Below are 216,788 nucleotides of genomic sequence, written 5' to 3'. Positions count from 1 at the left end.
CCCCCCAATAGACCCTGGAGAGGAGAACGCAGCTGTTCCTTTTCCAGTGGGAGCACCCCAGTCCTGCCTACCTCACACCACAGCTTGGAGTCATATCTGGGGTAGACAAGCCCTGGGAGAGTCCTATCACCGAGACAGCCCAGGTGCTAAACGGCAGCACAACCACCTCAATTCCTGCAGCCACAATGCCCTGGCCCCCAGTACCTGCCTAACACCAGGTCTCAGAAAACCACAACAGAGAAAGGAACATGGCCTTGGGCTGCTCCTAGGCAAAACCAAGGACACCTGCACAGGTGGTGCGGACATTCTCTGTGATAGCTTGGGCCTCACTTACTTCAGCACTCATATCCTTTAGGAAAGAGCGTGCACTTAAGGGCAGTGCAGCCTTACTGAACACAATCATCAGAGCTTCTACTTCAACAACAGGAGAAGAGACTCCACCCCCGACAGGGCTGTGACAGCCACAGAACTAAGCAGAGGACTCCCCACACTTCCCAGTGCACAGTCCGGTTACCACAACACCAATCACACCCACTATCCAAGGAATAATTTCCACTCCAAAAAAGACATGACTGGCATTCATACCAAAATAATGGACTCACACAGTCTACACAGGGACACTTCCACATTAAAACAGTCCTTTGAGACCACAGTAGATAACTGTGTTTCCTAAATTCACAAAGATAAATTTAAGTAAAGTGACAAAGAAGAGGAACTATTCCCAATTAAAAGAGCAAGAGACAGACCCACCAAGAAAAAAGAAGACTCAAATCAATAAAATTAGAAATGAAAAAGAAGTTACAACAAAGAAATACAAAGGATCATAAGAGACTACTATGAGCAGCTACATGCCAATAAAATGGACAGCTTGGAAGAAATGGACAAATTCTTAGAAAAGTATAACCTTTCAAAACTGAACTAAGAAGAGATAGAAAATATGAACAGACCAATCACAAAAATCAAAACTGTAACCAAAAATCTTCAACAAACAAAAGCCAAGGGCTAGATGGCTTCACAGGTGGATTCTACCAAATGTTAAGAGAAGAGCTAGCATCTATCCTGATCAAACGCTCCCAGAAAAGTGCAGATGAAGGAAAACTCCCAAATTCATTCTACGAGGCCAACATCACCCTGATACCAAAACCAGACAAAGATGCCACACACACAAAAAAAAATTATAGATTAATATCACTGATGAACATAGATGCAAAAATCCTTAACAAAATTCTAGCAAACAGAATCCAACAACACATTAAAAAGATCATATATCATGATCAAGTCAGCTTCATCCCAGGGATGCAAGGATTCTTCAATATATGCAAATCAATCAATGTGATACACCATATTAACAAACTGAAAGATAAAAACCATATGATCATCTTAGTAGATGCAAACAAAGCCTTTGACAAAATTCTATACTCATTTATAATAAAAACTCTCTAGAAAGTAAGCATAGAAGGAACATACCTCAACATCAGTTCAGTTCAGTTCAGTCGCTCAGTCGTGTCCGACTCTCCGCGACACCATGAATCACAGCACGCCAGGCCTCCCTGTCCATCACCAACTCCCGGAGTTCACTCAAACTCATGTCCACAGAGTCGGTGATGCCATCCAGCCATCTCATTCTCAGTCGTCCCCTCCTCCTCCCGCCCCCAACCTTTCCCAGCATCAGATTCTTTTCCAGTGAGTCAACTCGTCGCATGAGGTGGCCAAAGTATTGCAGTTTCAGCTTTAGCATCAGTCCTTCCAATGAACACCCAGGATTGATCTCCCTTAGAATGGACTGGTTGGATCTCCTTGCGGTACAAGGGACTCTCAAGAGTCTTCTCCAACACCACAGTTCAAAAGCATCGATTCTTTGGTGATCAGCTTTCTTCACAGTCCAACTCTCACATCCATACATGACCACAGGAAAAACCATAGCCTTGACTAGACGGACCTTTGTTGGCAAAGTAATGTCTCTGCTTTTTAATATATTATCAAGATTGGTCATAACTTTCCTTCCAAGGAGTAAGCGTCTTTTAATTTCATGGCTGCAACATAATAAAGGCCATATACGACAAACTCAAAGCAAACATTATCCTCAATGGTGAAAAACAAAGCATTTCCTGTAAAATCAGGAACAAGACAAGGGTGCCCACTGTTACCACAATATTATTCAACATAGTTTTGGAAGTCCTAGCCATAGCAATCACAGAAAATAAAGAAATTAAAGGAATCCAGATTGGAAAAGAAGTATAATTCACTGTTTGCAGATGATATGATTCTCTACATAGAAAACTCTAACGATGCCACTAGAAAATTACTAGAGCTAATCAACGAATACAGTAAAGTCCCAGAATATAAAAATAATACACAGAAATCTCTTGCATTCCTATATGCTAACAATGAAAAATCAGAAAGATATTATGGAATCAATCCCATTCATCATCGCAACAAAAAGAATAAAATACTTAGGAATGCTGCTGCTGCTGCTAATTTACATCAGTCGTGTTAGGAATAAATTTACCTAAAGACGAAAGACCTGCATGCAGACAACTATAAGACACTGATGAAAGAAATCAAAGACAACACAGAGATGAAGTGATATACCATGTTCTTGGATTCAAAGAATTAATATGGTAAAAGTGACTATACATTCAATGCAATTCCTATCAAACTACCAACAGTATTTTTCACAGAACTAGAACAAATAATTTCACAATTTGTATGGAAACACAAAAGACCACAAATAGCCAAAGCAATCTTGAGAAAGAAGAATGGAACTGGAGGAATAAACCTGCCTGACTTCAGACTACACTACCAAGTTACAGTCATTAATACTAGCACAAAAACAGATATACAAACTAATGGAACAATATAGAAAGTCTGGAGATAAATCCACACACCTGTGGATCTGACAAAGGTCAAATCTTAGACAAAGATTTATCTTTGACAAAGGAGGCAAAAATATACAGTGGAGAAAAGACAGTCTTTTCAACAAGTACTGCTGGGAAAACTGGTTAATCACATGTAAAAGAATGAAATTAAAACACTTCTCAAACCATACACAAAAATAAACTCAAAGTAGACTAGAGACCTAAATGTAAGACCAGAAACTATAGAACTCTTAGAGGAGAACATATGCAGAACACTGACATAAATCACAGCAAGATCCTTTATGAATGGAAATAAAAAAAAACAAATGGGACCTATTTAAAATAATATAAACTTAAAAGCTCTTGCACAATGAAGGAAACTATAAGCAAGCTGAAAAGATAACCCTCAGAATGAGAGAAAATAACAGCAAGTGAAGCAACTGACAAAGAATTAATCTCCAAAATGTATAAGCAACTCATGCAGCTCAATTCAGAAAAACAAACAACCCAATCAAAAAATGGGCAGAAGACCTAAACAGGCATTTATCCAAAGAAGACATACAGATGGCTAATAAACACATGAAAAGATGCTCAACATTGCTTATTATTCAGTTCAGTTCAGTCCAGTCGCTCAGTCGTGTCCGACTCTTTGAGACCCCATTAATCACAGCATGCCAGGCATCCCTGTCTATCACCAACTCCTGGAGTTCACTCAAACTCATGTCCATCGAGTCAGTGATGCCATCCAGCCATCTCATTCTCTGTCATCCCCGTCTCCTCCCACCCCCAATCCCTCCCAGCATCAGACTCTTTTCCAGTGAGTGAATTCTTTGCATAAGGTGGCCGAAGTATTGGAGTTTCAGCTCTAGCATCAGTCCTTCCAATGAACACCCAGGACCGATCTCCTTTAGAATGGACTGGTTGGATCTCCTTGCAGTCCAAGGGACTCTCAAGAGTCTTCTCCAGCACCACAGTTCAAAAGCATCAATTCTTCGGTGATCAGCTTTCTTCACAGTCCAACTCTCACATCCATACATGACCACGGGAAAAACCATAGCCTTGACTAGACGGACCTTGGTTGGCAAAGTAATGTCTCTGCTTTTTAATATGCTGTCTAGGTTGGTTATAACTTTCCTTCCAAGGAGTAAGCGTCTTTTAATTTCATGGCTGCAATCAGCATCTGCAGTGATTTTGGAGCCCAAAAAAATAAAGTCTGACACTGTTTCCACCGTTTCCCCATCTATTTCCCATGAAGTGATGGGACCAGATGCCATGATCTTCGTTTTCTGAATGTTGAGCTTCAAGCCAACCTTTTCACTCTCCTCTTTCACTTTCCTCAAGAGGCCTTTGAGTTCTTCACTTTCTGCCATAAGGGTGGTGTCATCTGCATATCTGAGGTTATTGATATTTCTCCTGGCAATCTTGATTCCAGCTTGTGCTTCTTCCAGCCCAGCGTTCCTCATGATGTACTCTGCATAGAAGTTAAATAAGCAGGGTGACAATATACAACCTTGACGTACTCCTTTTCCTATTTGGAACCAGTCTGTTGTTCCATGTCCAGTTCTAACTGTTGCTTCCTGACCTGCATACAGGTTTCTCAAGAGGCAGGTCAGGTGGTCTGGGATTCCCATCTCTTTCAGAATGTTCCACAGTTTATGGTGATCCACACAGTCAAACGCTTTGGCATAGTCAGTTAAGCAGAAATAGATGTTTTTCTGGAACTCTCTTGCTTTCTCCATGATCCAGCAGATGTTGGCAATTTGATCTCTGGTGCCTCTGCCTTTTCTAAAACCTGCTTGAACATCTGGAAGTTCACAGTTCACATATTGCTGAAGCCTGGCTTGGAGAATTTGAAGCATGACTTTACTAGCGTGTAGGATGAGTGCAATTGTGCGATAGTTTGAGCATTCTTTGGCATTGCCTTTCTTTGGGATTGGAATGAAGACTGACCTTTTCCAGTCCTGTGGCCACTGCTGAGTTTTCCAAATTTGCTGGCATATTGAGTGCAGCACTTTCACAGCATCATCTTTCAGGATTTGAAATAGCTCAGTTGGAATTCCATCACCTCCACTAGCTTTGTTCGTAGTGATGCTCTCTGGGCCCACTTGACTTCACATTCCAAGATGTCTGGTTCCAGATGAGTGATCACGCCATCGTGATCATCTCCATCGTGAAGATCTTTTTTGTACAGTTCTTCTGTATATTCTTGCCACCTCTTCTTAATATCTTCTGCTTCTGTTAGGTCCATACCATTTCTGTCTTTTATCGAGCCCATCTTTGCATGAAATGTTCCCTTGATATCTCTAATTTTCTTGAAAAGATCTCTTGTTTTTCCTATTCTGTTGTTTTCCTCTATTTCTTTGCATTGATCGCTGAGGAAGGCTTTCTTATCTCTCCTTGCTATTCTTTGGAACTCTGCATTCAGATGCTTATATCTTTCCTTTTCTCCTTTGCTTTTCGCTTCTCTTCTTTTCACAGCTATTTGTAAGGCCTCCTCAGACAGCAATTTTGCTTTTTTGTATTTCTTTTCCATGGGGATGGTATTGGTCCCTGTCTCCTGTACAATGTCATGAACCTCCATCCAGAGTTCATCAGGCACTCTATCTATCAGATCTAGTCCCTTAAACCTATTCTTATTTCCACTGTATAATCATAAGCAATTTGATTTAGGTCATATCTGAATGGTCTAGTGGTTTTCCCTACTTTCTTCAATTTAAGTCTGAATTTGGCAATAAGGAGTTCATGATCTGAGCCACAGTCAGCTCCTGGTCTTGTTTTTGCTAACTGTATAGAGCTTCTCCATCTTTGGCTGCAAAGAATATAATCAATCTGATTTCGGTGTTGACCATCTGGTGATGTCCATGTGTAGAGTCTTCTCTTGTGTTGTTGGAAGAGGGTGTTTGCTATGACCAGTGCGTTCTCTTGGCAAAACTCTATTAGCCTTTGCCCTGCTTCATTCCGTGCTCCAAGGCCAAATTTGCCTGTCACTCCAGGTGTTTTTTGACTTCCTACTTTTGCATTCCAGTCCCCTATAATGAAAAGGACATCTTTTTTGGGTGTTAGTTCTAAAAGGTCTTATAGGTCTTCATAGAACCATTCAACTTCAGCTTCTTCAGCATTATTGGTTGGGGCATAGACTTGGATTACTGTAATCTTGAATGGTTTGCCTTGGAAACGAACAGAAATCATTCTGTTGTTTTTAAGATTGCATCCAAGTACTGCATTTCGGACTCTTTTGTTGACCATGATGGCCACTCCATTTCTTCTAAGGGATTCCTGCCCACAGTAGTAGATATAATGGTCATCTGAGTTAAATTCACCCATTCCAGTCCATTTTAGTTCACTGATTCCTAGGATGTCTACATTCACTCTTGTCATCTCCTGTTTGACCACTTCCAATTTACCTTGATTCATGGACCTAACATTCCAGGTTCCTGTGCGATATTGCTCTTTACAGCACCGGACCTTGCTTCTATCACCAGTCACATCCACAACTGGGTATTTGTTTCGCTTTGGCTCCATCCCTTCATTCTTTCTGGAGTTATTTCTCCACTGATCTCCAGTAGCATACTGGGCACCTACCAACCTGGGGAATTCCTCATTCAGTATCCTATCATTTTGCCTTTTGATACTGTTCATGGGGTTCTCAAGGCAAGTATACTGAAGTGGTTTGCCATTCCCTTCTCCAGTGGACCACATTCTGACAGACCATTCTGTCAGAGGCCATTACTATATTGCAAAGTATTTATCCTCCAATTAAAATAAATTAATTAATTAAAAACAAACAAAAAGGACAAGAAAAATCACTTGAAAGAACAAAACAATAAAACAGACCTCTCCAGTCAACTAGATCCCAAGTTCAAGAAGGAGGCAATAAAAATGCTAAAGGAATTAAGAAAGATTATCAACAGAAATGCACATTACTGTAACAAGAAACTAGAAACTATAAAGAGGAACCAATCAAAACCAGACAACTGAACTGCCAAGATAAACACTAAGCTAAAAGCAATGAATGAGACAAAGATACCATGAAAAAAGAAAATCACTGGCCAATATCACTGATGAACATAAATGCAAAAATCCTCAACAAAATAATAGCAAGCCAAATCCAACAATATATTAAAAGGATCCAACACCATGATCAAGTGGGATTTCTCCCAGGGATGCAAGGATTTTTCAATCCACAAATCAATCAGTGTGATGCACTTCAAAAACAATTGAAAAATAATCATATCATCATCTCAATAGATGCAGAGAAACCACTTAACATATAATAGGAACTCTCCAGAAAGTAGACTTAGAGGGAACATACCACAACATAATCACAAGCTGGAATCAAGACTGCTGGAAGAAATATCAATAACCTCAGATATGTAGATGATACCACCCTAATGTCAGGAAAGCACAGAGGAACTAAAGAGCATCTTGATGAAGGTGAAAGAGGAGAGTGAAAAAGCTGGTTTAAAACTCAACATTCAAAAAAACTAAGATTATGGCATCCCATCCCATCACTTCATGGCAAATAGATAGGGAAACAATGGAAAAAGTGGAAGATTTTATTTTCTTGGGCTCCAAAATCACTGCGGATGGTGACTGCAGCCATGAAATTAAAAGACGCTTGACCCTTTGAAGAAAAGTTATGACAAACCTAGACAGCATGTTAAAAAGCAGAGACATTACTTTGCCAATAAAGGCAAAGCTATGGTTAGATCCCAAGTCTTTATAGTCCAACCTATGGTTTTTCCAGTAGTCATGTACGGATGTAAGAGTTGGACCATAAAGAAGGCTAAGTGCCAAAGAATTGATGCTTTTGAACTGTGGTGATGGAAAAAACTCTTGAGACTCCCTTAGACAGCAAGGAGATCAACCCTGAATATTCATTGGAAGGACTGATGCTGAAGCTGAAACTCCAATACTTTGGTCACCTGATGCAAAGAGCTGATGCACTGGAAAAGACCCTGATGCTGGGAAAGATTGAGGGCAGGAGAAGGGGGTGACAGAGGATGAGATGGTTGGATGCCATCACTGACTCAATGGACATGAGTTGGAGATCTCTGGGAGATTGTAAAGGATAGGGAAGCCTGGAATGCTTTAGTCCATGGGGGTCACAAAGAGTTCCATGTGACTTTGCAAATAAACAACATATATGACATATATGTCATATACACCAACCTACAGTTAACATCATATTCAACAGCAAAGAGCTGCAGTCATTTCCTGTAAGATCAGGAACAAGATGAGGATGTCCACTCTTACCACTTTTATTCAACATAGTTTTGGAAGTCCTAGCCACAGCAATCAGAGAAGAAAAAAATTAAAAGGAATCCAAACTGCAAAAGAAGTTAAACTGTCATTGTTTGTACATGGCATACTATGCATAGAAAATTCCAATGATGTTACCAGAAAACTACAAGAGTTCATCAATGAGTTTGGTAAAACCACAGGTTACAAAATTAATACACAGAAATCTGTTACACTTCTATACACTAGCAATGAAAGATGAGAAGGAAATTAAGGAAACAAGCCCATTTATCACCACCTCAAAAAAAAATACCTAGAAATAAATCTACCTAAGGAAATGAAAGATCTGTACTATAAGACACTGCTGACAGAAATCAAAGAGGACACAAACAGATGGAAATATATACCATGTTCTTAGATTGGAAGAATCAATTTTGTCAAAATAATTATACTACCCAAGGCAATCTCAGATTCAATGTCATCCCTATCAAATTACCAATGGCATTTTTTTACAGAACTAGAAATATTTTTAATTTATATGGAGACACAAAAGACCCTGAAGAGCCAATGTAATCTTGAGAAAGGAAAATAGAGCTGGAGGAATCAGGTTCCTGGACTTCAGACTATACTACAGAGCTACAGTAACCAAAACAGTATGGTACTGGTACCCAAAAAAACCACAGAAATATAAATCAATGGAACAGGACAGAAAGTAAAAAAATAAACCATGCATACCTGGTCAATTAATCTACAACAAAGGAAGCAAGACTATACAATGGAGGAAAGACAGTCTCTTCAATAAATGGTGCTGGGAAAACTGGACAGCTCCAGGGAAAAAAAATAAATAAATCACAATGCTCTTCAGTATCATACAGAAAAATAAATTCAAAGTAGACTGAAGACCTAAATGTAAGACTGGACAGTATAAAACTCTTCAAGGAAAACATAGGCAAAACACTCACTGATGGAAATTGCAGCACTGTCTTTTTCAATCCATCTCCAAGACTAATGGAAATAAAAACAAGTGGGACCTAATTAAGCTCAAAAGCCTTTGCAGAGCAAAGGAAACCATAAACAAAACAAAAAGACAACTCACAGAATGGGAGAAAATATTTGCAAATAATGTGACCAACAGGGGATTAGTCTCCAGAATTTACAAACAGCTCATGAGGTTTTAACAGCATAAAAACAACCCTATCAAAAAAATGGGCAGATCTAAACAGGCATTTCTCCAAAGAAGAAAGACAGATGGCCAAGAGACATATGAAAAGATGTTCAACATCCCTAATTAGTAGAGAAATGCAAATCAAAACTACAATGAGATATCACCTAACCCCAGTCAGAATGGCCATCATCAAAAAATCTGTAAATAATAAACACTGGAGAGGGCATGGAGAAAAGGGAACCCTCTTACACTGTTGCTGCAAATGTTAATTGGCACAGTTACTAGAGAGAACAGTATGGAGGTTCCTTAAAAACTAAATGTAGAATTACCATATGATCCTGCAGTCCCACTCCTGGGCACATATCCAGAGAAAACCATAATTCAAAAAAAGCACATGCACCCAGCATTCACTGCAGCACCATTGACAACAGTTAGAGACATGAAGCAACCTAAATGTCCATAGACAAAGGAATGGATGAAAAATATGTGGTACATAAATACAATGGAATGTTACTCGGCCATAAAAAAGCATGAAATGTTGCCCATTGCAGCACCACGGAGGGATCTAGAGAATATCAAAACATGTGAAGTCACTCAAAGACAAATATTATATCACTTATATATGAAATATAAAAAGATAATACAAATGAATCTATTTACAAAACAGAAACAGACTCACAAATATAATTTTAAAAAACACCTAAGCTTATCAAAAGGGAAAGGGAGTTGGGGGAAAAATAAATTAGTGGTTTGGGATTAATAGACACATATTTTATATATAAAATAAATAAGGAACAAAGATTTACTGTATGACACCGGGAACAACTTTAATACCTTGTAATAACCAATAATGAAAAATAATCTGAATAAAAAATAATATTATATATATAATTGAATAACTTTGCTATACACCCAAAATACAATATTGTAAACCAACTATACTTCAATTTAAAAATAATCATAGTAATAGTTCCTCATTATTAAGTACCAAGAGTGTGCCAAGTTTTTTTATTACTAAACTTTTTACTTTGTATTAGAGTATAGCTGATGAAATGTGCCAAGTTCTATGCTAAGGACTTTTCACCCATCATCTCATTTAAGCCTCTGTTAACAACCCAAGAGGTATCATTATTCTTACCTGCATCTCATAGAGGAGGAAGCAGCTTTAAAGAGGATGCCTAATAACTGTGGTGGTGCCAGGAGCCAATTCCTACCTCTCTGACTGAAGAAATCAGTTCAAACTCTCTTATCAGGTAGGATGCTTTCAGTTGCAAGTAAAGAGTACCTTCTTAGGGAAGTCCCTGATGGTCCAGTGGTTTAGAATCCACCCTGCAATGCAGGGGATGCAGGTTTGATCCCTGGTTGGGAAAGTAAGATCCCATATGCCTCAGAGCAACTAAGCCTGAGTGCCGCAAGCACTGAACCCACATGCTTGAAAGCCCACACCCCAGAACTAGAGAATCTGCACCACAACGAAAGATCCCCGCATAATGCAATGAAGATCCTGCATGCCGCAACTAAGAACTGATGCAGCTAAATAAATAAATACGTTTTTTTTTTAAAGTACCTTCTTAAAAGTGGCTTTAACAATGAGAACACATTATTTTGCCAACTAGAAAGAGGTCCCAGGTGCAGGGCCAGTCGATTCAGCAGCTCAGTGGTACTGTTGGGAGCCCAGATTCTTGGCATTGCTCCACTCCACCATCCTCAGGTGCAATTCCTCAGGTTTTGAAGAGGCTGCTGTGGTGCCAGGCATCATGTCCTCCCACAATCTCACTGAGAAACAAGACAGAAATTTCCCTCTGTGTGTCTCTTTTAAGCAGACAAACCTTCCCAGAAGTCCTCAGTAGGCTTCTCTGCAGGTTCTGCTGGCAGAGCTAGAAAACAGGCCCATGTCCCTGAAGCAAAAACAGCTGGTATCTGTTTTTTGCATTTCAGACTCAACAGTGGGAGGTTCATGCCCTGCTGGTAAAGAAGAAAGACAGGGCAGACGGGGAATGGCCTATGGGTTAAGTGATCACGGGGTTTCAACCACAGTTACTCTCTCCCCTCAGAGAATCACAATGCATGTTACAAGAAGTTTTATGAAGTTCTTTTTGTGACCTAACTACAAAACATTAGACTTACTTTTTTTCATCCATTCTAAGATATAAACTTTTTTTCACATTTTTTGACGTCTGTGATGATGAGACGTGGCTTAAAAGGAGCTCCTTTCCTGACTTCTCATGCTATGATTCCTCTAAGTATCACCCCCATCAGAGCCCCTTGAGACGGGTGGCTAAAATGTGCAAAAGGAAACTCAAGCACGTTTCCTCGCCCCCTGGCTACACACACACTCAGAGAATATTTATTTATGGGGCATCTGCGGTGACGTAGGAGCGCTGAGGACACAACTGTGTGCAAGTCAGGTGTGAGCTCTCGTGTAGCTCCAGTCTTAAAGAGGAAACAAGACTGTAAACAAGTGGACAGAAAAAGAGACGGCACGTGAAGTTACCTGCCACAGAGACACAAATAGGGCACCAGAAAACAGGAGCAGAAAGGAACTCACTCCATGCTCTGAAGGAGGACAACGAAGCACCCGAGGGAAAAGTGGGGATGGGAGCATTTTAGGCACAGAGGACGGTATATGTAAAGGCACTGAGGTGAAAAAGAGCCTGATGTATCGAGAACTAAAATACAGTGTAGAGGCGCAAAGCAAGGGGAGCTGGAGCGCAGGCAGAGACCAGAATACGCAAAGGGACTAGAAGGACACCTCTCAATCACGCAGGCTACATGAAGATCGTCTGGCTTGCACTGTGGCTGTACCTACCAGAAGCAGGGAGAAATGTTCTAAGTCTAGCTACGCAAAGTGTGGTCCCCAACCAGCAGCCCTGGAGTCACCAGGGAGCTTGTGACAAATGCAGAATCTCAGGCTCCACTCCCAACCTACTCAATCCAAACCCATATTTTAATAAGACCGCCGGGTGCTTCACACACATAGCGAACTTTGAGAAGTGCTGCTTGAAACCATCTTGCTATTTTGGACAGGGATGGCAACATTTTGTGCCTGACTTCCTGAAGCTCTAGAAGGGAGCCTTTTCCCTGACCACATGACTTCTCTGGACACTGGAGGGCAACCTTACATTAATAAAGCAGAACTCAAACTAGGGGCCACGGAAATCACAGGTTAGAACTTTAAGACAAGGCAATGGCTGCATTTTGCAGCCACAGAAACAGGCCCACTGAGCATTGAGCAGAACAGAACAAGCCACCAGCTCTCCTGCGCCCAGAGCTGTTCGTCCTCACGAGGCACCTGGTGCGGAAACCCGGGGACTGGCTGTGGACTGTGTCAGCAGCTGCAGCTGGCCACTGAACAGAGCCAAATGTGGTGAAGAAGGGCTTGGAATTCAAGGGCAACAAAGTACTCCTAAATTTCACGCAATTATGAAGTGAGTTTGCAGAGTTATGCCAACTCTGTTAATGACCCATGTGTGATTAAATTTTAATTACTTCATTCCACATCAGATGTCAAGTTGCTAAAAATCTTGATCGCACAGTGATAAACATCTGCTTTTACGTACAGAGCTGTGAACCACTGCCAAGCTATTCAGAAGCCCTAGAGCAAGACTAAATAAATAAAATCCAGAAGCCGTGATGACTAGGCTGGCCTCTATCACCCAAGCATCCACATGCCTCTTCACCTGGCCTCCAATGTGATTTTTGGCACAGGAGCACAGGCAGAAAAACCAAAGGCCTGCAGTCGCGCCCATGGTTAGTCCTTGAGGTAAATGAGGGCCAAATGTACAGATGAATCAGGTCAAAAAATTAAGGTGACATCTATGCCCATGTCCAAAAGTGTTTCCTCCTTGGGGGAAACTGTCCTAGTGTTTCCCAAATTTCAGTCACTCAAACACCACCTCCACATTTTCATCATGTATTAATATTAATGCTGTTTATGTGATACTTTTCTTTCAATTGATTCATTCCTGACTTTTCTATTTATCAGTATCAAATAAGGACCCACTTTATGCTTTTAATACAAATTCAGATCAATTCATAGATGTGAGTCACATCTAAACCTACCTTACATATTCACCATGAGCCTGAATTCCACACTTTGCAAATTACTGTTCCCTTTGACATAAGTGAGAACAGAGGAAAGACATATATTCCCTCAGTCTCTTCATGATGACTGTTCTTTAGGAAACCAAAGGAAGATGCTTCAGGGAAAAGAAAACACAAGTACTCTGACAATCAAGCAGGGCCGAGTTAACCCCGCCCCACCTCAGGGAGCCAAAACTCGCCCATTCCACAAGCCTGTTCCCAGGACACCATGTCCAAGGACTTCCTGTTTGCTACGGTTTTCACTGGGTCCATCCCTCTCTGTGCCGCTCTGGGCTGTGAAGACTTGCCCACTTGGGCACCACTGTGAGCTGTGGCAGGAACATGGCAGCACCGTGGCTAGACTCAGCCTCCCTGAGTACAAACCTCAGCCTCTCCATTCACCTGGGAGGGTTATGGGCTCAAGAGTATCCCCCCAAAATTTATATGTTGAAGCCCTAACCCCCAGTTCCCTAGAATATGGCTATATTTGAGATAGAGCCTTGAAGGAGGTGATAAGTCAAAATGAGGCAGGAGGATGGGCCCTATTCCAATCTGACTGGTGTCCTTATAAGAAGAGGAGATTAGGACACAGGGAGAGATGCCAGGAATGTAGGTGCACAGCAGAAAGACCATGTGATGAGGCAGCAGGAGGGTCACCACCGGCAAGCCAAGGAGAGGGGCCTCAGAGCAGAGCAACTGCTGACACCTGGCTTGGGGACTTCCAGCCTCCAGAAGCAGAAGAAAATAAAATTTCCATTGTTGAAGCCACCCAGTCTGTGGTATTTTGTTACGACAACAATAGCAAACTAACACACCACTTGAAATGAGACTTTCAAAACAGGAGTAACAGCACTCGTTTCACTAGAAGGTAAGGACTGAATGATGTGATTCAGGCACAGCACCTGGCTGCAAGGGGCGGCGGGCGGTTTCTCAGCACCTCCCTCGTTCTCAGACCAGGTACTTTACCCTTACCTGAATTCCCACCAGCAGTAAAGGTGTGCAGACCTTGAGCCTTGGGGCCTTCTTTGCACAGATTGAGACACCGCCCGAAGATGAAAACTGAACAGAGGAGGCTGGAGTCAGGAGATGGAAAGAAAGTAGCAGCCTCTTTGTGTTCCTGAATCTGAGCTCATCTTCAATCCAGCTTCACTTTTCAAATCCCCAGTTACCTTCTGAGTTAATAATTCATTAATTCCTTTTCTGGTTTTAGCTGGTTTGAGTTGTTATTATATCACTTGCCATCAAAGGAGTTGTGACAAACGCATGGCTCCAGAGTGAATTAATAACGTCAGCTTTGCTGTGTTAGGGAAATCACGCAATCCCACTTTCAGTAGAGCATATATCGGCTCCTGCAGGAACCAGAGATAGGCCATGTGACTCACTAGGGAAGCACTTGTGAGGAGTCAAAATGTGCCTCCGTCAGTCATGAAAAGTGCTTGCAGAGCCTGGACCAAAGGTCTTCTTGCTCCCAAAGCCCTCCTTTGGATAAAGACTTTATTGTCATACAAAAGAAATGTGCCCAAGACTCAGGTCTTGCCTACTTGGATCAGGAGAAAGCAATTTGTCCTTCTGACAAAGTAACAGCACTCTTTAATTTTTTAAAACATAACTACAAATTTCTACCCCTTCTCAGACTCTGTGGGTAACAAGAGCTGAAAGCGCCATAGTCCTCGTATCTGAGGGTAACAGGTGTCCCCACAGGGAAGGAGGAAGCTGGCAGAATTTACCCCATTTCCAATGGTCTGGCTTACACAAAACTCCCTGCAGGGGGCAGCCTGGATATGCAGCTGAGAGTTCAGTGTTCCTTAATATTTCCAGCATCTGACAATGTCTCCAGAGGAAATGCACGTTGATTACAATAACTTGTACTTTTACACTAAGCACTTTACAGACTTCACTTAATCCTCTGGGTACTACTTTCATCCTCATTTTACAGATGAGGAAACTGAGCCCTTAATACATAATTCATTGAAGGTTTCACAGCTGTTTGAAACAGAAATCTAGAGCCCTCGGCACTACTCCCCAATTCTGCCTCTAAGATCTTTTGTGATTCCAGGCAAGCTTTCTTCCCCTTTTGACTTCAGCACTCATTGGACAAACAAAGGGACTGGCCTGGCTAAAGTCCTGGGCTCCTCTCAGCTCTAAAGTTCTTCTAGTTCCAAGGTTAAGAAATTCACTTTGCACTCTGCACCCTGGCATCAGCCTGCATACTAGAGATGAAGAGGGAGCAGGCAGTGCACCCTTTCAAAAGAGAGTTAGTCCCTGCTGCAGACTTAAAGGATGGGCATCACCTTGGCCCCCAGGTAGAGGCACCCAGCTGGACAGACTCTCAAGAAGTCTTCATGGGTCCACAGTTTTTCTCAGGGTTCCTGTATGCCAGTTTTAAGCCCACAGGGGTATTTTAGTGGGCCCCTGCAATGTTTTAAAACAGTTGGACTTGTTTACCAACATTTTAAAATCAAAAGCTGAAATCTGGATTCCTGGGTTTTCCTGAAAAGTCTGAAGAGCTGGCCACTCTAGGCCCATGTTCCCCTGGCCACACTGCCCTGAGTTGCTGGCTCCTTCCAGGTGGTCGGCTCACATACACAGCTCCCCTGGCTGGTACTGAGGGTGCTTCAGCCTGTGAGCCTCACTGAAGGAGCCGCAGTAGGGGGATGTGCAGCGCTGGGCACAAGAACAAACACTCCTTTTCCTGCACACAGAGCAGTGCTCTGGGCTCTGTGACAGCGACACTGAACCTGTGGCCTGGGTGCAGGTAGGAGCCTGGTGCCTTGGAACAAAAACCAGAAAGTGCAACAAAAGTTTCATCCAGCCATGAAACTCTCCTTCCCCAGTAGCCACCACTCAGATCTCTATCTGCTTTCTGGGGCCCAGGGTGGACCAACAGCCATGTGTCATTTCCCTGGATAGGGGCTATAATGGTGACATTGTGCTGAGTGGAACAAGAGAGGTTTTCATCCAGCGACCAGCACTGGGCAGACACTCAAGCAAGGGGCTCTGGGGCTCACCCTGCACAAAGGAGTTTGGGAGTGGGGCCCTGTGCCAATAAGAAGCCCCATGGATTGGGCTGCATGTCCACAGTGGCAGGCAGTGGGAAGGGAAGCAGAGAGGCATTGCTCCCAGAACACATCACGGCTATCTCATTTTCCTCTACAAATAAATAAGCAAATAAACAATCTCAGAGGATAAAGGAGATCACCCCCAAGACACCTGCATTAATAGAAACCTCCTGAGTCCTAGAGTATTTATTCACTGACTCACCCGACAATACTTGCTACCATTTAATAGGTTCCAGACATTGTGCTAGGCTGTAGGGATCTAGCAACAAGTAAGACACAACACCCACTCGCATAGTGCTTGCAGTCTAGGGGACCAAGAAGAGGTAAAGAGAGAAGTAGGAATTTAAACACTGATGACCCAATGGAAGAACGGAGAGTAAGAGTCAGTTCAAGAATCCAGATCTGAACCCCAATTGGTGGTTTTTCTTACTTTTCCCAGGGTCTCCTGAGATCACTACTCTGTGGAATGGCAGGCTGGAGCTTAGAGAGGAACATACCCCAGATACTATAATATGGAATCTGAACTCTGCATGGACAGCAAAGGAAAGCCATCAAATACTTTTAAGGGGGATCTGACTAGAACCATGGAATGGTCACTGTGGCAGCCATGATGGAAGCAGACCTAGAGACAAAGTGACAGATTAAAAGGCTAAAGTATGTTTCTTTCACTGGGACAAAGAACATTTAGCCTCTAAAGTTTTCTTTCCTTGGGTTTCCCAGTTCCACCTGATAAGCTAAGAATGAGAATGGGGAGTATCAGTTGTTTTCATAAGACTAACAGCATGTGGGAGCTGAAAGCTTTTTTCCTGGAATTGTTCAGTGGGACCAAATTTGATATCTTTTTACAGAGCTAGAACTCTTCACACAGACTTCTTTAGACAAGCACCAGGCAACCTGGGAAACTTACTACAGCAATAAGAAAAGGGAAGATATGAGGCAGATCCTAAAAATCCTTTTCAGAGAATTGCATTCACACAGGGAAAGGAGAAGGGAAGGAGAAAACCAGGCACAGGCACCCACAACCTCCATCCCCATTCCAGCACCGCCCACCCAATACCCTATAATCTGGCCAAGCCAAACTGCTATGCAGACACATCCTGCAGTTTTCTATCTCCATGTCTTTGCTCTCACTGTTTTCTCTGCCTGTAATGTTATCTCCTCATTGCAGGCTCACCCAAGTGCCTGTCATCCACTATTGTCTCCATGGTCAGTAAGAAATTCCTGCTTCATCTTACTGAATTCCAAGAGCGCTTTATATTTCCTCTGGTACTTTTCACATAATAATTTTTAATTAAATTATTTTATGCATATTTACCTCCTCTACTAGATTGGGAACTCATAAAGGATGGAGATCATTTCTACTTAGCATTAGTTCTCCCAATAGAAATTGGCATAGAATGCAACAAATATTCCGAAGTAGACTAATCAGAAGTAGGGGTAGTTTTTAATGGTGTCTATGGGCCTATGTGAAGAAAAAGTACAGAAAAAATATGCAGTTATTCCTTGTTCCAAAACCACAGCCTTCTCGTCCACTTCATTAAGTTCCCCAACAGCAACCAAGCTGTAGTCAATTTAGTCAACAGTGCCACCTAGCGGACACTGTGGGTAAATATTAAACCAGAACCACCGCATCTTGACAGCTACTTCTCTACTGCTGTTAATCCTTAGGAAAACCGCACAGACCGTGTTTTCCCATTTTCACATCTTTCCTAGCACACATTTCCCATTTTACATCTTTCCTAGCTCAGTTAATCTCATTCCATATACCATTTCATAGGTGCATATAAATTCCCTTTAGCTTTTATTTTTCTGTTGCAATTCTCTGATAAACTTCCAGAGTCTGAAAGTTTCTCAAAGCTTCTAAAAGTTCTAAGCCCTCCATCTGTTCCTGCAATAGTTACACTATACATTTTTTAAGTTTACTTCAAATGAAATAATGTGTTTTTTTAAAGTAGTAAATGATAGACTGGGAACTTAACTATAATTTATAGCCTTGTTTTCAAGTGTTTCAGAATTAAAACAGTGAACTTTTAGAAGTTAATTCACTTATAAATTGTTGGTTGTCTGCTTTAGAATTTACACTGACCTTTTCAAACTGGAAAAGTGGGCAGGAACAAAGAGGAACTTGGAAAATAATAATGGCTCACATTTCTATAGCTATTTATGGTTTACAAAGTGGATTTGTACCATCATGTCATTTGCCTTCCCCAGAACCTTGCGAGGTCAGTATGAGTTTTCCCATAGCACAGATGAGCAAGCAAGCTTCATAGGCTTGAAGTTATACACTTCGTAAGTAGCAGAGCAAGAGCTCAAACACAAGTTTTAGGACTTCAATCCCATTGTTTTTTCACTACACCATATTTCCTCTGGGCTCACACACAGATATATTAAACAAACTACTGATGCAATTTGGTGAAGCAAGGGCTAACTAATTTCAACTTCCTATCAAAGCAATGGAGGAAATAGTCCCAGTCCAGGAAAATGCAGGATGCTCTTTCCCAGGTCCTTCCTTGAGCCTTTGCACAAGATGGTCCCAATGCTAGAATGTTCTATGTAAAGGAGTGGCCTAGCCAAAACTTCAAACTGTGATCTGGCCTATCTTGGGGAGGAGAAGTGTTTAGAAGAAGAATTAAGCCTCAACTTCACTTTATAAAGGGTCTTAAGACATTTCATATGTCTAGAATCGGTTTGGACCTACTTTCACAGAGACACACGAACAGGACAAAAGATGCAACATTCTTCATACAGTTTTAAACTTAAATCCCATTCCTGACCACACTGCTGCTGCTGGTCATAGCAGTATTTTTCTACATCCTGTAATTATTTAAGGAAGAGCACACTTAACATTGCATTGCACTTGTGTGCTAAAAAAAGTGTTCATTTCCACAATTTTTAACACTCCGTGTTGGCATTCTTCAAGATGCAATACACTAGGAACCTCAAAAGTTTAATGTTTCCCAAGCCACTGCCCACCTTTTGGCAATCCTTTCTCTCCTTTTCCTAGGTGATTTTTTAAAGATCATTATTATTTCACTCCTCTTTTACACCATTATTGGCATAGTGTCTGGTCCACTGTCTGGCTCTAGAAGGTGCTCAGGAAAGACCTGTTTAATGAAGAAGATAAACCCAAAGACACGAAATGGGTGGCAGCAGCAGGCAGAGATTTTTTGACTCTACTGTTGAAAACAGATTCTAACAGTTTGGACAATCTGAAAATGGACCCGGCTAGAAGTGTGGTAGCAAGCTTCTCGTCACCAGCGGAATGCAAGCAGAGCTCAACAGTGCCTTGGTCTGGGCAGGGGTGGGACGCGCGCAGGCACCGACATGAAAAGAAGTGTGAAACGGCCTGTGGGTCCTCTGGTGGCCCCTCCAGAGGGGCGCGAGGACTCGTGAAAAGCAAGGCGAGGCGAGGGTGTGTGGGGATGAGGGACACCCGCGGCCCAGGGGGCCAGGCGGGCTTCTGGTCTATTCCGGGAGCGGAGCGCAGGGGCGGGCGCGGGCGGGCGGGGGCGCCGGGCGAGCATCCTGTCGGGGGAGGGGACGCGCGGAGGGCGTCCCGCGGGGCCGGGGCCGGACTGGAGAGCACCGCGCCCGCCGCTGCCAGGCCCGCCGGAGGCACCGCGCCCTGCTCCGCTATCACTGGCGCCATGGACCGAGGCCGGGGTAAGAAGAAACGCGGCGCCCACACTTGTTGCTTTGCAGGGCGGTAAGGGGAGAACCGCGCGATCTAAAAGCCAGAGAGCTGGGGGCAGAGACTAGCGGGTTGGGCCGAGCCGAGGAGTGTGGGGGTGAGGAGGAAGGGAGAAGCGGGGGCCGAAGACCCGGCGCTGTGTGGACAGGTGCCTCCTGTGCCTGGGCTGCTAGGGGTGTGCTAGGGGGTCTCATGCCCCGGACTTGAGTTGCCTCCAGTGTGTGAAACCAGAGTTTTCATACACTCGGAGCCTTAACTTCATGAAAGATCCCCACAGGATTCCTGAGGAAGGCAAGCTCCTCTCACCCCATCCCAACCCCCTCCACCAAGGGTAGAATAGAGTTAACAACTCACCCTCTTGAAAACAACAGGGCGTGTTAAGCTCCTACTGCTCACACGCTGAGAAGCCCCAGGAGACACAAGTGTGTGCAGCTACCCAGGGTTTCGGGAGGAGGAGCTGCAGGAGTGCCTGTGGGTGCCTGCATGGGTGTCCGAGCCCTGGCTCTGAGCCTTACAAGCTGTGTGACCTTAGCCCACCCTCTTTCTCTCTGGGCTAGTGACAAGGTTGAACTGGATTGTCTCTGAGACCCCTTCTTACCTGGACAGTTTGAAGAGTTGAAGAGTATTTAAGAAAGGTTCACAAATGTGGTGGGGGTGCTTGTTGAAACTGCAACTAACAGGAGCATAGAGAGAGCATTTATGGGGGAGCGCGTGCATGGGAAGCTATGCCTAAATAAAGGCCTGGACACCTCAATGGGCTTGTAGCTGTTAAAAAAAAAAAAAGTGGCTTGCTTGAACATGGGGGCAGTGACAAAGGCTGGGAACCAGAACACCACTGTCACAACGCTCTGGAAACTGAGGAGACCACAAGTGTGAATGCACTTGGTAAACTGGCAAGTGCTGCCAACATGACAAGTAGTAGTATTCTTGTTATTATTATTATTATTAATGGAAAATTCCTCCCCTTCCTAATCTTACACACTTGCCCTATCTGCCTGTTTGCTGCACTGAGACCTCCAGGGGGAAAAAAGGAGTGGCCAGGGGTGTGGAAGCAATGAGTAAGGGCACTGGGGGCAGGGATGGGACCAAGAGCAGGTGTCCCGGTAACTCCTCTTACGGGCACAGCCAGAGTTCAGAGGGCTGCAGGGGACCCCAGACTTCCAATTCAAGGTGCTGGGGACAGCTTCCCCACCCACACCATCTCTAGCACAAAGTGCTGCATCAACCCTTTCCTATTAGGAGTTGGAAGGTCAGACAGAAAATGGGGGGACTTCCGGTTTGGCTCTTTGGGGACCAAGGCTGTGATCTATAAAGCAGTTCTTACCTGTTAACTGACTCCTGGACAAGTGTGCACAGAGCATACACACTCGTCGGGGAGAGAAAAAGAGAGCAGAGGTGCCTCTAATGTCTCCCATCCCCATCTCCCACACTGTACGTTTAAAGCAAACAGCACTGCCCTCCACCCCATCACACCCCACATGGTGCCAAATACCACCCTATTCCCAGTACAAAATCCTCAGTACAAAAATCCGTACCTAGCCTACCGAGTTGTAGAAAGCAGACTATGCCTTCCCTTGACAGACCATGAATGACAATAATTCATTCAGCTTAAAATGCTTAATAACTGATACCTCACTAAAGAAGGCTGCTTCCAGACCACTCTTCCTAGGAAGCCAGACTTCCCCAGGAATCTGTTAGTACTCAGAATGCTCTAGGGCGCTGACCCTCTCCCCTGCTGCAGGCTTCCTAGCCTACTTTATTTCTCCTTCATAGCTCTCGTCACGATGTGCCATTCCTCTAAGAGTCAGTTATCCAAATACATGTCTAGTGTCGACATAGCCTGTCAGAGTGTAAGCTTCAGGAAGGCTGGGAGTGAATCTGGGCAGGCACCCTGCTGACAGCAGTGCCTGGCACACAGTCAGTGCTCACTAACAGTGGCTCAAGTAGTTCACTAACAACATGAAACACACTTTATAGTGCACCCCAAATTGAATAGTTGCAATGCTGATTTTGAAAGATACATACCACTGAATCCTCACATCAGAACAGTGCTTCGTGACTTGCAAAGGCCTTCTCAAATGCAAGTGAAGTGGACGAGGCACACGGGACGAGGTCCTCTGTCTAGAAACTCAGTGGTCTTCCCTGAGAAATTACTGCAAAAACTGTAGGAATTAAAGCAAACACAACTGCATATGAACTAGAATACAAAATTTGTGTGGGTTTTTACGATAAAATGTGAGTCTTTACAAATCATTCTGGTGGAAATTTGTTGTGCCCATATCCCCAGGAGGGCGTGAGCACTCTCTTCTCTTGTCAGGGAGGTTTTAAGAAGCACAGGTCTCATTTCACCCTCATACCTACCATGTGAGGAGTGAGACTGTCATGCCCAGGGAAGGAAGCCACACTTCACTGTTAATAACAGTAACAACTGAAATCATCAGGGTATTATCATGAGCCAGGCAACATGCTCAGCTTTTTTCATGGCTACTCTTGGAACAAGCAACGGGATAGGGCTATGACTGGGTACTATTGTTAATCCCTACCTCACAGGAAGGCAGGTCTCGCAATGTATTAGTCAGCTAGCGCTGCCATAACAAAATACACAGATTGGGTGGCTCAAACAACAGATTTATTTCCTTACAGTTAAAGAAGCTAGAAGTCCAAGGTCATGATGCCATCTGGGTGGATTTCTGGTGAAGCCTCTCATCCAGGCCTGTATATGGTGGCCTTCCCATTCTGTCCTCACATGGCCTCTTCCCTGTGCACAGACAGAAAGAGACAGAGATTTCTGGTATCACTTCCTCTTCCTAGAAGGTCATCAGTCCTATTGGATTAGGGCCCACCTTTATGACCTCATTTAACCTGAATTACCTCCTTAAAGGCCCTATCTCCAAATGCAGTCACACCGGGGGTTAGAATTTCCATACTTTGGTGTATGGATCTGAGGTGGGGGCACAGTTCAATCCGTAACAGCAGGATTAGGGCACTGACATTAGCTTGTACAGTCATTCATCACATGAGAGACAGAGCTGGGTTTGAACCAAAGTCCTTATCTTAAACTGGCTGCTGTCTGACTCCACAGTGGCAGGTGACCTGCCCAAGCCCTGCAAGAGAAGAGGGCTCGGACACTGCATCTTCTTGCACAGGCCCGGGCACTTCCATCACGCCATAACCATACCGTTCAGATCTTCAGTAGCAATTACAGCATAAAAGCTCGGCATCAAAGTCAACTGACTTAAGAATGTAAACAAACCTAGCAAGTAGGATTTCTCTTCTAACAGGATATGTGTCTTCTCATGAGTAAAGGAGAATTCATATGATGCAGTAACAGACACAGAAATGACTTACCTTACATTATAAGGAAATTCCTTCCAGCAGGACTTCCCCAATTCATGAACATCATGCGAAGTATCAGCCACTGGTGAAAGTAACACCTTCACTGTAGACTAATGACTATGGACACCACCTTCTACAGAACCAATCACTTAACTCTTTAGCCTCACATAAAGATAAAATATGGATACTGATGATACCTGCTTCATGGGGTTGTTATTAAATGTACGGAAAATACTTCAGACAATGCCTACCATATGAGTCCCATTCAATAAATACTGGCTACAGTAATAATTGTGTTTTTTAAATCACATTTAACATAATAAAATTCTACTGGCCCCAAGCTGATCTGACTCTGAGGACACTTTTGAGTTCCCACTGTCTTTTAAGAACTGGGCTAGACAACTTCGCATACAGCTCAAAGACAGGGGCTATGTCACAATCTCTGTATCCTGGAGCTCTTTCCTGGTGCTTGTCTCTTGAAAATCCATCTCTGACATGCAATAACAGAACCATCTGACAAGTGTTTCTGAGTGACAAATATTTATAAACCAACATGTCTGTTTTCTCTTATTTATGCTATGTATTCGTGCCTACCGACTATAGTTGTATCTTCACAATTTTGCTTTTGTGAACTTTCTAGTGTTCTCAGGCCATCTTTGCTTAAGTCTTTGGTCTAAATTTTCCCTCATTCCCTTCTTAATGCCCAAGGTTCTGATATGCCTAGCTCATACAAAGCAATCAATTTTACCAAAGTTTCTTTCCTTTCTACTTCACAACTAGTTCTTTTTCAACTAGTTGCATTCAACCCAAGATGGGAGTTTCTTTTGCTGAATTATATATATTCTCTGGGAGATTATGTTGTCTCCTGGGCAATTTAAGACATAATCTGAAGCTCTGCTTTTCATTAAATGAGATTTTTTTAATTAATTTATTTTAATTGGAGGTTAATTACTTAACAGTATTGTAATGGTTTTTGCCATACATTGACGTGACTCAGCCATGGGTGTACATGTGTTCCTCATCCTGAACCCCCCTCCCACCTCCCTCCCCATACCATCCCTCAGGGTCATCCCAGTACACCGGCCCTGAGCGCCCTGTCTCATTAAATGAGGTTTTTATCATTCAAGAGATGCTAGAAGAACCCACTCTTGTCTTGCCTTTGGTAGACCAGCTTTGACATCTGTAACAGGAAAGCCACATCTTTCCTATCTGTGGCTTCCATTGGCCAAGCAGCCCACAGCCATTCCTACAGTGAGCTCCCTTCCATGCCCCCTCTGTGATTCACTGCCCAGTTTCTGTCCCCCAGGCTGTGAATTCCCATACCTCTTCCTGACATCTGAGTTAATTTTCTACTCCTGTCAATTACTGTTCTTCTGAAAGGAGTACACACCCATATGTTTTCTTCCAAACATGTTCCATAAAGTCATCTTTGTTAGCCTGGAGACTCGGCACGGCTGAGTGGTTCAGGGAATGGACAAACTTAGGTTTTCACCACAGCTTTCTAGCTGTATGATCTTGTATGAACTGGGTAAATTACTTAATTTCTTTGAATACCAGTTTCATTTCATTTGGAGTGTCATGAGGAAAGGTGATGCATGTAAGCGAGCACTTAGGAAGTATTCAGTAGATGACAGATATTACATTTATCAAATATAATTACTTGGATTTTAGCCACACTCTGCACTGGATGTATGCATAGGAGTTAACCTTACCCTCTTCTCTGTAGAGGCTTCTGTTGGTCAGTGGGCACCACTTCCATTTCCTAGTCCCACTCAGGGTTTTTTTCTGCCTCTCCCTCAAGTATCAGTTTCAAACTCTACTGCTCACATGAGTGAATACCCTGCCAAGTAAGCCCTCCCTGTCCACTCTCTGCCAAGAGCTTATCATTATTTCATTCTGATCTTAGGTTCAGAAAAATAACTGCTTTTGGATACCATCAGCTCCTCATACCCACCTTACCCTTCTAAAAAGAACCTTGCAATTGAACAGAAAAATAAAACCCCACCACCACACAGTCTCCTGCTTCTCCCCATATTCCCTCCTTGCAGTCTTACTTCCAATCACACCTTCTGACGAAAGCCCATTCCTAAGAGTCACAAGCAGCTTCTGTTTTGTCTAATTTTTCACCTCTTCTCATTCCCATCTCCTGGGCTTCTCTGTAGCTCTTTTCTAAATGGATTCTCCTATTTGCAAAGATGGAGAAAGCATGGATTTTGGAATCAGATAAGCCTAGGTTAAATTACCACTGCCCCAGCCATCTTCCAGAAGCCTTTTCTGTCTCCCCTTCCCCACCCCACTCCTGCCTGGCCTCCAATCCCACTGTTATAGGTGCTTATAGCCTCAGGGCTTCTCTTGCTCTAAGGCAAGTGACCCAGCTAAGTCTTGTTCCTCTAGTCTGCAAAGCAGGAAGAATGACACCCAGGATTAGGAAACTGCAATGTGGTCATGTATGGATGTGAGAGTTGGACTGTGAAGAAAGCTGATCGCCGAAGAATTGATGTTTTTGAACTGTGGTGTTGGAGAAGACTCTTGAGAGTCCCTTGGACCGCAAGGAGATCCAACCAGTCCATTCTAAAGGAGATCAGTCCTGGGTGTTCATTGGAAGGGCTGATGCTAAAGCTGAAACTGCAATACTTTGGCAACCTCATGCGACGAGTTGACTCACTGGAGAAGACTCTGATGCTAGGAAAGGTTGGGGGTGGGAGGAGAAGGGGACGATAGAGAATGAGATGGCTGGATGGCATCACCGCCTCTGTGGACATGAGTTTGAATGAACTCCGGGAGTTGGTGATGGACAGGGAGGCCTGGCGTGCTGTGATTCATGGGGTCGCGGAGAGTCGGACACGACTGAGCGACTGAACTGAACTGAACTGAATGTGGTAATATCTGTGCAGCAACCAGTGCCTGGCCCATGATAGGTGCTTGCATGCGTACTCAGTCACTTCAGTCGTGTCTGACTCTTTGTGACCCAATGAACTGTGGCTTGCCAGGCTCCTCTGTCCATGGGGATTCTCCAGGCAAGAATACTGGAGTGGATTGCCATTCCCTCCTACAGGGGATCTTCCCAGTCCAGGGATCAAATCCATGTTTCCTGCATCTCCTGCACTGGAGGCGGATTCTTTACTGCTGAGCCACTTGTTATTTCCCATCTTTTCCTGCAGCTCGATTTTTCTTGTATGGTGACTCTTGCCTTGTCTTTACATTAGTGCTGTAGACAACCAAGCCTCTTTTGAGGGCTGCTCTCAGTCTTCAGCCATGAGTTGAGCTCCATTCCTGCACTGGCTCCTACTTTTGGTATATTTCCATTTGGAAGTCAACTCATCCTCCAAGTGACCCAATTGTGAACTCATCTTATTCACCACCAAATCAAATCACCCTTCCTGTTCCTCTTTTCTCTATTAACAACACAACAATGTGAGGAGCTATTGAAGGAAATGGGGCTGTTTGTGAATAAAACTAAATTTGAAGGGGGGGATATGGGATCATTTCTGAGACTAGCTGTCCTGTAGAAGAGTATTAGAAAGACTCTTCAGAAGGCTATTCAAGAGGTTAAGTAGAGACTAGCTGGGGCACAATCTGGAAGAAGCAAACAAATGAAAAGAGCTATTCAGTGGCAGAGTAAGAGGTGCCCAGAGACATAATGAAGCAGAAGATGAGTGGACACAGATCGGGGAGTCCTAGAATGACTTCTACGGGGACCACAGTAGTAGATAAATTAGAACAACTGTCACTCAATTCAAGAGGTTTCCCGAGGCATGGCCCTTTTGAAAACTATAGAGAACGGAACTTGTAGAAGTATATACTTTACCTTTTATTCCTCTTTTATTCAAATGTATATCTATCATAGCTTTTAATGGGACTTATGAATTATCTATGCTTGTGGATAGAATATGGGAAGAAGAGGGCCTGATAACAATTAAAGACAGTTATTTAAAACTGTAGATCTGATTATGCTTAAACTGCTTAGTGGTTTCTCACTATTCTCAAAATACAGACTACAATCATGGTGTGGTCTCAAGAATTGCCCTGCCTTTTACCAGCTCCCTTTGGGCTCCTGCCCCTGTCTTACTGTGGACTCTCCTCACAATGGCCTTTGTAGCTTTACCTGGTTAACTCCTTCCTTCTCATCCTTAGCAATCTGCTCAAATATTACTTCCTCAAAACAATCTTTCCCTGTCTCCCATGCTACATCCCCCATTACAGGTAACCCTAGCACTCTGTACCTTTCATTCGTTACCATCTTCACAGTTCAGTTCAGTCGCTCAGAAGTGTCTGACTATTTGCGACCCCATGGACTGCAGCACGCCAGGCTTCCCTCTCCATCACAACTCCCGGAGCTTGCTCAAACTCATGTCCATCAAGTCGGTAATGCCATCCAACCATCTCATCCTCTGTTGTCGCCTTCTCCTCCCACCTTCAATCTTTCCCAGCATTGGGATCTTTTCAAATGAGTCAGTTCTTTGCATCAGGTAGCTAAAGTATTAGAGTTTCAGTTTCAGCTTCAGCATCAGTCCTTCCAATGAATAGTCAGGACTGATTTCCTTCAGGATTGACTGGTTGGATCTCCTTGCAGTCCAAGGGACTCTCAAGCGTCTTCTCCAACACCACAGTTCAAAAGCATCAATTCTTTGGCACTCAGCTTTCTTTATAGTCCAACTCTCACATCCATCCATACACGACTACTGGAAAAACCACAGCTTTGACTAGACAGACTTTTGTTGGCAGATTAATGTCTCTGCTTTTTAATATGCTGTCTAGGTTGGACATAGCTCTTCTTTCAAGGAACAAGCGTCTTTTAATTTCATGGCTGCAGTCACCATCTGCAGTGATTTTGGAGCCCAAGAAAATAAAGTCTCTCACTGTTTTCATTGTTTCCCCATCTATTTGCCATGAAGTGATGGGACTGGATGCCATGATCTTAGTTTTCTAATGTTGAGTTTCAAGCCTACTTTTTCACTCTCCTCTTTCACTTTCATGAAGAAGCTCTTTAGTTCTTCTTCACTTTCTGCCATAAGGGTGGTGACATCTGCATATCTGACATTAATTATATTAAAAATATACCCCCAGAGGTCTGATCAGTGGGTCTGGAATGAGGTTTGGGAATGTGTACTTTTTGCAAAGCTCGCAGGTGAGTCTGACATGCTTGCTGTTTTCATGCACAGGCTTATCAGGACCTTTGACCTTGCTCAAACACCTCCCTTGATTACTTGCTCCAGCACTGCCTTTCACACTTTTCAACCAAGTGAAATTCTAGTGTTTGGTCTGTTACCCAAAGTGGCTTCTGAAAGCTTGAAGTGTCTCATTTTATCTAAAGCCAAACAAATTTCTATTATCATCCATAACATACCTGAACAAACACCCCCCCACCAAAAAAATCTCTGGGCAGTGGACTTGCAGACACACACAAGGTTTCTTCCCTAACCCCACCCTGCCCTCCACCATGGACTCCCAGAGTATGGGTACTCTAGCCTGAGAGGACAAACCTCCAATAAATGTGCCAAGCACACAGTGCCAGCAGAGAAATGGATCTGGACATAGAAGCAGAAGTACCATGTCCTAGCGAATGGCTCAGCCACTCACTTCTGCAACATAAGTACATACATTTTTATAAAGCTTTTAACTTCTAGAAACCTTTTCACACTTGCCAATTGTGTCCATTCCCACGTAGTGTCACGGTTGTTAATCATAGAATGCTTCCTTTAGAGCTTGGGCAACTCTGGCAGTCATACAGGTTCTCGCTCAGCAGTCATCCACAGTGAGGTCACTTTGGGCCAGAAGGAACCTGTGTAATAGCAGGGATATTCAAACAGATAATTGACCACTAAAATCCTTTCTCTGGGACCCTTTCAGCCTTGAGATTCTCTTCAATGACTTAACTCTGGTAAAAGCCTTGTGAAGTGGTCAGCTGAGACATTCTCCCAGTTAGACAGATGTAAAAACTGAGGTTAAAAAGATGCCTCTGCTTTTCCCTCTCCCTGAAAGAGAGCACTCAGCATCACCTCCATGAAAACCATCTGCCACTTCCTCCCTGGTCCTTCCCTCTGACTGGGTTACCACCACCCTCCTCAATTTCAGTTCTTAGGATATTGTATTGTACTAACTTAAATGCCTCCTCTGTGTATATATGAAGCCTGTGCTGTGAGACTGTCTCTACATCTTATTTCCAGGGTCTAGCACATAACAGATGTTTAATAATAATTGCCAACTGAGCACTCACCATGAGTCAGGCAGTTTACATATGTACATTGAGCCATTTAATCCTCTCAACAATCATGAAGCTGATGCAGTTTGACTTTCCTGTGTATAAAATACGCCATTAATTTTATTGAGGGAGAAATTCCATCCAAAAATGTTGCCAGCAATTGTGAGGGGAGAGTATCTGTACAATGTGTAGTTTCTATTTTTTTAAATCACAGCTAGGGCATGTATATGAATTAGAAAGATGTAAATACAATTTTGTGTTAAAAATTTTGTAGTTTATGGCAAAATCTGGTTCTGTGGTAGACTGATAAGTACAGTCCCTGTGAAAGCATGTTTGTGGCCCATGTCAGTGTGTGAATGCACAATAATTTGAAGTTTTTGATATATTTGTGATATTTATCTTCCCTGAGCCCTGCAGTCTCATCACCACCACACCTCCCAACAGAATTTGATGGGAATGTTCATCGTGACTTTGCCATCTGTTGCATTTTAAGTTTATTTACTGTAATTTATTTTCAGTACCTACTTTAAAATGTGTCGTATATGTATTTTTTTTAAATATCCCAATTTTACGGATGAAAAGACTAAGACCTAGACAGGTCAATTTATATACCCAGCCCTGGCCGTCTCCAAACCTAAGTTCTTTACCATCGCTCTCCACTGCTTGTCCAGTGGAGAGAGGCATTCCCAGGTCTATTACGTGAAGGACCTGCCAGATAAGCCACAAAGACTTAATAGGTGAAGATTTCAAGGTGGGAAGCAGGGGAGAGAAAGGGAATCTAAACAGTTCCAGGAGGGACAGCTTCCATCAGTGAATGGTACAGCCAGGCAGCTGGCGTGAGACTTTATTTCTTACCCGTCACACTCCTCCCACTATGGCCCTTAGAATTCAAGAATTCTATGGCGTTTAGAATTCACGAAACATTCATCCTCCTTGAACTGGCAAAGATCCTGCCCCAGGAGGGCCCGGGCAGGGTTTTGTCCTCCACCTAAAATTCCATTCAGGGAATCCCAGCCACACCCCAAGTGGGGGTGGAGGCGCACAGCCTGCCAGCCCTGATTCTTCTCCCTGCACAGCTGTCAGGCTGCAGAGGGGGCAGAATGTGGCACCACATTGCAGTCATTCCAGCTCTGGGGAATTTACTGACAGAACGTCCCACAGGAGGCAAGCTCAGGGGCTTTTTATAGCCCTCTAAGAACCTAGGGGAAAACTCATCTCCTGAGAGGGGATAAGTGGGGCACGTGCCCTTTCTGGGCACCATTCCCTCAATCATGCAATCTCAGATGACCACAATCCAAATCAGGGTAAGGGTTATGGTGAAGTGAGCAGTGTGGAATGGTGAAACCATGTTCGCTGACCGAGGTACAGGGATCCCGACCAAATCTAGTTACTTGAATCTCCTCCTTGGGCTTCAGTTTCTTCACCTGTCAGGTCGAAGTGTTTATTACAGCATGGGTAGCAGTATACCTCGATTGTTAGACCAAATCCAGAACACCACGTCTCTTTGTAAATAAAGTTGTATTGGCCCACAGCCATGTCCATTCATTATGTTTTGTCTATGGCTGCTTTTTTGCCAAAAGAGCAGAGTTGAGTAGTTGCAACAGAGGCCCATGTGTAGCCTGAAAAGCCTAAAATATATGCTATCTGGTCTTTTACACAAAAAGTTTGCCAACCCCTGAATTAATCTGTAGAGTCTGGGAGTGTCTGCCTAGAGTACTGTGGTGAGAAAGATTCTGAGGGTGTGTCCAGGCTGAGGAATGAAGCCCTGTCCTCAGATCATTCAAGAGGACGTACTCAAGACTAATATTTGGAAAGGCCCCAGAATGCCATTTACCAGTGTTTTCCAAACTACATTTAGCCTCAGAATCCTTCTGCAAATAAAATCTTAAACAAAGAGTTGCTCTGAGGGAAGTAGGAATGAAAATACTGAGTACAGTCCACTCCATCTTCCTACTCCCAAGGCAGCCCCCAGAGAAGCCTCCCAGACCCCAGAGCTCCATCTGCGGAACATTTGAAAACCGCCTGTCTAATCTTATGCCTCTCACTTTACAACTGGGGAAACCGAGGCTCAAGGGGTGGTGTCGTGCCTAAGGTCGTATGATGGACTCCCAGTCAGCTTTCCCCAGAACCACTCACGTGGTCAAGAGGTGTCAGTGTAACACAGCGTTCTGTTGGGGAGAAAGCCTGTCCACTGGCCTTGGGGGCCTCAGTGCTGCCACTGGTACATGCCTGGCCTTACGTGCCCTTGCTGACCCAGCAACCCCAGGGGTTCAGGGCTGGGACACCACTGACACCTGTCCGTGCTTCATGGTGTTTTAGTCAAGACTTAAAAAACTTTTTTCTGAGACCGCAAGAATCAAAAGAAAAAAATCAAGATTGAATTGGACCATATTCTTAAAAATATTTCACTGATACCAAACATACTTTTGAAAGAACATCGTAAATTTGCTACATCAATTTGTTCATTTATTCTGTTTTCTTTTTTCAAAAAGCTATTATTTAATAGATAAAATATCTTTAAATCAGTGAAATCTTAGAATGGAGAAATTATGATAATTTATACTAAGGCTTTCTTTTGAAGATGGAATCAGATTTATTCATTTGTAGAATAAATATTTATTCTTCCTGCTCATTCTTGTTGAAGAGTTTGCAAAGGGTAGATCCAACCGATATGAAACCAAGTGGGATTTTTTTTTTTTTAAGCTTTACTTGAAGCAAAAAGAAAAGTGATCTAGGGGTGTGCTGGGAACCCAGAGGGACTGATCGCATTTCCTCACCTCCAGCCAGCAACCAGCTGTGGTTCTAAGGAGTAACAGGGGGAAGCGTAGGGTTCCTACACCCCAAACCTCCTAGTGAGGCAGAAAAACTAAGACTCTGTCACCAACGCCTGTGACATGAAGTCATATCTGGTTAGTGTCCGTCAAAGAGAATACATAAAGGCTCAGAAGATTCAAGGGACACTGTTTAGCCAGGAACCTCAGACACACTGGGGGATCAGCATTCTAAGTAGAGACAGTGGTGAGTAGAAAGGGGAGAGACGCAGAAGCCATGCTCAGAGCACAAGTTGATCAGTGTGCCTACGGCCCAGAGAAGCAGGCAGAGGTAAAATGGAGCATCGAGTAGGGCCTTATCCTCCAGGTCCACAACTGCGGGTGTGACTGGTAACTAATAATAGAGGCAGCATACTGTGGGAGCCGAGTGCACTGGCTGCGGTGTCAGGTTGCTAGGGTTTGAATCCCCCCTCTACTCCTTCTATTTAATACCGGGTCTCAGTTTCTTCAGCTAAATATGGAGATAACAATCTCTTGTCTGACTATGGGTAACAATTGGATTTCTGCAAGAAAAGCAATCAGGGTGCAGGAAGCACACAATTAAAAAAAAAAAAAGCCAATGTTTAAACAACACTTCAATAAATGATCTCCTTTCTTTAAAAATCAGAATGGATTCCTCTCACTTCTTGCCTGCCCATCCTGGAAAGGGATGGAGTTACAGAGGGAATAAACCACAGGGAGTATAGGGAGCATACGAAGCTCTTTCATCATCTGAGTCACAAAGGAAACTGGTGTCTGGGCCCTGGGGAGCTCTGAAGAGGTGTGAGCAGGAGGGGGTTATGCTATGTATTGCCACTTGGGGAAAATTAAAGCTCACATCAGAGTAGAAAGGGAGAGATTAGAGAAAGGAGACCAGTTAGGAAGTGCAGCAAATACTGCATGTGAGCAGCAAACTTTGTAAGACTACCTCACCTTCCTATTTAAGAACAGAAAAACATAAAACTTCACACTCTGTCCATTTTCAAAGAGAGCGTGTAAAATTGTTGATCTCATGGGAGAGCAGAGGAGACATCTGTCCAGGCTTCTTCAAGACTCAAGACAGTCATTCCCGGGACCTTTAACCATCATTTTCTCAATCTCACCCCCAGCTCTGGAGGCAGGAAATCACTCTAGGCATCTCCCAAAGCCTCCCGGGGGTGTCTGGGCTCCCTGTGGGCTGCACTCGCAGGGGCCTGGCCCAGAACATAATCCAAGGTTAGCACTGAAAGACTTTTGCAAGCAAGGGGAAGGAAGGAAGGAAGAGAGGGAAGAGGATGGACTTACCACCTGGGCAGCAGGCAGGGTGGCCATTCTGAGCCTAACCTTTAGCCTCCCACCTAGGATGTCTAGACTAAACTCTGGGAGATACCTGAATCCCCTGTGATTACTGACAACATCAACAACATTAATAGTAACAACCAACCTTTGCAGGAGGTCTTCGATGTGCTTGGCACAGAGCTTAACACTATTTCTACGTTATCTCCCTTTCTGCTCACCACAACCTTCTGACATGAGTAGTCTTATTACCTCTGGCTCACAGATGAGAAAACTGATGTCACCTGCTTGGAGGTTGCTGGGCTAGGTAGGACAAATCCCAGGTGTGATTCTGTGTTCTTCTCACTATAGTCACCCAGTGTCATAATTACCCATTATACTAACTCACCCCTACTTTCCTGCCAAGACCCAGTCCACCAAGACTCAGCCCCTCTTGGAAGGGATAGCTGGCTCTCTCCTTAATTCAAATTTCTGGAAAGTTCCTCCATACAGTGGACCTTACAGTATGGTCTTGGAGCTGCCACCGCTGGTCTGGACTGTCCTCCAGAGCCCCAGAGAATAGGTCTGCCTCTTCTTCCCTCTTCCCCCATCCCCATAAGCCCTTCTGCGCTTGGAGATGGCTGTCACAGGCAGAATTAGCAGCCCTCTCCCTAATCTGCAGTTGTTCCTCTAAATTCTGGGCTGTTAGTTAACCTCTCTGCAGTGCATCTGCTTTGTGCCCATTACGGTACTGGGCACCAGGCAGCAGCAGCAGATATTAAACCAGGCGTCATCTCTACTCTCACAGTTCACACTTTAATGGAGGTCACTGAACAAACTGTCTGCCCTGGAGGCTCTTAACAAGTAACCTCACCTGTCCAGAAGAGAGGGACAGGCCTCCTGGAGGAAGTGGCCTCTAAACTAATTCTCAAAGAATAAATGGGCACCGTCTAGGGAACAGGGGAGAGTTTAAACAACGACATTAGTCAATTTGGTATGTGTCAGGAACTGTTCTAAGCAGTGCATATAACACCTCGGTGGACCCTCATGATAGCCCTGTAAGGTGTAGTTATTATATTATCCCCATTATTCAGATGTGGAGACTCAGAAAAGTGAAGTAACCATTCCAGGGTCATATAGTATAGTAGCTGGAGAAGAAGACATGCAAAGGAAACACCACAAGCAAACAGTAGTGGGGTGGGGTCTCAGATAATGAAAATAGGTAATAAATAGTAAAAAAAAAAAAATGTTTTTAAACTCTACTGAACAGAACAAAGATAAATACACTGTTCCCATTAGTGCAGCCTGAGGCCTCTATTGATAACTTTATATTCTTTAATCACATGAAAGTTTCTATGGGCTGATTGTCAACCTAACCCTTGCTTTTCTGAATAGGGATGCTCATCTCTTGAGCCCTACACATGTTCTGTTGTTTGACTGAGGGAAAGGGGGAGCAGATGACACACGTGTGATCATTAATGTGATTAATGTGATCATTAATCACAACATACTGATTTATAAAAACTTCTGTTTACAGACTGTTTACTATCACTTTTCACAGATATTGTCAGGTTTGAGTCTCACAACAGGCCTGAGAGGTAGACAGAGCAGTTACCATCACTCCACTTTAATGCTGAGGAAATAGAGGCAACTTGCCCGAGCTCGCACAGCCAGTAAGCATGGAGCCTGAGCCCTAGGCTTTTGGCTCCAGCTCCTGTGTTTTCCACCAAAACACAGTGTACAGTGAGGGCCAGAAAGATGTGAACCTAGCACCTATGACCTCCAGCAAGCTCTTTAGCCTCTCTAGGCCTTAGTTTCTTGTCAGTAAAACTGAGATAAGAAGAGCTCCTACCATATGCAGTTGCTGCAAAGATGAAATAAACATAATAGGCACAGAGTATTAGCCATCAAGAATATTCCCACAATGGAGTATCATATAGCACAATGAATGAGCACAGTGACAGGCAACGATATCGATAAACCTTAGCAGTATCGTAGTAAGAAAAAAGTCACAAAAAATTACCAATAACATTATGCCCTTTTAATAAAGTTTATAACAACTAAAATTTTTAAATTCTTATGGGTAAATCTAGTTGTAATCTATACGGGAAAACAAGGATGTGATGAATACAGCATTCAGGATGACAGACTGGGAGAAGGTAAGCAGAAGCGTGAGATCATAGTTAGATGTATGATATTGTCTAAATCCAGGATTCTGCTCTGAATGGTGGATTTGTGGGCATTTACTACATTAGCAAAAATAACTGATTACATAAATAAATAAAAATGAAGCATGCATGGACCAATGATGACAGTGTCTCGTGAAACAAGGATTAGGATTAATCCAATTTTTGTCCACTTGAGGTCCTAATTTATTAAAGAAATAAAAGTGTTAGGCCCACATTGTAAAATGTGTTCAATAAACATTCACTGTCATCATTGACTATCTTTATTATTATCAGCATTATTCGCAAACCCCTAGCCAGACATCCTCAGTGTCTGTTGCGGGCAATTGATGAGATAGTTCCTCAAACTCAAACTTCTCAGAACGGTAAGCCCAGCTCCATCTAGGCCTCAGACCAGGCACCCATCCTATGAAGGGACACTAGTGGGGAGTGATCATGAGTGGCTCACTAGTGGTTCTACCAAGCTTCAGAGATAGGGAACCTCTTTTAGAATAAGGTGGCCAGAAAGAACTATGATGCAACAGATAGAAGTTTAGGCCCTAGATTTAGGTCTAGGTTCTGCTTGCCATGTGCCTTTAAACAAACAATTGTGCCTCTCTGGGCCTCACTTGGTTTAGGTATAAAACAGAGGGTAAGAACAGTAACTACCTCACAGGGCCATTATGAGAATCAAATGAGGTAATCCATGCAAAATGCTTAGCATAACATCTGGAACATCACTTAAGAGCTCAAAAACACTCCCTGCCTTTATCATCCAGTATCCCAGGCCACTCCATTCAGTGAAGGAGACGGTAGGGACTTCCACCAAGCGGAAACAGCTGCCATCTTGTGTGTGAGGGCTGAGCGTGTGTGTGTCACAGTTTTCCACTTCCTCCTGGAACCATTTCCTTTGTAAGCCAAACAGGGAGGAATCTGCACACAAAGGAACAATTCTGGGAGAATCCAACCCCACTGCCAAAAGCTATTTCCTTGCCCCACCCCACTCTTGTCTGGATGTGTCTTGATGAGGGGGAACTACCACTTCCCTGGTCACCCAGAGTTGAGAAACAAGGTGTTCAGAATGAGAGCTGTCCTGGTGGATGACAAGACATGGGCAGAGCTGCTGCTCAGAAGGCCATTAAGATGCAGGGCTTCCATGAGCTTGTCACTCTGGCCCACCTCCCGGAACAGAGTCACCCCAAAACATCCCCACAACCTGCTTCCCCACTGACCTGCCACCTCCCTGACCTTTTACCTTCCTGAAACAAAAGTACATCACAAAACTGTGCTACAGAGGATCCACAGTAAGAATCCCCACAGTTTACAAACCCTTATCCCACCATTGCCCATTTCCCCTCCCACAAAAGATTCCCACACACAAGGATTCTAAATCCCTTCTTCCAGAAGAGGAAGATGATGCTCTGAGGGGCTGATTTACCCGATTCCCCACTAGCAAGTGGGAGGAGTCAGAACCCAAACCAAATACTCTCCTCTGAGTTCAGTCGTTCAGTCGTGTCCGACTCTTTGCAACCCCATGGACTGTAGCACGCCAGGCTTCCCTGTCCATCACCAACTCCCAGAGCCTATTCAAACTCATGTCTATCACATCAGTGATGCCATCCAACCATCTCATCCTCTGTCATCCCCTTCTCCTCTCACCTTCAATCTTTCCCAGCATCAGGGTCTTTTTCAAAGAGTCAGTTCTCCTACCAAATCCCAAATCCTCCACTCTTCTTTTCCACCTCCCTCAGGATTCTGGGTTTCTCTCCCAAGGAGTCAAACTGTACTATTCTATTCAGCATAAAGGATATTCCACTTCCTGCATAAGCTGTAATTATCACATACAAAAGCCTTTCAAGGTGACCTCGACAACCCTCTGCCTGTCTCACACAGGAGCTATATTTAACTCCTGGAAAGCAGTCAGCACAAGGCATTGGCTTCGCAGCTGGGTTTCTTTGCTGCTCCTTTTCTATTCTTTTCCAGCCCACATGAACTACGGTCTTCCCTGTATGCTCTGGGACAACAGGATGTATTTGTTTTAGCGATCAACAATGCTAGTCCAACCAGTGAGGTCCCCTCCAACGTCCTGCCCACTGTTTGGCCTTCATTTGGACTTCGTGAAGTGCTTGTAAATTCAAAGGAAGGAAGTGAGACATCTTCATGGCCCCAGATGGGTAGATCTGCAATAACCTGGAAGAAACTGGGCAGAGGAAGGAGGGATTTCTGTACCCATGAAGTGAAGGGTCAATTCCCTCAGCCTCACCTGTGTGGCTGGGGGCCTCTCTCCAGAGTTAACGCAGGACTTAGCATAGATGGAAGCAGCATTCTGAAGGAGCACTGGGAGAGGCATCTCCAAATGGCCTCAGGATTCTTCTCATTCTGCAGTCCTCAGTTCCCACATCTGTAAGAATTAAGTTATGAATTTCATTAAGAATTTACCAAAATTCATAATTTAATTATGTAAAGAACACATGTAAATCTCTTAAAGCAGGGTATGACATATAACAGTAAAGGAAGAATAATGTAAACAGCTAACATGTACTGAGTATTTACTATGTGCCAGACACTGTTTTAGGGACATTCTTACTGAAGTAGGGCCCACTGTTGAGGTGGATAAGCTTCACAGGTCACCAATGATGTACATCGGGCGGTTATGTAATTATCCCAAAGGTATACAGCTAGAAAATGGGAACAAGACTTGAACTCACCTAGTTCCTGTATTAATGTTACTATGTTAGGATTAAAATCCACAAACTACAAAGCATGGATCACTAAACCAACTGGAAACCATATTCATACAAGGGGTACAAGTTCAAACAAACAGGGTTTGGGGAGCTTAGCCGCATGAGAAATTGGTCTTCTGCTCCCTTTTGTACCCTGAGCTTTTTGCTACCTGTTTTTTGGTTTTTTTGTTTTTTGCATTTTTTTTACTATCCTGTGTCACCATGAGAACAAACATGGTTAACTAGACATTTGCTGTCGTCGTCATTTAGTCGCTCAGTCGTATCCAACTCTGTGACCCCCTGGACTGCAGCACGCCCAGGCTTCCCTGTCCTTCACCATCTCCTGGAGCTTGCTCAAACTCATGTCCATCGAGTTGGTGATTCCATCCGACCATCACATCCTCTGTTGCCCTCTTCTCCTCCTGCCTTCAATCTTTCCCAGCATCAGGGTCTTTTCCAGTGAGTCAGCTCTTCGCATCAGGTGACCAAAGTATTAAGAGTTTCAGCATCAGTCCTTCCAATGAATGTTCAGAATTGATTTCCTTTAGGATTGACTGGTTTGATCCCCTTGCAGTCCAAGGGACCCTCAAGAGTCTTCTCCAACACCACAGTTCAGAAGCATCAGCACTTAGCCTTACTTATGGTCCAACTCTCACATCCATACATGACTACTGGAGAAACCATAGGTTTGACTAGACAGACCTTTGTTGGCAAAGTAATGTCTCTGCTTTTTAATTTGCTGTCTAGGTTTGTCATAGCTTTTGTCTAACTAGCTGTTGTACTTTATCAACTCTTAAGAAAACTTCGCTTCAAGAATTTACTCATTCCACAAATACTTAAGTACGTATTCTGTGTCAGGCACTAGCAAAAGCTGGCACTATTCTTACCCTCAAGGAGTTAAGGCTCAAGTCGGGGAAACAGATGCTAATCAGAGATATACGTATTTAAATACAGTCATCCTCTGGGATCTGCAGGGAATTGGTTCCAGGACCTTCACCAATACCAAAATCCTCAGATACTGAATTCCCTCACAGTCAGTCCCATGGGTTCTGCATCCTCAAGTTTTTCATCCAGGGATCCATCCAGAGAGCCAGTGAAAAGTGTAACATTTCACCACGAGAAGTATCACAGGGAGAGTGATGCTATGACAGCATAAAATAGAGGGAGTGTATGTGGTCAAGAGGACAGGGAAGGTCTGTGAGAAAGTCATGGGTGAGCAGAGGGCTGAAGGGGGCCATTACTGGTTAGGCGGAGAAGGGAATTCTGACAGGAAGAGGGAACCACATATGCAGAGACCTGGGGTTAAGAGCCTGAGGAACAGAGCAGAAGGCACCCTGGAGAAAGGTCTGTCAGGAAGGGCATGCAGGGTTGGAAGGCCACAGGAAAGTCTCCTCTTTCCTTCCTTCCTCCTACCCAACTGTTGAGACCACCTCTACTAAGTATACTGCTTTCCTTTCTAAGGTGAGTTAACTCCCCACTGCTATAATGGGTCATGCCTCACTGACATGCTAGGTTGTTAAAACAATTTACTAAATGTCATCTCTAAAATCATGATCAAAAGGTTTTAAAGGAATGTACTAGTTCTTTCTCCAGGTAAGGAACCTTTATGAGATAGAAATTGGGTTATTTTGCAGTTGGGGAATGAGAAAGGAAATTTGAATAAATGAAAAACTGCATACCCGTCATAAAACCACAGTCTGACAACTCTTCCTATTTTTCATTTTTCAACCGTACTGTTTGCATTTTCTTTGACTTTGATAACAAAGAAGGATGAGTTGTTTTTGTCCTAAAGAGGCTTGTCAAGTACTAAAGTCAGGAAAAGAGAAATTGGTTTCCTCCTACTGCTTTGCATTTAATGAAATTATAACTTGCAAGCTGTTTCCAAGCATTTTTGTAAATTTCAGAGACTAAAAGGTGTCCAGGAATGAGATCACAAGTCAAAGAGCCCACCAGCTGACTAGGCAGGAACCCAAACAGGGTTTCTTATTCCTGTGGCTCGCTGAAGAGGTATTATTTACTTGCTTTTTGTCATGGAAATTAGACCTTTTACCTTTCAGATCTCTAAATAAATCTGACCTTCTTTGCAGTGGGAGCCTATACTGGTTGTAATGAAGGCCTTTTGCTTGAAGGTTTCACTTAAGCTACACCAGGGATGCAGTCCTGGGAACAAGTGGCAGTGCTTTCTGCTTGTGGCTTCCATTTCTGCTCTCTACCACCTCATGCTGTTTTCACTTAGGTGGGGAGGGTGAAGGAGCAGAGAGAAAACTGATCTTAGTCTTAGCTGGGTATTCACCAGGAACAATAAGCACAGAGTGGTATAACCTTAGATAAATGTTTAAGTAGGTTTCTAATTTTATTTGACAAACTTTTCTGCATCCCTGTGAACAGTTATCAACTCTCTTGGATTTCTATTCCCCTCTGTCCCACCTGGTTAAAAAAAAAAAAAAAATGAAGACTTATAACAATGATTAGATGATTTCTCCCTGATTTTTCTTGATTGGAATTCACTGTACCTCCCTAAGGCTCAACTAAACCAAACAAGATCAATGAAATATATTCATGGTTCTAAATAAAATCTAGTCATAAAAGGCAACCCTGCCCACAGACAGCAGAGATGACCTGGACCAGGAGCAAAGATGGGAGGTGGGTGGGGTAGGAACTAGTGGACTTTTTTCCTGGGATGGCAGGGACAGGATTCTGGGCTGTATCACTGCCCCTCCAGCTGAACGATGCTGTCCCTCCACATGGCATGGAGGGAGTCCTTGGGAGGGGAGCACTCTGAGGAAAGGGGCTCTGCTGCCTCCAGTTGCCATAACCACACACGCTCAGTGTCAGGCCCAGGGCCGTGAACAGTCCCTGTTGGGAGGGCGGCACTTGCAGAATCCCACAATGTCCTTCTGCCCTGGGAACTCCCTTCCCTTGTGCCTAGCACACTTGAGTCTGTTCGGGGGGTTACACAAATGAAGCGAATGCCATTGAGTTCACTGAGTACCATATATATCTTTTTATTTCATCTGTACAGCGACCATGCGCAGAAGCTACTGTTTTACCCCCACTGTTTACAGATAAAGAACTGAATGCTAAGGAAAGTTAAGATGCTTCCCCAAGCAGAAAATGGCAGAGTTGGGTGGGGACCCAGATTGTGTATACCCTGAGCTCTCAGCCACTCTTCTATGACTTATCTAAGCATCAAACCGAGTGTAAATTTAACACTAGATATTCTTATTTTCAATGACTGTAGCTAAGTCAGATAAACTCTTGAACCCTCACATTCCACATCTTTAAACTAGGTCATCAAAATATTCAATGAATGGATGCTTGTTGGGCATCTACTGTGATTGAGGCACAGATTAAGACATGTCCTCACAAAGTCTGTTACCACAACTATAGCAGATCTGTCACTAAATAATATCTGTTCCATACTCTGGAGTGTGCACAATTCTGGCAAATACTAGGAAGCAGCAACAACAATAATAGGGCCCTGTTGATGGCTCCAGGCACAGCACCGAACAAAGCGCTCTGCAAGCATAATCTTAACCTAGTTATCCCAGCCTAGAAGGCTGGGATCCTAGTATTCTCACTTTACAGATGAGAAAACTATGGCTCAGAGCTCTCTAACGTGCCCATCTTTGCACAACTCGGAAGTGGCAGCACAAGAAGCCAGCTCAGAGGTCTCACCCCAAAGCCCTAACCACTGTGCTCTTCTAAGCAAGACTTCATGATCCAGCTAGTTACAGTCATCTGCAGGGGCTCTTATTCCCACCTTCACTCAGTTGTTTCAGAAAGGGATGTCTAATGACAATTTTTTAAGGAACGAAGGAGATCTTCCCACAGTCTTCACAGACATGCCCTCTAGTAGGTTTTCTGGTGGCTTATTTTTCAGAGGTTGATCCTTGGAATCACCTGGAATACTCCTTAAGAATGTAGATTCCTGGGTCCTAGTATAGAGCCTACTCAATGAGACTCTCAGGAGGTCCAGCAAACCCCTGGGAGAGGTATGACCATTTGTCATAAGCATTATATAAGCATTATATATATATATATATGATTTCTCTCCAAATTAAATTCTTTGATAGCTTAAATCCTTGTGGTTTGAAATCTAAGGTGTTAAAAATGAAGGCACATCTGTATTCACCACACCTGAAAGCTAGCTTTGTGGGGAGAGTTCCATATCATCTTTAAAGAACAGAGCACAGGCCGAAAGCTTTCTTGTAACCACGATGTATAAGCTTCTCCCTGGGATGACATTCTGCTGCTAAGTCAGGTATAAGCTGGAATCACTTGGTTTTTTTCTCTGAGATCTACATAGTTAGGGCTCTAAAGTTTAATGGGCTCAGTGGAGAGAGCCCCACTGAGCAGGATCTCAGCCCCACAATAAGGGTCTTCCACTCATCCAGTGAGAGGACTTCCAGATCCAGACCCCCAGTGACCCAGCTCAGCAAGCAGGCTTTGAGGGGCCATCCACCTCCTCCCTGCCCCAACCTGGCCTCCCTTTCTCTGAGCCCAAGTTCTCTGATCAAGGATTCAGCAGTCATAGGGAAATGCAAGCTGTGAAGTCAGAGAGCCTGACCTTACAGCGTACTGGCTGGGTGACATCAATTCTCTAAGCCTCCGCTTCCTCCGTCACAGAACATGGAGACACCTGTGTGGTTTGCGAGGATTAAATGAGACGATGTGCGTTAACTGCCCAGCATAATGGTAACTGCTCAGCTGAAGGAACGGTTCTTGCCCACTAAAGCTACAGGCTGAGCTTTCTCCCAGGGCTCACGCTCCCTCCACCATCTGCCCACCACTTCCTTACAGGCTCCAGAAACCAATGCCACCAGGACGAAGCAGCTCCTCACTCCCCATGTGCTTCTCCCAGGTTCACTCAGCTCCCTCCTTTGCTCTATTTGGACTTTTGTGATCACAGCTGTTAAATGAAAAACACTTAGAAGTCAAGGGCCCATGTTAAAAATGTTAGAAGGGCCAAGTACCAGGAAAAATAAAAGCAAAAAAGTGTGTTATAATGCTTGGGTACTTAAACTCATGTTTTTAAATGCACAAAACTCACTCAGAAACTACCTGTCCTCACTTTAGAAGCAGGAGAGCTTTTAGAAGCCGGAATGCTGCCACAAGAGGCACTTGCTGATAGCAGCAAGAGGAAATTTGTGAGATAAAACCTCACAGACAAAAGAGAAGGAGATAGGAAGAGGAGAAAGGAGGGAGACAGACAGACTGGTTTAAGGAATACAGAGGCTTAGCAATCTGAGATCATTTATTGAAGGACAGCAATCCTCAGAAAGATGTGGCTGGGGACAGGAATGCTTGGGGGGGTCCCCAAGATGCTTTCCAGGGGACCCCCAAGATCACACCTACTTTTACATAGTACTGAGACCTTACATGCCCTCTTCACTTTCATTCTCTTACGGGTACAAAGTAGAGTTTTCCAAAGGCTATATGATGTGTGTCACTGTGGTAGCTTTGAAGGTTAATGGGATGTGTGACTGTGTATTTTTGTTTTTTAAGCTTTTCTCAATTTTCAGTTCAGTCGCTCAGTCGTGTCCAACTCTTTGCAACCCCATGGACTAAAGCACACCAGGTTTCCCTGTCCATCACCAACTCCTGAAGCTTGCTCAGACTAATGTCCATCAAGTCGGTGATGCCATCCAATCATCTCATCCTCTGTTGTCCCCTTCTCCTCCAGCCTTCAATCTTTCCCAGCATCAGGGTCTTTTCCAGTAAGTCAGTCCTTCACATCAGGTGGTCACAGTATTGGAGTTTCAGCTTCAGCATTAGTCCTTCCAATGAATATTCAGGACTGATGTCCTTTAGGATGGAGTGGTTGAATCTCCTTGCTGTCCAAGGGACTCTCAGAGTCTTCTCCAACAACACAGGTCAAAAGCATCAATTCTTCAGCACTCAACTTTATAGTCCAACTCTCACATCCATACATGACTACTGGAAAAACGATAGCTTTGACTAGATGGACCTTTGTCAGCAAAGTAATGTCTCTGCTTTTTAATATGCTGTCTTGGTTGGTCATAGATTTTTCTTCCAAGGAGCAAGCATCTTTTAATTTCATGGCTGCAGTCACTATGGCTGCAGTGATTTTGGAACCCAAGAAAATAAAGTCTCTCACTGTTTCCATTGTTTCCCCATCTATTTGCCATGAAGTGATGGGACTGGATGCCATGATCTTAGTTTTCTGAATGTTGAGTTTTAAGCCTACTTTTTCACTCTCCCCTTTTACTTTCATCAAGAGGCTCTTTAGTTCTTCTTCGCTTTCTGCCATAAGGGTGGTGTCATCTTCATATCTGAAGTTATTGATATTTCTCCTGGCAATCTTGATTCCAGCTTGCACTTCATCCAGCCTGGCATTTCTCATGATGTACTCTGCATATAAGGTAAATAAGCAGGGTGACAGTATAGAGCCTTGATGTACTCCTTTCTCAATTTGGAACCAGTCTGTTAGAACTATGTCCAGTTCTAACTGTTGCTTCTTGGTCTGCATACAGATTTCTCAGGAGGCAGGTCAGGTTGTCTGGTATTCTGATCTCTTTAAGAATCTTCCATAGTTTGTTGTGATCCACACATTCAAAGGCTTTAGCAGAGGTAGATGTTTTTCTGGAACTCTCTTGCTTTTTCAATGATCCAGCAGATGTTGACAATTTGATCTCTTGTTCCTCTGCCTTTTCTAAAACCAGCTTGAACACCTGGAAGTTAACGGTTCACATACTATTGAAGCCTGACTTGGAGAATTTTGAGCATTACTTTGCTAGCATGTGAGATGAGTGCAATTGTGCGATAGTTTTGAACATTCTTTGGCATTGCCTTTCTTTGGGATTGGAATGAAAACTGACCTTTTCCAGTCCTGTGGCCACTGCTGAGTTTTCCAAATTTGCTGGCATGTTGAGTGCAGCACTTTCTCAGCATCATCTTTTAGGATTTGAAATAGCTCAACTGGAATTCCATCACCTCCACTAGCTTTGTTCGTAATGATGCTTCCTTTGTTGGTAATGATGTTCACGTTGCATTCCAGGATGTCTGGCTCAAGATGGGTGATCACACCATCATAGTTATCTAGATCATGAAGACCTTTTTTGTACAGTTCTGTGTATTCTTGCCACGTCTTCTTCATATCTTCTGCTTCTGTTAGGTCCACACCATTTCTGTCCTTTGTTGTGCCCATTTTTCATGAAGTGTTCCCTTGGTATCACTAATTTTCTTGAAGAGATCTCTAGTCTTTCCCATTCTATTTTTTTCCTCTATTTCTTTGCATTGAGCCCTGAGGAAGGCTTTCTTATCTCTCCTTGCTATTCTTTGGAACTCTGCATTCAAATAGCTGTATCTTTCCTTTTCTGCTTTGCATTTCACTTCTCTTCTTTCCTCAGCTATTTGTAAGGCCTCCTCAGACATCCATTTTGCCTTTTTGCATTTCTTTTCTTGAGGATGGTCTTGATCGCTGCCTCCTGTACAGTGTCACGAACCTCCGTCCACAGTTCTTCAGGCGCTCTATCAGATCTACTCCTAATTGAGATCTAATTCTCAATTTTAAGTGATATTAAACTCATACTGGTTTCCCCAGTAGCTCAGCGGTAAAGAATACACCTGCAATGCAGGAGACTTGGGTTCAATCCCTGGGTCAGGAAGATTCCCTGGAGGAGGAAATGGCAACCCACTCCAGTATTCTTGTCTGGAAAATTCCATAGGGTTGCAAACAGTCAAAGACAACAGAGCACGCATGCACGCAAAGTCAGTACTGGTAGATGCAACTCACACCAATAGCTCTTTGGGGGTCTTCTATAATTGTTAAAATTGTGAAGTAATCTTGAGGCCAGAAAATTTCACAACCACTGGTAGAGAGATAAACAGCCACTGCACCCTGTAGCCTTGACACCCCTGCATAATAGCAGAGCAGCGTCAGGGATTTTCAAGTATGAACCACAGCTGCATGCCACAAGAAAGTTCCCACAGTTATCCTGTGGTGCCTTCCTTATAGCATTTCCACAGCCTCCCTGGTGACCAATTAATTACTAGTATGTGTGTGTGTCTGTCTGTCTGTCTGTCTGTCTGTGTATGACAGGGATGGAGGAGAAATACTGTGGGAGAGAGAGAGGGTGATATCCCAGAACAGTATCTTATTCATTTTCTAATTCCCCCAAGTGGCCAGACTGGCACAAAATTAGAGTAAATCAGGAAATATTTTGGAATTGATTACTGACTTTTGGTGTGCCTGCTGGTACCAAAGAGGTTTGTGTTTCTATTTGAAAAGATTTCCTGCAAAACAGATAAAACTTGGCCAAAAAAAAAGTGAAGTCGCTTCAGTTCAGTTCAGTCGCTCAGTCGTGTCCGACTCTTTGCGACACCATGGACTGCAGCATGCCAGGCCCCCCTGTCCATCACCAACTCCCGGAGTTTACCCAAACTCATGTCCATTGAGTCGGTGATGCCATCCAATCATCTCTTCCTCTGTCGTCCCCTTTTCCTCCTGCCTTCAATCTTTCCCAGCATCAGGATCTTTTCAAATGAGTCAGCTCTTCGCATCAGGAGGCCAAAGTATTGGAGTTTCATCTTCAGCATCAGTCCTTCCAATGAACACTCAGGACTGATCTCCTTTAGGATGGACTGGTTGGACCTACTTGCAGTCCAAGGGACTCTCAAGGGTCTTCTCCAACAACACAGGTCAAAAGCATCAATTCTTCAGCACTCAGCTTTCTTTATAGTCCAACTCTCACATCCATACATGACTACTGGAAAAACCATAGCCTTGACTAGACGGACCTTTGTTGGCAAAGTAATGTCTCTGCTTTTTAATATGCTGTCTAGGTTGGTCATAACTTTCCTTCCAAGGAGTAAGCGTCTTTTAATTTCATGGCTGCAGTCACCATCTGCAGTGATTTTGGAGCCCAAAAAAATAAAGTCAGCCACTGTTTCCCCATCTACAGTCATATCCAACTCTTTGTGACCCCATGGACTGTAACCTATCAGGCTCCTCCAACCACAGGATTTTCCAGGCAAGAACACTGGAGTGGGATGCCATTTCCTTCTTCAGGGGATCTTCCTGACTCAGGGATCAAACCCGGGTCTCCTGCATTGCAGGCAGATGCTTTACCATCTGAGCCACCAGGGAAGCTAAAATCTGGCTAAAATGACTTTAAACAATTTTCTGCTTCAAAGAGAGAGCCCTGCCCTTCCAGAACCCTTGCTCAGTGGCACCTCAGGGGGTGCCAGCTCCTTTCACTTGAGCTCTGGAGTGAGGCCTGGAAATCTATCACACAGCAGCTCCAGGAATCATGCAAACTTGGGATCAGCCTGGCTCCTCCTTTTTTGAGCTGTGCTATCTTCTCACAGGTTCCCTCAGCTTGAGAGTCAGCTCCTAGAAAATAGGTATCCTGGAGGACCTACTCACAGTCGTGCTGCAGGGATGAGATAAAACATGGCATGGAAAGCCCCTATTCAGAGTCCAGTGGTAGAGAGAGCCCATGAGGTAGGGGCTGTCAGTAACAGCCTCGAGCTCATTTCCAACAAATTTGGGGTGATTTTGAAATGGCACAGAAAGATTACATCATCACATTTTTCCAATGAGTGCTACTCTCTGTGCATAAAATTTCTGTTTTTTAAAAAGTCCTCATGTGGTCATCTCTCTATTCCCTCTCTCATCTAACACATATGAGCACCCACTCTGAGCAGGTAGACTAGATGCTAAGGAAGCTGAGATTCACAGTTCACACCTCCCAGAGCCCACAGCCTCTCCCCCTTCCTGAGGGAGACAGACATGCAGATCTCACAGATCAGCATGGCAGATACTATAGTGACAGTATTCATTGCTGACTTGGGGTGGGATTTACTATGTTCAGGGTAAGGCACTTTCCATACATGACACTGTGAGGAAAGTGCTGTTATTTACCCTTTACAGAGGAGGAAATTGAGTCATATAGGATAAGCAACTTGCCAAAGGTCCCATGGCTGATGAATAACAGAGCCTGAACATGAACCCAGGAAATCTGGCTCCAGGACTGATTCTCTTATGCTCCATGTTACAGCCCCTCTTACACATCCCGACCTGTAGCTGCAAGTCAGTCTCACCACTTTCTCAGGAGGTCCTAGTGGGGAGAAGCACGTGGATTTGGGAGTCAAAGAGACCAGGGCTTAAATCTTGACTCTTCTGCTTATCCATGCAACTTTAAGCAAGTTACTTACCTTCTCTGAACCTTAGTTTCTTCATCTAAAAAATGGGCTTGATCATCAGACCAATCTCAACTTGGTAGGGCCCTATAAAATACTACAAAGCAATGTAAGTGCTGTAGTATAAAGTACAAAGTGAGGAAATTCTGTTGAGGTTCTGCTGGCTGTATGGCCCTGGAGAAGTTGTTTAACCTCTCTGAGCCTTAGCTGCATCCTCTATGTAATGGAGATAATCAAATACATGGTATGAGATTTAAATAAGACAATATGTATGAAAGGGATTAGCACAGCTGGAAATAACTGTTCAATACACGTGAGCTCCTATTATTATGCACAAGTGATTGGCAAGCTGCAAAGAGGGACAATACTACTTCTATAGAGAAGTCAGTCTTTGGCTCTAAGGCAAACCAAGTCCCAAGATACTGCTTTGGGACAGAGAGACATTGATGACATCATGGTCTTGGTATGCTTCAGTCTTTTTAAAAGACTCTGTGCTCTAGGCTTTGCAACTCTGTGTGGTCTCAGACCAGCAGCATCAGTTTTAGCTGGGAGCTTGTCAGCAATGCAGAATCTTAGGCCCCACACCAGACCTCCTGAGTCAGAATCTGCATTTTGACAGTATCCTCTGGGAATTCCTATACACACTCAACTCTGAAAAACACTGGTGCAGCATAGAGAAAAGAACAGCAATAAGAATTTTTGGCCAGGAGTGGGAAGGGTTAATGTTTAGTTTGGCTCCTGTCAAGTCACCGGAAACAGAAGGTTCCAGAGATTGAAGTGTATAGACTGATGGGACAGGAAGGCTTCCTTCCTGCCTTGTGTCCTGGACGGCCAGAGCTCCTGCCTGGGACCTGCGCTGACCCTTGAGCTCAGTGAGGAAGGACCCGGGGCCCGCAGAGCAGAGGGCAGGCTGGGACAAAGAGAGGGCTCAGTGCCTTTGCTCAGATTACCTGGGAGGTTCAGTCCTCAGGCCAAGCCCAGATGAGGTCTGAGGAGGAGGAGCGGGGAGCGGGGAGGCCGGAAAAACGTCACAGTTAACTGAGCAGGGCTCTCCCAAGGGAGGCTGGTGGCCAGTGCTGGGACAGCTGTGTGAGGGCCTCTGAGGTCTCTGTGTTGCCCTGGGCCCTGTCCTCTGGCCCCTGCTTCCCCGCATCCTGCAGGGTGGGAGTGGGGCCCAGACCCCGGACACAGCCATGACTGTGCTCCACGGGCTTCCTCCTCAGTGCTGGAGCAGCTCCTCCCCGAGCTAACAGGGCTGCTCAGCCTCCTGGACCATGAGTACCTCAGCGACACCACTCTGGAGAAGAAGATGGCCGTGGCCTCCATCCTGCAGAGCCTGCAGCCCCTACCAGGTCAGCCGTCAGCACACTGCCCAGAGCTGCTCAAGAACCCTCAGTAACTCCCCAGGGCCTGCTGGCAGGAGGAAGTAAACCTCACAGCATGGCAATTCAGCTCTCTTCATGGTCTAGCCAGTGTCCCCATCCACTCTAAGCTTTGTCCACCACAGCCCTGGCTGTGCTCCTTGTCCTCCTCCACCCCTGCTGCTGCTGCTGCTGCGTCACCTCAGTCGTGTCTGACTCTGTGCGACCCCATAGATGGCAGCCGACCAGGCTCCGTCGTCCCTGGGATTCTCCAGGCAAGAACACTGGAGTGGGTTGCCATTTCCTTCTCCACCCCTGCTGCTGCTGCTGCTAAGTCACTTCTAGCCCTCTACAAACTCATACAACACACAGGCCATACACACTCATGTACACACCACTACCACAGTCACACACACAACATGCTTTCACATAGACCTCACACAGTAACAAACACACATCACACATAACGTACCCCACATGCTCCACCACACGCCACACACTCACTCATCACATACACGTAGCATACATGCACAACCCTCATGCACACTCTGACAGACATATCACACACACATCACAGTCTCCTGCACTCAGATGCACACTCACACACTCCCTCTTGGCTTTATGGGTTGTATACCTGCCCCTGTATCTCCATTCAGGCCCTCCCTCTACTCCCCAAAACCTCTCTGCTTCACTGTGTTCTCAGCAGCAAAGCTTCCTTCTCTGCTCCAGCCTTTCCCCAACCTCAAGTGAGCCCACGAGGTGGTATGTGTAAATCAAGAGCTCAGTAAACTCTAAAGGGGCTGTGTCCTGTCCCGCGGGGTTGGAGGGGTCTGAGTGACATGGGGCGGGGGCGGTCACCACTGGGTGAAACTGAGCCTCACTTCCCAGGGACAATGTCCTTGGCCACTCTCACAGGACTGCTGGAGAATGAAAAGGGCAGCAGTTTGCCAACTGGCCCCCAGCTATCCCCAGAGCAGCGCCTCTTCTTTGTCCGCTGTACTGGGCTCTGGGCATCCTTTCACTCAGAGAAGGAGATCCTCAATAACAATGGAAAAAAGGAAACAAAGTTTGAAAGCTTTGGATATAACCTAGGATATGCACACGCTTTGCAACCTGAGTGCTGAGTCCTGTGTGGGACAGAAGTCTGAGTGGGCAGGGGGGCTAGCTGTCCTCAGCGGCAGCATCAATCCTGGGCCCCCAGCCCCCTCCTCAGTGCTGGCCTGCTCTCCTCCTTCCTCACAGCCAAAGAAGTCTCCTACCTGTATGTGAACACAGCAGACCTCCACTCTGGGCCCAGCTTCGTGGAGTCCCTCTTCGAAGAATTCGGTAAGCCACTCTCTCCTGACCTCAGCTGGAATTTGTCCTTCCAGCTTATGCACATCATGTACGTCTACCACCGCAGTCTCTAGAAGGGTCACCTGCATCTGGGTCTGGCTCTAACATTACAAAATTGAGTCACCTCAGAAAAGTCCCTTTGCCTCTCTGGCTCCTGCCAGGTCTGAAAGTCTAGTCAAATCCATAGTTACAGGAAGTCATCCCTAAGATTTGAGGAAGGGTAAGGATGAACACACAGGCCGAAGAATGCTGGCAATAGGGCGTTGTCTCGTCTGCTGCTAACATCCATCTTAGTAGCTGCCTGGTCTCTGAGTTGAGCGGTCCGGCAGCTCAGCAGAAAATGGAGCTGTGAGGGACTAGCAGAGGCGCCTAGAGTGTGGGAGCAGCCAAGCCAGGCCGTGTGCAGGGTGTGTGCGATCCCTGATCTATCCTAACGGAGAAAGGCACTTATACAACACAGGGAGAAAGCTGCGGGTCAGATGAGAGGATTCATGGACTGACAGACTCTGGGAAAACACCGTGCCTTCATTAAATAACCCTTGAAAACTTCCAAAGCACTGTACCAAATTGCATTACCCCATTTGATTCCCTGATAACACTGGGATTACTGTGACCACTTTATGGATAAGAGGGATGAAGTCACTTGCCTCGGATTACTAATGGAGGAGGTGGTGGGGCTTCCTGGCCCCAAACCTAGTCCTCTTCTCACTCTGCCGTGCTCGTCCTCCACTTACTCTGTCCTAATGGCCTAACTCCCCATAGACTGTGACCTGAGCGGCCTTCAAGACATGCCAGAGGACGAGGCGGAGTCCTGCAAAGGAGCCAGCCCTGAGCCAGCCAAGAGTCCATCTCTGAGACACGTGAGTTCTTACACTCTCTGGCCCTCTTTTCCTCTGGAGGAGGTAGGGAAACTCTCAACTCTAATGCTGGGGATCCTCTTGACCATGAGACATCTACTCTGTCTTCAGTGTGGTGGTTAAGGGCAGAAACAGCACTGTGAGAACATTTCAGTGATTCATGATGACATGCTCACTATGCCAGGGCCGAGCAGAGATAATGTGGTAAACTGACGTGTCCCTTCAGGCCCAAAGGACATGCCCACCCCAACTTCTGATATCAGGAGCACAGGAGGAGTGACGGGGAAAGCTCTGGATCACAAGATGGGTGGCCTCTGCCTTCCTCCCTTCTGCTGTGTGGCAGATCACTTCCCATCTCTGAGCCTGAGTTTTCACCTACAAAAATGAAGGTCTGGATCACCGACCAAAAATGAAGTTCTCAGCCTCTGGGGCCATGGAATTAGGGCAGGGGGCCCAAATCACATCAAACAGTATCTGTTGACTGCATAATTCACCATCATCACCACCATAAATGGCACCAGTTGTTGGCCACTCATCTTGTCTTTTCATATTCAGAAACTGCATCCTGCCTTCTAGGACCTCCTGTCCCCCTTACCCCCAGGCTCCTCCCTGTCACTCTGCCTGCTCCCCATGCTCCCCTGGTCTTCTGGGTTTCACACACCTCCTCTGTCCTCTTTCAGACAGCTGACCTGCCTCCACCACTCCCCAACAGGCCTCCGCCTGAGGACTACTATGAGGAGGCCCTTCCCCTGGGCCCTGGCAAGTCCCCTGAGTATATCAGCTCCCACAGTAAGTTCTGGTCCCTGAAGGTTGGGGGTGAGGGGGAGAAGGCTCCTCTCCTGAAGCTCCTGTGTGTCCTTCTGGGGCTGGAGCTCCAAGCCTGGCACCATTCAGCCATGCCCACCTACTGGGGAGGAGCGTGGGAGACCCTGGGCTCTCCAGTGACAGCCTGGGTGGGCAGGCCAGTAGGCATGGCCTGGGGGTCAGGGGTTGGGGTTCCAGACCCAGTTCTATGTGACCTTGAACAAGCCCCTTCCCCTCTTTGGGCTTCTGTTCCTCTACCCTTGAAATAAGAAAGAGGGGCTAGATACACACATATCAAGGTACTAGGGCGGAAGTTCACATGAGTGCTACGGTCTGGGTATAGGGACTTAACATTACATAGAAGAAACTCTATTATGGTTTTTGGGTGATGCACCATGTGTAGTTGAACCTGCATAAGATATCTGTGTCCCGACATCCTATCATTTGGCAGCACAAAGGAATATTCTTCAACCATGAAAAAATACATGAGACAGGTCTGTCTGTGCTGATCAGAAATGAATTCCACGATACATACTGAAAAAAAAAATCAGAATACTGCATATAATATGATCCCATTCGCTTTTAAATAGGGTACTCACACATGCATTTAACAGTTTTTCTAGGATATGCAAGAAACTCTTGACAGTATTTTCCTATAGGAAATGAATGAGCAGAAATCTGGGTGAAAGGGAACATATTTTCCCATTCATACTCGTTTGTACTGATTGTGCTTTTCATCATGTTGTAGTAAAATACACATGACATAGAACTGACCATTCCAACAGTTAGCAAGTGTCCAGTCACTGATGTTTAGTGCATTCACAGGGTTGCGTAGCCATCACCACTATCAAGTTCCCAAACATCTTCATCAGTCCAGAAGGAAACCCCAAACCCAGTAAGCAGTCACTTCCTGTTCCCCTCTCAACCAATCTGCTTTGTCTCTATAATTTGCCTTATCTGAATATTTCATTTAAACAGAATCATACAATATGTGGCCTTTTATGTCTGGGTTATTTCATTCAGCGCAGTGTTTCTGAGGTTCATTCATGTCATTGCGTATATCAGTACTTCCTTTTTATAGACAAATAATACTCTACTGTATGAATATACCATATTTCGTTTATCTATCTGTCAGTTGATGGACATTTGGGTTGTTTCCATCTTTGGGCTATTATGATGTATTATTCTTATGATTAATAAACTAGTTCAAACAAAACTAGTGAAATGGTGGACTTGGACCAGGTGATCCATGGCCCTCTTCAGACTTGGGACCTTTGTCACTGCCAGCAGCTGTTTATGTGAAGCAGCTGACTTTATTTTATCCACTTGAGGACAGAGAAGGAGGAGATGAAGTGCTGCTAGACCCTGAATCCCAGGACAAGCCCTCAGCTGGGTGAGGCTCTTTCCCCTCCCCAGAGAGCTCAGATGGGGCAGAGAAGTCGCCTCCTGGAGCAGCGGGGATCCTGGGGTGGGAGGGAAGGGAGTGCCTCAGGAAAGGCCAGGGACCTTGTCCAGGAAGAGGGCGCCAAGCCCGACAGGAAGTGTCCTTCCTCTCGCACAGTGTCCAGCCTGCCAGGTGTCCGAGTGCTTTCAGTTCCCTCCCTCTTCTCCCTGCACCTCCTCCTCTTCCACCCGCGCTTCTGGCCTGAGTACCCCAGTCCACCTCACAGGGATGTCTCCAGCATCTGCGACCTCAGGATGCCTGCTGGGAAAAGCAGGTTGTGAGTCTCACTTCAGAGATTTAACTGGGCACCCCAGTCACTGGGAATTTGAGTGCTGCCATCCTCAGGAAAACAGTAGGGCTGAGAGCCCAGAGCAGTGCTCTGAGGAACAGTGGGGTGTGAGAGCAAGTTGGTCTGAAAGAAGGAAGGCTTCCTGGAGGAAGGGATGGGCACCTGTCCCCTGAGCTGGCAACTTCAGTTCTGATCCAGGTTCTAGCACTAGAAAAGTGTGTGGCCTCAGTTTCTTCATCTGTGAAGTGGGTCTGATACCTCCCTCCCTGCATTGCAGAAATCAAGATATAATAGTTATAATGATGTCTCGCATTTGGCTAAGATGTTTTATGTGCCAGGCTTTATACTGAGAGTTCATATGCATTATATCACTAATCCAGGGTAGGAACTGTTCATGTCAATTTTATAGGTAAAGAATCTGAAATGCAGAGAAACTGTGTTTTCTTTCCAAGGTCACTCAGTAAATAATGGAGATAGATTTGAACTCAGATCTGATTAACCCCAAAGCACATGCCCTTAACCCACTGAGCTTCAGAGTATGCTCCAGAGACCATCTGTATCAAAATAATCTTAATTGTTAAAAAAAAAAACGTGATTCCTTGGAATTCCATGCATTTTCTATTTTTCCATATGTTTAGAACCATCCAGTTAAATAGGTTTTTTCCATAGTGCAGATTCCTCAGTTCAACCCACACCAATGACTCAGAATCTCTGGAGATATAGTTCAGAGATCTAAAATTTTTTTTTCCTTTTTATTTATTTTTAATTGGAGGATAATTGTTTTACAGTATTATGTTGATTTCTGCCATATATCAACATGAATCAGCCATAGGGATCTGCATTTTTTAAAAGACCCCAAATGAATGTAAGTTGGTGCAGCCATTAAGGAAAAAATATGGAGGTTCCTCAAAAAACTAAAAATAAGAGTTACCATATGATCTAGCAGCCCCACTCCTGGGTGTACACCTGGAGAAAACTCTAATTCGAAAAGATACATGGGGCTTCCCTGGTGGTCTAGTGGTTAAGAATCCACCTGCCAATGAAGAGGACATGGGTTCGATCCCTGATCCTGGAAGATGCCACATGCCACAAGGCAACTAAGCCTGTGCGCCACAGCTACAGAACCCATATGTCCTAGAACCTGTGCCCTGCAACAAGAGATGCCACTGCAACGAGAAGCCTGTCCACTGCAACAAGAGAAAGCCCTAGGACAACAACAAAAACCCAGCACAGACAAACATAAATTAATAAATTTTTTGAAAAGAGAAAAGATACACGTAACCCTGATGTTCACAGCAATGTTATTTGCAACAGCCAAAACATGGAAGCAACCTAAACGTACATCAACAGATGAATGGATAAAGACATTCCATTGTGTGTGTGTGTGTGTGTGTGTGTGTGTGTACACACACACAATGGAATGTTACTCAGCCATAGGAAACAAAAACAAAATAATGCCACTTGCAGCAGCATGCACAGACCTAGAGATTTTCATCCTAAGTGAAGTAAATGAGAGAAAACAAATACCTGATGATATTACCTATACGTAGAATCTAAAGTATGATACAAATGAACTTATTTACAATACAGATACAGACTCAGACATAGAAAATAAACCTATGGTTACCAAAGGGGAAAGGAGGGGATAAATTAGGAGTTTGGGATTTAATAGATCAAGCTAGTAAATACAAAACAGATAACCAGCAAGATCCTATGTATAGCACAGGGACCTATATTCAGTATCTTATAATACTAATGGAAAAGAAAAATAAATTAAAAGACCCTTGGTAATTGTGATATAAAATACAATGTAGGATACCTCCATTCCTATAGCATATTGACTCCCATGAATGGGAAAAGTGCGAAAATTCAGCAGTAGCAGCTATTGTATGTGTTGTATATATTCACTGTTGTATGTGTTATTATTATTTCCTCTAGTCCACTTCCTCCTCTGCAGGTTTATGAGATGAGGGGGTAGATGCATTAAGAAGCGAGCAGAGGGGCTGAGGTGGAAGACGACGAGACAAGGGCAGAGCAGAAAGGGGGTCTGGGCCCAGGTGCTGGGACACCACTCCCTGCAGTCCAGTGACTAGAACTGTGACCAAGACACACACCCACACATACCAGTGTTCTGGGGTCAGAGGAGAGAGGCTGACCACACTCTGCCTGGGAAGGTCAGAGGAAAGATCTTCGAGCTGGGTATTGGAGGCTGAGTAGGAGTTTTCTAGCTGTTGCTAAGAGGGCACAAGGAATAGCATGAACATAGGCCTGGAAGTGTGACAGGCCGGTCCAGGTGACAGAAGCATCATGGGCAGGTGTGGCACTAAGACAGATGAGATACGGAGAGGAGGCCCCACACTCTGGCCAGGCAGTGACTGGAAGCTCCACTCCCTCTTCCCTGAGGAGGACACTGTGTCCAAGATCTTTGCCAGCCCTGGCACCTGGAGTCTGCCTGCATTTCTCCAAGTACTGCTCTTTCTGCCAACCCCATAGATGGCTGCAGCCCAGCCCACTCACTTATGGACGGCTACTATGAGGATGCAGACAGCAGCTACCCTGCCACCAGGATGAACGGGGAGCTGAAGAATTCTTGTAAGTACTGGGTGGACGTTCAGTCCAGTTCTGTCCTCAGGAAGAGCAAACCTTGACATGCCCATACCCACTGCCCCCCTCAACTCCCTGGGGTCGCCACAGAGGCCTCAAAGCCCTTGTTCTGAGTGACCCTGGCGTTCAGTGGGAAGACTGCTGAGCAGAGTTAGGGGCCCCCGACGAAGCCCTTGCCCTGATGCTCGGTGACTGACCTTAAGCAAGTGATTTACTCTCCCTGAGCCTCCAGATTCCTCTGTATCAAACAGGGACTTGCTGAGGGCCATGAAAGTGACCTGAGACAACAGATGCAAAGATGATGGGTAAAGACAATAGCTGATGTTTCCTGAGCCCTCAGTGAGTGTCGAACACTCAGCTAAAGCTCTGCATTTGTTGCTGCTCAAAATAGCCTAGTGAGATAGGTATCATAATTTATTATGACTATTTCATTGATGGGGAAACTGAAGCTCTGAGAGGTAAAGTCACTGAGATCACAAAGCAAGTGGTAAATCTGAAAGACACAGGGCTTAGTCATTACCAAGAGCTAAGTGGGACCTTAGTCATTACCAAGATCACACCTCACACCCACCCCTTCACAGCCCTGGGGCCCCAGAGCAGGCATATCTGCAAAAGAGTAATAAGGTCCACCTCCCCCCCCACACCGGGTGACAGCACAGGGACAGGTCCTTTCCTATGGCTCCTGCAGACAATGACTCTGACGCCATGAGCAGCTCCTACGAGTCGTACGATGAGGAGGAGGAGGAAGGGAAAGGGCCACAGCCCACACACCAGTGGCCCTCAGAGGAGGCCTCCATGCACCTGGTGAGGGACTGCAGGATATGTGCCTTCCTGCTGCGGAAAAAGCGCTTCGGGCAGTGGGCCAAGCAGTTGACCGTCATCAAGGAGGACCAGCTCCTGGTGAGTGGCCACAGACGACAGCCTCTCGGCCTCACATGGACTTGCATGTGTGTGCGCATGTGTCTGTGTGCGTGCAGGCATGTCTGCCTCTGTCCCTCTGGGCTTGCTTTGTGCACAAAGGCTCAAAGGACAGTTCTTCTGAGAACAGAGCTCTCCTACCCAAGCAGAATTTTAAAAAAATAATAATACAAAACGTGAAGAACTGATAGACTTTACCAAGTTTTGTTTTCTGAAACATGAATTTTTTTATCACTTTAAAACAATGTTTATCATTTTTCACTAAGTAAATATATTTACTTATACAGCTAGAAAAAAAATAAAATGAAAAATGATTTTTTTAAAAAACCTACCTAATCCCATTGACCAAGAACTAACCACTGTTAGGCTTTGATGCATAAAGTTCCAACCTCATTTCCATACATCTGTCTTTTCTGAAACTGAGCCCATGTAATATTTGTTATTATATAACTTGAAACATTTTTTTTTAATTTGTCATGTCTCATCACTATCATTTCATAAAAGAAATATACCTTTAATTCCAAAGTATAAGGATGACATTACAAAAAAGGAAAGTCATAGACTAATGTCTCTCATAACATAGTTGTAAAAAGTATAAACAAAATATTAGCATATAGAATCCAGATAAAAACCATATTGCATAGAGATCAAACTTATTCTAAGAGTGCAAGAGTGGGTTATCATTCAAAAAATAACCATGTAATTTATTCCATAATTTCTGGGGAAAAAATGACATCTCTTTACCTGTTCAGTTCAGTTCAGTCGCTCAGTCATGTCTGACTCTTTGCGACAGTCTTACTAAACATGTATCCATTGAAACATGACCTTTTCTCACCTCGGAGCAATGAAAAGCGCATCCCATGTCAGAACCAGGCCAAGAATCATGACACTTCTTTCCACACATTATGCCTTCTTTTTCTTGACTTACTGCAATGGCTATGAGCTCCAGTGGAAGATACTCTGGTGGCTCAATGGTAAAGAATCCACCTGCCAATGCAGGAGATGCACATTCAAACCCTGGGTCAGGAAGAAGGAAGTGGCAACCCACTCCAGGATTCTTGCTTGGAGAATCTCATGGACAGAGGACCTGGCGGGCTACAGTTCATGAGGTTGCAAAGAGATGGACACAACTTAGTGACCAAACAAGAACAACAAAGGACCTCTCAGTTCAGTTCAGTCACTCAGTCGTGTCCGACTCTTTGAGACCCCACGAATCACAGCACGCCAGGCCTCCCTGTCCATCACCAACTCCTGGAGTTCACTCAAACTCATGTCCATCGAGTCAGACCTCTTCAGTTCAATTCAGTTCAGTTCAGTCGCTCAGTCGTGTTCAACTCTTTGTGACCCCATGAATTACAGCACTCCAGGCCTCCCTGTCCATTACCAACTCCCGGAGTTGACTCAAATTCATGTCCATCGAGTTGGTGATGCCATCCAGCCATCTCATTCTCTGTCGTCCCCTTCTCCTCCCACCCCCAATCCCTCCCAGCATCAGACTTCTCCAGTGATACAACTCATCGCATGAGGTGGCCAAAGTATTGGAGTTTCAGCTTTAGCATCAGTCCTTCCAATGAACACCCAGGATTGATCTCCTCTAGAATGGACTGGTTGGATCTCCTTGCAGTCCAAGGGACTCTCAAGAGTCTTCTCCAGCACCACAGTTTAAAAGCATCAATTCTTCGGCAATCAGCTTTCTTCACAGTCCAACTCTCTCTAGTATGATATAAATAGAAATGGTGAGAGTAGGCATATTTGTCTCAATCCAGATCTCAAAGGAAATTTCAATAATTCACCATTAAAGCTGATGTTTGTTTGTGGGGTTTTGTGTAGGTATTCAATCCCGATCTCAAAGGAAAGTTCAATAATGCACCATTAAGGCTGATGTTTGCTTGTGGGGTTTTTTTTGTAGGTATTCCTTATTATCACATTAAGCAAGTTTCCGTCTAAGAGTTTGCTAAGAGTTTATGTTACAAATGGATACAGAATTTTATCAAATATTTTTTCTGCTTCTATTGAAATATGTGGTTTTCCTCCTTTTTTCTGGTCCTACAATAAATTACATGGTTAGTTTTTGAATGATAACCTACTCTTGCACTCTTAGAATAAGTTTGATCTCTATGCAATATGGTTTTTATATGTCTGGATTCTATATGCTAATATTTTGTTCATAGTTTTTACAACTATGTTATGAGAGACATTAGCCTATGACTTTCCTTTTTTGTAATGTCATTGTCAGGTTCTGGTATCAAGGTAATGTTAGCCTCATAGTAAGAAATGGGAAGTGAGAATCATTATTGATCAATTATGGACTTCCCAAGCCCAACCCTCCATCTCTGCTATAACTCTCTCCCACATTCTTGCCTTGTAGGCCATTAATAGCAAAGAGCTGGCTTCCTCCCAAGACAGCCTGTTTCTTCTCTGGTTCTTTAGACTAGAATGGTCTTCCTGGTATTGTGCTAAAACCTGCCTCTTCCTAAATAAGTAGTTGTGACCCTTGAGACCGCTCAGTAGCCCTTGAGATCTGGAGTTTTCCCGAAGATGCCCCTCCCAGGCTTCTCGTCTCTGTGGTGAACAGTCACAGCCCCTGTCTTCATGCAGTGCCCACAGGCGGGATGGGTGGGGAGGTCTCTTTGGGGCAGGTTGAGTTTCAGTCTCCTCCCTCCACTCTCCACTCCAGGAGGCCCTAACCCCTTCCCTTCCTGTCCAGTGTTACAAAAGCTCCAAGGACCGGCAGCCGCATCTGAGGCTAGCGCTGGATGTCTGCAATGTCATCTATGTGCCCAAGGACAGCCGGCACAAGAGGCACGAGCTGCGCTTCTCCCAGGGGGCTACTGAAGTCCTGGTGCTGGCACTGCAGAGCCGGGAGCAGGCCGAGGAGTGGCTGAAGGTACAGGGGGGCCTGTGCCCTTCACCCACCCTTCCACCCTCCCTCCTTCCCTCCTCCCTTCCTTCCTCTCTTCCCCAGGCCCAGCCCTCAGTGGGGTGGGCCTCTGTCACTGGAAGAACAGGCCTGACTCAGAGGGTCAGTACCTTCCATATGGCTAGGGCTTTATGTGGAAATGGGCCTCGGATATCTCCAGAAGACAGACCTCAGCCTAGAGACCTATGTTCCTTCTAGCTATTTGAATCCCCTAACATGCCTACTGTGCGTTTATCCTACCTGCAATGTACATCTCCAAGAACAGAGAGCTTAAGACCTCCTACAAAAGAAACTGATTTTATCATTAGACAGGCTAATCCTTCTTTTTTTAAATAAAAGAGAAATTCTTTATCTTAGGTGAAATGTGCATGCTTATAAGATCCACCTATGACCCAGTTCCTCCGTCTTACACAACAATTAGAGTTACCATGTACTGAGCACTTACTTTGCGCCATGCATTATGGTAAGAGCTTTATACACATGACTTCATTTACTATTCACCATGGGACTAATATTGTTCCCATTTTATAGATGAGGAAGCTGAGGCACAAGAGCTTCTGTGACTCACCCAAGGTCAACCACCAGTGGTTCGGACCAGAATTGGAAGTGAATCCAATTCCAAGGAAAATCTAAGGAAATCTAGTCCAAAGGTGACAGGATGGCATAGTGATGACGAGGGAAGACTTTGGTGCTATACAGACCTTGAGTTCAAGTCCCGGACCTAAGCAGCATTTACTGAATATGTGATCTTCTGCAAAGGACTTCACTTCCCTGTGCCTCAGATTCGTCCTCTATAAAATGGTTCTTGTAAGCATTCTAGAGAGTACCTGACATAGAGCCTGCCAGGCAGCAAGTCCTCAGTAACTGTCAGCAACTACTGTGCAGTGATGGTGAAGCCCTCACCCCCAGGCTCTTACAGCAGATCTCTCCTCCTCTGATCTTCCGGCTGGAACAAAGAAACCAAACCCCTCCTTCCCTCCCTCCCCATCCTCTCTTCCTTCCTGTGATAACCAGCTCTCCCACTGGGATGTTTACTGTTTCTCATTACTGCCTTTGTCTCAGGAGGGGAAGGAAGAGAGACAACCTGCCTGCTGGGGTGGGGGTGGGGGTGGGGGGAGTGCTCTGTCCTTAAGGGACTGTGGTTGGGTAAGAAAAAGCCCTAGACTTGGAGTTAAAGAGGCCTGCCTTGATACCCCAATTAGCGCAAACAGTAGGGCAGAGCCTCATCATCCTCATTTGTAATTTGGGGACCAAAGTACCCCATCCCACAAGGCTGCTGTGGGGATATACAAGGGGATAATCCAGGCAAAGCCACCTGACAGATGAGCAGCAACGGTCTGCTACTATTTCGTGATCAGGATGCTTGTGCTGCATGGCCTCAGGTGAGTGCCTTGGGGTCTCAGTTTCCACATCTTTGAAATGGAGAGAATAATCCTGGCTATTCTGCAAGTTGTTGTGAAGTTCCAACATGTCACAGAAGTGAGCTCCTCGTGCCTGTGCAGGGCATGCACATGGCCCTTCACACCCATCATCTCACTGGTCCTCACACCCCCAAGGAGGTAGCAGAGGACCAGTAATCCCTGTGTTACAGATGGGGAAATGAAATCCCAGAGCAGGGACATGGCTTTTCCAAGGCCATGCAACTAATTCGTAATGGCGCCAGGTCTAGAAGCCAAGCCGCTAGGCTCCCAGCTCCTTGTTTTCAATTCAAGGGACACACACAGGAGAAAGCCTGTTCAGATCCTGATGTGCCCTACACATGGGGCAGGAGGCCATATCAACCTGTCTCCCACCCAGTGATCCCAACCGCTCTGCTGGACCTCATTCTTGCTTCTGTCTCCACAGCATCTCTGCCACCTGCTCACAGTGTGTGTCCTCTCCACAGGTCATCCAAGAGGTCAGCAAACCCGCCGGGGGCACTGAGGGGGCAGATGTGCCCAGATCCCCAGTCCTCCTGTGCAAGGTGGACTTCGACAAGGTACCTCTGTCTTTACAGGGTCCCTCTGAGACAGACAGTGGGAACTCAGCACAGGCTCTATCCCAAGGGACTCGCCGACTGGTGGTGAAGCCAGACGTTGACCATAGGCACTTAATAAACGTCTGCTAAATTCATGAATGCCTATGTCCAAACTGCAGCACAAGCCAGAGGAGGGAGTGACCACCCTGCCAGGACAGGAAAAGGTCACGTTCTAACCAAGCCATGAACACCAAACTGGAATCAGTCAGTCAGACAAGGAGTGTCCACTGGGACATAAGTGAAGCAGTCGTTTCATTCTGTCAGGCCACCGGCAAATACATGCTAAAGCCTATGTCTCACCAGGTGCTGTGGGTGACCATGGGACTCAGTCCCAAATCCTAAGGGAGGTTAAGACCCCCACATAAGGGTCTCGCATGACATAATAAAGGCTAGCATTATAGAAAAGGTGACTGTGGCTAGCACTGTTCTAAATGCTTTATGTGTGTGTGTATCTAATTTAATTTCTATAATTCCCTGATGAACTGTATTTTCAGCAGAGGAAGCCATGGCAAAAAGAAATTTGCCCAAAGTCACACATAATAAGAACAGAGCTAGCTGATCACACCCAGCCAGCCAACCTGTGGCTGAGTGTACAGCAGGAGGGTAGCTAAAATGTTTAGGTGGTGTTTCTGGAGAAGAGTGGGAGTGAGGACGTGTTATTGGTGGCTCGTTCTCTCCATAGACTCCTGTGATTGAGCTGTCATCATCATTAAGTCAATTCCAAAGTGCACAGTGTTTCTTTATATTTGCTGTCTATCTTGATTAAAAAAACTTAACATCTGTACATCATCACAGAACAAATAGGAACCACAGCTTCTGTTTCACAATTTACAGAGATGATTCTTTATACTTGACAGTTCTGTCCCATTTCTGACAGTTGCCATTTTTCCAACCTTTGGAAACTTGGGAGAGTACACCGACTCTCTCATTTCCCCTGCCTTCTAGTCCTATGCTTATAGCAAAGCATCCCTGAGCCTGGTCTGGGGTATCCCCAGAAAATGTTTAGGGGCTTCAGAGCTCTGTAAGCTCACCTTTTTAAGTAGATGGGTATCATTTCAGTCTTGTCCTGAGTCTGGCTGGCACAGTTTAGCTTCTTAAAGTGGGACAGTCGCATACCACACAGATGTTAGAAATGACAATTTCTAACAACTGGCCTCACAATTTCACTTGTGCCAGTTCCCTGGTGCCTCACAGCAGCCCACTGACAGGAGGGTAATTCAAGTGAGAAGGCTTGGAGAGATGAAAGGATTTTCCCACATCCCCACAGCTAAGGAGAGACATTTCTTCCAAGGCCCATCTTGACTATTCTACACCATTCCTTAATAGGAATGAATGAATGACTGGTCCAGAGTTGACATAATAAGTAAAAATACTGCTGGCTGACCACGAAGTTGTTACCATGGGGTGGTGGGTGTGTGTGTGTGTGTGTGGTGGTGGGTGGGGGGTGTGTGTGGTGGTGGGTGGGGGGTGTGTGTGTGTCTGTGTGGTGGGTGGGGTGTGTGTGTGTGTGTGGTGGTGGGTGGTGTGTGTGTGGTGGTGTGTGTGTGGTGGTGTGTGTGGTGGTGTGTGTGTGGTGTGTGTGGTGTGTGTGTGTGTGTGTGGTGTGTGTGTGTGGTGGTGGGTGGTGTGTGTGTGTGTGGTGGTGTGTGTGTGGTGTGGGTGGTGTGTGTGTGTGTGTGTGTGTGGTGGTGTGTGTGTGTATGTGTGGTGTGTGTGTGTGGTGTTCGGTGTGTGTGTGTGTGGTGGTGTGTGTGTGTGTGGTAGTGTGTGTGGTGTGTGTGTGTGTGGTGGTGTGTGTATGTGGGGTGTGTGTATGTGGGGGGGGGGTGTGTGTGGTGTGTATGTGTGGTGTGTGTGTGGTGTGTGTATGTGTGGTGTGTGTGTGTGTGTGTGTCTGTGTGGTGGTGTGTGTGGTGTGTGTGTGGTGTGTGTGGTGGTGGGTGGTGTGTGTGTGTGTGTGGTGGTGTGTGTGTGTGGTGTGTGTGTATGTGGTATGTGTGTGATGGTGTGTGTGGTGTGTGTGTGTGCGTGTGCTGTGTGTGTGTATGTGGGGTGTGTGTATGTGGTATGTGTGTGTGTGTGGTGTGTGTGTGTGTGGTGGTGTGTGTGTGTGTGGTGGTGGTGTGTGTGTGTGGTGGTGTGTGTGTGGTGTGTGTGTGTGGTGTGTGTGTGTGGTGGTGTGTGTGTGTGGGGTGTGTGTGTGTGGTGATGTGTGTGTATGTGGGGTGTGTGTGTGTGTGGTGTGTGTGTGCGGTGTGTGTGTGTGTGGTGGTGTGTGTGGTATGTGTGTGTGTGCGTGTGGTGTGTATGTGGTGTGTGTGTGGTGTGTGTATATGTGGTGTGTGTGTGTTTGTGTGTGGTGTGTGCGTGTGATGTGTATGTGGTGTGTGTGTGGGGTGTGTGTGTGTGTGTGGGGTGTATGTAGTGTGTGTGTGGTGTTTCTGCATGTGGTGTGTATGTGGTGTGTGTGATGGTGTGTGTGTGTGGTGTGTGTGTGTGCATGTGGTGTGTGTGTGTGTGTATGTGGGGTGTGTGCGTGTGGTGTGTGTGTGCGTGTGGTGTGTGTGTGATGGTGTGTGTGTGGTGTGTGTGTATGTGGTGTGTGTGTGGTGTGTGGTGTGTGTATGTGTGGTGTGTGTGCGTGTGGTGTATGTGGGGTGTGTGTATGTGGTATGTGTGTGTGTGTGGTGGTGTGTGTATATGTGGGGTGTGTGTGTCGGGTGTGTGTGTGGGGTGTGTGTGTGGGGTGTGTGTGTGTGTGGTGGTGTGTGTGTGTGTGGTGGTGGTGTGTGTGTGTGTGGTGGTGTGTGTGGTGGTGTGTGTGGTGGTGTGTGTGTGTGGTGTGTGTGTGTGGTGGTGTGTGTGTGGTGTGTGTTTGTGGTGTGTGTGTGTGGTGGTGTGTGTGTGTGGTGTGTGTGTGTGGTGATGTGTGTGTATGTGGGGTGTGTGTGTGGGGTGTGTGTGTGGGGTGTGTGTGTGTGGTGTGTGGGGTGTGTGTGTGGGGTGTGTGGTGGCGTGTGTGGTGGTGTGTGTGTGGTGTGTCTGTGTGTGCGTGTGGTGTGTATGTGGTGTGTGTGTGGTGTGTGTATATGTGGTGTGTGTGTGTGTGTGGTGTGTGCGTGTGATGTGTATGTGGTGTGTGTGTGGGGTGTGTGTGTGTGTGTGGTGTGTGTGTGGTGTGTGTGTGGTGTGTGTGCATGTGGTGTGTGTGTGATGGTGTGTGTGTGTGCGTGTGGTGTGTGTGTGTATGTGGTGTGTGTGCTGTGTGGTGTGTGTGGTGTGTGGTGTGTGTGCGTGTGGTGTGTGTGTGGTGGTGTGTGTATATGTGGGGTGTGTGTGTGGTGTGTGTGCATGTGGTGTGTGTGTGGTGTGTGGTGTGTGTGCATGTGGTGTGTGTGCGTGTGGTGTGTGTGTGGTGTGTGTGTGTGGTGGTGTGTGTGTGTGGTGGTGTGTGCGTGTGGTGTGTCTGTGGTGTGTGTGTGTGTGTGGTGGTGTGTGTGTGTGTGGTGTGTGTGTATGTGGTATGTGTGATGGTGTGTGTGTGATGGTGTGTGTGTGTGGTATGTGTGTGGTGTGTGTGCGTGTGTGTGTTTGGTGTGTGTATGTGGGGTGTGTGTATGTGGTGTGTGTGTGTGTTTGTGTGTGGTATCTTCGCCATTCTCTCATCCAAGCTGGAATTGTAATGGACTCCTCTCGTCACCATTCACATTTACTGATCACCGGGGCCTCTTCTGACTCTTTGGAACATGCCGACTCATCTCTTTCCCCGCCCTCTTCGGAGCTCGCTTCACCTCCTGTCAGGCCTTGTATTGCCCAGGATGACAGTCTTACTGCCTCTTTTGCTTCCAGTCTTGCCCGCTTCTTGTCCATCTCCCATGATGCATCTGGGGGGGGCTTACAAAACCAACTTCACTCATGTCCCACTTAAATACCTTCTTACCGCCCCATCACCTAGCAAATATGGTCCAAACTCCCAGGACACTAATCTCAGCCTATTATGTTGAATTTCTCACTCCCCAAATAGACTGAATTCCTCGCTTCCAAATAAATGGAAGACACAACCACCCTGTCATAATTGTCCTCCTCATACCTGTATGACCGTTGCTGACAAATATTTCTTTAGCTAATCCTCATGTACAGGGGTCAAGGGGAGACTGAACCAAAAAGGGAGACTTTGAGTGTGCCCTCTGACAGGGGGCTGTCTGTGTTCCTCCCCAGAGGCTGTCCCAAGAGAAGCAGACCTCGGATTCTGACAGCCTAGGCATGGGTGACAGCTGTTCCACTCTTGGCCGTGAACACGGTAGGAGCCTCTGGGGGCTCAGGTGGGAAAATGCTAGAGCTGGGAGGGGCCTTGCCATGAGCACATGCAGTGCAGATCAGGTCCTGACCATTCTGGAGACCTGGCTGATGTGACCTGGCCTATCCATACTGGGCCAGGCCTTGTGTGCAGGTTTCAAAGGCTGGGGGGAAGGCTAGGGGCAGGTGAATCTAGAACTTGGGGCTCCCTCCCCTCACCTAACCCATCTCCACGGCAACAGGCAAAGGGAAGAAGAGCAGCCTGTCAGAGCTGAAGGGTTCAATGAGCAGGGCTGCAGGCCGCAAGATCACCCGTATCATCAGCTTCTCTAAGAAGAAGGCACTGGCTGATGACCTGCAGACATCCTCTACTGAGGAGGTTCCGTGCTGTGGTGGGTACCATGCATGCAGAGAATTCAGACCCTGTTGATGAGGGATCCTGGGGCCAAGCCAGAAGACCCTCCAGGCCTAATCTACCTCATTCCAAAGGCAGAGGATAGAATCCTCCTACTAGATAACTAACCCCCACTCCCTCAATAATCATGCCCATCCACCACTTCTCCTCCATGAGGCCCTGACACCTAACAGAAGGAAAGGTCAACCAACTGTCTTATTTCTATGCTCCCTATGACATTAGTGCCAATCACTGCCCATCTCTGGGCCTGTTTCCTCTACTATGATAAGAGGAGAGTATCTTAACTTCCCAGTATATAATATACCACGTGTTTAAGTTACAGTCCAGTCTTACAAGGATATTTCTTGAATGAAAATATTTAAGGACTTTATTGTAAATGCATAAAATGCGAATTAAAAGTAGTTTGAAAGAAAAGAAACATTGTTCATCTAAACTCTTTGTTCCATGTACTGGAATCCAATAAAAAAATCACATGTTTTAGGTAAACAGTAATATTCTGCTAACCTGGAAAGAACATTATAAAAGTACATGGATATAAAGAAACATTTTGTAAGTGGATGAGGATACTGTTATGGTAAAAAATAAATTAAAATCTAAAACATTAAGACAGAATTCTAAATTCATCAGCCATCAGCCTGCCCCTCACTTGTTTTTAATTCTTCATCTTGGCTACATGCTGTCTGTTCCCACATGCTGCCACCAGGTGTCAGCATCAGCCACTGTTTTCCATCCTCCGCAATTAGTTTTTGCTATTTTAGGAGGAAAGGTAGAAGGAAGAGTTGTGTCTTTTGTTCATTATATATAGTAGTTCTGTCCTTTACATCAAGGTTGGTATGGTCTGAAGGCTGTTCAGGTATGTACAAATATGATTATCAATCCCCTGTTCACAGATAACAAACTGAAACCTGAGGTCACAGACCAGGAATGAGCTGACTCAGGACCCAGAAGGCCTTTCTTTCCAGCGAGAGTACAAGAGTTACCCAGGCCCTCTGTCCCTGCACCCTGACTTGTATCCCCGAGGACTATCAGGAGGTCACATTACTGGTCTCTCCCTCCCAGGTTATCTGAATGTGCTGGTGAACCACGGATGGAAGGAACGCTGGTGCCGCCTAAAGTGCAACACCTTGTATTTCCATAAGGACCGCACAGACCTGCGGACCCACGTGAACGCCATTGCCCTCCGCGGTTGTGAGGTGGCCCCAGGCTTTGGGCCCAGACACCCATTTGCCTTCAGGATCCTACACAACCGGCAGGAGGTCGCAGTCTTGGAGGTGAGAAGAGGAAATAGCTTAGGGGTGGGAACTAAGAGGAGCTCTGGCCTGGAGGTTGGCTTTTGTCCAGGGGACCTTATTGACATTACAGGGACTAAGGAAGCGGGAAAGTAAGCCAACTGTTGCCAAGTAGCCGGTTAAACTATAGAATAGCCACTTACATGTGAATTTCAGATAAATGGTAACTAATTCTTTTTAGTACATGTATATCCCATATGGCAACCCATCCCAGTACTCTTGCCTGGAAAATCCCATGGACGGAGGAGCCTGGTAGGCTATAGTCCATGGGGTCGCAAAAAGTCGGACACAACTGAGCAACTATACTAATAAACTATTGTTTATCTGAAATTCAAATTTAAGAGAATTGTGCGTTTTTATTTGTTAAATCTGGCAATCCTAGACCCAAAGTTTGTTTATTCTGCCTTATAAATACAGTCCCAAGCCTGAAAGGGATCTAGTCTAACTCTGATCTAATTTTGGAAACCTCTCTAAAATTTACTTCCCACCAGTGACTGTTCATCTCAGATAAACCACTGCTCCTACCACCAAGCAACTAAATTTTTACAAAGATTCTCTCCATATTGAGTTGAAATCTTAAAACTCTGTGCAGGCAGCAACTACACCTGTTCTGCATTTTTTTTTTCCCCCAGAACCCAGCCTGATATCCAGCAATCCTGGGCTGGACAGTATTGGGCTTAGTAAGGGACAGTAAGGACTCAATTAACATCTGTTGGACAAATGGCTGGATGACAATGTGATTTCATTTCACCCACTCATTTTTTCTAACTACCCACAGGCACCAGGCCTCCTCTCTGGGGTCATACAGAATACATTGAATCTCTCTTTACATGTCAATCCTTCAGCTATTTAGAAATTTAAAATATAACTGGAGGAAAACTTAAACTGCCCCCTCATATTACAGATAAGGAAACTGAAGCCAGGACAGTCACATGCTTCATCCAAAGCTCCACAGAGGATTAATGGCCTCTTGGTCTTTTTCCTACAACTTAAGACCCAGCCCCTTGGTATTGTTTTCTTTGCCCAGTACCCACTGCCTCTCTCAGTTATTAAATGTAAGGAAATATTGATTCTGTAAGTCACTTCTACTTTTGATAGCTTGAGATGGGTCTTTTACTTCTCTTCAGAAAGAGCTTTCCCTTCCTCTTCACAAAGAACTTTCTGGCAAAAACTGTGCTTTTTAAATTCAAGTTTAGTTTTTGCGTGCTAACTTGATTTTATGATGATGCTCTTGAACATTTCTCTGAGAGTATTTATCAAGTGCAAAAAAATAAGAATAGGAGCATCTTGAATGATGTCATTAGTAATTTAAACATAATAGATTTCTATTTACATTAACTTATATTAATCTTATATCCTACACAAATATATTTAAAATTTTGCATCTCATATGGTATTATTAGATGTCCATAGAACACTTAGAAAAACTGGCAAAAAGATAAACATTACTAAATTTCAAATGGAAGAATTCTTTTTTTGTGTGATTCAGTTATATATACACAATATTATTTTTGAATTTATTTTCCATTACAGGTTATTACAAGATATTGACTGTAGTTTACAGTAAACCTTTGTTGCTTATTGCATATCTATTTTTTTAAACTAGAAATCTAGCATTCTATTCATACTAAGTCAAACAGGTGGAATCAAACTGTCATAAATTTTTTAGTTAGGCAAAAATTTGTAAGTTTTCTTATATATATTATTTTATGATAATGTTCTTTAAATAAAAACGTGTTTAGTTGACCAGCAACTTCTTAGAGATTTTCCTGTATACAATATTATATATAATTGGCATTTATGATACAAGGAAAAAAGTTGGGTTATGTGATAAATAGCCTCCTCATTCAATAAAAAGCAAATATTAAAAAAAAAATTCAGAGAACACCTAAATTTTGTTTTCATATCCAATCGGTCTGGAAGGCTCTGAGGATTATGAGTGAGATTATGTTTTAGAGAGGTAGTTGGGGAGGGCTTCTCTATTTTCTATCCAGAAAACTTGGGCTTCTGGATGAGTGTTCTAGTCTTGCTCCTTTTGGATCCCTAAGTATTGGGTCCAAACAGATACTATACGTATACGGGTCTGGCGGAAGTGAGTGGGTAGCCAGAGGCCCTGAATGCGCCACAGTGAACTCAGCTTGTGCCTTCTCTCCCTCAGGCAAGCTGCTCAGAAGACATGGGCCGCTGGCTGGGGCTACTGCTGGCGGAGATGGGCTCCAAAGTCACCCCCGAAGCACTGCACTATGACTATGTGGACGTGGAGACCCTAACCAGCATTGTCAGTGCAGGGCGCAACTCCTTCCTGTAAGGGCCAGTGCCCCACAGCCCCCAGGGCGGCCCACAACCCTTCCTATCTCAGCTCCCTCTCAGAGGCGGAATGGGAGGGAAGGGAGGATGGGCTGAGAAAGACTGCTTCCTTGGGAAGTCAGAGTGGGTGCCTTCCTCTTCCATCAGGAGGAGTAAGCTGGTTAAAGGAGGAGGCTCAGGGTTGGGGATGCTGTGGATGAATGAGCCAGAAAGGAGAAGCTCTTTTGGACCATGGCCTGGGCTCTGCTCTCATGCCATAGAAACTTGGGGTCCCCATACCCTTGAGCCTCTGGGCAGGCATGAGGCTCGTCTGCAGAGTTTGCTTTATAAGTGCCAGCTTCGAGTTACGGCTCTATCATGACCAACAGCTTGGATTGGTTGCTTGCCAACCTGGATCCTCTGTTTTCTCATGTACAGAAAGGAGGCGATGAATAACCTACTTCCGGGATTGTGAGAATCCCATGTGTCCCTGCCTATAGCTCTAAACACATCAGTGGCCCAGTGCTGCCTGGCATGGCTGCTATCACTAACTTTCTGACCTCCATTAAAAGCTGCTGCCAGAATCAAATAAGTGGACAGGAAAGCACTGTAAGCTGCATAAGTACCACTGCCACATCATCATCATCATCCTTTGTATTTTCTAGATATGCAAGATCCTGCCAGGATCAGTGGCCTGAGCCCCGAGTCTATGATGATGTTCCTTATGAAAAGATGCAGGTATGGTCCCTTGGGACTTTGGGGGACATGGCAAAGACCACTTATTAGCTCTCCCTCTCTCCTTCCCTCACTATTCCTTTGCCTCAGAAAAATCACTTTTGTTTAACCAGCACCTGGAAGGTGGGGGAGAGGGGACCTTCTCGCCCCAGACTGTGGCTTGGGAGAATCTCTGGAACAGGAGGCTGGGCAGTGTGGAGGAAAGAGCCCCTAGCCAGGAAGAAGAGAGGGATCTGCAAGCTGCAGAGCACTGCTCCAGTCTGAGCACGCTTGGGCTTTCCACCCCTGTTACAGCTCTGTGAACTGACTGATTCAGTAGTTGTCTCAGGTGTGATAACTGAGTGGCTGCCCCCACAGGCCTTTACCTGGTGGCATCCACAGTCTGGGCTTCAGTTACCAGGACAATCTCCCTGTCTTGCTCACTAAACCAAGAAGATGCCAGCTTATTAACTTACAGTAAGGCCTCTGTAGCCATCACATGACCCATCCTGCTCCACAATCTGCCCTGTGCCTCCTCCTGCCACAGGAGAGCAAGAGGACCACATTCTGACTAGACACTGGTGAGTCAGGCCTCACAGCTCATGGACAGAGAGGGAATCAAGGTGCCAAGGAAAGCAGATGTGTCTGCAGGCCAGGACCCCTGCCCTGGACAGTGCTGGATGACCATCTGAGCTCTTACCTCTAGGTCTTAGAAGAACTAAATGAAATACTTTATGGAAAAAGCTTAGCACAGTACCTGGACACTGGAAGGTCTTATAATGAGGGTAAATAATACTGCTATTATCAATATCATTATTATATGACTATTATATTCCACTCATGGTTTCCTGAGCTTTGACAAGATGTTGAGTGTTTTCACTACTATTTCATGTGAAAATGTATAGCCAGTCTATTAAGTTATGCCGCTTCTACCACTGGCTGATCTCAACTTTGACTTTTTTTAACTTGAGTTTTATTTTTATTTTCAATTCAGAAAATTTGAAGGATACATCCAAATGATGTACTGACAAAAATATCTATGATAAATCAAATATGGTCACCCAAAGTCTTTTGAGACTTCCTAGATAGCATATTAAAAAGCAGAGACATTACTTTGCCAACAAAGGTCCGTCTAGTCAAGGCTATGGTTTTTCCACTGGTCATGTATGGATGTGAAAGTTGGACTGTGAAGAAAGCTGATCGCCAAAGAATTGATGCTTTTGAAGTTGGTGTTGGAAAAGACTCTTGAGAGTCCCTTGGACTGCAAGGAGATCCAACCAGTCCATTCTAAAGGAGATCAATCCTGGGTGTTCATTGGAAGGACTGATGCTAAAGCTGAAACTCCAATACTTTGGCCACCTCATGCGATGAGTTGACTCACTGGAAAAGACTCTGATGCTGGGAGGGATTGAGGGCAGGAGGAGAAGGGGACGACAGAGAAGAAGATGGCTGGATGGCATCACCGACTCGATGGATGTGAGTTTGAGTGAACTCCGGGAGTTGGCGATGGACAGGGAGGCCTGGCGTGCTGTGATTCATGGGTTCTCAAAGAGTCAGACATGACTGAGCGACTGAACTGAGCTGAATTTTCCACTCAACAGAAATTCCAGTTTAGGGTTGCCTTTAGGAAGGTATGAGGATCAAGTAGCAAGTGGTTTATAGATTGTTGAGGGCTGCACACAACTAAAAGTGTAAGGCCAAGATCTCAGAGGTCAGGCAGCACTCAACCACCAAGTGCACATCACAAAGCACCTACACTGAGGACTCTGAGCCCACCCATAATTTATCTTCTCCTTCCATCTCCCACCCAGGACGAGGAGCCTGAGCGTCCCTCTGGAGCCCAGGTCAAGCGCCATGCCTCCACCTGCAGTGAGAAGTCCCACCGGGTGGACCCACAGGTCAAAGTCAAGCGCCATGCCTCCAGTAAGTTCTGTGTGCAAGGGAGGAAGGGAGGGGAATGTCCAGGACAGAGGCAGGGCAGGGTGGGGGATCTCAAAATCAGATCCTTCCAGGGGTCATGTGGTAAGTGAGTAAGGAGAGGTGTAAGAAGATACTCTAAGAAAAAGAACAGCACAACAGAATGACAAAGAGCAGTGAGCAGGAGGCCTCAGAGAAAACAACAGGAACAGGTTGGGGGAGACTGAAGGAAACTGCAGTGCTCAGGCCCCAGCTCTAGGGGCAGCCAATACTCAGCTCCAGCCAAGGCCCCCAGGCAGCAGTGCCAGCTCAGATTTGCCTATTATTCAAAACAAACCAGAAATCTACTTATTTTTTAATGTTAGCAACTATTTAAAAATTTTAACACTACATAAAGCCACATACATAGAGAGAGTTCACCTCTGTCCTAGCACTTCATAAAAGTTTGTTGAACTGGCTAATTGCCACACTGCAAAGTAATGACTAACTGTGTCAGAAAACTCTATGGTAAAAGGTCTCTTTGATTCCCAACATAAATCTCTACTCCTGTATGATTTATCTTTATGAGCAAGCCAGCTTTCTGTAGGACAACATGTCCCAAGACTCTTCTGTTGCTTTTACTTTCTTTCCCCTGTACCTGAACAGAGTCAAGTTCTAGTCTTTGCTTTCTGAAGATTTATTTTTTAAAATACTTTTCTTTATGATAACTCCATATCATTGTTATTGTTCACTTTCTCAGTTGTGTCTGACTCTTTGAGACCCAGGGACTGTAGCCCACCAGGCTCCCCTGTCCATGGGATTCTCCAGGCAAGAATACTGGAGTGGGTTACCATTTCCTCCTCCAGGGGATCTTTCCCACCCAGGGATCAAACCCATGTTTCCTGCATTGGCAGGTGGGTTCTTTACCACCTAGCCACCAGGAAAGCCCACTTCATTAGCACAGATAATCTCTTCTAGAGTCAGGAGATTTGTATTCCATTCCTTACTTGGTCGCTAAAATAGTATATAACTTTGGAAACGTCCCCTCCCCTCTCCAGAGTTTCCTCTCTGAACAATTAAAGGGTTGTTGTAACATTCCTTATGCTCTATGCTTGTGGACACTAGAAATGCACAGCTTTATGGAATACCCATTTCAAAATGGGAAACTGAATTGAAATAAACATGTAAGATTGAAGAAATCACAAAATGTAACAACAACAAAAACTAGAACAAAGATTAAAAAAAAATTCTTCAAATCAAACCTTATACTGAAGCTCAGTTTATAAGAAAGAGAAAAAGCGGAGCTGCTTTGCCTGGAATCCAGAGACCCGCTTGGCCTCCCCTTTGCTCCACGCAGTAGCCTGTTACCCATCATTGTGAAATCATACAGCTCCTTGAAGACGATTGGAAACCATAGAGCTAGCCCAGCAGTGTTTTTCAGATGAAGAAACAAGAACATAAGAGAAGGGTTTTACCCAAGATCGCGTATTAATTACCTATTGCTGCATAATAAATTACCCAAAATTCCACAGCTTCAAACACAAGTGTGTGTTATATCAGTGTTTCTGTGGGTCAGAGATCCCGAGACAGCTTAGTTAGGTAGCTCTGGCTTAGGGTCTCTCATGAGGTCACAGTCAAGAAGTCAGCTGGTCATCTGAAATCATCTGATAGCTTGACATGCTAGAGAATCTGCTCCCAAGATGGTTCATGTGTATGCCTGGCAAGTCTGTGCTGGCTTTTGGAAGGAGGCCTCAGTTCCTTGCCATGGGGACCTCACCATTGGGTTGCTTGTCCTCATGACAAGACAGCTGGCATCCCCCACAGCACGTGACCCAGGAAGGAGGAACAGAGTAGAAGCTGCATTGTTTTTGTGAACTGGCTTTTGTGATCATTTCTGCCACATCCTAATAGTTACCCTATCTAGAGTGGAAGGGGACTGCAAAAGGACACAAACAGAAGAACGCAAAAATCATGGGAACTGAGGGGATTACTGAGGAAATAGTGGCATTAGAAGCTCCACAGACCTGTTTCCCAGAAAACGACCATAACCAGTGAGGACTGCTAAATCAGTCATCTAAAGTCTCCAGAAACTGTCCTAAGGGCATATGGCAAGTGAATTTATTCTAGATAATTTACTAACTCTCAGTTAAAACACTGAGACTTTGTGGCATCTGAGCCACAGCCCATTCCTTTACCCCTTTCCCAGCTCAGTGAGGCAGAATCTCTAGGAAGCTGTGGACAAGAAAACGGGCTCTCTCTCCTCTCACTCCGTCAAGAGCAGCAGTTTCTCTCCAATAATATCAAGTCACGAGCATTTCTTATCACCACCAATTATGTATTATAGACATGAAATCACAGGTGAGTGCAGCCCACAAGTAGGGTGCTCCCAGACTCCACTCAGGGCAAATGCTCTACTCAAGGTTGGGCAGGCCAAGGATATGGGGGCCCTAATTGTCCTCACCGCGGATCACGCATAAGGCAGGAGTTCCACACTAGGAGAGGCAAGTTTAGAAGATCAGAGGTAACAGTCCCCACCCAGCGCCCAGCTCACAAAACAAAGATGTCACTCCAAGAGAAGCAGGCCATTGTTCAGAACAGTGACTCTGAGATTTTTGCCCAAGGTAAAAAGAAAGGCAAGTCATAAAAACATTAAACTCCAGGGACTTTCTTGGTGGTTCAATGGTTGACAGTCTGCCTGCCATTGCAAGGGAAATGGGTTCTATCCCTGGTCTGGAAGATCCCACATGCAGCGAGGCAACTAGGCCCACGTGCCGCAACTACTGAGCCTGTGCTCTAGAGCCCAAGTGCCACAATTACTGAAGCCCACGCACCCCAGAGCCTGTGCACTGCAATGAGAAGCCACCGCAATGAGAAGCTCATGCACAACAAAATAGACCCCACTCACCACAACTAGAGGAAGCCCACACACAGCAACAAAGACCCAGCACAGCCATAAAGAAATTAATTAATTAAAAAAAAACAAAACACTGAACTCCAAAGCTCTCCTTCAAAAGAACTGACTTTAGTGGGAACAGAATGTGGAGCAAATGATGATACAAAGCATTATCAAAAACAATAGAACCATCAGCTGACAAAGCAATGGCACCCCACTCCAGTACTCTTGACTGGAAAATCCAATGGACGGAGGAACCTGGAAAGCTGCGGTCCATGGGGTCGCTGAGGGTCACACACGACTAAGCGACTTTACTTTCACTTTTCACTTTCATGCATTGGAGAAGGAAATGGCAACCCACTCCAGTGTTCTTGCCTGGAGAATCCCAGGGACAGCAGAGCCTGGTGGGCTACCGTCTATGGGGTCGCACAGAGTCGACCCCACTGAAGTGACTTAGCAGCAGCAGCAGCAGCAACAGCTGGATATGATACTAAGAGTCAGGCAGTGTAACAGAGAGATCAGAAAGAAAGTCCTGCAAAGATCACTGTCCTCCAAGGTGACCGTATATGCCTAAGGCTGCACCCTCTGTGGATCAACATCAGAGGCCACTGTCACCCTGATACCAAAACCAGAGAAAGATGCCACAAAAAGGAAAACTACAGGCCAGTATCACTGATGAACACAGACACAAAAATGCTCAACAAGATACTAGCATACCAAACCCAGTAATATGTTAAAAGGATCACACACTATGATTAAGAGGGATTTATCCCAGGGATGCAAGGATTCTTCAATATCCACAAATCAATCAGTGTAGTACACCATTTATCAAACTGAAGGATAAAAACCATATGATTATCATAGATACAGAAAAAGCTTTTGACACAATTCAACACTGATTTATGACAAAAACTCTCCAGAAAGTGGGCATAAATGGAATTTACCTCAAGATAATAAAGGCTATATATGACAAATTCACAGCTAAACTCATTCTCAATGGTGAAAAACTGTAAGCATTCCCTCTAAGATCAGAAACAATGCAAGGATGTCCACTGTCATCACTTTTATTCAGCATAGTTGTGAAGTCCTAGCCATGGCAATCAGAGAAGAAAAAGGAATGAAAAAGAATTCAAACTGGAAAAAAAGAAGTAAAATTGTCACTGTTTGCAGATGACATGATACTACACATAGAAAATCCCAAAGATGCTACCAGAAAACTACTAGAGCTGAATAATGAATTTGGTAAAGTTGCAGGATACCAAGTTAATACACAGAAATCTCTTGCATTCCTTTATACTAACAATGAAAAATCAAAAAGAGAAATTAAGGAAACAATCCCATTTACTATCGCATCAAAAAGAATGAAATACCTAGGAATAAAAAGCTACCTAAGGAGACAAAAGACCATACTCTGAAAACTATAAGACAATGATGAAAAAGTCAAAGATGACATGAACAGATGGAAAGATATATACCATATTCTTGGAAGACTCAATATTATCAAAATGACTGTACTGTGCAGGGCAATCGACAGATTCAGTGCAATTCCTATCAAATTACCAAGAGCATGTTTTACATAAATAGAACCAAAAAAAATTTTTTAACTGGTATGGAAACCCTGAAGACCCTGAATAGCCTAAGCAATCCTAAGAAGAAAAATGGAGCTGGAGGAATAGGGAGCCCTGATTTCAGACTATACTACAAAGCTATAGCAATCAAAACAGTATGGTACTGGCACAGAAACAGAAATATAGATCAATGGAACAAGGATAAAAAGCCCAGAAATAAACCCATACACCCATGGTCAATTAGTCTGTAACAAAAGAAGCAAGAATATACAATGGAGCAAAGAATCTCTTCAAGTGGTGCTGGGGAACCTGAAGAGCTACATGTAAAAGAATGAAATTAGAATATTCTGTTACCATACACAAAAATAAATTCAAAATGAGTCAAAGACCCAAGTGTGAGGCTGGACGCTATAAAATTCCTAGAGAAAAACATAAGCAGAACACTCTTTGACATAAATCACAGCAACATCTTTTTGGAATATATTTTTGGAAGATTACATTACCCCCTGGAGTAATGAAAATTAAAAAAAAAATAAACAGGATCTAATTAAACTTAAAAGCTTCTGCACAGCAAAGGAAACTATAAACAAAACAAAAAGACAACCCATAGAATGAATGGGAGAAAATATCTGCAAACAAAGCAACTGACAAGGGATTACTTTCCAAAATATACTAATAGTTCACACAGCATTTCATTAAAAAAATGCAATCAAGATGATAGATGAACTAAATAGTTCTCCAAAGAAGACATTCAGTTCAGTTCAGTTCAGTCGCTCAGTCATGTCCGACTCTTTGTGACCCCATGAATCACAGCACGCCAGGCCTCCCTGTCCATCACCAACTCCCGGAGTACACTCAAACTCATGTCCACCGAGTCGGTGATGCCATCCAGCCACCTCATTCTCTGTTGTCCCCTTCTCCTCCTGCCCCCAATCCCTCCCAGCATCAGAGTCTTTTCCAGTGAGTCAACTCTTCACATGAGGTGGCCAAAGTATTGGAGTTTCAGCTTCAACATCAGTCCTTCCAATGAACACCCAGGACTGATCTCCTTTAGAATGGACTGGTTGGATCTCCTTGCAGTCCAAGGGACTCTCAAGAGTCTTCTCCAGCACCACAGTTCAAATGCATCAATTCTTTGTCAATCAGCTTTCTTCACAGTCCAACTCTCACATCCATACATGACCACGGGAAAAACCATAGCCTTGACTAGACAGACCTTTGTTGGCAAAGTAATGTCTCTGCTTTTTAATATACTATCGAGGTTGGTCATAACTTTCCTTCCAAGGAGTAAGCCTCTTTTAATTTCATGGCTGCAATCAGCATCCGCAGTGATATTGCAGCCAAAAAAAATTAAGTCTGACACTGTTTCCACTGTTTCCCCATCTATTTCCCATGAAGTGATGGGACCAGATGCCATGATGTTTGTTTTCTGAATGTTGAGCTTCAAGCCAACCTTTTCACTCTCCTCTTTACTTTCATCAAGAGGCATTTTAGTTCCTCTTCACTTTCTGCCATAAGGGTGGTGTCATCCGCATATGTGAGGTTATTGATATTTCTCCCAGCAATCTTGATTCCAGCTTGTGCTTCTTCCAGCCCAGCGTTCCTCATGATGTACTCTGCATAGAAGTTAAATAAGCAGGGTGACAATATACAACCTTGACGTACTCCTTTTCCTATCTAGAACCAGTCTGTTGTTCCATGTCCAGTACTAACTGTTGCTTCCTGACATGCATACAGGTTTCTCAGGAGGCAGGTCAGGTGGTCTGGTATTCCCATCTCTTTCAGAATTTTCCACAGTTTATTGTGATCCACACAGTCAAAGGCTTTGGCATAGTCAATGAAGCAGAAATAGATGTTTTTCTGGAACTCTCTCCCTTTCTCCATGATCCAGCGGATGTTGGCAATTTGATCTCTGGTGCCTCTGCCTTTTCTAAAACCTGCTTGAACATCTGGAAGTTCATGTTTCACATATTGCTGAAGCCTGGCTTGGAGAATTTTGAGCATGACTTTACTAGCGTGTGAGATGAGTGCAATTGTGCGGTAGTTTGAGCATTCTTTGGCATTGCCTTTCTTTGGGATTGGAATGAAGACTGACCTTTTCCAGTCCTGTGGCCACTGCTGAGTTTTCCAAATTTGCTGGCATATTGAGTGCAGCACTTTCACAGCATCATCTTTCAGGATTTGAAATAGCTTAACTGGAATTCCATCACCTCCACTAGCTTTGTTCCTAGTGATGCTTTCTAAGGCCCTCTTGACTTCACATTCCAAGATGTCTGGCTCTAGGTCAGTGATCATGCCATCATGATTATCTTGGTCATGAAGATCTTTCTTGTCCAGTTCTTCTGTGTATTCTTGCCACTTCTTCTTAATATCTTCTGCTTCTGTTAGGTCCATACCATTTCTGTCCTTTTTCGAGACCATCTTTGTATGAAATGTTCCCTTGGTATCTCTAATTTGGGAATGGCAAACCACTTCAGTATACTTGCCTTGAGAACCCCATGAACAATATCAAAAGGCAAAGTGATAGGATACTGAAAGATAAACTCCCCAGGTCGGTAGGTGCCCAGTATGTTACTGGAGATCAGTGGAGAAATAACTCCAGAAAGAATGAAGGGATGGAGCAAAAGCAAAACCAATACCCAGTTGTGGATGTGACCGGTGATAGAAGCAAGGTCTGATGCTGTAAAGAGCAATATTACATAGGAACCTGGAATGTTAGGTCCATGAATCAAGGAAAATTGGAAGTGGTCAAACAGGAGATGACAAGAGTGAACGTAGACATTCTAGGAATCAGTGAACTAAAATGGACTGGAATGGGTGAATTTAACTCAGATGACCATTATATCTACTACTGTGGGCAGGAATCTCTTAGAAGAAATGGAGTAGCCATCATGGTCAACAAAAGAGTCCGAAATGCAGTACTTGGATGCAATCTTAAAAACGACAGAATGATTTCTGTTCATTTCCAAGGCAAACCATTCAATATTACAGTAATCCAAGCCTATGCCCCAACCAGTAATGCTGAAGAAGCCGAAGTTGAACAGTTCTATGAAGACCTACAAGACCTTTTAGAACTAACACCCAAAAAAGATGTCCTTTTCATTATAGGGGACTGGAATGCAAAAGTAGGAAGTCAAGAAACACCTGGAGTAACAGGCAAATTTGGCCTTGGAGCACGGAATGAAGCAGGGCAAAGGCTAATAGAGTTTTGCCAAGAGAACGCACTGGTCATAGCAAACACCCTCTTCCAACAACACAAGAGAAGACTCTACTCATGGACATCACCAGATGGTCAACACCGAAATCAGATTGATTATATTCTTTGCAGCCAAAGATGGAGAAGCTCTATACAGTCAGCAAAAACAAGACCAGGAGCTGACTGTGGCTCAGATCATGAACTCCTTATTGCCAAGTTCAGACTTAAATTGAAGAAAGTAGGGAAAACCACTAGACCATTCAGATATACCTAAATCAAATCCCTTATGATTATACAGTGGAAGTGAGAAATAGATTTAAGGGACTAGATCTGATAGAGTGCCTTATGAACTATGGATGGAGGTTCATGACACTGTACAGGAGACAGGGACCAAGACCATCCCCATGGAAAAGAAATGCAAAAAAGCAAAATGGCTGTCTGAGGAGGCCTTACAAATAGCTGAGAAAAGAAGAGAAGCGAAAAGCAAAGGAGAAAAGGAAAGATATAAGCATTTGAAAGCAGAGTTCCAAAGAATAGCAAGGAGAGATAAGAAAGCCTTCCTCAGTGATCAATGCAAAGAAATAGAGGAAAACAACAGAATAGGAAAAATAAGAGATCTCTTCAAGAAAATTAGAGATACCAAGGGACATTTCATGCAAAGAAGACATACAGGTGGCCAGAAAGCATGTAAAAGATGCTCAACATCATAGTATATGAGAAATGCAAATCAAAACATCATCAAAAAGTCTATAAATAATAAATGTTGGAGAAGGTGTGGAGGAAAAGGAATCCATCTACACTGTTAGTGGGAATGTAAATTAGTACGACCACCCTGGAGAACAATATGGAGGCTTCTTAAAAACCTACAAATAGAACTACCATATGATCCAGCAATCCCACTCCTGGGCATATATCCAGAAAAAAACAATTTGAAAAGATATATGGACCCCAGTGAATTTTCAAAAGATACATGGACCCCAGTGTTCACTGCAGCACCATTTACAATAGCTAGAGACATGAAAGCTACCTAAATGTCCATCGACAGAGGAATGGATAAAAAAGATGTGGTACATAAATACAATGGAATATTACTCAGCCATGAAAAAGAACAAAATAATGCCATTTGCAGCAACATGGACGGACCCAGAGATTATCACATTAAGTCAGACAGAGAAAGACAAATATATGGTATCACTCATATGTGGAATCTATTTCTTTAAATGATATAAATGAACTTATATGCAAACCAGAAACAGACTTACAGATATCAAAACAAATGTATGGTAACCAAAGGGTAAATAAGGGGGGGAGGATAAATCAGGAGCTTGAGATTAACATACACACACAGCTATAGAGAGGATAGAAAACCAACAAGGACCTGCCTACTGTATAGCACACGCAACTCAATACTCTGTGATAACTATATGAGAAAAGAATCTGATAAAAAATGAATATATTTATATGTATAATTAATCTCTTTGCTGTACAACTGAAGCACAATATTTTAAATCAAGTATGTCAGTAAAAATTTTTTTAAAAACAGAAAAAGTGTGGATAAAGATGTGACATACATATATACAATGAAATATTGCTCAGCCATTAAAAAGAGTGAAGTCCTGCCGTTTGCAACAACACAGATGTCCTTAAACAGTATCATGCTAAGTGAAATAAGTCAGAGAAAGGCAAATACATATAATTTCACTTATACATGAAATCTGAAAAAAAACAAGCAAACGTAGCAAATAGAAACAAAGCATTAGATACAGAGAACAATAGGGGGTTGCCAGAGGGGAGGGGGCCGGGGGAGGAGAGCAGTGAAGAAGATTAAGAGGTACAAATTTCCTGTTATAAAATAAATGAGGCATGAGTATGAAATGTACAGTTCAGGGAATATAGTCAACAATACATGGTAACTTTGTATGGTGACAGCTGGTAACTAGACTTATCATGGTGATCATTTTAAAATGTATAGAAATATCAAATCACTGTGTTATATACCAGGAACTAATATATAATACTGTAGGTTTAATACATTAATAGTTCAAAAACAAACAAGCTTATAGAAAAAGAGATCAGATTTGTGGCTACCAGTGGCAGGGAGTATGGGGAGGAGAACTGGATGAGGACAGTCAAAAGGTATAAACTTCCAGTTCTAAGATAAATAAATACTAGAGATGTAATGTACAACATGATGAATATAACTAACACCTTTCTATGTTACATATGAAAGAGAAAAGAGTAAATGCTAAGAGTTCTCATCACAAGGAAAAAAATATTTTTGTATTTTTTTAAAATTTGTATCTACACAAGATAATGGCTGTTCACTAAACTTGTTGTGGTAATCATTTCATGATTTATGGAGGTCAAATCATTATGCAGTATACTTTAAACATACACAGTGTGCTGTGCTTAGTCACTCAGTCATGTCCAACTCTTTGAGATCCCATGGACAGTAGCCCACCAGGTTCCTCTGTCCATGGGGATTCTCCAGCCGTGAATACTGGAGTGGGTTGCCATGCCTTCCTCCAAGGGATCTTCCCAACCCAGGGATCGAACCCAGGTCTCCCACATTGCAGGCGGATTCTTTACCATCTGAGCCACCAGGGAAGCCGACACTTTAAACTTACACAGTGCTATGTCAATTATCTCAATAAAACTGGGAGGAAAAAAAAAAGTCTGAGAAATGTCACAGCCAAGAAGAACCTGAGGAGACATGATGACTAAATGTAATGTGGTAGCTCTGCAGCAGAAGAGGACATTGGGTAAATTCTAAGTAAATCTAATGAAGTATGAGCTTCAGTTGGTTAAAAAAGAAAAGCAAGTAAGATGACATTGTTCTATCAAATGGCTCAATAGTACATTTGAACTGGCAAAAGAATCAGCAAACCTCATGATAAATCAAGAGAGATTATGCATTTAAAATAACAGAAAAAAGAACAAAGAAAAATAAACAGAGCCTCAGAGAGATGTGAGACACACCATTAAGAGTACTAACATATACATAAAGGGAGTATTAGAAGGAGAGAAGAAAAAGAGGAGCATAAGAAATATTAAAAGAAATAATAGCTGAAAAGTTGCCAAATTTATTGAAATCATTAATTTACCATACCGGAAATTCAGTAAAGTTCTAGTAGGATAAAGGCAAAGAGATCCACAAAGACACATCACACTTCCTGGAGGTCTTCCATGGAGGTCCAGTGAAGAAGAATCCTCCTGCTAATGCAGGGGACATGGATTCAATCCAATGCCTGGTCCAGGAAGATTCCACATGCCGTGCAGCAACTAAGCCCGTGCACCACCACTACTGAGCACTTGCACTGCAAATACTGAAGCCTGCCATGCACCTAGAGCCTGTGCTGTGCAATAAGAGAAGCCACTGCAATGAGAAGCCCATGCACTGCAAAGAGTAGCCCCTGCTCACCACAACCAGAGGCACACAGCAACGAAGTCCCAGCACAACCAATAAATATATAATTTTTAAAAGACACATCATGCTAAAATTCTAAAGCCAAAAGCAAGGAGAAAATCTTGAAAGTAGAAAAGAAAATCAACTCATCACTTACAGAGGATGAAAATCTAGTTTGCTTCTTTAACACTCAGGCATTACAGGGTTGGGTGTGAGGTAAGCCGCTCTCCGAGGTGCTGACACAGCAAGGTGGATCAAGATGGTGGCTCCCAAAGGTGAGTCTACTTGCTGGTTTGGTCCATAAGGAAGTTTTCACTCATCTGCAATGAAATGAGAAAAATAAGCACAGTGCATGAAATTTTTCATAAAGTTAATTCTACTCAATATAAATGACTATTCTACATTTGTTTCCAATTCCTTATGCTAAGATATTACTCTGCTAAACAGTGGGAATAATAATAACATTGGTAGTTTTAAGGTCTTTATATTGTCAACAATATAATGCTGACAGTCCTTTGTTGGTATCCCTATTTTTTCTGTGAATATTTTTTTACATTTTTTTAATTGAAGTATAGTTGACTTACAATGTGGCGTTAGTTACAAGTGTACAGCAAAGTAAATCAGGATATCCTTATTTATATTTTACTGGTCTATAAATTCCAAAAGTCTGAAAGCCAACTCCTTTGGGATGCTATTGTATATCTGGGAATTACAGAGAGCCATGTGCCCTCTTCTCAGCCCTCCATGCCTTATTTATAATGAGGTTTGAATTGTAGAGTAGTTAAAGCAGGAACTGATTTTTACATAGGCCATGGGTGACCACTGCAATCCCTACAGAGCTGCAGAGACAAGACCCCCCAGTTACCAGTGAACTGTGGGAATTGCTCCACATCCACTTACAAAGGACTATGTGTGACTGACTGTAGCATAAATAAATAAAAGTTTCACTAAGAGGTTAAACTATGGCCTTGCTCAAGCTCAGCAGTATTTCATAGCATGGATCCTTGAGTCAGATAGACATGAGTTCAAACCTGGGTTCTCCCATCATTAGCAGTGAGACCTAATCTCTTGTGCCTCAGTTTTCCCAACAATAAAGCAGAGCAAATAATAGTAACTTTTGTGAGGATTAAACAGAAATGCAGATAAATTACCTAGTATATAGTAAGCGGTCAATAAATTTTTGCCATAATAATTTGTTGTTATTGCCCACCATAGTGTAAAGCCTATAGTAGAATACTAGGTCTCTCTCCCCTCCCTCCCACTTTTCTCAATAATAAAACAGGCAATGCCTGACTTTAACTCAGGTCTCAATTCTCTGTAGATCTATGTTACATGTAGCTGTCTATGCTATATGCACTGAAAGTTAACTATAAAAATGCCCTTTTAAAACAAAAATGTGTATACATCACAAAATCTATTTTAAATTATTACCTAACATTTACTAAGCTCTATTTGCCAGTACTATTTACCAAGCACTTTTCATGAATTATCTCTTTAAAACCTTATCAGACTGCCAAGAGATAAATCTGATTGATATCCATATTGACAAGTTAGGAAACTAAAGCTAGGGGAAGGTACAAAAACACCACATTCACTTTGTCTGATGTCACACAACCAGTAATGGGCAAAAGAAAACACAGACCTTGATCTGTCTGGTTCTAAAGCCCTTGTAGGGCTTTCCCTGGTGGCTCAGTGGTAAAGAATCTGCCTGCCAGTGCAAGAGATGCGGGTTCAACTCTGGGTCAGGAAGATCCCCAAGAGAAGGAAATTGCAACCCACTCCAGCATTCTTGCCTGGGAAATCCCATTGACAGAGGAGCCTGGCAGGCTACAGTCCATGGGGTCATAAAAGAGTTGGACACAACCTAGCTACCTAACAACAACAAAGCCCTTCCTCCTCATCCCTGTGCAATATTGCCTCCCTTTGGCTCCTAGTTTCCTCTCCTTCACACTAAATATATCTAGGGGTACGGACCTAAATATTCCCACTTTATGGACAGATTGAGGCTGAAAGAGAAGCTCACACCACCCAAGTACTCTCACCAGAGCTCAGAATTGGGGACCTTTTCCTGCCTCATCTCTGCAGGTGCCCATCAATATAAGTACGGTAAGAACCGAGCTGAGGAGGATGCCAGGAGGTACCTGGTAGAAAAAGAGAAGCTGGAGAAAGAGAAAGAGACCATCCGGACAGAGCTGATGGCACTGCGGCAGGAAAAGAGGGAACTAAAGGAAGCCATTCGGAACAACCCAGGTATCTATGGGGTGTGGCCCTGATATGAGGGGCTCAGCCTTGACACCTCCCCTGGCACTAGCCACCTGGCCTCTTACCAGGAACAGGTAGGCTTCTCCTCTCCTTTCTCCTCCTCCTCACCACCACCATCACCATCTTTCCTGACTAATGAAAGTGCCATTGATTGACTAACTGTTTTAAGAGTGAGGGGATGAAAAAGTAACACAAATGTATATACTTAATGTGGTAAAATGAGATCTGATTTTAGAAATTTTAAAACATGAAAAACAGTGTGCTTTAGAATCAAGGAAGAGATATAATTTTGAACCTCACATTAACTCATTTATTCACAGCTTTGAACTAAGGACCCAAATGTGGGAAACATTGGTCCAGGTACTGAGACAGTTCAGGTCCAGGTACCAGTGACAGTTCACCAGTATCCCCTTCTGAAATCCAGGACCATGACCTCTGCAGGCCCTGTATACCCAGGGCTCCTTTGCGCCCCAACTTTCTGCCATTTTTCTGTTGAATTCTCTCTATAACTGCAGTTCAGCACACTTTCAGACTGAGATTTCTGAACATGTTGCAGGGAACTGGAGGTCCTATCCTTATATAAAATATGTCCAAGGTCACATAGCCCCATGAAAATCTGATGGAACCTATGGTCCCTTTCCTAAGGGAGAAAACTCCCATAAATCACAATGTTGCAAATAATTTCAGGAGCTCAAGTGCACCCAGAGTCACAGATTGCCTAGGAATTCACAAACCTCAGACTGAGAACTTCTGGCTTAATGACTTGTTCTATGTGGCTAGGAACCAGAGTCAGTGGGAAGGAGGCACATTAAGACAGTTTGGTTTCAATATAAAGAACTTTCTAAGAGTCAGAACTAGGGTTTGAAGCAGGTTAACTTGACTGTCCAACTTGTCCTGCTCAATTTTTTTCTATAGCATATAACTTCTTAACAGATTACTTATTGTATTTATATTGTTTTCACTCTCACACACACATATAAACACACAATTATAAGTTCAATAAGGGCAAAGATCTTTCCCTGTTTTGTTCACTAATATATCTTACTCAAGGGCATAGAACACTGCCTGGTACCTAACAAGCACTCAATGTTTACTGAATGAATGAATAAAAAGAATCACCATTACCAGAAAATCCTCCAGTGCAAAATCTTTCAGGGCAAACAATGGAACTAATTTTAAAACCTATTAAGATCCAACGCAGCTCCTGACACAAAGTCCTAACAGAGGTTTGTTGGTTTAAACTGAATAAGCAGCAAATCCTAGCAAGGTCTTGTGATCAGTGTAAAGCCCTGTGTTAATTCTTGGTTACAAGTAAGAAAACTCACCGGCTTAGAAATGAAAAGAAAAACATAACTGGAAACTTAAGTGATCAGGAATAGCAAAGTCCAGGGACTTAAATGATGTCACCAAGAAGCATATTTCTCTAATTCTTGCTTCTGCCTTTCCCTATTTTGGTTTCATTCTCTGTCCCTCATGGTGGTATAAAGGCTTCACAACTCTAGCCCTCACAGGGTCCACGCAGCCACTCCAGAAGAGAGGCTTCTCTTCCCAATGGGCCCCATAAGCACCTTAGGATTCACTTTAACCACTGTGACCAGAAAATGAGATACAATTATGGGCCAGGTCTAAGTTATGTGCCATCTCCTGAACTGGAAGTGAGGTCAACCCCATTCAATCTATAGGGAATGAGAGGGGAATGGGGAAATGGATAGTGGGCAGATAAAAACCACAAAAGCCAGCATGGAGCTAGAACTGAAGGTCCAAAGTCCATCCCTTAACCAGAAGTAAGGCTAGAAGGCCCTCTGGGAAGGCAGGTTATGGCCTGTGGGGCTGCCAAACTCCCTGATGTTTCTGGCCAGGCTCAGCTATTTTTCATAGATGTCTTTGGACACAGGGGCAAAGTTAAAAGCTCTTGAAGAGGCTCTGGCCACCCTGGAAGCTCAGTGTCGGGCAAAGGAGGAGCACCGGATCGACCTGGAGCTGCGGCTGGTGACTGTGAAGGAGCGCTTGCAGCAGTCCCTGGCCGGGGGGCCAGCCCTGGGGCTCTCCGTCAACAGCAAGAACAAGTGTGGGGTGAGCTGATGCTTAATCCCTTCACATGCTACAGGCTTTCATGATCATTCTTTGAGGGGTAGGAGTTATCCTTATTTACAAATGAGAAAGCTAAAACCCTGAGAGGGAACATGTCATAAGTGGCACACCTATGAAGGGGACTCTTTGGAGCAAGGTCTCTGGACTGTGTTCTCTCCACTGAAGCACCACTATTTGACTTTTTATCCTGCATGTAATCTTAGAAGTGGCCTTGGGGTTATTGATAACATACTATATTGAATAAGAACAAACTTGTATTGATCAATTACCACAGGCGAGTGCAGCACCTTAACCTGTATGATTTCACACAATCTTCATAGCAGTCCAATGAGGCAATATTATGTGTATTCACCCTATCTGACAGACGAGGAAACTAAGGTTCAGATGTCGAAGTACATGCTCAAGGTCATTCAGCTAAATGGGAGACAGGATTCCAAACCCAGGAAGTCTGACTCCAGAGGCTTGCTTTAGCCACTGGTACAGGCCCCTTCCTGGGATCCCCTGTGTACCCGGCCCTATCCTCAGGGCTTTGCCTCCATTGTCTCTAATGCTTCCAGCAACCCTCATGTTGAATGGGATTTCTTCAGGGAGAACTTCAGTGACCCCAGTCTGTATCAGTGTCTCAACCCCAGCACGACTACTAGTAATTTTTTATAGGGCCTGTCATGTGCATTGTAGGATGTTTAGTAGCATCCCCAGCCTCTACCCATGTGATGCCAGGAGTTCCATGCCCAGTTATGACAACCAAAAATGTCTCCAGAAATTGCCAAACATCCCCAGGAAGGACAAAACTGTCCCCATTTGGGAACCACTGGTCTAAATTACCAACAGTCCCATCTGTTATTCTGCTTCATGGCACTTAGCCACAATTTGTGTGTGAATGTATATATGTGAAAAATAGTAGAAGTGCAATAAATGCTTGTCAAATGAATAAATGTTTATACCTGCTTTTAGACAAGGAAACAGTATTCCTATTGCCATCCAAGGTCAGGCCACACCTCATGCCTCAGAAGCCAGAGCAGTTTCTTCTACTCCTACACTTCCTCTCCATGGGGTCATTTCCAACCTCATTTACAGAAAAGCTTAGAGGCCAGGGACAAAACAATTTCCGAGAATCACAGAGGGCTTGTGGAGGAGTAGAAGTGGTTTCCTCATCCCAGATGCTTCCTCCCACCAGCATGCCCTGATGTTCACATTCCACAGAGGTTTTCCCTCCACTTTTGATCCTTGTGATGGCCTTTGGAGAAAGTCTTCTCTAAATTCCCTACAGGCTTAACTATTGGTATGTCACATTCAAGGAACTACATCTAGCAAGATACTAAATGTAAGGTATAACACAAACAGCCCACACACAAGAGGGATGTCTTAACAGGCTTTAATGGCGAGGCGCTCCCGGGCGAGATTCCCGGACCCAAGCAAGGGAGGTCGAGGAAGTCCGCGCCCGAACAAAGACAAAGAGCGACTTACATAGCTTCACAGTAAGGAGCAGCGAAATTTTTTTCAAATAAGGCAAGGTTTGGAATGGTTGTCCCTCATAGGTCAGTTAGTCAAGGTGGCGAGACCGGGTTGGTCGCTCTGGAGGTTAGGAGTGGGGGTTGATGCATAGTTCAACGGCTGCAAAAGATGACCCGAGCTGCCACCGGACAGATGATGATGATAGCCGCCTATTCCAGACTCCCGCCTAAAGATCCTGAGAACCCCTAGGGGACACCGGGGCTCGGCCATGACCCAAAAAACCCCATGACGCCCCTTTCCAGCAGGAAGTAGCCAGAGACGACAACGTCGCCCCCATCCTATCAAAAGGGTCGGAATGTAAGGCCGGACCCCGATGGCCATCTTGGCTTCTCCTTCTCTTCCTTTCCCGCTGCGGGAAAGAAGTCCCATCGAACTCTGACTATTGTACTTCCTCATTCCTTCCCCGCCGCTGAAAAGTCTCTGATGTAACAGCTCTTAACAGAAATCAACCCCCACTCCTAACCTCCTGAGGGACCAACCCGGTCTCGCCACCTGGACTAACTGACCTGTGAGGGACCACCATTCCAAACCTTGCCTTATTCGAAAAAAATTTCGCTGCTCCTTACTGAAGCTATGTAAGTCGCTCTTTGTCTTTGTTCGGGCGCAGACTTCCTCGACCTCCCTTGCGTGGGTCCGGGAATCCCGCCCCATTAAAGCCTATTAAGACATCCCTCTTGTGTGCGGGCTGTTTGTTTTATACCTTACATTAAGCAATCACCTGAAAAACTGAGGGAAGAAAGACAGTGTAAAAAATGTGAAGGAATTCAGGAGAGAGGTTAAGAGACAGGACTGTGGGATTTAAATCCCAGCTGTCTCACTCACCAGCTTTATGGCCTTGAGCAGTGACTTGACCTTCTCATTTTCCTTATCCATAAAATGTAACAACATAATAAGCATCTGCTTTATATATAACTGAAAAGGCTAAATGAACTATGATAATTTACGCAATGTCTGGTGCACAGTGAGGATTCAGATATTTTAACTTTAGTAATTTTAGTCATTTAATCATAAATTTATTCCAAGGCCCTCAGGTATTTTGCACCCCTTACCCTGTTTGATGCTGACATGTTTGGATAGTCTTCTACTTGCATTCTTTGAAAGGCAGGCTGTGTGAGTACTAGACCTCACCAGTGTAACTATCTCTTGTCATCAACAGGAAACTGCAAATAAACCCCAGAACAATGCCCCAGAGCAACCTCTCCCTGTCAATTGTGTTTCTGAGTTACGGAAGAGGAGCCCATCCATCATAAACTCCAATCAAGGAAGGGTGCTACAAAAAGCCAAGGTACCACAACAGTTTGGCTAATCAAAATTCAGAGACCCGGAAGCTTCCCTTCTATAGAACCTCACCAAGAACAACAACAACAAAAAAAAAAAAACAGCTAGTAAGAAAGACAGAGAATTGCCAATATATCCGTGCAGTAAAACTCATAAACTTTGCTCAGAAAGCAAGACCTTCAAATCTCTTTGGAACCTATTTATTCTTTCTTAATACATAATTCTACCAAGCTTTGGTTTCTGAACCTACAATATGTCTTGAGACAAGAAAGGCCCCATTTAATAGGTGAGGAAACTGAGTAAAGGGACTTGCCCAAGGTTATGCAGGGCATCACAGAGAGCTGGGATGCAAATCCATCTCTTCCAGCTCCAAGTCAACAGCTCACTCCATGATACTGGAGTGAAACTTGGGGAATCCTACCTCTGAAACTTGGGGCCAGCTGTGTTCCAGAACTTTTTGAATTTTAGAAAGGTAATGTGGTACATATACTATGTATGATGAAAAACCCCAAGTTCTCAGGAGGTACTCTGTAAGCAAACATGTTGATAATTCTATAGCAAGACACAAACATTCACAGCACATTAAATAAACAGACTTCAAACGACCTCATATCAGGTCAGGCCAGGCCACTGAATCTGTGCCAAAACACTTGAAAAAGATTCTGGTCTCAGAGCTGTCTGGTTTCAGAATTGCAGATAAGAAAGTGTGGACCTAAAAACAAATACCTGAGCATTAGGACATGAGATAAGAGAAGTAACCAGCCCAAGGCCAGACCACCGAGTCTAGACATCAGCGAACTTTTTCGGGAAAGGGCCAGACAGTAAATATTTGGTGCTCTGTGGACCACACAGTCTCTTTCACAACCACCCACCTCTGCCATCATAGCAGGAAAGTAGTCATAGTATGTAAAGAAGTGGCTGACATAGCAGTGTCCCAATAAAATTTTGTTTATGGACACAACTTTGAATGTCACATAAATTTTAGGTGTCATGAAGAAAATTTTTTTTTTAAAATATTAAGATCTGAATACCATTCTTAACTGATGGGTCATACAAAAATATGTTCCGTTCCATCGCTCAGTCGTGTCCGACTCTTTGCGACCCCGTGGACTGTAGCCTACCAGGCTTCTCCATCCATGGGATTCTCCAGGCAAGAATACTGGAGTGGGTTACCGTTTCCTTCTCCAGGGGATCTTCCCGACCCAGGGATTGAACCCGGGTCTCCCGCATTGGAGGCAGGCGCTTTAACCTCTGAGCCACCAGGTAGTGAGCCAGATTTGGTCCCTGAGCCAGAGTTTGCATCTCCTTGATCCTTATGGGGCACTGGAAGAACTCTGGATTTTGTTCTAACATAATGGAAAGTCATTGGCAAATTTGGACCAAGGAATTCTGGAGTGTGAGTTACATTTTTAAAAGACCATTCTGGCTGCTATGTTGAAAATAGATGAGGGGACAGAGAGATCAGTTAGGATAATTTTGATGAGAGATTAGAAAAGTTTAGTGGAGGTGATAGGAAGTAGCTGGTTTTTGAGGTAGAGAAGAAAGATTTGCTGCTGAGGATGTGGAGGATAAGGAAAAGAAAGAAATCCAGGATGTTTTTACCTTGTTGTCATCCTGCAAGTTACACCTGAATATTCAACAAACCGATTTTTTTCCTGTTTTTCTGTTATTCAGGAATGGGAAATGAAGAAGACCTAGAAAGAAGATGAGGATTTCATCCAAAGGAAATAACACCTTGTCCATCCAAGGCGAAGTCTTTTTCACAAGGGGACATCAGAAGACTGGAAGTAGCCCAAACTCTCTGGCCATCCCAAAGACCAGCCTTTATTGTCTGCATGATTATAGGGAATATGGGAAGAAAAGAAGTAGAAGAGGGAAATAGAGGGCATCCTTATAACTTTACAGAGGGTGGAAATGGGGGCGGAGGAAGACAGAAATCTCTACAGTTGTAAAGGTTTTGTTGAATGTCTTTGCCTTCCCCTCTGAAGAAGAAATGAAAGCACATGTGAATAAGCCATTCCATCCCCTTCTCAGAATCCCATTCCCAGTCCAGAGGAAAAAGGAAGGTCCTGAGGCATTGGTGGTGCAGTACAGAGAGATGGGACTTGATCATCTGACAATACCTGTGCCAAATGGATTCACACTGGGCATTACTGACAAACTCTAGGCAAAACAGGCTGAAAAATCAACACCATCATCCCTACTCGCATGAAGTGAACAAAAACTACAGAGATTATGCAAATTCTACAATCATTCCTCATGACACAGAGTCTAGAATCCCAGATTTGAGTGTTTTCAAATCAGAGCTCTGGCACAGAGGAATTCAGCAGGCCAAGAAGTTCAGCAGCTGACATATTTTAAGCTCACAGTGCTACTCAGAAGCACAGATTTCTAATGTCCACAGAATGTTGTAGGCACTGTAAGGTGGGATCATTTGCTATCAATGAAATTCCCTACCTAATGTATATGGCACTCAAGCTCTGGGAGCTATGATTAGAAACCCAGGTGATACTCTTTATGTCTTTAACCTTACTTTGCACTTGGAGACCCACCAGTCCACGCTTTCAACCCTACTATCAAGTAAACCTATCACAGAAAACCAAGAGGATGGTGGCTCATTTATGCCACAGGGGTGCTAAACCGTTTATATAAACATTTGATATTTTTATAGATCAAGGACCTCAAGTCCCAGGCAGTCTTCTAACTGTGCCATTCATTACTTTCTCAACACTGTAGGCCCATTACAGGCCTTCACCACCTTTCCCTCCAATAAAGATAAAAATCATTTAAATGCAAAAGCTCAAAGGTTAACTCAAGGGGAAAGAAAGGAAATCCTAGAGAAGCCTCTGGACACTCTGGGCTGCACACACTTTGCTTACCTAAGGCTTTACACACTTGAGCCTCACCCAAACTGTATCACCCTCTGAGGGAGTAGCAGACCAAAGCAAGTAAAATAACCTGACCAAAAGTACCCAGCTGTCAGTGGCAGAATATAAGGCTTAGGGCTGATAAGCCTGGATCCAGACAAGGCTGCTTGAGCTCTGCCTCTGCCATTTACCAGCTGTGACTTTGACCTCTGATTGTTTTACCTGTGAAAACCATGTTAACAATGGTACTTTACTCCCAAGACTACTGGGGGGATTCAATGAGATAACACACAGGAAGCATCTTGCACACTGTCCAAGAAATAGGAAAGGTTCAGCCATAGTGGTTATTAGCTAGATAAGAAACATCTGAGTCAAATTTTGCATCTTTTCCACTGAAGAAATTACTTTCACATTGTTTTAACAACCATTAAAACCTAAAAGGCAGCCAATTCATAATTGACATCTTTCATCCAAATTCCACCTGAGTGTCTTCAATGACAATGGAGCTCACATAAAGTACACTGCCAATGTTCTTCCTTAAAATGTCGATCCTGGAATGGCACCCAGCAATTCAACTGTGTATGTGATGTGTGTCACATTCTTTGCTATAGTTATTTTTAGTTATTTTGAGTGCCTTTTCCCACCAATAGATCTTGGCTCTTTGAAGGGGTTATCCTGCAAAATTAACATTTACTGAGCACTCACCATGCATCAGGCACTGTTAGCCATAACTGGCTTACAAGACATACAACCCGTGCACTCACAGAGGGCCACACGCCTAGCAGGGCTCTGTGCTTGGTTCATTGCTCTGTTACCCACTCAGTAATCTTGAGCAAAGGGCTCCACACTTTACTTTTGCCTTTTATGTAGCCAAACCTGGTGCTAATTACTTCTCTAGGTATTTTCCCTTTAATCTTTGCTGAAACCCTGTGAGATAGGTTCTGTTATCCCAGTTTTCACAGTTCAGGAAATGGAAGCCCAGAGAAGTTAGGTAACACTCAAGTCCACATTTAAGAAATGGTGGAGTCGGTATTTGAATACATGGAGTCTGACCCTAGAATCCCCCTCCTCTTGGTTCTAAGGTTCTGTTTCACTCATGTCCTCCCTCCTTTTGCACTGCAGCATTCAGAACCTAATGAGTGGATGCACCACACCTGGTGTCACTTAGCTACAAGACGTTTTTAACAAAATGGCTACAGCGTGGATGCCACTTCTGGTTTGGTTGTTTTTTTCAAAGTGTAGGGCCGTGGTTCTAAGGTGAACTTGAAGCTCCATCCTCCCCAGGACTGCAAAGTGTTTAGATTATCAGATTTCTAATATCTAGTATCCTCAGTGGGGGTCCCTGAGCAGGTTCACCAACCTCTCTGAGCCTGTTTTCTCTTATGTAAAAGAGAATCATGATCACTCCTTAACCCATGTTTTCCTAAGGTCAAAAGGAAACAGAAGATTGCTGATTATAACACATTTGAGCCAGGCCTTGGATAGAATATAAGGAGACTCCAGCTTTCTCTTTATGGAACTCACAAACAAGCAGAGAAAAACTATGACTCAAATAGCTACAGTACAAATGAGCCACGCTAAGGTGAAGATTCAGAAGGCACACTCCTCCTTCCTTAAAAGAACTTTTTTTGACGTTAAGGACTATCCAGTAACTAGTCTGGCAACTCCAAGTGTCCACAACCCCAATTACCAGTCTATTCTCACAACATGTCAATTTTCCGTACTAAATCTCTCTAAAATTCATCCATTTCTTCCCATCTCCACTGACACCATCCAACTTCATTAATTCATTTAACAAATACTAGAGCATCTACCAGAGAAGGAAATAGCAACCCACTCCAATATTCTTGCCTAGAGAATCCTGTGGACAGAGGAGCCTGCTGCTGTCCATAGGGTCGCTCAGAGTCAGACACGACTGAAGCAACTTAGCATGCATGCATGCACTGGAGAAGGCAATGGCAACCCACTCCAGTGTTCTTGCCTGGAGAATCCCAAGGTTAGAGGAGCCTGGTAGGGTCGCACAGAGTCAGACACGACTGAAGTGACTTAGCAGCAGCAGCAGAGCATCTACTGTGTGCACCTACTGTACTGCTGTTGCTAAGTCACTTCAGTCGTGTCCTACTCTGTGTGACCCCATAGACGGCAGCCCACCAGGCTCCCCTGCCCCTGTACTAGATGTCAGAAATCACAGCTATGAACAAGGCAGACACTCTCATGAAGCTTACACTCAAAAACAAAACTACTGGACATATCTAAAATAGTAGTTACTTTAGATAAGGTGGTTACAAACGTCTTTCTGGTGAGGTAATCCCAGGACAAAACACACCCCTTCCCTGCATGAACCCGTCCAACAGCTTGTCTCTCCACCTCTTAGACCCAATCTCCACCACACTGCAATCAGTGACCCCTTAAACACGTAATGCCACTGTAACATTGAAGTTCTGTAGACAAAAAGATTTTGAACAACTACATTAGGGCACTGTTCTACTGTTTATTAAATATGAACAGACCAAAAAAACCCAAAAAACTCTACCATAATGGAGTTTACCCATTAGTAAGGAGAAATAAAAAATACACATTTTGAATCACAGTAAGTCGAGGGGGAAGGGGAATTGGCGAAAAAAGCGAGCATGAGTGGTAAGATCCACACAGTCAAAGGCTTTGGCATAGTCAATGAAGCAGAAATAGATGTTTTTCTGGAAATTTCTTGCTTTCTCCATGATCCAGCGGATGTTGGCAATTTGATATCTGGTGCCTCTGCCTTTTCTAAAACCTGCTTGAACATCTGGGAGTTCACGGTTCACATATTGCTGAAGCCTGGCTTGGAGAATTTTGAGCATGACTTTACTAGCATGTGAGATGAGTGCAATTGTGCGGTAGTTTGAGCATTCTTTGGCATTGCCTTTCTTTGGGATTGGAATGAAGACTGACCTTTTCCAGTCCTGTGGCCACTGCTGAGTTTTCCAAATTTGCTGGCATATTGAGTGCAGCACTTTCACAGCATCATCTTTCAGGATTTGAAATAGCTCAACTGGAATTCTATCACCTCCACTAGCTTTGTTCGTAGTGATGCTTTCTAAGGCCCACTTGACTTCACATTCCAGGATGTCTGACTCCAGGTGACTGATCACGCCATCATGATTATCTTGGTCATGAAGATCTTTTTTGTACAGTTCTGTGTATTCTTGCCAGCTCTTCTTAATATGTTCTGCTTCTGTTAGGTCCATACCATTTCTGTCCTTTATCAAGCCCATCTTTGCATGAAATGTTCCCTTGGAAACTCTGATTTTCTTGAAAAGATCTCTTGTTTTTCCTAGTCTGTTGTTTTCCTCTATTTCTTTGCACTGATTGCTGAGAAAAGCTTTCTTATCTCTCCTTGCTATTCTTTGGAACTCTGCATTCAAATGCTTATATCTTTCCTTTTCTCCTTTGCTTTTCACTTCCCTTCTTCTTACAGCTATTTGTAAGGCCGCCTCAGACAGCCATTTTGCTTTTTTGCATTTCTTTTCCATGGGGATGGTCTTGGTCCCTGTCTCCTGTACAATGTCATGAACCTCCATCCAGAGTTCATCAGGTACTCTATCTATCAGATCTAGTCCCTTAAATCTATTTCTCACTTCCATTGTATAATCATCAGGGATTTGATTTAGGTCATATCTGAATGGTCTAGTGGTTTTCCCTACTTTCTTCAATGTAAGTCTGAATTTGGCAATAAGGAGTCCATGATCTGAGCCACAGTCAGCTCCTGGTCTTGTTTTTGCTGACTGTATAGAGCTTCTCCATCTTTGGCTGCAAAGAATATAATCAATCTGATTTCAGTGTTGACCATCTGGTGATGTCCATGTGTAGAGTCTTCTCTTGTGTTGTTGGAAGAGAGTGTTTGCTATGACCAGTGCGTTCTCTTGGCAAAACTCTGTTATTCTTTGCCCTGCTTCATTTCGTGCTCCAAGGCCAAATTTGCCTGTTACTCCAGGTGTTTCTTGACTTCCTACTTTTGCATTCCAGTCCCCTATAATGAAAAGGACATCTTTTTTGGGTGTTAGTTCTAAAAGGTCTTGTAGGTCTTCATAGAACTGTTCAACTTCGGCTTCTTCAGCATTACTGGTTGGGGCATAGGCTTGGATTACTGTAATATTGAAGCAACAGTTGGAACTGGACATGGAACAACAGACTGGTTCCAAATAGAAAAAGGAGTACGTCAAGGTTGTATATTGTCACCCTGCTTATTTAACTTATATGCAGAGTACATCATAAGGAACGCTGGGCTGGAAGAAGCACAAGATGGAATTAAGATTGCCGGGAGAAATATCAATAACCTCAGATATGCAGATGACACCACCCTTATGGCAGAAAGTGAAGAGGAACTCAAAGGCCTCTTGATGAAAGTGAAGAGGAGAGTGAAAAGGTTGGCTTGAAGCTCAACATTCAGAAAACAAAGATCATGGCATCTGGTCCCATCACTTCATGGGAAATAGATGGGGAAACAGTGGAAACAGTGTCAGACTTTATTTTTTTGGGCTCCAAAATCACTGTGGATGCTGATTGCAGCCATGAAATTAAAAGAGGCTTACTCCTTGGAAGGAGAGTTATGACCAACCTAGATAGCATATTAAACAGCAGAGACATTACTTTGCCAACAAAGGTCCATCTAGTCAAGGTTATGGCTTTTCCAGTGATCATGCACGTATGGATGTGAGAGTTGGACTGTGAAGAAGGCTGATCGCTGAAGAATTGATGCTTTTGAACTGTGGTGCTGGAGAAGACTCTTGAGAGTCCCTTGGACTGCAAGGAGATCCAACCAGTCCATTCTGGGGGAAATCAATCCTGGGTGTTCATTGGAAGGACTGATGCTAAATCTGAAACTCCAATACTTTGGCCACCTCATGCAAAGAGCTGACTCACTGGAAAAGACTCTGATGCTGGGAGGGATTGGGGGCGGGAGGAGAAGGGGACGACAGAGAATGAGATGGCTGGATAGCATCACCAACTCGATGGACATGAGTTTGAGTGAACTCTGGGAGTTGGTGATGGACAGGGAGGCCTGGCGTGCTGTGGATTCATGGGGTCGCAGAGAGTCGGACACGACTGAGCGACTGAACTGAACTGAGGTAAGAGATGAGGGTCAGGCTTTGACTTTTTTAATTCCTCACAGGCCCTGGCTCTAACCACAGTCTTGTGCTGCTCCTCCACCTCCTCCAGTACTTCAGTCCCTTACTCGCAAGGCGCTCCTTTTTGACTTTGCAGATGCTGTTTCCTTCTACCTGAACCACTTGCCTTCTCTTCATTTACTCGTTACTCCGCTTTCAGTTCAAACGTTATTTCCCCTGGGAAAACGGCCCACACTAGGTCATATCGCATTGTAGGGTTCCGCAACACCAAGCCCCTCGCGTTTAAATAGGGGTCATATTTTGACTTTATATGGTGTTTGCACTTTGTTGTGTAAAACTTCATTTAAGCTCCTTGAGGGCACAACTGTTACTCCCTGTGGTCGCCCCGTATTCCGCGCCTAGCACTTAGCCTACTCCCTTACCACAGGAAACCAACCTACCCCCGGAACACCCTGGGGACCGGAAGAGTTGCGTTGCTTATAGACCGGGTAGGGAACTGCACAGGAGCAACCCGACAAGTTGCGTTCCCATCCGGGGCCCTAAGAGAAAAACGCCCGCGAAGGCTGCTGGGAAGCGTGGTTTTTGAAGCGAGCGTAGCTCGTCATTTGGAGCAAGTGCGCATGCGTTGCTTCCGTAAGCCGAGGTGGGAACATGGCCGCCAGGCTCCTGTGGGCGGTCCGGCGGCGGATGCAGCCCCTGGCCTCCCATGCCGCGTCCGAGGGCAGGTAAGTGAGGCAGGTGGGGATTGGGGACTTGAGGACAATGAGGGACGAGTTATCTGAAGGGGCAGTTTTGGGCTGGAGGACGAGGGGACCTCTCTAGCCTCTCGGCCGCTACAACTGGGCGCTCACGGCCCCATCTTACAGAGCGGGAAACTGAGGTCCACAGCCGCGCCTCCTTATCGGGCCGAGGTTTGTTGGAAGATCCGAGGTCACGCCCTCGGAGGTGGGAATTGTTCTTCCGACTGAATTTGGGACGTACCCTTCCCGCCCCTTTCTCCAGCTTTGGTGCCTACAGGTGAATTGGGATTCTCTCCTAGCACCCTCTGCGAACATAATGGGGAATCAATATCTGAGCTTCACTTTTCCTGTAAGTAAAAGGAGGGCGTTGGACTTTGCCAAACGGCCCTTCCACTTGCCTTCAGGAGTTTAAGTTCTGGTTGCTGCTTTTATCCATAGATTGCAGCAGCTTTTTTTGATCACTTATCTTGCCCATTGCAGAACTATGGGTAGTTCTTTTTATTCTCCCGTTTAATTGGGGGAAAATGTGGTTTAGAAAATTTGAATAACGTCTCCAAACTTAAATACTCATGAACTGGTAGAATTCAGACTGAAAACCAGTCAGGGCTATAGAATCGGCCCGTTTAATTAGTGACCAGTGTTCGTTATTCTCAGGGACGATTCCCTGTTGACAGTTTCTTTACCAGAAAAAATAAAAATTGCTGAGTACGGGGATAGGTAAGGTTGGATCTCTGAAAAGTAAATTACGGTGAAATTCGAAAATTTTGCATAACTATTTGTCGCCTTTTTATCATAACACATCTGACCTAGCACTAGGGTGAGAGGTTGAATTCTAGGTTTCAAGCTTTTTTTCCCTAATCTTTTTGGCAGTTTTTGGTGTAGGGAAGTGATCGGGAGCAAAATGGTTCCTTCTAATAAAATTTTCCCCCACTCCAGTTCTGAAAGAGTAGCAATTGAATGAATCCACCACAACTTCCCTCTTTCTCATGACTTGGGCCCTTGCCATGTTCCCTTCAACTGGCCCCGAGGATATTTTGATCTATTTTTAATTGGATAAATGTTGTTTTTTAGAACTTTAGGAGGATCTATTGCACCCTGTTTGATGTGTCCCAGATTTATGGTGACCACATTTTCTGAACTAAAAATTGGTAATCGTGTATAATTTGACATAAGATTATAATTGAATTCAGGACTAGCATGAAAGATAAAAAGTAACCTTGACCACACACTTATACTGATGGTTCCCTCTTCCCTTTCTTGAACTAAACTCCTTTACCCTTACTAAGCATTCATTTAGATTTCACCTTAGTGGCCGCTCTTCAGTATATACCAGTTTATTTAAATAAACTATTTGTTTTAAAGACCTTTTCCACCCACAGATTTTCTTGATGGTTTTACCTCAGATTAAATTATGAGGACCCAGGAAGTGTAATGGAAACTTCCTTGAACAGGGGGTTCAAAACTGCTGCAATCCAAGATCTACAAACCCCTACTCTAAAATGTTTATGTAAACTGAACTACTTATCTGTATGATCTATTTCATTCACCTGTTCACAGTCCACAACATATAATAAATGTTTTGTAAGTTTTTGATTGATTTGATTTTACATGGTAAGTTCCCAACTCATTTTCTCTTAATGCAAATTTTCTTCTATAAAAGCTTTTTACTTAGAGCTTATAAAAGCTTTACAAGCTTTTTTTCTTGTATATCAAGAAAGCTTTAGAATTCTAGGCCTCACTCCAATTTGATAAGGTACCTTTACTGGGGTTAATTTTCCCCGTTTATAAAAGGAGAGACTGAACCTGAACTGTATGACTTTTTGTTTTGAATTCTTGCTTCTGGCATTGTCCTGCTGGTTCTAGGTACGATAATTTGGTGTTCTCTTGCTGACTTTTGTGTCCCCACTTCCAGCTATTTCTGCTGCCTGATGCTCAGTATCCTGATTCAACAGAATACTAACTGTGTGATCTTGAGCAAGGCATAAGCCTCTCTGGACTATGCTTTTCTCATCTATAAAATAGGGATGATAATAGTATTTATCTCACATATTGTGAGATGAAAAGATGATTTAATAAAATCTGTCAACTGTGTCTGGCACTTAACAAGCACATTTTAAGTGTTTGTGTTGTTATTGAAACTGAAAGCATTTTGTCTAGAGAGAGTCAATCTGGGAAGCATTCCAGTCTCTGAACTTTGTTGTAACTTTGGCTGTTTGTCATGGCTAGGGGATGGCTGCATCCTTTCAGCACTGCCACTCAGAGAACCGCTGGTGAAGACTGCAATTCTGAGGACCCCCCTGATGAACTGGGACCCTCTCTTGCAGAACGAGCCTTAAAGCTAAAAGCTGTTAAACTGGAGAAGGAAGTCCAAGATTTAACAGTAGGTAGATTTTATATTATCTGTTCATATAGTCTGAAATATATATCATATTTTCTATCATCTGTTTATGTTACCTGTAGTCACATCTTCTCTCTGGCTTAAATATTTACAGAAAGTTTTTTAAGTCAGTTTTTTAAACTGTTTTCTCTAATTATCTCTTTACTCCCTCTTATTAGATATACTGAGCAAAATAATCTGTAGTAGTTCAAAAACATTGCCAACTATGGATGCTCATCTTTGTTCAGTTTCCTGGTGTGTCACAGTACTTAGATATCTGATATTTTGGTAGTTTCAATGGAGGTACAATGCCTGGCATGTAGTAGACACTCAGTAAATATTTGTTGAATTAGTGTGGTCATTTATCATTTTATTCTGCCAATAAAACTCTATCTGGCTTAATGTGCCAGTACTATACTGACAGATTTTGAGAAATAGAGTAATTCCAAAGCAGGAGCTTTGAAAGGGCAATGAGGTTAGACAGTGTGTCTTATGAGAATAATGAAAGGAACCAAGGATTATAAGAATGAAAGAATAAAAGACTAAAGAGGCTAAATAATTGCCTTCAAATAGATGACATTTTTTTAAAATACATATTTATTGGCTGTGCTGGGTCTTAGTTGCAGCATGTGGGATCTAGTTCCCTGACCACGTATCGAACCTGGGCCCCTTGCATTGGGAGCATGGAGTCTTAACCACTGAACCATTAAGGAAGTCCCAAGATGACATGTTTTTAAAAACTTACTCTTGGTTGTCCTAGAGGTCAGTTCAACAAAAGAAAGTTGGAGGGTGGCAGTGTTGGCTGAAGATGGGGAAAAAAAGCTTTTTCTGAAGATAATGAGCTTGAAAAACAGTTGTTTTGGCTTCAAACTGGCAGCCTAAATGACAGCCTATCAGAACTGTTGTAAACAGAGATTGCTGCTCTGACTGGGAATTTGGAGTAGCTGATACAAGATTCCTACACAACTCCTAATGTTTTTGTTTTAATAAAAATCTATACCAAGGGTGAAATTTGTAAAATAAGAAAAAAGTTTCTTTTCCACCAATAAGCATTTGTTTTCTCATCATTTTGACTTTGCTTCTGATGCTCAGGTGAGATACCAGAGAGCTGTAGCTGACAGTGAAAATATAAGAAGGCGAACCCAGAGATGTGTAGAAGATGCCAAGATATTTGGTGAGAGATTTATTAATAATAAAAATATTTTTTAGTTTAAGGGCACTTACTAGCAGTTCTGCACACTGAACTTAGCAAAAAACACATCTCGGTCCTTAACCAACCTATACTGTACCCTTCCGCTATTTCCATAGGCTTTCTGCGCTACTTATTGGGAATGTTGGAAAATGAACCATTTGCTGAAATAATGTTTGCCTTTATTTTCACCAGACTTTTGTTATTTTTCAAGCATGTATAGTTATCATTCTAGTGCCTGTACAGGCAATTCTGTTTAACTCTTTAATGAACAAGTGAAGTGAATCATTAAGATGTTCCGAAAAGAATCCAAAGAGCAGACACATAGGCAATCAGAAATGCTAAAATTTGCTTCATCTAAGCAAAACTGATCTATATCCAGAATGCAATAACTATGTCTCCATCAGACAACTTTCACAACTATAGACAAAAATCATTTACATTACTGTCACTGTTCTACAGCTTGCTGAATTACAACTCAAAGGCTCAGACCACATGGAATCAGATAACCTTGATGGCTGTGCTAGATCAGATCTTCTTTTTTTCACTGATGGCACTGAATAATCTTTTTGGTTCATTTCAAAGTCTCTCAGAAATCTTTTCCTAAATGCACCACATCTTGTTCCAAATCTGTTCATGAAACTGTTAGTTGAATAACAGAGATTCAAGGGTAAAAGGCAATCTGTGATGACTTGCTATACTCACAATTTAATATGGCGCATTATACTTTTACTGCACATAGAATGGAGTGCCCGAGGGGCCCTTGGATACTATTTAGTCCAGTCTCCTCTTACAGGCAAGCTAGAAAAAGTTATTTGACGTCAGATGTAGATATGAATCCACTGAACCCTGATCCCTAATCTATTTTTCTTTCCCTTGTATCACTCATACTCCTTCCTGTTCTCTGGATTTTATCTGCTATTGATACACGAGATTCACTCCATTTGTGTCCCATCCAACGCCATTCCTTTGGCTTAGCCTTCTGATTCTCATTCAGTGCTTTAGATACCATGTTTCAAGACTCTGAATAAATACTAATCCTGAAACTGTATTCCGAAATAACTCAGTACTGACCCCCAAATGTGTTTCTGATATTTCATCTAAGTTTTAGTTGCATATTTTCAACTCTAAGGGCTCAGCAAACTGCAGCCTTTCCATCCAGACAGTATGTGCCTGGGAAATCTCTCCTCTGTCATTATCTCTTTTATTGGCTGTGTGTTTTGATACAGGGCCTTAAACTTGTCCCTGGGTTAAAACTAGATCAAGAAAGTCCTTTGCCCCTCACCAACTCCTACAAGGGCTTTTGTGTTACCACACAAAAATGATACTCCTTATCATTTCTATAAGAAAAATGAAGAATGCTGCATTGAAAGTAATGAGATTTCTCAACAACTGAGTTCACTTTTATAAAGTTTTATGTGACTCTAAAAAAATTAGACAAGCTTGGTGGCCTGTCTGCAGCACACAGAACAGAGTGATTTCCTCACAAACAATAAGATATAACTTTGTAGCAGGCATTTAGAGACGTACCTCATCTATGGAACATATTTCTTTCCTGTTCCTGTTTAGCTATTCCTCCAGAATAAACCACTCCTTTACTCATCCTTAGCACAGTCTTGTCAACTCCTCTTTTATTATTCCCCCATCAGTGAACGTCTTCTTCCTATTGAGAATGCGTGCCTTAGCACAAATGAGACGGGCAGGAATTTTTTAAATATAATACTTTGGCCACCTCATGCGACGAGTTGACTCACTGGAATAGACTCTGATGCTGGGAAAGGTTGGGGGAGGGAGGAGAAGGGGACGACAGAGAATGAGATGGCTGGATGGCATCACCGACTCTGTGGACATGAGTTTGAGTGAACTCCGGGCGTTGGTGATGGACAGGGAGGCCTGGCGTGCTGTGATTCATGGGGTCGCGGAGAGTCGGACACGACTGAGCGACTGAACTGAACTGAAAGGTGAACAGCTCACTAAAGGTGAGTTGTTCAGTCACTCAGTCATGTCCGACTCTTTGCAACCCCATGGACTGCAGCATACCAGGCCTCCCTGTCCTTCACCTCATAGATAAAAGAAGCATATAAAACTAAGTCAAGGTTTTAAAAAGACAGGTTTCTGAACCTTTTGTACATAGTCTTACCTAGTTCTTGGGTTCTAACGATCTTCCCCATCTCCTAGGCGGCTTCCTAGTCATATGTCTTCTAAGAGAAATGTTGGCTTATCAGTTCAGTTGCAAGGGTAATCACTAGTGATGATCCTCGAATCCCATGTAGCATTTGCTGGGGTACCTAGCATACCAGCCACCTCTTTGAGCCTTCACCAAACTCTGCCCTCAAGAACAGAGTGATTTCCTCACAAACAGTAAGCATGTCTGGTTTCTCTGTAGGAATTCAGAGTTTCTGTAAGGATTTGGTGGAGGTCGCAGACATTTTGGAGAAGACTACAGAGTATATTTCTGAAGAAACAGAGCCTGCGGACCAGAAGCTCACTCTGGAGAAGATCTTCCGAGGATTGTCACTTTTAGAAGCAAAGCTGAAAAGTGTGTTCGCCAAACATGGCCTGGAGAAGATGACACCCATCGGTGACAAATATGACCCTCATGAGCATGAACTCATTTGTCATGTGCCAGCTGGTGTTGGGGTGCAGCCTGGCACCGTGGCATTTGTAAGGCAAGATGGCTACAAGCTTCATGGCCGCACCATTAGACTTGCCCAGGTGGAAGTGGCAGTAGAGTCTCAGAGAAGACTGTGAATGGCCCCAGAAGAACTGCATGTTCTCCCAGAGTGCAGTCACCTGTGATTCCTTTATTTATTAAACTAGGTTCATATTGTACATGAGGTACTTCATGTGATCTGTTTTGGATTTAGTCATATTGGCTTTATTTCTGAGATACTCTATTGATTTAATGTGACCTGTTTGGTCTCATCAGAAGTCTTGCCATTGGGCATTTGAACAATGTGACAAGTGTTCCTGTGGCCTTATCAAAATGTGTTTAAGAAAATTATTTTAAAATTGGTACTCTGATGACTTTCAATCCAAAATCTTTTTTAAAGGTGGAAATGAGTGTATGTTTATGTGTTTTCAACTAAATATTCATTTCTGGTCCCTATAACAGAAATTGAATAGGATCTTGAATTTGGTGGGAAGAGGAGGTGGTAGGGATTGGTTTAACATTTGGGTACTGAAATGATAAAGCTTTATAGCTGTGTGAATTTAAATCATTTGAATTGATTTTTATGCACATAGATTTTCAGAGCCTACCCTTTTCATTTTATTTTTCTTCTAACCATCTTTTGTCCTTGTAGTTCCTGCCAGGTGGACTTCATATTCACACTCACTTCCCTTTTCAAATCCCATTTACAAGGCTAAGGCCCCAGCAAAGACTTGGAAGACAGAGATTGGCAAGAAATCAAGACACCAGGTCCCTTGCAAGCAAGTATGGCTAAGAAACCTTGTGCTTTCCTTGCTGAGTTGTTTTCAAATTGTTTTCGGCCTCCCTGGGTGTATAATCATTTCAGGGAAATTGAGGCAGTGCCAACAGCTAATGACCTAAACTGGTCTATGCAAGTAGTTTACCACAATTTCTCTTTCCACTGGTCCTTAAATCCTCTGCCACTTTGTCAGATTTATCTTGTGATCCTTGATTAGATTATGTAGGGAGGTGGTCAGAACCAAAAAATGTTAGGTTCTTATGATTCCTCATTTCACTTAATTATGCTGGGCTTGGAGTGTTTGTTTTGGGGTTTTTTTTGGGGGGTACTCACAATTCACTACCTCTCTTACATTGACTAGCTTTATATCCTAGTTTTTTTGTCTTATGTCACATGTAAACATCTAGCTCCCCTTTAATGTACTGACGTCCTAGAGGTAATGAGCCTATGTGTATATTTTTTAATTTCAGTCTTATAGATAGTATTCTATAAAAAATTTATTCAGTAAATGAGTTAGTGAAAGAATGATATGTATATCAATCGAACATTAGAAAGGAGGTCTTTATAGATATTTTAATGTTAGAAGCCGCCTTAATGATCTAATCTCACTCTTTCAGTTTCTTCAGACTATGTGTGAAAACAGTCTTTAGGACTAGACTCAAAAATGTCTAAAACTAGTAAACTAAATTTCAGTGAGAACATAAGTAAGAAACAATTAGATATTAACTTCAGTATTTAAGATTCAACAGTTCTATAATGAACATGCAAATATACCCCCAATAGACAATTAAATGTTGTTTGGTGTCCAGATTGTCCAGGTTTAGGTTTAAGTTACTTTCCCATAAAATAAATCCATTTCTTCTAGAACTCTATGACCCCATTCTGTGGGGTGGTGAAACAGCCTCTTAGACATCATAGATAGTTCTAGCACAGTACACAGATATGCATCAACAAAACCATCCCCTAATGGGTACTACCACCTCCACCAGATTTAGACAACTAAAAACACAAATACATACTTCTAAGCTGCAAACAAAAGACCGGTGGTGAGATTTTAAAACCAGGACCTCTTGGCATTCCACTAAGTACATCCTGTAAATGTAATGGGCAGTCAGATTTTACAGTGGGAATTTGTCTCTTCTTTTTTGCCTTTATTCCTTTGAGAATGACAAATAGTAACAATAAGAAAGTGAGGCAATTATGATTTTCCATTTGTTCTTGGATCACTAGCTATTCATTACAAATGAATTAGAATAACCATAATTTTAGGTGTGGAATGTTCTGATTACTTGAAGAGTTTTTCAGTATTCTTTGCAACCTCCTGCTTTAGCAAGTAGATTGAGAATAATTTTAGATTCTTCTATTATTCAGTAGTTTTGCAGAGTTAAAAGTATAAATTTAGAAACTGGAGCTGTAACAGAATCTCAAAAAGTTGAAAGGCTTTCAGGAGTCAGCACAGCATAACAGAGCATATGCTTAGTAAGCATCAGCTCGAACATAATTCCCAGCCTAGTCACTTCACTCTTCTGAGCCTGCTTCCGTGTTTGTAAAATAGTTATAATTCTCAAACTATTATGAGGATTAAATGAAATGTGCAAATTGCCTATTACAGTAGGCCCTCAAATATTTATTTTTATTGCTTTTTATACACATTGTTTTTTGTATGTTTTCATAGTTGCCTAAAGTCTAGGGGAAGGGGAAGACTGGTGCTTGACTGTATAAAAAATAATTGTAAGTTAATCAGTCACAGTGAATTACTTTCCTTTCAGCTTCTGTTTTTGTGTGTGTGTGTGTTTAAACTATACTGAGGAAGTCTACATTTTTAGACTGGAGAAATAAGGTTGTCTCAGCACTCTTAATTATTTTCATCTTGATGGTAAAGTAAAAAGATACTGTTGGCTTGTAGATGATATGTGTGAGGAAGCTTTGGCTCATGTGAAGAGGGACCTTGGTGTCTTAGTACTTGGATTTTATGAATCTTTGGTGGATTTTCCTTACCACTATAAAGGAATCATTCAGTTTGTTCTGACATAAGTTACATGGTGCTCTTTCATGGCAAAGGATTTAATAAGTGAAGAAACATCCTTAAACACTAAAGCAAAATCAAAGACAACAAAGGTGAAATATAATCTTCAGAAACAACATTAATAAAACCTTAATTGAAATTACTGTGTTTCATGTATTTACTGTCTGTCTGCCAGAATTATACTATGTATTGACATGGTCTCTTCACTGATTGCTGACCGACCTTGTTGACGCTCAGTGGAGGGAACTTGGGGTCTCACAACTGCCCAGGCAAGTGGACGCAGTGCAGGCATTTTGCCTTGGTGTTGAAGCCTTGTCTGTTTTTTTACCTCCTGATTTGCATCCTTCTGATTTCTATGTATTTCTTAAATCTGGACTCCTATTTACTTCTGCCTTTCTGTCTGGCACTGCCTTATATTCTTGTGCTTGCTTCTTGGTTCTAATCATCTTACCTGCTTTAATCATTTTACTTGAACTGCAGAACTTCTGACCATCCTCTCAATCCAGTTACTGGCATATGGCCGCCTGCTTCCATGTGCCCTTCCCAACGTTTGCCTAGCCTTGTCTTTACCTCTGCTTCTCCACTGGCTTCCATGTACCCAGCCTCCTGGCCAAGTGCCCCTCTTTGTAGCCAGTCTTCCTGTAGTTTTGGCTTGGCATTTTCATCATTCTTCCCACCCACCCTGGCTCCATAATCCATTGTTTTCACATTCCCAGAGCTAGTTGGTAAGTATATCCTTACTCTTGTCCATTCTCAAATTCACTGGAGGTTTTAAAATACAGCTTTGAAATCTCCTTGAATCTGGACCAGTAGATTATAGGGAGGTGACACTGCTGGTTTCTGACCCACACCTTCCTGTCTGTGAATGCTCACTCTTGATACCTAGCCATCAAACCAAAGAGCCAACTCAAGTAGCCTGTGGAGTAGAACCAAGGGCCATGGCTGAGCTTTTAGCTGACAGCCAGCACCAACCTGCCAGCCACCTTAGTGAGCCACTTCGAAAGTGGACTCTCCAGTCCCCAGTGGAACAGCCCCATCTGACATCACATGGAACAGATGAGATCTCACTGAGTCCTGCCCAATGTGCAGAGTTATGGGCAAAAAAAGTGGTTGTTACCTTTAGCCACTAAGTTTTGGGGTAGTTTGTTATGCAGCAATAAATAACTGATGGAAACACCCAACCCCACTCCCAGTCTCACTACTAGTTGTTTTGTACCTTGGCTCCTTGCTTTTCCTCTTAAACAGCTTTTTTTTAATTTGTCCTACAACTTTGATATACATAGTATTGTGGGATTGCAAGAATTTTTTCCTAACAGGAGAAAACAGCTGTAAAATCTAGAATTACCAAGGACCCTAAAATTGGCTCAGAAGGTGAAGCGTCTGCCTACAATGCGGGAGACCTGGGTTCAATCCCTGGGTTGGGAAGATCTGGAGAAGGAAATGGCAATCCACTCCAGTATTCTTGTCTGGAGAATCTCATGGGTGGAGGAACCTGGTAGGCTACAGTCCATGGGGTCACAAAGAGTCAGACATGACGGAGCAATGTTTACTTACTAAAAAGCAAATTTGAGTTTTAATATGATTTTACCCTATAAATACTGCATGGATCATACTGTTAGCACATAAGAGAACAAGGCACAAAGTGATCAATGAATGCTTGTTTTAAAAGATGATTTAAGGAAGGAACTTCCCTGACATTCCAGTGGTTAAGACTGCTCCCAATGCAGGGGGCACAAGTTGAAATGCAGGTTACATGCCATAGAGTGAGGCCAAAAAGAAAACAGTAATTTAAAGGAGTATCTTAAGTCTGGTTTTGCATTTTAACAAATATTGCCCAAAAGTGTTTGTTTTTTTTTTAATGGGAAATGCATGTTTATTCATCTACCATTTTACTAATAATCCAGTTTGTCGATGTTAAGATTTACAAAGTTGGCTGTAATCTCAGCTCTATGCCCTTTTACTCTTCTCAGAGTCCTGTTTCTATTCTTAGCCATAATCTGACTGAATACACACGAATTTTCCTTTTTTCTGAAACATCCCCAATTTTATTTTCTGTGAGAGGAAATCTGTCCTTTATAGTGTAGAAAACTAGCCATAGTGAAGCTGCTTTTGTTTCCTTAGAGGGTGAAAATGGAGCTTACCTCTTCCTTTCTACCTTTCCTCTCCCCTCTAAAGAGTGGATGGAACTCTTACCTTTTGTGTTTGAAGTAGAAGACAGAGACAGAAACTGTGTGTCAAAGCTGCAAAGACACGTGGTAACTAACAGCAGTCTGGAAAGCATCTGGCTGAAACAAGTAGCGTCTAGCCATCCTGGCTGCATGGTTGGTCAGCAGTTTCCAGCACTTGCAGACACTGCCAAGTGATTTCACATGCCTTATTTCACGTGATTGTCACAACCACCTAGAAAGGTAGAGCAGGAAACTGAGACACAGAGAAGGCACGTTGCAGAGCTACTAACGCCCAGAGGTTGGATTTGAACGGAGATCGTCAAAGCTTCAGTTCTTTCTCTGTCATCAATCTCCCCGGAGCTGGGCCCGGGTCCTGATGCTGAGCACCCAAAGCGCGCACACCTGCGCCGGAGCAGGACAAGCCAGCCAATGAGGAAACCGCATCCAGGAGGCGGGACGGAGAAGTTGCCAATGACAGAACCTGCCCCCAGAGAGATGCGGCTAATGAGGGCCTCGTGCCGAAGAGGGACTGCTGCTTGTCCAATAAGAAGCTGTGACCAGCGAGGCTGGAAGGCGGAACAGCCAGCTGGGCGCTGGGGCGGGGCGGGGAGCCCAGCGCCAACCCGCCAGTGCCCGAGCCCCGGCGTGCTGCCCCCATCGCTGCCCGCCATGGCCCACGCTGCCCGGCTCCTCGCCGCGCTGGCCGCGCTCCTCGCTGCCGCCGCTACAGGCGATGCCCGGCCCAGTAAAATCGGTGCGGGAAGGACTGGGTGGGGTGCAGATCTGGGAGGGCTGCGAGGGAAAAGGGTTGTCAGCCGGGAGCAGCTGGATGGGGGAAGGGGAAGGCAGCTGGACGAGGGGAGGGGTCCTCGGGAGAGGAGCTGGGTGGAGAAGAGCCGAGGCACTGGGACTGGGAAAGGAAGGGGACCGCAGTAGGCAAGGTGCTGATGGGGAGGGAGGCGTGGGCCTGTGTCCAGGGCTACCTGGGGCAGAAAAGAGCCTTGGGGCAGGACTGGTCACTGGTCTCACCAGAAGGTTCAGGGGCATTGAGCATCTGCCCTCGACCTGGCTCTTTGCCAGGTGCCCCCAAGACTCTGGCCTGTCTGGATGATGTCATTCACACAGGTTTATTGAGGGTCGTCTGTGTAGCAGGCACTGGTCCATAGTTCCTGTCCGGAGGAGGAGAGACTGCACAATACAAGGAAGTTAGTGCTAAGGCTGAGAAAGACTGAATATACACACCGTCTTTGTGGGCTCTGGGAGGGCTTCCTAGAAGCAACATCTAAGCCAAAAACCTCATGGAGGGTAGGAGAGACAGAACCCATGGTAAGTCCTCTGGGGACAGATTTGCTGAATGACAAAATGAGGAATGTTTCACAGCAGTCTTCTTAGTTATTTGCTTTTTTTTTTTTCTTCAACATTTTATGTTGAAAATTTTCAAACCTAGACCAAAGTTAAAAGACTTACACATTGATCATCTCTTTACCCAGCACCTAGATTCTGCTGTTAAGAAACTGCTACTATATTTGCTTTATCACAGACCTATCACATGTCCATTAATCCATCTTACATTTTAATGCTTTTCAAAATAAATTGCAGACATCAGGACATACTGCTAAATACTTCATCATGTATATAACTAACATTCCATATTTGTTTATACTCTTTTCCTCTTAACATTTGTCATTTTAACTCAATATGAATCAAAGATTTTCAAGTCCCTCATATATCAGATTTCTGTAGGCAGAGATTCTGGGTTTCTGGTGTGGGAGAGGAGTGACTCTCATTGGGAGGGAGGGCTGCCCCATGGGAGTGCCACAGACATAATGGGGCCAGTGCAGTGCTAAGGTCTGCATTACCAAACCCCAGCTCAGGCCATAAAGGATTAAGACAGGCTGAAGGGTGCCAGAAATCAATTTAGGACTGACATTTAGGGGTTTCAGAGGAGAGAGAATCCTGAGAGTGAAGTGGATAGAGAAGGCCTGATGAAGGAGATGGATTTGGAGCCAGGCTTTGAAGGATGGGGAAGAATGTGGCAGGCAAGGTCTTGATGTGCAGGGCTCCCACATCTCTTGAGAAAGAGCATGATGCAGCAGAGCATGGCATTTCCCAGTGACCACTGAGGAAGGGGCAGGACCTCCTCACAGCTCAACTATTTCTGCCAACGCAGAACTTGCTGCCTGCCTCATTCCAGCTGGCCCTACCCATCTCCCCCAGGCATCATCAAGGCAAGAGATTTGGCAATGCCAAGCTTCCTGCAACTTTCTTGATTTTCCTCAGTGCTCTGATAAGAGCCTCTGTGCATCCTCGGTGGCTTGGACCCTACCCACAATGGGAATGAGGAGCTTCCTGTTAAGATGGTGTAAGCCTCAGGCTGCTTCGTGATAAAATCTGAACACCTCGGTGTGGCATCGGACCCTTTAAATTCCCCTGTAATTCCACCCGGGCCTGCTTATGCTGTTCTCTCTGCGGAGAATGGGTTTCTGCTCAGTGGTAAAACCCACTGTCCTCCAGGATCCCGATCTACATTGCTACAGGGCCTTCTCAATTTCATTCATTCTATGTCCAGCAAATCTTACCACAGACTAGAGAGCAGGTGTCAGGTCATTGGTGTTGAAGGAGCCAGTTCTTAGTGAGGTGAGGTCTCCTGCTTCCCTATAGCCTTTAGGCAGCTTCCAGGTCTTGTGATAACAATTTCTCTTGGGGGGGGGGGGAAGATAATTCAGGGCTTTGTCAAAAATGGAAAGGGTGGGAAGCACTTGGTTTAAAAGGTTAAAGGGTATCCTTTGAAGCGACTTTGTAAACACTGAGAATAAGGAAGTAATTTGTTCTTTCAAAATGCAATAGTGACCTCTACTGCCTGCCAGAATCTGGGGACATAGGGACCTGCCCTCAGTCCTTGACAGATCACTTGAGTAGTGTCCCACAGACCAGGCCAGGGTAAGAAGAGTATGCTGTGGGAATATGCAGGAGGGACAGTTGTCTTAGGCAGGTCAGGCCAGCCAGCTAAGAATGACATATAAGGGCCACAGAGGTCAGCAAGGCAAAGGATAACAGAGTGTTTCTGACAAAGGGAACGACGTGGGCAAAGGCACAGGCATGACAGGGCGAAGTCTCTGTTCTACAGCAAAAGAAGCTGAGGCAGGGGACTAACCTGGCGGTCCAGTGGTTGAGATTCTGTGCTTCCATTACAGAGGGCACGAGTTCTATCCCCGGTCAAGGAATTAAGATCCCATATGCTGCATGGAATGGCCAAAAAAAGAAATTGAGGCAGACAAGAAGGTGGAGTGTTGCAAGGCTGAGGCAGAACATGGAATAAGTAAATGGAGACCAGATCATAAAGAACCTTGTAGTTTTACCTTCTTGACAAGAGTTAGTAGTCTTAGGGTCCAACAGGGGTGTGTGTGTGTGTGTGCTCAGTTGTATCCAATTCTTTGCAACCCCATGGACTGTAGCCCACCAGGCTCCTCTGTCCATGGAGTTATCCAAGCAAGAATACTGGAGTGGGTTTTGCCATTTCCTCCTCCAGGGGATCTTCCTGATCCAGGGATCAAACCTGCGTCTCTTGTACCTCCTACATTGGCAGGCAAATCCTTGACTACTGCGCCACCTGGAAAGCCCAGCATGGGTCTAGTAAAGACAAATCTCCTTCTCTTTGGTAGGTTACTGACTGTCGGGTGAGAAGAAAGCTGTGTCTTAGATACCTGGTGGGCAAAACCTGGGTAGCATGGCTGTCCAGCTCAGTAGCTTCACAGCTGCTTCACTATCCTCTCAGTGCTGTGTAATGATAAGTATCTGTTGGTCAGTGGTACCTAGCAGCACCTCAGAGCCCTGACCAGTAACACGCTTTTCTCAGTGACTTGGATCAGAATATTGATGGTATATGAACTAAGTTTGCAACTAACTAAGGAAAGAAGAAGGAGACGTAAAGACAGTGGGCAAGACCAAAAAAGATGTCAAAAAACTGAAACTATAACAAGAGTCCAAAGTGGAATAGAGTGCCCTATATGGTGATGAGTTATCTGTCACAGGGTGAATTCCAGGCTTGGCAAATGTGGATGTGGAAATGACTTAAGTGTCAGGTGAGAAGTTGCAATAGATCAAGGGTTGGCTGAATTCTTAAGTTAAAGGCCAGAGAGTAAATACTTTAGGCTGTGCTTACAGCCTCTGTTCCAACTTTACTCAACTCTGCCTGGCATGAGAGAGCCATAGCCAATAAGCTAAAGAAAGGGCATGGTTCCATTCCAATAAAGCTTCAGCTTGCAAAAACAGAAATCTGCCTTTATTTGGCTCTCAGACTGTAGTTTGCCAACCTGGATTAAGGACTGGATTCCTAATACTAATCTAATTACCTGGCAGTGACCAGGTATTCACCAATTCATAATAAAATATCCCTGGTGACTCAGATGATAAAGAATCTGCGTGCAATGTGAGAGACCTGAGTTCAATCCCTGGGTTGGAAAGATCCCCTAGAAAAGGGAACAGTATTCTGGCCTGGAGAATTCCATGGACAGAGCAGCCTGGCAGGCTACATACAGTTCATGGGGTTGCAAAGAGTCGGACACCACTGAGTGACTTTCACTTTGACTTTCAATGAGTTTGTATAAAGCTAGATTTATTCCCTTAAATAAATTTTGAGATTCTTCCCTGCCCCTTTGCTGCTGACTTGTTTTTTTCTTTATAAAATAAGGGTTATAGTAGGTGGTAGTTTGCAGGTTGTACTTCGCTGTTTATTGATAGCTTTACTGTCTGGCGAATTCCATAGATGGAGGAGCCTAGCAGGCTACAGTTCATGAGGTTCCAAAGAGTTGGGTCGGAAATGACTGAGCAGCTAACACTTTACTAAGCACCAGTCTACAGATTTCGTTTTTGAGATGTTAGAAGCCTGTGAGAGGCGAGTACCTAGGAAACCACCAGCCCAGGAGACTGAGAAGGAGTGACCCACAGTCTCATGCCCCTGCTCTGTCTCTCCCCATGCCTGCCTCCTGGGCCTGATGACAGCTGTGGTTGGAGCTGGAATCGGGGGCTCTGCTGTGACCCACTTCCTCCAACAGCACTTTGGCCCCAGGGTGCAGATCGACGTGTTCGAGAAGGGGACCGTGGGCGGCCGCCTAGCCACCATCTCCGTCAACAAGCAGCACTATGAGAGCGGCGCTGCCTCCTTTCACTCCCTGAGCCTCCACATGCAGGGTTTCGTCAAGCAGCTGGGTGAGTGCACCATCCTGAGCTGGCAGCAGCCCTCGGGCCCTTCCCAGGTGACCCTGATGGTCAAGGCCAGAAGGTCATGTAGCCCAATCTCCTCATTTTACAGATGGAGCAGCTGAGACCAGAGAGGGGAAGGAACTTGCCTGAGGTTACACAGTGAGTTAGTTGCAGAGCCAGGATTAGAATTCAGGTTTGACAGCCCCACCCCCAGACTAGTTTTTTCCCCCATCAGTTTACTGCTTCTCAATAATCTATAATCAGAATGGCTTCCACATGCTGTGTGCTTGCCAAGCACCTGGCGTCCTTCTGGGTCATACATAGACATTACCTCTAACCCTCCTACCAGCCTGCAAGATGGGTGCTGTATCTCCTCCCAAGGAAACTGAGGCTCATACACCTGGGCTAAGGCCCTACAGCTAATAAGTGAGAGAGCTGTGATTCAACCCCAGCAGCATCTGTCAAAACCACAAATATATATACCACTGGATGCAGAAATTCCACTTCTCAGAAGTGATCCTGTAAGTGTGCTCACAGATGTACAGAGCAGCAGACGTACAGGGTTACTCATTACAGCACTGTTTGTAATAGTCAAAAGTTGAAAATATCCTACCTGCCCATCCACTAGGATCTGAGACTAAATATTGTTTAAGCACACAGCAGACTATTCAGTAGCCAAGTCCTATATGCCCAGGTATAGGACACTCTTAAGATGCACATGTCAGTAAGGTGCAGGCTAGACCCGGGTTCAGTCCCTGGGTCGGGAAGATCCCCTGGAGAAGGAAATGGTAACCCACTCCAGTATTCTTGCCTGGAGAATCCCATGGACGGAGAAGCCTTGTAGGCTACAGTCCACGGGGTCGCAAAGAGTCGGACACGACTGAGCCACGGAACAGAACGGAACGGAACGGAACTGTGTATATTAATAGTATGTGGGGGTGGGTGGAGGGAGAGACAGCTCACAGATGTGTACACATTTATTTATAAGTGTTGGCACAAAATATCTCTAGAAGGATGATGAAGGAATATACTTACTGGTTGCCTCTGGGTAGGGTAACTTTGTGGTTTAAGGACAGGAATAAGAGAGAAAGAAAGAAAAACCCATGACTTAGGGCAGGCCCTATAATCTCTAAGCCTCACCTTCTATCCATCCATCTTTACCTGGGGGGTACTGACTCTTGTTCTGCCTCTCCCGAGACTGTGAGAGGAGGAAGTGAGATCCGAAGCTCCAATGCTCTGGCAGTTGTAGAGTGCAGGTGGTTGTCAGGAGCTGTGGTTTCTTCCTTGTGGCCTTGGTGCCCCGGGCCACCATCCCAGAGCAAGCCCTGTGGCTCTCAGCCCCTAGACGATCCAGGATGACGCCTCAATCTCCCTCACTCATGGCTGAGTGGATCCCTGTCAGAAAAACATATAAAACGGAATACGAGCTTAATTTTCATTTCTCTGTTGACTAGCCGGGCCAGACAGCTCCCCAGCACACTGTTTACTGTTGCTGAACAAGCAGCACAGATGCAGCAAGCATACTGTCACATTCCCTTTAGTGGAGCCATCCTTCTGGGTGGCCCTGAATTTAAGCTTCCGGCATTGCCAGGTCCCCCTGGGGTTCAGGGGGGCCTCTGTAGGGGACCTAAGGGCCTCTCCCTTGTCTCCTCAGGGCTGCGGCACCGGCGCGAGGTGGGAGGCAGGAGCGCCATCTTCAATGGGGAGAACTTCGTGCTGGAGGAGACAGACTGGTACCTGCTGAACCTCTTCCGCCTCTGGTGGCACTACGGCATCAGCTTCCTGAGACTGCAGATGTGGGTGGAGGAGGTCATGGAGAAGTTCATGAGGTAGGGCTGGGCAGAGCCTTGGGGAGGGCCTTCCAGAGGGAGAGAGGAAAAGAGGTGCAGAAGGAACCAACTTGACTGCAGATTGTCAAAATGGAAAAGGCACTCACTGGGTGCGAGAATTCCACCCAGGTTCTGAGCACACCCCCAGCATCAGGAAGGGACTTACTTTAGTACAGCGGTACTTGGTCTCTCGTGTTGTCACACTGGCATCCTCTTTCCCTTGGCGAAACTGGTAAATAACAGCATGGGTGGCAGGACTTCCCTGGTGGTCCAGTGGTTAAGACTCTGTGTTCCTAGTGCAAGGGTCATGGGTTTGATCCCCGGTCAGGGAACTAAAATTCCCACATCCCTTGTGCTCTGGCCAAAAAAAAAAAACCATGGGTTGCAAACTCAGCCACCATCAAGGGCCTACCTGGGATATGAATAAGTGAAGCAGTTTAGTGAAAGGGAAGGATACAGAGTGAGGGGTCCTGAAGAGCCAGGCCCCATCGGAATGGACAGCTCACTCTCTGCTCAAACCCCTTGTGGCCATGTGGGAATGCCAGCCTCACAAGGCAAATTCCAGTTTTTCAAAAGAAACTGGAAATCCAATTGTGAGATTAGTTTTTCAATGCATACAAACCAGTTCATCTTACAAGGCAAATAAGACATATCTGCAGGCCACAAGCAACCTGTGGACCACCATTTACAAACTCTTCTGTCCTCCAGGTCTGTCTAGAATAAAACACCTCTCTTTACCAGTTATCTCCTCATGTCCCAGCCCCCTCCCCATCAACTCCAAATAAGAAGGATAAGTATCCTGTTGTCACTCTGTCTACCCCTCATAGTCTACTCACTCACCAGGCTGGTCCCCAGCTCTCCCTGACAGTCAGTCCTTCCAAAGGTTCTCCCTGTTTCCTGGCCTAGGTGCAGAGACTTCAGGGCCAGACACTTGTTCATGGCCTCCAGGCCACCTTCCTGGTTTCTGGCACTTCTCTGCTCTTCCCACTCCTGTAACTATGCTTTTTATGGCACTTCTTCCTTGTACTCTCTGGGATCCCCAGTTAGTTCTTCACTTCTCTTTCCTCTTTCTTATACGTTTCTCGCTTGTCAATTTTATCCAACCCCCCAGCACCAAGTTCTCCATTTTGTGGGAGACTCCATTTTGTGGGGGCTCTACCCGTGAGCCCCAGTTTCCCCTTAAGTTCCAGACCCACGACCTAAGCAGTTTCTAACTGCTTTCTGGACACCTCCATTTGGGCTTCTTGTCAACAACCAAACCCGGCACATTTACAGAACAGCCCGAGGAGAAGCAACATTCCAAAGGCCACCATCCAAAAGTTCATCAGCTGATGGCTCCAGGCAAATGCCAGTCCTCGAGGTGGGGAGAGTCGTGGGGGAAGAAGATATTAGCGAGGGGGTGAGTGGGAGCCTCGTTGGACCGAGCCACCGGGGAGGACAGGCCAAGCTAGCAGAGAGGGTGACAACTTTGGCATAAGGCAGCTGCCATGGGGTCCAGTGTGGTCCTAGAACCCAGGGAAGAGCTGTTGTTGCTGGAGAGGGGATATGTCAGTGGGGGCGGGCCTGGCCCACTGCTTGGCAATCCCAGCTGAGTGGGAAGAGGCCTGCAGCCTCATCAGGGAGTGGCTTGAGAGGTGATATGATTGTCATTCAGAGGAGCCACCATGTGAAGCCAGGTTCTGGTGAGATCCAAAGTGTTTGCCCTTCCCTCTGGGCTGTCCCTCCAGGTGGGGCGGGCCTACCATAGCCTGCAAATAGGCCAAAGGTAACCTAACAAGCTTCCTCTCCCACCCCTACATGGAGAGGAGGGGTAGGCCCCCAGGTGCAGTGACCCAGCGGCAGGTGGTCAGCAGAAAGGCCTTTCTGCACAAGGGCTCTGGGTCGACATGTCTCCCAGGATCTACAAGTACCAGGCCCACGGTTATGCCTTCTCGGGTGTGGAGGAACTGCTCTACTCGCTGGGGGAATCCGCCTTCGTCAACATGACCCAGCGCTCCGTGGCTGAGTCCCTGCTCCAGGTGGGCGTCACCCAGCGCTTTATCGATGACGTAGTCTCCGCCGTCCTGCGGGCCAGCTACAGCCAGTCAGCTGCGATGCCCGCCTTTGCTGGTGAGCCTCCAGCCCTCAGCCTGCCCATCTGCCCTTCCCCAGCCCTCCCTGTAATAACCTTACATTTACCCGACTCAGTACATGACATCACCCCAACACCCTTTGATTCTGGCATCCATCCTCTCAGTTGGCAGGAGATTGTGTTCACCTCACTTCACAGAGAAAGGGAAGCTCAGATCTCAGGTCTGGGGTGTTTCTGCCACTCCTGTTTGGATTGGTTTCATAATCTGCCCCTCTAAGGCCTCTGGGCTCCTGGGTATCCACTTATTAAAGCACCGCATCTTCCCTACTCATTACTGGGGTGGGCGGGCACATATATCACCCACCATCTCCCAGCACAGGACACAGATCTGCCCAAGAGAGACATCAGGACACATCTTCCCCAAGGTGTGGTGACTATTCTGAAAGACACAGTAGGATTTTATTGGGGCGGTGGAGGGCCGGGGAGGGGCATTCAAGGCCAAGGAACTACACAGGCACTCACTGGCCTGCTTGGCTGGGTTCTTCTCCTCTCCTGCCTCCTGACAGGGACGGCCCAGGCTCAGTCCCGTGTCCCCTTCAAATGACACCTGATTCAAATGTCAACTACGCAGCCTCCTTGGTGAGCTCAGCCAGTCTTGGGGCTTCCGCTCCACCCACCTGACTCCCAAACATGACCTCTAGCCCAGACCTGTCTCCAGAACTGCAAGCTCATGTGTCAGCCGTCACCCTTGTGTCCACACAAGGAAAGGCTAATGGGCGTCTCAGACTCAGCGCATCCAAACCTGAGCTTCTGATCTTTCCCCTCAAGCCTGCCCCTCCCAACCTCCCCATAGTTTGGCTGGTAATTACTCCTCTCGGTTGCTCCAGCCAAAACCTTGAATCATTGCTTTCTCTCATATCCTTTGTGTCATATGTCAGGAAATCCCATCTGCTTTACCTTCCATGTATACCTAGAATCTGACTGCTTCCTAGCAGTGCCTCTTCCTTGGTCTAAGCACTGGCATCCTTCACCAGGATTGCTACAAGTCCCCTACCAGGTCCCCCACCCTCTGCCCACTCCCTGGCCCCTCCAAGCTCAACACATCACCCAGATGATCCTTTTAAAACAAAAGACAGATCCTGACAGGCCTGCGTGTAAGACTGTAATGGCTCCTACTTTCCTTCAAGGAAAATCCAAAGTCCTTCCAGTGGTCTGCAGGGCCCTATGTGGTCTAGGCCTCACCGTCTCACCACTCACACACCCCAGACCAGCCACTCTGGTCTCCTTGCCATGTCTCCAGCGTCCCAGGAACACTCCCACCTTGAGGCTTTCACGTGGCCATCCCTCTCCCTGGAGGAATCTTCCTGGAGACGCAGTCATAGTACACTCTTGCTTCCCATGTCTCTGTGAAGATGTTGCCTTTTCATCGAAGCTGCCTAACCTGTCCCAGCCCCAGCAGTCCCAGTCCCCTTGCCCTGCCAGTATCATCTTCTAGCAGGCTACTGAATCGACATATTTTATCTCCTGCCACTAGAATGCAGGCTTCCCAATGGGAATCTGTCCCCTTTGTTTACTGAGATATCCTTACAACAGTGCTGACCATCATAGGCACTCAGACCATTTTTGCTAAATAAATGAATGAAAGGGTTTATAATTAACAAGTACCTCCCACATGCCCAGGATACTCTTCCTCTGGCCGCTGCTAGCTCCTTCCCAGCCTTCTAGTCCTGCCTAGTGTCCCCTCAGCGAGATGACCCTGTTCACTCTTCCAGCATCTTGTAGGTATCCTTTGAGATATAATTCCGATGCTGGGAAAGGTTGGGGGCGGGAGGAGAAGGGGACGACTGAGAATGAGATGGCTGGATGGCATCACCGACTCTGTGGACATGAGTTTGAGTGAACTCCGGGAGTTGGTGATGGACAGGGAGGCCTGGCGTGCTGTGATTCATGGGGTCGCGGAGAGTCGGACACAACTGAGCGACTGAACTGATCACACAGTGCATGCATTTAAAATGTAGGAGTCAATGGCTTTCAGAACATTCAGAGTTGTGTCTCCATCTGGCTTCCCTGGTGACACAGCAATAGAATTCACCTGCTAATGCAGGAGCAATGGGTTCAATCCCTGGGTCGGGAATATCCCCTGGAGGAGGAAATGGCAACCCACTCTAGAATTCTTGCTGGAAAAAAAAATCCCATGGACAGAGGAGCCTGGTGGGCTATGGTCCACACAGTCGCAAAGAGCCAGACATGAACCCTGAATGTTCTGAAAGCCATTGACTCCTACATGAGCAACTGAGCATGCACACACATACACCTGTATCTCCATCACCACAATCAATTTGAGAACATTTTCACTGCCCTCAAAACTCATCCCTATAGCCATCAGTTCCCCCAACATCCCCTAGCCTTCCAGCCCTAGGCAACCACAAATCTGCTCTGTGTTTCTACGGATTTGCCCATTCTGGTCAGTCTATTTAAATAGACTCATACAATCTGTGGTCTTCTATAGTGGCTCTTACACTGAGCATAATGTTTTTACAACATTGTGAATTCTATTGTATTTATTTCTGTGTATTGTCTCTCCATGCGGGAGTTGGGAGGAGTCTTGACCTGGGACAGAGGCCTGGGTAGGATGGTGCTGGACTCTCCAGCCCCACTGCCTAGAGGTTGAGAAGCCACTGGTCGCCCTCCCTCCCCCTTTGCCCAGGAGCCATGTCTCTAGCCGGGGCCCAAGGTAGCTTGTGGTCTGTGGAGGGAGGCAACAAGCTGGTTTGTTCTGGTCTGCTGAAGCTCACCAAGGCCAACGTGATCCATGCCACGGTGACCACTGTGACCCTGCAGCCAACAGGTAAGTAGACAGAGCAGGGGCCATGACACACAGACAGTGAACCCTTCCACCTTCTCTATCCCTAAAACTCCTCTGCTGGGGTGCAGTTCCGAGCACTGCCAAGTGACACCAGAGGGCACTGTTGTCCTGATTCAAATGTCAGAGCCAGAAAGCAGATTTGCCTTCATCTAGCCCCATTCATCACTTTCACTTTTCACTTTCACGCATTGGAGAAGGAAATGGCAACCCACTCCAGTGTTCTTGCCTGGAGAATCCCAGGGACAGGGGAGCCTGTGGGCTTCTGTCTATGGGGTCACACAGTCGGACACGACTGAAGTGACTTAGCAGCAGCAGCAGCAGCCCCATTCATTTGACCACTGAGCACTCAGCCACAGCCTTGCCCACGTTCCCTAGCTAGCCATAGCCAGAGAAAGAGCTTGGGTTTCCTGATCCCAGTCCAGGGCTCGCCCTGCCACCATACCAGCATGGAAAAACTGACACGGCAGCTGGACTGCATGGCTGCACCCAGGGTCTTGTCCCCTCGGTGCTGGGCCTCAGACGGCAGATAAGTGGGTAGAAGCCAAGAAAGAAGTTGACTTTTGTGTTCTCTTCTCTCTCCGTCCAGAGGGGAAACCCTTATATCGGGTCAGGTATGAGAATGAGGCGGGCACGGGCTCTGACAACTATGACATAGTGGTCATCGCCACCCCCCTGCACCTAGACAACAGCAGCACCATTGCCTTTGAAGGATTTGACCCGCCCATCGATGTCGTCCAGGGCTCTTTCCAGCCCACCGTCGTCTCCTTGGTCCATGGCTACCTCAACTCTTCCTACTTTGGCTTCCCTGACCCTAAGCTTTTCCCCTTTGCCAACATCCTTACCACAGATTTCCCCAGCTTCTTCTGCGCCCTGGACAACATCTGTCCCGTCAACATCTCAGCCAGCTTCCGGCGGAAGCAGCCTCAGGAGGCCGCTGTTTGGCGAGTCCAGTCCCCCCAGCCCCTCCTCCGGTCCCAGCTGAAGACCCTCTTTCGCTCCTATTACTCAGTCCAGACGGCTGAGTGGCAGGCCCACCCCGTCCACAGCCCCCACACCCCACTCCCACGGTTCACACTGCACGACCAGCTCTTCCACCTCAATGCCCTGGAGTGGGCAGCCAGCTCTGTGGAGGTGACGGCTGTGGCTGCCAAGAACGTGGCACTGCTGGCTTTCAACCGCTGGTACCAGGACCTAGACAAGATTGACCAAAAGGATTTGATGCACAAGGTGAAGACCGAGCTGTGAGGGCTCTGGGGAGAGCTGGAAATGTCCCGCCTCTGCTGAAGAAGGACTCCCTTCACAACAGCCAAGGTCGTATGAGCCACGTGCACCCACAGAGTCCTTCTCTGACCTTCCTGTGGGGAGTGTCCTTTCCCTGCAGTGTGGGTCCCGGTGGCCCACTCTCTGCCTTTCCATCTTCAGGATTCTCACAGTGGTTGTTTTTGAAGGGGGAGAGTAAGAGAAGGGGAAGAACATTCAAGCCAATGTATTCACTTATTTATTTTTTTTTTTAAGAAGAAATAAAAACCCATCTTAAGCTGCTTCTGACTTTGTTTTCTCAGTAGAAGACAGTGATAACTGTGGTAGGGAGTATAAGGCAGAGAACTTCGAATCCAGTTTCTTTATTGTCTACTCCCAACGGGTACCTAAGGAACACCTCCAATGAAACATATGTAACCAGATGGTTACAAATAGAGGGAAGATGAGGAAACATAAATAAGACAGGATAATCAGTTCAATTCAGTTCAGTTCAGTCGCTCAGTCGTGTCCGACTCTCCGCGACCTCATGAATCATAGCACTCCAGGCCTCCCTGTCCATCACCAACTCCCGGAGTCTCCTATTTATGTCAGGCTTCCTAGATGCAAGTACCTAGTTAAGAACTTTAACTAGACACCATCCAAGTTTTTAAACAACAGTGCATTTGGAGGAGATGCCTGGAAGGATACAAGGAAGAAATGGTTACCCCAGCAGAGCTGGCAGCCTAGCTCTGAGCCTCCTGGCAACCAGTGGCAAAAGGGAAACATACCAGGCTGTAGGAAGAGGAACACTTTTTTCCTTGGCAACTGGAAGAAATTACCATTCTGTCCATTAAGAGTCTTGTCTTATAAGAAGACAAGTTCCCAGCTGGTAGAAGGCAGTTGTACCTCACCCCCAAATATCTACCCAGAAGAGAAAAGGGAGGAAAGATGGTGCTGTGATGAAGTTTGTTGGAGACTGGATGTCCAAGTCCTATCCAGACCAGCTAAACCTGGTTCCAAGGAGGGCCCAGATCCCCATGAGGATACCACACTGCCAAATGACATTGGCATTGTAAATTCCTAACAGGAAGAGTCCCAGAGATCATCCCGCTAACTTCCCTCCTTTTGTAGAAATGGAGATAAAAGCCCAAAGTGAGGAATGAATTTGCCCATTCTCTTGATGAATTCATAGAACTTAAATCCAGAGCTTCTCCTTAAAAGTTAACTGAGTTCAGTATAGGACAAAATACCCTTCAAGGCGGCAGAGGCCCAAATTTGTCTGAAGTTGCTTTTACTACGCGGAAGTGATGGTAGTGAAAGAGATGGTGACTTTGAAGTGCACATAGCATGTACTCATTGGTCATTATAAGAAATAGGAAGCTGACACATCAGTAAGAATACTTTTGGTTGTGGCAGTAGTAAAAAACCAAACCCAAACTAGCCTAAGCAATAAAAGGGTCTTATTAAAGTCCAGGCACAGGGCAGGCATTGAGTGTAGTGCAATGCCAGCGTCATCACTTCTTTTGTGGTCAGAGATGGCCACCAACAGCTCCCAGGGCCATAGGGTCTTCTATCACAATCCCTGAAGCAGAGTCTGGGCTCTCGACTCACTGGGCCCCTAATGAACCAATTCCTGTGGTCAAATGCAGATGGCTTAGGACTTAGCTACTGGACCAGCACCTGGGACACAAGGGATGAGATTAAACTAATCAGCTTAGAACAGCCCTGAGGAAGAGGTGATCTCCAGAATACAAGATCAGAGGGGTGGAAAGGGTGCTGGAGAGAGGTCAGCCAAATGCAGGATAGGGCTGTTCCATCCCCCTCCTCTCAGGTCTGGTGAAATCTACATGCAGTGATTTCTTGTCAAGCCCTGTGTTTGAAATAAGGATGCTGTGGGCTGTCGTGGTGTAAATGATGACCACTGGTACTGGGCTGGAGGACCAAGGCCAATACCAGACTTGTCCCTATTAACCCTCGCACCCCTCAGGGTATGTGCACAGAAGAGCCCAACCAGGGCAGATTTACTTGATCCTCAGCCTGATCGCAGTGTGGCTCGCTGGTCCCCAGAAACTTCCTTTGTCTGGGTAGGCAGGCCTGAACAGCTCAGAACAAAAATAGGCCAAGATGCCTAAGCTACCTGCTTCCACAAGCCCAAACGTGATAGCTGGATCCCACTACCTCTCTGCCTATAAGGAAAAGCCAGAGATTCCTGAAGGCAGCAGAAGGGAGTGTGGAAACCAGCAGGAAGCCTAGGCCTCAGAGCCCACCCTAGCCTTCCTAGCCCAGGAAAGAGGCCCGCATGGGCCCACAGTTCTCTGGGAGAAGACAGCATTTGCAAAGACAGAGCCCTACAACCTACCAAATGAAACAGCAAAGAGGTCACACCACCTCAGTAGTCCTGGGTGCAACATTGTTGTGACAGACTTTGCAACCCCATGGACTGCAGCACACCCTGCAGGCTTCCCTGTCCTCCACCATCTCCCAGAGTTTGCTCAAACTTGTGTCTATTGAGTCAGTGATACAATCTAACCATCTCATCCTTTGTCAACCCCTCTCTGTCAGCCCAAGCGCACTAGGCCAGGCTCCTAAGTCACAGAATGGTAAAACCAGAGAAGACCCTGGAGATCCCTAAATCCCACTGCTTGCTTCACAATTGAGAAAACTGAAGCCCAGAAAAAGGAAAAGGCAACATCCATATAAAATCAAGGAGTGTTCATTGAGCACCAGGCTCCGTGTGTCTGATGTTCTCATAGGAGGAGGACAGCCATTCACACCCACATTAGAAGTTTCCTCACCCAATCCCTGTGCCCTGGGCACCCTGGGGGGCTCCTAGGCCCTTACCCCACAAAAAGGCCTTGGAACCCCCTCATGTGCTGCTGAAGTCTTAAGGCCTGGAGAGCAGACTGCAGGGACCACAGGGAAGAGCCACCCCCAGGGAGGAGAAGCGGCTGCTGAAGGCATCAGCACGTGCTGGCATGTGAAGTCTATTTTCCATGTGTCTGGAACCAGGCCGAAGCTTCCTAGGGTAATTTTAACCAGTATCCACTCTAGAACAATACCAAAAAAGGTAAGTTACTTGCCAGGCACATACCTAACCACTGCCCTTTCATGAATTAAACCCTGAAAACATTCAGAACGAAGGCTGCTTTAGGCGCTGAAGTTTGAGCAGCCAAGTATTCTACATTGGCGGTTGGCTGTCTTCTTGAAATTAACTCTAAAGTGCCAGCTATTCTTACCTTCAGAAAACACCGCCTGAGCCCCTCAGCTGTCTTCAGAGAGGGTAGGTATTTTTAGCCCCTAGAACAGCTGATTTAGGATTTGCTGCAGGGGCTAGGAGGGCACAGGAGGATTGGATTGCAAGGGTCTAATGGGTGGGGTTGGGGGAGGGATTAGCATCCAGGGGTTAGAAGCCAGCAGGGGCTTTAGGACAAGTCAGCCCATACAGCCTTTTTTTTTTTTTACCTTTTTGACTGTACCCCACAGCATGTGGAATTTTAATTCTCCGACCAGGGATTGAACCCACACCCCCTGCATTGGAAGGCAGAGTTTAACCACTGGACTGCCAGGGAAGTCCCCACACTGCATTTTTGATCAGCAAAGATTCTTGGTATAAGCCAGCAGTTCTCAAAATGTGGTCCCCATACCAGCAGCATCAGCATCACCTGGGAACCACTGCATTAGAAACACCAAGTCTCAGTCCCCTGCCCCCTGCCCCCACCTGCCACCCCCCTCCGCCCACCCCGGCCAGCAGCAAGGGCTTGTTTGCAGTGGCCCTTGACTTCACTAGGGAGAATCAGCCCTTGTTCACTCCTAGATAGGTTTCTACTAACAAAGCTCCAATAATGTGACTGAAATAAAGGTTTATAAATGCAAAGAAAGTATCTGACTGTCCTAAATGGTAGAAAGGACTTCCTAGGCGACTCAGATGGTAAAGAATCTGCCTGCAATGTAGGAGACCCAGGTTCAATCCCTGGGTTGGAAAGGTCCCCTGGAGAAGGGAATGGCAACCTACTCTAGTATTCTTGCCTGGAAAATTCCAAGGACAGAGGAACCTGGCAGGCTATAGTCCATGAGGTTGCAAAGAGTCAGACACGACTGAGCGACTAACACTTAAATGGCATAAATGAATGTACAGTTTTTGTAATAACCCATCTCAGTGTTGAAGAACTCTGGGTGACAGAAAATCTTCCTCCACATTGATTGAAATCTACCTCCCACCCAGTTTTGGCTTCAGAGCCACAAGGAGCAAACCCAAGGTCTTGCTTTACAAAAGACAGCCTTTACTTTTCATCGGGTGAAAAGGGGGTGAAAAGGGAGGGCTGTCTCAGAAGATGCAGGTACAGCCCACGGCGATGGTCTCCATGACCGCGCGCTGGCGGCAGGGCCCGGTGCGTGGCGGCAGCGGGCAGAGGCGGCGACGCACAGGCACCTGGCTGAACACGGGCACGCTCACCATGCTGCGGTCCTCCTGCATGGTGAAGGGGTTCACACAGCCCAGGCACAAGCACCGCGCCTCCGGCAGGTCTGCAGGAATGCGGCTGGGGTCATGGTTGATGCTGTGGGAAGGCAGGAGACAGCACAGGGCAGAAAGAAGGAAGATCGTGGGAAGGACAAACCGACACCCACCACCATGCCCCTGCCTTTCCTAGCCCAGGTTTCGACCACACGGCAAGCATGTGCCACGTGGAGGACAGGCAGTGAACTTGTGGGCCCGCAGCGTCGGCACTGCCCGGGAGCTTGTTAGAAATGCAGAACCTCCCCCTACCCTAAACCTCCTGAATCAGAGCCTACATACTCATAAGACCCCAAGAAGGTCAAGGGCACAGCAAAGTAGAAGCCCGGCTTCAGAGGGTCTTTACAGACCCTTTCAGTTGCCACATTCCAGGTATGGGAGCCACTAGCAACATGGGGTTGTTCGAGCTTAAAATAATCAAAACTAGCTCCTCAGTGACACTAGCTGCACTCTAAGCACTCAGGAGCCACATGAGGCTAGTGGCTACCACACTGGACTTTACACTGGCACAGAAAGTTCTATGAACATACTGTTCTAGAGTCTCAAGATATAAATTGTGTGGCTAAAAACCTTCGACCTGGGTTCGTGAGTGAGGACCCCTCAGGGTCAGTCCTTTTCCTTATTATTTAATCAACCCGTATACACGTGGCCCCTTCTGTGTGCCAGGTGCTGTGCTGGGAAGTGAAGCTACAACCAAGGTAAGACACCAATGCTGTCCCCTAGGGGCAGGGCGTCTTGATTCCCAAGCCCAGCAGGTGTGTCCTAACCATGTGGAGATGTAGAAAATGCCACTTGCTGGGCCTTGTCCCTGGAGATTTTGATTGGATGGGGCGTGAGAATCCTTAGATGATTCTGATACAGGCACTGGGATGGTCCCATCTAGCATGAGAGATGGATGTGCACACAGTCAACTCAGCACTGTCTAAAAGTGCTGTAACTAGAGGTGTGTACAAGACACTCTGAGCTGGAGGACATGGAGTTAGGGGGAGGCCCTTCAGGCCCTTCACTGGAGACTTGGAGAATATAACATCAGTGCCTGGCATAGATATCTCATTTCATAACAAGTCAGTGAAGTAGATACTACCATCACCTCCACTTATAGTTGGGGAATCTGAGGCTCAGAGAGGCTAAACAACTTGCCCAAAGCCACACAGCCAGTAAAAGGCAGAGCCAGGATGCAAACCAAAGCCTCTGAACCCAAAGTCTTCACTCTTGACAGGGAGAGTGGGCAGAGCATCCCCTCCAGCCCCTAACACAAAGCTTTCCCACGGCTGCCTGGCCTACCTGTAGCCCCAGGGTGACAGGCTCCTCTTGTTGGACAGCCACAGCTGCAGGTTGACCTCGCACTTCCTCCTGGCCGGCTCGGAGCTGTTCCTCAGCTGGGCCACCATCTCCCCCAGGTTCCTCTCATATTCCTCCATGCGGGCATAGGGCTTTGCCCGGGACACCAGGTCCAGTGGCAACTGGTGAGGCCCAGGGGCCAGGGTCCCAGGCCGCCCTGGCCCCTTTCTCTTGCCTTTGGTGTTCCTGGGCTGGCCCAGCCCCAGGAAGATGGAGATGGTGAGAAGGAACAGCTGGGGAGGAAGGCCACAGGTCAAAGATGGGAGAGACAGGTCACTGCCTAGGCCAAGACTCAGGGCACAAGGAAGGAGGAGGGAAGACGAAAGGCCTCTAGGGGAGCCACCTTTCAAGCCCTGGCCTAGTCCCACCAGCCCACCACACCTGTATTGATACGTGTGCATGTTGCATTCATCACTAAATCCTGTTGCACCTCTTAAAAACCTCCCCACCCATCCACTTCTCTACCTGCACCAACCTGTCACTTTCCCGGACAGCTCAGCAGCCTCCTACCTGGTACTACATATCTCCCCATCTCCCCCTGGCTCCTTCTGATCAGTTCTCCATACCTGCCCAACGATGGGTTGGAATGCCAACCTACTAACATCACCTCCCCAGGCCAGACCTGTGCTGTGTTCTCCCTCCTCAAATCACACCTGGTTTCCTCTTGCACCCATGCTTCAGCCTCAGGCCTTCTCTCGAACCTTCCTCTCCTCGCACAAGGACTTTGCACAGGCTGCTTCCTGCAGTCACCCCGCATGTCTTGGCTCCAGTGTCACTTCCTTAGGGAGGCCTCTGTGGACCTCCTTGGGCTCTCAGCAGCCCCTGCCTTCTTCATGACTGCCATCTTCCAGTGTACGTGTGAGCCTTTCACAAGTCAGGCCCCTACTAAGCACAGGCTCCATGAAAGCCAGCGCACTATCCGTTTCCACATACAGCCTTGTCCCCCATGTCTGCACGGTACTGGGCACTTAGTATTCAGTGAACATTCGCTGAGTGAATGAATGCCTGTCACCACCCCTGCCCATCTGTAGCTTGCAGTCTGGGAAGGAAAACAGATGGTGAACAAGAAACAAGCACCTAAGTCTCACTAGCAGCAGTGTGAGGATGGGACCACCCGGCATGCGGTCAGAGACAAGCAGGGCCACCCGCTTAGCCTGGTGGCAGTGGGGTTGTCTTGCAAAACCTTTTTGGAGAAGGGGGCATGTCAGTGAGGTTTGAAGAATAAGACAGAGGCAGATGCGGGCAGAGAGAGCCTAAAAATGATATGGAAGTGGGGGAGGGAACCATCTGAGAGGAAGTTTCAGTGGCTTAAAACTTTGCTGAAAGGAAACAGTGGGGCTGAAATAGAGTGGACGGGAGGTGAGGGCAGGGGATGAAGTTGGTGATGTGTGCAGGTCACGGCCAAAGACCCCTGATGAACTCCATGACACTGGTTCTCTGCTCCTCCACGCCCCAACCATCTGCCTTCCCGACCCCTTGTCCACCCCCACCCGCCGCTGTCCACCTCTCCCTGCACAAGCAGCATCAGGAAAGCCTCTCATTCACACGGAAGAGGACCTGGGTGCCCAGCAGAACGCAGACTCCACAGGAAGCTGGGAGAGGAGGGCCAGGACTTGGGTGGGAGCCAGGGCTGGTCAGAAGGGAGAAGCCTCCAGAGGGGACTTCATCTCCTCCCTGAGCCTAGCCAGGCTCCTACCTGCCCTGTATCCCTCACCCCGCCATCCGTGTGGCCCATGCTGATCTCTCCTGCCTACCCAGACAGTCTTGACCCTTGCAAACAAGTTTCAGCAGAGCCCCTCTTGGTAGAACCATTTCTTGGCACCAAATCCATGACAGATTCAAGTCACTGGTACAGAAAGACGTCTCCCTAACAATAGGCTTTCTCATCTGAGCTTCTCACATGGCATTCTTAAACCCTGGCTCTCCACTCAGAGAAATTCAGAAGAGAACCCATCTCTCTCCATCCGTTTATAGATGGGAAACAGAGAAACAGGACCTGCCCAAGGTCACATAGGCTGGATCTCAGGACACAGAGACTCTGGAAAAACCCCGATAACCGAGATTGCCAAGATCTCCTCAGTTGCCTTTGGCCTGAAAGGGCCTTGGTGCAGTGGGGCTGCGCCCAGCCCAGGAGCCGGAGCCGCTGGCCATAGCTGCAGGCTCTGAGACCAGTCTCTGTTTCTCTCTCGTCCTGGGGGACAGGACAGAGGGAGAACTCGCCTCTGCAGATTCCAAGCCAAACAGAGACGGCCGTTAATCAATGGAGAAGAAGTAAAGAAACACTCAGGCCCTAAAAAGGAGTGGGGGTGGGGTGGGGAATCGCCACGTACCAGGTTATGCGGCCAGTCCATCCCGCGAGCCAGGCGATCAGCCTGCAGCTGCCGCCCGCCTGGAACCCCAGATGCCTCCGCCACGAGAATGGCAGCAACAGGACTCAGCGCAGCAATTATAGCTCATCAGGGGGTTGCCGGGGGAGTGGGTGGGTGGGCTCGTCATCGCCTGGGAACCTTGGGCTCCCAGCTGGCGGGCCTGGCACAGTGGCAGGCGGTGAGGGGCGTGGGGGCAGGCCAGGAGCCGGGCTGAGGTGCCCAAGGGCTGTTGACTGAGGGACAATGCCCTGTGTGTCTGGTGGGGCTCTGGCGGGTGGCACCTCCGCCTGTGGCCTGAGGCCGGCCGCCCAGCCAGCACCCACAGGGCCACCTAAGACAATCAGCTTCGTTAGTTTGGGGGATGGCAAGGGGGCGAGGGCAGAGGAGGCTGTCCAACAGGCTGTCCATGGGTCAGGACAGCAAATGTTCTCGGAGCATGCTGCCCAGGAGCAGGACACAGGCCCCATCTCCCAGGGAGACAGCCTCAGGCACTGCAGCCTCAGCCAGCCCAGGCGAGCTCAGAGGCCCTCGGCACAACATAGTTCCCCGGCAGGGAAACTGAGGCCAGAGTGAAGAAGGGACTTGTCTAGGATTATATAGTGAGTGAGGGATGCCAAAACTGGGGTTTATACCTGGTCTCTGGGCAGGGCTTTATCCACCCCCCGGGCTGCTTTTCTTGGCATATTTTCTGCACGGTTCCAGCCTGCTATGAACACATTTCTGAATCTGTGTGCTCTCACGAGGGCCAAGTCCATGAGGTCCGTGAGGACTTGATGGCTGGTTGTCCCGGCCTTCTGGACGCAATGCTCCCCCTCATGTAGAGAAGGTCTCCACTCCAAAGGCCTGTCCCTGCGTGGCTGCTTGTGACTTCCATCCTCTCTCAGCCTCAGTTTCCGTCTCTGTAAAATGGGAGCTGTGCCCAGGAATCAGTGGTGGCCTGGCCCATTTCTCCTGGAAATCTTTCTCATTTCCCCTGTGTCTAGAACAACCTCTAGGGGTTGTTACTAGGAGTAAGGGAATTAAGCCACATTAAACAGCTGACACAGTGCCTGGCATGTAGTATGTGCTTAATAAACACAGCTGTTTATTATGAAGACTATCACTGTACAATAATAGTGCAATCGTTCTTGGGAACATTAGCTGTTCTATTTAGCATCAGGGCAAGCAGAGTTCTCATGGCCCAGCCAACTCTCCTTTCTACCTCTTTGGGCCCTCCTGGCTGAGAGCTTTGGACCTCACGGGTTCTGGCCAAAATTTCATGAGCTTAGGTAACCCCAGGGTCCTCTTGTCTGGGAATCATGTGCTGGATGGACTTGGTCTGGGTCTCTCCCCTCAAGTGAATAGCCCAGCTGACTATGAGCAAGTGAGCTCCCCTGAGGAAGAGGTGAAAGGGGGTGTGAAGAGGACAGGGGAGGGGAACAGAGAACAGGCTCCAGGGCGACACCGTCCTGTTTGGGGCCACTCTTGGCCATTTACAGGAATCGCCTAGGGGAAGAACGCAGGCTGCAAGGCACTCCTGAATGTCACAAGATTAATCTGTCCGGGGAAGGTTTCCACAGCATAACTGAGAAGCTGGCTGAGGCTCGAGCTCATGAGAGATACCACCATATTTGGTCAAATACTAGACAGGGCTCTATTCTATCGCTGGAAACTCCAGAGGGAGGGGGACTCTGAAAATACCTCCTCAAGCAACAAAGGCCCCCAGTCCCACCCCAGGCTGCCCCAGCCCCAACACCACTGTCCTTTGGACGTGTGAAACAGCCAGCATGAGGAGGCAAAGGATGGGGGCAAGCTGGTTGTAACCTGTGCAGCCTTCTTGCTGCCCTTCTGCTGCTGCTGCTGCTGGGGTCCCACAGACATGCAGCTGGGGGGCCCCTCCCTGCATCCACAGAAAGGGAGAAATTAAAAGATGAGGATTGGGCTACAAGGGAGTTCCTCAGCTTCTCAGGACCCCTGAAACCACCACACTCTTCTTCCCTGCCAGCAACACACACTGTGGGCTTCCATCTCCCAAAGACAGGGCTTGGCTGCCTCAGCTTCCAACTTCACACAGATTCCAGGGTCCCAGCTCCAGAGTTCTAATGAGGCAGCCCCAGGAATCTGCACCTTACCAAGGCCCCAGTCAGGGAACTACAGGGCTCCTCACCCATCACCTGCCCCATCACCATTCTACCACAGTGTGACCAAGGCCCAGGGAGGGACAGGCCTTACCCAAGTTCACACAGCATGTTGGTGCAAAGCTGGGTAAGGCTGGTTCAAGCACAATTTATCCTCCTAATTCTTAAGCAGGGGGCCTGGATTCAATCCCTGGTCAGGGAACTAGATCCCACGGGCCACAACTAAGACCTGATGCAGGCAAATAAATAAATTCAAATATTTTTTTTAAAAGACAGAGAACCTAGGAGCCAGGCCAGTCCCTCTGGTGGCCCCAGAGAGGGGAGGGGGGTCTGTGGATACTCAAGCAGGTACAGTGAGGGGTCAAGGATGGGCCCAGTCACCATCACTGGGTTTCCCATTCCTGGGCCAGCTCAAGCCAGGAAGCAGGCCCGTTCTTCCAACTTTGGTTTCTAGAAACCACTGAGAAGTCATCAGACCTGAAGGATATCCCGAGGATGAACCCTGGCTGACCACTGAGGGACCTTACCCTGCAGGTCAGAGCCAGGCCTGAAGGAGGCGTGGTAACAGAGCCCCCACAGAGCCCCCTGAGGTCTTCTCTCACAGTCAGTGATCAACACAGGGGAATGCGGGAAGGGCTACGTGGGCTGCAGGGCAAGGGGCAGGAAATGGTCGTGCTCAGAGCTACTAGGTCCCTCGAAGGCTGCCCAGCTAGAAGCAGTTCTGTACTCACCACCAGGTGGCACCACCAGAAAGCCAGATGTCCCCAAGGAGCAGGCAAACCCTGGCAGAACTTTTCACCCCAGCCATTCCTTTTCCCTAGATGAAAACAAAGGAACCAGGTAAATAAAAGTCTTGTGCCTACCCATGGCCGCCAGAGCAACCCTAGCGCTGATGAGGACCAGTGCCCGGGATACCTTCTACATCAGAGCAGGAACTGCATGACACTCAACCAGCCAGGAGTGAGGGGGCAGGGGCCGGGTGGTGGCTCTGTCTGCTGTGTGAGTGACTGCCTTTACTTGCAGCACCTACCATGTATTAGGCCCCAGGCCTCTGGCACCAGGACAACGTAATCTTCAGGAAAACAATAAGTAATAATAACTGCTGCTTAATTCTACTTACTTAGACCACCTGCATGCATGCATGCTCAGCCGCTCAGTCACGTCCAGCTCTTGCAACCCCATGAACAGTAGCCCATCAGGCTCCTCGGTCCATGGGATGTCCCAGGCAAGAATACTGGAGTGGGTTGCCATTTCTTCCTCCACTTAGACCACCTAGTACAGTGATAAGTCTTTCATGTGCATTGCTTTTTGTGGTTGGTTGGTTGTTTTTAATCTTTTGGCCACACTGCTCAACATACGGGATCTTAGTCTGCCAACCAGGGATTGAACCCGTGCCTTCTGCATTGGAAGCATGGAGTCTTAACCACTGGACCTCCAGGGAAGTACCACATGCACTGCTTTATTAAATCCTTCCAATCACCCTGTGGTGAGGTCTTAATTTTATCCCGAATCTACATATGGGGAAACTGAGGCTCAGAGAGCCCAAAGTCACAGAGGATTCAAAGCAAATTTGATCCCTGTGCATACTGCTTCCTGCTGTGCAGGAAGGAGAGGGGCATCACAGTCAGCAAGGAGGCAGGAATGTCCAACCTGTCAGCTGGTCACTGAGGGAGGGCTATCCTTGCCTCAGCCACACCTTGAAATCGTCAAACCAGATCCTGCATGTTGGGGCGGTCGCTGAACCCAAGCCCAAACAGAGTCCTCACAGGGATCTAAGAGTTCCCAGGCTGTGGGTCTGGCACCCAGCAATATTCCTGGCTCATAGTAGGCATTCACTAAATACCTGATGCATTCAATCCAAACGGCTATATATATATATATGTGACACAGGGTGATAATGCTGGGGTGGAGCATGGGAGGCCAGAGCAGCGGGGAACCAGAGGAGGAGGTGCATCCCAGGAGGTCAGAATTCAGACTCCAGAGGTTGACAGACCTGAGTTTTAATTCTGCCTCTGCCACTTCAGAGCTGTGTGACCTCAGGAAAGTTACTTGACATCTCTGAACTTAGTTTCTTATGCTGCTGCTGCTGCTAAGTCACTTCAGTCGTGTCCGACTCTGTGTGACCCCATAGACGGCAGCCCACCAGGCTCCCGCGTCCCTAGGATTCTCCAGGCAAGAACACTGGAGTGGGTTGCCATTTCCTTCTCCAATGTGTGAAAGTGAAGTCGCTCAGTCACTTTTGACTCATAGCGACCCCATGTTTCTTATGCACAGTAGAGATAATAGTAACTTGGCTCTCCGTGGATGGTTGTGGGGACCAAACAAGATAATGCATGTTATAGCCCTTAGCAGATCACCTGACAAAAGTAAGCCCTCAATCAGTGGCAGCTGCAATTGTCACTGTGATTGTTAAAACAAGTTTTGACTTGGGCCTTCCAAAGAATCCTTCTGGGGACCTCCCTGGCAGTCCAGTGGCTAAGACTTTGCCCTCCCAATGCAGGGGGCCCAGGTTTGATTCCTAGCCAGGGAACTAGATCCCACATGCTGCAACTAAAGATCCCACATGCCACAGCTAAGACCTGGTGCAGCTAAATGCATAATTTTTTTTCTAAAAAAGGTTGCTACCTAGGATGTTCCTGGGTAGGAAGGGCATTGTGATAGGGAGACAAGGATAGAACCAGTAGAAGAATGTAGAGGTCCCTGTTCCCTGTGGGCCCACCCTGGAGCCTCGGCTGAGCCAGGAAGGCCTGTGGGATTCAGCATAGAGATTTGCCCAAGTGGACCCAGTAAGGTCAGGGGAGGCAGGAGGAGACTAGCAGGCGCCTCTGCTGCAAGATGGAGGGGGCTGTGGCCAAGAGGGCGCATCCTCCACTGGAGGTCTTGGCTCTCCTGCCGAGCTGCCCACACCATCCCCCACCCTCTCGGGGTAGGAGTTCTTCTCCCAGGCCCATATTTGCACAAATGCCTCCCTCACTGCTTGCTTCAGGGCCCCAGCCAAGAGGCACTATTTTAAGCTCCCTGGACGGGAACGCTGTTGGTGGGAACAGACCCAGCCAGAAAGCTCCCAGTTCTCAAAAAAGGGCAAGGCCTGGGTGAATGGGCGGCCACTGGGATATGCAGAAGGCCCATCACGTCCACATGACCCTCTGCCCAGGCCAGAAGCCAATGCCTCCGTTTCCAGGGGCAGTCAAGGAAACGTGAGTGGAGGTGGGGTAGGACTCTTAAGAGTGGGCTTGTGCTCTGGAACTGGGTGGCCGAGGCCACTCTTCCACCCGGGATCCAGCCTTGAAAATGTCAAGTTTGTGTTTCTGGGTTGCAGACTGACACTGGGGAATATCTTGTGTTAGCCCTTACTAGTGTAAGAACTTTTAAAGCATCTTTGCTGGACATCTCCAGTGGAGGGTGATCATTTGTCTCTGAGGTTGCACATCCCACTTTTCAGAGCTTTAATTGTTGAAAAGAACAGTGATAAAGGTTTTGTCTTTCACTATACTTCAGTCCCCTCCTATCACACAATAGGGTGTAGTGGCAATTGCAGACTTCAGAAATGGTACTTGAACACTTGCTCTGCCACAGACATTTTTTTTCTAACTTCAATGAGCCTCAGTTGCCTCATAGGGTTGTTAAAATGGTTTTATCATAAAAATTACGATTTGTTCAGCATACAATGGATACTTAAGATTTGGTTCATCTGGGTTGCTTTTATAGTAATGTGATTGGTTTGTGTGTGAGTGTTTGTTGTATGGGTGTTTTGTGGTAGGTGTGCTATTTTTGCTTTTTGATCATGAAGAACCAGTGTAGGTTAATATTTAAAGCACAGACTTTGAACTATAGCAACTGCATCCCAGACCCATCATGAAACAGCTGAGTCAGCTCAGGCAAGTAACCTAACTCTTCTGAGCCTGTGTCCTCCTTGAGAGGAGGGAAAATTTAATGGGAAAACGTATATAAAGCACAGTGTGGGCTCAGTGAATGGCCATGCTACACATTATTCTTAGCTGTGCTCAATCAGGTCACACCAAACAATTCTAGAAGCACTTTCTTCTAGAACTTTTCAGCTGCCAGAGTGCCAGTAATAGCATGGACTGCCCTGGAAGAGTGAGCTCCCCATTAGCTGAGGTGTTTTAGTGGAGGCCAGAAGACCAGTTGTGAGGGAAATTCAAGAAAAAGAGAGAGTTGGGCTCTCTGAGCTTTATAAGTTCCCTTCCAGCCCGGAGAGGTCGAGTCTGACGTCTGAGGCCTCAGGCCCCCATGCGGGCCATCCTGCCTGCCTCTACTTGCCCAGGCCTAGACAGGAAGGAGCCCAGGGGGGCCTGCGAGGGATGTGGAATAAACAGCCTGTCCTCAGGGCAGATGGAGGCGCCGGGCCCCCTGCCCACCAGCATATCCTCCCCTCAGTCCCGGGGGATGTTTATACTCTGGTCAGAGTTTACAGGACGTCTGGACTTACAAAATCCAGAGTTCTGATTTCCTCCCCGCCAACTGTCAGCCCCTCCTCTTGCTGGGTGGGTCTGCACCTATTTTGGGTGGGAAGCCCCATCCTCCAGGGGAAGCAGGAAAAGGGTGAGAAATGTTCTCTTCAGTCCCCCAGAGCCTGGACCCCAGAGGCGGAGGGAGCTTGTGCTGTGGGGGATGAGCAGAGAAGGCGGTGGTGTCTCACAGCTGCTTATGGGAGAGGAGTCCTGGGAGGGAGAGGCAGGGGGAGGAGGGACACTTCCCTTGCAGCTTGGGTTCAAAGACCTGCTCCCCCCAGCACAGCTAATAGTGGATGGTACTCACAAAAGTCTGACTTACATATTGGCTTCAGCTACTGACTCAGATAGTGCTGTTTTTGTTGCCCAGGTTTTGGAGTATACCTGCATGACCACAAATTTGTGGATGGGGTCTTGCCTGTGGGGGTTTTGTTTCAATAGTCATCAGGCAGAAGCTTTTTTCAGGCCTTGGACACACCTTGTTCATATGTGCTTCTCAAGTACCTGACTTCGGAGTCTGGGCCCCGCTTTGACCAGGGCAGAATCTGCTAAGAAAAGAGAGAAACCCTAAGGCTACTCATTATGCACCACTTGGGAGACAGGCAGAGACTCCAAGGTCCATCACCTTCACTCTTCAGCAAGGAGCCCTGATGGCCACAGCCAAGGCTTCCATCCCCACCCTGCCTCCCCTGACCAAAAAACAACCTCCAAAACTTGCAGGCTCTTAGAGCTGCAGTGAACTCAACCCAGGCCTCTCAACAGAAGCTCGTCCCTGTGGTCTGAACCTCTTGGGAGACAATATTGAGAAGACACACCAGGTCTTACATACCTTGTCTGGGAGGTTCTGTAAGTTTCTAGGAGCTGTGACCTTCAAGGTAGGAGCAAGGAAGAGCCTTAAGAAGTCTTGAGAAGGGTTTATTCCCTTCATTTAACAAATATATACTGAGCACCAACTATGTACCAGGCATTGTTCTAGGCACTGGGTGAATAGCAGTGAACAGTTAAAACAGTTCCCAAGCTCATATTCTTGGAGAGGGTGGTAGAGGTAACAGTATCAACATTTTAGGACAAGCCTGTGACTTAGGGTCTTGCTGGGCCCCTCTCTTCTCAGTCCCCTGTACCTCTTGTATCCGTGGGAACTCCTGCATCTCCTGGGAAGCCCATGACCTCAGCCCTCGGGGCATGTGGAGGAAGGTACAATGTCTCCAGAATGTGAAATCTTGCCAAATTTCCATTGGAAGGTCAGTTCTCATAAATACTGTATTTGTGGGGAAAGAGGAAGAAGTGCCTAGCGTGGAATCTATTTCCAAAGTCTGGTTCCCAGGAAAGAAACCCCAATCCTTTCTTCTGCTGTTAGATGACAGCCTCAAGGTTTCTGACCCTGGGAGACAGAGGTGGTCCAGCCCTAGGACCCAGGCAGACGCTGCAAGTAGTTGTGCTAGTGATAAGAGTGACACCCCTCTTACATCAGTCACACTCCACAGTTTACAAAGCACGTTTATATCTGTGACTTTATTTATTCCTGGCATCAATCCTATGTAAATGTAAGATTTTCACAGGAGCTCTCATAAGTAGGCAGAACTGTGAGAATTCAGATTTTCCCCTACGATCTCGGCTTAATTACACTACTCTGCTATCTGAAATGTTCATTTCAAAGTTAAAACAGATGACTGAAAATACCAGAAACTAGACTTCTACAATTAACAGGAGGTCATACATTAAAAGAATAAAAAGAAAAAAAAAGAGATTTTCACAGGAGTTGAAACTGAGGCCCAGGGAAGGGAAATAACCTGCCCATGTTCATATAGTAGGTAAAAGGGTGGCAGAGCTTGAGATGAAAGGCTGGGCTCCCAAAGCCACTTTTGACCCCCACCCAACCCTAACCTTTGCCCCAGTTAGGGAATGAGCATTGTATGTAGGCTATGGTTAGAAGTGGGCACCCTGTCATTAGGCAGTGCACACAGAGCACCAAAAGCCATCCAGATCATTTCTGACACAGCCTGGCTGTGCTCTACGGACAAACCTACATTCCAGGGAAATGTGTCTGAAGAGAGGGCTCAGTGCCCAAGGGATATGTTTTCTGAGTCAGCACTGGAGAGAGTTCAAAGGTCAGGCTAACCGTGCTCTCCACCCATCCTACTCCCCACCCCCACACTGCGTGCTCTTGGTAAACACTGGTTTTGGCTCTTCAGTCAAGGAATCACATAACTATGTCCATAACTTTTTGTCTTCCATATTGGGATTCCTTTGCATTCTATCTTATTATCTCAACCACAGAGCCAGCTCTGACCCTGTCATTCCAGAATCACTTACGAATCTTGTTTTTTAGATCATTTCTTAGAATCACAGGCTCAAGGGGACCTTATGCATCATTTTGCTGGAGTCTCAGTGATACTCCTATCAGATGCTCCCAGTTTCTTATTAGTCTCTACTTCTTTTAAAAATGTCTGTCTCTCCCGTTCTTCCATCTGCTGATGACAAATTTGCTCTTGAGAATACAAAGAATAAAGCTGTTCCCTCTCCCTGTGACAAGTAGTATCAGTCAGGATGGGCCAAGTTGTGCTGCAGTAACAAGTAATCCTCTTGGAGGCTCGGCCCAGGAAAGGCACCTTTCTCATATACAAGTCCTATGTAGGCTGCCTGAGTGGGCTTTGCTGATCAGAATCACTCAGCAACACAGTGTGGTGGAAGTTTCATCATGATACTTGCTTCCACAAGCACCATAACTGGATCAGAAGTATACAGACAGTGGATTTACAAAGATCAATGACAGGTTCTGGAGTCTTGGCTCCAACCACTTATTTTCTTCAAGCAAATTATTTCATCTCTTTAAGGTTCTGTCTCTTATCTATAAAGTGAGGATCATAAGAAAGTACCTATCTCGCAGATTTGCTATGAGATTAACTGAGAGGATGGATGAAAACCCTTGGCCCAGATTCTGATTCATAGAGAGAACTCAATAAATGTCAGTTATATATAATGTTACCATGGAATTATGTTAACTGAATAGTGCCTACCAGCTCTAGACAGAACAGTGGTTCTTTCCACTGTTCCTCATGTTGACCAGTTTGAATTCCTTTGAAGAGTTTTTTTTATGATGCAAGTCATTTTCACGTTATTTTTTAATGTACTTTATCTCATGAGAGAGGCCCTTAAGGGTTCAAAGCTGAGGCACAAAAGGATACATCCATGTGTCTTGCCAACCGCAACCAGTTTATCCAGTTCAAGGTACATTACCAAGTCCTTCTGAGGAATCCAGAGAAGAGAAGTAAAATCTGGAGAATTCTTGCTTGAGTTACAACCCTATGGTAGAGAAACACAGTAATCAAACTAGAATGTCAGAGTGACAAAAGACTTTTAGAACAAGAAGGTCCCATCATGACCTCTCTTTTCCAGAAGGGTAAACACAAGTCCCGGAGAAGGCAATGGCAAGCCACTCCAGTACTATTGCCTAGAAAATCCCATGGATGGAGGAGCCTGGTAGGCTGCAGTCCGTGGGGTCGCTAAGGGTCGGACACGACTGAGCGACTTCACTTTCACTTTTCACTTTCCACTTTCACACACTGGAGAAGGAAATGGCAACCCACTCCAGTGTTCTTGCCTGGAGAATCCCAGGGACAGGGGAGCCTGGTGGGCTTCCGTCTATGGGGTCACACAGAGTCGGACGACTGAAGTGACTTAGCAGCAGCAAACACAAGTCCAGAGAGGGAAGCGGGCTGATACAATGTCACACAGCAGTTCAGTGTCATAGCTGAGACCAGAACACACTTCCTTCAATCCCAATCTTAGGGCTTTCCACACATCACATAAGGGAACAACATTCTCTACCACTGGGCAAGGAGTGGGGCAGATATCTCAGAATTATAGCTTGTCCTCATTTCACAGAGTTGTACTCTGATGGAGTTGTAAAGTTAAGAACTTTATAAACATTACCTTATTAAGGCTTCTTGGAAACCCAAAGTCACAGCTCCTCTGGGTCATGGGACATGCGTTGAGCATCCAGTGAACAAACAAAGGGTAACGTCACATTTTTCACTTCGTTTAGGAAACCTGGCTTCTAATTATAGGATTTGTTTAATAATCCTGGGTGGTTTACAAAGGCTCGGAGTCAGCCTGCAGTCCTGAGGGCTGCTGAGGAGTGTCAGATGTGGAGACACGGGCGGGGTGAGGGTAGGGAGCAGGAAGGGGGCCTCTGTGGCAAAGGGGATGGATGGATGAGCAAAGTCAACTTAAGTCAAGGCCTGGAGGGGACTGTTAAAGTAACTTCACCTAATCCCACCAACCAGGTTGCTCCCATCTGGAAATTATCTCCAATAACTCCCCTCTGTTACCGTAACCCTTTCGTACAGGGGCAGTGAACCTGAACTTGCTCTGTGGCAAGCAGGTGAAACAATGATCACACTGCTCTTGGCTTCTATAAAAAACTGACCCCTTTTATTAGCAGTCATGATTAGTGCCCTTCTCCTTGGGGAAACATGGACTAGGAGTTGGTTTGATCTCCATGGTTATTTAAATAAATATATTTTAAGTAAGTTATTTTTAAAAATAAATCTTTACAAATTTATTCTATCTTAACACAAAAAATCACAGACTCTGTGGACATGAGTTTGAGTGAGCTCCAGGAGTTGGTGATGGACAGGGAGGCCTGGCGTGCTGTGATTCATGGGGTCGCGGAGAGTCGGACACGACTGAGCGACTGAACTGAACACAAAAAAATTAGAAAAAAATTAGAAATAAAAATATAAGTACTTATAATAACTGTATATATAATAGAATATAGAATATAACTAAACCCTTTGGTTAAGTTCATCACCTCAGTGCAAATCAGGAAAAAAAATCAAAAACAGAAAACTACAATGAAGTAAGACAAAATCACCCAAATTCCCACATTCTTGCAAACATCTAACAAGGTATGTTCACACACATGTGCAACCATACACACACTCACATGTCTCACAGGCAGTTCCTTTGCACCATTCAGGTTGTGATTACTGTGGCCCACTCACTCACCTAGAGCCAGACATCTTGGAATGTGAAGTCAAGTGGGCCTTAGAAAGCATCACTATGAACAAAGCTAGTGGAGGTGATGGAATTTCAGTTGGGCTATTTCAAATCTTGAAAGATGATGCTGTGAAAGTGCTGCACTCAATATGTCAGCAAATTTGGAAAACTCAGCAGTGGCCACAGGACTGGAAAAGGTCAGTCTTCATTCCAATCCCAAAGAAAGACAATGCCAAAGAATGCTCAAACTACTGCACAGTTGCACTCATCTCACACGCTAGTAAAGTGATGCTCAAAATTTTCCAAGCTAGGCTTCAGCAATATGTGAACCGTGAACTCCCAGATGTTCAAGCAGGTTTTAGAAAAGGCAGAGGCACCAGAGATCAAATCGCCAACATCTGCTGGATCATGGAGAAAGCAAGAGAGTTCCAGAAAAATATCTATTTCTGCTTCATTGACTATGCCAAAGCCTTTGACTGTGTGGATCACAATAAACTGTGGAACATTCTGAAAGAGATGGGAATACCAGACCACTTGACCTGCCTCCTGAGAAACCTCAGGAAGCAACAGTTAGTACTGGACATGGAACAACAGACTGGTTCCAAATAGGAAAAGGGCATACGTCAAGGTTGTATATTGTCACCCTTCTTATTTAACTTCTATGCAGAGTACATCATGAGGAACGCTGGGCTGGAAGAAGCACAAGCTGGAATCAAGATTGCCGGGAGAAATATCAATAATCTCAGATATGCGGATGACACCACCCTTATGGCAGAAAGTGAAGAGGAACTCAAAAGCCTCTTGATGAAAGTAAAGAGGAGAGTGAAAAGGTTGGCTTGAAGCTCAACATTCAGAAAACAAAGATCATGGCATCTGGTCCCATCACTTCATGGGAAATAGATGGGGAAACAGTGGAAACAGTGTCAGACTTTATTTTTTGGGGCTGCAATATCACTGCGGATGCTGATTGCAGCCATGAAATTAAAAGACACTTACTCCTTGGAAGGAAAGTTATGACCAACCTAGATAGCATATTAAAAAGCAGAGAGATTACTTTGCCAACAAAGGTCCGTCTAGTCAAGGCTATGGTTTTTCCCGTGGTCATGTATGAATGTGAGAGTTGGACTGTGAAGAAAGCTGATCGCCGAAGAATTGATGCATTTGAACTGTGGTGCTGGAGAAGACTCTTGAGAATCCCTTGTACCGCAAGGAGATCCAACCAGTCCGTCCATTCTGAGGGAGATCGATCCTGGGTGTTCATTGGAAGGACTGATGATAAAGCTGAAACTGCAATACTTTGGCCACCTCATGCGATGAGTTGACTCACTGGAAAAGACTCTGATGCTGGGAAAGGTTCGGGGCAGGAGGAGAAGGGGACGACCCAGAATGAGATGGCTGGATGGCATCACCGACTCTGTGGACATGAGTTTGAGTGAACTCCGGGAGTTTGTGAGGGACAGGGAAGCCTGGCGTGCTGTGATTCATGGGTCGCAGAGAGTCGGACACAACTGAGTGACTGAACTAAACTGAACTGAATTGCTCCTCAGACTTTAAATGTTCAAGGCCTCATATGCCAGTAAGAGCACAAAACAAAGCACAATGCAGCCGTTCCCCTGAGGCTCTTACCACCTTTCTCTTACACACCCAGGGGTCCCCTAATCCTTACAGGTGTCTTGGGGGTATAGACAGTGATGAGCCCCACCGGGTGCTATGTCAATGTGTCGATCATCATAGAAGGATATGAATGTCCAAGCAGAAGCTGCTCCTGGTGAGTGACATCCAGAACTCGGGGTCAAGTTCACAATCCCCAAAGGGCCTACAGAGTTGCAAGTTAATATTCTCCCTAGACCAGGGAAGGACTCCAAGCCAACTGCCTAGGGCCCTTCAACAGGGCAAATCTGTCCCATTTTCCAACAGCATTCATATGCCAGAGAGTCACAGAAATTTCAAAGAACTGTACCACACCATTGCCCCTCCCCTACAACCGCTCCCTCCCCGGTGATCAGCACAAAAGATTTGTTACATCTCTCTCTCCCTGCCTTTCCCAGAAATACTCCCTTCAGGCAGCTCATAATGACCTTCTGTCCTGGTCCGTCCATGCAGTGGACTAAGGCAAGGCTAAACACAAACCTAACCTCCAGCAGGGCATCTTGCTACATCCACACGCACTCCTCCACACAGACACATCATTTATTTTGTTATGGTAAAAATATGCACAACATAAAACTCAACATTTCAACTTTTTTAAGTGTACAATTAAACGGCATTAAGTACCTTCACAGTGTTGTGCAATTATCACCACTATCCATTTCCAGAGCTTTTTCATCATCCCAAACAGGAACTCCACAGCCATTAAACATTAACTCCCCATCTTCTTCCCCCCAGGCCTGGCAACCACTACTCTTTCTGTCTCTATGACTTTGTTTCCTAGATACTTCATATAAGTGGAATCAAACAGTATTCATCCTTTTTGCATCTGATTTATTTCACTTAGCATAATGTTGTCAAAGGTCACCCACACTGTTGCATGTACCATAATTTTGCTCCTTTCTATGGCTGAATAACATTATAATGTATGCATGAACCACATTTTGTTTATTGACTCATCCATTTATGGACACTTCAGCTGTGTTCACATTTTGGCTATTGTGAATAATGCTGCTACAGAGGTCAGTGAACAAGTGTCTAAGTATCTATGGGTTTGGTTGGTGTTGATAATTATTATTATTATCATAGCCATCCATCCTGAAGAGTGTGAAGTGGTATCTCATTGCAGTTTGGCAAACACATCATTTTACTTAAATGGTATTATTCCGTATATCTTCTTCAATACCATGATCTTTAACCTCAGTAATATGTTGTGGACAGCTATCTATAAAATATTTTTGAGGGACTTCCCTGGTGGTCCAGTGGCTAAGACTCCATGTTCCTAATGCAGATATGATCCCTGGTCAGGAACTAGATCCCACATGCCGCAACTAAGAGTTTGCATGCCATAACTGAAGATTACACATGCCACAATGAAGATCCCACGGCCACAGCTGAGACAAGGCACAGTCGAATAAGTGAGTGAAATAAATAAATATTTTAAAATACATGTACTTTTTAAAAATTGGTTTAATGACAATTACAAGCAGTTCTTCACTAATTGTTTATTACCTCTCAGAATCAAACTCGGTCAATGAAACAAAAGTCGTATGCTCATCACAGAAACATACAGAGCTTGATTTTCAATGTTCCAAAACATGTTTCCCAAATGATCACCTCTGAGTTCTGCCTTTGGGCCAAATTAGCATCAAATAAGGGCTAGAGGTCAGGGACAGGTTGGGATGAGAACATGGAGTGTGAGATAAAGCTCGCAGGATCTAAGGGCTGGAAGGGACTTGTCAAGCTGTCATTCAGTCTGTTAGCTGTCCTGCTAAAGTGATGAGTTCTCTGACCCATCAATTTATCAAGACAGCCCATTAGTCCATCTCTTCCTTGAGTAAATCCACTGACTCAAAAAGTCCTTCCTGGGACTTCCCTGGCAGTCCAGTGGTTAAGGCTCTGTGCACTGGGGATGCAGGGTCGAACCCTGGTTGGGAACTAAGATCCCACATGCCCCTGCCAAAAAATGTCTTTCCTATGTAGGTCTAAACCCCATCTTCCTTCAAGTTCAACTGCACCAGTTCAACCTCTTTCTTGATCACCAGTAGAGGTGGAGTAGCTTTGCTCCTGTCCCCTGTCTCCTGGTCTCCAGGCCCCTCACCCTCCCACTAGGGATGACCCTGCCCCTGACAGCACACACCCTCTGAGGACACAGAACTCACCAAACACTCTCATCAGTTTAGTTCAGTTCAGTTGCTCAGTCGTGTCCAACTCTTTGCGACCCCATGAATCACAGCACGCCAGGCCTCCCTGTCCATCACCAACTCCCGGAGTTCACTCAAACTCATGTCCATCGAGTCAGTGATGCCATCCAGCTACCTCATTCTCTGTCTCCCCTTCTCCTCCTGCCCCCAATCCCTCCCAGCATCAGAGTCTTTTCCAGTGAGTCAACTCATCGCATGAGGTGGCCAAAGTATTGAAGTTTCAGCTTTATCATCAGTCCTTCCAATGAACACCCAGGACAGATCCCCTTTAGGATGGACTGGTTGGATCTCCTTGCAGTACAAGGGACTTTCAAGAGTCTTCTCCAGCACCACAGTTCAAAAGCATCAATTCTTCGGCGATCAGCTTTCTTCACAGTCCAACTCTCACATCCATACATGACCATGGGAAAAACCATAGCCTTGACTAGACAGACCTTTGTTGGTAAAGTAATGTCTCTGCTTTTTAATATGGTATCTAGGTTGGTCATAACTTTCCTTCCAAGGAGTAACCGTCTTTTAATTTCATGGCTGCAATCAGCATCCGCAGTGATATTGCAGCCCCCCAAAATAAAGTCTGACACTGTTTCCACTGTTTTTCCATCTATTTCCCATGAAGTGATGGGACCAGATGCCATGATCTTTGTTTTCTGAATGTTGAGCTTCAAGCCAACCTTTTCACTCTCCTCTTTCACTTTCATCAAGAGGCTTTTGAGTTCCTCTTCACTTTCTGCCATAAGGGTGGTGTCATCCGCATATCTGAGATTATTGATATTTCTCCCGGCAATCTTGATTCCAGCTTGTGCTTCTTCCAGCCCAGCGTTCCTCATGATGTACTCTGCATATGAGTTAAATAAGCAGGGTGACAATATACAACCTTGACGTACGCCCTTTTCCTATTTGGAACCAGTCTGTTGTTCCATGTCCAGTACTAACTGTTGCTTCCTGACCTGCATACAGGTTTCTCAAGAGGCAGGTCAAGTGGTCTGGTATTCCCATCTCTTTCAGAATTTTCCACAGTTTATTGTGATCCACACAGTCAAAGGCTTTGGCATAGTCAATGAAGCAGAAATAGATGTTTTTCTGAAACTCTCTTGCTTTCTCCATGATCCAGCAGATGTTGGCAATTTGATCTCTTGTGCCTCTGCCTTTTCTAAAACCTGCTTGAACATCTGGGAGTTCACGGTTTACATACTGCTGAAGCCTGGCTTGGAGAGTTTTGAGCATCACTTTACTAGCGTGTGAGATGAGTGCAATTGTACGGTAGTTTGAGCATTCTTTGGCATTGTCTTTCTTTGGGATTGGAATGAAGACTGACCTTTTCCAGTCCTGTGGCCACTGCTGAGTTTTCCAAATTTGCTGACATATTGAGTGCAGCACTTTCACAGCATCATCTTTCAGGATTTGAAATAGCTCAACTGGAATTCCATCACCTCTACTAGCTTTGTTCGTAGTGATGCTCTCTAAGGCCCACTTGACTTCACATTCCAAGATGTGTGGCTCCAGATGAGTGATCACGCCTTCGTGATTATCTTGGTCGTGAAGATCTTTTTTGTACAGTTCTTCTATGTATTCTTGCCACGTCTTCTTAATATCTTCTCCTTCTATTAGGTTCATACGATTTCTGTCCTTTATCGAGCCCATCTTTGCATGAAATGTTCCCTTGATATCTCTAATTTTCTTGAAGAGATCTCTTGTTTTTCCTATTCTGTTGTTTTCCTCTATTTCTTTGCATTGATCACTTAGGAAGGCTTTCTTATCTCTCCTTGCTATTCTTTGGAACTCTGCATTCAGATGCTTTTATCTTTCCTTTTCTCCTTTGCTTTTCGCTTCTCTTCTTTTCACAGCTATTTGTAAGGCCTCCTCAGACAGCCATTTTGCTTTTTTGCATTTCTTTTCCATGGGGATGGTCTTGGTCCCTGTCTCCTGTACAATGTCACGAACCTCCGTCCAGAGTTCATCAGGCACTCTATCTATCAGACCTAGTCCCTTAAATCTATTTCTTATTTCCACTGTATAATCATCAGGGATTTGATTTAGGTCATATCTGAATGGTCTAGTGGTTTTCCCTACTTTCTTCAATTTAAGTCTGAATTTGGCAATAAGGAGTTCATGATCTGAGCCACAGTCAGCTCCTGGTCTTGTTTTTGCTAACTGTATAGAGCTTCTCCATTTTTGGCTGCAAAGAATATAATCAATCTGATTTCGGTGTTGATCATCTGGTGATATCCATGTGTAGAGTCTTCTCTTGTGTTGTTGGAAGAGGGTGTTTGCTATGACCAGTGCGTTCTCTTGGCAAAACTCTGTTATCCTTTGCCCTGCTTCATTTCGTGCTCCAAGGCCAAATTTGCCTGTTACTCCAGGTGTTCCTTGACTTCCTACTTTTGCATTCCAGTCCCCTATATACTTAGCCCCTAACAAGAAGCTCCCCTCACCTCCCCAGATGCCTTACTCTGGCGTACTTACAAAGCCAGAGTCTTTCTGCTTCCCCTGGAAATGGAGGGTTTCATGGCTGCCTCGCCACACTGTGGAAAGAAAAGCCACGTCACACAATGGTTAGTAGACATAAGGCTCTAATAACTCCCGAGAGAGGGCATGAGAGCAAACAGAAATGGTTTCACAAATGTTTGAGACAGATCTGGGGAGACTGTGTCACAAATGGCTGCCATTTAGTTAAGTCTCTTGAGATATTTTGGCTCCCGGACAACTCCTCTCCTAGGATCTGCCTCCAGGTCACTTCAAATCCTTGCTCTGACCTCTAATAAAAGACTTCCTGATAAAGGAAACTTGGCTCACAAGGGTGGCGGACTCATGCTTGGCCAGGCACAGAGTTCATGAGTATTCAAATGGTGGGTCTCTCCATGACTTACACTGGTTATTTTTCTGTTTTCTTCTCTGTCTTGATGTCATATCCTGATGTGACAGTAGCAGAAGTAACAAACATAACTTAAGTTTCACAGATTCCAAAGTGGACTTTCCATAATTTTGATGGATCCATCAGGCTGGTTTTATCTTTATCCTGGGGTCCGCTGGTGGTGCTTTGGAGTGTTGGACAAAAACACTGAACAGGGTAGAGGGTGAGGGTGACAAGTCTTCCTTGCCACAATCTTACACCCCAGGGGTACATATGTAAATGGCATCCATCTTCTCAGCTCAGGAAGGAAGCAGATGACATGAAGAGCAAGCCTGCTATGTTTCAGGTGTAGGGTAAATATCTGGCATTTACTGAGCACTTATTCTGGAGCCACACAGGACTGACCCCTTCATAAGCACTGTCTGGTTTCATCTTCACAGCAACCCTGGGAGGTGAGGGCTGCTTCTGGCTCCATTTTACAGAGGAGGAAAGTGGGGGTCACAGATGTTAAACACAGTTCCAATCCCCACCCACTGAGGGAAGCAGCAGAGGCAGTGCTGAGCACAATCTGGCTCCAGACTTGACCCATCCATCCTCCAGGACTGTACTCCACCTGACCCTCGTGGCAACACTAAAAGGCAGGCCCTGGGTTCCCCATTTCACGGAGGAGGAAAGAAAGGCTTGGAACAGCAGCTAAACAACTGCACCCAGACCTCACAGCCAAGAAACTGCAAAGGCAGTAACAAACACAAGCTCCCAAGAAGAGATTTCTTTCCTCAGAAGGAACAAAATCGGGGTGAAGACCCTCTTACTAGACCAGGAGCTTCTTAAGACCAGGTACAGTGTAGGGTTCAGCCTGCCACATCCCCAGGGCCACCTAGCTGCCCCACACAAGACGGCCTGAGGGAATTCTAGAGGTAATCCTGCCCCAAGAAAGGGGAAGGGGGGGCAGCAGTCCCGTGTGGGCCAGGGGTCCAGGGGACTGTGAATGAGTCTGAATGAAGGTGATTGGGATACAGCCAACCTCACCACAGAAAGGAAGCTCTGAGCAACAAGGCCACTGGGAGGAGCCCTCCACCGGCCTCAGCTCCACAGACATCTTGTTCCTATGCCCATGGCTGCTAGCTCCACAGACATCTTCCTGGCCATCCCTCTCAGTCACTGCAGGAGGCCTGGGGACTCAGACCCTCCCCAGGGGAGTCATGCTCTCTGGGAAGAGCTAGATGACAAGTGACTACTTCAGCAGATACACACAAAATAGGCACAGCCCTGGAGGGCACCAAGCAGAGGCTGCAATGGAGACTAACACTATGGCCAGACAAGGCCTCTCCCGGAGGTGACTTCTGAGGCCAGAAGCCGGAGGAGGAGTCAGCCATGGGAAGACTGGGGAGAGAGCACTTTTGTCAGAGAGGACTGCAGTGCAAAGGCACTGAGGCCTGAAAAGTGTTAAGGACTGTATAAGAGCCTTTGATGGCCAGAGCATAATGGGAAAGGGCGAAGGACAGGCATTCCTCTAGACTAGGACTCCAAGGGAAGGAGAGCCCAAGAGGCGGGTCCTCAGACTCCCTCTCCTGCCGGTCGCAGGCCCCGTGTGTGACCGGGGCAGGCCCTACCCTTCTGGGGCGCCAGCCTTCTTTGCACAATGATGGGATTGGCCTCCCAGGGTCCCGACTTTCTAAAAAGAGGATTTACTTCCTCATAGTCACCTATTCCCTGCCATTCCCACCACCCTCTGGACCCCAGGAGCCAGGACGGGTATCTTCCCTGCCAGAGATTCCCAGAAAAAAATCTCAGCACTCCCACTCCAGCCCTGGGACACAGGGGCCGGGGGAGAGGGAGGAAATTCTCACACATAGCTTGCTCCCAGGGAGTTTGCTCATGTTCCCAGGCTGACAACTGGCAACCCTCAGAACTCCGGCCCCTACCCCCTTCCTCCTCCTCTGCTGCCTCCCGCTCTCCCCCCAGCCCCCCTGCTCCAGCTTAATGACTTCCACATGGGCCTCTGGCAGCTGGAGCCAAACCTCCCAGCATTGTCTGAAATCTCCAAATTTAGAAGAAATATGAAAATTGTCAACCACTCCTTCCTTAGGGGGTAAAAGCAACATTCGGCACCGGGGGCAGGTCAAGGCGAGGCAGTCACGTGGCAGGCGCCTGGGCCAATGGGGGCCCCCGAGAGGACTCAGCACCCGCCTCGCCCCAACACCGGGCTCGCCTCTTCAGCTCATATAAGGTAAAAGGCAGAGGGGTCTTTGCAGCCAGGGGGCAGCGGGCAAGCGGCTAAGGGGAGGGGGGCCCAGTGCCAGCTGTTTAAAAGTGCCCTTGCGGCAGTGGCAGCAAGGGGTGCCAGAGGCCCAGTGAAGTTAGTTGAGAAGCAGCGATACCTCCAGCCATCCCCCAAACGGGCTGGTCCATGTCTCCAGGCCACAAGGAGCCACACCTGGATGGACCCCGAGAGAGGTAAGAACCAGTGGCAGACAGGGGTCTGTGAGTCTAGTTGTGTGTGTTGGCGGGGGGGGGGGGGGGGAGTCTCTGTGGTATCCTCCTCCCCCGGGAGACCCTGGGGGATGCTGCGCAGGGTTCTGATCCTTGCTCTCTTGCTAACCCCCTCTGGGTCTCAGTTTCCTCATCTGTGCAGAGCCTGGACTGGATGATCTCTAAGCACCCATCTTGCCCTGACCAGATGTGCAGATCTGTGATCTTGCTGGCTTTGGGGACTCCATGTGGCTGTGGTTAAATGCAGGGGGTGGGAGCAGAGGGAGGGGATGGCGTTGATGTCCCACCACCTGAGCATCACCACACTACCGAGTTTGGGCCCGCCTTGCTGACTTCGCTATAGACAATGCTTCTTCCTTGTCTATGAGGTTTGATTTCTCAGCCGTAAGAGCCTGGGGCTCTTGGCAAGTCAAATTGTTTTCAAATAATGGTTTCAAGAAACAAAGCTGTTGGAGAAGCTATGTCAGCTCAGGTTCCAGCAGACAGGCAGCAAGGCGGGAAGGCCAGGGTGTTGGCTGAGAGGCAGCAGTGGGTAGGGCACGCTGGCTGGGGGATGGGGGTGCAGGCTCCAGCCTCAGCTCTGCTTCTCACTGCCTGGTCCTGTGGCCCCGGGCAGACACCCTACCCTCTCTGGGTTGCCATTTCCCATCTGTACTGTGAGACCATCAGACACACAGTCTCTGTGCTTCTGAGGATGTGGCTTGAGAGCCCCGTTTGAGCCTAGAGGGCAGCTGGTGTTGGGAAGTTTCCCCAGGAGGCCCTGAGCTGAGTCTGCCATTTGACAACAGGCTTAGGGTCCAAGCTGACACCCGGAACCTGGGGATGTGCTTGGAGGTTGAGCTTCAGGAGATGGAAAGAGCTGAAGCATCTCTGACTGCAGGCTTGGCCAAGGGAAGGGTCAGCCCACAGCCTCAAGACCTCAGGATGAGCCTGCCCCAAGGCAGCCTCTGTTGGGGAAGGCGCTGGTCTCTAAATTCAGTGTACTAAGGGTTCAGGATCTTGGAGGGAGATGGGGACAGCAGAAAGTTTCAGTGAGGTGAGGCGGTGGAGCCAGGGGATTCAGAGGAAAGCAGAGAACTTGGGATGGGGAACATGGGAGGCAGGGCAGGAAAACATGACTCTTCTGAATATGCTCTGGCCGCATCTAGGGCCCAGAATGGACACAGTCCTCCAGTGTCAGCCTGCCCTGCACTTTCACCTCCCACTGTTGGTTACACAAGACCCGAGGCCACAACAGTCCAAAAGCAGAGTCTGGAACCAAATGCCTGGGTCCAATTCTGGCTTGTTTTTACTTACAGAACAAATGACCTTGGGCAAGTCACTTGCCATCTCTGAGCCTCAGCTTCCTCTTCTATGGAACAGCTATGGTCTCTGTTCTGACCTCACCTGGCTGTCCTAAGGCATGAGGGACATATGTACCTAAGAGCAAGTTCCTCTGTCCATGGGATTTTCCAAGCCAGAATACTGGAGTGGGTTGCCATTTCCTCCTTTAGGGGATCTCCCCGATCCAAGGATCGAACCCGCATCTCCCATGTCTCCTCCATTGCAGGCAAATTCTTTACCTGCTGAACTATTGGGGAAGCCTAAAAGCAGAATAAATGGGGCTCACGTTCATTACAGTTGGATCCTAGTCCTCTTGTGAAGCAAGAAGACCTTAGCTATGTTTAGAGACAAGTGAGAGTGAGGACTGGCCAGGGAGCACCCTGAATTGCTGAAGAGACAACAAGGTCTGGAAAGAGGCAAGAGGGGTGAGTTCAGAAGAGGGGTCAGCTTGAGATGTGTAAAGGGCTAGGTGAAGTCTCATTTTCTACATACATAATAGGGCATTTTGTGGGTCAAGTGTCCCAAAGTGTGGTGTCTGAAGCACTGCACACTCATCAGCTGACAGGGAATCCTGGTTGGGGCAGCAAGCTGCACTCCAGCCTCTCCAGGAAACCCCAGGTGTATGGAGTTTGGAGAATGCTGTGCTGTGAAGTAGCCTGGGACCCTTACAAACACAGTCGAGGTCACTGAACCCAGAAAAAGAGTACTGCTTTAGGTCACACAGAGAGCCGGATGGCAGAGCTACAGCACAAGCCTCGGCCACTAAGGTGGTGCGGACAGGAGAATTATACTGCAGTTATGACGGTGAAGGCCTAAGGCCTTTACACAAATTACGATCATTCACTTCATCTTCCAAACAACCCTGTAAGGTAGGGACAACAATTATCCCCATTGCACAGACGAGGACACTGAGAAAGAGAGGTTAAGTAGCTCGCATAAGGTCACACAACTGGTGAACTATTAAACCTGGACACGGTATGTGTATCCGCTGCTCCCGCCCCTTTGTCCCCAGGGGTCTCCTACCTCCTGCCCTGCTCCTTGGACACCACACTCCATAACTTCCTGGGGACCCTCCAAAGTACCTCATGAATATGTTCAGGGGATCTCCCCGCTCTTGCATTATCACTAAATCCTCCCAGGATTACCCTGGGGCAGGATCAGCATCATTCCATCATCCTAATCCATAGGGGAAAAAAACCACTGGAGCTTACCCAAGGTCACACAGCTAGAAGTGGCGGAGGGGGTTTGAACCCACTCTGCAAAATGCATGCTTATAGTCTGCCCACCAGGACACCTCTGAGTGCAGGGATGAGGAATCCCTCTTCTTGAGGAGACCGAGGCTAAGCGGGTGACCACACCAGAGTTTGAATCTGAGTCTTCTAGTTCCAAGGCCATCGCTCTTCCTTTAGCTCCACCACTGCCAAGACAGAAAAGGGTCTGCTTGTCATTGGTCCCTAGGAGCCACAGGACAGCTCTTTGGGCAAAGTCAGCCCTTTCCCAGGCTGGCTTGTGCCAGGGAACAGCTGACACACACACAGCCCTAAGGAATACAAAGTTCCAGTCCTGGTGCCACGCCTGACCTGCGGGGCTGCGTCTGATTCTCTGTGTGATCCCTGAGGTTGGGGGAGACAGCCTCTGAGGTCCTCATCTCTAGGTTATGCCTGGGCCCTGCCTCAACAGTGATTTCCCAACTAAACAGGCCCTGGGGCTCAGGGCCATGGGTTGTGCAAAAGATCATGATAAAGACTTTTTCCAATTGTGGTTATTATGACCATTTTTGTCTACATCTCCTGGGGTGCATGAGCCAGAGTTTCTCTGGGGTTCATATTTAGAGAGGGATTGCTAGGTTCTGGCATGCATGCCTGTCAACTTTACAGGAAAGCACCAGATTATTTTCCAAAGTTGGCAATCCATGTCACAGCTTCCGTGACACCAGCAGTACGTGAGCATTCCCTTCCTTGACAAGCCTCGAAAGTACCTGAATTCTTGTTATATACTTTGTTCTTATTGAATTTGTATAATTAAGAAGGAAGAAACAGAAATGCTTTAACGCTGTGGTCCACATGGGTGTTTAGAAACTTGCCCTACATGCACCAAGTTGCAGGGTAGCCTGCAGGCCCTCCCCCAGCCCAGCAGTACGCAGGGGCCGTGGGCCAATCGGAGATTGTCTGCAATAGTCTGCAGGAATTTGGGGTGGGGAAAGAGCCCACGGTGTCTGCCACCTCCTAACGGCCTGTCTAGACAACGCTGGCCCCACAGGGCTTCACCACACATGGTGAAACCCCACAGAGACCGACCCCCTCCCCTCTTGCAAAAGAGGCTTGTTGGCGACAGTGCTTCATCACCAGAAACTTTTTCTCCAATTCAAAACAGGAATGCACCACATGAGTCACCCACTCTCACGGCCCATGGATCACCCACTCATCAGGCCCCTTTTTGTTTGGATGGGAAAACAGAGGCTGACTCTGGAGCCAGGGACATTTCCAGTGTGGGCTGAATGAATCCCCGTGCCCAGGTGATAAGGGGACCAGGCAGGTCAGAGCGCTGCTAGAGTGAGCTGAGATGCAGCAGTTCAGTTCAGTTCAGTTACTCAGTCGTATCTGACTCTTTGCGACCCCATGGACTGCAGCACGCCAGGCTTCCCTCTCCATCACAAACTCTCAGAGCTTGCTCAAACTCCTGTCCATTGAGTCAGTGAAGCAACCATCTCATCCTCTGTCATCCCCTTCCCCTCCCACCTTCAATCATTTCCAGCATCAGGGTTTTTTCAAATGAGTCAGTTCTTCACATCAGGTGGCCAAAGTATTGGAGTTTCAGCTTAAGCATCAGTCCTTCCAATGAATATTCGGGACTGATTTCCTTTAGGATGGACTGGTTGGATCTCCTTGCAGTCCAAGGGACTCTCAAGAGTCTTCTCCAGCACCACAGTTCAAGATGCAGCAGGCTAGCCATTAAACGTGCCAGAGAGGAGTCAGGCTGCTTGGGTTTGAATCACAGATCTGCCCCATAACAGCTGTGTGCCCTTGGGCAGGTAAGAGTACTAGCCTCATTAGGTTATTGAATCATCTAGATTGAATGAGTTACAACTCATGAAGTCCTTAGATCAGCGACTGGCACACAGTTAGTACTCAATAAATAAACAACTGTCCAAATGTGATGACAAAAGGCAGTTTCTTTAGGAGGGAGGAAGTGCCATATGAAGCCCCACCTAGGGGGATAATCTATTCTTGCTCCTTCAGAAATAACAATAACTATATATCAAGTCTTCCCAAGCAGCCAGCTCTCTACCCAGCACTCTCTGAAGTAAATACCATGATCCCTCTGGAAACCCAGAGGCTCAGAGAGATTTAATCATTTGTCCAAAGTCACACAGCTTTATAAAAGGCTCAGCTGGAGCTCAAACCCAGTCTGGCTGACTCTAGAACCCATGCACAGAAACCCTAGCACTTTTCCGACTAGTCTGTGAGCAAAAGCTACTTCTGGTTGTATTCGTCTAATAGGGAAACTCTTGGCATTTAGGAAGGGGGCCATTTGAAGCATGATGCCTCAGTAAGATAAAAACAGAACCCCCCATTCCCATCCCCATGCCCGCTCAGGGGCAAAAAATGTCAGACAATGCTTCTCACCAGTGAGTATACCTTACTGTGGGCTGAGTGCCCCCAAGGCCTGATCAGTCCTGGTTGCCCCTGACTGGCACAGCTCATCAGTTATTTAAGGAAGAAGCCACCTCACTCCTGCACATCCCCGAGAGTGCACATTCCAGCCAAGGCCTAGGTGCCCTCCTCTGAGGTCCTCCTCTGACCCAAGCCACGCTCCGAAGGAGATGGAAAACACACTGGACACTGCAAGCTTAGCAGGGACACTGCTCAGCTGCCACTAGCTTCTGCCCCTACCCTCCTCCCCAGCTCAGGTTGAAGTGTTCAGAGGCAGGGTGCCGCCTTGGGAGGCCATCCATAGTGGCCATGACACCACCCTGGCTGGGCTGCTGGTCTCCGAGGCCATTGGTCAGTCTGCCCAGAGCCTGCCAGACCTCAGGCATGTGACCCAACAACCCCACTGTGTCTGAGGGCATCTGATGAGATAAGCTGAACAAGATGGGGAGAAAGGGAAAGAAACAGGCTAAGACGCTGGCCCTGGCTCTACAGCCAACACAGAAGTTAGTCCATCCCTCTGGGCCCTGCAGGGTGAGACACTCCATGATTTGGGATGGAAGGAGGACAGCTCCCGTCACCCCTTGTATGACAGTAGACACCCAGACTCTCAGGGAGGAAAAATCTGGGGTACGGGTGGTCAGAGTAGCAGGGGCACACTTTGGATAGGCAGACGTGAGAGAAGACGGCACCCCAGGGGAGTCCATGTGGCTGGAACCAAGAGTGGGTCAAGACCCTGGATGATTTGAGGCTGGCTAAGTGGTGAAGGTCTGGTCATGGACTGGCTTTGGTCGCCAGAAACCAAAGCTCCAGAAGATGGAAGAAGTGTTCCTGGGAGGGAGATTTGTACCCTCCCCTAAAATACCATCAGACCAAGAGCCCCAGTGGAGGAAAGAGACCTGGGAATTTGGGCACTGTTGACTCTGAGATGTCAAATATGAGACTCGGGGGTTAGGAAGCCCAAGGGCTGCAGTCATCATCTTTGAGATTTGAAGAGCTTTCCAGGGATCAGGAATTTATTCTTTGCAGCCTGAAAACACAGGGCATGCAGCCCATGTGGGCTGTACCCACCCCCACTCCAGGAGCTTCAGCCCCAGAGCATGAAGCTCTCAGCTTCCCATCACCAGAGAGGTATGTGCGCTTAGCAGGGACACTCTAGAACTCAGCATTAGAGGAGGTTGGACCTAATGGCCTTTCCCACCACCAGCCTGAGACTTCACATTACAGCACTAATGGCCCTGGGACAGTCTTGTGGGGCTGAATCCCCCACCCCCACCCCCCGCCGCCGCCTGGATGTCAGATTCCCAGCTGGGCATGACATCAGTTCTGCCCTGACTTCACACAGGGGCCTCTAGGGACCACACCCCCCCCCCCCCCCGCCTTCTTCCCACTTCCTTCCACCCCTCTGCTGCCTTCTGCCCTTTTCAGAGAGCACCAGGCCTAACTAGAGAGACCTGGAGCCTGCTTGTGAGACCGGGTCCCCAGGGAACAATCTGCCCAGCAGGAATGAGGCAGAGGGGGCCAGCATCCCTCGGGGCCCTGTTCACACGCCCCACAGAGACTGCATGGAAATTCCAGGAGGGTCACAGGGAAGATTCCAACTTAGAACAAAATGCTTTATTTTTGTCCCCTTTTCTTTCCTTTCCCCATACTGGGAGGACAGGGAGGCTGTCACAGGAGGCTGGGAGGGGAAAGCAAGCATCCTCGTTGGGCAGAATCACAGGAAGACCAGTGTGGAGAGATGGGGGTGCAGGGCAGAGAGGGAAGGGACCCAGATGAGCCTGGGGAGGTGGACTCCACGTGGGAGACGGCAACAGGGAAGGCAAAATCAAGGTGATAATGAGACCAGCAGGCATTCCTGGACACTCAAGACCAGAGTTACTTCAGCTCTGGGTTCAAGCTGGGGTCAGAGAGTCAGCCAAGTTTCCCAGAAGAGACAGATGGTATCAGGATCGGTTCTTTCGAGACCCTTGGACACCAGGGCCTGGCCGTAAGGGACTGTAAAGGTACAGAGTACTATTAAATCCATCACATTCACCCTGGTGATCCTGGGAGATGCTTAGTAAACACTCCTCATGTTGAATCCTAAACCCATAGCGTAAAAGTCCTATTAGAGCCAAAAGGGACCTTTAAGTGCATCAAAGCCATCTCCTCGTGTTACAGATGTAGGACCTGAGGTCCACAATGGGAGGAGACTTGCCTAAGGTCAGACTGCCAGAGTGGCCACCCAGCCCTATGCATCTTTCTTTGCCTCTTTCCTGCCTTCTAACCAGAGATGGAGACTATGGTATGGTCTCCCCATCAAGGAGGGAGACAAAGAAAAGGCAGGTGCCCTGCCAGGACATAACTATCTCCAGGAGTTATAACTGAGAAGATAGCGTCATAGCTTGAGTCCTGGGAGCTCTGCCCAGGAGGGTGCTTTCCCTGGCCAGACATGGTCCCCAGAGTTGTCAGCTGCTGTAGATAGGAGGCCTCCTACAGATGAGAGAGCAAACAAGGCTGGAGGGGAAGCCCTAGGTTCTGTTTCGGGCTCTGCCCCAACTCACCACATGACCTTCTCTGACCTCAGTGTGCCTGGTGAGGGGCTTGACCCAACCAGCTTGGATGGTCAGAGGTTTCACCCATGACCTGACTCAGCCTCCTGCAGTGCCTCCCCTCTCTCTCTCAAGCCATCTTAGCTTTTACTTTGGTACAGAAGTGGGCCAGGAACAGGAGAAAAGAACAGTAGCCTGCAGATCCCCCTCTGCTGGGAACAGCATCCTCTATGCCCTAGCTTTGCTTTCTAGGCTTGAAATTCCCAGAGAGGCAAAAAACTGGGAAGGCTCTTATGATCAATCCAGTGAGAGATCTGAGACCAGAGAGCTTCCGCAGCCTGCACGAAGTCACACAGCAAGTCACCTTGGCAGTGGGCCTTAGGTCTCCTGACACTCAGACCAGTGCTTTCACTAACCACACTGCCTTCCAGGATGATAGGCACATAAGCTAATCTAATGTGGACCTAGGCACTGACTCACTTGACACTTAACACTCCCCACACAGGGAGCCCACACTCTTCCACCCCTCTCTGAGACTTGGTTTCTTCTTCTATCCAACGGGGAGATGGGGTGGAACAGATGTCTCTAGGAGCCCGTGCACTTCAAGACCCCAGGGTAGCCTCCTCAGCTCTTTCTTCACAGAGGGTGGGGCTACCCAGGCCAGGAAACCCCACCAGGTCACAACCTCCATCCAGCCTGGTCCCACCCTAGACCCCAGGACTGGGTTGCATCCAGATCTACAGGCTCCAGCCCAGCTCCCTCGGAGGATCTGGATTTTTCTTACCATAAAAGGGCAAGCGTGCCTCTCTTGGTCCCCACTGCCAGCCCCACTGGGGGAAAGGCGGAACTATTTTTAGAAGACTCTAGGGTTTGCTCCTGAATTCAAGATGGAGCCTGTCTGACCCTGCACCGGGGAGCCCTCTCCCACCTCCCTCGCCCACCTGCGCCATCTTCCTCCCTCTTCGCCTGCTGCTCTCTCTTCCCTCTGTCCTCCTCTCTCTGCCTGTCTTGCTCTCTCTCACTCCCTCAATCTCTCTTCCTTTTCTCTCTCCCTCTCCTCCTCTCTTCCTTCCCCCTCACTTCTCCCTTCTCTCCAGATCTCCTCTCAGTCAGCTCCCCCTCCCCCAGATCTTGTGTTTGGTGGTTGGAGAAAGTAACACATTTGCACCCCCACACCCTTCTTAAACACTATTTACAACATAAATTCCAAACATCCGCCATCTGGTTCTAGAAAGGGCCAAAAGATATTTAGAAAAGGAAGTCATGATTATTCCATCTTCAAAGCCAAAGGAACATAAAGGCCCTCCTCTCTCCCGCCTCCCTCCCGGGGCCCCTTTGTTAAAATCTGACGGATTAGGAGTCTTCAGTGAGTGGAAGGGGTCAGTCCCAGCTGGGCCTCTGATGGGCTGCATCACTTTAAGCCTGTCGCTTCTCCTCGCCACACCTCAGTTTCCTCATCTGAACAGTGGGAACACGACTAGGGAGCCTCCAGGGCTAATGCTCTGAGACTTCATGTCCTAGTGCAGAAAATCCTGAGGTCCAGGTCCCTGGGGCCCACCTTGGGCTGCGAAGTGAGGGTGAGATGGGGGCAAGGGGAACTCCAGCCTCTCCCCTTGCAGCTCTGTGCCTTTCACCCCAAGGAGATCTATACATTCCTTGATGGGGGCAGAAGCGGAACCAAACCATCTCCCTTTTTGTGACCCCAGAAGGACTCTGGATGCCACAGAGTCCAGTCCTTTCCCTACATCATACTGAGGCCCGGAGAGGGGAAGGCTCTACAATCACACAACATGCCTACAGGAGCCCCGGTCCCTAACCTGCTGCTCTTCCCTTCCAAAACCTTCCAGAAGAAACCAATCTTTGTATTATCCAGAAAACATCACCCAGCCCAGCAAACTGGAACCCTGAAAGTCTCAGTTCTTTGCAAAGTGGGCAGGAGAGAAAGGAGCACTAACTCCTTTATCATGGAATTTTCTTCAAATAGACCGCATACAAGGGAGAAATGCTGTAAGAAGTCCCGTTTCCGGAGACACACATTGCCAGTGTGGACAGAGCCTTCACTAACGCTGAAAATGTGCTCTCTGCTCACAGCCCCCGTTCCATAAGGATGCTTTCCATAACACACATTTGACAGAATGTCCTAAGACACTGACTCACTGACTCAGGCTGTCTCCATGAATAGTCTGGTCTTACAGGGGAGCTTGAAAAACACAAGCTAGGCGGCAACCCTGATCCTGACACCTACTAAGGATGTGACCTCAAGGGACAGCTGTAACTCATGAAAGCCTGTTTCCTCATCTACAAAACAGGATAAGATTGGTACCTGACTCATAAGCAATGGGGAGGATGAGAAAAACCTGTGTAAAATAAAGCCCTTAGGTGTGGAGCACATCGAAGACACCCAGTGTGCCACGTGGAACATGCACTGGCCACGGTTAAGATTACGGCATGTCCCGGTGTGGCCTAGGTGGGTGGCGGCTGTCACCACTGCCCCTGTTCTGCCAGTCTGTTCACACTGGAAAGTCAGGGTGATGGGGACCCTGGTCTCTACCCCCAGCCTCCCAGAGCCCAAGCTACTCAAGGCTGGGCTTGGGATTATAGGCCGTGGGGCTGGGCTCCTTTCTTTCCCTCTCTTCCCTTTCTCCTGCATCGTCTTATGTTAGCCTCAGACTCCATTCCCAGGCCTTGCTCGAAAGTCCCCGGCAGCAACCTTCCCTGGGGAGGAAGTGGGGAGCGTGTGAGGCTGGTGAACTCAGCTGGGCTGTCAAGGGCATGGGAGGGCGCTCTGGGAACACAGGCCCAGAGAAGCCGCACGATGGAGGGGGACCTGGGAAGGGGCCCTACACGGCAGCTCGCACCCTAGCTTCCACATCTTCTCTAGATGCCACGTTGGACCTTTGCCCTCATCCTTCCTGCTTCTCTTGCTCCCGTGCCTGTGTCTCACTGTGGGCTCATAATGGAAGCTGCCGCTGCTCATTGTGGGCTTACAATGTGCCAGCAACAGTGCTTGCACTTGACATCCACCTCATTTGACCTTCACAAACAAGCCAAAGTCCAGAGAGGCAAAGCCACCAGCTTGAGATCACACAGCTAGAAAGTGCTACGGGTGAGAATTCAAACAGAGGTCTGCCGGGCTCCAGGGTTAGCGTCTTCTCAATTCTTCCCAAACGTTTGCTGGAAAACCTAGGGCCCTGGAACCCAAGGAGAACACAGGCCGGAGGACTTGTACCTGGCTGAGGGAGCTGAGGAAGGGGAGTTGTGGGTAAAGAAGCTCTTCCAGAAAAAGCCGGCGTCGGGTGGTGAGGGTGTACTCACATGGGGCCCCGACTTCAGCCGCCTCCCAGGGTAATGCCATCTGGCTTGCAGATGTGGCCTATTCCCAGCCCCTTGGACTTCTTGGAAATGAGCAAGACCAGGAGAGGGCACAGGGCCTTTTGCAACATCTATGACGACGTGAGCTCTGTCTTGTGGTCATCCAGCCGACTGTGGCCCAAGCTTGGGGGACAGCTGGTTTGAGAGTGAGCAGCCCAGGGGTCAAGCTGACCTCTGATACTCACCAGGCATTGACCTGAGTACATTGCAGAGCCTCTTGGAGCCTCAGTAAGCAAAGAAGTCACTCCTATCTCTGGCAGGGGTTTTGAGCATTTCCGAAGCTATGGGAGGGAGCATTTTGCAGGCTGCAAGCCTTGTGCAGCTGCAAGTGGTCACAGGTGGCCCCAGGGCTGTCCCTTCAGTCTTGGTTACTGTGTTAACGACAAATTCCCATCTACCCCTAAATGGTTCCTTTTCCCTGGGTGAGTCTAGAAGTGGGGGCATTGGTCACCGGGGCCTCTGGGAAATTTCCTTCCAAACCCACGTTTCTGCCAACGGGATCTTGGTGCGCTGAAGAGGGTAGGCAGCCCCTCTTGCTCTTGGAGCCCAGAGCTCCTCAGAAGACCCCCTTTGAAAGCCCGGCAAGCATTGCAGAGATAATGGCAGCCTAGGGGCGGAAGGACAGATGCCTTGAGGCCCGGAAAATCCCAGCAGACTTGGCCTGAGGCTTCTAAGGACCCAGCAGCAGCCCAGGCTCATCCTCAATCGCTTGGAGCCCGGCAGCCTGGTCAGGACCCACAGGCAACCCGATATTCTGATAGGGGGCATCCTTGTTCCTTTCAGGCAAGGGCACTGGCTGGTGGGAGCCACCCCTATTCAACCCTCACGCTGACAGAGCAAACACCCCAGAGAAGGGCCTCCTGAGGACCCGAGGAGGGCAGGCGGCGGGTTCCCTGGACACAGAACTGTGAGTGCTACCCCTCCCCACCCACTGGCACCCACATCCTCCCCTCTACACCCCGCCGGCAATAAACTCCCCATCCCATCCTCAGAATGACCATGAAAGCAGGCCTCAGAATGGGAAGTGTTAACAAGGAAGGTCCTGTTGATTGACGGGCTGAGGACAAGTCAGGGCCGTTGGGTTGAGGTCATAGGTGAAAAGAAATGGAACTAAGGAAGGGAAAACCTACCAGGAGCCAAGAATCCACCCCCATCCCGTGCTCCCTATAAACCAACAAACACAGAGCCTGCATGCTACCAAAACCAAAGGACTTGAGGTAGCTGTGGAGGATGGTGGTCATCTTCCCTGGAAAGGAGTAAATGGGGTCAGATTCTGAAAGCAGGTAGATGCAGGGCTGTCGGGTTGTCAGCTTCTGATAAAAGAAGCAGCTCTCAGGGCTTTGAGAGGGTCAGGTGTGTGTGCGGATTCACAGAGCTTGGAACACAGTGAAGCTCTAGAAACCCACACGGTTGTGTTCACCATCCATCACGTTCTTCCCACACTTACAGCTGTTCATGGAGCAGACAGCGTTAGGGACCAGCTCCATAAGACAGGTGGAGAAACTGAGGCCCAGGGTGGCGAAGGGACTCCACTTAAGAGTCATTCAGTCCCAAGTGCCCAGGGGCTTTCTGGCACAAGATCTCACAAAGACGAAAAAAGAGGAAGACTTGGAAGTGAACAGAGGAAGCAAGACTCCGAGAAGGAGCTTACATGCCAAAGACACAGGGTGCCCCAGGCCTGGATTATATAATACAGCACACCTGTTTACCTCTGCACACCACACACGTGCGTGCAAACGTGCGCCCCAGCACAGCGCACACACCTGGCCCTCATTCACTAGCAAATGAACCTCGGAGACTGGGTCCAAACAAATTGGATTAAGAGGGCTGCAGGCGCCTCCTCCCCCCCAGTGGCGGCTCCGACACTGAGCAGGCCTGCAGAGCAGCCAGCTGCGGTCTCTCGGCCATGCTGACAGGTCGGCCTCCTCGGTCCCCTCACCCCACCCCCAGGCCCCAGGAAGGGGGCCTGGGTCCCAAAGAATGCCATGATGATGGATGGGCTGAGGGAGGTTCCAGGGCTAACTCAAGAGCACACAGGATGTTCGTGCTTATGCGAGGCTCATTTCTGAGCTGTTTCCAGCAAACCAGCCCCACCTCCCTTCCCTCCCTCCCCTCCAGCATTCTCTCCCACGGTCACCCGGTCACTTCTGCCAGAGCCCAGACCCCGAGCAGATCTACCTCCAACTCTCGGTCCCACAGCTGGACTGAGCGGGAACCGGTCACTTAGGAGACAAGGCCTTGGGGCTGAGACACAGGCACTTCAGAGGGGACACGAAATCTGTGAACTGAGATAACACCATCATAAAAGTGGCATCTCTGTGCTTTCTCATCCATTGTTTTATTTGATCCTCAGAATGTGCCAGGGAGTTAGGACATTGTGCCCATATTACAGACGTGACTACTGAGCTTCACTCCTTCAGTGATCCCATAGCCCCCCTGTCCTGAGCCCTGAGTCTGCACCAGGCCCTATGTGGGGTACAGCCTCTGCCCACATGGCTTAATAAAACAGTCACCTTTCAGCCAGATCACTGAGCACTGGGACCCCCCGATCTTCCTGGGGAGCAGCTCCAGCAGATTCCCTTTTCCATATGGCATGTGTGAGGAGTTGAAATTATCAGCAGAAGGAGCCTTAGCAATCAGCCCATTCAGAACACAGACCCTGAAGTCAGACATTCCCAAGCTCAAATCCTGCCTTGCTCTTCTTTTAACTGGATGGCTGTGGTCTTAGTCTTTTGAAGCCGGTTTTCCCACCTTTAAAATGGAAAATACAAAAGCTCCCACCTCATGAGACTCATTGTGAGGACTAATTCTTATTTTCCCTACGCTTATTTGACACAGGGAGAAACAGGGGCCTGGAGAATGAAAGGGCTCGGCCAGGGTCACGCTGGGGGCTGTCATAACCCGGTAGATCCCTTCCCCCCGCCTCCCAACCTGCTTCACCCTAAGCAGCCCAGAGCCACAAAAGCTGGCAAGTTTTTGCAGGGCCCACAGGGACATGTCCTGGGTCCTGCCCTCCTCCTTGAGCCCTGCCCAGCCTCTGCAGCACCAGAGTCCCAGGTGACCAGTGGTGGCCCCCTGCCCACAGAGACGGCGGGGGGTGGGGACACTTAGCGGCAGGCTCCCAGCCCAGAGCAGCCTGGCCATATAAGGGAAGGAGCCAGGAAGGTCTCTTCGCTCAGGCCTGGCGAGAAAATCCAGACAGCCACTGTTTATTTTCTCCTTCCCAGGCTCCCCAGAGCTTCCCGACAGAAGACACAGGCTGCCCCCCGGGGCCAAGCGACATTTCCTGAAGACAGTGGGGAACAGGGAAGAAAAAACAGTCCGTCCTCTAGGAATAGGAGGATGTGGACAGCCAGCACCAGGTAAGATTCTGCCAGGTAAGACTGTGAGGCCACCTGTTCGACTGCCTCTTTTGATGGAATGGGAAACAGGGAGACAGTGAGAAGTGCTTGTGAGAAGGGATCACACCACTTGAGTCTCCCTAGTGGGACCCATCTCCTGACTGGGGACCCAGAGCAAGAAGGGGCCTCTTGTGGAGTAAGTGGAACAGGAGAGCTATAGACCCCCTTCTCAGTGGGGCCTCATTTGAAAGAGAAATGGGGTTGAGGCCAGCTCTATCTGCCTCCCAGCAAGGATGCAAAACTCACAGGAGGAGTTCCTGGAGCCAGAGAGCCCGCAGAATGACATCTTTCCTGCACCTCTGCCCTCCTTCCAATCCAGCTGCACCACCTTCTTCTCCAGGAAGCCCTCCTAGCTCCCCCAGGGAGGAGGAACCTAAGCCCTCAGCAATCCTCTCTGGGCTCTCTCTTAGGCCACTTGGGTCTGTCCCCTATTCAACTCACCAAGGGCATTTATCCTTCCATCTCAGACTGACTACGCTCCTTCCTCCAGGATAAGGACCATGTCAGATGCAGGCCTGTCCCCTCAGCACGTAGAAGATGCATTTGGTTTGCTAAATGGATGGATGAAATGGTTAGACCCTGTCCTTAACCCTGATCGACTGGTATAGTGGTCAGGGGAGGAGATGTTCAGCACGGAGGTTAAAAGTCATGATCCTGAAGCAGCTGTTCTGATAGGAACCCAAGCTGAGCTCTGTGCCCTTAGAAAATCCCCTTCTCATGGAACCTTGGGATGAATGGGGATTAGCACAATGAAAACATTCAAAACATGACCGTTCTTTTTACCATCAGCGTAACTGTGATCTTTCTAGAGACAAAGGAACAGAACCAAGCAGCCTACAGACACAGAGGATACGGAAGCAAATACCTTCCCCTGGTCAAAGGCCTCAACCTCTGGCCCTGTGTCAGATTTTCCCACAGGAGCGTGGGACTGCCTCCCATCCATTTCCTGTCTCTGCACCCAGGAGAGCTGCTATCTTTGCGGCAATACTCTGAGCCCAATGGGGTGTGCTGGAAATAGCCGCCAATTCCCCTAGTGCAAGCAGGGCTGTGACCCTGGAACTGTCTCCTCCCCTTCCTGGCTCGCCATGTGCAGTGATAAGGCTCCCCTGACCACCGCACAGCTGTTCTGCAGATTAAACGTGGTGGGGCGGTTTTTCAAACATGAGGCACTCAGATGCCACCCCCCCTTTATTTTTCTCAGATGCCCCCTTTTTAACTTTTGCCATATCTGCAAACAATCACAAGATTTTAAATTTTAAGGTGAGTCTTTTTTAATACCTAAATATAAATAGGAAACTAAACACTGTCCATAATTAGGAGATAATAAAGATAAGAGAGACAGTAAATATGCAGCAGTGCTCTTACTCTTTCCCTGGAGCTACGGCTGGCAAGGCCCTGGACTTGGGGGAGATAAACAGGAGCCTGAAAAGTGTCAGAGACATGATAGCACCAAACTGAGGTTCTTTCCCCGCCGGGAAAACAGAAGGACTGGAAGCAAACTGACAGGGAACAGCCTGGATCACTGTGTTTTCCAAAGTCTGTGCTCAAGCCACATATGCAGCAAAATTGCTAGAAGCCAAAAGTGGTCAGGTGAAAGAGCTTTGGAAAGAGTCCCGCACCGAGGAATGCAGGGGGCTGGCCTATCAGCTGGCCTCCCAGCAACAAAGACTCATTTCTGGGGGAAGACCCTCCCTGCTTCTTACTGAAACCTCCACGTTGGCCAGGCCAGGCATCTCCTCTTGCAGAACTAGTGGGAGCAGTCTGAGAGTGGAGTAGACAGACTGTGGGCTGTCCAGGACCCCCCAAGCTGGGTCCTGTTGTTGGAATCACTCCCCAGCCAAATGCAGTTTGGAAGCAGTTCCCACTCATATTAGAGGAAGGCAGTTCTTTGGGTGGGAATACCTCATAGAGGGGCTGACCTGCCCCAAGCGGCAGACCAAAGGAAAACACTCTGCTGTTTGGGGCCTGATGTCAGATTTCCGTCCGAGGCATAGAGACACTAATTTTTGAAGGATGTGAGTGTTTCCCTGCTCTCTCCCAGCCCTGAGATAAGGCTGCCAGCCCCCTCCGCCCTTCAGACATCCCTGAAAGGACATGTCATCCAGCATCAAGGCCATCACAGTGGTATCAGCAGTGCAGGAGGGCTGCCCTGAGATCTCGGCGGGACAGGAGAAGGGGGTACAGGGCTCTGCCTGCTCACTCAGAGATTCCCACCTAAGCCAGGTCTTAAGAGGAAAACGAATGATCCATTCAGTCATGAATGACAACGAATGACATGGCCATTCAGTCATCTACCAGCAGCACTCCCTGGGGTTCCTCACCATGTACAAAGGCCCTTCACAAGGCTCAGGGATCCCCACCATGAACAAACATGGGTGCAGTCCTCAGGGAACTGCAGTTCTAACCCAGTCAGACCCAGAGGCAAACAGCTCTGACACTGGAGAGAATGTGACTGAAGAACATGATTCATTCACTCAGACAACACATATTAAGCATCTCCCATCACAAATGCAATAAAAGATGAAAAAGAGGGCAGAGAGGACTTCCCTGGTGGTTCAGTAGTGGAGAATCTGCCCTGCAAAGCAGGGGATTCAGGTTCAATCCCTGCTCAGGGAACTAAGATCCCACATGCCACCGAACAGCTGAGCTCTCATGCCACAACTAGCATCCCACAACTGAGCCCTCATGCCACAACCACATACCGCACGAGGACTCCACGTGCCGAAACTAAGGCCTAATGCAGTCAAATAAATAAATTTTTTAAAAAGAAAGAGGGCAAAGGATGTGGACCAGGGAGTTCCGATGTCTAAAAATGTCAAAGAGGGCTTCACAGAAAAAGCGGCCATTTAAATAGAGACTCATCCCACCAAGAGGAGACGGGCAGGGGAGTGAGAGGGAGTAACATGGTTCCTGGGAGCCCCAAGGTGGTGGGCACAGGACTCCCTGGGGGAGCGGAAAAAGAGGGCAAGGGCCCAAGAGGAACAGCCCAGCTGGGCCAGAAAGGGCAGGCCTACAGCCTTTTGTAAGGGCTTTAGAATTCAGCCAGAAGGAGACCTTTCACCATTTTAAACCCAGGAGAAATATGGACACATTTGCATTTTGAGAAATCATTCTGAGAGGATGGCTGGGAAGCTGGTGGGAGCAGAAGCAAGGGAAGCCAGGAAGGAGGCTGAAGCAAATGTCTGATGATATAAAGTACCATGAATGTGCCACTTGGCTGGGATACACCAAGCATAAAGGTGAGGCATGGGGCCAAAAAGGCAGAACATCACCCAGGGTGGCTGATGGGGCGGCAGAGGGTTTTTTCGGAATGGTGAAATGTTCTAAACTTGATTGTGGCGATGCTTGTGCCACTCTGTGCTGTTGCATTCATGCTTGGTCGCGTCCGACTCTTTGTGACCCCATGGACTGTAGCCCGCCAGGCTCTCTTCCATCCATGGAATTTTCCAGGCAAGAATACCGGAGTGGGTTGCCATTTCTTCCTCCAGTGGATCTTCCCGACCCAGGGATGAAACCCTCATCTCCTGCACTGCAGGCAGATTCTTTCCCACCGAGCCGTCAGGGAAGCCCAGCTCACCACTCTGTGACTGAACTAAAAAAACATTTCATTGTGTAATTTGAATAGGAGGATTATATCTCAACAGAACTTTTTAAAAAGAAAAGGAAGGGTGAAGCTTGGTCCCAGAGGGTCCCAATGCCAGGCTGAGGACAGGAAGCACACCCAGTGTAGCGGCAGGAGCTGGAGGGAGGAGCCGAGGCCCCTCTAATGCCCCTTCTCCTGCCTAGGGTGGACTCCCTGCCATCGGCACCTGGTGCAGAGCGGTATGGCATCCTGTCTCCCAGCCTGAGGTGCAGTGCTGCATCTCTGGTCAGTTGGGAGTCTGAGATGAAGCACTGTAGCTCAGGAAGGGAGAAGTTGTTCTGCAGCCGTCGCCAGAAGAGGTAAGTGGTATGGTGCCTGCAGGCACCAGGAGGACGGGAGTGTCTCCAATCTCCAGAATGTCCGCTGAGCAAGTACTGGACTTGAGTCCTATCTGTGCCACTGTCTGCTTCATGACTCTGGGCAAGTCCTGACTCCTCTGTGCACCGCAGTTTGTTCATCTGTAATATGAGGTTTTGGAGCATTCGATGGTGGCCATTACCCAGTACCCTGACCCTGCTTGCTCCTGAGCCCATGGCAGACACAGCTAATCAGTCAAGGCATCCTTTCTTAAAGCATTCAGATGTGGCTTCAGAATCCTTCTTAATGCTAAGTCCTAGAGAGCTACTACTGATTCAAAGCTGAAACACTTCATCATTTGTGAACTTGTCAATTCCTAAAAACTCTTTCAGACTAAAGACAAAGTCCTGGGCTCTGAGTTCAGCTCTTTACTCTTTGAGGTGTTGCCTAAACTAATCCAGGCATCTCCCAAATATCTGATCCCTCTCAGGGGCTTCAGACTAGTCAGAAATAGCAGAAGAAAACCACTGGGCTAAGCACAATTTTATTTAACCTCCCGACAAGCTTGGGAGGTGGATTTTATTGACCCATTTTCCAGATGAGAAAACCGAGGCTCAGGTAAGCAACTTGCCCAAGGTCACACATAAAATATGTTGAGCTGGGCTTGGAACCTAATCTGTCTGTTTTCAGATTCATGTTCTTACCCCCTGCATGTGACTTGGGAACCTGGGATTGGGGGAGCAGGAGGAGAACATAATAAATCCTATTCTAGTCTTGTCCTTACATCCTGGGTCACTTTTAGCAAAGACAGACTGAGACATTTTCCAGTAACCCTATAGACTTCCTTCCTCTTCTTCCCGCCCCCCACCATTGTGTGTATCTCACCTTCCAAGTAGGTCCTATACCATTCCATTTTATAACTGGGGAAGACTGAGGTTAAGTGACTTGCTGGAGGTCACCAGCAAGGAAGGTGCCATACAGAGACTGGGAACCAGAACTGTCCAGGTGGTTTCGAGTAGAACCCTCCCTCTGGCTGAAGACTCAGGAATACACACAATCCATGGCAACTGAAGCGGGGGGGTGTGTTACCAGATGATTTCTGGTCAACAACATGGCCTCTGACTACAGGAAGGTACTTTCCAGGGCCAGTGAAGTTCCAGTCACTACCCCCTTCCCTGAAGCAATCATCCACATCCTGCCAGACATGGTGGCCACACTGGCTTCTGCAGCTGGCCCTTAGGGATATGGCGGGGACTTGGTGCCGAAGGCCACTCTCGCACCTTGTCCTCACGGTCCAGTTTTCCCAGGAATCCCTTAGATGCTAAGATGGGGATTCCTGGAAATACTGTTCTTGAGGTCATGGTTTAACAGCTGGATTCGCCTCCTTCCCACCCCAAGTTGCCCCCGCGGGACTTGGGCTCAAGCACGGCATGAGGTCACGTGGAAGGCCATGCACTGGAGGTAAGAGGACTTGAGGACTGTGTTCCTGACCTTTAAATTGCTTTTCTTTCCATTTTGTCCATTTCGCAACATCCTGTGAGAATGGAATGGGAACTTCACCTTTGTCTTACTCTTGGGAAATTTGTCCAGACACTCAGTTGAGCAGTGGTTGAACCAGGACACCAAAAAGCTTGTGTCTCTTTCCACCTCCCCCAACCCCCATCCTACTTCCCAGCATGCCAAGCAGTGAGGGGGGTGGGTCACAATATCAAATCCACGTTAGTGATAAACAAATAAATATATGTGAATTTATTTTAAAAGTTCACTAAATCAGTTAACGTAAACTAAAAATCTCTAAGTTTTAGTTCGATTTGGAATACCACAGAATTTTATAATTTTTCATCAAGGTGGAGAAGACAAAAAAGCTCAGACTGCCCTCTTGTGGTGACGCCTGCCACAACCCTGGAGAACCCAGGAACACTGGGCTGTCTACACATACACACACATACACACACACAGACTCCTTTTGAACCAGCTTAAGACCCATCCATCATTTCATTACCAACGATATCTCCATCATTTACAGTTTAATTTAACTCACATTACCTGGCTTTGTCCTCAAAACTCCTGAAGGTCAGTGAGACAGTGAAGTTCAGAGAAGTGAAGTGACCAGCCCCTGGTCACCAGAGAGCATTAGGCAGAGCCAGGATCTGTTCCGAGTTCAGTGACTCAGCCAAAAGTAAAACCTATAAAAATAAAATATAAAAGGAAGACATCTGAATAGATGCAGAAAATGCTGGCTGGATGCCAGAGACCTGATGAGGTCCAGGTGCAATACTAGAACTTTCACAAAATCTTCCTAGTGCTTTTTATGGAGTTTGTGGAGACAAGAGGTGCCATCACCCCAGGATCCTTACTTTGGGGTCCAGTAGCTATGTTCCCCGGAGAAGGCAATGGCAAGCCACTCCAGTACTCTTGACTAGAAAATTCCATGGATGGAGGAGCCTGGTAGGCTGCAGTCCATGGGGTCACTAAGGGTCGGACACGACTGAGCGACTTCACTTTCACTTTTCACTTTCACACATTGGAGAAGGAAATGGCAACCCACTCCAGTGTTCTTGCCTGGAGAATCCCAGGGACAGGGGAGCCTGGTGGGCTTCCGTCTGTGGGGTCACACAGAGTCGGACACGACTGAAGTGACTTAGCAGCAGCAGCTATGTTCCCAGGGACCAGGTGGCTCCCACTTATGTATCAGGCTGTCTCTCTTAACAGGCCATGCTGCAGACAATTTACAAAGTATCAGATTCCCGTCCCTCTCCTCAGAGACTGGAGCTGGCCTGACCATAAAGAAATCTGATTTGCTCCAAATGATAACAATAGCTTCCACTTACAAGCATTGTCCCATTCAATCCTCACAACAACTCAGTGAGATAGGTTCTATCACTTATTCCACTTCACAGACGAGGCAGCCAAGACACAGAAACGTTAAGAGACTTGTCTAAGATCACACAGTTAACAAGTTGTATGACTGAGTCAAATCAAGTCTGTGTTTATACCTGTCACCTGCCCTTGCCCCCTGTCTCCCATTTGGCCTGGTCTGGCTGGTGGAGCTCCTGTGGTTTCCCCTGGGGCAGATGGTAAAACAAGCCTTCAGTGAGACCCAAGCAGCCCTCCTGTGTTCTGTGACTATAATAAAGTGTAAGACCCTTGACTTGTGTCCTGTGTCTTTTGGGGAACATGAGAGGGGAGGGGAGGTGAAGGCAGCCTAACAGCCTGTATTAGTTCACTAGGGCATCTATAACAAAGTGCTACAGACTGGGTGGCTTAAACAACAGAATGTTACTTTATCATAGTTCTAGACTCTGGAAGTCTAAGAGCAAGGTGTCAGCAGGGTTGGCTTCCTCTGAGACCTCTCTGTCTTGTAGACAGCTGTGTTTTCCCCGTGTCTTCACTCTGAGCATGGCAGTGTCTTAATCTCTTCAGACAAGAACACCAGTCCTGTTGGATTAGGGCCCACCCACAGGTCTCATTTAACATAAATTATTTCTTCAAAGACCTACCGCCAAATATAGTCAGAGTCTGAGGTACTGGGGGTTAAGACTTCATCATGTACATAGTGGGGGGGAAACAATCCAGCCCACAGCACAGCCCCAGATGAGGTAACCCTAAGGTGACTTCACACTGCTGGACATTTCCAGGGGCCAGCCACACAGCAACCAGGACCCACATCAGGATGGTCAGAAGCTCTCGGAAGGTGCCAGGCTGTGTCTGAGAACACCCACCAGAGAGGGAGCGGAGGGGGAACGTCCCACAAGGTGAGGGCCCCTCGGGCGGGGGCCGAGGCACAGGCTGAGGAGCCTGGCCACGCGGCAGCCTCTCCCCTTCAGTCCCAAAGGTGCCACTGACCAGGTGGAGGGGGCAAGACAGACTCTGAAATCACACCTCACACGGTGCCAGGAATCAGAGTGAATGCAATATCAGTGGCACCACAGGCATCATGCCCAACTGTGCAGACATTTTAAACACACTTCTCTACCTTTAGCACTGACCCTCCAAACTCCCATACATTCTGAGGAGGAAAAAAATCAACATGACTTCTTCCTACCTGCTGATTCCCAGATGCCCAGGGCCTCCCCTCAATGCTCCTTTGAGCCCCAAAACAAGGCCTGCATGCCTGCGCCGCACTGCAGAGGAGTCCGAGGTCCCACAAGGCCCAGGGCAGCAGCTGGGGAGCCACAGGGATGAGGAAGAGGCAGGATGGAGGGATAGCTCCCACCACCACCACCCAGCCGTCCACCACACCCCACGCCCCGATGACACACCCTGTTCTTGTTCAGCTTTGGAGCATCAGTCACTGGGGCCTCCTCCAAACTCACGGGCCTGGTCCTGCTGAAGTCCTTCTAGAACTTTCCGTCACACCTCTGGGGAATTATCGCTAAGACGCAGCTTCCTGATTCCCACAGGCGGGTTCTGCTCTGTGGTTTGAGATTTCCCAGGAGGGAAGGGTGGGTGGGAACAACAGCAAATGTCCAGCAAAGGTGTGTCCACTCCATTTACCTCTGCCTGCCTTCTTGACTGGGTGCCCGTATGCGCCTGCTGCTGGGGACACAGCAGTGAACGAGACAACTCCACCTTGTGAGGAGGACTCGCTCACACACACACAGGTGTGAGGTCTCGCGCTCCTCTTCCAGAATTTCAGCGTTCAGACCACTTCTGAACAGAGCCATAACGTGGTAACACTCTCTCAAATACGCCCCGACATTCCCAGGCAAGCCATGGGCCCCTGTCCTGTGGGGAGAAGGAATTGGCACCCCCTGGCAAGTCTGGTGACAGATCTCCCAGCAGTGAGGCCCGGCACCTCCTTTACTGACAGGGCAGCCGGGACCAGGTGCCTCCTGGGGGAGTGTCCAAGAAGGCGGCGTGACGCACGCAAGAAGGAGGCGGTGCCCTCTTGTGGCCCACCCTGGAAAGACAGGCTAACTTAGAAGGGCTTTTTGTTATTACCATCAATGACCATTATCTAACATATTTGCATAGGATTCTGCATCTCAAAAGGGAATTTTCCAGGTGACGCTAGTGGTCAAGAACCCGCCTACCAATGCAGGAGACAAAAGAGACGTGGGTTTCATCCCTGGGTGGGGAAGATCCCCTGGAGGAGAGCATGACTGCTGCTGCTGCTAAGTCGCTTTAGTCGTGTCCGACTCTGTGTGACCCCAGAGACAGAAGCCCACCAGGCTCCCCCGTCCCTGGGATTCTCCAGGCAAGAACACTGGAGTGGGTTGCCATTTCCTTCTCCAATGTGTGAAAGTGAAAGTGAAGTCACTCAGTCATGTCCTTGCGACCCCAAGGACTGCAGCCTACCAGGCTCTTCCGTCCATGGGATTTTCTAGGCAATACTGGAGTGGCTTGCCATTGCCTTCTCCGGAGAGCATGACAACCCCCTCCAATATCCTTGCCTGGAGAATCCCAGGGACAGAGGAGCCTGGCAGGCTACAGTCCATGCGGCCGTAAAGTGAGAAATGACTGAAGTGACCTAGCACATATGCACACTGCATCTCAAAACACTTCTCATCTCATGATCTCACTTGATCCTTGTGTTAAGAAGGGCACTCCAAAGTTGCTACACGCTATGGTCCGAGGATGCTTTTTGGAGAAGGAAATGGCAACCCACTCCAGTATTCTTGCCTGGAGAATCCCATAGACAAAGGAGCCTGGTTGGGTACAGTCCATGGGGTCTCAAAAAGTCAGACATGACTGAGCGACTAACACATGGTCCGAGGATGCAGACAAAGGAGGTGAAAAGGACTGCTCTGACCCTGAGGGAACCAGAGTCGGAAGCTGAGACGAAGACAGTCAGTCTAGTCCAGGGAAGGTTGCATGCCTCCAGGAGTCCTAGGGGGCCTGGCCAGCAGCCTATGCAAGCCAATCTCCTTGCTGTGAAAGGAGAGTGGCCAGAAGCGGGGACTCAGGCCTATCTGGGCATTTCAGACCTAGACAGCCCCGCTCCAGGTCACGGAAGCAGGCAAAGTGAAAATCAACCCAACAGGGAGGGGATTGGTCTGAATTTGCTCCTTCTATGTAAAATATGGGGATGGCACCCAAGTGGCCTCACTTTGGGGACATCAAGAGCCATGTCAGTTGCATTCCAGTCTGTGGGAGCCTGGAAGGAACCATAGCTATATTAATTTAGAAACTGTCCCCTTTGCCTTAATCCATATACCACTCTGAAGTGCCAAAAGTGCTTCCTTGGCCTGCTCATGCCACAATTTCTGACAGATGGGTATGCACGTCAATTTGCGTACCTTCAGTGACAAGGACCTCACCATCTTACCAGCCAGGCTATGTCCTTGATCAGCAGGGATTGTTAGGAGGTCCTTCTCTTGGAGTAAAAGCTCTGTCATTTTCCCTACCTCCTTTGCTGCCCACAGATGTGGACTTAAAAAGATGCACAACTTGAGAGTTGTGAGTCAAGTTTTATTTGGGGCAAAATGAGGACTGCAGCCTGGGAGGGAGCATCTCAGAGAGTTCTGAGAGACTGCTCCAAAGAGGCATTGGGGGAAGGCCAATATACAAGGTTTTGGTGAAGGGGGAGTTCAATACCATGAAGTACTCATTTTAAAAAGGTTTTTTTGTTAGGCATAAGGATCTGATGTCACCATGAAGGGATTTAGTGCTTCTCTAAATATGAGGAGATGCAAGGATTGAGATCATAAAATCTGTTCCTAAAAACATCCAACTATCTAAAGACCTGTCCCACCAGATTCCCTGGAGCACAGAGTTTCTCTCTCTACCCTCAACTCCTCCCTCAGGGATTGTTGAAGGTCAACAGCTGTAGCAGCATGAGTTTCAGTCTCCGTGGAGGCAGATGGCAAATGCCTTTGTTGTTCAGTCCTTGGCGATGCTCTTGGTAAGTACCAATTTGTAGTTGACACAGAGATGTACAAACAGTGGCTTTGGCTTCTTTCCTCTCCTCCAAGATAAACACTCCCAGGGCTCCCAGTGGGCCTCTGAGACTGAATTTAAGTTTGTTTCCCTGCCTGCACATCAAGACCCCTTCTTTGGGGTCAGGATGTCCTTTGAGAGACTAATAAAAACAATCAACCATCTCCAAGAAAATAGCGCTACTCACTACTTTAGAGAGTCCATAGGCCCTTTCCTTAATGCATGGCACAGTTTCCAGAAAGTGGTTGGCCTTTAGTACTAATTTATGTATTCAACAAATGTTTACAGAGAACCTACCACATGCCAAGCACTGTTTCTGGTGCCCAGGATGGAAGGGTGATTAAAACAAATCTCAGCTCCAAGAATTTACAATCTGGAGCAGGAGAGAGACACAAACAAATCAGCCACCACATCTTTAATTTTCTATTGTGACAAATTTGAGGAAGAAAATGGAGGGTGGTACAATGAGAAGTGGCAGGATTAGGAGAGCTGTTTTAAACTGGAAGGTTGGAGAGGGCCCTGGGGTGGGTAGGATGGGGTGACATTTAAGTAGAGATCTGATGACCAGAAGACATTGGGGTGGAAGCGGGTGGGGGTCAGGCAGGAGCAAGGATGGTTGTCAAGACTTTGAGGCAAGGGACTTCTCTGATGGTCCAGTGGCTGAGACTTCGCGATCCCAATGTAGGGGGTCCAAGATTCGATTCCTGGTCCAAGAACTAGATTCCACATGCTGTAACTAAGATCAAAGATCCTAGATCCCGTGTGCCACGACTAAGACCCAGCACCACCCAATTTAATTAATTAGTTAAAAAAATAAAAAGACTCAGGCAGGAGACCAGGAAGGCTACAGCCTGGAGTGAAGGCGGGTGTATAATACGTGGTTGGGGAGCACAGGGCCAGGCTGAGTGGATAGTCTGGGTCCCATCTCAGTGCAGTGAGTGATATAGTCAGGTATACATTTGAAAAGATCACTCAAACCAGGGAAAGGAATCAAAACGTATTCCCCTCTCATGTTTCCTTATATCTGCACAGAGAAATCCTAGAAAAATACAAAGGAACTTAATAAAGAATACTTACTTAGAAAAGCAAGACTTCTCAATATTTACATCTTATGTTGTTTTGTTTTGACATTTGAATGACCTGAATATTTTACCTGTGTTAGTTTCTTGTAGCTGCCATAACAAATTATGATAAACTGGGTGACTTAAGGAGAAGGCAATGGCAACCCACTCCAGTACTCTTGCCTGGAAAATCCCATGGGCGGAGGAGCCTGGTAGGCTGCAGTCCACTGGGTCATGAAGAGTTGGACACGACTGAGCGACTTCACTTTCATTTTTCACTTTCATGCACTGGAGAAGGAAATGGCAACCCACTCCAGTGTTCTTGCCTGGAGAATCCCAGGAACTGCAGAGCCTGGTGAGCTGCTGTCTATGGGGTCGCAGAGTCAGAAAATTAGCAGTACCAGCAGGTGACTTAAAACAATAGAAATGTATTCTCTCATAGTTCCAGAGACCAGAAATCCACAATCAAGGTGTTGGCAGGGCCAGGTTCCCTCTTAAGATCCTAGGGGAGTTTGCTCTTGCATCTTCCATTTTCTGGGGACTCGGAGCATTCCTTGGCTCATGGCTATGTCACTCTGCTCTGCTCTGCCTCCTTCTCTATGGTCTGACAAATCTCCCCTGTGTATCTCTTGTAAGAGCATTTATCACTGAATCAGGGCCCACCTGAATAATCCAGTATAACCTTTTTATCTCAAGATCCTTAACTTAATGACATCTGTAAAGATCCCTTTTCCAAATGAGGTCATCTTCACAGATTGCAGGAATTACTGTGTGGACTTGCCTTTTGGTGTGCCACCATTTAATCCATCACAATGCCTATCTGATAAGGTCAAAGTAAATTTAAAATGGGGCTCTAGCTCTGGGGTGGCAGAGGGACGGCACATTGACAGATAGAGGAGAGAGGTGAAGGGAGGTAAGTATGTATGTGAGCAAAGGCCCACTGGACTCTGGAAGGATCGGAGGCAGGACGGAGTTCAGTTCAGTTCAGTCGCACAGTCTTGTCCGACTCTTTGGGACCCCATGGCCTGCAGCACAACAGGCCTCCCTGTCTATCACCAATTCCCGGAGCTTGCTCAAACTCATGTCCATCGAGTTGGTGATGCCATCCAATCATCTCATCACCTGTCATCCTCTCCTCCCACCTTCAATCTTTCCCAGCATCAGGGTCTTTTCAAATGAGTCAGTTCTTTGCATCAGGTGACCAAAGTATTGGAGCTTCAGCTTCAGTGTCAGTCCTTCCAATGCATATTCAGGGCTGATTTCCTTTAGGATGGACTGGTTGGATCTCCTTGCAGTCCAAGGGACTCTCAAGAATCTTCTCCAACACCACAGTTCAAAAGCATCAATTCTTCAGTGTTCAGCTTTCTTTATAGTCCAAATCTCACACCCATACATGACTACTGGAAAAACCATAGCTTTGACTAGATGGACCTTTGTTGGCAAAGTAATGTCTCTGCTTTTTAATATGCTGTCTAGGTTGGGCATAACTTTTCTTCCAAGGAGCAAGCATCTTTTAATTTCATGGCTGCAGTCACCATCTGCTCTTACAAGAGACACACAGGGGAGATTTGTCAGACCATAGAGAAGGAGGCAGATTTTGGAGCCCCCAAAAATAAAGTCTGACACTGTTTCCACTGTTTCTCCATCTGTTTGCCATGAAGTGATGGGACCGGATGCCATGATCTTAGTTTTCTGAATGTTGAATTTTAAGCCAACTTTTTCACTCTCCTCTTTCACTTTCATCAAGAGGCTCTTTAGTTCTTCTTCTCTTTCTGCCATAAGGGTGGTGTCATCTGCATATCTGAGGTTATTGATATTTCTCCTGGCAACCTTGATTCCAGCTTGTGCTTCATCCAGCCTGGCATTTCTCATGATGTATATAAGGTAAATAAGCAAAGTGACAATATACAGCCTTGACATACTCCTTTCCCTATTTGGAGATAGTCTGTTGTTCCATGTCCAGTTCTAACTGTTGCTTCTTGACCTGCATACAGATTTCTCAGGAGGCAGGTCAGGTGGTCCGGTATTCCCATCTCTTTAAGAATTTTCCACAGTGTGTTGGGATCCACACAGGCAAAGGCTTTGGCATAGTCAATAAAGCAGAAGTAGATGTTTTTCTGGAACTCTCTTGCTTTTTTTGATGATCGAACGGATGTTGGTAATTTGATCTCTGGTTCCTCTGCCTTTTCTAAAACCAGCTTGAACATCTGGGAGTTCACGGTTCACATATTGCTGAAGCCTGGCTTGGAGAATTTTGAGCATGACTGAGTGCAATTGTGCAGTAGTTTGAGCATTCTTTGGCATTGCCTTTCTTTGGGATTGGAATGAAGACTGACCTTTTCCAGTCCTGTGGCCACTGCTGAGTTTTCCAAATTTGCTGACATATTGAGTGCAGCACTTTCACAGCGTCATCTTTCAGGATTTGAAATAGCTCAACTGGAATTCCATCACCTCCACTAGCTTTGTTCCTAGTGATGCTTCCTTAGGCCCTCTTGACTTCACATTCCAGGATGTCTGGCTCTCTGTAAGTAATAATACCATCGTGTTTATCTGGGTCTTGAAGATCTTTTTTGTGTAGTTCTGTGTATTCTTGCCACCTTTTCTTAATATCTTCTCCTTCTATTAGGTTCATACCATTTCTGTCCTTTATTTGTGCCCATCTTTGCATGGAATGTTCCCTTGGTATCTCTAATTTTGTTGAAGAGATCTCTAGTCTTTCCCATTCTATTGTTTTCCTCTATTTCTTTGCACTGATCACTGAGGAAGGCTCTCTTATCCCTCCTTGAAGGATGGAGGGACCCTCATAAAGCATGCCCCCACCATCCCTGGGTCTGGCTTGAGTAAATGGTCAGATTTTGGTACCTTCCCTGAGTCTGGGAAGATCAGAAGACAAAGGAGCTCCAAGGAGGTGAGATTGGGAGGGAGAAGTTGTAGACATTTAAAGCAGAAGTTACCATGAAGGAAGCTGGATGTATGTGGCAAGGCCTGCAAAAACCTTCAAGGGAACAGAAGCCTCAGGTGGACAACAAGCCCAGGCTACAGAAAACCCATCACCTCCTTTGTTTGGAAAGCTCAGCATCGACTGATGCAAGCCCACATCACAGCCACATCACAGAGGCAGCTGTGACTCAGCTTGGGAAATCTAGGTTTCTTCCATCCTACATTTAGACAACCAATGCTTTGATTCTAAATGCAAGACTTGTCTTCAGTGCAAATTTCAGGATCCCCGTGACTAATCTTTCCACATAATTCTGCCTCCAAACCAAACAGGGCAGTATGCATGGTACGATCTTAATTTCATAGGAGAGAAAACGACTCTCTTTAGGTGTGTCTACAACAATAGTAATCTTCCCTGAGCACTGCAGGCTCTATTTCATTTAATTCTCTCCATCACACTGTGAAGTAGGTGCTATTACTATTCTCACCTTACAGAGAAAGACAATGACGCTCAGAGAGGTTAGATACCTTTCCTATGGTCACCCAGCTAGTAACTGTTAGGACTGGGACTTGTACCCTGGCAGTCTAGGGTGTTGTGTCTATAATCATTACTGCCTCTCCTCATTCATGCCCTCCTATGGATATAAATGCTCATACAAAGTTCAAGGAGATACCTACAGAGCTGTTAATAGTGACTGATTTTGAGAAGGGTATGAGGACTATACAATCTCTAGTTCTGCCTTGCTTTGAATTATCTTCAAGGAAAATGCTTTTGAATTAATATAAAAATTCCTATCTATTTATCTTATCAAAAGAAAAGTCTGGAAGAACACACACCAAAATGTCAACAGCATTACAGCTGGGGAGCATGAACAGGAAACTACCTTTATTAGTTTGGTGTTGTTTGAACTTTATACAATAGGCATATACTGCTTTTGTAAGCAGAAAAAGGCAATTAAGACTTTAAAAAGAGAAGGAAAGTGAGGAGCGGAGTGACTCAGCATCTCTTCTGGGATCCCCAGCAGTTCCCAACAGAGGTCCCGCCCACCTTCTCCAGCCTTCTTTTCACTTCTCCCTCCACCCTCTTTGCACATCCTAACCAGAAAAACCTGTGTCTGGGCAGCATCTGTCCTGCCTTTCCCTTCTCCCAGCCTCCAATCTAGGCCTCTGCCAATCCCAGTCCCACAAGGCAACACTATCCCCTCATCCTCCATTAGCAGTTCTGGAGCTTAGGAAGTGCCTTCCCATGCCAGCTCACAGTTCATCTTCCCAAAGACACTGTGAAGTGGATATTCTCATGCCCGTACAAATGTGGAAGCTGAGGCTCAGCGTGGCCAAGCTCATTGCCCAGAGTCACATAGAGTCTGGACTTGTACCTGGACCAAGATTCCCAAGCCAGATCTCTCCAGTGCTGCATCAGTTCAAGCTCACGTCAGAAACTTGTTTCAGGACCTAAAACTGACCTGTTGGATCTTGTTGAGACCTATGACAGAGGTGTTCCTGTTCGCTACAGAAACATTCCTGGAGCCTCCTTGGCACACTCAGCCACTGCGCCAGGCACCTGAGACTCGTCAGAGCCGCACCCTGCACTGCCGAGGGCCTGGGGCTGAGCCTGAAGAGCAGGCAGAATGGAAGAGACTCTGGGCCCAGACGAAGGAGTGTGGGAAAAGGGAGCAGGAAGCCAGTGTGCCTACAAGGCAGAAGCAGACAACCCCAACAGGCTAGGACAGCAGGTCATGGGCTTGGGTAGAATCCTGGATATAAATTTGATCAAAGCACTTAGTATCTCTCGGCCTCAGTTCTCTTATCTGGAAAATGGATATTATAATAGCATCCCCTTAAAGCTGATCGCTTTAAGAATTGATGCTTTTGAACTGTGGTGCTGGAGAAGACTCTTGAGAGTCCCTTGGACTGCAAGGAGATCCAACCAGTCCACTAAAGGAGACCAATCCTGGGTGTTCATTGGAAGGACTGATGCTAAAGCTGAAACTCCAATACTTTGGCCACCTCATGCGACGAGTTGACTCACTGGAAAAGACTCTGATGCTGGGAAAGGTTGGCGGGAGGAGAAGGGGACGACAGAGAATGAGATGGCTAGATGGCATCACCAACTCTGTGGACATGAGTTTGAGTGAACTCTGGGAGTTGGTAATGGACAGGGAGGCCTGGAGTGCTGTGATTCATGGGGTCGCGGAGAGTCGGACACGACTGAGTGACTGAACTGAACTGAACTAGAGAATTCCCTGGTAGTCCAGTGGTTAGGACTCTGTGCTGTCACTGTCAAGGGCCTGGGTTCAATTCCTGGTGGGGGAACTAAGATCCCACAAGCTGTGCAGTCAAAATATAAATAAGTGAATAAAATAATACCATCATCTTAGAAAGTAGTTCTAAGGACAATGAGCAATTCTTGTAATGCATACAGTACGATGCCTGGACATAATACATGCTGACTAAAAGCTTCTTATTATTACTAATAGGAGTGAATTGGTTTGCCCCAACCAGTTATGTTCCTTCCAGTGAACATTTACTGAGAGGCCACACTGTGCCAGGCCCTTGGCTAAGCCCTGGGGACATAGAAATAAAGTGGACGCAGCTCCTGCTCACTTAGATCACAAAACGTCAGGGGAAGCCAGCCCAAAAGGAAACTAACCGTTTCTGTAGACATGCAGTGGGAAGGAATAATGGCTGGGGTGGTGTTAGGCAGGATTGGTGGAGCCTTGAAGGCCAGACTAATCTATCTGAGAACTTCTCTTGTCTGCCTGGGACCCAGGGCAGTTTTCACAGCAGGAGAGTGGCTGACCCAGTCATCTCACTTAGAAGTGAGACCTTAGACCCTACGGCCTCACAGGGCGCCTGGGCCATCATGGAGGCAGGGATAATATGGGGGAAGAGAGAACAGGAGGGAGGGCACAGAGGTCTATCCTTGGGGTGGGAACAATCTGAGTTCAAGTGACAGTGGCTGGGTGGACTGGGTGAGGCTGCCCAGAGAGGTCAGGAAGGAGAGGTTCAGTCCTGGAGAAGGTGGAAGGGGAGGAATTCATTTAGACTCCAGCAACAGCAGAGTGAATGGGCTATTTGGGGAGTGGGGCTGATCACTGGGTTGGTACCTCAGGTGGTTTTGCTTTCTTTCTGCTTCTCTGTGCTTCCCCTTTGTCTACATTGAGTAACTAGTAGAGAAGGGAGTGGGCTACCTCTGGGAGCCCCAGGCTGGAAACCAGGTGGCCCTGTCTCACTGGAGGGACTCGCCCAGGGCAGCCGGTGAGAGCAAACGAGCCCCCTGGGGAGCTCCTGGGTCTGGTGGGAGAGGCTTGGACACCTGGAGTGGCCTTTGGCAACTCAGCCTCTCGGTGTCTCCCTCTACCCCGAGGGATAATGACTCTATAGCAGAGGCAGTGGGTGGGGTGGACGCGCCTAGTTCCCCCGCCCCACCCCCAACACACACACACACACACACACGTACCCGTAGGCTCCCGGGTGCGTCTGCGTCAGCATCACTGTGCGCCCGGGCGTGGGCAGCCAGCTCAGCAAAGTCACTGTAGGACTGGCCTGGGTGCCCAGAAGAGGCAGGCTGGGTTCCGCTCCCCCACCGCCTACTTCCCCACTGTGGCCCAGTTGCTCCAACTAGTAGGGCAGCCCAGTGAGCTAAGAAAGGTTCATGCTGAGTAGGAAAACGCCAGGACTCGCCCGCCTCCCCGTATCCATGAAGGTGCTGCTGCTGCTAAGTCACTTCAGTCGTGTCAGACTCTGACAGCCTACCAGGCTCCTCCGATCATGGGATTTTCCAGGCAAGAATACTGGAGTGGGGTGCCCTCGCCTTCTCCGTCCATGAAGCTACAGGAGGGCAAGCCTTGAGCACTTGCTAGTATGCATTCTGCATGAGCAACCAGCTCACTGGGTTCCCCCACCTGGGCCTCAGTTTCCCCTTCGACTAGTCAACCAATGTATACATTCATTTTCTCTTCCTGGCATCCAGCGAGTGTCAGACCTGCAATAAGCATCCGAGACAATAAACTCGGATCCTAGGCCTTGGAAAGCGTTCCCCTGAACCCGGTGTGGCAGCGAAGCAGGTGGGGTGCGGTGCGTTCCGCCCGCGACGGACGCCCAGAAGAGGGCGGCAGAGAGCGGGATCCCAGCGCAAGGGAGCCGTGACCTCGTCAGTCCACGAAGGCGGAGGCCTGGGGGTTTTCAGCCTCACTGCTGTCAGGAAAAAGTTTCACAAGGGCCTCTGGCGCAGCGGCACTCTCTTGGATCTCGGCCCCGGCGCGGCCAACCCCTCATCACTCTCCTATGCCCGGAGGGGCAGAGAAGCCTTGGGGCTGGGGCCCGGCCACGCAGGGGCTATTGTCAGCGTGCGGAAGGGGACCCGAGGGCAGAGGGGGGCGGGGTGGCTGCCGGGACAGTCTGTCGGGGAAGGGTCACAGGGTGGGGTCGGGGGCTGGTTCTAGAAGCAGCTCACACCCAGCACTTTCTTTTTCTGTGAGCCAATCCAGAAAACTAGATTTTCTGAAGATCACGCTGTTGCTGTGATGGGGATGGACTTAACCTACACACGGACACACACTCCTATTTTCCCATCAGCATGGTCTCAACACACTCACATTAACACGCATTTCCACCCAAATCACACCCAACTGATACACACAAACACATTCATATCGCACCAACACACAGTTCATGATCACACTCACACGTGTTCACACAAACACGCTTGCACACACGAATGCACATCCAGTTTCACCCAACTTTCTTCATACTCACACTTGTGTACACGCATAACTCACACACATTCATACTCTCAAGCATATACAAGCACACACCCATTTTTTTCACCCAGCTCTCACAAGTACTCACAGACACAACTTGTACACTTATACACTCACTCACAGTCACACATTCACACACCTGAGGCCCTTTCCCAAGAAAAGCCAGTGGAGCCAGGGGGCTGTCTGGTCCCTCATGTTGGGTTCCAGGGTTAATCTCAGCTCTCAGAAGACTGTGAGCCATTGCCTCCCACCCACTTTCAAAGGGGGTTTGAGATGATTTAGAAGGTTAAATCCTAAATAAAACAGGATAATGAAAAAGAAAAACAAGAGGATAGAAGCATTAAAAGCATAGCCCTTGTTTCTCCGGCCCTGGGCCTTCTAACCTTGTAAGGACCCAATGATCTGTGATTTCAGAGCCCCAAGATCATGACCTCATGACCATCCCTCTGCACTTGCCTTCCCATCCACCATCAGTCAGCCTCTTGAGCTGAAACCTTGACCTTGGCCTCTCTCTCCCACCATTTGAGTTCCCAGCCACTGAAAAGCAGAGTTCCTCTCCTCATCGTCCTAGAGTCTCAATTCTCAGACTCCACTCACCTAACCCGTAGTCTTGACCTTTCCCACCACCATCTCTCAAAAAGGCCTTCATTCAAACAAAATACCCAGTAACACATCCTGATATTTTAAAGTTGCTCAAGTGGGCATTTCAGTCAGCTATTGCTGTGTAGCAAACTGACTTAAAACTTAATGACTTAAAGCAGCGCTTAGAGGGAGTCCCCTGGTGGTCCAGTGGTTAGGACTTGACAGTTACACAGCAGTGGGCACGGGTTTGACCCCTGGTCAGGGAACTAAGTTCCCGCATGCTTCGTGGCAAAAAAAAAAGCAGCAATTTGTTCTTTTTTGTGATCCTTAGGTTTGGGTGGACTCATCTGGGCTCTATTTGGTCTCTATTTGGTGTTGGGACTACTCAGTCTACTGCATTCAATTCAGTTCAGTTCAGTCACTCAGTCATGTTCGACTCTTTGCAACCCCATGGACTGCAGCACGCTAGGCCTCCCTGTCCATCACCAAGTTCCGGAGCTTGCTCAAACTCATGTCCATCGAGTCAGTGATGCCATCCAACCATCTCATCCTCTGTCGTCCCCTTCTCCTCCCGCCTTCAATATTTCCCAACATCAGGGTCTTTTCCAATGAGTCAGTTCTTTGCATCAGGTGGCCAAAGCATTGGAGTTTCAGCTACTGCATTCAGCTGCATCCAATTGGACTGACTGCCTTCAGGCATGCCTAAATCTAGAGGCTCAAGTAATGTCATCAGGAATGTACCACACTTCCTGTTCTCTGCTCTGCTTGCCTGGGGCTAAATGTCCAAGATGGCTCCCCTCATATGCTTAGTGTCTCCACTGTGGTGCCTAGAACATCTGGGGCTGCCTAGACCTGCTCTCTCACATGATCTATCTAGCAGGTTAGCCAGACTTCTTTATATAGCAGCTCAGGTTGTAAGAGCAAAAGCAAAAGCCTCCAGTCCTCTTAAGGCCTAAGCCTGGAACTATCACAGCATCCCTGAAATCACATTGTATGGGTCAAAGCCACTCATAAAACAAACCAAGATTCGTGGTTTAAGAGGAGAAAAACGGATTTCACTACCCAACGGGAAGAGTGTCACCCGTGCATAGGGATGAGAGGAATCATTGGCAATCACTTTTGCAGGCACTCTGCCACAGCTGGCATGCTCATTAGCTCCCAACACATTTCCTATGAAAGAAACTGAGCAGCAGGTAAATCAAGCATCTTTGGTACCTTAGCATTCTTAATCACAAAACTCTTATCTCCACTTTCAGGCAGAATTGTAGTTTGGTTAGTATATAACTGAGGACTATTTCATTTGTAAGTGATGGGAACTGAGTTCAAACTGGCTAAAGCAAAAAAAAAAGAGAGAGAGACTGTGTCTGTGTGTTAGTCGCTCAGTCGTGTCTGACTCTTCGCGTCCCCGCAGACTGTAGCCCACCAGGCTTCTGTGTCCATGGGATTCTCCAGGCAAGAATACTGGAGTGGATTGCCATTCCCTTCTCCAGAGGAACTTCCCAACCCAGGAATCAAACCCTCGTCTCCTGCATGGCAGGCAGATTCTTTACCGTTTGAGCTACAGGGAAGTCTGAGAGAGAGAGACTGTATTGACTCACACATAGGGAAATTTAGGGAAACACTGGGAAATTTAGGGATAGGCTGGCCTCAGAGGCTCACTCGTGTCATCAGGAACGTGTTGCTGCCGTATTCTGTGTTGTCTCATTCCCTCATTCTCGAGCAAGCTCTTTCTACAAGGTGCAAAGATGGCCACCAGCAACTTCAGATTTGTCTTATCAGCTTAAAGCCCCCAGTGGAAAGCATGTACTTCTCCCATTCGTCAATAATATCAGCAAAAGTCTCAAGGGTGTCATGTAAACATCCCAGAGTGAATCATAATCCAATTCAGGAAGCAATCACTGTGACTTCAATTATCCAGGCCTGCACATCGTGCCTTCCCCCTGGAGGAGAAGAGAAGGTAGAACCAGCCCCAGCAGAACCACATGGACTGGAAGCTGGGGTGGGGAGTTGGAATGGGGTGTTGCCCAAATAAAAGCTGGTGACGTTACCAAAGGAAGGGGAGTCAAAATGCTAAGACAGCACACACAACAGAGGGCAACTATGTTATCTGATGTGTTACAGAGAAAGAAAATCATGTGAGCTCAGCTAGAGATAAGCATTTTCCCGATTCTAAATTCCAGAATGGATCCCTTCACACGGCAGTAAAATCCAGTGCTGTTTCCTGACATAGTGGAGCACAGCTTCACCCCCATTTTGGCATAAATATGGAAACATCCTTCAAGTGTGTGTTTTGTAAATCGCCCACCTATGTAAGCCAACAATGTGGAGCCATATACCAAGGTCACAGGTGTGGAAGCTCTATCCCAAGGTCACATGATAAAAATCTCTGGAACTGACCGAGCCCCACAGCAACTGCTGCCATGAGCCTCTGAATCAAAACTGGCGAGCTTTCTGACCCAATATTAGGTAAAATACCCACCCTATTATCTACCCTACAGGATGACCATTCTGGTCATCCTAATGCCACCATTCTGGTAGCAATTTTCTCTGTCTTGAGACTATAAAAATTGGCTGCTAGCCTGCAAAAGTTATGACCAACCTAGATAGTATATTAAAAAGCAGAGACATTGCTTTGCCAACAAAGGTCCGTCTAGTCAAGGCTATGGTTTTTCCAGTGGTCATGTATGGATGTGAGAGTTGGACTGTGAAGAAAGCTGATTGCCGAAGAATTGATGCTTTTGAATTGTGGTGCTGGAGAAGACTCTTGAGAGTCCCTTGGACTGCAAGGAGTTCCAACCAGTCCATTCTAAAAGAGATCAATCCTGGGTGTTCATTGGAAGGACTGATGCTAAAGCTGAAACTCCAATACTTTGGCCACCTCATGCAGAGTTGACTCACTGGAAAAGACTCTGATGCTGGGAGGGATTGGGGGCGGGAGGAGAAGGGGACGACAGAGAATGAGATGGCTCAATGGCATCACCGACTCGATGGACATGAGTTTGAGTGAACTCCGGGAGTTGGTGATGGACAGGGAGGCCTTGCGTGCTGTGATTCACGGGGTTGCAAAGAGTCGGACATGACTGAGCAACTGAACTGAACTGAACTGAGCCTGCAAAAGGGTTCCACTCTCCCTTGAGCCAGCGCACTGTTCTAACAGCATCTCCCACTCTAATAAATTTTATTCTCCTCTCATTCTGCTTCATGTCTGGAAATTCTTTTCCAACCTGCACATGGACCACAAAAAACTATAGAAAGTTTCATTACCTCAAGGAAAGGCAATTTTGTAGGTTGCTGAGCTCATGGGTTCCTGCTGAGAGGCTTCCAAATATCGAGTTGGCACTCAGCATGGAGAAGAGAGAGGCAGTACCCTCTCCGATACAGCATTTCTGTGATCCGTCCTGCCTTCCCTTAGCAGTCTTAACCTGTCCTATTCCATTCAGATACCCACTCTGGGTCAAAAGTAAGGGTTTGGACCTTAGTTACAGTGATATAAGGTCAAGAATCACAAGCTTATGGACTTTTGGAACCGAAGGATATCAGAAACATGCTGATTGCTCCTCAACCTTGATTCCCTCCTTCCACCAAAGGATTTATTAGCTAGAACCATGGCTACCTAAGGGGCTTCACCTTAGAGACACAGGTTTGATCCCTGGGTCAGGAAGACCCCCCTGGAGAAGGGCATGGCAATTCGGTTCAGTATTCTTGCCTGGAGAATCTCCGTGGGCAGAGAAACCTGGCGGGCTACAGTCCATAGGGTGGCAAAGAGTCAGACACGACTGAAGCGACTTAACACAACGGGCTTCCCAGGTGGCTCAGTGGTCTGCTTGCCAAAGCAGGAGACGCAAGTGACGTGAGTCTGGAGGAGGATATGGCAATCTACTCCAGTATTCTTGGAGTGGAAAATTCCATGGATAGAGGAGCCAGATGGGCTACAGTCCCTCGGGTTGCAAAATGGGACATGAGTGAGTGCGCACGCGCACGCTAATGGCTCCCTAAAATGAAGACTGCATTTCATTCCCCTCTCCGCCACTAGGTATGCCCTGTGACTGAGTTCTGGCCAGTAAGATGCGGCAGCTTTGCGGCTTCCTTTGCTCCCTCCCGTCTCTTAAGAAACCTGTATGCTGGTCAGGAAGCAACATTCAGAACTGTACATGGAACAACAGACTGGTTCCAAATAGGAAAAGGAGTACGTCAAGGTTGTGTATTGTCACCTTGCTTATTTAACTTATATGGAGAGTACATCATGAGGAATGCTGGGCTGGAAGAAGCACAAGCTGGAATCAAGATTGCTGGGAGAAATATCAATAATCTCAGATATGCAGATGACACTACCCTTATGGCAGAAAGTGAAGAGGAACTCAAAAGCCTCTTGATGAAAGTGAAAGAGGAGAGTGAAAAGGTTGACTTGAAGCTCAACATTCAGAAAACAAAGATCATGGCATCTGGTCCCATCACTTCATGGGAAATAGATGGAAAAACAGTGGAAACAGTGTCAGACTTTATTTTTTGGGACTCCAAAATCACTGCAGATGCTGGTTGCAGCCATGAAATTAAGAGACGCTTACTCCTTGGAAGGAAAGTTATGACCAACCTTGATAGTATATTAAAAAGCAGAGACATTACTTTGCCAACCAAGGTCCGTCTAGTCAAGGCTATGGTTTTTCCCATGGTCATGTATGGATGTGAGAGTTGGACTGTGAAGAAAGCTGATTGCCGAAGAATCGATGCTTTTGAACTGTGGTGTTGGAGAAGACTCTTGAGAGTCCCTTGGACTGCAAGAAGATCCAACCAGTCCATTCTAAAGGAGATCAATCCTGGGTGTTCATTGGAAGGATTGATGCTAAAGCTGAAACTCCAATACTTTGGCCACCTCATGCGATGAGTTGACTCACTGGAAAAGACTCTGATGCTGGGAAAGGTTGGCGGGAGGAGAAGGGGACGACAGAGAATGAGATGGCTAGATGGCATCACCAACTCTGTGGACATGAGTTTGAGTGAACTCTGGGAGTTGGTGATGGACAGGGAGGCCTGGCGTGCTGTGATTCATGGGGTCGTGGAGAGTCGGACACGACTGAGCGACTGAACTGAACTGAACTGAACTTGCTCCCTCCTCTTTGTCTGTTCACCGTTCCGTTTCTCTCTCTGCAGCCTTGCTTCCTGCAATGTGGGTATGATGGCCAACTTTTTGTGGCCACTCGGATGAGTGCTGCACCATAGGGGAGGTGGACGTGAATCAGAAGGACGTGAACTAGCCAGGAGAGTGACCACTGCCCCGGACTTCCCATCTTTACCATTTTTACTTTATCCTTTTATGAGAGAAAGAAATAAGCATCCATATTGGGAAGCCATTGTTTTGAACTTGTTTCCTGTAGTCAAATGAATTCCTAATTGATGGCATTATCTCTTCCAAATTTTCCATATCCTCCACCACCCTTCAAAAATACCATCTTTCCATCCAAGGCTTGAATCCATTCCTTAAAGGATTAGGACAGCTCACACAATTACTGCCTCTCAAAGTCATTTCATCTTTGGAGTTGAATTGTTAGGAATGTGTTAGAAAGTTCTTCCTCATCTTCATTCATTCAGTCTGCATACAGCCAATTTTCTCCCTCAGGAGGGTCAACCAGAGTCCTGCTGACAGTGCTCACAAGGGCTCAGAGCTTCTATTCCTGACTCCCTCCTTTCCTCGCAGGATCTGCCTGTGTTCAGTGTATCCTTTATGCCATTTCCCAGAGCCCCATGAGAAAAGAGACCCAGTGTCTGCAGCTTCTCCGCACATGGGTGAGGCTTCAGGCTTGCAAGCAGCGTTTGATTCTGTGATGCAGTGTATTATATATCAGTGAAGTTTGAGACATCTGGAATATGTGATAAGAATCCCTCCCATTTGCATATCAGCTTACATACGTTCTCCCACATTCTCATTTTATTACTATTATTGGTACTATTAGTAATAATAATAATGTTCCCATTATAGAAACTTAAAGAAATATGTAAAATGTAGCATGAAAGTCCAAAGTTAGGAACAAAGGAATAAAGAAAAACAGAAGACTGGATTACAAAATATCATCAGACAACAGCTATAAATCATATATACACAGGGCATAACTAGATGCTTTGCTGCCATTTATTGAGTACTTATTCTTCATAAGGCCCTGGAATAAGCTATGTAATTAAATCCTCGTGAGTATCTTGCAAGTTAGATATTTTGGCTAATTTAAGATGATGACAAAAAAAAAAAGTTTAAAAAAAAAAGATGATGACAACGAACCTTGGGGAGGTTAAGGGTCCTTTCTAGGGCCCCAGGGGCTCTAATGGTGAAGTTAGCGCCTTGGTCTGCATGTCCCCTACCAAGTCTTTCCTCCTCACTCCTTCAGACAGACCAATCCTGCAGCCTGGAATGCTCTCTTCTGCCCCTTTCTTGATGACACGGGCGCCGTCTCTTCCCCCACATCTCAGCTTCAGTGTCACCTCCAGGACAAAGACTTACCTGACCACCACCCACCATCTCTCACCACTCTGACGGTTTATTCATATGGAGTCTTCTCCTCAACACACTGAAGTGTCTGTCCAATGCCTGTCTCCATCACTGGTGCTGGGGATTGCATCTGTCTTGCTTGCTGTTGGCTTGTCGGCACCTAGAACAAAACGTGGCACATTCAGGTGCTGAGATCTTGGTGAATGAATGGCAGCCTGGGCTCACAGCTCCCAAATCACCCTGCCTCCCCAGGACTTTCCCCTGCCTCCTGGGCCTGAAGGGGCCCTCAGAGCTTACCTAATCCTACCCCTGCATAAGAGAAAGGGGAAACTGAGGCCAGAGAGGGCAAGGCACCTGTGAGGGCTCCACAGTGGTTAGACACACAGCTAGGTGAGAGCAGGGTCCTGGTTCCAGGGCAAGGACCAAAAACCAGTGGGTGGCCCCGACTGGCCCAGTTTTCTATTTGTGGAAGGATAAAATGATGCGGGATAGTCCTGAAAAGTGGCTGGTGGGAGGTGCTGCCTAGAACCATGTGGCCAGCCTGGGGAGGAGGCGGAAAGTCCTGCTGGTCTGGCTGGGAAGGAATCCAGCAGGGGCCTTGCTGGGTTTCCTCTCAGCAGCGGGGGAAGTAAACACATTCCTTGGCCGTGCAGGCATCCCCCCAGCTCCAACCGTCCCACCAGCTGCCAGGGCCTTGGGTCCAGTGGTCTGTTGCCCTTTGGAGGAAAGGGCCCGGAAAAGGTGTGTGACTCACCAGGGTCAGAGATGTGTGTGGTGGCTGGTACCCTGTGCCAAGCTGCCTCCTGCCCCAGTGCACAAAGATGAGAAGAACATCATGTCCTTCTCCCCATCCTGCTCCTGCAGAAGCCCAGGGACTACTGGGCCAGCTCCCAGCCAGGACAGTGAGGAGGGCACTGGAGACCGCTGACCAGTCAGGAATGGCTATAGTAGCACTGGACCCTGCCTCTTACTGTGCCTATGTACATGTGCTCAGTCGACTCAGTCGTGTCTGACTCTTTGCAACCCCATGGGCTGTAACCAGCCAGGCTCCTCTGTCCATGGAATTCTCCAGGCAAGAATACTGGAGTGGGTTGCCATCCTTCTCTGAGGGATCTTCCCAACCCAAGGATCAAACCCACATCTCCTGGAGTTCCTGTAGAGCAGGCAGATTCTTTACCACTGAGCCAACGGTAAAGAAAAAAGCCCCCTCTTACTGTACAGGTGGGGAAACCGAGGCCCAGAAGGGCAGGGGCTTGCTCCAAGAGGCGCAGCAAGGTGGTAGCTAAGCCAAGACCAGAATCCAGGTCCTGTGGAGAATGGTGTCATGTCACTGAAACCAGGACTCTGGCTGCAACCTCTAGCTCCTCCTCCACCCCCCACCCACCCCCCTTCTCCCTTCAGCTCTGTCAGACCCTTTTACACATGCTGATTCTTCTGCCCAGAATTTCCTCCTTGAACTCTCTGGACTGGGCAGACTCTTACCTGTACCTCACCACCATTCTGTGCTTTCCTGGCACACAGACCAGCTGCCCTGGGGGCAGGGTGTGCCCTGCAGCAGCAGCAGCAGCTGTCCTCGGAAGCCAGTGCCAGGGCTGCAAACACAGCAGCTGGCTGTGAAACCTGGTTCTTGGCAGCAACCAGCAATGATTCACAGGGAGTGGGAAGACAGGAAGGCTTGGGTGTCACCCTATGTAATAAGTCTGATGTCAGGAAAAAGAGCTTGGGGTCTGGATCGGGAGAACCAGCCCACTTCTCTCTCCAAGCTGTAGGATCTGGTGGAGGCTCTTCAATCCCCTAGAGAGGAATTACTGAGGCTCATACTCCTGTGTCTGGAATTGGAACCACAGGGCAGCTATGAACCCTTCTATCAGATCCAGTTGGTAGATAATAGCTCTGGATGGGGCACTGTGTTGAGGAGGATTCAGAGGAAGGAAGTCTGATGTTTGTTGTTCAGTCACTCAGTTGTGTCTGACTTTTTGCCACCCCTTAGACTGCAACCGGAGAAGGCAATGGCAAGCCACTCCAGTACTATTGCCTAGAAATCCCATGGATGGAGGAGCCTGGTAGGCTGCAGTCCGTGGGGTCGCTAAGGGTCGGACACAACTGAGCAACTTCACTTTCACTTTTCACTTTCCACTTTCACACATTGGAGAAGGAAATGGCAACCCACTCCAGTGTTCTTGCCTGGAGAATCCCAGGGACGGGGGAGCCTGGTGGGCTTCCGTCTATGGGGTCACACGGAGTCGGACACGACTGAAGTGACTTAGCAGCAGCAGCAGCAGCAGACTGCAACACCCCAGGCTTCCCTATCTTTCAGTATCTCCTGCAGTTTGCTCAAATTCATGTCCATTGAGTCGGTGATGCCATCCAACCGTCTCCTCTGATGGTAGACCTGTCATTTATTTGATACCCCTGCACTGGGATCTCTCTAAGGGCCCTTCCTCCCTGATGAGCACACTCCTGTGATCAGAATCAGCAGCTGTCCAAGCTCTGGCAGGGCCCCAGCACAGGCAACAGGGTCTTTGGTCAAAACACACACACACACACACACACACACACACACGAGATAGGGGCCCTTCCCAGGCAAGTGGCTCTGGCTGCAGGCTCCAGCCCTCTCCCTTCTGTTGGCCCCAGATAAACATTCCTTCCAGCTTTGCCTCCTGAGCTGCTGCTAGCTTATTCATGCCAGATCAGCACAGCCCAGATCTCAGCAGAGTATCAGGCTAAGCTGCTTCCTGCCTGCTGCTGGGAATGGCTGAGGGTCCTGGACCTGGAAAGAGAAGGGAAAAGGGCTGGGAGGCTGAAGTCCAGTCCCTGGGCTGATAAGCGGCCTTGGACGTTGCCCTAAGAATTTCCTGTTGTTGCTTCCTTCTTCCTCATAAGTGTAGCTCCAGTCTCTCGCCTAGCAACCTAGCATCTGGTCGCCATTATAGACTCAGAGGCCTTTTGTAGGTCAGGGACCTGGGTTTGCTCTATGACCCTGGGCTGGCATGTGCCTTAGTTTTCTCATCTGTAGAATGGGGGAAATAGCAATGAATGCATTCTGATAGGTGATAGCTAAGGGATTGTACTGGTTTGAATAGTGTCCCCTTAAAATTTACATCCACAGGAAGCTGTGAATTTGACCTTACTTGAAAATAGAGTCCTGGCAGATGTGATCAAGAGGGCATAGTGCAGTAGGGTTGCCCTAAATCTATTGTGACTGCTGTCCTTATGAAGATTTGGACGCAGAGATGAAACACAAATGTCCGCAGAAAGAAGGCTGTGTGAAGATGGAGCTGAGATTGGAGTGCTAGGGCCACAAGCCAAAGAGTGCTGGAAGCTACCAGATTGGAAGAGGCGAGGAAGATTTCTCCTGGGAGCCTTTGGAAAGAGCATGGCCTACCTGATACCTGGATTTTGGACTTCTGGCCTTGGGAGTTGTGAGAAAACAGATTCCTGTTGTTTCAAGTCACCAGTTTGAGGTAATTTGTTACAGCAGCCCTAGGAAACGCCTACAGGGATGTCTGCATGCTGTATCTGCCACACAGTGGTCACTCAGGAGAAGGACTCCCACCCCCACGAGGCTCCTGGTGATGTTGGTGCTTCTGCTTCCGAACCTTGACCCTAAACCCTATCCCTAACCCTGAATGCATCCCTCTCCTTGAGCATGGACTCTGCCAGCACAGGCTCTGCCAGCACCTGCCAGCCAGGCTGCGGGGGAGGGCAGAAGCAGGACTAGACGTGTGGGCACCATATCAGCCTCACCAGGGCTGGCTGAGACCAGGTCCAGAAAAGACCAGTTTCCCCACAGCGTGAAGGTCAGAAGTGGGCAGGAGTCCCCAGCAGCCACTGAATTCTAGACTCTATGCTCCGTGGGGGCAGGAGCCAAATCCACTTGGTACCCTCAGCATCCGGCACAGGGCCTAACACTTAGTAGCCCTACTATGTGCCCATCCTACTTTAACCCCTCACGGCATCCCTGTCAGGCGCCCTCACTGCCCCACTTTTACAGCTGAGAAAACTGAGGCACCGGTAGTTTACGTGAATTAGCCAAAGTCTTATCGTTGGTAAGTGGTATATCCAGGGAATCTGGCTGATAAGCCCAGCCTCTTATCTGCTCATCTTCAATATGTATTGAAATAATGAAAGGCTAGAGCCAGGATGCTGGAGAAGGCAATGGCACCCCACTCCAGTACTCTTGCCTGGAAAATCCCATGGGCAGAGGAGCCTGGAAGGCTTAGTCCATGGGGTCGCTGAGGGTCAGACACGACTGAGCGACTTCACTTTCACTTTTCACTTTCATGCATTGGAGAAGGAAATGGCAACCCACTCCAGTGTTCTTGCCTGGAGAATCCCAGAGATGGGGGAGCCTCATGGGCTGCCGTCTATGGAGTCGCACAGAGTTGGACACGACTGAAGTGACTTAGCAGCTTAGCAGCAGAGCCAGGCTGCAGCCTCTGATGAATTCACACATGTTCTCTTAAGGCCCCATTCCCCACCCCCAAGAGATAGTTACTTGACCCCGTGAGTGAGAGCTGGTGCACAGAGAGTGCGCTCTGCCCACAGTGACCCAGGAATGCATCTGGCAGTGTTCTAATGGGAGCTAGCTGTCACTTTAATCAACCCACCCACAGTCTGCCCTCTGGAGCCCACCGTGACAAGCCATCCCTCACAGAAAGAAAAACCCCTTAGGTCAGAAACAGATTCAGTGGGTTGGAGGGACCTGATTCTTTCTTTCTTTCTTTCTGGCTGTGCCGGGTCTTTGTTGCTGCACATGGGTTTTCTCTAGCTGTGTTAGGCAGGGGCTGACTTCATTGCGGTGCACGGGCTTCTCATTGTGGCGCCTTCTCCTGCTGTGGAGTACAGGCTTTCAGTTCATAGGCTTCAGTAGTTGTGGCTCGCAGGCTCTAGAGCACAGACTCAATAGTTGTGGTCCACGGGCTTAGTTGTTCCGTGGCATGTGGGATCTTCCCGCACCCAGGATTGAACCCATGTCCCCTGCATTAGCAGGTAGATTCTTATCCACTGGACCACCGCGGAAGCCCTATAGGGCCCTGGTTATTGATAAACCAGCAAGCATGGCTTTTGCCCTCCCACACCCTCACCCATGGTTACTGCCATAACTGGTGTGTCAGCTGCAGGAATTGGGAGGTTGCCACTTTAGGGTATATCACTAACCCCACACAGCTTCTCTCTTCTCTCTGCACTTCTGTCTGTTGATCAGCTTTGGTTCTTGCAGTCAACTGTTATTTTTGCCTTCAATTCTTGTTCCCCCAAGAGAATGGTGCAGTTAATTTCCTACCATTCCTACCAAGCTACCTCAAAGGCTGGTGAATCAGGCTGTATACTGGGACCCCACCCACGGTCCAGTTAGCTGCAACCAGGGAGGTGGGGGGAGGCATCACGTGACACCAACATGACTGCTTCTGAAGGAGGCTGTGGGAGTGGCAGGCAGGCTGAGGCTGGCTTGGACAATGTGCTACCAGATGGTTGTGCCCTCAACTGCCTCCTTCATGCCTTGGCTCCCTTATTAACAGTTGAACCCAGCTCCCTCTCACTAATGCTCCCAACCCCTGGAAGGACCCCTGAACTGACCCACAGACCAGAGCCAGGATGTTAATCTGGGGCAAACCCACCACTCTTTCTTTTCCCACCATGGCAGGTGATACCAGTGGGTTGCAGGTATCTGTTCACTGAGCTGAGTGCTGAATCAGACTCAGAATCAACAGTTTTCTCCAGGAAGCCACTGCCAAGCTATTCTACCTGACATGAAAGAACTAGGGAAGATCTCTAGAGTTGCTCTAGGCACTGGCATGGCTTGCGTCTGAGTCAGCGCTCCCACCTAAGCAGAACACCCAGCCTGGGAGGGGCCTGAAACCAGTGGTCAGGGCTCCCCAGGGGAGAGAGTCTAATTACTGATAACTCTTAGGATACTGGCATCAGTCAGGCTCGTGAGGGGATGTCCAGGTCAAGCAAAAGGCTGAGGGTGAGACGCTGACTCACTGGCTCTGGGTTTGAAGTTCTTCATCACTTGATCTCATTTTGTCTCTGTCTGTCTGTGAGTCAAACAGGCAACATCCCCCACATCAACAAGTGCTCCTCAGCCAGCTTAGGGAGACCTGCCCAGGCCTCTGAGAAGATGCCAAGGCATTCACCAGATGGGGGTGCGGTGGGCGGAGGGAGCTGCCCCAAAGCATAGGGACTGTCTGAGGAGGCACCCACTCCCTGTCTGGGGAGACACCCACTATGTCAGATGGGAACCATTATGCTTTGGGAAATGTCAGGGCTTCCCAGAGCCTCAACATATTCATGTGGTCTGTGCATGAATAAGAGCAGGAAGAGTACGCAGGGCTTCCTCAAATTACTGGGCTTATTTTGACAGCTGGACTACATGGGACTTCAATAAAAGAAATTCACCTAACTGTGTAAGAATGCAGATAACAGAGAGAGGGAAGAGGACTGGACAGGAGGAGAATGGGTCACGGTTAAGACGATCCTGCATGAAGAGCTAAGCCAGAGTGAGGACCCTCAGCTCCCGCTAATTTTTCCACACAAGAGCCCAGTCCCAATGTCACCAGAGTTTCCAATTTTTCAACAGAAGACAAAAATCCAGATTTCTATGTGAAATACTTTTAAATTGTGGTGAGTAATTCAGAAAACACATTTTTCACTTGCAGTGTTTGGTTTGTGTGTGTTTAATATCCTTAGAGGAAGAATCTCAGGTCTTTCCCCCCAGAGTTTTTTATGAGCTTCTCTCATGTCGAGGGCTTAAGACAGCAGAACCTGAAACCAAACTGCAGATTCTAGCACCCTTTGGCCAGAGCTCCGATCTGTGCCAGCCCCTGGGCTGCTGTGTCACTGTGTTTACATTCCCGTGAGGATCAGAGAGGCTTTCCCAGAGCCACGCTCTGCTGGGTGCTCACACGCTCCAGAGCCACCCACTTCGTCATCATAGGAACCAGGCAGATCCAATCAGCCCAGGGCATGGCTTCTCTTCTCGGTCATTTTGGAGTCCTGACCAGCCAGGATGCCCACACATATCCTTGTGGCGGTGGCCCCAGGAAGTGGCATGGGAAGAGTGTAACATGAGGCCAGTCCAGGGAGAGCTGGTCCATTCAAACATTTCATAGCATTCTCAATACATCAAACTGTGAGCCAAGCACACAGAGCAGGCTGACAGGGTGGGTCTGGGCTGGGCGCCGTAGAACAAGAGTGGACCCACTGTGAGACCTACCGTGGGAACCCTGCTGTAGAGAGACTGCTCGATGCAGGGCTGGGCTGGGGTCCAAACGCCAGACACGCCTCCAGGCTGGGCAGACCCTTCCAGAAAGCCCACACCTGAAGGCCCCAGAGGGTGTCAGAGGAGCCCAGTGGCAAGTAAGCATACAGCATCAGGCAGCAGTTGAGGAGCCTTGAGACCCCAGGGTGCAGGGAAGGCCTGGTCCTGGGAAATGGGAGCAGTGAGTTTACCCTGGTGGTGCGAGGGCCCGAGTTATAGCCAGAGCTGGGACCTTTCCCAGGCCAGGCAGGGTTGTGGCTGGTGCTCAGGGCAGGGTGGAGGGGGATGGGGGAGGGCAGAAAGGGAGTGGTGCCCACACCTGGTGAGGCAGTACGCGTATTAAAACAGCACCGTCCCTTGACTGCCTTCTCTCCATAATGAGTCACGGGTGTGGCACCACGTCCCCCCACCTTACTCTTAATGCCATCTTTAAAAATTAGTCAAAAAGGAGGCACTTCTGGAGAATGTGCTCAGGGGAGTGGCCCCAGTGACACGTGGTGAGTGAGGACGGAGAGCAGAGAGGGCTGGAGAGGTGAACAAGTTCTGAAACAAGCCACGGAAGTGTAAGTTCCGTCTCCGCCAGTTACCAGCTGCGGGACCTCAGGGAAGCTACCTGCCTCTCAGAGACCCATTTCCTCCTCTGCAAAGTGGGAGAGTGACAGCAGCTGCCTCCCAGAGCCATGAGGAGGAAACAGATAAAGCGTGTGGGAACCGTTGCCCCGGCACTGGAGTCACTCAGTGGGTACCTACTGTCATTTGAGGTAAGGAAGAACATACAACATTTCATCAACAAAAGGAACCATCAGTTGGTTTACACGCGGGGAGACAGAGGCCCAAGTCTTCCCATGCCAGTCCAGAATGAGCGAAGACCAGAGCCCAGATCATCTGCCCCTCCCAGCACACCCCATCTGGGGAACAAGTCAAACCTAGAAATGATGACTCCCAGAAAACCCTGCTCTTTCTGGCACCCTGAGGAAGACAAGCGACAGCCAAGTAGCTATTTAGAGCCCCTGGTGCTAGCACAGCCCTGGCACTGAGGATGTACATCTGAGAATTGACAGGGACCCCTTCCTTCTTCCAGCCTAATGCAGAGGCTGCAAGAGCTAAAATCTGGCCCTCCCAGCCTCCCTCGACCTCACTCAAGCTCACCCAAGGACCTGGGGCTAAGTCAGGCGCGAACCCAGGCCTGAGCTGGTGCCCCATGCTCTACCTCTCTATACAGGAGACAGGAGACCTTGCTCCCTCCACACCACATTTATTTCCAGGATTGGTTCAGGGTCATCCCTGTAACAATCATTAGAACAATCAATAACACTGTGTCCTTAATATGTCCATGGGCTGTGCTAAGTGAGGTTTTTTTGCCTTTTTTTTTTTTGGCAGTTCTGCACAGCATGTGGGATCTTAGTTTCCCGACCAGGAATCCATGACTCCTGCATTGTGAGCATGGGGTCCTAGCCACTGGACCACCAGGAGAGTCTAAGTGAGGGTTTTCTTTAATTGCCACTATTTTATAAGGTAAGGCTATAACATTATTATTTCCATTTTACTGATGGGGAAACTGAGGCCAAGTCAGACCAACTTCCCCTAGCCAATAAGTGAAAGAAACACAGTTTGGACTCAGGCACACCTACTCCCTCTTCACCACATCCTCTAGTCATGGCAACACCTTCCTTTTGTGGCTGCGCCCTTGCTGTTCCACTCTGTGGCCTTGTCAGGGTCTTCGCCTACCCCAGAGGTCCATTTAGGATCTTGAAGAGTAAAAGAGTAAAAAGGAAAGGCTATTGTGGTAGCTCCTCCATCCTTAAGCCAGACCCTCCCCCTGTGGGTGTGAGGCCCTTCCCTTCCCTACTGCAGCCTCTGGACTGTGTTAGAAGCTCCCTTCCCCAGTCACTGACTTCAGTCTTTAGGCCTTAAGAATGCGAGGCAACAGAGAGAAACCACCAGGCTTGGGTGTGAAACTTCTGCTGCTGTAGGAGTGGACACCCACTGGCAGGGAGAGGGGGACACCTGCCCAACTCTCAGGGCACAGACAGCCCCTCGGGAACTCTGCTGGTCCCACCCCAGATCCTCTATCATCCCAACTCTCTAAAGCCCCACGAGGAACAAGCCTCAGTCTGTACCGTGATAGTTTGTTAGGGTTATAGTAACGAAGTACCACACGCTGGGAGGTTTGAATAACAGAGGTGTATATCTAGAGGCTAGGAGTCTGAAATCAAGGTCTCAGCATGGTTGGTTTCTTCTGAGGGTTGTGGGGCAGAATTGGATCCAGACCTCTCCCTTAGCTCTTGGGGGTTTGCTGAGTCTTCAGCATTTCTTAGTTTTTAGACTCATCACACCATCTCCGCTTTCGTCTCCACATGACCTTCTTCCTGTGTGTGAGTCTGTGTGTCCAAATTTTCCCTTTTTATAAGGATGCTGGTTGAACTGGATGAGGGCCCAGCCTATGATCTCATCTTAACTTCATCATCCACAGTGACCCTGTTTTCAAATAAGTCACATTGCCAGGTACCAGAGGGTTACGAATTCAACATCTTTTAGGGGGAGACACAATTCAACCCAGAGTACCACCCTCACAGAATTGCAGAGTGGATTAAATGTGCCAAGGCACAAAGCGCCGGCTGCAGATTCATCACTCACTCAACAAATGTTCATTATTATCATATTGTTATTTGCTGTGCAGTGGCTGCCAGCGTGCTGCAGTGTGTCTTGTGGGGCAACTGCACAGGGACAGTGCGAGGGTTCTCCTGGCACGTGGCTCCAGAATCTCACTGCAAGGAGGGCCTTGAGGGTGGAGGGGCTCAGTGCTCGCTGACGGCCCTGATCTCACCAGCAAAGACAGCAATGGTTCTGAAGACGCTCTGAGTCCCACTTAATCTATGACTGCTGCTGCTGCGTCACTTCAGTCGTGTCCGACTCTGTGTGATCCCATAGACGGAAGCCCACCAGGCTCCCCCACCCCTGGGATTCTCCAGGCAAGAACACTGGAGTGGGTTGCCATTTCCTTCTCCAATGTGTGAAAGGGAAAAGTGAAAGTGAAGTCGCTCAGTCGTGTCCGACCCATAGAGACCCCACGGACTGCAGCCTACCAGGCTCCTCCATCCACGGGATTTTCTAGGCAAGAGTACTGGAGTGGCTTGCCATCGCCGACTGAGGGACTGTCAATTGTGGCCCATATCAAATACTATTTGGAACCATCACTGCTATCAATCCTTCGGGATGGTTCCTAAGTCATCACGGATGGTAGGTGGCATGACTAAGCACTCCCAAGGCACCCTTGACACAGCCACAGTGTGTGCCATGTCAGTGTGTTGTGGACAGGCCGGGAGCCCCAGGAGCTGAGTCGTGGGTTGACTTTGGGAACCCTGTAATGTGCCCAGCCCCCTCTGTGTGTGGCCATGTAGGTGGGGACCACAGCTCTCCAGCTGGGAGGCAACAGCCCCTCCTGGGTGGGTGGGAGCAGCCCAGGCATCTCCCTGGAGGGGTGGGGGGCAGATTGAATCTCAGATTGCTACTTGCCTCCTGCACTTAAGCTACTCAGCACTTTGCGGAGCTCAAGTTCAAAGTGCTGCCAGATAATGAATCTAAGCCAGTGAGGATACAAAGCTTTCATTATGGTGCTTGTAAACGTATATGTGTCCTTCCTCCTGTTCCTTCTAGTTTCTGGTTGCTTCCCTGTCCCTATTTATAAAAGTACTTTGAAAATTGGGAAACTTGAAGCCTGAGCAGGTAGCCCAGCAGGGCTGAGGAGAGATGGCCAGGAAAGAGCTACGGTTTGGCCTGTGGGGCAAAGATCCTGGTAGGCAGTCCTGGAGGAGCGTCAGGTGGTATAAGCAGTAATGAAAACAACTAGCATTTATCAAGCGTCTACCATGCCCTGAGCACCGGACTCACACGTCATTTTTCTTTAATCTTCACATCAGTGCCACATCAGTAGTGTAATTATATTTCCATTTTACAGATGAGTACAGGAAATAAAGGGAGACTTCCCTGCAGGTCCAGTGGCTAAGACTCTGTACTCCCAAGGAAGGGGGTCCTGGTTCAATCCCTCATCAGGAAACTAGATCCCACAAGCTGCAACAAAGAGTTTCCATGCTGCAACTAAAGATCCGCAGCCTCAACAAAGACTGAAGATCCTCAGTGCTGCAGCTAGGACCTGGTGCAGCCAAATACATTAAGTGTTAAGTGTTAGTCGCTCAGTCGTGTCCGACTCTTTGCGACCCCATGGACCGCGGCCCACCAGGCTCCTCTGTCCATGAGATTTTCCAGGCAAGGATACTGGAGTGGGTTGCCATTTCCTTCTCCAGGGGATCTTCCCATCCCAGGGATCGAACCCGGGTCTCCTGCACTGCAGGCAGATCCTTTACTGACTGAGCTACAAGGGAAGCCCAGCCAAATACATAAATAAACAAATAAATATTAAAAAAAAAAAAAGAGAGAGAGAAAAAAAAAAGAAAAGAAAAGAAACAAAGGTTTAGGGACTCACCCAAGGTCACAATGCAGAGAAGTGATGATTAGCAATTTGAACGCAGTCCTGACTCCCAAGGCCCAAGACCTTTCCCACAACACTGGTCCACCTCCCATGGTCTGTGATGAGGCCCCCAAGTCTGGAGCAGAGCAACTGAGCCTCTCTCTAAGTGTGTCCACAAAAAACCAGAGACCAGAGGGCTGAACCAGTGTGTGGGGGGGTGGGGGTGGGGGGGCTCCACATGTCCTTTGTGAGGCTAATGAAAGATTTGGTCCAGATCTTAAAATCTTTGCTCAAGGGAATTCCCTGGCAGTCCAGTGGTTAGAAATCCGAGCTTCCACTGTAGGGGGCAGAGGTTCAATCTGGTCAGGGAACTAAGACATGGCATGAAGTACAGTGAGGCCAAAAAACAACAACAAAACAACAAAAACATGTAACCCACACTCAAGATGTGAAGAGGAATATAAACAGCAATAATAATAATAATAAAAAAACAACTCCTGTAACACAGGACAGACAATGTAGGAAACCCTCACAGATACAATGCTGAGCAGAAGAAGCTGGACACAAAAGTGCCCATACTGTATTCTATTGTCAGAAGGGTGGGGACCCGTAGGGAGACCTCATGTGGTGGGAGAGACGGCTCAGACCTTGAATTGTGTGGTGGTCACCCAGGTGGGTGTATATGTAAAATTTCACCAAGCTGCAGGCTTCAGATCTGTACCTTTTATTGAACCCATGATTAAAAAGATGTGACAAAAAAAAAAAAACTGGCGATAATTCAGTCAAGAGTGACAACTGGGACCAAAGGGGTGGATTAAGCGCTCTAAAAAAAATAAAAGAAGTGTGTTTGGATGGGGTCAGGGAGTGAACGATTGCACTCAGTGGTTTTATCAGCTAAGATCCTGACCCACAGCTTGGACCCTTCTCTCTTACAAAAGTCCACATCTGGCATTTTTCAGGATTTCCGTAACCGGGAAGGAACTTCCCTTGCCTGGGAGGGCAAAATAGCATATGCTGCTCTCTTAATTAATTTCTGCATCCCCTCGCTCAAAGGCATTTGTGGAGGGCCTGCTGTGGGTCGAGCACGGGACTACGTTGCAAGGATACAGCAGTGACAGAACATCTGCTTTCATGTTGCGGTCATCATAGCTGGGGCTGAGATGACTGTTACTCTACAATGATAAGTAAAACAGCCAGTGCGAATGATAAGTCAAATAACCAGTATGTTGCATTCATGCTCGGTCGTGTCCGAATCTTTGAGACCCCATGGACTGTAGCCCGCAAGGCTCCTTTGTCCGTGAAATTTTCCAGGCAAAAATACCAGAGTGGGTTGCCATTTCCTCCTCCAGTGGATCTTCCCAACCCAGGGATCAAACCCTCATCTCCTGCTCTGCAGGCAGATTCTTTACCACTGAGCCATCAAAGAAGCCCAGCCAGTATGCTAGCTGGAGAAACATAAAACAGGGAGGGGGTGAGGAACTCTCGTGGCATTTGCCAAGAGAATGGTCCTGAAAGGCCTTCTCCCTGAGAAGCTGGCAGTGAGAGGTTGAGAGGGCAGGGGAGGTTAAGGGAGAGCCACACAGATGAGGTCAGGGAAGTGTCAGAAGGCCTGAGGGCAGGGCTTGTGTAGGCTTGGGCCTTGACCAGACAGAGGTGGGGTTTTGACTGGGGGCTGATGTGACCTGGCTGGATATCTGTAGAGGGGAGCTAGGCTGTTGCTGGTGCACTGGGAGGAGACTGCAGGAGGGCCACGAGAGGCGAGTCCCGAGGCTCATTCACTGCCTGTTCTCCCTACTCCAGCTTCTCCGGTGGACCGTGACTGCATCCAGCGTGGCAGAGAGAAGGAGAAGGGCCTTCTTCCTGTGTGTGGAGCCTCCGTGTGTGTGGAGGATACCAGGACAGGCTGGAAAGGGGGTGAGGAGCAGCCCAAGCCTCTCTGGACAGAGAGCACGAAGGCTTTTGGAGAACATAGAATGCAAGCATGGGCAGTTTCCTTGTGATTAGCTTTCCAAGGAGGCAAATGTCACCCAGCAAGATTTATCAGAAGCTCCTGAGCATAGCCAGAGGGAGAGATGAAGTGGAGACAGTGAGGCCATGACAGGCAGGGCAACACCCTCCTCTCCTGCTCTGAGAGCTGCTGCCCTCACCTCCTTTCCCTGGGGTGGGCTGTAGGGGCAGCAAGTGGGGCGGGGGTTGTGATTTACAGGCGGCGGCGGCTGTAGTGAAGGGAGGAGCTTCTGCATTTGTGACCGCCTGCTGTGTGACTTGTGCACACAAAGTTCCCACTCTGGCCCGTTCTCTCTCCTTCAAAAATGGCAGGGCAGGGCCAGAGGTTCCTGGTTCTTTGACTCTATACCAGAGAGCCTGATCTCTAACTGGGCCTGGGCCTCCTGGGAGCTCAGAGCCAGAGACTCCTGGAGCGAAACCTCAGCCACCCATTGGCTTCTTACCTCCCCTGGGGTGAAGTATGAAGCTGATCCCTGCTTGTGGGTGTGGCCCAGGCAGGCTCATGGTTTGCCTTGTCCTGGTTTCCCCTATCACTTCCCCAAGGAAATGTGCCAAACTTGCACTTGAAAATATAGTACCGTTCTGCCTTCCAGTGCTTTGAAGGCATCCCTACCCTCTCCAGACACATTCAAGGAGTCCTTGTGGCCTAAAGAGTAGAAGTCTTTCTCTGCAACCTGGTCTTCAAGACCCGCACAGTTAAGGCAACTTCCTCTACTCCTCCTTCACCTAAACCCACCCCCTTGAGTTTCTCTGTTGCCTCAACTCTCAAGAGAACATCACTTTTCAGCCTCAGACCCTTAATTCAACTTTGGCTGGAAGGCCTCCAAGTCTATCAGCTGGGCATCTGCTTGTTGTTCAGATGCTAAGTTGTGTCTGACTCTTTGAGACCCCATGGACTATAGTACACCAGGCTCCTCTGTCCTCTGCTGTCTCCGGGATTTTGCTCAAATTCATGTGCTTTGAGTCAGCAATGCTAGTTCACTATCTCATCCTTTACCGCCTCCTTCTCCTTTGGCCCTCAATCTTTCCCAGCATCAGGGTCTTTTCCAATGAGGTGGCTTTTCGCATTCGGTGGCCAAAGTATTGGAGGTTCAGCTTCAGCAACAGTCCTTCCAATGAAAGACATCTGCAGAGACCTTTATATTGAAGTGAGTTTTACAAAACACCATTGAATTCTCACCAAAAGCCCAGGGGACAGGTATCAGCCCTTACTTCAGAGTTGAGAGGTTGAGTAATTTGCCTAAAGTCACACACACAGTTAGTAAGTGGTGTGGCCAGAAGCCACACTCAAATCTCCTGAGATTTCAGTGCTGAGCTGACCATTCACACTGCTTTTCCCAGCCCCCGTCTACAGATGGGTCTCTGCTTTGGAAGGACCACCATTGTCTGAGGGCAGGTCCCGGGCCTCCTCAGCCACCCTGGTATGGGCCAAGGTTGTCCAGCATGTCTTTTCCTTGCTCCACCAGACCATTTTCTATCATCTGCCTCGGGACTGGGAGTGCAGGCTTTTCTGGGTAGCCACCCTGGGGCAGGATGGGCTCTCCCAGGTGTCCTCGGCATCTCCTTCCCCAGACAGGCAGGCTAAGTGCTGCCCAGACACGCGGCTACTGTGACTCTCCCGCACCCGCCCCAGGAGCTGTGGAAACCAGCTGGGTTGGTCCCACCTGGGGAAGCAGCCTGTGCCCCCCCGCCCAGACCTTGAAGATGGGCTTATGGAGATAGTGCTTGAACCCTCTAGGCCTGCCCACCAGTTGGAGCTCCATCTTCCTCCATCAAAATCCATATAGTCACGTTCTCTGAGACCATGAGAACAGTGAACTGGGCCTCACATTCTGGGGAGTATCTTCCTCTTGGATATCAATTAATGGCTGCTGACATTCTTCAACAATTGACTGTGTGCTTGGCACTGCTGCAGCAAAATACAGCAAAACTTTTGCCTTTCCCTTGATCTTGGGTAGGATAAGACAGAGTGAAAAACTGTATCCAGTTGTCCAGATGCAGTAATTGAGTGTCAGGGGTGAAGGAAGGCTGACTGGGGCAACCGTGGGCGAGAGTGATGTTATGGAACTTTGGTCTTGTGTCTTCCGTCTCCACCAGCTTTTGTGCTATTTCTGAGGCATCAAGCCACCTTCCAACAACACAGGGGATTCTGGTTTTTGTTTCACAGCAAAGGTTAAATCTGGAGGAAGTCACCAATGTACAGAGCTTTGATGTTGTGATTCCATCTTTATTAGAAATGGGAGAGAGCCAAAAGGGGGGCCCTGGTGGAACCTGAGGTAATGAATATGGTCAGAAAGAGGCACGAATCTAAGTAGGCTCAGATTCAAAACCAAAGCTAATGCCCTGAACTAAAACGCTAACGGAGGCAAGTTGGGGCCAGCACCACACAATTTTCTAGAGTGGTTTAGCGAATTGAGTAGAGTCTGCTAGTTTCCTACATTGTGTAAGAGCTGACTGTAAATGGCTCACAAAGCTGACATCGAACGCTTTCAGCAAACTTGTGTTTTAAAAAGCACATCATTTTGAACCTGGGAAGTGAATGTGGTAGGCCAGCCTGCAGAGGCCATCTTTTTGTGGATGTTGTCAGCACCAACATTTTAGATCAGAGTTGATCTGCTAATTATACCAGTTGAATCTTTGTCCTGCATAGAGTCAGCTCAGGAAGAGGGATTGTTAATAGTGGGAGGAAGAACACAATCCAGGTACTCAGACCAAGTTTCAGGCACCAGATCCAGAGATTCAAACCTGGAGAGGGAAAGGAGTAAAGTGAGAGCTAGAAGAAAACTATTGGTGACTTTGTGGGCTTAGGAGCCCGAGACCTTGAGGGGAGCCCTGCCCTGGAAGTTTCGACTCTCATGGGCCTCCATGTGCTTGTGTGCATGCTCAGTCATGTCCAACTCTTCGAGACCTCATGGACTGTAGCCCACCAGGTTCCTCTGTCCATGAGATTCTCCAGGCAAGAATACTGGAGGGGGTTGCCATGCCCTCCTCCAGGGGATCTTCCCAACTCAGGGATGGAACCCACATCTCCGATGTCTCCTGCACTGCATGGGGATTCTTATCCACTGAGCCACCTGGGAAACCCATGGGCCTCCAACCAGTAGGCATACTGTAAAACTGCTCTTCCTTGTTCTAGAAGCTCCTTCAGGGGAATGGCCTTAGAGAAAAGAGGTTGCCATGGTACAACACTGAAGAAAGTTCTGAGTTGTTCGCTGCTTTTAAGTAAAAGATCTTTAAGTGATTTAGGCATGTATCTTGGAAAGATTGCAAAGAACTGAGTGACACCACAATAACAAAACCTCTTCCAGTTATATATAATTTTGTGAAAACTTCTAATAAAGTTTTAAAAATTAAAAAAAAAAATCTTTCTCAATAAATAAAATTTAACTCTCCATATTCAAATTGTTATTGAAATGCACTTAGGTGACTTTGATCAATTAGGTGTAATAACTGTATGGCAACGCTACCAGAAGAAATAACCCTTCAAAGTTTATGGTCACAAGAAATTAAAATTGAAATTAAATGCATATTTTTGTTTCAAAGAAATTTAACATGGCAATCATTAGAAGATGGTAAGGCATGAAAATGAATTGCTTGTATGATAAAATCCTGTCGGGAAAAAGGAACAGAAATACAAGTTCAAAGAGAAAAATGAATGACGTAAAATTTCTGACTGGCACTAGTCCAGGTGTTTTTATTCAAAGGACAATAGTGAGCAGAGCTGCTCAGTTAGAATGTGGGCCCCAGTTCCTCACTAAGTGACACAGCGTCCTAAAGCTGTTTGAACTGAACAAGTGGACATATTGGAGAAGAAAGTGGAAGGCCTTTTTAGCCCAGAGAAGTGTATGAAGGCACAGTGAATGCTGGAAACTGCAAGTGAGTGTAGGGTGTTGGGATGGAGACTGGGGCTGGGGATAGAAACCAAGAGATAAGGCTGAATAGCTTGATGAGCAGGCAACAGATTACGGAGTTTGGTCATTATCCTGAAAGTAAAGGGGTGGCACACTTACGAATGGAGTGGAGAGTGGACTGGAGAAGTTATATTCCAGGTAAGGAGACTATATTAGATGCTAATCTAAGAGTTCAGAGGAGAGATGATACAGGCCAAATTTAGGCAGAACCTCTGTGGCTCAGATCATGAACTCCTTATTGCCAAATTCAGACTTACATTGAAGAAAGTAGGGAAAACCACTAGACCATTCAGATATGACCTAAATCAAATCCCTGATGATTATACAGTGGAAGTGAGGAATAGATTTAAGGGACTAGATCTGATAAGAGGGGGTGCCTGATGAACTCTGGACGGAGGTTCGTGACATTGTACAGGAGACAGGGACCAAGACCATCCCCATGGAAAAGAAATGCAAAAAAGCAAAATGGCTGTCTGGAGAGGCCTTACAAATAGCTGTGAAAAGAAGAGAAGCGAAAAGCAAAGGAGAAAAGGAAAGATATAAGCATCTGAATGCAGAGTTCCAAAGAACAGCAAGAAGAGATAAGAAAGCCTTCCTCAGTGATCAATGCAAAGAAATAGAGGAAAACAACAGAATAGGAAAAACAAGAGATCTCAAGAAAATTAGAGATATCAAGGGAACATTTCATGCAAAGATGGGCTCGATAAAGGACAGAAATGGTATGGACCTAACAGAAGCAGAAGATAGCCAGGCTTCAGCAATATGTGAACCGTGAACTCCCAGATGTTCAAGCAGGTTTCAGAAAAGGCAGAGGCACCAGAGATCAAATCGCCAACATCTGGTGGATCATGGAGAAAGCAGAGTTCCAGAAAAACATCTATTTCTGCTTCATTGACTATGCCAAAGCCTTTGACTGTGTCGATCACAATAAACTGTGGAACATTCTGAAAGAGATGGGAATACCAGACCACCTGACCTGCCTCTTGAGAAACCTGTATGCAGGTCAGGAAGCAACAGTCAGAACTGGACATGGAACAACAGACTGGTTCCAAATAGGAAAAGGAGTAGGTCAAGGCTGTATATTGTCACCTTGCTTATTTAACTTATATGCAGAGTACATCATGAGGAACGCTGGGCTGGAAGAAGCACAAGCTGGAATCAAGATTGCTGGGAGAAATATCAATAACCTCAGATATGCAGATGACACTACCCTTATGGCAGAAAGTGAAGAGGAACTAAAGAGCCTCTTGATGAAAGTGAAAGAGGAGAGTGAAAAGGTTGGCTTGAAGCTCAACATTCAGAAAATAAAGATCATGGCATCTGGTCCCATCACTTCATGAGAAATAGATGGAAAAACAGTGGAAACAGTGTCAGACTTTATTTTTTTGGGCTCCAAAATCACTGCAGATGCTGATTGCAGCCATGAAATTAAAAGACGCTTATTCCTTGGAAGGAAAGTTATGGCCAGCCTTGATAGTATATTAAAAAGCAGAGACATTACTTTGCCAACAAAGGTCCGTCTAGTCAAGGCTATGGTTTTTCCCGTGGTCATGTATGGATGTGAGAGTCGGACTGTGAAGAAAGCTGATCGCTGAAGAATTGATGCTTTTGAACTGTGGTGCTGGAGAAGACTCTTTAGAGTCCCTTGGACTACAAGGAGATCCAACCAGTCCATTCTAAAGATCGATCGATCCTGGGTGTTCATTGGAAGGACTGATGCTAAAGCTGAAACTGCAATACTTTGGCCACCTCATGCGACGAGTTGACTCACTGGAAAAGACTCTGATGCTGGGAGGGATTGGGGGTAGGAGGAGAAGGGGACGACCGAGAATGAGATGGCTGGATGGCATCACCGACTCGGTGGACATGAGTTTGAGTGAACTCCGGGAGTTGGTGATGGACAGGGAGGCCTGGCGTGCTGTGATTCATGGGGTTGCAAAGAGTTGGACACAACTGAGTGACTCTTAAGCATTAGGCAAACATAAGAAAGCACTTAGGTTTTCACATCAACTTGAAGAGTCGGCACAGTTTGGAGGAAAAAAAGGAATTAAAGTTGTCATATTTAAGTAGGCCTGAAACACTGACCATTTGAAAACATACTTAAACACAACATGACACACACATATGCTCCAGATCAAGTACTGGTTAAATTCCTTTTACAGTTAGGGAGATTGTAATTCTATTAATCTGGTGAGTTTTTCCTGATCTCTTCTGGGAGTAGTATTGGTTAACGGTGGAGTCATCTAAAGTCTTTGCATCTAAAATCAGTAGCAGATAGGGTTTAATATTTTTTTGTGTGCATAGGTCCAAAATAGATGTGGCCTGGCAACAGATCTTGGAAAAAGAGATAATGCAGGTTTTAAATGACCACAAATTCAATCAGTCAAGAGCACTCTACTGCTGAAAGAAAGCTAATACTATCCTAGTCTTCATTAATATTCAACAGCGGTTTTACCAACATCTTGTACTAAACTAGGAATTCGTGCCTATGTGCCCAGTCACTCATTGGCGTCCAATTCTTTGCAATCCAATGGACTGTGGCCTGCTAGGTTCCATGGGATTATCCCAGCAAAAATACTGGAGTGGGTTGCCATTTCCTCCTCCAGGGGATCTTTTTGACCCTGGGATCTTCTCCTGTGGCTCTTGCATTGGCAGGCAGATGCTTTACCAGAGCCACCAGGGAAGCCCAAGCTAAGAATACAAGGGAAGGAAAAAAGTTATGGCTTTTGCTCTACAAGAAACTCCTTTTCTAGGAGAGTAGATGCATACAAACTCTTTTCTTCCTTATTCCTATGCCAATATGGATATATCTCCCACAAAAGGCAAACAGCTGTTGGTCATTTATGGGAAAGTTGCAACACTAAACCCTCAGCAAGTTTATTTCTTGCTGTGTTTATGTATTTCCTAGCAACAGTGACTTCATGGCTTGTTTCCCTATGTGACAAGCCCTGAAGAGAGGCGAGGAACCTGTGCCAAAGAAGCCATCAGAGTTTGTTGGCTCCAGTTCTGGCTTCCTGGAAGATCTAGCCTGGATACCTGAGAGTACAGAGGCCAGAGTCTGGTGACACACCCAGCTTTCTCCATCACAGAACTTGCGAACAACCTGTGCCCCAGAGTTTATAAGCCTCCTCTGCAGACAGACTGAGCCTGACCAGTCCTGGTCAATGGTCTGTGGGAAAAAGTGATACATGTCAATCCTGCCGAGGAAGTTCACTGCTGGTATGCCTCCAGCATCCGGTCCCTGTTGCATCAACCTGGGAGGATGAAGGCTCCTCTCCTCAGAGAATTTATCCTTGCATAAAGTCATTACTCCACACCTTGTCTTTTGCAGCAACACCAAGTACCTTGACTAGTAAACAGTGCAGCTTCCTTCCTGACCCCTCCATATGATCCTGATGAATTTCTGGATGTCATCCTTTGTGACTGCTCCCCACTTTTCTTCAGTAATTATTCTTTATACTTGTGTTGCCCCAGAGTTCTGTGCTCAACCCTCATCACATTCAAATCAAAAGTTGAGTCCAAATATCTCTGGCTTGGGGCACTGCTAACCTTAAAAGCTACTCAAAATAGGTGAGCACAAATGTGTGTATGTGTGTGTGCATGCACACATGCATTCCTGGAGTGCTTTGAAGGATTTGTGGATAATTGTTTTAGATAGAGTGAAGTCCTGCTAAGATATATAAATCAAATTC

At 46.9% G+C, this 216,788-nt stretch overlaps 4 protein-coding genes and 1 long non-coding RNA gene across 8 annotated transcripts; 4 read left to right on the top strand and 1 right to left on the bottom strand.

Moving 5' to 3' along the window:
- The first annotated feature begins 19,948 nt into the window (after positions 1-19,948).
- On the top strand, positions 19,949-96,372 carry AFAP1L1 (actin filament associated protein 1 like 1). 2 transcript variants are annotated; one of them, XM_055431162.2, is made up of 19 exons: positions 19,949-20,069; positions 49,978-50,106; positions 51,358-51,441; positions 52,213-52,310; positions 52,988-53,096; positions 57,338-57,436; positions 58,137-58,348; positions 61,074-61,253; positions 63,172-63,264; positions 67,522-67,603; positions 67,842-67,991; positions 69,074-69,285; positions 71,462-71,607; positions 72,255-72,327; positions 74,115-74,226; positions 87,348-87,512; positions 89,419-89,597; positions 92,287-92,415; positions 94,083-96,371. In XM_055431162.2, the coding sequence occupies exons 1-19, from the start codon at positions 20,054-20,056 to the stop codon at positions 94,104-94,106; spliced, it is 2,292 nt and encodes a 763-aa protein (XP_055287137.1). In that variant the 5' UTR covers positions 19,949-20,053; the 3' UTR covers positions 94,107-96,371. The 2 variants fall into 2 exon arrangements, with proteins under 2 accessions (XP_055287137.1, XP_055287139.1); XM_055431164.2 differs by lacking the exon at positions 67,842-67,991 and having other exon boundaries at positions 94,083-96,372.
- A 4,595-nt stretch (positions 96,373-100,967) lies between these two features.
- GRPEL2 (GrpE like 2, mitochondrial) lies at positions 100,968-110,285 on the top strand. The gene is made up of 4 exons (XM_055430662.2): positions 100,968-101,108; positions 103,350-103,503; positions 104,593-104,674; positions 107,076-110,285. The coding sequence occupies exons 1-4, from the start codon at positions 101,035-101,037 to the stop codon at positions 107,438-107,440; spliced, it is 675 nt and encodes a 224-aa protein (XP_055286637.1). The 5' UTR covers positions 100,968-101,034; the 3' UTR covers positions 107,441-110,285.
- Positions 110,286-112,902: 2,617 nt separating this feature from the next.
- PCYOX1L (prenylcysteine oxidase 1 like) lies at positions 112,903-125,824 on the top strand. Of its 2 annotated transcripts, none has more exons than XM_088838568.1 (6): positions 112,903-113,068; positions 117,316-117,522; positions 119,171-119,345; positions 121,243-121,454; positions 124,124-124,264; positions 125,130-125,824. In XM_088838568.1, the coding sequence occupies exons 1-6, from the start codon at positions 112,984-112,986 to the stop codon at positions 125,525-125,527; spliced, it is 1,218 nt and encodes a 405-aa protein (XP_088694694.1). In that variant the 5' UTR covers positions 112,903-112,983; the 3' UTR covers positions 125,528-125,824. The 2 variants fall into 2 exon arrangements, with proteins under 2 accessions (XP_088694694.1, XP_055287122.1); XM_055431147.2 differs by having other exon boundaries at positions 112,904-113,068; positions 124,869-125,824.
- Positions 125,825-129,801: 3,977 nt separating this feature from the next.
- Positions 129,802-134,530, bottom strand: IL17B (interleukin 17B). 2 transcript variants are annotated; one of them, XM_088838361.1, is made up of 3 exons: positions 134,377-134,530; positions 131,319-131,608; positions 129,802-130,077 (listed from the first exon to the last, which is right to left on the bottom strand). In XM_088838361.1, exons 1-3 carry the CDS (start codon positions 134,497-134,499, stop codon positions 129,846-129,848), a joined length of 645 nt encoding a protein of 214 aa, XP_088694487.1. In that variant the 5' UTR covers positions 134,500-134,530; the 3' UTR covers positions 129,802-129,845. The 2 variants fall into 2 exon arrangements, with proteins under 2 accessions (XP_088694487.1, XP_055285598.1); XM_055429623.1 differs by lacking the exon at positions 134,377-134,530 and adding an exon at positions 133,706-133,779.
- Positions 134,531-154,263: 19,733 nt separating this feature from the next.
- LOC129558462 (uncharacterized) lies at positions 154,264-175,900 on the top strand. The gene is made up of 3 exons (XR_008686426.2): positions 154,264-154,493; positions 166,192-166,315; positions 168,636-175,900. It is a non-coding gene; the product is annotated as an uncharacterized LOC129558462 (long non-coding RNA).
- Positions 175,901-216,788: the final 40,888 nt, after the last annotated feature.

The sequence above is a fragment of the Moschus berezovskii genome, chromosome 8 (genome assembly GCF_049115385.1).
Source record: "Moschus berezovskii isolate FMDL1 chromosome 8, NW_MosBer_1.0, whole genome shotgun sequence".
In the NCBI taxonomy this organism is placed as follows: domain Eukaryota; kingdom Metazoa; phylum Chordata; class Mammalia; order Artiodactyla; family Moschidae; genus Moschus; species Moschus berezovskii.
Note: the sequence above shows the minus strand (reverse complement) of the source record. Positions and strands in the feature narration are given on the sequence as shown.

What these genes read in the sequence shown, in the direction of transcription:
- PCYOX1L (XM_055431147.2), top strand. Translation starts at nt 112,984, where the DNA reads ATGGCCCACGCTGCCCGGCTCCTCGCCGCGCTGGCCGCGCTCCTCGCT. An exon ending in GGGTTTCGTCAAGCAGCTGG is followed by an intron (nt 117,523 to 119,170) that starts GTGAGTGCACCA and finishes TTGTCTCCTCAG; the next exon opens with GGCTGCGGCACCGGCGCGAG. An exon ending in TGCGATGCCCGCCTTTGCTG is followed by an intron (nt 121,455 to 124,123) that starts GTGAGCCTCCAG and finishes CCCTTTGCCCAG; the next exon opens with GAGCCATGTCTCTAGCCGGG.
- GRPEL2 (XM_055430662.2), top strand. Translation starts at nt 101,035, where the DNA reads ATGGCCGCCAGGCTCCTGTGGGCGGTCCGGCGGCGGATGCAGCCCCTG. An exon ending in AGGAAGTCCAAGATTTAACA is followed by an intron (nt 103,504 to 104,592) that starts GTAGGTAGATTT and finishes TCTGATGCTCAG; the next exon opens with GTGAGATACCAGAGAGCTGT. An exon ending in AGAAGATGCCAAGATATTTG is followed by an intron (nt 104,675 to 107,075) that starts GTGAGAGATTTA and finishes GTTTCTCTGTAG; the next exon opens with GAATTCAGAGTTTCTGTAAG.
- IL17B (XM_088838361.1), bottom strand. Translation starts at nt 134,499, where the DNA reads ATGGACTTGGCCCTCGTGAGAGCACACAGATTCAGAAATGTGTTCATA. An exon ending in AAGCCCTGCCCAGAGACCAG is followed by an intron (nt 131,609 to 134,376) that starts GTATAAACCCCA and finishes CTTCCTCCCCAG; the next exon opens with CTGTTCCTTCTCACCATCTC. An exon ending in CTGTCACCCTGGGGCTACAG is followed by an intron (nt 130,078 to 131,318) that starts GTAGGCCAGGCA and finishes GCCTTCCCACAG; the next exon opens with CATCAACCATGACCCCAGCC.
- AFAP1L1 (XM_055431162.2), top strand. An exon ending in GAGCCTGCAGCCCCTACCAG is followed by an intron (nt 50,107 to 51,357) that starts GTCAGCCGTCAG and finishes CCTTCCTCACAG; the next exon opens with CCAAAGAAGTCTCCTACCTG. An exon ending in TGAGTATATCAGCTCCCACA is followed by an intron (nt 53,097 to 57,337) that starts GTAAGTTCTGGT and finishes CCAACCCCATAG; the next exon opens with ATGGCTGCAGCCCAGCCCAC.